A 288,358-nucleotide genomic window follows, 5' to 3' on the forward strand; every position below is an offset into this window, starting at 1 on the left:
CTGATTATCATCTTATCATGGCATTCCCTCCGGGACGCCCTTGCCTGTAGCTTTATTATAGCGGGTCAAAGTCATTTCGGATGTTGGCAGGGGAATATTCGCGATAAGGGGGGGGGGGGGTTATTACACGGTCACTCAAGCATAATAAAATAAAAAAGCACCCGCTTGCATCAAAACAAGATGAATTTCTCTGAATTCCAGGCTCATATCCTGTTCCACGCCCCGCCTATTGTGATTAGAAACGTTGGCCCTGGCTGGGAGCTCCTTGATCCCCATGGCATTTTCTGGGAAATTGCAAAAAAAACTTTTTTTCCCTCTCATGTGGGCACATGCCATCGTGCTCACGGTTGATTCATTACGGTGAATGCTTGAGGATCTTGCTTCAAAATCACTCTTACTTAGAGAATCATTTGTGAGTCAGGATAGACTTATTTCACTGTGACTCGACTAAAAGCCCTCCACTATTTGCTATTCATTTGGCATTGCTCGGTATTGAAGCTGGAAAAGCACTATGCATAGTGCTATGCACCCAATGACCTTAGTTTGATTCCCAACCCTGGATAGTACCAGTGTCGAGTCATTTCTTAATCGGTGCTGGGTACCTCGCTTCAACAACTCACACTGACAGACGTAGTTTATTACGATCAAACAACCCACATGGGACACGTGCTTTGAGGAGGCCTTCATCCAGCAGTGGATTGATAAACGCCTGTACATCACGCGACATTATTAAAACATTGTCCCTTTTTTTCTGTGAATGCCACGTGCCAAGTCCGCGTGACTTGTTGGAGTAACTTGGGCGATTTCAATTGCATTGTGGGGACTTAATCATTATTATCATCATCATCATCATCACACATAATATTTATACCAGTCAGCCTATGTGCTACATCTCGAAATGCATTGTAGCAGGGTGTCTCCTGGTGGCAGCTGTCTGTGTGAAGCACAGGGTGAGGGCATCACTTGCCAGAAAGTGGGCATTAGTTTGCCGGTCGGGAGGGGAGGACGATGTTGCCATCTCCTTCCCAATTAAGTAAGTTGCATATTACACTGGTCAACAATAAAAACAATTTTTTCTGGCCTGGACTCTTGCAGCTGTTTTAGACTAATTTCAGGGTGCTGATTACAAATCTGATCTGAGATTTTCTCTATCACATCTCATTTCATGCTATCGGCATACCCCATTTTCATTGATTTTACCCTAAATTAACTCTGTCACTTATGATTGCAAATTGTTGCGAGTCAGTGACTACTTTAGTGTTAAAATATGGTGCTGTATGTTTAGGATAGTGTGTTTATAATATAATTGAATGTAGATATCCACATTTATTTAATATTTTTCTTCTGCAGTTTTTATTGAAAATGCAATATTTGATATCTCAAAAACCTAATGTGATAGACAAAAACTGATGGCAGATTTGGAATCAGCACCCCAAAATTACCTTAAAACCGTTGGAATACCTTATGCCAGAAAAGTGTGTGACCAGTGTAATTGATCAAACAAAAATGTTGATAAACTTTGGCACATGCAGCCATACTCTTTTTCAAATAAACGTCACGTGATGGATCTTTAGCGACAACCGCGAAGCAAACATGCATTTTATGTTGAATGCACTCGCGGTGTTAACCCGGGCGACCACTGGGCTCGAACCACGAACATCTGCAACAATTGGCCAACAATGTGTCGCGGCGGCATTGAGGCACCCATCACTTTGACACCTGAGTGGCAGATAACAGCAATTATCACTCACGACACGATAATACAAATTACATTCATAACGCACCAGATTTTGCAGATGAGTGAACAACTCTGTAAATTGTAGCGAATTGGCATGTTTTGTTTAAGTGACACACCTAACTAATCGGCAGTGTCGGGAGGTGGCCGGTTTAACAGCACATTTATATTTCACGCGATCTAACCCAAACACCTCTATCATGGATCAGGAATTGTTCATGAGCCATGCCGCGAACAATTAACATTTGGTCCGGATTGGAACGAGGAAGTAATGGACAATGTTCTTCCCATTGTTTGTGCCGTGGCTCCCCTCCCCCTCTCCGCTCGTCAGATCTCAGAGCGCTGACCGGGGTTTATTTTGTTTAGTATTCCAGTTGTGAGATTGACTGAGAATGTCAGGCGTTGCAGGGTTGGGTCACAAGGTGATCAGGAGATACTCTTAGTTTTTTCGGTAAAGTCACGTAGGTAAAAAACAAAATGAAATTAAAAATTAATAAAAGTAATAATAGAAATAAAATGATAAAAATCACGACGTTTCGGAGGCAACACAAGTCTCCGTCATCAGGTGGGACCGTCACAGCTAGATTTGCTGTATCAAGTGAGGCAGGGATTCCAAGATGCAAGTTCTTAAATACAAGTTAAGTGGGAGGAGAGGGGGGGGGGGCTTATCAGAATGTGGTAGCCAATGAATGGAACGTATTGGGAGGGAGGGCGGGGCTAAAAGAGAGCACGAGGTGCACGTAGACGTGTTTGTGCACAAGCACCTGTTGGTGCACATGATAGAAGAGATCGAAAATGCCCATGTTGTTTTTACCAGTGTTGGCTGACAATAAAATACGAAAAGGAGAGTACTGTTAAACGCTGGGGATGTTAACACTCGGTAAAGTAAAATAGTGCCTGTCAAATAAGACAGGAGATGGCAGTACAGCAATCGAGCGTGGAGATGTTTGTGGTTCCCCCCCCCCATTGCATTGCAGCATCTACAACTTATACGGGTGAATCGTGTGTCTGTTGAAGGTCATTATCATCATCAGCTATGATCATTCCACTGCTGGATGAATGCAAGGATCCACCGAGCGGAATTGATTTCAGTGCTCCATCTCCTTTGGCTGGGACCCTCCACTGGGGCGGCGTGATCCATTCGTTGGTTGATTGAGGGTCACAGTTTAAAAAGATCGATGTTGGTATAAAAAAAAGCTCTTCCTTTGAATGGTCCTCCAGCCCACAAAACCGAAAATCCCAAACTCAAAGCCATGGAGGTAGATAAAGGCTTAAAGACGACGCTTGGCCCTTTCGCTATCTTATATTTCTCCTAGACAACTAGTTTGACAATCTGAACCTAGCACTGATGTGTATTGTTCTGCACACACGCACACACGCACATATACAAGAAAGGTGACACATCAAACTACCTTTGTTTATTTTCAGCAACAAAAAAAACGATGTGAGGACAATGTGAGGTGAGCTGTTGAAACAGAGATCATCAGAGAGTTGAGCGAGCACCGCTGAGATATTGGGTTTGAACCCAGGGCAGCCATCTGTGATAAAACCAGGTTGATGGTCTCAGTCCAGTTACCAATGGCTGGGGGAATTGTTGTTGTTATATTACAGTTTAAAGAGTTATCTGGAAAAATCCTGGGGAAAAAAACATATTTTCCGCAACCAATCTTTGACATACTGAGGTGCCGCATTGCACCGCAAGGTTTCTGAATCGTTTGGCTCCTGACTTGTTCCTGAAAGCACGATCAAAAAAACATTTCGAACAAAGACCAAACGAAAAATATTTGAGAGAAAATGTGATTTTATTTACTCATGGAAAGCTGTGTTTAAATAATATTGGACAAATGCATATAGATACGTTAATTTTACCTCTGAATTTTTAAATAATAATGTTAGTGACACTGTGTAATTAGCATGATAATAGAAAGTATAATTGCCTCCTGCAGTATTTATGAGGATCACTCTGGAAATACAAACATATAAAATGAATGCTGAAAATAAACTCAATTTATAATGCTTGACATTAACAGTTTGTTTTAATGTGTGCAATAAATTGATGATCACCATTTATTAAATTAAGATATCCCCATGTTAATTGAGCAGCTTATACAAATAACTGTTACTATATTAAGTTTAGTCACATGTTTATTTTAAGGCAGTGGTTTATTCACCTGTTAACACAATTAGTACGAATTCACACCCCTTTGTCTATATATACTGATGGATGACGACTTTCTAATGCTGTCTTAGCCATCGGGGGTTATTTGACCATACTTCACCATAATTCACGGGGAATCCCCTGGACCTATTAAGATATCACTTGCCACTGATGTTTGCCATGACCAGGACTTGAATTCCAGTCACCAGCTTCACAGCACAGTGCGACCACCACTGCGCCACTGGGTTATATCACCTATATATATAATGAGAATTACGTGAGTTAAAAAGTAAGTATGGCACGTGGTATGCAATGAAACTAATTAATTGTGGTCACGTTTAAAAGGACTTACTAGGCTACCTTTCATGTCACTTGATGTATAGAGCATTAGAGAGTTACTAAAGCACTTAAGGTCATGCACTAAGAACAACCAAGAAATGTCAATTATGATTGATTGTGCACACATGAATTCACTGCGGGACTTGTTATGGTATATATTGCATTTTTAATGGCTTCACAGGTCAGGAAGTGGGTTAAAGGTACATCATTATATCATTATTCTGTTTACATGTCCGAATACAATCACCGGTAATGACTTGTCTTTTTACAAACTGTGGGGTGAGTACAAAGCTCACCTCCAGCCCTGAGTAGTTTTTTTCCCATTAACATTTTCGTGGCATTTGCATTGTTGCATATAAAAAAACACACACACACATCTGTTTACAAGCAGATAGCATTTGTAATAATATTTTTACGTAAATAGAAAAAACCCATGTCTGCAAAGACTTTAGAGAATACAATGTAAACTTGGCATGATGCTGAGTGAAAAAATTAAATTATATTTATTGCGGATATAAATGTTGTTATACGTGTTCGATAAAAGCAAACCAGTTTCTTCCAATTTCCCAAAACTGTTTATCTGGCTGTGTAAGCCAAATTTAAACTCAACATGTTCTTTGCTGAATGTTGAAATGAATGGAATGCATTCATAATCTTCATTAGCATATATAGTGATGTCATAATAGGGATAATTAATCGCATACCACATTCATATTATTGTTTACACAAACAGCTTAGTTTTCGTGTTTTTTGTTGTTGTTGTTGTTGAAGAATGTGTATATATTTAAAACTTAGTGAAACAGTAACAATGCCTATTTTCTCAGCGTGAGCCTTTTTTCGATGATACATCATGGCCATGTGCTCAGAAAGTAGGTAGCCACTTCTTCCTGAATTGCTCTGAACCTCTAATACCGGCAGACCTCCGTTCTGTGTCTCTACAAATAAGCAGGAGTACGTTTTAGTCCATTTGTAATAAAGGACTCGATCCTGGGTCTGTCTCCGTTGTCCTTTATTCGGGTTCTTACACTTTTCCCACACGGCCCTCGCTCAGAGCTCTCCCCTTGGCAGCTCCATAGCTGCGCTCGCTCCCATAGCCTCCACACCTCTGCAGCTCCGCTGCAGATCCCCTGTGCAGTCCTCCGGCTGCCCTCACTGCAGCTCCACCGCTGCCCTCACTGCAGCTCCACCGCTGCCCGTCGTTCCTCCGCGCTTGGTCACCGCTGGCCGACGGTGCCAAGTCTTACTCCCCCGTGTGTGTGGCGATCTCGCCACTCCTCGACCTCCGCCCTGCGTGGCCTCACTCTAACTCTGTCTCCCACACTCTCCCGTCTCTTCCGGTATCTCTCCCTTAAGACCTCACCCCTCTCTCACACGTGACCTAACTCCTCCCCCCCATGACGTCATATCCACGAAGCCGTTTACGCCCGCATTACACATTGGCCTATTGGCTTTTCAGACCAATATTATCCAGCAAACATCCCTTTAAAGTGCCCTTTCCTCTTTGGTTTGGTCGGTTGCCCCTGGCTCTGTTTGTGTCTCCTGCTCTTCATGCATTGAGCTTTGGGATCCTGGCAAATTGGAATTAGTATTACTTAATTAAGTGAGCAACGTCGGATCAGTTTTGACTTTTTGGGTCTCATCAGCAGGGTAAGCCTCGTTCGATCAATGCTGCTGGGTGATCAGATGGTATTGGCAATATTCACTCCATACAATACGATGGGGCCCTGTTCAATGCAAAAAAAAATCAATATTTATATGGACACATTGTGTCTTGTTGTGGAGAGTTATGGGTGAAAACATCTTATATGCAGGGATCCATCTGCCATATAAATAATACGTGCCTTTTAACCAACAATGCTTGATAAGAACGCTTGAGGAGTGTGTAATCTATAACTATAGTGTTCTGTAAAGTGATGATTGTTTATATAAAATGTGCGGTAAAGACCTTGGAGAGACACAGAGAGAGAGAGAGAGATGTAAACTGCGCTAGAGTCGCAGGATCTGGCAAAAGGAAGGAAGTGAGAGCGGAGTGCGGTGGCATCAGCAGCAATGCCCTTGGATGACCTATTGAGTATACAGTGTACCCTGCGCAGGAATTCAATATCGCAGATTAATTGCAGAATGCGGTTGATTTATAGGGCACGCGAGCTTGCAGCGTTTAATTTACCATCACTTATGATTGCGGCTCATCCATTTCAGTGACATTAAAATGACGTGAAAGTTATAGCGTGTATATTTATTAACGTGCAGAGTTTGCAAAGCTGTACCAGTTCACCTTGCTTATTAATAAATAAATAAACACACGGCAATAAAAATACTAATTTACAATTCTCTGGCAATCCACTGTTGACTCCCTTTTTTCCCCCTTCAATCCACTGTTGAATGAAGGCCTCTCCCGTGCTGTGTCGGGGGTTGTGTGACCATACTTTACCATACTGATCAGTGCCGCTTGGAAATTATAGGGGGGGGGGGGGGTTGGTGGGAGGGGAGCAAAAGATCTGGTGTAATTTAAGATTTCAATCACCGCCGATGTTAGCCGCGGCCGGGCATCAAAATCAGATTACCGAGTTTATAATGCAGTGTGCAAATCATTGCTCCCTTCATTCCACCCATAAGAGTTTAAAAACATTCGCTGGTATGGCAGCGCTGAGCACTGTGGCTGCACTCGATAATTTATGGCAATCTCTTAGCAGTGTGAAATTAGAATTAATACATAATGTTGCGCAATACCGCAAATATTTAATTGGCTGTGTGTATGATGTGTTTTTTTTTCGAAAGAATTCAACCCACAATGGCTACAGGATTCCCAGGGCTTGCGCGAAAGATCTGTAAGTTTAGCAGGCTTCCTCTAGACATGTCGAGGAGCGTTATCATTCCAAGGTTCCAAGGTGCTACAGCTGCAAATTCAGAATTGCCAAAAGGCACAAGTGGGGTGGGAAATTATTCTGAATGCTGTTAATGGTTGTGCTCTCACCGCGCCATTAATCGCAGCTTTTTTTTAATATTTGAAATAGTAGCGAGCGTGGCGGTCAGCCTCCAAGCGAAAATTTACGTACAAAAAATGTATGTGCGTGTGAAAATAACACGCAAGTACACTATAAATTATGATTTACATTAAATAATAAAGTCTGCTGTTTTATGAACACATTCGTCAATAGCACTGCGTTCTTAGGAGTGCATAAATGACACGCTAAGAATAAGGGCCATTTCCTGAAACGTCACCTATAATTTACTTTTCTTTCAAGGCCACGGTGTTAATGACGATTGCGCTCAGTTTTTGTTGTTGGTATTTGCGTTTGGACCCCACTAACAATTCTCTACCACCAATGGTGTATTTTCTATTTTATGGTAATCCGCAGGGCCTATGGTTGATATTATCAGCACTGCCGCTAGAATACCAAGTATGCCTAGCCATAAAAATCCTATATTATTGTACCCTATATATGCTATAATCATATTAACAGGTTAATGGAGCATATGCGGACAGAATAAGACGAGAAGGACGTGGCATGCCAAAATCATCTCCGGAGCAGCATTGTGACCATATATACAATAATCAGTCATGCTCTGTCCACTGCTGGATACATGCCTCCCCATGTCCCATCACTCCATTGCGGTGATGGTCGTCCTCCAGGACAAGTTCCTTCAGCTGACGCTGTTGTTATTCTTGACCGTCGGTTGTCAGCCCCTGTAGTTACCCAAGCCCACTTACGGTATTTAACGTCTCATTATGATTTCTATAATTTGTGTTGTTTTATTCTGCTCACATTCTGTTCTTCATTCTGTCTATCAGACTAATTCCCAGAATGCACCTCTCGATGCTTATTTGTGTACTTTTCACGTATCGTTCCACTTCATTTGTAAGTGTCCATCGTTTAAATCAATATCCCATAACAGGTAATATGCATTATGAGACGTCGTTTTTTTCAGGCTTATTGATATTTTGCTTCGCATTATCAAGTTCAGTTTTCCAAAAGCAATCCAATTCGCTTTCACGCCCCTCTTTATATCATCACATTGATCCAGTGTGCCTTCAATGAATGTCCCAAGAACATTTTCTCCCGATGCGTTTTCCAGTTGTGCCCCTCGATCATATCACGGCGGTTAAAACAATGGAATGTACATACAATGGGGGCTGCCTGGTTGCCATGTGTGCCGGTTGACCCTCCCAGAACCGTGATAGCCTCATACACGAGGGGTGGATGTGTGGTTGTCCTTCCCCCGCTCCTCTGATTCGCACGGTTGGATACGTACGGTGCGAAAGAAGTTCAACACACATACATGGCCCAAGTTTCTTCATTCCTAAATAAGAATCCCCGCAGTCAGTGGTGTGGCAGGTTGCGTGTAGCGAAGGAAAGCAAGGGTACTCCCCTCTCCTCCAACATGCCTGAGCGGTGTGAAAGAGTAGGCCAAACACCCAGCAAGGGGATCCCTCTAGATATTTCCCACGAGGGGAGGGAGGCCCTTTGGCCAGAAACGGCGTGGAACCTTTCATCGGTAGACACACCAACGGGCTGCTTCTGTGACTCAAGCAGACCTGAGCATGCGGGCTGCTGCATTATGCATTCCGTGGAGGCTGTGTCTCACAACCACCCACCCCACCTTGTTGTTGACAAAGATTACAGCTCAGTTTGCTCTGATGATTGTTGCTCTCCAGTAGGCGCTCCACAAGATGCTCTTACACGGCACGGCGGCTCATACGAAAAGTCGCAGCACCAGGCGGTGCCAAGCGCTGCTGTGCAATTATCGTGATCGCGCACGGTTTATAGTCAGCCGAAAAACAAATTACACCCCCCCCCCGCACTTTGCAGCTGCCGTGACAATTAAACAATAGCCAGTTCCATGGTGTGGACATTGGGCGTCCCGACTGCAACAAATGTGGAACAGTCATTGTTCAGATGGGAATGAAGCATACATTGACATCGAATACATACAGCGGGAGAATAACCCATGTGCCTGGACGTCGTGTGTGTGTGTGTTATGAAAGAAAGTACTTTTCAAAAGTGAATATTTCTGAAAACGCGTGTGTGTGGTGTGTGCAGTGTTTGCTGCCTTGTGCGATGCTACCAGAGCTCAAGTCTCAGCAGCTGCAGCCCAACATGCATCGCTTGTGATGGGGGGGGTGCCTTCATCTCACTGTGGATTGACAAAGAGCTGTGCATAATAATGATAATAAACATTATAATCGTCATTTAATTGAAATAATACCATTTTACCATTCGCGTGAAAGAATGTGGTTTTAATGAAACAACCAGAAAAGCAGTGTCTGACCTTAATCCTTGCCTTTAAATATAGGCACACGTGGTGAGTGGTGGTAATTTTAAGACAGGGTAAGATTATCAACATGGAAGTTCAGGAACGGAGTGTGGCAAGACAAAGGCGTAGACATAGAAAGAGCCCGTTTTGATGGGTGGGCCATGTGAGTAGGATGGAGGATGGCCGGTTAATGAGACAGACATTGGAGTGGCAACCAGGGGTCTCTGACCAAGGGCAAGACCCAGAGCCAGATGGTGGGATACTCTGAGAGCTGAAGGACAGTTGACAAACGTGCAGTGCCTAAGGATTATGGCAGGAGGAAGTGATGGTCGGGTGTTAAGGCATCATCGGCATTGGACGTGATGACCTCTTGGTACAAATGGGCCACGTGTTGAAACACTGCTCCAGCACAATGATAATGTTTGACTGGGCCAGTACCTCGTTGCGATTGTGTGGTGTCCACGTGAAACGCGGCAGACATCTGCCTGGTAATAATTATCACAGTATCCCATGCGCACCGCTGTCAAGCCACACCGTTCACAAGACACGGAGGTGGAGTGTGCAGGATGCATTTGCGGCGGTGTCATTATCCAGCGAATGTTGTGCAATTAAACGTGATACATGGCCAATTTATGTTCTATTCGCGTGAATGCTACTGTTACGGCAACTAGGAGTGATCGAGATTAATACTTACATATTTTTTCACGATACATGATTGTAGATGAATGCTGACTTGCAATTGGAGCGGGGGGGGGTGCCTTAAATCAGTAAATAACGATTTCAATTCTTTGATGATTTTTTGTCAATAGTCGCAGTCAATGTTATTAAGGTGTATTGGATTAAATATATCCTTGTAATAAATGTTACGAATATAATTTTAACATAATTAATGATTTATGCTCCTTTTCATACTTGAATTAATATTGTATTGATATTATTTATCGCTGAGCAATATATTTAACATCATTCTATTGATTTGAATTTAGCCGCATTGCTCAACAACATCGTTCCTATTATAAATAAAATTATTTAACTAAACTTCAGTTACCAGCCTTTCATGTTTTGCAGTCCTTTCCTTTCAGCATGCGAATTGAGTAGCATGCATTAACATCAATACGTTTGAACGTGGAGACTGAAACGTCAAAACCGGGCCAGAGTTTGCTGGACATTGTTCCCATCATGGCACACGTCGTCAATGTGCTGTGCAAACCACGCGTGTATTATTTTTTGTATTGTGGAAAAAATATGGGAAATAGGCATTACTTACTTTTGTAATAAAACTGCAGCTTGCCAATTATCTGTCGTTTTTGCCAAGCAGACTGATTTCGCCCACGTGTGTTTAAAGTCATCATTGCTGGTAGTGGCCCGGTGGATGTAATCGAAGAGTCTTCAGAGAAAGGTAAACTTTGTTTTAAATAAAACGTTGACAACACATGACGTAATATATTCTACAAACGCATTAAAGTATCCCAGCGCCTGGCTTTAGATCTTGCCACGACGCTATCTATTTATTCTCGAGTTACCTTCTGCCCTCGAACACATTCTCTGTGGTTTTCAATCTGTGTCATTTTCCTTTCAAACTATCGCAATTTTTACTTAGAAGGGCGTTCATTACATCTCTGGTGCCTGAATCAATAGTCTCTAACGCTCACCGCCATTATAATTCTACACGCAAATGTGCCCAACAGCGCATAGTTTTCAACGCTTACAATGCTTAGTAATCCCCATAGTAATTTATGACGAAGCTCAATTTAAAACACTAAATGCAAGTAGCGGCAGATGCAGCAATGTATTTCTAAAGTTGTCATGAAGCTCTTCTATAAAAAAAAACATCACACTCGAAACTTTTCCATGGAAATCTGGCTCCTAATAAATAAGAATGATACTAATGATGTTGAGTGCACATCTGTGTACTATATATGCAATTACATGTGCAATATCTCATTAGCCAAGCATACAATTATAGAAACACAGAACTTGGGCAATTGTTGGCATCAGCTCTGGCTGCCTTCCCACTCATCTGTGGTTTCCCCCACCTCTTGATCACTCCCTCTCTATCTTTCTGAAAATGAACGAGAGCAGTGCGTGATACAAGTGTAATGCGAGCAAGGATTGAGGGGGGTGGAGTCTGGGTCACGTGGGGAGTGGGTGGAGTTAGGGTCACGTGGGGAAAGAGGATTTAGGGGGAGAACCGGAAGGGGAAGAGGGAGTTGAGACGGAGTGAAACACGAGGAGGCCACGCTGGGCAAGACGGAGAGAGAGTGGCGCGGTCGCCACGCGGTGGGAGACGTCGACACCGACAGCCATCGGTGTCAGACGAAGAGAGCTAACGGGGCAGTGAGAGGCTAGCTGTGGAAGGGGCAGCAGTGACGCTAGATAGCGGGGCAGCGGTGTGGCTGCAAGGATTGCCTGACGGAGCAGCAGGGAGACTGCACAACGGAGCAGCCGAGGGCTGTGGAGAGGTCGTCGAGCGGGACGCGGGCCTGAGCGAGACGCCGTGGTACGGAGATTCTACGAACCCAATAAAGGACAACGGAGATCGACATCTGAGAGAGAGTCCTTTAGTACACAAGTTCAATATTAATTAGATTTATTTATTTACGGATCTCCAGCTTCAGGGCTGTACGATGGCCTTCTGCGGCGTGTGGCAGCAGCTCCCGTACAGCGGCAGAGATTCCGTGTGTGAGCGCACACTCGTTTGTGCGCACGTGGTTGTTCAGGAAGCTCGTGCAGGATGCTACTGGGCAGTTTGAGGCAATTCGCCTCGAGCAAGAACAGAGGTTGGAGGAGCGATGTTGACAACAGTGAGCGGAGCGCGCGGGTGGCTAAAAACAAAGCAAGTTGGCACAGTCGGGAGCACAGATTGCGCATCTACCAGTCATATCAGTCAGTTAACGCATAACAGCTGGGCATGTTCCTTGGCCTCCTGTGAATGAGCATTTAACATGTTAGCTCAAAGTGTACCTAGCCTGGCACAAGCTCTATGGTGACATTGTCACCACTTCGTGGGAGATGACAGCTGTTGTTTGTGTTGTACATACAAGCCAACATATAGCGCATCAGTGAAGTAACATTGAATGAGTAAATGTATTCACATAATATCGTGTGTGTGTGTAAGAATCTCGGTTTTTTTAAATCCTTCATATTAAGTTCACTTGCTTGCCTGCTTGCGCGCTTACGACCGTTCAAATCTTTCGGTCGTTTTTAAACCCACTTCCCGTGATCCAATCGAGCTGACATTTTGCACACAGACTCGTTGTGCGTGACAACTTATTTTCGTGAAATTTTTTTTTCCATAACTTTACACTTTTTAGGAAAAATGTTTTTATATTTTATTACCAATTGCTTAATGGTGGCAGGCAATCATCTGACCCATAGGTGGCAGCCATCTCAAGCCAGAGGACGAGAGGACTCTAGCCGCCAAGCATATAAAGGATTTATAGTGAAAAACTTTGTTTATACGGGTTATTTTTTTTCAGTATGTGCTGTATGTCATGCGTTCACATCACGCAACATTCACCACGATGATAAAATAGTGAACATTTAAATAAATTTTGATTCTGAGTTAATTGAATCTTCGGGATTGAGAGGTGCAGAATTGTTTCAGACTTGATTAAAAAAGAGATTGACTTGTACGGTGACATGGTGAAAAGTATTTTAACTGGTATTATTTTGTATTCACTTACATAATAACAAACACATGCATTTTAATTAACGGTCTATAGCCAGGCTAATACATGTTGAACACAAATGCAGTCATAGTTTGACAAAGAGAACAATGCTCCAAACCTTGACTTGAAACTCTCTCCAAATCTTTTCTGTCCTTCCCCGCACTTCCGATTATCACGGTTGGCTAGGTGTGGTGTGAAAGAAGTTCAAAGTACATTCATACAAACACTACCCCGCCGTGGTGTGCTGTCCCTGTAATGCGGTATCCAGCGTGCCCTGTCAAACGATTCCGTCATTTCCACGTGGAAAAAAAAACCGAGAGACTTATCACTTGCAATATTTAAAAAAGTGAACGGACGCAGAGAGCTCATTGGCCACAAGGTGCATCTGCGAAGCGACTCGGCGATGGAATAGACACAACGCAGAATTGGAGGCGCCAATAAGACCCCAAGCTGCCACGGTGGCTTTATCAGTCCGTCACAGATGCGTCGAGAGCAGTACTTAAAAAAACAACACACAGAGACGTGCGCATCTCACGGGGAAAGAGGACAGATCAGCAGGGTGTTTAACCACAATATTCTGATCACCTGCAAATCTGATAAGGCTTGCTGATGGGCTGACCTTTTGCTCCCGAGATTGCTGTAAACAAGCCGATTTGGCTGGACGCGAGTAATGATGTCTGCTTAGTGGTTTATTTTCAGCAATGTTCAATGCCCGCGATTGGACCGAGGCTCAATCCCACCGGAGCAGATCAAGGTCAGATTTGTTTGCTGGGCAATATGAAAGTTAATATCATTGCATGGTTATTATTGTTGTTGTAAAAATAATGCAAATCAAAAGGTAAAGGATGCAGCCGCTGCTATTGCTTGCACATGCCACTGCGCACGGAAGGGATTCAGCGAAATGTATTTGGCCTCCTCTTCCACGTTGGCCAGACGTCTCGAAGAGGACCCCCCAGACTTTGCCTCACCACCAATTTAGAACTAATAATACAAACATATATTTCATCATTCTTGTATCATTAACGCATTGCAATAAATAAACGATGGCTCCTAAGATGCAACAATGTATTCGTATTATCGTGCATATTGAAGGCGTCTGGGAATCCTTGATCTGTGTTGCAGGCACGAATGGGAATAAACAGGAACATAACCCAATTAATAATTGATATTTCCATCAAAGTTTCACCTCTGCACGCAGTGCCAGCCCTTAATAGGCCACGGCAAAATATGTCTTTAATTGGCAAAACGAAAATGTACTGCTGAGTATACAGTTTACAAAAGTTGTTAACTTTATAGCCGAATAGCCCTCTCTTGACATTTACACTCGCATTCCCACCGGCCTTGGAAGGGCCCGACCTTATTTTTTAGTCAGGTTGCTGTAGGTAAGAAGTTAAACCGCAGCCCTGCAAATGTATTGCTCAAGTCGAGTCGCGTCTTCTCCGTGCATACCCCTGCCGTGTCATCACGACTGGCCACGTTGAGTTTAGCCGTGCAGATTGAATATCTTTTAAAGAGCCCGTCTTATCGTCTGGATCTAGGAGCCACCTTCCCCTCCTCTCCCCAGTATTTTAGATCAACGGTTTGTTAGATGTGTGCACGTGTGGGACCAGATTGAGGCGTGTTTATCGACACCGCAAACGACGTCGGGGGTGCGCCTTGCTCTCCGGAGCATCTTATAATCCAGAGAACGCAGTATATATACTCTTAGTTCTTTCGGTAAAGTCACGTAGGAAAAAAATGAAATTAAAATTAATAAAAATAAAACAATAAAAATCACGACGTTTCGGAGGCAACACAAGCTTCCGTCTTCAGGTGAAACCGTCACAGCAAAATATCTGTACCTTATATAGTGGTTAAGGGAGGGAGGAGCACTATATAAGGTACAGATATTTTGCTGTGACGGTTTCACCTGAAGACGGAAGCTTGTGTTGCCTCTGAAACGTCGTGATTTGTATTGTTTTATTTTTATTAATTTTAATTTCATTTTTTACCTACGTGACTTTACGTATTAATCCTTGCAGTCACGAAAGCTTCAAATCTAGAATGCAGTATATCACGATGTTTTGAATGCGGCCGCAGCACAGGTGGCTCGTGCACTGTGCGATGAGCCCAGCGATCTGACTTCGACTGCCAGCAGTGGCTTATTCCGCTCGCGAGTGATATCTGAACCGCCCTTTACCGCGACTGACAAATGTGGTGAAGTATGGTCGAACAACCCCGACGATTGACTCGGTGTGCGACATTCTTCATTCGGCAGTGGATCCAGAATGTAGTCGCAAGCAAGTCGAATAAAGCATCTGATGTGTCAGCTTCGGTGCAGGCGATGCCGGTAATTTCACGACAGGAAAGGATCAACATTTTGGAAGTTGGAAGAAAGGGTTGGTTAATAGTTAATAGACATTGTTGATACAATCATAAATAGCAGGTTTTAGCGGGTCGGGAACGTGTATGCGTTAGACGAATGCAATTTAGAGCGAATAACACCCAGAGGTTGGCTGGTGAGGGAAATAAACCTCAAGCCAGATGGTTTGATACTGCCAGAGCAGGCCATGGAGACTACGTGTCAACTTTGAAAAAAGCTGAGGAATCACGCATGAGAGAGGAAAGAATGGCGAGATCTTACAGCGTCAGCAGCATTGGCCAACATGATGTCTGCACCTGGAAATAATATTATCGTCATTGTTATATCGACAATTCCATTTGAATGAGTATTCGTATTATTGTTTGGAGTCTCGTTGAGCGTGCAATTTGTAAGGCAAATTAGGTCTGCGTGTGTAATAGAAAAGGGTGTATGTGGTAAGTTATGGGTTTAAAAAATGTCATGTAAATAGTCAATTATGAAACGCAAAATGACGATGAAAGTGTTTCTAATTCCCAATGACGTCTCATAAAAATTCATTAGCCATGATCTATTACACTGCTGGATTAAGGCCTCGTCAAGCAACTGCCATCCATCACAGTATTGCAATGCAAAAATCCATCCTGCCTGCAACAAGAGCTGATTCATTTCCCCTTCTGCGAGTTTGGCATATTTCTCAGGGCATGAGTCATGTGGCTGCCAATCTGTGAATAGTCTTGACCATCCGCCATCATCTCATCTCACGACACGTGCTGCCCAAGCCGGTGCTCGCTGAGCTGCATTGGCTTCCAGTTGCCAAACGAATACACGATAAGGTCGCACTCATCACAGAGAAAGTGCTTGCCGCAAATAAACCGCAATACCTCGCTGGTCTCGTCAAAGAGCACAAACCATCACCACGTGAACTCCGGTCATCCTCGGCGGCTTTTGGCTCAGCCATCGAACAAAGATGGCCACCGCATCGCGCGCTTTCAAATGCGCTTCTGTGGCCGTCTGGAACACTCTTCCTTCCTTTCGATATTAGGAAGCCACTGGAGCTATGCACTTTCAAATATAGATTGAAAACTGATTTTTTTTGTTCGAACTGCTTTTAGCGTTTAGTTTGTTGTCCTTCCCCTGCATCTCCGTTGAGCAGGGTGGGCTATGTACGGTGCAAAAGACGCTCAACATACATTCAATAAAATTTGCTCTGTAATCCACGTGTTCCACTTCCAGTCTCTAAATTTAATTCTATGAAAGCTCTTCTGCATGCTCGTTTGCACAGTTGTCTGAAAAAATATAAACGCTAAAATAGGCTGGCTTAAAGAGTAGTTTGTTGCTATTTTTATTCAAGTTTTAATGTTGAAGGCTGTCGGGTAGATTCTAAAATCCGTATTTATTTATAATTTACCAGATATAGACAAAAGACATTAATGTGCATGGGTGGACTCATACGGCATGATGACTGTGCCACCACTTCTAAAATATATCTTCTTATCCAGACAAAGGTTGTGATAAAAAAAAGATGGACAACTCCTTAGAGACCACTTATTGGTTACCCTTATCTGCTTGTGCAAAAGGCTGTGATAATAGGAAATGTTAGCCACTACTTCTCCATCGCTCCCTTTATCCACGCAAGTTTGCTTTCGTGGCACATTCCTAGCAACTGTTCTTAATTGGGGAAACATTTGGCAACAATTACCACCAACTATGAAACTTGCCCGGACCCTCCTAAAAAAGCGGTATTGAGGTTCAACGATGATTGCCTGGGTACAGTAAAAATGTTCTTGCATTGTTACACATGAATGTGTATTGCAAAGGCCTTGGTATATAATGTCACCATTCGGTGCACACTTGCGATGTGTGGATAATAAAGTAGATAGGAGGTATACGGATAAAAGGGAGTTTAACCACATTGTCATTTTTTTTTGGTCACTGAACTTAAACATCGCGTGACAAAAACATAACATGACAGCTTGGTGGAATATAATGAAATATAATTAAATCCCAGAGCAGCGGGGTGAGTGTTGCTGCACTCAAGGTCCTTACATTTAGTAGCTGAGTGCTGGTGTCTAGTTGGTGGAGCATTGTGCTGATCAATTACGTTATTTCGGTATTTTTTTTCTCTTGAACCGGCCCCTTGCTTCACATTCATTTTACGTGGAAAGACTGAGTGAAAAACAAAAAGCAATGCAAACAACGTCACTGGGAAACCATCGTATAATTTAAACTCTGAAAAAAATGCTTTCGGTTATTGAATGTAATTTGCTTGGTTTTTTTTTCCTCATGATTTTAATTGTCATTCCTACTGCCAGATGTTACATTGTTAAACAGTACAATACAACACATTGTGGTGATCTTATTCCGGCTTTAGTTTACGTGCTTAATTGGATATATGCTCATTATAGCACAGAATCTGAATGTTTGCTATAGTTGAATTGGTAGTTCGAGGGATCATTTCCAACGCCATGATATTGAGTCGGCATCTCCGTGAACGTGTGTTCAAATCCTGATGTAGACAAACGCATAAAAATAAAAGAACATTCTGACAATTGTGATAATGTGGTCAGAACAGTAACCTATTCCCTCTGGCGAACAACACAAAAAAACGAGGCAAAACCACAACGCAACAAACGGTGTGTATGATCAGGGTGCACGAAACAATCTGGGCTGAAACCGTTGAATCTTCTTGAAGCATCGCATCAGTGCAAGGCATAGCGATGCACTCACAAGCATCATCGTATTAACTCTTGGCCCAAACTGGCAATGTAATGACATCTCACACGACCTTCACTTATGAGCACATTATTATCGTCCCCCACTATGAGAAAATTTAAAGATAACCACAAGGGAGTGAATGTGCCTCTCGCCCTCTTGATAGAAACTTTGGGAATTGTATATACGGACAGTTTCCTCCCCTCCCCCCTGCCGTCTGGTAATGGATGATTCTATTCACCGATGGAATGCTAAGTGCCAGGGTAAGGCGCAGCTGAGCTCTATTGAACAATGTGAAAAGGTTTTGGTCAACAAACAAAAAAACACCACCAACCGATTATCAATACGCATCCAGCTGAAGGCTTGAAAATGGATCTGTGTTGTCAAGAGCCCCTTGATTGGTGGTCTCCTATCGGCAACAGAAGTGACAATGGATTTCCAATATAGTTTCTCTAGTCAAGAACAACATGTCTCTGTGCTCCCAAAAATACTAAAATCACAAGACAGACCATGACTGTATTTAAATATATAATCGCTGCCTGTTGTCTCTCAACTTTATCCCGATTGCGCCATCGGCATCACGTCGTACGGTGAAGCACCCCTAGCGGATTTCTGCCGCAGTGCAGTGCCACCCTGCGTGCTGGGGTCAGAGGTCGCAAACGGGTTTTGATTCCTTACCCGTACCCGGCCGCATCAGGGTCGCAATCGGGTACCCGTACCCTACCCGATACCCAGCTACCCGTACCCGGCCGGGTATCGGGTAGGGTACGGGTACCCAATTGCGACCTCTGGGATGAAGCCATGTTGCAGGCGCGGGTGGTTTGATTCCAGGAACTTGAATTGTGAGAAGAGACAAGACGTTGGGAAATGAGTGACAAACGGTGACTCACCAGTGACTCACGGCCTAACCAGTACCCGGCCACACCAGGGTCGCAAACGGCTACCCGTACCCGTACCCGGCCGGGTACGGGTAGCCGGGTATCGGGTACCCGATTGCGACCTCTGGCTGGGGTATGGTGCCGCGGAAGTGGAAATGACAGAGCTATTCTCTGATATCCTTCCACGTGACCTCTGGTGCACAATGCAGAGGAGGTGGTACGTCCCCACCCGCTCTGCGTACAAGAGAGAGGGCTTCGTGGCACCAGAGTCAAAAATCTAAAAAATGTATTCTCAGAGATGAAATCTCACCAAATGACCACCAAAAACAATGGTGGTAATGAATTCTATCAAACAATGTGCAATGACAAACAAAAATATCGGCTTATCAGCTGTTGTGATAACAGCGTTTTCAATGAAGCGTAAGAGCTTCTTTGGAAGCTGCAATTTTGTCATTAAAAACGAATGTATGATTAGGCATCAGGAGAAAATTGCGCTCTTAAATTGATAGCTGGCCCGAGTTGCTCTCATCAGAAGTATTCTGTTTTGTACGCATACAGTGTCTTCATTGCCGGGCCGGGCTTGCATATCTCTGGAGCAGCACTCTGACACAACTGCGACTTTTGATAAATAATTCAGAGGCATTATTTTCATCCTTCCGTTCAATCCCTTTTTCCCCCAAATTGTAAAGTGAGGCTGCATAACCTTTAGCCGTCACATCATTCAATCTTGGAGCCTTTATCTTGCCCGTGAATTTTTCTGTACCGCAAGGCCAAACAAATAATCACTCGCGATGCATTATCCAGCCGTTGCCTTCAACTTACCAGCAGTCCTTGAGCATTTGTTCATTTATCCACTTTAGCAGATCAGCTTCTTTATTGTCTTGATTTGAGTTTGTCCCTTTAGGACATTCCAGCAGGTTTGCGTGCTACGAAGAAGGCCCATTACTTGAAACGTCGCATAGTATATATATATTCCTTTTAAATGCAGCGTTATTAACACACGTGTTTAGTGTGTTGGTTATTTGTGCTTGGGCACCACTGTCGATGTAGTATAACCAATTATTGTGTTTTGGAACAGTCCGTTTTGCAACAACAAAATAACATGGCATAGGCCTAATGCGTATTGATAAACAGTGCCGCACCGGTTAGCGTATGAAACCCGATCACATGAGTTTGCTTCTCAGTCAGGGCTAATGTTAGTGGCAAGTGATATTTGAACCAGTCAATAACACCCCACAGCCCCTCTTTCACCAACCAGCACTGTGAGGTACGGTCAGAATGTCATCACAACCAACATCGTATGAGGGAGGCCTTTGTCCAGCAGTAAATTGGCAAAAGACCGTACGTGTATTGTTATTGTTCAGCGGTATTAAACGGTATTGCTGTTATATAGTGTATACTGGTTTTTTTAAAGACACTCCTTAATTAGCACAAACGTGTTATAACTTATACCTATTGATTGCGTTACATTAAACAAATGCATAGCCTTAATTATAATGGTGCGTTTTATTCATATGCCACAAATTAATATAAATCAACATGACAATTAAAAATGAATAACATGTTTAGGCAACTCTTGAGGATTGCCATTAGGATTTTTTAATTGTGTGAAATTAACAATTAAGCAGAATAGAGGGGGGTGGGGGAAGCACGTGAAAAGTTTTTTTTAATGAAACATTCTCTATATTTTTCCTTCAATGGATTCCTTTTTTGCGAACATTTCCCATCTCTCACCAGCAGTGACAATCGAGAAAAACGCCGCACGGCTGGAGGAGGTTAGAAAGTGCTTACATCCTTGAAAACTACCTGGAGCTAGCCTGGGAGAGAAGAAAAAAAAACCTTCAGTCTAGCTCTGTCACCTGCATATTTGAAATGTTTATCTGGCCGCGCTCAAATCAAAACTCATTAGTTTGCAATGTGTCCAAGCGACGACACAAAATTCGCTGCCAGTTGCTGATACACAGTTATGCAGCCATCTGTACAGGGGAGCGATGAACAAAGAGAGATAGTGGCAGCTGTAATCCATCAAGCTTGGGAAGTTGACATCAGCAATAAAAATACAAGTTTCCGCAAGATGTGAGCCTAGCCCCTATGCTTCGCAGTGTACTATATCTGCCGTCCCTAATTCATGGAATTGAGTAAGGCACTGCATCTATTCCTGTGCTCGTTATCTTTCACCTTGTTTGACTGCCCCATTGACAGTGACGAATGTGCTCTCCGCTCACAAACGCAACATCTGTACACAATGGAATTCCCTATCCATATCGGGATCTGCTTTCTCCAAACTCTGTGGGTCAGAGATGCTGGTTATGTGTGTTAAAACATTTTTCCATATCCACAGCAACTAAAATGCTATAATTGTCACGCACATATATATACATTAGGACAATTAAAATGGCCACATAATTTAAACCCATAGCACATAAGCATATTGTTACGTTTCTACCGTATGCCAAACTGCATTTGTTGCTGTTGAAACAGCACTTCATTGGCTTCTGAAATAAAGGAATATGAGCAAATATGCATGCAAGGTATATAAAATATGGTTGGCTCATGCTATACAACTGTATGTACACTACATAGCAGGTATATTGAAATAAAATTTGGATGTTTGGGAATTGATAAAAAAAAATATCAGTTAAATGAAGAGTTAGACTTTTTAAAGTAAATTACTCAACTGGTTATTTATTAAAGATTGTTAAATTTCCCACAGTGTACTTGCATATCTCACACATTGAAAAGTATGTTCAGTTAGACATGGCTTTGACGGTACTTACCTTTCTTCTGGCTGCTAAAAGACTTTTGGATTTTGGGTAATGTTTACTTTGAGAGCTTTTCAATCCTTCTTTGTTGATTTTGATTTCTAAGCATCGAGCCAGTGCTCCACATGAGCGAAGCAGTGTGCACCTGGCAGTGAATGTTTCTAATATATATTATGTATATAAGAATACAATTAGTATATTTAGCATAAAAAAACGGGTTTATTTTTTAAGTGGTTTTCAATGCAATTTATCTTGAGGGGCAATTCTTGTCTTCTGTTTTCAGAGCTGAGCCAGTGGTGGAAATTCCCCATTTCTATGGTGGAGCCGAGTCTAGCCATAGGATAACCACTGTTGACTTCCTCACGAAGTGGTACTTATTTAATCGATTTCAGATGCATGATGGGCTGAGTTGACCCCTGACCGGGATTTGAACTGACACTCTTCCGATGGTGCGCCGCTCACTCTACTGCAGTGCCACTCTGCTGGAATATTAATATTGTACTGCACTTCAATGATCTCAAAAACATTTGACAAGCCATCGAACAAAGAGGGTCACTGCATCATGCGCTTTCAGATGCGCTTCTGCGGCCGTCTGAAATGCTCTTCCTTCCGATATTAGGAAGCCGCTAGAAGTGTGCATTTTTAAATCTGGATTGATAACTAATTTCTTTAGAAATGTTTTTTGTGTTTAGCTTGTTTTCCTTCCCCTGCACCTCCGATTGGCACAGTGGGCTACATACGGTGCGACAGAAGTTCAACATTCATACATACATCTCTGAGCTCACCCCTGCAAAGACAATTCTCTCTGTTATGAATTGAGAAGGTGACTTCGATTGATGCATTTGAACCTTGTCACCTGAGAAATGGCTAACATCATCGGTAAGCGACATTGGAATCGGGTCAAGATCCTCCACTTCTGCCGGTTCGCCAACCATCAGTGATGAAGTTGAATGAAACAACCCCCCAATGAGCGACATGATTTGGGAAGTCCTTCACTCGACAGTGGATTGATAAAGGAGCTGTGAAAAAAGTGTTTTGAAAAAAAACATTTGCAAATGATAATACTAAGACAGTCGTCATATTTTTTTTTGGGGGGGGGGGGAAAGATGAGCATCAGAATTTCTAATTGATTTGATTCATCCATGTATTTTAAAATAAATCAATAGCAATATCATGGGCTGATTAGCGAGTGACTTTCTGCATCCACTCTCTCTATAAAACAAACAATAAGTAAATAAGCGCAACAATATTCTAAAGCTGCGTTGTGTGGTCATACGATATATGGCAGCATGGCGGCTACAAATAAAGGACTGACGCACATCGAACATTGGATGTTTCAAACGATGCCACGTGTGTACGAATTAGAGGAGAGAGAACATCGAGGCAAATGTTTAAAGACGAGGCACGTTGTTTTTGTACAACCGCCTTCATTATCTGTCTGAAAACACGCACGGATTGTGGAATGTCTTTACACGACCCTCGATTGCCAAGCACAGTGTGAATGCGTGTGGTCCATTAAATGTCTGCTCGTTCTTAAGCTGCGACTCGGTGGTGTGCAAGTATTACGCAACACTTTTATTGCGTTTTTTATTCCCCAGAAATGTTTGGAGGGGGAAGGGGGGGGGGGGATTTCCATCAGAATTACAAGTGGATTACACTCATTATTTTTATTTTTTGGGAGGGGGCATTTGTTCATCGCAATAATTCTAAAGGCCTATTTACCGAGTGCCTTGCTTCATAGCTCTCTCTCTTGATAAACAAATTCAGGACCATGAAAGTGTACAGAAGAATGACACTCTTCTCCGATAGGCGAGCATACGTCTTGCTGTCTCCACGATGAACGTCCGCTCTGATATTCGGCGTTCTAAACTGAGAAGCGGGCGAAGAAATCACTGAGACAGATCGGAGGAAAGCGTGGATTAGCGGTTGCGAAAGGAGTTGAACGCGCGTGCGTGTGCGTCCGCAAGCTAATAACGTCGTCAGACACATTGAGAAAGGCGGGAGGGTTTTTTTACGATACGCGAGGAATAGAACGAGCAGCGAGGAATGGAACGCGTCCGAGAGAACGTCCACCGAGGAGATGGAGCGATGGATGGCCTGAGCTGGTGTGGAGGAGCTTCGGTGGATTATTGCGTCCGAGGTGGAATGCGGCTTTGAGGGGCCTTGACCCTGCACTGGATTGACCGTGACTTTTGATGAAAGCGTCGCAGCACGTGATTGCCTCTTGAATTGTGCTTCTTATTTTCCTTTATTAGCCCGTCCTCGTGTGAAAATGCGAAGCCTGAATAGTGTCAGATTTAAGCAAAGTGTGCATAATACACTTTGCTGTTACACAGGAAATACGGCTTATCGTTTCCATCGATCTGGTTCGAGTCAACGTTTATCTTTTTTTTCTGAAATCTACATAATGATATGATGAAGTTGACATGAGCACATTGTGAACGTGTTGTTATAAGATAACTGAGTTTGTGTGGCCCTGTGCTAAGAGCACGTGACTCCCAATCAGATTCAGCTCTGCATCACAACAGGAGGGATACAATAAGCATCGCCTTGTGGGAAGTCGACAGTGGTTGTCCAATGGCATGAATCGTCCTCAATGTAGGAACGTGGAATTGTTTTTTCCACCATTGACAAAGGACCATCAACTAAGATTCGAATGCCCCTTTGTCATTGTGAGTGGGCGAAAGACTTTGAGTTGACGTCATGAGGACGATATGAAATTCTCAACAAAATTGACAATACCAAAGCTAAAAGGATCATCTTCTTGGTTCTTTCGGTAAAGTCACGTAGAATGGAAATAATAAAATAATAAAAATTAAACATAATAAAATAATTCTCACGACGCCTGTCGACCTGTTCTTCACCTGAGGACGGCTGCTTGTGGGCGAAACGTCGTGAGAATTATTTTATTATGTTTAATTTTTATTATTTTATTATTTCCATTCTACGTGACTTTACCGAAAGAACCAATAAGATGAATCCCTGCAGTCACGAAAGCTTTAAATCGAAAACTAAAATAATCATTTGACATTATGGCGTCGGACGATGGGCTTTCCACGTCGTCGCAATGACCCATGACCCTGCGGTGCCACAGCCCATCTTCGCCCCTACACACACACAATCACGTGGATGTCATTGCCCCGCTCTATCTCCACGGTTGTCAAACTCTCGGTGTTCGTTCCCTCCTTTTGCAAGCCACTCCTGCCTCGGTCTCGACCACTGGCCGTCGTTCCTTCTGACGATGTGTCCTGCCCACAGCCACGTGCTTTCATTCGCGTTCAATTCCGTGTCTGACTTGCATTGTTTTTTTTGTTGAATCATCGCATTCTCACTTTCCACCTCTCGGCATACTTCCCAGCACGCATCTCTCCGTGCACTTCTCGTCGTCGTCTCGTTCCACCTTTTTCCGCTCACAATTCTTCGCCGATAACGGACACCGATTGATCGAAATCGTTATTTTTTTAGGCTAATCTTAAGTTGCTATTCATTATTAACCGCGTTGATTTGTTCTAAAGCAGTCCATCGTCTATCTTTATTGCATAATTTTGATGCCTGTCGCGTTAAGTAACATTCTTAATACGCTGCTATTTCCACGTGAAAATAGGTCAGACATGTAATAAAGTGTTTTCGAGAGGGGTAAGAATGCATTGATCCATTAATATCGATTGTTTGCTCACAACACATGCATCAAATCGTGTTTTGAAAAAACCCACGGCTTTTCAGTTGTATATATCATATACAACTGCTTCGCATGATCCCTGCAGCCGAACGAGGCTGGTACATTGACAATAACATGTTTCCACCAAATCTTGAACCAAATCGCGACCGTTCAAAATAATCTCCAGGGGAATGAATCATCCAACCTATGGTATACGACGCAATTGCAGCCAGTTTGTATGCAATGTTTACATTTCAATTGTGTGCACGTGTGTGTGTGAGTGAATATTTAATCAGCTTGTTTTTGATGGGCTAACCTTTCACCTACGCCCCCCCCCCCCCCCATTTTTTTTATTCCCATACCTGTTGGCAGCCTCCAACTGCTCGAAAAGTTCAACTCGTCGCGAAACGAGTCCGGATAAATTTGGAACGAGAGCTCGCGCCCCACTCACTCAACCCGGGGCCATGGACCTGTTCTGATAGCACCCATCACAGCGGGCTGTGGGGGTGGGTGGCGGCATCGGGGTCTGCGCGAGCGCGAGAACGAAGCGTGGGCGAGAGGCGTGCGCTGCATCAGCTGCGTTGTCGAGGGTCTCGTCTGTGCCGCGTGCCTCGTTCGGGGAGGGAGGATGAGGAGGGAAGGGGGGCGTGGCACGGTCCGAGTCGTGCCGGGTTTTTGTCGCCGCTCGTCCCAGAGGTTCGCTCTTTGGAGCTCGGCCGGCCGCCCTGGTTAATACTGCGGGCGGATTAACAACAACAACAACAAAATCGTCCGCTTCACAGTGGACGTTGGAGAACCCATGACGTTGTAAACACACGTATTGGCTGCGTGTGCCGGTGTCATTGCATTTATATTGACACGTTTTTTTTTAAAATCAGATAGTTTTGTAAAGCCTTGCAGCAACATCGCAACTCCTACTGTGAAAGAAGTAAACTTGTCAGTGAGACGTAGAGCCTTTGTGATGAGAGCCTTGCGCTGTATGGATGACACAAAATTCCAAACGTGCAAGTGATGATTTTCTTCGATTCATCGCCTGCTGTACGAGCTGATCGTGAACAGCACCTATGTTTAATGTGCACCTTGCATGTGAAGTGCGTTCACGCGATGCTGCTTTAATGGAGTCTCCGAAATAGGTATCGTGTCTATATCCCAACTATTATGAATGACAAATGCATTTTTTTTATCCATGGAAATGAAGTTTCTACGAAACTGTACTAAAATAAATGGCCACGAGCTTAAACATGTACGGCATTTAACGGATATTCCATATTCTCGGGATTGTTAAGAGAGCATTTTGTTGTTTCAAGCCAACGTTGAGGGGTTGGTCACAAAATCCGGTACATCTGTGGGTGATCCGACTTGTCTCACCTTATTGATACTGGGCACAAGTTTTGGGGTGTATCTTACTCTCACGAGCATCTCATATAGTCTGGAGAAAACTAAAAACTACGAGGACATCTACGTGAGGTGTACAGATATATAATGAATAAAAAAAAAACAATAAGGCAAACTGTATTAATTTATTTACATTGTTTTACACTAAAATTGATTTCACAACACGTTTTTTTTTCAAATCGAAATATCACAAATCCAGCAATGCAACAGAGCCACACTAGCTCCCGTATATAACTAGCAGTAAAACACAATTCAGCAATCAAGATGCCAATTAATTGAAGTACATTTTATGCAATAATTGTAATAAATAAAGGGACATCACTTGAACAATGGCAAACGAAAAAAAATGTCACCGATATAAACATTATTTTCACGGGTTTACTTTCTGGTTTAAATTGTAGATACAATGTATGTGTCTGTGTGTCTGTTTAATTAAACAAAAAACAATATTACAGCGCTAAAACAGCGGTATAAACAACGCGTCCTTCCCATATTTGTCTCCATGAAAAAAATAAGATCATATCAATTTTTTATTGGCTTGCTTGAAGCCTGATTCGACAATGAATGTCAAAACCGGTAATTGGTTTGCCTCTATCCAACCAATTCCTCTGATAATTACGAACTTGAGCAATGCCTTGCAGTTCTGATGGGTTGCGTCAAACATAATCTTATTTCTAGATTTGAAGCTTTCGTGACTGCAAGGATTCATACTCTTTGGTTGTTTCGGTAAAGTCACGTAGGTAAAAAATAAAATGAATGAAAACAACTAAATTAAATCACGACGTTTCGGGCGCAACACAAGCGTCCGTCAGCAGCAGGCCACGCTTTCCCACCTGATGACGGACGCTTGTGTTGCGCCCGAAACGTCGTGATTTAATTTAGTTGTTTTCATTCATTTTATTTTTTACCTACGTGACTTTACCGAAAAAACCAAAGAATATAATCGTATTTTTTTCTTAATTCTGGGAACACGAATATTAAAAGAGCGCGATCATGATTTTGTCACGGGCGTTCTCCGTAACAACGCTCAATGGCCGCTTTGTTTTATGCATGACAAGAACAGTGTTTTGTAAAGCAAATCCATCGCAAGAAAACAAATTAAGTACCGTGACTGGTTGCTCAATTATACGCGTGTTGTAACAACTCTTTGTTAGTTTAAAATGTCGTACTATATATATAACAATGCCCAGTTGCAGTTCAGACATAAACAGTTGCTGTTAATGACTTGGAAAAAAAAAAAACTCCTTGGACTTTGAAAGCTGCATAACAGCACAACCCTTTAAGTACATAGGCCCGGGCACCGTGTCAGGTCTTGCACAGCATCACAAGCTCTAGAAAACCCTCATACCTCTCAATTGTGGTCTCTCCCAGTCAGGCCCATTGCAATTCGCCGCAAACTCTAATCCACTATTTGCCTCCGGGCATATAATGGGCAGGCATGATCAGTCATTAGCCTGCCATCGTTGAAGAGGAAATGTTTAAATTACTGGTGATGTTCATTTTTGTCTTGCCATGTGGCCCACTGCATGTCACCTATTTAATTCACCTTCATCTCCAACATGATTACATCCTCATGTACGATTGTTAATTCTGTGTAAAGCGCCTTGGATAAGGTGCTGTATACATTTTAAGATAATATAAGATGGTTAATATATGTAATAACCAATGTGTGTTCATCTGCACGAGATGTACTACGAAGGGTTAAGGAACAAAGCAAAATAGACCATGGATTCTTGAAGAAAATGCTTCTAACCATGCCCATTCAAACAAGTTTGAATGTGTGTCCGCGGTGAACACTTGAAAACTCGGGTTGTGACCATTCACACCCCTGACAAAGTCATTGTAATGTCACAGTTCAGGGTCATGATTAGATTTTTTGTGTTACACTACGGCGAGTGTAACAGCCTCGAGTGAGAGTACAAGTGGCTTCACACTGGAGGCTGTCGCCATCTCTCACCATCCTGCGATGCAACAAACCATCGGGCTGCTTGCACGCGAGCCGATTGCATCGCTCCGTCCCTCCCGATTCGTACGCACGCGATTCCAATGCGGCTCGTGCGGGCTTTAAGTCGCGATATCAATCAAGGAATCGGTGCGCCTCTGGTGCATAGCCATTGTGGTGAGAAAAAAACATTTGATGGGTTTTTGTTTTATTTATGATTGTACTCAATCCCCCCCCCCTCCCCCCGGATGCAAAAATTGTAATATTATTTACCTGGTATATTTTTGTATTCCTGCAAAGAAGCGCATGATGACCTTTACCGATCTGGACCGAATTTGTAAATTATCGTCGACACCACATCTGTGCATCGTGAGATGCGCAAAACAAAAACTAAACTACTCGAATCAAAGCGGATGATGTATGTATTCACGCACGTGGGAGGTGTTGCCGTTGTCTGAGCTTCAAGTGCTGCATACGAAGCGACCCGGTCGACTTGGGAATGCTCTTTGTCTGCTCACGTGCTATGTTTATTTATGCTCGGGGTGTTGGGCCAGATTGATCTGGGCCCACGGCTGTCTCGCGGCAAAACACATTCAAGCACTTTGTGAGCGGTTAAAAAATACTACAGCTGCCATCACCGTAGTGGATTGTTTTTGTCGTGTAAAAAAAACATCGTGACGATATGTAACACAATTTTTGTTCCTGTGTAGTAAGTGTTATTTCCTAATTGCTTAAGCCTCAAAAGTAAATAAAATGGCGATTATTCCCCGCAAACGTTGCTTTTGTGACCAGAACTTTATGTGAACGAAAGACACAAATGCACACGTTTTCTCATTGAAATTAGGTACATTTCAAAATATCAATGTCCTGGTCACAAAAGCAAAGTTTGTGGGGAATAATAGCCATTTTATTTACTTTTGAGACTGAAGCAATTATGAAATAACACTTACTACCCAGGAGCAATTTTTTTGTCACACACTGTATAATCAATTCCAGATTGTTTTTGGGAGGAGGGGGGGCAGGTGAGGGGGCGGCTTGAGGAGGCTGACCCCGTGACCCTATCGAGTCCAAGCATTTTGGTTCAATATTTAACACCAGTGGCAGGTTTTCCGCAAAGTTCACCAGTTCCGTGAACGCCCATAACCATAAGACGAAGTGTGCCCGTGAGTTGTCCACTCCACACTTCACACACACCGTTATTGGACCAATCCTCCTGCAACCACCAGACGCGCTACGCAAGCTGTCGGTTCGCCTGTACGCGTTACGCAGCACGTACTGTGTGTCGAACTTCTTTCGCACCGTACGCAGCCAACCGTGCTAATCGGAGGTGTAGAGGGGGGAAGGACAACGAACTAAACACATACACAAGCAGCTTTGCGATAGTTGGACGGGGCTGGACAATATGCAGTTCAGCACGATCAAGCCATTGTCGATCACAGCCTTACCTCGCATGCACTCAAGAACACCTGAGCCCTGGGGGTGAGTGTGGGGGGGCAGAATGCGTGATGGCCAACGCCAGATCGCATCGTTACTCATTGCGTTTGGCATTAAGAGACTGGCTTGAATTCATATTTTGGGGGGGTTTTCGGTAAAGTCACGTAGATAGGTTGAACGAAAATAACAAAAAAAAAACGACGAAATTTCGATCACAACACAAGCGATCGTTTTTTTACTCCTGATGACGGTCGCTTGTGTTGGGATCGAAACGTAGTCGTTTTTTTGTTATTTTCGATCAACCTATCTACGTTACTTTACCGAAAGACCCAAAACATTTTAATTCAAACCAGTCTGTTGATGCCAACACGTGGTTGATCAACACAGAGTTGATCACGCAGAGTTGATCACTCAGGCTTGATCAACACAGGATTGATTAACATTGGGTTGATCAACGCATGGGCTGATCAACACGTGATTGATCGCACATGGTTTATCGACACAGTATCGATCACACTAGGTTGATCAACACAGGGTTGATCGCCACATAGTTGATCACGCAGGGTTGATCAACGCTGTGTTGATCAACACAGGGTTGATTAACATCGGGTTGATCAACGCATGGGTTGGTCAACGCATGATTGATCGCACGTGGTTTGTCGACACAGTATCGATCACACTAGGTTGATCAACACAGGGTTGATCGCCACAGAGTTGATCACACAGGATTGATCAACATCGGCTTGATCAACGCATGGGCTGATCAACGCATGATTGATCGCACGTGGTTAATCGACACAGTATTGATCAACACAGGGTTGATCACACAGGGTTGATCGAGTGATGAGTACCCGGGGTAGATGCTGCAGGTGATATTGAGATGCAAAACGTTGCCTTTGTAGTTGCCGTAGAATGCCACCCACTCGAATGGATGTTGTCATTCGCGAGGATGAAAGTAAATGCTTTCCCGTCTGAGGACAATGCTTTGTTTTACCTGTTCCAATGTAATGCGCGTGTGTGTGTAGCCAATCTTCCACTGCTGCATTTCAACCTTTGCCAAAACCTTTTGTTTTCTTGTAATAAACTGTGTGCCGCTCAAGAAACGTGTATTTACATTTCCATACTACAAGCTGCCGGGAAGAAAAGAATGACACGATATAATCCACGCAATATCGTGTATTCCTCGTTCATATTCCCCGTTCATACTCTACCGGGCAGCAGCAGCAGTAGCAGCACGTCCCACTGGGCCAAGACCCCGGGGCCGACCCCGGGACCACGCTGCTGCTAGTTGGACGATGTCACTCGGCTGGCCTGGGAATAACCCAGGAAGAGCTAGAGTAAGTTTATAGCAGTGTATAGTGCTGTGTATAGTAGTGTATAATGTAGTAGTGTATAGTGTATTGTAGTGTATAGTGTAGTATATAGTGTAGTAGTGTATAGTGTAGTAGTGTATAGTTTAGTAGTGTAAAGTGTATAGTAGTGTATAGTAGTGTATAGTGTATAGTAGTGTATAGTAGTGCATAGTAGTGTATAGTGTAGTAGTGTATAGTAGTGTATAGTGTAGTAGTATATAGTGTAGTAGTATATAGTGTAGTAGTGTATAGTGTAGTAGTGTATAGTCTAGTGTATAGTAGTGTATAGTGTACTAGTATATAGTGTAGTAGTGTATAGTGTAGTGTATAGTAGTGTATAGTGTAGTAGTATATAGTGTAGTAGTGTATAGTGTAGTAGTGTATAGTGTAGTAGTGTATAGTGTAGTAGTGTATAGTGTAGTGTATAGTAGTGTATAGTGTATAGTACTGTATAATATAGTAGTGTATAGTGTAGTAGTGTATAGTGTAGTAGTATATAGTGTAGTAGTGTATAGTGTAGTGTATAGTGTAGTAGTGTATAGTGTAGTGTATAGTAGTGCTGAAGTCTGTCGCCAGGGAGAGGGGGGTCTGGACCGTTCTACTTAACACGCTGCCGCCGCGATGCTCACCAGGACCAAGCGGACTGAAAAACGAACGTGCGAACGAACTTTCGTGTTTTTGAAAGTGAACTGTCAATCATTCCAACATTCATTGCTCATCTTTAAAAAGAACAAATAATATATTTTCCAACATTACATACTTGTGCAAATAAAATCAATATCCAGGTGTATGCAATTACTGCGAATTCCGAATGTGAATCGTTGCGACTTAGTACGACATCAATTCAGAAAGGAATAAAAATGTGTCAGCTACTTGGAAGGGCCACGAACATGAAACACTCGACCATTGTCCAGTGACCACAATGAAGAGGCGTGAACGTAGCTGATTATTTTTGGGTATAAAACATGTAAAACAAAGCTACTGCAGTAAAAGTACAGTAGTTTCTGCGATTTGTTTCTTTATTACATCTTGTTTTCGTATATAGGCTGAATGAATAAACAAGCATTTTTTGTTAAAGGACAGCCGCAAATTCCAGGTATATCGTAATAATTAAAATAAGCCATGATTAGTCCAGTGCAATTTTAGGTTCCTAAAGCTCTACATAAGCTTAGAATCATTTTTTTTTCCGCTGGGAGGAAATCCATCGATGCGATCTTCATTTTGCAGATTCACGGGAGAGAACCCTGTGTCGCGAGGACGATAGCCAGGATGATGAACAAGACGTGCGCCGGCAATGACGGGCCTCTCTTCGATGTGCTGGAGTTGCCCGCGTTTGCGTCTGCCAGACAGAAAACAAAAGACATCGAAATTAAAAACAGTTTGGGAGAGGAAAAAAGAACACGCACATGCATGCACACATGCACGCACAATGACGTACACAGCATTCGGATCTGCGTGTTTGGAGTTTTGTGTCATCCCATATTGAATTCAGCCAGATCACAACAAGTTCATACACTCACACAACGACAACAACAACAAAACCGCCATTCGCCACTAAGTGGCGGTGGCGGTGACGTCAACACGGCGCTTGTGCCAGGCTATGTGTACTTTAAGGTCACGTGAAGTGTCGAACGGCCGCTGGCTGGCAGGAGGTCACGGGGCAGACCCAGCAGGTGCCATGGGTTGACTGATTGGGATGACGGGCCGACTCACTCACTCGATCACTCACTCACCCACTTAACTCATCACACTGCAGGTCAAAACACCCAGTTCCTACTTCACTGCGTGTAATCACTCACAAAGTAAAAGCAGGCAGTTTGATTTATCCAGCGATCACTTGCTCACTCATGGCGGGCAGTCATCCCCATATCACTCTTCGATTGCTAATACTCACCCATTTATTCCTTCGCCTGTGTTGAGGACACGGTCTAACAGATTGACTGGTTCATCTCAACCGAATGACATTCAGCCACCAAACTGCAGATCACAAGAACACTCATCCACTCACACATCACCTACTCATTCACTCACACTCACCCACCCACTCATCACACTGCAGATCAAAAAACACTTATCTTTGCTCCTTCACTTGCACTGCTCTGCTTTAGGAATTCCCTCCCATCGTCTCTTTCCCCAAGTTCCTATGACCTTGCTCAATTCAACGGACACGTCAACACGTGAACTCTCATCCATTACAACGTTAAGAGTGCTATTGTTTCTGGCCACTTAGCATGAAAGCCTCCCCATAGAATCTTCAATCATGGGAGTTGCTTGCCCACACATTTCATCATACCGGTCGGTGACTGTTTGTTGGGTAATTGTGCATACCTCCAAGATAAAGTGTTAAGTAAACACGAGCAATACAACGATGGCGATTGCAGAAACATAAGGCTACAGAAGCCTTTCTGCATAATGATGCAGTCTTATCGGGCCCCAATGCAAGTGCTATTTATTTCACTGATAAGTCTCTGACAAGGGTCACGGTGAGCTTAGTGAGCAAAGGGGGTCTATCCATTTCAACACAATGGTTGTTGATGGGACCTGTCATTCCATTCACTTATTTTACCCCAACACCTGCTGATCACTTGAAGGCACTCGACGACGAGTGGCTGTTCACCTCGTCACGAGCAATTTACAAGTGACGCAATCTCTATGGGCGCATGCGAAAAGTATACCGGCTCTTGCGCTTAAATTTTCAGAGCCCAACACGTTTTAACGTAGCCTCACAGGAACGCCTGAGCTTGCACGTGCCACTGGACACGTGACACCGGACACGTGACCAATTGTCGAGAGTCGCAATGGCTGTGGGGTCACCACGGTGAGCACGCCGCGCTCGCAATCCAGAGGTCGCCGGTTCGACTCGACCTCCCCGGCGTGGCAGTTGAAACAACGACGCAAGTTTCTTGAATCGTCACCCTAACCCACCCACCCACCACCACCACCTCTGTCCACCCAGCAGCATAAATGGATAGCGCGCACTGAGTCGATCGACATGTGCGCGTACGGTGAAGTAAAGTCTGGGCAGCACCGCGTCGTATTTATTTATTTCTTCTACATTTATAGAGAACGCCTAGGCCCCGCGGCGCTTTGCATCGTTTAAAATCGGCAACAACAAAAAATGAAGGCCCGACGAATGAGTGACCCGTCACTAATGGCACGTGGGGGGTCACGGATGGGTCATAGGGGAGGGACGGGAAGGAGTTGGAGGGGCGAAGGGAAGGGGATGGGAAATGGAGAAGAGGCGAGGCTTTGAGAGAGTAACGAAAGGAGGATTGAGGAGGTGGACTGCTTAATGTACACCTCTTCTGAGATGTCTTGCTGGAATGGAAGAGTGGGCCAATACCATTGAGAGCTCGCACTAGCGGTGGCCCTTCCACCAGCGGTGGTCGTGAGCAAGCTGATCCTGGGCTGCCAATGTAACCTTATTTTCAGTAATTACTAAAAAGCGTCTCGCCTTTGCGTTGGCCCTGACACACTCTTATAGCACCAAACGCACTCACCCACCCAACATCAGAACAACTGACTCATGTTTCCATCGACTCAATAAAAGTTCGTTCATCCGGCATCAGCGATTACATCTTTAAAATCAATTACATTTTAGTGGTCAACTGAGAAAGTGCTACTCTGCATTATTATAAAGTTGGTAAAATATATCCTGAGATACATTTGAACAATGTTCTAATTTAAATTATGAAAACTATTTTTATTTTATGATGCTGGATTTATGATCCTAGGTTTTACACGCATCATAACTTGTTTACTAGCATATGTTATCTTCTGCACCGTTTCACTGTTATAGATTTAGTGGGTTGGAAAGCAAATTTAAAATGTAAATGGGCCAGAAACTGCAAAGTCCTGCGACCCATAATATGCCCCCCCCCCCTGAGTTGTACCCTGTGTGAGACACACTACCCGTCAGATGTGGTGTTAAGAACGCACCATGACACACACAGCTAAAGGGCAGGAAATTGACAACACAGTATCAGTAATAAACTAGATAAGTACACCAATCAAAGAAATCAACAGCTCGAAATAATGATGATATAAATAAATACTTTTCTCTGATTTCTTGGTGGAATTAAATATTCGCGTGTATATGAGTATGCTTATAGAGGTAAAAAGCTAAAGGTGCAGCACTGAAATTACGTTCTCAAGCCACTGACGGTGGAAGGGACTCGACTAGAAGGAGCTGTGTAGAAAGGCCCTCCAGACGGTATTTTTGCTCTACACTTCAACGTTGGTGCACTACCCATTACACCTTGGCAATCCCTCCGTTGCTTACTTGCATATTTGTATTTCATAATAATACTGAAATTGAAAACGCGCCAGATTTCCCAGACAAGTCAACAATTCAGAGACGCAGAGCCAAGCTCAGGGCTGCTCGAAAGCCCTGACCCAACACAGATATACGAGGCCTTTAGATGTTTCTTACAAGTCAGGGTGCATTTGATGTTGCGGATGTGCAAAGGGATAGAGTCTCGCACTGAGGGGGCGACAGCAGAGAGCCGAAGTGAGGCTGTAGCAGTCTAGATTTGAAGTTTTCGTGACTGCAAGGATCCATACTTTTTGTTTTTTTCGGTTAAGGCACGTGGGTAAAAAATATAAAATAAATTAAAATGAAAACAAATAACATTAAATCACGACGTTTTGGAAGCAACACAAGTGAGGCTGTAGCAGTCTAGATTTGAAGTTTTCGTGACTGCAAGGATCCATACTTTTTGTTTTTTTCGGTTAAGGCACGTGGGTAAAAAATATAAAATAAATTAAAATGAAAACAAATAACATTAAATCACGACGTTTTGGAAGCAACACAAGCAATCGTCATCAGGTGTTGACTGCTCCAGTAAAAATTACCTACGTGACTTAACCGAAAAAAACAAAGAGTATGTAACAGTATAGTTTAGTTGGTAGTAGTGTAGTGAATAGTCGTGTATAGTAGTGGATAGTAGTGCATATAGTAGTTTAGTGTGTAGTAGTGTAATGTATATTAATATACTGTATTGTGTAGTGTATCCTAGTGTAGTGTATTGTAGTGTAGTTTATCATAGTGTATATTAGTGTAGTGTATCGTTGTGTATTGTGTATAGTCTATAGTAGTGTTGTGTATAGTAGTGTAGTGTATAGTAGTGTATTGCATAGTGTCTTGTATAGTGTAGCGTGTAATAGTGTTTGGTGTAGTGTATAGTGATATGAGGCTGTAACAGTTCGAGACCTCGATGTCCGAACCAAATTTTGATTGATACATGTGTAGTGGTGATACGCGCTGGGTGTATATGTCGGGTGCCAGCGCGTATGTACGGGTGTGTGTGTGGTGACGCGCGCTGACGGGGAGGAGCAGGCGTCAGTGCGCGGGTGGGGGTAGTGCTGCTGATTGGCTGTGTGCCGGTGACGCGCCCAGAGGGAGTGATCGGGTAGCAGCGCGGTGTGATTGGTCGGGGAGTGGAAACACGCGCTGAGCGGAACCGGATCGTAGATATAGCGCGTGGGGATTGGGTAACTGAGGAGCGGTGCCGACGTTGAGGTCCGCATCCGCTCCGTCTCCCGGGAGGAAGGGGTATATAAGGTGATGCACAGAGGAGCAGGGGCGGAAGTGGAACCATCTAAGAATGAAGACGAAGGTGCAGAGATAGAGCCCGGAGAGGAGAGTAATGGAGAGTAGAGGAGAGTAAGGTATAAGTGTGTAGCCAGCGAGAGAGAACGGTCTACACGAGCTGAGTAATGTATAGTGTGTAGCCAGCGAGAGAGAACGGTCTACACGAGCTGAGTAATGTATAGTGTGTAGCCAGCGAGAGAGAACGGTCTACACGAGCTGAGTAATGTATAGTGTGTAGCCAGCGAGAGAGAACGGTCTACACGAGCTGAGTAATGTATAGTGTGTAGCCAGCGAGAGAGAACGGTCTACACGAGCCGAGTATGCATACGGTGTAGCCAGCGAGAGAGGAAGGTCTACACGAGCCGAGTATGCATATGGTGTAGCCAGAGAGAGAGATGCAAAGTCTACACGAGGCGAGTGGAGAGTGTAGCAGAGGCGCAGAGTCTACACGAGGCGAGAGAGGAGTGTAGCCGAGGCGCGGAGTCTACACGAGGCACAGAGAGCCGGCAGCACGGAATCCAGAGTCAAGAGAAGCGCATTGTGAAGAAGAGAGGCCACGCGTTGTATTGTTACGAGTCAAGATTTAATAAAAGAAGTGTGTTCCCGTCAAGGAGTTTCCTGCCGTCATTTTCCAATACTTCATCTGGCGTCAGAAGTGAAACGGGCTTCCAAGTATGGAGACGAGGAAGACCCGTAGGACCCACGGGATTGACCGCGAGGAAGACCTGGACGACTCGGGGCCGCTGGTGGCGGGGGGTGAGGAAGAGGACTTGCCCACGCTGCAGGGTCCGTCGACGGCGCCGGCCGAGCGACCGGGGACAGACGCCGGGCTTCGTGAGGCGCACTCCCGACTGGCGGAGCTGCTGCTCGCCGCCGCGTCCATCTTGGCGGAGATCAGCTCGTCGGGAGGAGCGGGGACGGTGGGGGACATTTTACAAGGTCGCCCCGCAGATTCCCGCCAAAACGAATGGGGGATTCCCGCCATTGCGCCTGGGCCTACTTTTGGCGGGAACGGCGAGCGCCACGTGGTGGTGGGTTCCCAAGCGCGCGCATCGACGTCATCAGCGCGCGAGGGGGTCCGCCATCTTACGTCTGCTGCTGGAGCCGCCATCTTAGACACCGACGGACAGGCGGAGAGGAACCACGAGGCGGATGACTTCATTTTTCAGCAGCGCCTGCCCACGTTGTCAGCCTTCAAGGCGGAAGGCGGAGACTGGGGCCAATTTCAGCGAAGGTTTTTGGCCCATCAAGAGATGTCAGCGTGGTCTGATGCTACGGCGCTGCGGGCATTGCCCGCCATGCTGGACGACGATGCGCTCGCGGCCTTCAGGGCTGCACGGAAGTCGGACCGCTCCACGCTGAAGGATGCGCTGGGGTTGTTGGCCAGGGTCTACGGGCCTCCCTCTACGTGCCGCCATCAGTTCTACGCAAGACGGAAAGCGGCCACGGAGACCGCGCTGGCCTATCGCACGGCGTTGCTGGCTCTTGCTGATGCTGCGTTCCCTCGGATGGACGAGGAGGGCCAAGACGCGATGGTTTTGGAGCAGCTGCTCAAGTTGGCGCAGGACCTGGGGGTCCCTATCAACACAGCTGACGAGATTGATATTTCTTCTTTGAGAGTCGCCACGAGTATTCAAGCGCACGAGGCCCTACAACGGAAGCAAGGCGTTGGTTGCAACGCTGCTGTCGTCGCAGCCCCGGGTTTGGTGGTCGCCGAACCCCAAGTCGTCAGCCCACGAGAGGAGGCGTTCGCCACGGGACGACCAGGGGACTGGAGGCCGGGGGCCTGGTCGCCTCTGCGATCGGGCCGAAAGTCGGAGCAACCAAGATCTACTCCGACCCTCGTCACGTGCTATAACTGCGGCCTCCGGGGCCACGTGGCGTCCGGGTGCCGCGCTCCGCGGCAGCGCGCCATGGGAGCTCGGCTGGACGACGACCGAGAGCCCAAGTCATCTCTACAATCCCCGGCAAGTCGCGGCACCTCACACGCTCGGCCTGTTTATTCGGCACACATGGGACGCCGCGTTGCGGCGGAGGAGGGCCGGTTAAGGTTCGGGGATTCGGTTCGGCGAGGGGGGTTCGGCCGGGACCAGGGAGACATTGAATGGGCGGAATTGGGGCATAGAATTGTGGCTGCTTCGGCGGGTTCGTCCGTTGTTACGGGATCTATTGATGGGGTTGAGATTAGGGTGTTAGTGGACACGGGGGCATCGGCAACTATTATATCGGACCTCATTTATAATATTCTTCCGGTCCAATGTCGTCCGCTGCTTCCAGTGGATGTGCCATTTTACGCCGCTAATGGGGGATCGTTGGGCATTATCGGTCAGGTTAGGGCGTCCATTTGCATTGGAGATATCAAATTGTCGGGACCCGTTTTCGTTTCGTCTTCTTTGGCAGTTCCGTGTCTTTTGGGCACTGACTTTTTGGCTAAAATGCCCATTAAAATTCTTATCGATCAACGATGCATTGAACTGCCATCGGGTCGCCGGATTTCATTTTTGACGGGCCCTACTGACATTCGGACGGCGTGCGCTACGATACAAGCGGTGGCGACGCAGACAGTGCAAGTGCCCCCGGGTTCACAGATGTTGATTCCCCTCCGGTTGCGGAAACCATGGGTGAGGGAGGCTTCGGGACAGAGTATGCTTTTGGGTCCTTCTAACAAGGCTGTCGGGGGTCTTGATTTATCGGTGGCTCACACTTTGGTGCGGGCTGACAGGGATCCGTTTGTGATGGTTTTGAACGCGGGGTCGCGACCAGCTGTCATTCCGCAGGGCACCGTGCTGGCTCACGCGGCGCAGGTCCCTGGGGATGATGGGTTGGTTGCGCAGGTGGGCTCGAGCCCCGCGCGGAACGTTGAGCCAAGGGAAGACCTTGAGTGGGTCCATTCGTTATGTGCCGCCTCGGACGATTTGTCGGCGGCGCAGTTGGGTGCGCTGCGCGAGTTGCTCATTGAATTCTCTGATGTATTCAGTAAACATAAGTATGACATTGGGTGCACGGATTTGTTGCACCATCACATTGAAACGGGCGATGCGGCGCCGGTCAGGCTAAATCCCTTCCGACTGAGTCCCGTGGAGAAGGAACATGTTCAGTCGGCTGTTAACGATATGCTAGAAGCCGATATTATTTCGCCCTCCTCTAGCCCGTGGGGAGCGCCTATTGTGCTGGTTAAGAAGCAGGACGGGTCCCTGCGATTCTGCGTTGATTTCCGTCGCCTGAATAAGATCTCTGTGGCTGACGCGTATCCGCTCCCCAGGATGGATGAGTCCCTCGATGCATTGTCTGGTGCGCGATATTTTTCGACTCTTGATTTGTTATCGGGGTTTTGGCAGTTGCCGCTCGACGAAGAGTCGAAACCTAAGACAGCATTTCGGACTCCAGGGGGGCTGTTCCAGTTTAACCGGTTACCCATGGGGCTTCACTCCTCTCCAGCGACGTTTCAGCGACTTATGGAGCTGGTTTTGTCGGGCTTGCAGTGGGATACATGCTTGATTTATATGGACGATGTCATTGTTTTCAGTAAAACGTTTGAGGAACACCTCCGGCGATTGAGAGGGGTGTTCTTGCGAATGCGATCGGCTAAGTTGAAATTTAAACCGGCCAAATGTCACCTCCTTCGTAGGTCCGTTAGATACTTGGGTCACATTGTCGATTCTTCGGGGATCTCCACCGATCCCGCAAAGACGGATTGTGTCGGTTCGTGGCCGACACCTACGTCCGTTTCCGACGTGCGTAGTTTCATCGGGTTTGCTTCTTATTATCGGCGGTTCGTTGAGCACTTCGCCACTATTGCAAAACCCTTGCACGCTCTAACGGCGAAGGGAGTGAAGTTCAAATGGGGACCGGAGGAGGAGGCCGCGTTTCGCTCCCTCCGGGACGCCTTGGTGGGTGCCCCACCCTTGTGTTATCCCGATTTTGCCAGTCCCTTTTTGCTGGACACGGATGCTAGCAACACGGGCATTGGGGGGGTGCTATCCCAAGTCGTTGGGGGTGTCGAAAGAGTTGTCGCCTACGGTAGTAGGGTGTTGTCACCGGCGGAGCAGCGCTACTGTGTCACCCGTCGCGAGCTGCTTGCCATTGTTTTTTTTGTGCAGCAGTTTAGGCCATATCTTTATGGTCGTCACTTTACAGTCCGAACGGACCACGCGGCGCTACAGTATTCATTGAGGGTCGCCCAGCCCTCGGGCCAGTTGTCGCGTTGGTTGGAAGTCCTCCAGGACTATCAGTTTACGACTACGTACCGTAAGGGGTTGCGACACACGAATGCCGATTGCTTGTCGCGGTTGTTGCCTTGTGATGAATGCGCGTGTTTGTCGGGATCGGCGCGCTGTAAACCGACGCTTGCGGGGGAGATGGGGGCACTGGCTGCGACAGCGGGCGCACCGATCGGGGATGATTCCACTGCCTCTCAGGGTCGGGACTCGCTGCTCTCGCTGTCGCTCAGCGAATGGGGCCGCCTCCAGATGGCGGACAGCTCGCTGCTAGCATTGCGCCGCAAGGTTGGGGGTCCCGAGGGGGACCAGGAGCGTACCGGCTCCTATGTACTTGAGCGGGGCGTGTTATTGAAATGGGACAGTTTGTCCCGGCGGAACGCACTCGTGGTGCCTTCCGCTGTGAGGGGGAGGGTTGTCTTGGCGGCACACGAACGCCTCTTGCACTTGGGAGTTAACAAGACGCTTGCCCTGCTTCAGCGTGACTATTACTGGCCGGGAATGGGAAGTGATGTGGTGCATATTCTGAAGGGGTGCGTTGAGTGCGCCAGGCGTAAACCACCGGCCGTGGCAGCTAATCCACCGCTGCAATCTATTCAGGTCTCGCGTACCAACGAGCTCGTTGCACTCGATATTTTGGGGCCCTTCCCAGTCACGCCGAGAGGGAATAAATATTTGTTAGTGGGGGTCGAATACTTTACCCGATGGCCTATGGCGTGGCCTCTCGCTAACCAGTCGGCAGCGGCTGTGACGGATGCCTTCGTCCAGGGCTATGTCCTGGACAAGGGGGCTCCCGAACGCCTGCTGACCGACCAAGGTAAACATTTTTCGAGTAAATTGTTGCAAGAGGTGTGCGATCTGTTGGGTACCAAGAAGGTGCGTACCTCCCCGTACCACCCGCAGACTGACGGGATGGTGGAGAGACTCCACAAAACCTTGACTTCCATGCTGTGCCAGCAGGTGTGCGAGGCACATGTAGATTGGGACCTGCAGGTCCCGGGAGTCCTTGCCGCATATAGAATGGCCCCCCATGCAGCTACGGGGTTTTCCCCATTCTATTTGATGTACGGTCGGGAAGCTGACCCGCCAATAGAAACGCAACTTGGCCTGTCCGCTCCACGAACTAATTCTAATTTGGCAGAACATATTAAGTTTAATATTCACAAGCTGACAGAGGCGAGGGAGGCCGCGCGGCTTAATTCGCGGGCTCGCCAAATTGCTAATGAACGGTTGCGGGCACGGAAGGTGTCCATGCACGAATGGAAACCAGGTGACAGGGCCTGGCTGCATTGCCCTCAGGCACCCTTGGCTACGTCGCCTAAATTGTTGAGACCGTGGAGGGGACCCGTGGAGGTCGTGCGCGTTGCACGGCCCCAGTGCGTTCAGATAAAGTGGGGAAAGCGCCGGTGGTACGTTCACCCCTCCCGACTGAAACCGTTCTCGCCTCCATATGGCCTCCCCTTGTGTCGTGATGGCCGGGCGTGTGACGTGACCGGCGACCCAGAGGGGGAAATGTCTCTGCCTGATCCACACGTATTTTCGCCTGATCTGCTCCCAGGTGTCTCGGAACTGACAGCTGCCGATCACCGGCGGCCGGATCTCCGCGGCGGGGCCGGCCCTTTCAGGCCCGTTCCGCGCCGTCTGGAGCAGCCGGAACCGCCGGACGGTCGTCAGTGTCCCGCCCCATACGATGGACCAGCCAGACGGACTCGCGCCAGGTCGTGCTACTTTGCATGACCTGCCTCGTGAGGAGTCGGGGCAGTTGGAGCGCCTCGTCACTGCGTGTAGTCGCAGGGACGTGGGGCGCGTTCGTTTCGAATTTGCTCGTATCGTGTTATTGTTGACTTTTCGGGTTCATTGTCAATCTGTACATAGTTATTCTTGTTGTTGTTGGTGTTGTGTTATGTTACGGGGCACACTCGGGGGGTTTCGGGGTTTTTTTTTATGTTGGTTGTCGTTTTATCGTCGCGGTTGGTTGTTGTTAGCAGCCGGGCCGGCTGCGAGCTATGTGGGAGGGGGTGATGTAGTGGTGATACGCGCTGGGTGTATATGTCGGGTGCCAGCGCGTATGTACGGGTGTGTGTGTGGTGACGCGCGCTGACGGGGAGGAGCAGGCGTCAGTGCGCGGGTGGGGGTAGTGCTGCTGATTGGCTGTGTGCCGGTGACGCGCCCAGAGGGAGTGATCGGGTAGCAGCGCGGTGTGATTGGTCGGGGAGTGGAAACACGCGCTGAGCGGAACCGGATCGTAGATATAGCGCGTGGGGATTGGGTAACTGAGGAGCGGTGCCGACGTTGAGGTCCGCATCCGCTCCGTCTCCCGGGAGGAAGGGGTATATAAGGTGATGCACAGAGGAGCAGGGGCGGAAGTGGAACCATCTAAGAATGAAGACGAAGGTGCAGAGATAGAGCCCGGAGAGGAGAGTAATGGAGAGTAGAGGAGAGTAAGGTATAAGTGTGTAGCCAGCGAGAGAGAACGGTCTACACGAGCTGAGTAATGTATAGTGTGTAGCCAGCGAGAGAGAACGGTCTACACGAGCTGAGTAATGTATAGTGTGTAGCCAGCGAGAGAGAACGGTCTACACGAGCTGAGTAATGTATAGTGTGTAGCCAGCGAGAGAGAACGGTCTACACGAGCTGAGTAATGTATAGTGTGTAGCCAGCGAGAGAGAACGGTCTACACGAGCCGAGTATGCATACGGTGTAGCCAGCGAGAGAGGAAGGTCTACACGAGCCGAGTATGCATATGGTGTAGCCAGAGAGAGAGATGCAAAGTCTACACGAGGCGAGTGGAGAGTGTAGCAGAGGCGCAGAGTCTACACGAGGCGAGAGAGGAGTGTAGCCGAGGCGCGGAGTCTACACGAGGCACAGAGAGCCGGCAGCACGGAATCCAGAGTCAAGAGAAGCGCATTGTGAAGAAGAGAGGCCACGCGTTGTATTGTTACGAGTCAAGATTTAATAAAAGAAGTGTGTTCCCGTCAAGGAGTTTCCTGCCGTCATTTTCCAATACTTCACATGTACGTATGCATCGATTCACCAATTAATATCAATTCTTAAGCACACGACACACGCGTACACCACTTATTAACGATTTATGCAAATTACATGCAAGCAATATATTACGATAACATCCAGGGTAACAGAGGAAATAAAAACAAAATATGAATAAAAAAAATTAAAATCCAGACGGTAAAATCAAGGGAGAAATAAGAATCGATGCTTGAATTGAATGCTGTTAGCAAATTGTCACAAATCATGTATGCGCGTGTGTGGGTGCGTGGGTGTGATTAATCGCGTACGTATTTGTAGCGGTCGCATGCAGGCTGAACACGCACCACATATTATTTATTTGCAAGGCAAGGGACACGGCAAATCACGGGGCCTCCGAGCTGTGCAAGAAACGCGATACATTCGGCCGTGTTCTTATTAATTGAGGTGCCACGTGGACGGGCGTTGCCGTAGGGAGGTGGAGAGAGAGGGGGGGGGGTCAGTGAGGAATGATGTGCTTCGAACAATGTGCGGATGCTGGAAACCACCCCCAGGGTGTCCGGGTTAACGAGCAGCGCATTCTCCTCACCGGGGTTAGTCCGGATACGGAGCTGGGGACTGGCGGGGCCCTCTCCATCCTCGCTGTGGGCCCTCACTTGGATGACGTACGTTTCGCTGTCAGGGAAGGTCAGCTCCACATATGTCTGGTTTGTCACGATCTCCTTCAGCGTGGTCCCTTCGAGCGAGTGATACGTGATCTGCACACACGAGCGGCCAAACACCATGTATTCAATCTCAATGTATAATGCACACAGATGTTACCATACTGAAATGAGCAATGTGCGGCGGTCGTGCGCTGGTATTCTACCTGACATAGAAATTTGGAATTTGCACCACGAGCTCAGATAAGTGGTGAAACCACTTTGGTTATAATATTTGGAACATATCACGATTTATTTCACACTCGTACAATGTTGGTCGAACACGTGCTATCATTAACAAAGTTGCATATTCTTTGTATGCATATATTAAAATCTGCTTACTAGCTTCTGATTAATGGCATATACAAGCACGTGTACAGAAATAGCGCTCTGCGATTGTGCCTATATATTTTGTCCACACTCTAGGATTAACCCTTATCCATGCCTTTCAATGCTGCTTTGAATGTAAGATATTAACGCATTTACATATGAATAGCAATCTGCTGTGTGTGTGAACAGAAGAGATTACCAGAGCTGAAAATATGCACCATGTTAAGTCTCAAGCAGTGCTATTTGCTATTTCATATTATCTGTATATTAATCAGCAGCAAGGCTTTATAACACCAATATTGGGTTATATATCATGATAATCACTGTGTGCTGTAGGCAAAGAGGCAATGTGGCTTTTGTGAATGCAGAAATGAAACAAAGCATCGTGTATATTATTATTCACGATCAATTGAGGGTTACTGTTGAAATTGCGGTTCAAATCAATTGTAATATCAAAAGGCAATGGCACTTGCATCCCAGTTAACAGGTCATGAGATGCATCGTGTAGCCCAACGGCACTAAACCGACGTGAGAAATTGGCCGCAATAGCAGGGTTAGAGCAGGAGGGCAGTTAGAGCAGCAATTGTAGCCTGTCCCTCTGTAAATATTGCTCTAGCAAGCAGATGCACTGTATGGAATCAGCTTTACCCGTTCGCTGATCGTGCAATGATGTCACCTCACTTTGATAGTATCGATGGGCCCCTCTTACGCTATCGATATGCATCTGCGGAGGATACTGCTGCAAATATGCAGCCTCAGGGAGAATTTGAGAGAGAAAGTATATAAATATATAACGTCGAAAATAAATATATATTTGATTGCGAGCGAGCGAGCACATGTGCTGCTTTTGTGCGAACGCATGCATTAAGACATTTGCCCGTAATGAGTAAAGATTTGTTGCAATTACAGCGAGTCTCATAATGACGGAGCTGCTTTGTCAGACGTGTCCTATCACTCATCCCACTGTCTGCCCCCATCCCGTTGTATTTTGCAATCGTCGTGCTCGCGCATTACCCTGTATCCCGTAACCGCAGACTCATCTTCTCTCGCGACGACGTTCTCCCAGTCGAGGGTCACTCTTCCACCGTCGCGACGCAACTGAAGGCCAGATGGAGGTCGGCTGGGTGCTGTGGCGTCGGGTCAAGTAAGGACAAAACATTGCATTTGTTGGGCGCTGAAATGCCCCAGCATCTCAAAGTGTCTGCGGTGTATTTGTTTTAGCCTAGGGACGTCCCCTCCCACACCGCCAATGACACCTGTCCCTGTGCGGCGCAAAGTGACACAGCAGTGGCTTGCAAATGGGCATTTGTCCATCAGTAGTGGCAGGTATTAGCCATTGGTTATTCCAATGAAGAAATATTTTTCGAGGCATTTTTTGTTTTTACAAATTTTTGGCGAATTTTGGATCGTGATGCCGGCGCGCGGGGATCACCCGTTTTTGTTTTTCATCGTACACTGCGATGCAGATGGGGCACGCGTTCACGGTCCATGCGCCACGCGGAATAAACTGGCGCGGCTGGAGGGGCTTCAACCGCAAACAATCCTCAGCAAAACAAGCGGTGGATGCGCTCGCTCCCATCCGGGCCATGTCGCGAGTAAAAACAATAAAGCGAAAACCACAAAAAACAATCGGTCCACTGATGTGAGCGCGCATGCTTGATTGATTGAAAAGATTACGAACAGTCTTGAAAATTATTGCTTTCCATCTGATATTGATTGCGTTCGTGCGCAAATGTTTATGGGGAGACGGATGACGGAGACCACGGGCACGTTCCCATCATGCACAGCTACAATTGGTCGCTCGATCCATCGGAAGACTGAGCCAATGCACTGGTTCCTGTGAACATGTCCCAAGGCTCTATTATTTTAAATGCATTGGAATTTCCGTTTCTTAATAAAAGATGCCATACTTTTTAAAGTATGCATACACACATATATTTTGCTAGAAAGGGTAAAATCTTTATTTTTTATTTTTCATACTTTGAAACTGGACAAAAGGTACCATGATATAGCTGCTCACCGCGAGCTATGAATGCTTTGATATGTGCAGTGTCTTTGTTCGCTTGTTGGTGTTCTCTGGTCGGACACTGGTGAGACTAGGTCATAAAGAAGGCTGTCTCTGGTGTAGGCCAATCATTTTCAAAAACAACGCATCATATATTATCAGAGCATGTTTAATTGCATGGTCACCAAAAGTACGTGTGGTTAATGCGAACTTGATTCCTTGCAAAAGGTTTCCGTTTGGTGTTTGAACATCTTAACAACCTGTTATATTGCCAGAAAGGGTAAAACCTATTTTTATTTTGAGAACGCATATGACCGTGTTCCCCACGATGTCTTGTGGGAAGTGCTGTGGGAGTACGATGTACCGGTGCCGCTTAAGTGCACTATCTGGTCAACTCTATTCCCGGAGTGAGAGCTGTGTCCGTATTATTGGTGTTAAATAAAAGTCGGTCATTGTGTCGGACTCCGCCAAGGGTGCGTCTTGTGTCCACTCCTGTTTGTGATTTTCATGGACACAAGATATCAAGGCGCAGCCGAGGTATGGATAGTATCCAGTACGGGGACATGGAGGTGACGTGGCTGTTCTTTGCAGATGACGTCGTCCTCTTTGCCTCGTCAGTCTGTGATCTCCAGCGTTTGATGCCGAGCATGAAGCGGCTGGAATGAGGACCAGCACCTCCAAATCTGAGGTCGTGGTTCACTCCCGGGAGACGGTGGAGTGTGCTCTCCAGGTGAGGGAGGAACAGCTGCCCCGAGTGGAGGAGTTTAAATACCTCGAGGTGTCTTTCGCGAGTGATGGTGAGTGGGAGCGGGAGATCGGCCTGCGGATCGGTGCGGCGTCCGCAGCGTTGCGGGCACTGTACCGCTCCGTGGTAGGGAAGCGGGAGCTGAGTTCTCGAACAAAGCTCCGTCGATCTATGTTCCCACCCTCACCTATGGTCATGAGCTTTGGGTAATATTCGACAGGATGAGATCGAGGGTGCAAGGGGCGGAAATGAGGTTTCTCCGCAGGGTTGCCGCGATCACTCTCCGTGATCGGGTGAGGAGCGCGTTAATCCAGAAGGGCCTCAGAGTCGAGGCGCTGCTACTCTGGATCGAGAGGAGTCAGTTGAGGTGGTTCAGGCACCCGGTAAAGATGCCCCCCCGGTAGCCTCCCCCTGGAACTCTACCGAGCAGCAACACGTCCTACTGAGCGAAAAATCCTGGGGCTGGCCCAGGACACGCTGCTTGCTGGACGATGTCGCTCAGCTGGCCTGAGAACGCCTGGGAATTCCTCAGGAACAGCTAGAGTCTGTATAGATCTTGACTTAACGCTTTCGTGACTGCAGGAATTCATATTCGTTGGGTTTTTCGGTAAAGTCACGTAAATAGGTTCAAATAAAATAACAAAAAGCAAAAACTACAATGTTTCGATCGTAACACAAGCGGTCGTCTTCAGGAAAAGGGGGGTTAGCTTCCAAAGGCAAACTATTTATAAGGGTTTGAAATGGGCGTAGCCCAAATGTCAGCAGCCAATGTTAATGCAAGTGGTGGGCAGCCAACCCAACGGTGGTTGATTTTGATTGGTGGAAAACCAACCAACCACTGGAAAAGCGTCCTCAGAAACCAATGAACTATGTCCATATGGTACGATTAATAACGTGTGCACGTGAGAGTAATTTACGAAAATGTTAGATTTTTTTAATATATATTTGCCCCAGGTGGTACAGCAGTAAAATGTGTGGCTTGCAATCGAAAAGATGCGAATTCAAATTACCATAAAATGAGTACTGCCTTTTATTCAAAGTCAACCCCACCATAGAAATATGAAATTTTATTCACTGGCTCAGAGCTGTTTATGAGTGGGTTCCTTTACAGCCATTTATTGGAAACACACTTTCATTTAAATGTATTCATCCACAAGCGAGCATCTGAAGTCAGGAAACTGGACCAACTTTGTCATCTTAAAATAAGTTTAAAAGTTGCTCTACTCGGTAGGTTTCTGTATTTGTGCCGTATCACTCTCCGATGAGCTTCCGTGCTGGACTGCGCATTGCGGGACACGTTCAACATTTCCCTCCACATGCCACGTGCTTCTTCAGCAACCGAATTGAAAAAGCTTGCAACACGCGGAGCTTCGCACCAAACGGCATCCCGCTTCGCTCCGCGTGCCTGTGAGATGATTCAACAATTCAGTTGCTAGAGAGGCTCCCAGCGCGTGCCGGCGAAATGAAACGTCAGACGTCATGTGGTACAAAGCCCGTGGCGCAGTTAACTGCGGTAGTTCGCTTGCGACGAATGAAAAAATCGAACCCTCCGTTCGGCAAAAAAAAAATAGAACGGAGAGTGTCGTGCCATGAAATTCCTACGTGATTTCTTGGTGGTGACCGTCGTTACTTCACTCGGGGGTCCGACCCCTGCGCTGTTGTAGGCGTGCGCTGCGACCTCGTATTGCGTGTTGCACTTGAGCCCCGAGATGCGAGCGGCCGTGTCCGAGCCAGCCACTCTGATCCTCTCCGCCGTGTCCTCCCTCTCGCCACTTTTCCAGAACACGATCTGAAGGGGGCAGAAAAACAACGGGAACCTCAGAAATGGGGAAGAAATAAAGCAACCGTGCAGGAGACACCTTTCCAAAAGCAAGGACACAGCAAAGTCATCCTGCGTGATGGGTTTTCATATGCGGGGCTACAATGCCGTTCGCAAGTAACCAGTACTTTGTGTTCTTTCTCAAGGTGCCAAAGTGAGCCAGCTATTTCAATTTGCCAGTGTGTGTGTGGATGTGCGCATGCAATTTTGTAGAATGCAATTCGCCTGCGAATGTAGACAACGCTGTCGTGTGGCCTTGTTTAATGACACAAACTTTCAACTATTAAAAACTATTTTATTTCTATGTTTGTTTATCACAAATGATAACTCAACGAAGTGGCTTATCACGTGGAATTTTATAGCAGCTAAATACTTTGAATGCATGATTCTAAATTTGGAGGAATAAACTGGAGGACCCGGAGCAAAAGTCCACACGACCATGGGGAAAACACGCAAATTCCAAATATACAGCAGGCGTCAGGGTCGGGATAGAACCCACAACCTCCTGCATATCAGGCGAGGACGTTAACATCTCGCCACTCTTTGTTAGCATCTAGCCACCACGAGATGTCAACACATATTCAACTCTAAACAGATTGAGTAATGATGCAATCGGGCTTTTGTCTTCCGTGCGTTCCCTTGGAGCTCTTACCCATTGTGCATACAAGGAGAGGCTGTGCCCAATACATTTTCAAAAATAACAATTTATCATGGGGGCAGGTGGGGGTAAGTATTCATTTTAGATTTGAAGTTTTTGTGACTGCAAGGATTCATACTCTTTGATTTTTTTCGGTAAAGTCACGTAGGAAAACAAAATCGTTTTCCCATTTATTTTATTATTATTATTTTAAGCTACGTGACTTTACCGAAAAAACTAAAGAGTATGTTTTGGGAATACGGACTGATGCATTGGAATAAATTATAACTGGAACAAGAAAACAAAGTTAATTCGGGAGTGACAAAAAGTACATTGAATATCAAAAGTAACAAGACTTACGCCTGCTATGTAATTTCCCCACAGAGCCACTCGTAAAATTTCAACTATTTTACAAGTAATAAACAACAAAAATATATACTAAAGAATGCATCTAAAGTAAGGTCTGTGAGACTTTCAATATCTCCCCATTTTAATCAGCCACCTGTCAAGGATTGTAGTGTTTTTTTCGGATTTACTTCAATTTGATGTAGGAACGTGTTTTGCTATTGCTTTGATCATCTTAAGGTAAAAGCTCTGTATTTGTCACGAAGAACAATATTTTCAGAAAATAGTCTATCGACTGAAATGTTCCTTCACGTGGTGAGGATAACACTGCAGACAATAATATTATATGGCCCCAGAGCAGTCCAGGTAGCTTGCGAGTCTAAAGGCTGGTTGAGCACTACTTTGTGCGGAAGTCAACTGTGGTGGTTGGATCAACCCTCTCCCGTCATAGGAATATGGAATTCCCACCACTGGCTCCGGGCTGTAAACAAGAGATAAACAATGCCTCGATGCTCATATGAACAGGAAATCACTTTAACCACTTGAAAATTTCCCGAATGACTTTACCTCCTAATGCAGTCATACAGCTTGCATTTGTACATATAATTCTTATTCCACAAATATTCTCTTCCAAGACGTATTGCCAGTGTGGAAGAGTAGGCCAATTACGCTCTTGAGGAGTCATCGAGAGCTACCTCCAGTAAGCAAAACATTGCAGGGCTGCACCTCAACTACTTTTTTGTTTGTTTGTTAAGAAATGTGATTCAACGAATAAGGAGTGGATGGTTAATGTGGAATTTATTCTCTACGACAGCAGTATAAGCCAGTACGACTGAGATCCCGGCTTTGAATCTGGGGCAGTGAAAGTGATTAAACGCGGATTTCAATTGCAGAAAGGTGTTGCTCGTTCACCAATTGCTCAGCAAAACGCAAAGCGATTACAGGCTTGCACCTTGACCTTCACCGCGAACAGGAGATACGAATGCATTTATCAACGCCATCAAAATCTGCTTCCGCATCAAACTCACTTCATATCCTTGCACACGTTCCAAGCTTGCATTGAGTGGAACTGGTCTCCACATCACCTCTACTTCCTTGGATGACAGGCTCCTTGCAGTCACGCTTGATGGAGGCACGTTAGGTTCTGGAGGCGACGCATTGCAAGGTGCAATTTTTCAACGTGGCAGTTTCATGACTAATTCACGTGGCACACACGCTAAGTGTTTAGGTGGCATTTCTTATTTAAATATTCACACTTTGCCTTAAAAAAATAATACAAATGAATGTATTAACATAGACATATAAAAATAACTCACGTTCATTGACAAGGAGGAGAGAAGAGCTTATCTTAAAATGTAACTGATCTACTACTGAAATGGCACACTTACCCATTTGGCCATGTATAATTTAAACTTTTATCCTTTACGTATAATTTTATGGACAATTAAAATTAATACGACCGCATATCTTCCCCATCAATGCAAATCTCTTTTCACGCAATTGATTCCCACCAAAATTGACTTCAAATGCTTTAAGGCACATTTTGCCAAAGATGGGTAGCTATTAAATGACCACGGACCGCACGACAGGTCTTTAGATACAGGCCTCGCCTTGGCGTCTGGTGCCTGCCCAGAAGCAATACCCCATCCATAGCTCCGTGTGGTTGGCACGTGGCCCCCCAAAGCATCACAATGAGCACCGTTCTTTGAATCCAAACCACTTTTCGATATTTAAAACTCCAATACCATCGTGAAAGTAGCCAAATCCACGCCAAGGTCTCTGTAAATGTCACAAATGTGCTCCAGCAATGCTGAACGCACACAAGGCCAGCGGCAATGGCAAGCCATCCTGGCGTACACACACCTGCTTTGAGTCGGAATAGCTTTCACAATTTAACAAAGTTATAACGGCGACAAAGTTGCCTCGCTTTTTTTGCTAAGCTGGCTCAGGGAGAGCGTAGAACAGCACACTTGCTCGAGACCATACATGCGGTTATAAAAGACCTTGGCACAAATTGGGCTATTTTCTCGACGCTCTTGGAGTATGAAATGTCAATCAGCGGTTTGGATTCAGTACACGGTGCTCTTTGTGATGCTTTGGGGCAAAGTGCCGACCACAAAAGCCCTTGGGATGGGATTTTGTTTCATTTCAGACATCAACTCCTAGGCGACCTTTATATCTGAAGAGGTGTCATATACCCCGTGTTCATTCTTCAGCCTCTTAACTACCCTTGGAAAAGTGTGCTTGAAGGCGTTAAAAGTAAAACATTTTTGTTTGTGTGAAAGATATCAATTTTGTGAAAAGAGAGTTGCATTGATGGGCGTATATTCAAACGTGTATATGTTAATTGATGATACAATTATTCGTAGAAGTTTAATGTTAAACTGTATATCGTGAACAGGCTTAGTCTTACGCTTTTTTTTTGCCAGGTGAGTCTTATATGAAGGCAATAAATAAGCAGACCTGCATGCTATCTCTGACATATAAATACAAATGCATTCAGTCTATCAGCCTATTGATTTGTCCAAACCAATATTATCAAGCAGCATTTGCCAAAGCATGTTCTGCACCGGTTTTTAAATCCTGGGTCTCATCAGCAGTGAGGCTCGTTCAACAAACGCTGCTGGATTACCGGATGAGATTGACAAGTGCACTTCATATAAACTCTGAGGCCCCGTTCAATGCGAAACTAAGGCCCGTACACAAGCTCATTCCATGATGCCTTGGAGAATTATGGGTAAACGCGAATACGGTTAAGAGCTCCATTCTCTGTCTCCACATATCAATCAAATACTTGTACTCCATCAGCCTATATTAAGATAGCTTCCTCCACCCCTTAATTCGGAGGGATCACAGGCCAGGAAGAATATCCTCATGCACTTTTCTCGATACAAACAAATACCGTTTGTCTGGCTGACTCGCTGACTGACGGAAACAAAATAATAAGTTCGGCTGTATTTCCAGGCTCTTTCGGGACCCGCATCGTGCAATTTCCCAATCCCTCAATCACCCCTTGTCCAGAATGCATGGAGTCAAACCTATCACCCAATCCGCATCCTGTCAGGCAGCGTATGTCCACCCCGTCAGGACTCAGTAAACACGGCAGTGCATCGCACCTCCCACCGTTGCAATAACTACAATGGCATCAAGATATTTCCCACATTATGACAGGAATACTCTGCATTCATGTTGTGTGCAGCCCTATGTGCATGTTTGGAGAGCATGATTACAGTCAGTTATGAACTACAGCAGTTGCTTTTTTTTTATATGGCAAGTGGAGTGGTGGTGCAGCGGTCAGTGCACCACACTGTGAACCCGGTGACCGAGTGTGATTTGTGGACATGACTGACATCAGTGGCGAGTGACATCTAAACCGGTCCTGGGCATCGCGTTCACCAACCTGTATAGACCAGCGTGGTGAAGTATGGTCAAACAACTCCTGTGTCTGACGCAGCATTGGGGGAGACCTTCATCCCCCAGTGGATTGACAAGGGGCTGTATATATTACTATTATATTATTATAAATGTACGTTGTATCTAAACGTATGTTGCATCAAATGGTGTCACATCACACCGGTCTGCACGTCTGCAGTTTGTTGTCCTTCCCCTGCACCTCCGATTGAGCACGGTGGGCCACGTACGGCGCGCAAGAAGTTCAACGTACGTGCGCACATGGTGGATGTTCAGGATACGCTTCGGCACAAATCGTAGGCGCTTGTTACCGTTTTCCGCCGAGTGCACGATGGTGATGTCGCTGAAGGCGCTCTCTCCGTTCATGTTGTACGCCCTGATCTGGACCTGGAAGGCCGTGTACGGCTTGGTGCTCTCGTTGCGGTATATGTATCTGGAGGACTCTGCCAGCGGAATTGTGACTTTCCTCCAGGGCATCGTCCCGTTCTCCCTGAAGGCCACGATGTAGCCGAAATCGGGCCCGTAGCGATGCGTTCTCTCCACGGGCTGCAAATGCAAACAGCAGCAAAGGTTCGAACGGATTAGTCGGCAAATCTAGATCTGAAGTTTGCGTGACTGCAATGATCCATACTCTTTGGTTCTTTCGGCAACATCGCTGCTCTTTTGCCCACGACAGCAATTTGTTTCTTGTTCTGGCTTTCCCACCTGATGACGGACGCTTGTGTTGCTTCCGAAACGTCGTGATTTAATTAATTTTATATTTTATTTTATACCTACGTGACTTTACCGAAAGAACCAAAGAGTATGGATTAGTCGGCAGTTTGTAACATTTATTCTCTGCAGACGTTTCATTGGGGGATGCACCCATGGTGTAATAGTTGGCCCACTTCCAACTGCAATCCAGAGGGGGCCCGTTCGATCTCCCAGCCTGGCAATTGAATCACTGGGCAATTCTTCTTCAATACTACCATAGCTGGTCTACCCAGCAGTTTGGCTACTCTGATCGTTTGCTCCCGGAGAGCCTCAAATGAGTCTCATGACACTTGGGTGCAAGGCGGTGATTCGATTCGCACGTCGCATATTTTGCAGTAATTAGTGGCTAAACTCACCTCTTCCAATATGTCTAGCCCCTTGGAAAAGTCGACGAAAATATCGCTCAGAGAGGCCTTCTAGTGCTCCCTCCAGTGGAGGCCCTTCTACCAGTAGTGGTATGAACAAGAACCTGCAGGGCTGCACCTTAATCTAAAAAAAACCCATGAAATTAAAGTTGTGCCTGAAAACGTCTGAAACGTGCTTCACACTTAATGCTAAATTTAGCGCTCTTTGCACATAGGCTGTGCATGTTAATGAAAGTGTAAAATTACATTTCAATTAATATCTCTTTTCGCAAGTGTGTGCTATTCTTACAACATTTCACACTTACCTGGTATGACTATTAAGTATACAAAAAAGTAATTAGCCTGTGGTGCTCGATGACGCAAGTGAAACATTTATCAATGCCTTTGTTTTTTGCAGAACCATTGGTGAATGGGCATGAATTCTCGTACACTGGAAAACTCGTTTTAATCCCTTTGATTGCCCCGCTTTCACAAGCAGGATATCAGTCGCACTGGCGTCAGAGTTCTGACAGAGCCGATCATCGCGGCTGTGATCCATCCACTAACCACAGATTCATTCAAAAATTTTGGTGACGAACAAAAAAGAGGAAACGGTGGACTTCCTGGAAACATTTATTTCATGCCCAGCTGCTGGCGAACGGGCCTGCGCTCGAGATGAACACCTCTAGAGGCCACTTGCTCCACTTGCTCCACACTGAGCGGACGCCTTGCAAGAGGTGACGGTACCCACCCTGCCCCCCACCACACGCCACCTGCCCATCGACCCACTGATGCTGCTGGGTGGACAGAGGCGTGGGTCATTTAAGAAACTCCTCCGCATCGTCTCAACCTGCCGAGCCAAGAGATAGATCGACGACCTCTGGGTTGCACGTCCAGCCTGCTAAGCATTACACCTCGGCAGGCATCCCTGCGTTTGGTAACTACTTGTTATGTAATATGAAAAGAGTCTAGAATATATATTAAAGTAAATAGGAATGTATGTGTATTATGATGGTAAAGGGCAATTATGTGCATACCTTTAGCATGTTATTTTCAACTTGCTATTGCTACTTATAGGAAACACATTAGCGTGCCAATAAGGCAACTCGATAGTCATTCCCATTTTTCTTGTTCCTGGTGATTGCCTAGTAAGTGTGCGATAGCCTCCAGTCTGACTCACTGGACATTTAATTGACCGGTAATGGATAGCAAGCTAAATGAGCCCAGGTTGTTGGTTCAGTGGCTTTCAATGCGTGGTCCATATACCACCTAAATGGGTTCATAATACCCCAACATCCTGTAAAATAAATAATACATTAAAAAAATCACTTTTAGGCTGAATGTTTATTCTCTCTCTGTAATTAATTGCAAGATGCTACAGTTTCATATGCAATATTACAGTAATTATCTTCATTCCATCATGAATCACCCCATTGGCTGCCAAGACACATTCATGGGGGAGACCTTGCATTGCGATATTTGGCTCATTCGATTAATGAGTGTTTCACACGTGGGTGCAAACTGTGCTCATAAGACCCGTGTGGAAAACCCGTACATATGAAGGGTTGACACTTAAAGCTCCACACAGATAGATTCATGAACGCATTGCTGTACCGTCATCTCCTTTTACCTCTGCAGCCAAAGCTTACACCACCCGGTATTGCCAGGCAGTCTGCCATCCATGTACTCACGAGGATTAACCGTCGCTTAGCTTCTGAGCTCTGACCAAATTGGGTGCACTCGGGGTAACTCGGTCGTGGGCATGTGAGTGCAGGTGGGATGGCTTTGCAGCGTGATGTGCAGAGGCGCGCGTACCGTCCACGTGATGACAAGTTCATGAGCATGTCCACCGCCGCCGCCGATGTTACTTGGAGGTGTTCTGGGGGCTGTTGGTGAAACGTAAACAACGGCACGGCTGATATACGAATGTATACGGTCCCACGCTCGCTTAGCATGCGCCGTGCACGTCATCGTAGTGGAGAAGGCTTTGGAGTCGGGCTCAAGGTAAAACATAAAACAAGCGAAGTGCCTTTTTTTTGATAACCAATCAACGACAATCGTTAGAAGAATACAACTGGAAAACACACATTGGGTGTTTGTATAACCCGTGACAATTACTGATGGTGCACTGGGAAGACCAGTATGAAATAAAAAGCAGAGCAAGGGCAGATCAATTTAAAGCTTTCGTGACTGCAAGGATTCATATTCTTGGTTCTTTCGGTAAAGTCATGTAGAAGGGAAATAATAAACTAAAATAAAATTCTCACGATGTTTCGATTGCAACAAAAGCAATCATCATCAGGTGTGAAAAACCACAGCAAGAAAAAAACGCCACTTTTTTCAATTTTATCGCTGTGGTTTTCACACCTGATGACGATTGCTTGTGTTGCAATCGAAACGTCGTGATAATTAAAATGTTTTATTTATTTTATTTTATTATTTCCCTTGTACGTGACTTTACCGAAAGAACTAAGAAGATGAATCTCTGCAGTCACGAAAGCTTGAAATCGAAATTTAGTGACCAATTGCCATGTTTTGCTCACGTGACAAACCTTACTAATTGCTTGCGTTGGGTGGTGGTGGGTTTAACGACGCATTTATATTTACGCGATCTAACCCCCCAAAAAAATCTCTGTTACGAATAATATTGGTCGTGAAAGCCGAGATGTTACAGACATTAGGGACATCACGTTGACCGTTACGAAAAGTAGGTGGGCTTTAGCGGGACATGTCTCGAAACAGGAATGATTGCTGATGGTCAGGTCTAGTGACAGGGTGGCCGCCAAAGGAGATAACACGGCCCGTGAACGTCACCACCACGGAGATGGAGCGGCGAAGTCAGATCGTGTGCACGCAGGCGTTTGCATGGACCGTTGCATCATGAAACTACAAGGAATGGTGGCAACGGGAGGAGGCCTTCAAGCAGCTGTCGACTGATCATAACTGATGATATAACAGAATCGAGTAATGTGCACGCTTATGGAAACTATAATAATCGAGTGGGAAATGTTTTAGCTTCAAAAGTGCATTTTAGGTGCAAATCGTTACAATTGAGTTTAGCCTTCCATCAGCATTTTATTCGGATGGTCTCTGAATAATATTGTAAGTTCTGCCATGGTGCTGTTGTCAGCTATGGCAGGATATGGCATATAGATCGCTGCATTATTTCACGTGAAGTGTAATATGAAAATAAATGTTAAACAATGTCGATCGCCTTGCAACACAAAGACACTTTGACGTTGTTGATTTAACCTGCGACTCATTCTGAAAATATTCATGGCTCTTATGAATCGCGTGCTCATCCGCTGCCACGTGAGTCAGCGAGTAAAAACAAAGCCCAAGTTATTCCCTGCTCAAATGAGGATTGAGGCCGTGCTCATATCCTGTTAACATCCCCTGAAGCCAATGGTAGAAAATCCACTTGCAGCAGGATAAACCATTTTTGACCCCAGATGGATGATGGGCTGAGTGAACCACTGACCAGGATTTTAACTCGCAAACCCTTCCAACTGCGAGCCGCTCACTCGACCGCTCAGTCACCGGGCTGGATAAAATAAATGAGTGAACCTTCAAGGCTGCATAAACATAGGCAGATACAATTGCCTTCCAGTCAATTCCAGTTATTCCTAGAAGCCGGCCCATGGAGTTAAAGTGGAAACCCCGATGCAGTTTGACACTGGGACACTTTGACCTGGTAAAGTGGCCCAGCAAGAAACCCCTACGCTGCTCCGCACTGGGATGTTGTTAAAGTGATGGGGAGGGGGGGGTGACGTGCTGTACCAGATGCCAACGTCCGGACGCGCCTGGATGGCGCGCTGGGGTCGCTGTCTCCCAGGAGATTGGTGGCGATTGTCTGGAATTCGTAATCCATCCAGGGCGTCAGTCCCACCACCATCACCATTTCTGAGTCGCCTGCGATATTTTCTGGATCTGTTGAATAATGCACATCGTGTAAACTGTTAATCACATCACAGTTTGTGGTCCTTACCAAACACACACGTGCTTAAATTTCGATTTAAAGATTTCGTGACTGCAGGGATTCATATTCTTGGATCTTTCGGTAAAGTCACGTAGAAGGGAAATGAAAAAATAATAAAAAATAAAACACCTGCGGACGGCTGCTTGTGTTGTGGCCGAAACGTCGTGAGAATTTTATTATGTTTTGTTTGTATTATTTTATTATTTCCCTTCTACGTGACTTTACCGAAAGATCCGAGAATACACGTGCTTAACATTCAGAAGAATACAGGGCTACGGGGAACCGTCCTCTGGCGTGATTATGAACGCGTGCCGCATTCGTATGGCGAGAGATGCCTCCCGGAAGATGATTCTGCACGGCTGGTGGTGTCTTTCGTTCTCTGGGTGTTCATGTAATGCGAGGGACAAACATCTTCCGCAAGGTCATTCTAAACAACCATAGAGATGTACATATATATTTCTAAACAACCATAGAGATTACATATATTTTTTTTTTAAAGGAAGCTAATGGAAGACGATGTACTTTCCAGATCGAATGATGCACCTCCAAACTTTTGCTTTCAAATACACGGGGGGAGAGGTAGGCGAAGGGGGGGGGGGGGGTCTAAGTGTTGGCTTATAATTTGGAGAATAATGTACGGAGTTTCTTATTCTCTATATACATACTGTGAGACTCACAGTAAGCCATTTCCTATTAAGTTTGTCATAGTGCTGCTTGGCACACGGAGTTCTGTCCCAGAATGTTTTTTTTCAAGCTGTGCAAAGACTCATTGTCCTCTAAGTGCTCAACGCGAAGAACTTACCGCACGTGTCCCTAATTTAGAGATGCTGTGTCTAGACTTGTCTCCTTCTATTAGACGTTCCAGGGCCGAATTTTTCAGATGCACTCAGAAAACTGGACCGATTGATGTGAGAAACCATATCATTTTCTGCAAATTGTATATTTCAGAAGCTGCGATATCTCATTATGATTTTTTTTTAAATAGTTGGAAACATATATACGTATTTATCCACGTGCCTGCTGCTTTAAATATAATTAATTCTAGATTTGAAGCTTTCGTGACTGCAAGGATTCATACTCTTAGTTCTTTCGGTAAAGTCACGGAGGTAAAAAATGAAATTATTGTTTTATTTTTATTAATTTCAATTTAAATATAATTAAACATCAACGATTGATCTGATGTCATAACATTTTATACGATGGCACCTATATAAAATCTATATTCGGGATTAAGATGGATAACAGTAGATTTTGTTTTATTACCATAACCAATTTCTGCAAACCAACAAATCAGTATGCTTACAACACGATACGTTTACGATGTGTCAATGCTCAGGATTGATGCAGAGGCAAGGCATGAATGAACACGCTACAAAACCCTTAGCCAATTCAATTACAGCATTGCCATGCATCACGCATTACATTCCCACTGCAGTTCAACATATGATGTGATCAGATCTGTTGCATAAAGTTTAGCCGCTGCATCCTCAACGTATGATTGCATTCTCAACACACGATCACATCCGACCATCAATGCCAACTTAGAACACATATCCGGTACGCGTGTCTTCAAAGGTAACTGTTCCATGACCCGAGTGAAAGGAATTATTCATTTTCTCAAGAGGTGGCAGGCAGCGCAGTCACTCTGCTGGAGTGATCTTTACCACAAGGGTCTCGTGTGGCCCCAAGAAAAATAAATGGTTGCGTGACATGAACATTTTGACAGCGACATTCTCTCACCCGTCTTGACGTCTTGCCAATCAGCAGTAAAGGGCGTTCGGCCTCGCACTTTATAGGCAGTGATGGGGCTGTGGTTGTTTAGCCCGGGGCTCCAGGACAGCACGACAGTTGTGTCGGTCACATCGTCAGCGAGCACCCCTTCTGGAGGGCCTGGAGGACCTGTTTGGCAAAGCGGGTTTTGTTTTTTGGTTAGAAGGACACTTGAGTAATACTCCACATTCACCGATGCGGTGTTAAGAGTTGGCGCGTAGACATTCGCTGGGTCTTTTCCGTGATACCGCCATTCTGGCAGCGATGCGGAAGACCTCAAATTCAACACACTGCAGTCAATAAGACTGCCCTAAAAAAAACAAATGGGCGATGTTTCGTGCCATGGTTCGTCTTCGTAGCAGATGAAGAAGCGCCATTACTATGAAGAAGGGCCGATCCATGAAAGGTCGAAGGAGGGAGGGGGGGGGGGGGTTATTGACGTTTACTGCCCTGTCGAGACAAGTCAAAGCGGATCGCAATTCAAACGAGTACCGAGCGGGACATTAATCTCCGTTGTCACCCATAAACCGTCGATAAAAACATTCCACATTACCATGCTGGGAGCTGTTCTCGCCATAGGGGAACGTCTGTTTATTAGCCATAAAGTAGTGCTCATAATGATAACAATATTAATGTAGCGAAAGAGTTTGTTGTGTGCATGAAGGAAAGCTCTGGTGAGCTTCAATGCTCGTTCCTGCTTTGATATGAATTCATATTTCCTTTATTGGGCATTGGTGTTTCATATTCTTGCCGGGTGTAACATTCTGCCGCCGCTGTCATCTGCTGGCCGAGTTTCCCTTGAAAATATCTGAAAAGCTCAATGGGCTCGACTCGGGAAACATAATTTCCCACTGACTACTGATATCCAGAACCCGACTGCCGCTTGACTGCCTGGAGAAAATTCGTGCACACGAGGATAGACAACTGAATTTCCATGAAATCATAAAACAGAGACCCACGCTCTCCACTGCATCACGTGCAAGAGGTTGTAGGTTTGATCCTGACGCCTGCATATTTGGAGTTTGCATGTTCTCCCCGTGGTCACGTGAATTTTTATCCGGGTCCTCCGGTTTTTCCCCTCCACATTTACAATTAATGTGCGTTTAGAGTATGTGGCTGCTATAGATGTCCACATGATAAGCCACTTTGTCGAGCTATCATTTTGTGGCCTGACGCTTCTGAAAAATATCTGTATATCCTTACTTGCTAAAAATAAAATTGTTGTTTATCGCTTAAACTTACTGTGATCCACCAACCTTGTCCTCAAGCTGATTGATTATAGGCTTTGCCAATCACCGTATTCTGTTGGTGGCATTCGGATGCCTCACCATGAGGGATCGCTCCATTTGATTGTGGGTGTGTTCTGGGAGCAGCTCGAATATCTTAAAATATCGGCAGGTTGGATTCGATCGCTTCTCGGATACTGCTGGGAATTGGGTCACACCGTTCGAACCGGCGGTCGGTTGTGCTGCTGTAAGATATCTTGGAATATCAATGCACTGCAGTCAATCGTGGATGTGGTCTGTTCAGATGTCTTGGATAATACACGGCCATTGGCTTGCCGTATTTACAGGATATATAAGTGGACTGGAACTTGTGTGAAGTGCAGCTAACCAATGTTGGAAAAAACACCAATTACCCCAATGAGCACTCCAGAAGTTTAAAAGTAATCGTTAAAATGTATTTTCTCATAGAGAGTACTTTTTCATTGCAATACATTTATCTGAATACAGGGATGCCGCCATGCTGCAATGGTTAGCAAACGAGAGGTCACCAGTCTTGATTTGAAGTTTCCGTGACTGCAGGAATCCATACTCTTTGGTTCTGTCGGTAAAGTCACGTAGGTAGAAAATAAAATAAATCACGACGTTTCGAGCACAACACAAGCGTCCATCATCACACGCAAAGCATGCTGTCCCACCTGATGATGGACGCTTGTGTTACGCCCGAAACGTCGTGATTTGTTTTATTTTATATTAAACCTACGTGACTTTGCCGAAAGAACCAAAGAAGTGGTCACCAGTTCGATATCTCGGTGCGGCAGTTTAAATGATGATGAAGCTATTTTAAATCCCCCGACCTCTGGCTAGCGGTGTGATTGGCTACACCGGTGTCAGTCGACTGGTGGGTCGCTTGTGGTGGGGTAAAATGTGAGTAAACCCATCCTCTTACAAGGCGCCTTGAGACGTTAGTGGAAGGCGCCTGACAAATAAATGCAAAATTATAATTATTGTTATTATTGTTATTGTATTCCAAGGTGCCTGGCCAGCGCGAAAGAGTTGGCTAAAATACCCTCTAGAGTGGACCTCTAAGAGCTTCAAGTGGAGGCTCTTCTACCAGCAGTGGCATAAGCAAGCAATTGAAGTGCTGGACCTTAGATTAATATTTATTTATGTTAATATTATTAAAAAGTTGATTATATTTTTTCGTAAAAATAATTTTTATTTTTTTATACCAGTTAGGGTCTTTCCGACTCATGGATTCACATGAAGGAAAGTGTTGTGCGTAAATAAATAGCTCTCTATTGGTTAGTGGACTGATGAAACTTTTCAAATTTTCTTGCTGTGGTTTTCACACCTGATGATGATTGCTTGTGTTGCAATCGAAACGTCGTGATAATTTAATAGTTTTTAATTTTATTTTATTATTTCCCTTCTACGTGACTTTACCTAAAAAACCAAGAATATGAATCCCTGCAGTCACGAAAGCTTAAAATCGAAATTTAAATTAACCTACTTTCAAAATAAAAATCGTAACACCAAACTTCTTGACATCGCCACTTACGTGGCTGGTGGCGACAAATCATTACGTGGGCGATACTCTGAACGGCCCGCGTTTGCCAGAGCCGTGCCTCGAACGTTGAATCCACTTATCCCCATCGAGGCATCGTGCGTTCCTCTCGCTCGCATCTGTGCTCCGGTGCATTACCACATCGCCGCACCCCGACTGCTCGATGTGCCGAACGCGTGTCCCCCACGTGCGGTTAGGCCTTTGGGCTTTAAGGGTATCAAGTTTGGGACCATAGATTGGGGCTCACCAAGCAATCGCATTCATTATACAGCACACACACACACACGCGCACGCGCACGTGTTTGTGTTCATGTTTGCTGCTTTGGTAAGCGAACTGCATAATGGTTACTCCACACCTCTCTATCCCTTGCGGTAACCCCGGTAACTAACCAAGTGGCTCAGCGCGAGAATGAGTGGGTCACAATCAAAAGGTTGTGAATTCAATTCCTGGGTGTGTGTTGACTGGGCTCATCATCCCTCTGGGGTCGATAAAATAGATATCACTTCTTGAGGAACTCAAGAGTGGTTGTCCTATGGATGGTCTCACCCTGCCAGAATTTTTTTTTGTCATTTACACCACTGGATCAGGGCTGTAATCAGGAAATGGGTATTATGTCCTTGATCATTTGAGCAAGAATTCACTTTGACTTTTTGACTAGTAGCCACAAGAACCAATGATAAAAAAACTAACTTTTAAATTGACGATATAACCTTTGAGGTTTGAATGCAACTGTAGAAATGGGTTGATCAAATTGAACGATCTTACTATCCTTACGTAGCAACCTGTCACAGGCTACACCTACCTTCTATTAGCCTTCGCGTTACACTGCACAGGTTACAAATGACTTGGTTTTCCTGAAAATGGGAATCATGAGACTTTCAGAACTCTAGGCTGACCCTGCCCTATGAGTAAAATCAATCAGCCTCCAAGCTATAATTTTGGAGGCCCAAATATAAGCTTTCTAGCCTTTCTAAAAGATCATTATAATTTACGTGTCACTCAGTTATAATTGTATGTAAATTGGACATGCATTATGTGGTTTTTTTTGGTCAGCATTGTCCTGCTCATGTTAAGTTAAACTACAAACTCTGCTTCTAATTGATCTATTTGTTCATCTCTTCCTTCTGTTGCACTCATTAAGCAAGCGAAACAGAAATGTACATCGAATATGTTAATTGAGTAAAATAAAAACTCAATATTAAATCAATGGTCCACGTTAAAATAATATTACGCTGAACATATTAGTTAAAATGTCCTCAGTGATGCAGTGACTTAAATGAACATACATTATTTCCTCTGTACAGCATGCAAATGATTCAGCGAGTCACCATAATTAACACACATATATATATAACATACGTATTTTAAGTGTAGTTGTTTACAAACTCAATTAACTCTAAAAAGTAATTGATCAACATTTACATCTGACATTTATATGATCATAAAACAATGTTGGCAACGGGATGATTTACAATGGCAATACATCGCGACTTGACCAAACTGGAACTACAGTAATGAAATTAGTTTATGACACCAATTAAATCGAGGCGAAGATTATGTTGACTTCACCAGATGGAGACTACAGCTCAACACAAATGCGTATTAGAATTGAATGTGTAATTTATTATTTCGTTCGTTTTGTTTTCTGTCACGATACTGCATTGCTAAATCACGTCGCTTCTTACGCGTGGTTTCTATCTTTTGTTTTACTGGTTAGTGGAACAAGTGATGACATTGCCAATAGTTCAATGCGACTCGCATGATCGTAGCTAAATTGGAAAACTGTGTATACAATGTACATGAGGAATGATCATGCATGTGTGTGCAGTGCCAATGGTAATGTGCGAGGCATATTGGGTCTGTAAGGAAATTGAAGCGTTTGCAAACATTAACCGAGCTAGACTGTGCAAAATATGTTTATTGTGTGGAACATCTGATTTAACTTTCTTGAAACGTGTGCGTGTGTGCGCCTGCATATTAACAATACGCAAAGAAGAAACTGATTCATAGAGCACTCTGCAATGACTGACCTGTCACTGACAATAGTTATGGCATGACATCACGATCAATGTTTTTCATTTTATATTCAAATGCCGGCTCCTTAACCCCTTGCAGGCTGGAGTTGTATTAAAACAATAAATGCAAACACGCCCTCAGAGCCCTCTTAAGCAATGGATGGATATTAATAATGCATTTGAGAATAATGAAAGAAATCATACATGCAGAAAAATAATGTGATTATTTTATTAGGTGGATTTGCAATTTTGGAATATTGTTCTATAAAATTACATTTAATTAAATTGTCTAACAATTAAGATCATTTTTTTAATAATTGCCACATGGCCAATGAAAACTGTGCTATAAAATGCTAGCTAGCTCTTTTAAACAGACCCACCATGACACAGCTTTTGTCAGCAGATTAGTTTAGTAGAAAAACAAACTGTGAACAATCTTGATTTAAGCTTTCGTGACTGCAGGAATCCATACTCTCTGTTTCTTTCGGTAAAGTCACGTGGGTAGAAAAAAATAATCAAAGAAAACACGACGTTTCGGTCGCAACACAAGCGTCCGTCTTCAGGTGCGGAAAAGGAAAACTGTGAACACGTGTTTACTGTATACTCTATTGGGATAGTATTACACATGTGAAAGCTTTGAGCCAAAACCCCGTGCACTACTTTTCAGCAAAATAATCAAATGTTAAGTGAACCACTTGAAAGAAGTGAACATTTGTTTCACTGGATTTAAAATAATTTGATTACTGCGGCACAATAATACGTAGATAAGGCTGGATGAATGGCTGACCAAATTACAGCTGCACTCATAACAAGGTTAGAGATAATTTCACGGGAGTTAAGATTATTCTAGATGCTATTTTTTACCCAGATCTGGCACTGAAATCACATCGGTTATATTTGAAAATTGCACATTTTCAAGACGAGAATGAGAATATGGCAGAGTTAAATGCAATTACTTCTTGCGGGACAAAATTTATGGGGCAAATTTTGCGTGTGTGCGCATGTGCCTGCGTCTATGTGTTCATGCGTCTGCATGTTTATGCTTGTTAACCATACTTTTTTCAACAGTCTGTTAAAGGCTACGTGGGATCTTTGTCCTTGTATAGAGTTAGGACATGTGGGTGTGTATGTGTGTGGAGGGGAGCAATGTGATGCTCGCTAACAGCACTGGCCCCAAGAGCCGTTTCAAGTTATATGGGGGGATTTTTGTATTTGTGTATGGGGAGCGGAGGTGCATCGGTTAGGATATTGTGCTCCGAACCTGGCGACCCGACTTCCATTCCCACTCTGAACAATTAACAGCTGCAAATATTTGAACCACCCCCTAGGTCGACTCAGCGACAAATTAGTGCGTGGTGCAATGTCGAAACAACATCGCCACACGGCAGACAAAATCTGTCGTGCGTGGTGCTGGCACCTACCCACCCGTGTGCTGTGCCGGGGTTCATAGGTGCTACTCGCAAACAGCACTTGCACCAAAAGTCTGTAAAAAAAAACTATACAGGAGATATTTATCTTTGCGTGGGTACGTAGAAACGGTGGCGCAGTGGTTAAATGCACAGCGCTACAATCTTTGAAACTTGAGCTGTGAACCCCGGTGATCAGTGGCGAGCGATATGTTATAGTATGCACGTTGAACATCTTTCGGCACCCTAAGAACTGATCCAGTCTTGGATCACCTCCACCTTGAATGAGTGCCCGACACAGTGTGTAGACATGAGCAATAGCGAGACAACCGTGGTTAGGCGAGGTGCTGGCCAGCGGACCTCCCGGTGCTCCAATCACAGCACTTTGGGGAATCTTCGTCTTTGTGTGTGTGTGTGATTGTCAGAGGACGTCATATTCTTAGGTTTTTTCGGTAAAGTCACGTAGGTAAAAAATGTAAATTAATAAAAGTAAAATAAAAATAAAATAATATAATGATATAATAAAAATCTTATTTTTATTTAACTTTTTATTTTACTTTTATTAATTAAATTTTTTTTACCTATGTTAATTTACCGAAAAAACCTAAGAATATGAATCCTTGCAGTCACGAAAGCTTCAAATCTTGAATTGTCAGAGGACGGTTGATTCCTAAGCCTTCCAAAATTCATATTGGGATCTCGTGTGGGCTTCCTGCAGATCTCCTCAGCCTAAAAAATGCGTACCCAGAGTGCCGTGAGTTCGGTTCCGGGGAGGTGATGGCTGAACGGGGTCATTCCGGCACCACGACCTCCTCGTGTGCCATGCTGGCATTAATGGCTTCTCTCCAAGAACACTGTGATGTTGCACTTAGCACATTGTGCCAAATGGCAGTAACAATTAAATGTACCGAACAGGCGTATAATGCGGGCGAGTGTAACGGATCGCGATTTGATGAAATAATTGGAGAAGAGGAAAAAAAATGCTTTAAACTATTTATCACGTGGCAACTGCCAGCATGACTAAAAGGTTAAATTAAATGATAAAGTCTTCATTATGCAAAGCAATTAATTAAACTGCTACCTGCAGTGAAAATGAGCGCATGATCAACGAGCGAGGAATGTGCTGAACTTTATATTGTTATTGTCTCCAAGCCTCGCGGCCAAGGGTTATTTTTACCACCTGACATTTTCCGAAAACTCTGCTAAGGCTGGCTTTGTGCGAGAGTAACATCTGCCGTAAGGCACTACCACTCGAGTGCAACATCATGCCGATCGATAACAATCATCAGAGTCTTGTCCCCTATGTTTCTATAATCCTACGAGCAGGTTCATAACAAATTAAGGCGAGAAGGATGTGCCGTGCATTCATAATAATGCCCACAACAGCGTTCTAGAATGTTCCATCGAGAAATGTGAGCGCCCACTCCCGGGGGGTAAATTCTGCAAGTGGAATACAAGAGTTGACATCCCACGACGTTCGGTTGCTACCCCCACAACGACTCTGGGACCTGGCGATTCCACATTGGTGGCTACCCGCGGTTTGTCCGCAGGATGCTTCGCGCGACGATGGCGTAGTAAGTGGAATTATTTATGTCATCACTCGCCCACTTTGTTTCTCGCTTGCTCGCTCGCTCGCTTGCTGCTGCTGCTGCACACTTATCGCGTGTGTCACGGCGCACACTCGCGTTCTACTGATCTGCATGACCCCCGCGGTATTAAGGAAGCTCACATCCATCTCGAGAACGGCGGTGTTATTGGAAAATGATGGTCGGCCGAACATTATTAAATTATTTACCAGCACGCCTCCCTGGTTAATATGCCCGTGCCCTACGTTTTTACGAGGTGGTTTGTACAGTTATTGGCGGAACTGCATAAAACGCAAAAGGTTATTACAGGCATGGCTCAGGAGGGAATGGCTTGATTTGGTTCGCTTAATTTTCCACGCAACAAGAAGCAGTTGCTGTTACTGAGGTGCAGAATTACTTCTTGCACACATTAGCTATGCATGCTGAGGATAGTATGTGCAGTAATATGTTAGGTGCCTGATTTTTTTTTTTACACTGGAAAGATCTTTTTTTTCTTTTCATATTTTAAGGAAAGACTTTCACAACCAAAAGTAAGGCGACGTGTACCATGCAGATAATGAACACCTACATACGTGTGTGTGTGTGTGTATATAGAGTAGCCCGGTTTTACAGTTGGTTCGTACACCACACTAAGATGCCACCTATCAAGTTTGATTACCAGCCATGGTTCACATCAGTGGTGGGTAATCTATGAACCGGTTCTGTACGTACGTTAAAACTTTTTTCGCACCACACGTAGCCAACCGTGCTAATCGGAGGTGCGAGATGGGAAGTTCTGATCTCCATCTCCTATCACGTCCACTGTCCGGCATGGTGAAGTATGCTCGAGCAACCCCCATTGAGCAACCTTCGGCAATGGATTTACAAAAATGGCAGTAAACTATGTATTATATATGCGTGCACTGCAGTTAATTCGCAGAAGGTTCATTATTGCTGGCACATCGTGGCAGAGGGAGTGATTCATGGACTATTGAAGGACACCGGGGGGAAAGGTCAATGTTGCCCATTGGGCCTTCGCTTCCTGAGTGATCAACAAGACTCGGGGTCCCTGACTCTCACCAACAGACAAAGGTCCCCCGTATAGCCTGAACACACCGTTGGGGCAAGTACTGTTAGCGAGCACCTTTAAAGGTCGGCACGGCGCACGAGGGGATGGGTGGCCAGCACCACGCGCGGATGCCTTTGTCTCCCGAGTGACGATGTTTACACATCGTACAACGGTACTCATTTGAGGCAGAGTCGACCTAGGAGAGGCCCAGGAACGTTTCAGATAATATAATCGTCACTGGTGTTGGCCGCGAGGGGGAAATCGGAGTCGGGCCGCCGGGTTGGTAGTGCAGCGCGCTTAACCACGTACACGACACACACACACACCACAAACGCGCACGCGCGCTCCCACACACAGGGCACGTTCTCAAAAAAAAAGCCAGCAATCTTTTCATATGTACACGTGACTGGGAACAGTCGAGGACTTTCAGCTGTCACTGGATAAATATCTGGGGCGCCGCTAGACCGACCGGAGGAGATGGCACGTGACGAGTTGCCACGGCCATGTCGAGGGGTGTCAAGTGGGTGGTGTGGGGTGCCAGGTGCGAGTGTCATTTATTTTTGAGTTGAAATGAAGCCTTGGGAAGAGTGGCAACCCAGCAGTAGGCTCCGCGAGGTCCCTGCAGCACGGCTGAAGCCAATCGCTCGCTGCTAAATAAAAAGGTGACCTGCACGCTGTTTGCATGCGCGGATTAAACTTGTCATGTTACAGGTTTAGCTGTAAATTTCCTCTCGTTAATTATGCATAAGCGTCTGCTTTTGTTTGTGCAGGCAGCAGCACACACACGCGCACGCTGGTTACAATTGTCATTGATGCAGCGGGTTTATATAAGCTCCGGAATGCAGTTAAACCCTTCTTGAAAAAGTGAAAAATGAAATTGGCTGCGAAGGACGGGTGACCCTCAGTCGATTGATAATTCACTGTGAAAAAAAAAATCGGCTTTTTGTTCCTGGGTAGTAAGTGTTATTTTATAATTGCTTATGACTCAAAAGTACAAAAAATAGCTATTATTCCACACAAACTTTGCTTTTGTGACCAGGGCAGTGATATTTTGAAATGTAACTATTTTCAATGAGAAAACGTGTGAATTTGTGTCATTCCTTCACATAAAGTCCTGGTCACAAAAGCAAAGTTTGTAGGGAATAAGAGCCATGTTCTACTACTTTAGCAATTAGAAAATAGCACTTACTACCCAGCAACAAAAATATGTTACTGCGTGTAATGAGTGTGCCCAGTGCCTCGCCAAAATATTAGTAGCAATAATCACAAAATGATATTAGATGGAGATGCTTTAAAAAAAGAAACTGCTGATTATAAAGGACCGTGAACAAAAGTATGCAAATAAGTGGGCCTCGATACCAAAGCGGTGTCACGGTTTTGGAAACGAGGCGTCAACAAATGTTCGAGAGGTTGCCGGCTCCGTGGTGTTTTCCCTTCACACGCCACAGTCACCGTGTCCACTCTGTCTGTGGGCCACGGGTGTGCCCGAGGAAACACGAACAAATGTATTCATTCCAGTAAGATGCAGCAGCTGTGGCTGCAGAGTTTGGTAGTACATGTTGTTGACGTCGTTCATTGTGAAAATTCGGTCACATTTTCTATGACCTGCACTGTTACATTGCTTTTATGGCTTTATTTTGGTGATTTTCGATAAGTTTTTTGGTTTGGCCATGTTTGTTTGTTGTAGTACAGAGTTAAACTGATTGCCTTAATCGAAGTTGTCTTGTGGTTGTTGTTGTTTGACTTGCATCCCACTGGAGTTTTTGCACATTTTTGTGTACGGTGCTTTTTCTGCAATATTTTACCGTTTTTTCTTGGATTTTCTGTTTGCACTCAGTCACATATTCACTTTAAGATGTTTTTTGTTCATATTTTTGTTTTTTGTTTGTTGCGGTTGTACCCGATTCAAGAGCCGAATGGCTCACAGGGCTATACCTAATAAATTAACTTGAACTTGAACCAATAAATGCACGGCGTGCCTTTATAATATGTGTCTATTTAAACATGCCTCATACCACTCCCAGTTCAACATTTTCTAAAATAATAATATGAGTGCCTTTAATCAGTACATTTTATACCAACTGCTGCCGCTGCAAAATAATAAAATAACATTTCATTTATACAGTTTATTTTTACTGATGCTTGAGCATTATTATAATGATTCCTTGAGTAAATATGATACACAATTAACTTGCACTCAATAAAGCCATTTATTGCACTGTTCTCTGGATTTAGGAAAACATCATTATTAGTGCAGTGCTCGGAAATGCACACACATTCTGTGTGACAACGCGATGAAGGTCCTGTAATTGCGAACAAACTATTAGGGCACTGTGATATATAGATTCAGTCTGATTTATATGCACAACCAGACCAAAGTATTTTTCATTTCAATGTTTTCAATTTCATATGGGAAAAAAATGCGCGTCTCATGAAGCGGTTCTCAACCCATGGGTACAGTGCAAACGCTTTTCAGGATGGGGAGGAAAGGGGGCGAGGGCAGCTTGTGGCATTGATGCCGTGCAGAAGAATTACGTGAATGTGTGCGGGGAACGTCAGCGCCACGTTGCAGTGACGAAACGCACACGGAGACACAACGTGAAACATGTCTTGTCTTCACCATGTTGATGCGTAGGTGTGGGACATGGCGTCTCTCTTTTTTGCATTGTGTTTTTGTGAACGGGGGGTGAGGGGGATTAGTGGTTGATTGGGGGGGGGGGCGTCATACCAAAGAGGTTGTGCATCAAATTGATGCGTAATTTGTATCCTTAGTCAAACGTGTAACCAAAAGTAAAAATTCAAGCCATGCAGTGGGTACAGTTACTTACAATACAAAATATAGTATCAGATGTTAACTTGCTTTTCCATTATCAAGGGGAAATAGATCAGAAGGAAACAGTCTGAATGTTTTCAAAGGTGTTATTTTCAAAGGTGTAATGTGCTTGATCTTCAGAGACAGACTTTAACAAAATATATGGTAGATGTCAAAAATTTGGAGAAAAAAATAACTTCAGGTTGGAAGATGTACAGAGGCTCCCACAAGGCCATGCGGGGGGGCTCCCACAAGGCCATGCGGGAAGGCGTGTGGCACAGTTTAGCATCAGATATAAATGAGTGTGGTCGTGTCGCTACAGTTCTTTGCGGTGAGTACAATGTCTTCAACAACAACGGCGCTACGCCTCTCTAAATAAAATGAACGCTGAGCCGATTTCGCATTCTGAGATGCAGCGGTGAATGGGACACCCACACCCCGAAACTTGCAAACGTCTCGGAACGGAAAAGGGTAATCATGCTTGTTCAATAATCCCAGAGAAACGTGTTTCTAGCATAATAGCCCTTAAAATGTTATCTTGTGATGAATCAATCAGCGTAGTGGGTGGAGATGTAAACTCCCTACAAGGCATATACATATATTTGGTGAAACATTGAGCATTCTTGTAAAATGAAATAAAAAGCCCAGTGTTTGCTTATCCATGGTCTACAGCTTTAATGGCATCCCATTTTGAAAGCGTTTAGAGGGACAACCATCTTTATTAGATAATTCTGGACACCCTTTTAAATAATATATATTCCATCATAGAGGTGTTTGGGTTAGATCGCGTAAATATATAAATGCGTCGTTAAAACCCGCCACCACCCAACACAGCAGATGCTGTACTAGTGACGAATTGCCACGTTCTGTTCACGTGACAACCCTTACTAGTTGGCTGTGTCGAGTGGTAGCGGGTTTTAATGACACGTTTATATATTTACGCAATCTAACCCAAAAACCTCTATTATGGATGATATTGGTCGCGAAAGCCTATGAGTTAAACTATAGATATTCCATCCTCAGGCAATTATCCATGTGAAATATTTGATGAAAAAAATAACCAAATCCACCGTGCAGATGCCACGCATCACACAAATTGAAAAAAAGGGCGTTTGTGGAAACTGAGAAATTACGAGTGAACCTGGTGTGTGCCGTACATTAGCACGGTTTGCTACGTACGGTGTGAAAGAATTCCAACATACGCAGATACATACTCTTAGGTTTTTCGGTAAAGTCACGTAGGTAAAAAATAAACAATAATCAATATAATTGAAAAAATAATAGAAATAAAATAATAAATCACGACGTTTCGGAGGCAACACAAGTCTCCGTCATCAGGTGGGACCGTCACAGCTAAATTTACTGCATCAAGTGAGGCAAAATTCCAAGAGACAAGCCCTTAAATACAAGTTAAGGGGGGAGGGGCTTATCTGAATGTGGTAACCAGGGAATGGAACGTGGGGGGGGGTGGGCGGGGCTACGTGACTTTACCGAAAAACCTAAGAATATGAATCCTTACAGTCACGAAAGCTTCACATCTAGAATTGACGTTTCTTGGTTGTCTGTCCGAGCCGTCAATCCCACTATGCACCACTCACCTGTCGCAGAAGCTGTACCCCCCCCTCCACGTGGTTGGATAAATTTAAACATATTGACAACAAAATTTACATTTCTACGTATTCAATCTGTTTTATTCAATGTGCACTGTATTACGCGTATTCTTGGTTCTTTCGGTAAAGTCACGTAGAAGGGAAATAATAAAATAATAAAAATAAAACATAATACGACGCAGATACGTACATGTCCGCACGTCGCCCGTCGACGCGATACGTTTGTGTTGTGCGAGAACGGTTACATCTTTTGTTGTTTTCATTTGTGCGAATAGGATTTGGACCGATCGCGCCCCTCCCCCCGTGTGATCGCTTGGCGCGAGCGAGAAAGGTTGGAATCGCCTTCGGATCCTCACCTCGCACCATTAGCTCCGCTGTCGCCACGGCCTGGTCCACGACCGTTTGTGCCCAGCACGTGTAATTACCGCCGTGCCTCAGCTGGATCTTCTTTATCGTCAGGTCGCCGAAATTCTGCTTCTGCCACTGGATGTTTCCGCAAAAAAAAAAACGACGGGTGCAAAGCAATTAAGAGCATGACGCACCGATTTGCAACATTCTCGCCCTGTGCCCTTTGCTGTCAAAATGTGATTCATTTCACATCAAAATCGAGTGTGCATTTTAGGAATTTTAATGAAGTGGACTTTTTTTTAACATTAATACGTTGCTTAATCTGATGTTTCGTGAATTTTGTCATTTGTAAAAAAAAAAGTAGTTTTTTTTTCTCCTGTAATTATTTAAAAATACCTTCAAGTGAAAACAACTTTGCCAGCAAAATGTTAATCACACAACTGAAGTCCATTTGAGAGAGCACTCACAATGTCGAGTGCTTCTCTTCCAGCCCCGTGAAATGACACCATGAGCATCGGCAAAAAGAAAGCTAAACTTTTGCCCAAGGCTGGAAGTCAAGGAATAATTTAGGACTGAACTCGGGCAGAAACGGCTTAAGCAGTGGCTCTAAAGGTGAAATAAAAGCCGCGCTATTCGCGCCCTTACGTCTCGAAAGCATTGATGATCCTCGTATCGGTTCTAGGTGATTTAAAAAAAATGTATCCGGTGTAAATAAATCAGTGTATGTGCAAGTGCCAAGTGAATTATTACATCACGTCTTGTGGAGGTGCTCATCTAGCAGTGGATTAATCATGGCTGCCGTTGATGACGACGGGACAATTCTGTGTGTGTTTGTAGAAACTCTCTTAGTTTTAGTAAGTATATTCTTCAGGGATGTGTGGTATATCAGATGAAGCACAACATATTTCAGAAATGCTGGCTTGCGTTCAAAAAGGGCCTCAGCCTTGATAAACATAATGCAAGTAGCTCTTGCGTTCAACTAGTCATCCAGTGGAGTGTTTTTCAGTCGAGCAAATTATATTTCCAATTTCCAAAAATGTGAATATTTCATATGCGCTCATAATTAAACACCCTACTTTTCCGAATATTCTAAGCTACGCTGTTTGATTTTTTTTGTAATGCCACTGATATTTACAGTCACCAGATGTCTTATGGGGCTTTTCAAAGATTCATGGTATTAAACAGCTAAAGGTTAATGTATTTTCCTTGCGATATGAAAGAAAGAATGGGTTGAAAGAAAAGCCTGTTTATATATAAATGTAGCAGAGTTCTCCTGAATGCTATTAGTAATGGGAGATGGTTTTTAAAGCTTACCAGAAAATATAAAAACAACTTTTTTGCGTGCATTTCGATATTTACATTTTATTTATTAGCACGTTCAACCTATACAGGAAATTTAACACTCCTGTAGATTTATACAGATATTGATGATTCTATTTAATGTATATGTCAATTTGAAAGGGTTATATATATTTGATTTTCATTTCACGCAACTTGAAAGCAAATGACTGAAATTGTATTTAGTGTATGTACATAAATGTCTATGAATTGAAGATTGCTTCCTGCTAGCTATGTATAATAATAATGACATGAACATCATTTGGTCATGAACTTCGACCTCAGTACCTAGAGTCCTTAACTCGGATGAATGAATATTTTATGAGAAGCAAGATAACATGCAAGCAGTTTTATATCCCTATAATATAATGTTCAGGGTGGAGTGGTGGTGCATTTGTTAGTGCACTACACTACGAGCCTGGTAATCTCAGTTCAATTGCCAAGCCACTGTCTAACAGTGGTGATGAATAATACATGAACAAGTTCTGGGATCCAATCCGGACAGCACCAGCATGGTGAAGTATGGTCAGACAACTCTCATGACTGACACAAAGTGGGAAGGCCTTTATAGACTGTCAAATGACTCTCATTGCTATAATTATTATAATAAATAACATTTTCAATATCCCGCTCCATCGCTTACGTGATCGGTACTGTATAGATCACACTTGGATTTCTTTCACGAGACAGAGGCAGATGTTGCACGTGTCAAAGCATGGTCCTGACATTGTGAAGATTCCAAGTTCTAATCTGGCCAGCCACCCGTAATTTTAAAGCGGATCCTCACGCGTCGCACACTGCTGCTCTCAACCGGGTCACCAACAACTGAATTAAAATACCACATTTTGATGTTTCGCTAAATTTGTCAAAAATATGCTTTGAGAAAACCCACAAATGTTGGTCGGGCTGCCGTGCAGCGAGCACACATCTACAGGGGGGGTGCGCGTGGGTACGTGCAGTGCCTCTGGAGTGGGTGTGGAGTGACCTGTATGAGGTGTGGCTAGCCACTTCGCACTCATTACACACAAAGTGCTCGCCACAAGTGAACCACAATACCTTCGCTGATCTCGTCAAGGAGCATAAACCACCATCACGCAAACTCCGGACATAATCGCAGCAGCGGCTTTTGGCTAGCCGTCGAGCAAAGGTGGTCACCGCATCATACGCTCTCAGAGGCGCTTCTGCGGCCGTCTGGAACGATCTTCCTTCTGATATTAGGTAATCGCTGGAACTATGCACTTTTAAATATTTTAGATTGAAAACTCATTTCTTGAAAACTGCTTTTTTCTGTTGTTGTCCTTCCCCCACACTTCCGATTAGCACGGTTGGCTCCGTACAATACAAGATCCTTAGGAATCACAGTTTTCTCGGTCACAATTGACCTCACTCTCTCAGTCACGAGACCCAATTCCTGCTGGATAATATTGGTCTGGAAAGCCAAGAGGCCAATGGATAAATTCGTATTTTTTTATTTATATCTGGAGAAACAGCGCAGAGTTATGCTCATATGTATGATATGTTTTTATCCCCTTCTAGAACAATTACATTATCCGCACAGTCCCAATCATTTGTATAAATTATACATGCCTGGCCCTTCGAGAACATCATTAGATATTACATCAATCACTCACAATCATCTATACATATTCAAGATGTCTAACCCTTCCAAAACGCAATTAGAATTTATATCACTTTCTCAGTTACATTCATCCATGTGCATTAAATGTGTAAGTGCTCAGAAGGGAGCTGTAGCGCAGCGGTTTGCACGCTGCGCTGCAAACTCGGCGACCCGAGTTCGATTCCCGCTCACGGCCAACACCAATGACGATTATCTGAACCGGTCTTGGGCCTCTTCTCCAAAGTCGGCTCAGCCTCAAATGAGTACCTAGTGCGGTGTGTAAATATTGCCACTGGGGAGACAAAGGCGGTCGGGCGTGGCGCGTGCCACCCACCCCTTCGTGTGCCGTGCTGGCCTTCATAGGCGCTCCTCGCTAACAGCACTTGCCCTCCAGTCTGTCGAAGGCTATACGGGGGATCTTTATCTTGCGTGTGAGTGCTTAGCCGAGGCTGCTTACCACTTCGGAGCGGTGATAGTGGTCGCTCGTCTTGTCCAGCTCAATGGGCTGCCCGTTGAGTGACCAGAGGAACATGATGTCGAGCGAAGGGTCGTGAGCGGCTCTGCAGGGCATCACCGCGCTCTGTCCCACCGTCACCATTTTGGGGAGCGGCGGCACCGTGATTCGTGTAGACTCTGAAAAAGAGGATGGATGGTGGGGGGGGGCTTGGAGACAGCAGGTACTCTGTAGCTTTGTAATATTCACGAACGCGTGAATATAAATGAGTCGTTAAACCCCGCCACCACCACCCGACACGGCCAATTGGTAAGCATAATAGAGGTTTTTTTGGGTTAGATCGCCAAGACCCAATGTTGGTCGCGAAAGCTTACGCGTGAAAGCAATTAGTAAGGTTTGTCATGCAAACAAAACATGACAATTAGTTGCTACTTCGGCACACCGGTGTGTTTTAGGAGAGTAAACCCACACCGTGTACAATGTGACTACGACGTTTTGCTGGTGATTTCAACCAGCGTCATCAGTTCGGGCGAATTGCCCGAATTCTGATGCCTATTGTGTATGCAGCATAACGCTGAAATACCTGCCCCTCGTGCACTGCCCATCCTCCCCACCCGCCACCTCCCCCAATACTGTAACTGTCATTTTCTATAAATGTCCACACATCTGACCTTTACACGTATCTGCTTATAACCTCAGCCCCCCAGCAGGTAGGATATATGGCATTACGTTGCATATCCAGCGCGTAACAACTATACTAATAAACGCCTGTGCCTGTCCGCGCGCTCGTAATGGTCGAGGAGGTTAGCAGGAAAGGCCCGGGGCATTTAATTTTTATGACAGACATTTACATTGTTTTGTAAATTAATACGTGTAGGGGTGCTGCAAAGGTGTGAAGGTTTAACATACTGGATGTTGCACTCCAGAAGTGGCCGGTTCTATTGCCCAGGGTGACAAGACAAAACAATGTGGGGACATTTGAGATGGACCACGACTACGGTATTCTTGCTGTTGTTGCTGCAATGCATCGCGTGTTCGAGGCTAGTTATCCTCAACTCGTTGTCATGGACAAATGTTCAGTTGTCTTTCGATAATTGTGCACGCGTGTTCTACAAGTTCTGCTTCATTGGACGGGGATCTACAAAATAAATTGGTTTTGAGAGAACATTCCTAAGATTGTGTTATTTTATTTAGGGATGCTTCAGGTTCATTTCCACAGAAATATATGGGCACAAATGTGACCTCAAGGATTGTAGGCATACTCACAGACAGACTTCGGTATTATATATCATGCATTTGCTTGTTTTTGTAGGAGGATGGCTGTGGAATATTTTATGTGACCTATTTGCCAGCCTTCCAGCACGGTGACGTTTTGTCGAACATCCCCCATGATCAATTCAGCGTGAGGAAGCCCTCATTATCGTAACGCGTTTTGACTTTGTTTGGGTGATCGTTTCTGTATTCAGCCGAGCACTGTAGGTACGACACGTCAAGAGTTAAATTGTCGATCTTGTTCTGCTACGATCAAAACAATATCATTAAATTCGGCTCATTAATCGGAAAACCGTCCACTACACGTAGCATTTGAATATTCATCACATTTGCTTGATGGCAATTTTAAAGATGTGCCAATATTTCCGCAGCAGCTGACAGTCAAAAACGAATCTCAGGAGTATCAATGGATTTTGCTTTCGACACGTGGAGCTTAATTAAAAATGGCCAGCTTACTCAGGGAACACGCTTTATTGGATACAATAGCAATTTCCATTGCGATGAATACATGTCGTGTTTGCTCGTGCCACGTTTCCCCTTGTGAACCACTGAGACTTAGAGTGAGTGGCTCAGGTCATAAACGTTGTGGGTGTACTCTCAAAATGGCACGTTATATTTAGTGCCAAACCTTGTTGATTGGCTGTGTTTGGTGGTGGTGGGTTAAGGGATACATTTCTATGTATGCATGCAATCTAACCACAAGAAATCGTTATTAATGAATAATATTGGTCGCAAAAGCCTACGTGTTAAGCCTAAGGTGCAGCCCCGCAACCGCTCGCTCACACCACCGCTGGCGGAAGGGCCTCCACTCGACGGAACTCTAAGCGAGACTCTCTACTAAGAGGGTGTTCGGTCTACTCCTCCAGGCTGGCCACATGACTTCGAAGTGGTGGAAGTACCCACACTTTACCCCACATAAATGCAGTTGGTTATATTGTTTAACACGTAGGCTTTCGCGACCAATATTATTCATAATCAACGTTTTTGGGTTTAGATCGCGTTATTTATAAATGTGTCGTAACCCTCCACCACCCGACACGGCCAATCAGTAAAAAAGTGTCACGTTGATAAAAGACAAATAGTTCACTGCTTTAGCCCACCGGTGTGTTGAAGCGTGAAACCACAACATTTACAATTTGAGTACGACGTTTCGCTGGTAATTGCATCCAGCATCATCAGGCAATTCGCCATTCGTTTCACGCTTCAACACACCGGTGGGCTAAAGCAGTGAACTATTTGTCTTTTGTCAACGTGACACTTTTTTACTGATTGGCCGTGTCGGGTGGTGGAGGGTTACGACACATTTATAAATAATGCGATCTAAACTCAAAAACGTTGATTATGAGTTGGTTATATTGTTGATTCATATTTTATTTCCTCGTTTGAATATTTCATTTGCCTTTGGCAATCTAAGCCGCTCGCTGCATCATAAGTCAATAAATGCACAACTGCTTTAGTTGTATTGGAAGTAATATGCAACCACAAAATAAACCGCATTGTTGTAATCGTTAATATGTTTTCTGCTACATAGAAGCACTACCGCTCAAATTACGGGAAAATTGTGACGTTTACTTGATCTCTGGTACTACAATTGAGGTTTCAAAGGGGGGAAATACACATTGAATGTGAAACTGTGAATGTTACTTTTACACTGAAATAAACGGTCGCCTTTTGTTGTGGCAGCACAATTGGGCAGATGATTGAGATTCTTCTACTCCTACTGCACCGCCACAGTCATAGCATTTTTCAACATGGGGCACATGTGCAGGTGAGTGGGTGGGCGGGTGTGCAAGTGAGTGGGCGAGTGCATGAATGGGTGAGTGAGTGAGTGGGTCTTCTCCTCGTATCCTGCCACCACAGTCATAGGTTTTCCCAGTATCAGACACATGATAATGGTCTGCTCTGTCGCCCTGGCAAGGTCCTCGATGATGCGTGGCTCAGGTCAAAAGCAGTCGTTCCGTGGTCAGTGGCAGGTGCGTGGGTCGTTATAGCAGCCCCACTTCCGAATGTTGACTTTTGAGCTTGCCGACTGCAATTCAAAGATTATTTAAACATCTCCAGGTGGTCAGTAACATCCAAGTGCATTCCGATGGCTGACTGCTGTGATCAACAAAAAAAACACATTTTTTTCTGGCCTGGACTTTTGCAGCTGTTTTAGACTAATTTTAGGGTGCTGATTCCAAATCTGATCTCAGATTTGCTCTATCATATCATTTTTATGCTATCGGCATACCCCATTTTAATTGATTTTACCCGAAATTAACTCTATCATTTATGATTGCAAGTTGTTGCGAGTCAGTGACTGCTTTAGTGTTAAAATATGGTGCTGTATTTTTAGGATAGTGTGTTTATAACATCATTTTATGTAGATATCCACATTTATTTAATATTTTTCTTCTGTAGATTTTATTGAAAATGCAATGTTTGATATCTCAAAAACCTGATGTGATAGACAAAAACTGATGCCAGATTAGGAATCAGCACCCCAAAATTACCTTAAACCCGTTGGAATACCTTATGCCAGAAAAAGTGTGTTGACCAGTGTAATCAAATACCTTTCAGATCCAGGTAGCCGGTGCTGCTGGCTTTTCCAAGTTGGTTTTCAGCTGTGCACGTGTATCCACCTTCGTCACCCTCCAGGACTCTTTCGATCCAGAGGCTTCCATTGTCCAGGATGCTTATCCTAGCAGAGAACACGTTCCTTCGGTTGGCCAGTCACGTTCGCAAACGATATTTTCAATTCAAGCACGTTTTACCCTTCAATATTAGAAACTGGTCATGTAATTACTTAAGTCAGCACCACCCGAACCCCCTCTCACCCACCGCATGAACGTCAAGGAATCGTCACAATTAGGATTCGCGATTCGATTGAATATCAATGTGTTTTCTGTCCCATTTTTTATAGATTCATTTGTATTGTCCGATTTAGCTTTTCTTCTTTTTGAAATGCCTGAAATGTAAAATTAGTGCATCGTACACCACTTGATGAAAACATCTAATCTGGATATTTTTTTCTGAAATGGTACATAATAGATTCTCACACGCATGAGTGATGCATGTAGCATAGGTGGAGCAATCAAACTCAACAAAGAGGTGTTTATTTAAATGTCTACTTGTCATGTTATCTGCGGCAGTTAACAGAACAGCATTGATAGCCGCTGATAGCAACGTGGCGTGTAGCAAAGGGGTGCCACGGTGGCGAAATGTTAACTAATTTCCCTGGTATACAGGAGGTCGTGGGTTCGATCCCAACCCTGACGCCTGTATATTTGGAGTCTGCATGTTTCTCTCCCCGTGGTTGTGTGGACTTTTCTCTGGGTCCTCCAGTTTTCCCTCTACATTTAGAATCAACATGCCCTCATCAAATTTGGCTGCTGGAGATTTACACTTGATAAGCCACTTAGTTAAGCTATCATTTGTGGCCAGGTCGCTTCTGAAACAGAGCTATATAGCTCAGTGGGCCCCACCTGGTAAGATATCAAATAGTTAAAGATTCAAGTAAACAAAAACTTGCACTATCCTCGACCCGTGCAAGCTGCTGGGTTCAGGAGATCAACTGCACACCACTAGCAATTGGACACGATCTCAATGATACTCAGATTGTAAGGAAATCATTGCATCCGATTATGCCCAATCATTGTCTATTCATAATTGACATTGATAGATTTTAAGCCTGGGGTAACAGTGAAGACCCAAGAAAATGCATGCAGTGGCTGAAAATATTATTTGATCGTGTAAAACAAATGTTTGCATTTTATTATAATTTATTTTGAAAGAGTAAATCGAAATGGTATTTAGTACAAAACAGTCAATGTAGAATAGCAAATATTGCTTAACCTGTCATGTCATTCAGAACATTACAACTCTGGCATTTTTTACACCAACAAATAACTGCAAAACATTAAGATGCTCATGACTCAATGATTCAATAAAAAAAATCAATTGTTTTTTATCTCATGTTTACTGTCTCAGTAGTTATGAAGCCTTGATTCTTTCTCATTTTCATTAAAAAATTTGCACATATCATAAAAACGACGCGTAATTGGTTCTCCCCCACTTGATACCGTTAACGTACAATCCAATGAATTGATTCTGGTTAATGATTCGATGCAAGCACACTGCTGAGCAAGCATCGTGGTCTCCCTGAAGAGGGCTCTCTACGGTTCCCTCCAGTTGGAGGCCCTGCTGCCAGCAGTGTCGAGCAAGCAATTGCAGGGCTGCGCCTTAACATCTGCGCCGTAGTGGCATTGACCTCAAGACAGCTGCAACGTGAATCAAAAGGAAAAACCAAAAAAAATGGAATCGATCAAATATCACCAATGCAGGACCCTCCTGAAGAAACAGATCTTAGACTCAGTGGCAATTAAATGAATGTGAAGTAATTTCATTGAGAGATTAAAGAAAAATATTTGCATTATTATTGGCAGTCAAAAGATAATTAATTCTACGTTTTGTATTGGTAATTATTTGCGTTGAGGCCCAAGGGAACTAGCAGGAATATGTTCAAGTCTTTAAAAATACTCAACCAAAAATAAAAGACTATATTACAACGTTTTATCTAAAATAATAATTTCCCAGTGGACCAAATGAAATTAACCGAGCTAATTAAACTTTATTTTTTTATCAGAGTGTCTTTGACAGTAGACTCATGTTTTCCAATACTCTAATTTGCTGTATAGTTGCCCCTCCACTAACCAGTCTTTTTAAAATTATCAAATATTATCTTTTTAAAAATAATTTCCTTTTACCACACTTTTAATTAAAAAACGTGTTTCACGTTGCTCACCCTTTTTTTAAATCAGTAATATACATTTTCTGAACTAATAAGCATGATCCACATATTTTCTTACAATTTGTGAAGGTTTACTTTAAAAAATTTCAGAATATTTCCTGACCTGTATCATCATCATCATCACACGGTGACTTGATTATAATGTACAACTAAGTTTCCGAGGTAATTTTTTTTTTATCTCAAACTGTTGCGTATCATTGGAACACAAGACTTTTGCAGGGGGCTCTGGATACGAGGAAACATTTGACATTCCTTAAAGGCTATGTTCACAGTAAATGAGATGCGTGGAGGCTACAAGACACCCTTCCGTGTCTGTGCAATAGCGTGGGTGGTTATCTTCAACAACTTCTAGATTTGAAGCTTTCGTGACTGCAAGGAATCATCTTCTTAGGTTTTTTCGGTAAAGTCACGTAGAAAGTAAAATAAAATAAAAACAAAAATCACGACGTTTCGGAGGCAGATTAGCTGTATCATTGATACAGCTAATCTGACTGTGACGGTCCCACCTGATGACGGAGACTTGTGTTGCCTCCGAAACGTCGTGATTTTTGTTTTTATTTTATTTTACTTTCTACGTGACTTTACCGAAAAAACCTAAGAAGATATTTTCAACAACCTTAGTTCTGCTGTTTTCACATGCAGGAGCGGTTTGTGAGCATTTGCGCCAAATAAGAATACACTACATGGGCTCAACCGGGAGTGGATGGGTGTCTCAGGAGTAGTTTGCTCTGTATTTGATATTAACATTCACTGGTTGTAAGGCCTTATCTCGGTGTGTTTTATACATTATGATTATTATTAATTTGAGGTGCGATGTCAATCCACTACTGGATGAAGGCCTCCCCACGGTGTGTCGATCATGGGGGGTTGCTTCACCTTACTTCGCCATGCTCGACAAAGCTGATTGGTGAAACACGAGCTGGGGCACACAAAATCGTGCACGACCGATGTTTACTAGCAAAATGTTAACTACTTCGTCTGATATACAGGAGATCGTGGGTTCGATCCCGACCCTGATGCCTGCTGTATATTTGGAGTTTGCGTGTCTCTCTCTCTATCATCATCATCACGGTGGCTAGGAGATGTTAACTACCTCGCCTGGCATGCAGGAGGTCGTGTGTTCGATCCCGACCCTGATGCCTGCTGTATATTTGGAGTTTGCGTGTCTCTCTCCCCGTGGGGGGTCCTCCGGTTTTTCCCTCCACGTTTAGAATTAGCACGCGTTTAGAGTGTTTGTGTGATATACATGTCCACGTGATAAGCCACTTAGTTGAGTTATCATTTGTGGCCAGGTCACTTCTGAAAAAGAGCCATATAGATCCGTGGGCCTTCCTGGTAAATGCAAATAGTTCAGTTTAAATTTTAGTTTAGAACTCCGGCTCACTGGCTTTACAGTGCAGTGTGAAAAGGACCATACCACCACTCCACCGCTTCTATTATTCATATCTAAATTATAGAGGAAGCCAGGCCGTTCCTCTTATCTCGAGTTTCAATCCTCTTGCATTTGCAGAAATTAGAATGAGTGAATAGGTCTCTAGATTTAAGTCGAACGATGTTCACTTAGTGTGCAAATTTACCAATGAGGAACGGCGCAGTTTCTACTGAAGCAAGCTGTATATTTTTTATTTAAAGCTTTCGTGACTACAGGGATTCATATTCTTGGTTCTTTCGGTAAAGTCACGTAGAAGGGAAATAATAAAATAATAAAAAATAAATTGAATTTCGATTTAAAGTTTTCGTGACTACAGGGATTCATATTCTTGGTTCTTTCGGTAAAGTCACGTAGAAGGGAAATAATGAAATAATAAAAATAAAACAATAAAAGTTGTATATTCTTTGGAAAGAGCGATGGCATTGTGGTTCTTGCACTGTTACTTAACCGGCAACCTTCCTTTCATCCTCAGGCTTGGTACGCATCAGTGCTGAGCTATATTGTTTCAGTAAGAGCATAGCACCAATCTGTGTATTATTTCGACTCGTTATAAATTAATGACTTCACACATATCAAAATGACATGCTGGATGAACATGTCTTAAGTGTTATTTATTGTAATTTTACATATAGGAGAAGTGATGCAATGGTTAGTCCACTACACCATTAACCAGACGAGTTTGATTCCTGGCTGTGGTCAACATATGTGACAATTGTTATCTGAATCGGGCTACCTACAAAAACCCACACTTACCAGCGTGGTTGAAGTATGGTCAGTGTGTTTGCAACGTGCAGAAAATATGATAATTTTGTCGAGTACAGAGGAAATGCCCATTATAAACGTGTTAATAAAATAAGCTTGCAGGGTAATGAAATGTTTGCATAAAACAGTACGGTTAGTAGGTGTGCGACGCACCCCATGCGCGCGCGCGCGCGCTGAGGTCACATTCAAAAGCCCCGACGTCGGCAGGATTCTCCGCTTTGCGAGCGCAAACAGACGCGCAAAGTGCACGCACACGCTTCCACGTGGGAGGGACGATCCCCTCGGTTATCATCAGGGGGTGTGGGGGAGAGGGGTAACGCCCTACCGACCACTGCCAGAAGGAGAAGTTGCAGCGGGACTATAGATCAGTGCGGACTTTGATGGAGCGCACCTTTCTCCGATGCGGACGAGAACGTTTCCTTTAGTCCACGAGAAGGTGGGCTTGGGCCACGCTCTTGGCTCGCACTTAATAACGGCCTGTCCGCCCCGAGCCGCCGGAGTGATTCTGGGCACGGGATTGTTTTTGAAATCTGGCAGCGATGCTGAGGACGGAGAAAAATCGGGGGGGGGGGGGGTGGTGGGGGCGGAGATGGGGGTGAGAATAAGCGGAGAGAAATGATGCTCACGTGGACGAGCGCAAACACGTGCACGCGTGCGCGCGACACGACACGGCGTGTCACGACGCTGTCGCCGTCGTCTCGGTGTGATGTCTTATTACGGAGGGCCCCTCTCCCCCCCCCGGCTCCCCCCACCCCATCCCATCTCACCTCACCTTTCGTGATATTTTCTGCTCAGCGGAGGGTGCGGTGATTTATGCCGGAAAACATCACGGGCGTTATTAACCAGGCCTCCAATATCCGTGATGAATGTCTTCCCCCGGCAAGGGCTATAAATACGCGTGGACAGATTTTTATACGTAATTAAGTGCACGGGTCTATTTATCTTCTGGCTTGTTAATAACAAACTGTATAAATAATGACAGCACAATGGACCACATTCAAACCGTCGGCCGGAAGTTCAGTTATTTTTTTGTTTTGGGGGGGGGGGGATAAATTTGGCATGATTTTAGGTGCCAACGTAATGCATCCGATGACATTAATACAAAAACGTGGTTTCCCTAAAGCGTATGAATGTGTGCACAGGATGAACTGCATGCCGTGCACATTTTATCAGGGCTAACGACTATCATCGTTGACCCGCGCAGCATTGATTACCAACATTGCTTTCTTCACAGCTGACACTTGCATTCGAATTCATTTTTTTATTATCCTCTCGCCGTCAAGACACTTCATTACGTATCGAAAACACATTCGCTGGCTGCGTGGAATTTGTAACAATTACAGGTTGAAATTGATGGCCGGTCAGCCTTAGAAGCGGGTAAAAATAAATAAACGCGTTACCTTTGACCCTTAGTTCGGCGCTGGAGTAGATGCGTCCGTGTTTATTCTCTGCGATGCATTGGAACATTCCTCTGTCCGACGGCTTCACGTTGCCGACGATGAGATCGCCGCTTTCCAATACGCGCACCCTTCCCTGGAGAGAAGCCAACGCAGCAGCAGTGCGTCCGACACTTGAGCTATGTCACGTCGTAATCGTCCACGCACAACGCATCCGACATTGCCGACCCATTTGGCAAAGTGTCACGCGATCGTTGAGATGGCTGTGGCAAGCGGCTCGGTCACTTATTTTTTTTTCGAAAAAAAACAAGGTGTCACAGATTTCAGAAAGAGATGATTTGCACCCAGGAAGAGTGTTTGTATTCAGAAACACATTCCATTACTTGTGCTGTTTATATCCATATAAGCTAAAAGAGAGCATGCCCTGCCTACATTGCAATTTGTTATGAAGTATTAGCATTGAAACTAAATGTTTTGGGCTTGCGGCTCATTTGGAAGATATTCTTAAAGTCCAATTTACAAATGAAAAAAGTACAGAATTTGAGCTCCAACGAACCTCTTATAAAATTGACTCATCTTGCATACTACTACCATCACAGGCTCCAAGACCTACATCATCCATTACACATGCATATGCCATGGCCTTCAGCCCAGCCCTCAACATGTGCTCACAACGGCTTGGCTCCAGACCTCCACTACTACATGCTGTGACGATAAGCCCAGCGCTAGACACGAACCGTTCACACGGGTCCTATTAAAGAACGGATATTGCAGCCAGTTGCCAAGGGGGCATGCTCGGCTCACAGCATGGGCAGGACAAAGGCTCAAAATGCTGTCCTGGCTTAAGTCCTGGTGTGTCCTGCATCCAGCCCTGGAGGTGCCTACCGCAGTGGCATATGACTCGGCAATGTAAGACCCAAAAAGGAATCACAGATGAATATTAGTGCTGCAACCACATTGTAATTCTTCCCCGTCATGTTAACAGCATTCACACTCCACTGCATGAGCAATAATCCAACATGAGTGAACTGTTGTGGGATTGCATTGGCTGTGGTGTGCATAGACATTGCAAAGCTACTTGTTATTTCATCCAGTACAGTCGCGATTCCCGCTATGGATGTGTTCAGAAAATAAGCCTTTACATGTTACGGCATGTCAGTAAAGTGTTTGCATGATATAGTACAGCAAGTATGAGTGTTGTCTATTCATGTGCATAATCAAAATGATTGACACACTCTACATTCGTGATGAATACTGCCATCATCACGATTCATCGGCAGATATTCCGTAGGTGTCCTCTGCACATTTCGTCATTTGTTTCCACTTTTCTCTGTCTTGTATCATTATATGCTCAAGTAGTTCAGATCTCTCTGGCAGCAATCTCTCATGCCATCGTAAAGCCATTCTCTTTCAGGTCTTCTTCCAATTTCCTTCCTATCGCTGCCTGCATCGGGTCTTCTTCTATGTGCAACTTTTTTCTTACTTCTACAACACTGCCATACAGCAGAAATGTGTATGAGAGGCTGATAGATTTGGCAATAAGCCTTCCTCAGATCAGGGAGACGGGGCAGAAATAATGGCCGCACTTTCAAACGTGGGGCAATACACGCAAAAATCCGAGAAATTATTGAAAAAGATAACAAATGAAAAGATGTATATGAAAATATGAGCAGTATTCTATCAGTAAACCTTTAATGTCAAATAAACACCTAAAAATCAAGTTGATTTCAATAAAAAAAGATCAACTTTGAGGGCAGAAATGCATCATGGGTAAAAAAAGTTACCAACACAGTACCCAAGGCATTTAGATACATCCATTGCAATATGACTTCTATACATGACAGCCGATGTAATTTGAACGGGTCAAAGCATCACATTTTCAATTACACACATTTGCCAAATACACTCAAGTCTATGCTATCTGCCAGAGGAACTCAGCTGGAAAACACAGCGCAATACCAATGCCCAGGGTGGTTATTGGAGGGGGACAGAGAGCAATGATGAAATGAAGAGGTGGATGAGAGAGTCGAGTCGGTGACATCTTTTGGAAATTTGAACTTGAAGATGAAAAGCGAAACATCAATGTGTCTGAAGAGAAGAGTTGTTTCATCTCGTGAAGAAGCATGGAGAGATGCACTGGGGATTACGCTGGGATGCGTAGAGAAGAGCGCGCGGAATAGAAAACGTACGCAACGTTTAGAATATGATTTTTACTTTTCAGAAAGTGTAATTGGCAGTATACGTAGCCAGCAGGGATGACGGCCGGTGGACGAGAATTTAGACGGAGCAATTAGATCGGCTCGTGTGTAGGTGCTAGGTGGATTGTTGCTTCATGGGATCGGGGAAGATCATGACGACGACGACGACGACGATGAGGCAACTTGAAGGGTTATGTTTTTTTGTTGGCAAAATATTTGAGTTCTATCCTGCATCCAGTCCAGCAAGCGTCGGATTGAGAGGGGATTAATTGTGAAGCTTCCTGCCAAGAACGTTGGCTTCTCACCCGTTGCATGATTAAACATCACGTTGCCCACTTTTCTGAAGAACATGATGAGTGTTATTTTAACAGGATAAAAAGACGGGGGCCGTTTTTTGTTGTTGCCAATGTTACACTTCATCTGGTTAATGGAGTGAGTAGACTTTGAGTTGCCTTACAGTGTGACCCTCAGCGGTTAAAGGCAAAGCCACCCCTGCCGCTCATGCGAAAACAACATGAAAAGCAAATCCTTCTTTTTTTCAATCACTGAATCTTGCACGCTCCACAAATACGCGTTTAAAAATAAAATTTCAGAGAAATATCACATCTTCTGAAGGCATTTATTTCCCTATAACTTATCAACAGCGTTCCCACTTGGGAAGTGCTCACTTGAAAGTCATTTCAAGAAATTCATTTGAAATAACTTTTCCAGAAACAAAAAAAGCACATTTCACTTGCTATACGTGGGCTATTGGCATGCAGTCGGATAATTAGACTTGTTCTATAACCCGTGGTTCACAGTGCACTTACTGTGCACACCGGGCGACATGCGGCGAGAGTTGGTCATAGGCAACTTTAATTCAGTTGCCCGAGTTATGGATAGAATTTACGAGTTAAAAAAAGAGAAGGATTTAAAAAATCATAACTTAAGCAGCGGTAGATCGCAACTGAATTGCTTAATGATGTACAGGCCTGTTTGATGATTTACACGTGGAGACAGAGTGCAAAAAAGCTTACCTCTGCGCCCACAAGCACCCCATCTTTCATCCACTTGTATGCAGGCTGTGGTTTGCCTGTGGCCTTGCATTCCCACTGCAGTGTGTCTCCCAGGCCTTGCTCCACATCACTAATTGGCTCAAGCCATTGTGGAGGAGCTGGTGGAATAAAACATGAAAACACTTGAGACCAGCGCTTTTAATGAACACCGCACTGATAATGACCATGGCGATGATGGTGGTGATGATTGTCGTGGTGGTGGTGATAGTGATGATGGTGGTGGTGATATTGGCATGAGCCATAACGCTCGCAGTATGACTGAAATAGAAGCAGAAGGACAGTTTTGCGGATGTTTCATTGGAAATAAGAATGTCAGCTTGTATAACGTATTACGGTTACGATACTGAACATATCACGAACCTGTGTCCAATGCGGATTTTGTGGAATGGAACTTCGTAATATATATTCTTTACACTTTTTATTTTGGACATAAATGTGCCACATTATTCAATTAAAGTCCTTGACAGATAGTGAACTGCAGAAAATCTAATTACAGTTGTTGTTATAGACAAGGCATTTTCACATGAATAATTATAGAACGTTATACGTTGGAGCAACATGATATTATACCTTGTGTACAAGTGGGTGCTTGTGTCATGAAAGAAATACATTAATATTAATATTCACATTGGTTATCCTTGTAATAGAAAACAAATATTTTCTGTGGAAATGTTTCCGTGCTTTGCGATCTTCTATACATTATAATTGAAATTCTGTCACTTCAAAATGTCATGTGATGATACATTGACTTTAAAGAAGCACCGATTCAAATGTTAAAATAAAAGTTTGAATTGAAAATTCGTAGAAATATATATACACACGCTATATATGGCATACTGTGAATACTTTTTTGCTAACACAAATGTTAACACAATCTGAAGTTTCGCGGTTTCAATTCCGACGACACATTTTTATCACTTAATACAATTCTATGACTGATTTTAGCTGCAGTCATGAATATGATTATGCACAATGTGCTATTAACTCGCCTTTCTTTTCCACAAAATGTAATAACGCGCTGTAACGTTAGCGTACGTTGTTCAGTGCGGTGAATGTCTAAGAGCATTGTCCAATTTTTTTCAGAAAATGATTAAATATAATAGTCACTTTTGCGTCCGTCTCGCAGAGGTGTTGTCTGAACGAATTTTGAGAATACAAATACCTTTATTTGTTATTTAAGGAAAGAAAGGTTCTAGGTAAATGTGTTAACGTGAATAGAAATACTTCAATAGCATTTACGCAAAGGAAGATAATTGAGGCTGTTAGCGAAATATTTCGAGAAAAATTCAATACAACTCTTTACCAAAAAAACATTATTCAAACGTGTAGTGAGTTAAATATATTTAAAACAATGGGAAACGTTTCACTTTGCCAGGGGATAACGTCAAACAACAGCTGAGCAGTTGTGAGAACTAATGCCTTGGCAAGGCTATATTGGCATCCCAGGGTGACTGTCATGAAGGATTTTTCTCAAATAGTTTACTAACATCATTCAACTAAACTATGATTATTTTTTTCAAGCTCTTCCTGCCTAATTTGACAAAGCAAAAATTAATGCAACAAATTGTAACATTTTCTTGGTTATTTCGGTAAAGTCACGTAGAAGGGAAATAATAAAATAATGAAAATGAAACATAATAAAATAATTCTCACGACGTTTCGGCCACAACGCAAGCAGCCGTCCTCAGGTGAAGAACAGGTCTGTCGGAAAGACAGTGTCTGAATGAATCCCTGCAGTCACGAAAGCTTTAAATCGAAATTGTAACATTGCTTCGGCTATAGAGATGTGGAGCATGCGAAATCCTTCCAGTGGTGTTTGTCAAAAAGTCAAAATGATTTCCTGCTCAAATGAGCACTGAGGCAGGAACATCCCCCAATTGCAGTGCTAAGCTCGTGGTGGAAATTCCATCTTCCTATGGTGGACTCGAGTCTAGCCATAGTACAAATACTATTGATTTCATAAGAGTGTTTTTTGGGGGTTAGATCGCGTAAATAGGTAAATGTGTCGTTAAAACCTGCCACCACCCGACACAGCCAACTAGTAAGGGTTGGCACGTAAACAGAACGTGCCAATTCGTCACTAGTACAGCACACCGGTGTGTTGGCTTGGCTGTGTCGGGTGGTGGCGGTTTTTAACGACACATTTATATATTTGCGCGATCTAACCCAAAAACCTCTTATGGATGATATTGGTCGCGAAAGCCTACGTGTTAAACTGACTATTGATTTCCTCACTCTTTGGTACTGATTTTATGGGCCCCAGAGGCATGATGGGCGGACTCAGCCCAAACCAGGATTTTAATTCACAACTTTCTAGGGTTATGAGCTGCTCACTTTACCACTGGACCACCCGACCGTAGTTGTTCATGAATAAATTGTTATTCGTGGGATGTCAACTACCTCGCCTGGTGTACAGAAGGTCGTGGATTCGAACCCGACACTGACGTCTGTATATTTTGAGTTGGCGTGTTCTCCCTGTGGTCGCGTGGATATTTCTCCGGGTCCTCCCTGTTTTTACCTTCACATTTAGAATCAATATGCGTTTATAGTATTTGGCCGGGGTAAATTCCCACATGATAACTTCGTTGGGCTATCATTTGTGATAGGTCGCTTCTGAAAAAGAGCTACAGTATATAATTGAGTGGGCCTCAGCTGGTACATTTTTTTAATATTTTAATTAGGTTAGTTCCTTTTTTAGATGTGTTACATATCATCAGCTTGTATTGCAGTTCATTTGTATTGAATTCTAGTCCTTTTGTTTTTGAAGTTAAATTTAAACATGACAATGCACACTGCTCTATTTATCGTATTTTTGCATTGTTATTCAAGCAAATGTAAATATCACGTGGCAATCAGTCTTCATTTTGCTTTGGCAGCGTGGCATTTTTGGGGAATTATGAGCGTACTCTTTCGTGCCACGCCACATGCTAATCCATAGGCGGCCCCGATAGCAAGCCATCACGAAACACCCACCTGCAACCAATGTCACGCTCACCTTGGCTTAACCCAATGGACGCATGGCTACATCTCTACCATAGCTTTTGCTGCAGTTACAATTTAACACCATGAATGTTGAAGAATCCTGCAATGATGGGTGTGAAAAATCAAAGTAGTGGCCTCCAATGGGACCTCCTTTTATGTTGACAAAGAGCACTTGGGATCGATTGTCACATGAACTCAGTTGGGCAAAAATCACAATACGTGGTCAGTGTGTAAAGTCCATTGCTTGTGAGCACTGCACTAGCGTTCAGTGTTGCGGTTAACGCGCTGCGCTGCAAACCTGGCGACCCGAGTTTGAATCCCGCTCACGGCCAACACTATTAACGATTGTCTGAACCGGTCCTGGGCCTCCCCTAGGTCGACTCAGCCTTAAATGAGTACATGGTGAGGTGTGTAAACATCGCCACTAGGGAGACGAAGGGGGCCGGGCGTGGTGCTGGCCACCCACCCCCTCGTGTGCCGTGCCGGCCTTCATAAATGCTCACTAACAGCACTTGCACCAACAGTCTAGTCACAGACCACGTGGGGGATCTTTGTCTTTGCACTAGCTTGCTGGCATTCTCATGCTCGTGTTCGGTCGGTGCTTATCAGTCGCAGCGCCACTGGGTGTCCCATTTATTGTGACGCATGTAGTCATGACACCGTGAGGTTTATTACGTCTGTGTCAGCAAGATCAATGTGACGGCGTATTACACAGCACGAGTTACAACAATTTTCAAAAGTCAAAGTGATGCTGTTTACAACTCTGAGCCGGAGGGAAGAAACTCCACGTGCCTCCGGCAGGGGCAAGTCTTTCCAAGATGAAATAAAATGTTGACTTCACCACACAGAGGCGGATCCAAAGTTCCATCTTTTTTTTTAAATAGGACTGTTGATTGATTGAACAAATATCTAAATATATTTCTTCTATTCGGGGTCTTGAAGGGGTGAGGAGGGAGGGTGATGACCCCAATCACACCCCACTCCCCTACCCTTGGATACGTCACAGCCCCACACAAATTGGTACAAATTTTATTAACCACCGACCAGAATTTGAACTTGTCCCCCCCACCCCTCTCCCCCACCTCTCCCCCCTTGTCCATTTGTGAGCTGCTCGCTCTCCCACTGGGGCCGGTTGCCAGAACCACCTCGCAAAATGTATCTGAGCCGCATTGGAAACGCGCGGAAAGGTGACTCGTGCCGCATGCTCATTACTTTGCATTCAATCCCACCGTGAAGTCGATGCAGTTCCATTTTTCATTATAAATTTGATTCATGTAAAGTTTCACGGGGATACTATCAGCCAGGTGAACGGAAGGACGCACAAAGGCGCGTAAATATAACGACATATGGCATTCAATAACGTGTGTCAGAAAGATTAAAGTGAAATTCGCTTTTAAATATGTTTTGTTAAATTTTTGTTTACATATATATGCAATGGGAGCGGTGGTGCAATGTCTAATATACTGTGCTATGAACCCGGTAAAAGCAGACTGATTTTACTAACAAAAAACTGTCAATTAAATATGGATTGAGTGGGAGCCCTGGCACAATATGTTGAACGCAAATCTGCGATAAACCCAACGACCTGAGTTTGATTCTCACCCATGAGTCGCATCATTGTGAGAAATATCTGAAGCGATCCTGAGCAACCCCCCCCCCCCAGCCTCCTCTCTCGAGTCACTCACAATGACCAACATGGCGATGTTCGGTCAAACAACCCCAACCGTTGATATATAGAGTGGGGGAGCCCTTCATCCAGCAGTGGATTGACAAATGGACTGCAAATAATTATTTATTGGTATTCATAAATAGTATATGTGAACCACGCATGATTGCGCATGCAAATCAGAAAATGTGTCGGTGTTTAGTGGATCATTACGTCTTAGGATCATTGGCGATGGTGGCAGTTTTGGGAGGCTTTCATCCAGCAGAAGATTGACAATGGCTACCGATGATGATGATGACGATGATGCAGAATTTTTTTTGTTTAACATCTGCCATACCTTGAAAAAGTAATTCGGGATATACCAGATTGCCCACGTGCTGATTTATTATTGTTGGGGGTTTTTGTTTTATCTTCAGAAGATATGAAAGTAAATGTATTCTAACATTAACATTTCACGCCATAGCAGGGAACAATGTAATCTGAACATTAGCGGTCAGCTTTTGTTTTAGCCTGAGAAATATCCTCACGATTAACACACTATGTTAGCAAATATCGACTGCCATCTCCATTTAGGGTGCACAGCCCTTGATCTATCCGCCAATTTGCCCGACCATTAAGTGAGTTGCCTTGGGTCAGGAATCAAAGAATTGCTCTTGCATATGTCTAACTAATATAAAGAGGATTGCCTGCCAAAGCACGCTTGGCCATTTCATTTTAATGACGGTGGATTAAAGGCACTGCTGTCTCTCTTAACAAGTCCCAGCAAAGCCCTCTGGATCCCGCTCAAGTCGTCAGCTTTCCTCTGCCCTAATCACTACACTGCAACTGTCTTCATTGCCCCTTCATTCTTTGTCGCATCGCAGACGTGGCATTATTATCAACCAAACGCATCGCGCGTGCAACGTGATTTGATCAATTTAGCACACGATTATTTTAATTGGAACGGTTAAACAAAAAATCAGGACCCTCGCAAGAATGCTAAATAGGCACACGTATGAAAGGGCTATTATCTGAAGCTGCGATAAATTAATTAACCTGTCAAGTCAAAAGAGTGCGAGCTGAACTCCTGCTGAACAGGTCCAATACCCATTAGTGGATTGAAGCGACTCAGCTCAATGATAACAACCAAATTCATCATTGTTATTTTTATTGTACAATCATAATGTTGGCATGGGATTATGACGTGTAAAAGCAATTTGTTAACAAAGGTCACACGTGTGTGTCATCTTTCTAATTATGTTTTACTACTTTGTATTCATGCTTCTTTTAGATGCCCTGTGCACTTGCAACACAGTATACGTGCTTTACTGATGGCGAATGTGAATATTCAGTTGCTGGAATATTTAAAGGATACAACTTTCCATGTGCGTAAACATATATACTGACAACATGTAAAGAAAATAATAACGTGCAGCCCTTCATCAATTCACCACTCGATGAAAGTCTCCACATGCAAAACCAGTTATGGGGATTGTTTGACCATACTTCACCACACTTGTTATTCCAAAGAGATGACTGCGTGTGATCGGTCTTCGGACTTAATTACGGTCTGGTTAGCGTGGATTGATGAAATGTGATGACCCAACAATGGTGTAGATGTCACTCCCTACTAACGTTAGCCACGGCTGGGAATTGAACCCAGGTCGCCGGGTTCATATTTCTAACCACTGCGTCACTGCTACAACTCGCTTGAACATGAACATACACGCTCCGAAAATAACTTCGAGTTTTAGATTGCAGAGACATGCTACTCGTTATGAACGTTGATTCAGGCATGTTAACTTCCAAGCGCTAAAAACATGATCTTTGTCCTAATTACAAATGCACTTGCATGCAGATGGCAGGCTGGAGTTTGTGCTGACACTGTCATTGTATCGTCCAGCTCACGCTGAGTGCCCACACCGAGAGACTTGACAAATTAAATCCAGCACTTGTGCACTTCCATCGTTATATGTCATCGCTAAATTGCTTTTCATTTTCCGTACGCTTCCCTTCCACGTGTTGCACGCCCTAAGGTATGAAATCACCTACGATTAACGTTGGGCGAAATTTTCATCCGTGGACATTCCCAATGCACGGCCCCTCCGCTTTCCTTTCTCATGAGAGCCCTGCGAATCTTAACATCCTAAATATCTGCAGCAATTCCCTGACGTCCTTGAAAGAGTATATTCTCTGTTTTTCGGATGTTTCATTCGAAATAAGAACGTAAAATAATATAACATTACGGTTAAGATACTGAACATAATAAGAACCTGTGCCCAATACGGATTTTGTGGAATGGTACTTTATTAGAAATTCCTTACACTTTTAATTTTATCATGAAATATACCACTAAAGTCCTTGACAGATAGTGAACTGCAGAATTTTTTTTTCAGTTGTTGCTATAGACAATGCATTTTAAAATGAAAAATTATAGAACGTCGTAAGTTGATTATTTCTCTTCTTTCTCTTCTTCCTCTTCTTGAGACAGGTAACCGTCGCGTTTGCTCTGCCGTCCCGTCAACGTGAACATCAAGCCTGCCGCATCCCCGCCGTGCAGCCATTGGCAAATTGCCTGGGCCCTGGCAGCGCGGCCCAACAGACTCAATTCCCTTCGCGAGTTCCCGATGGCAGAATTTGCGACATCATTGATGCGACAAATTGACACGGAATCATTTGGGATTATGAAAATGCCTTCGGCTCTCTGGAAGTTTCTTTCTATTATTTTTTTGTGTGTTTGTGAGCCACGCTTGACCAACTGAATTAATCCACCCCCCCCCCCCCCCCAAAGAACGTTTCCCCATTAAGTGCCCTGTGGAGGCGTTTGGCTTTTAGCTTGGCACCATCCGGCAGAGCGGTGGCGCCCAGTGGTTCGCGCACCACAACATGAACCTGGCGACCTGAGCTCAATTTTCGAGCCGTGGCTAACATCGGCGGTGAGTGACATCTGAATCAATACTGGGACCTCCCCATTCACCAAACTTGCATGAGCTAGCGTGGTGAAGTATGGTCAAATAACGGCAGGGAGCGAAATACACAGGGAAGCATTCATCCAGCAGTGGATTTTCCAATGGACTATAAATTATTGTGAATTGCCATTACATGCACCGTGCACCTAGAAAGGCATGGAATAGGAATCATAGCATTGACATCGTGTGGATTTGCATTTTAGTATATGGCTGTTGTGGACAAAATCTAAAATAAAATGTATGTGACAGTGGTTTGTGATATGTCGTTGCTTTACCCTTAGTAAGTTAACTTTGTATTTTACTAACATTTAAATAATTGCCCCGATTATTATCCCCGACTGACAAGAGCGTGCAGTTGTACTTATTCGTCAAATTTTTTTTTTTTTTTACAGCGCGAGCATCGTGTTGTGTATTTTCTTGTCCCTCCCACCATTCGGATTCGCAGCACACACTTATTTTCTCCCCAGTGCCCGCTGTCCGTAAGCACGACCGTGAGGAACGACCGTGGTGCCGTGATCGTCGTCCCGCGCCGTGGGCTGTTCTGCGCGACAAACGCTCCTACCCCCACCACGACCATAACCCCCTCCACTCCCGCTGGTTCTTAAGAAGCACGAACAAACGATCTTCTATCCAGCACCGTCGGCAGAGCAGTCGATGCATCCCTTACCGTAGACGGTTATCTTGCCTTGAGCCGTGTTTTTTCCAGCGGAATTCGCCGCCTTGCACTCGTAGGAGCCAGTGTCCTCTGGTTGAACGTTCGGGATTTCAAGGACAGCGTTCGACTTGGACAGCACGACCTTGGTGGGTAGATCACCATCAATCTTTCTCCAGGATATCCGGGGAACGGGGCTGGGGATGAAATAAGGACGACGCTTTACCTTAAGGCCACGGAAACGCCACAGTTGCGCTCGATTCATCACTGTAACTCAAGCCACGGCAAACTTGTTTTTTTTCCGGCTTGTACCGCTCACTGCTTTAATTTGTTCGAAGCCAGACAACTTGGGCTCGCGTGCGTGTGCACTCACAATGAAAAGCTAACTCAATCGTGTTATCGTTTTGGCGTAATTATTTGTGGAGGGGAAAAAAACGTTTCTCCCTGCTGGCATCAAGTTTTGGTTGGCGAGTTAGCGGTAGACATTCCAATATTCACATTTTCAGAGCAATTCTATCCATTATTATATCACCAGCAAAGTGACGCTTAGTTTAATGGCTCTGGAGGGTTATTGATAGGTTGTGTGAACCCGTAGCCCAATGGTTGTTAGCATATTTCCACCTCCCCAGATATCCCTTGCACACCACGCAATGTACATTTTAAATTCCGATTACAAGACCGTCGTCAATGGTGAAAGCCATGCAAACCTTTCAGGATTTGTGTCGGGATTAATATTGAACTGTCATTGTTGATGAATTGGCATGATTAATCCGTAAATTAGCATTTTTAATAATAGAAAGTGTCTGTTGTCTAAAATCCTTGCTGATCAGTCAAACTCACAGCTCACGGCTGTGTTAATTTAATAATTTGAATAATGAGCTAATTTCGGGTTTGTTTGTTTATTTATTTGCACTGTTGCGTATTATGCTTCTTATATCTTCACGAAGAAACCTGCAGCGACTCTGGTGATCAGCTAACCTGGGGATGCTAAAAATAAGGCCCCTGATGTGCAATTGTTAATGTGAGGGAAGGGATAGAATGTGATAAATTGGCCCCTATGGACAACATGCTTGTATTGAGACTACATAGCACTCTTCTGGCCCTTGAATTGTGTACAATAACCAGCACCATAAGGTATCGATTGCGCGATTTACCCATTTAGCGATTTCATAAATAGCCACGATTCATTGTCACGATTGTGGTGAATGGCAGTTCCTGTCGTGGCTGTGTGGGACACATGAACCCATTCCATGCAACACCTACCAATTGGAAATAATCAATTCGTGAAAACAGCAGGATCATTGATATTAACCCATGAATTGAGGCATCGTTCTACTCCTAATTATAAGACAGTACTGTATACACAGTTGCCCTGTATCTATAACAATCACAGGCATTTGTCCTCTGAATAAGAATCATGCAAACATTTGAACCCTATGCCATAGTTGAGCTGTCAAAAATATATTTTGGGCACGACTCGTACGCGGAATTACGTCACGTTGCATGGGTGCAATATGCAGCATATATATTTTTTCTCACGTGCTAATTATACGAAGCGTACACAGTCCCGTAGCAGGCATGTAATGACACATCAATTCATTGAACCATAAATGCATTCTCGCGCTCGCGTTTGCATGAGAATCGATTGCTCCCCGCTCACATTTGACACACGTCATTAATTCCTGCCAAGTCCTGCGGCAGAGGTGGCGTTGGTGGCGTTCGCAAAGTTAAGCCGAGGCTCAGGGTCCCCCCCCCCCCAAGCAGCTCAAGGGACCCCGAGATTCAAAAGAGAGAGAGAGAGAGAAAAAAAACCCATATCGGTGAACCAAATATCAGCTCCAATTAAAAATCCTCATAAATTTGAAGATCTAATGAACAGGGAAAAAGGCAATTACTCATCCCTATCTTGAATTCGTGTCAGTATTTCTTAGAGGTGGGGACGAGGGGTCAAATTCAGTTCTCCTTTGGGCCCCCAGTGGGCCATCACTGCCACCCATTACCCCTGCAGCCTTTATAGATCCTAACTGAACCACAACGATGGTACAAAACAAATAACAATTGATTAGCAAATCGTATCATGACCTCGAATCGTGCCAATATGTTGAATGATGCGACGGGGGTGGGGGCGGGGAGCGAATCTCCTCTTCTCCACCGATACCCCAGCCAAACAGATAATTTAACACCTCTTGAAAGTAAATCTCTGGCGATAATCGTATTGCGTGTTGCAATGTATTTGCTGTCGCGCGACTCTTGTGTGCGCTTGTGTTACCCGTTCAATGTGCAAATTATTTATCATATTTGCGGGAAAATCGATAACATTCACTGAACTCTACGTTTCGATTTAAAGCTTTCGTGACTGCAGGGATTCATCTTCTTGGTTCTTACGGCTGCTTGCGTTGTGGCCGAAACGTCGTGAGAATTATATTATTTTATTACGTTTTATTATTGTATCACTTCCCTTCTACGTGACTTTACCGAAAGAACCAAGAAGATGAACTCTACGTTGATTGGTGGTGTTTCTTCACAGCTTTTGTGACTTGAACAACCACCCTGATACACCATGGTATACTGAATATTACAGCACAGCGAACTCTTCTTACGTATATCTCGATAACCTGATAATCCTATCCTTGAAATGTCCGCATCCTGGACTGATCTGTCCAAAGGTCTATCGTCCGCAAAGCGGTTGTTTCTTATTTTCGTAACTTGTTTTAAGAATTAAAAAGGAGCCACCCAGAAGTGATGATAAATGCATCACATTTTCCACGTGTTGCTTCCTTGTGCTGCAGCACGAATGGAGGTGCCTTTAAAGATCTGCCCCACAGTGCCCACCGCGTGAGATCAGAGCAGAGCAATTTCACTCTACAACCCGTGGCTGATTCATTCTGCCCAGCACAGAAGTTGAAACTATGGTGCAAAGAGTCTTCATACCCGAATACAATGATATGAATGGGAATAATAGCGACGTTTCGATTGCAACACAAGCAATCATCATCAGGCATTATTTTTAGACGTGACTTAACCGAAAGAACCAAAGAATAATTCCTGCAGTCACGAAAGCTCCAAATTAAGATTGATATGAATGAGTTTTCCGCGGTTAGACCGTCGGCAGGTCGCGCATGGGATAAAGTCTGGGTAATCCAACCTACCGCTTCCAACGCGTTTTCCAGTGTGGAAGAGTAGGCCAAATACCCTCCGAGAGGGACTCTAGAGCGCCCTCTAGTTGAAGGCACTTCCACCAGCGGTGGCACGAGGCAAGAAATTGCAGGGCTGCGCTTTTAAACGTTCGGTTTGACGTCAGCGCCGCAGAGTTTTCATGCAAATGAAATCACCTGCCAAACCGACTTACTTTCCGAGGGCGAAACATTCCAGGCGAGCCATGTCCCCTCTCAAGACGTGCGTCTTTGAAGGGAAGCTGACCTCGATCCGCGGCTCATACTCACCCATGATTCCTGCGGAGAAGAGCGGCCCAGGTCGCTAAGAACGAAGCGTTGCAGTTTAACACGTTGTGGCGGCAGGCTTTCGCGACCAATCATATCCACAGTAGAGGTTTTTGGATTAGATCGCGTAAATATAATGATGTCGTTCAACCCGCCACCGCCCGACACACAGTCAATTAGTAAGGGGTTTGTCACGTAAATAAAACATGCCAATTCGTTACTAGTATAGCACACTGGTGTGTTGGAGAGTAAACACACAACATTTACAATTTGAGTACGACGTTTCGCCAGTAATTGCAACTAGGATCATCAGGCGACAGCCAGAGTTGTGGATAAATCCTGTTTCGTTGCATTTGATGTTTCTTGCTACAACAACAACAAAAATCCCACCTGAGACTTTCGTGTAATTATTGCGACGTGGAAAAAATATATATACCCTCGCTGCCTTGCATCGCCACTGACCTAAAGGATGTCCCTGCAGTATGTCTTATGCGTTATCTCATTTCTCTTTTCAGTAATCAATATTTGCAGTGCTATATGCAGGTCAGCAGATGTTTGGTTAGTACACACATGCACACAGACAGAAGGTGGTGAGGTTAGTGAGGAGGGATTTTTTGTTGTAAAAATTTGAATTATGGAAGATGCAAGCTTCAGTCAAGACAAAAAGGGATTTTATTCATCTTGAAGCCATGCTGATGGCCTGGTGAGAGTTGCCACAAATGGTACAAGCTGTCACGAAGCAATTGTCAATAATACATGCCTACAAATTGTATATTTTGCACGGAGGGCAAAGTATGTCAGGTGTACCCATTAAAAAACAATTCTCATTTCCTGTAGTTCAATCATTATTATTTTATTTTTGCCAGGAAATGTTAACAAATTATCATCACCATTTTTTCACGAGGGCACTCTGTGGCACGCTTGGCCGCGTTGTCATCGTTTATTCTGGAATGCAGGCGGACACCACAGTGCCGAAATAACAACCTCTGCAGGCGATTTAAACATACTTGCTGTACTGCCTCATACAGGCGCCTTGCGACTCTGTGGGGGGGGGGGGGGGGTGGAGGTCTCTCACAATCGCGGTCTGCGTGGTCCACCCGCCCCGCCTTCCAAAGGGCCAAGTGGACAGGCACGCAGTGGGCTGCATTACAAGGCATTGCCTTTCTATCGCTTCCGACATTAGTCACTGATTTCATGTTTAAGAGCCTTTCAGGTTACATGGTGGTTACAGCGATCGACACACAACCATAATCAGGGGCCATCTCAGTCCTTAAAATTTTTGGGTGTCAATAAAAATGACTGATCCTGCCATAGGAATGTGGAATTTCCACCATGGGCTCAATGCAGGAAATGTAGATTAGCACCGCGTTGCTTTTTGCTTTTTTTTTTAACCGGTCCGTGCGTGTGTTTTTGAGACCCAGATTGCGCGGCAGCGTGGTACAGTGGTACCACTTTTGCCTCGCAGCCAGAAGCTTCTGGGTTCAATTCTCGACTCGGGTGCCTTTCTGCGTGGAGTTTGTATGTCCCCCCCGTCCCACCCCCCCCCCCCCCCCGGGTCGTCCGCTTCCATAGCTAAAAAGTAACATTCAATGTGACTGGTATTGGGAAAAAACATCCCAAAGCCAAAAGGTTACCTGAAAACAACTCAAATGGGGTTACAGGCAACAACGTTGCACCATGAAAAAAAGAAAGAAAACATGAACAACTCTCCTAAAAAATGCACCTGATGTTATAAAAGCTGAGCAGGTTAGATCCTGCTTAATACTTGGAATGCGTGATCCATGGGGCTTCAAAAGCTATTGCAGGCTTGGGCCTGCGAGGCGGTCAGGAGAAAGCAGTGTTGAATGTTTTCCCCTCGTGCGCGTGGGTTTTCTCCGAGTACTCTGGCCAAACATCTCAAACAGCAGGGCCCTCCTGAACATATAATCTTGAGAATCAGTGGATGCTTTCCTGGGTAAACGTGTGTCACAATACGAACACTAAATAACAGTGGTGGACACCCAGAGCAGGAATGAGTGCCGTTTCGTTGCGGTGGCGAGATGTTAACTACCTCGCCGGTATACAGGAGGCAATGTGTTCAATTCCGACTCTGACGCCTGTATATTTGGAATTTGCATGTCTCTCTCTCCCCATAGTCACCTGGACTTTTCTCCGGGTCCTCCGCCTTTTCCCTCCACATTTAGAATCAATGTGCATTCAGAGTATTTGGCCGCCAAATAGTCCCGCGTGATGATAAGCCCCTCACTCGAGAGCTATCACACGTGGCCAGGTAGCTTCTGAACAAAAAAAACCTACATAGCTCAGAGGGCCTTACCTTCGCGAAAAAAAAAATCAAAGAGAAGTAAAAGTAAATTTCGATTTAAAGCTTTCGTGACTGCAGGTATTCATCTTCTTGGTTCTTTCGGTAAAGTCACGTAGAATGGAAATAAAAAAACATAATAAAATAATAAAAATATAACTAAAACATAATAAAATAATTATTTTAATATGTTTTAGTTTTATTTTTATTATTTTATTATTTCCATTCTACGTGACTTTACCGAAAGAACCAAGAAGAAGAAGTTAAAGTTGTAACTGTTAAGTTGCGCTCCGTGGGTCGCCCTCACTCACCGCCGGACTTCAGGACGAGCGGTGTGGCGGGGCTCAGCGCTCGCGTGCTCGTCACCGTGTTGGTCACGGCGCACGTGTAGCTGCCCACGTCCGAGTTCTCCACCTTGGCGATGTACAGGTTCCCCGTGGCCTGCGACACGAAGCGGCGTCCGTCTGACTGCACGGTGATTGGGAAGTCGTTGAATACCCAGTCGAAAGCGAGCTCTGGAAAAACACCGGCGGTGGCAGTGTGTGTGTGTGTTGAACTTCTTTCGCACCTTACATGACCAACCGTGCGAATCGGCGGCGTGGTAGACGAGGGAAGGGAGTTTTCCCCCGCCACATTTAGAAACAACACGCGTTTAGAGCATTTGGCTGCACTAAATTTACACGTGATAAGCCACTTCCTTGAGTTGCCAATGGTGGCCAGGTCGCTACTGAAAAGGTGCGACACGTGTAGCTCCTTTCAAAGTAAAATGAAAAAAAATAGTTTGATGTTTGCATAGTTTCAAAAGAGGGAAATGCACGTGAGATGACAACCGTCATGGAGTGGGAGCAATGCGATCAGCTCACGCACAGGGATGGCGACGATGTGGGGAGGCCTTCATCCAGCAGTGGATTGAACATGGCGACCGACTATTTTGACAATACTGTACGTTGGCTTCCACTCTCATAAACATCTCCGTGTAATCATAAGCTGTCCTTCTTTGACAGATGTGCATGAACACAATTTATTATTAATCATATAAAATATTAAATGTGGTTTTGGGGGGTGGGTGTAGAGCAGTGTCGCAGTGATTGGCGCATTGCGCTGTTGACCTGAGTCCCTGAGTTTGATTCCTGGCCGAGGCTAATATCACCGTCGAGCGACATTCAAATTCGTCTTGGACCGCTCCTTCACCAATCCACACGGACCAGAATGGTAACGAATGGTCAGTTTACCTCCCCCCACAATTGACAAAGTACGGGGAACTCCTTCTAGATGGACAACTCGTCTCTTGAGATCTGCTTTTTGTGTTTATTTGTTGGCCTCCACAGGCACCTCCGGTTAGCGCGTTTGGAGATGTACGATGCTAAAGAAGTGCAACATACAGACAGACATGGATTGAAAAACAGCTGTAAACTGGGAGGGTTATAATTACACTGGTCAACACACTTTATCTGGCATAAGGTATTCCAACGGTTTTAAGGTAATTTTGGGGTGCTGATTCCAAATCTGGCATCTGTTTTTGTCTATCACATCAGGTTTTTGAGATATCAGATATTGCATTTTCAATAAAAACTTCAGAAAAAAAATATTAAATAAATGTGAATATCTACATAAAATGATATTATAAACACACTATCCTAAAAATACAGCACCATATTTTAACTTTAAAGCAGTCACTGACTCGCAACAACTTGCAATCATAAGTGACAGAGTTAATTTCGGGTAAAATCAATGAAAATCGGGTATGCCGATAGCATAAAACGAGATGTGATAGAGCAAATCTGAGATCAGATTTGGAATCAGCACCCTGAAATTAGTCTAAAACAGCTGCAAAAGTCCAGGCCAGAATTTTTTTTTTTTGTGTTGACCAGTGTTATTATTGTATGTAGTTATGGAGAGTTGTGTACAGTTGGTAAGAGCGTTATTGATGGATTATGATTGGCGATTAATAGTTTAGATAGTGTGTGGGGGGGGTGCAGTGAAATGTCACTACAGAGAGTCTCGTAATACAATAACAACGATACTGAACGACCTAAGCATAGCACAGGCAACAGCCGAGTCCATGGCGATTGCGTGCATGGCAGCAATGCATCTCTTCCTATGAACTAAGCCGCGCAAAGCGGCATTCACTACCCCCCCTGCAAGACGTGTGATGAATCTGAAAACAATGAACTGATCGAGTGGCAGGTAAGACTCCACTTTCGCGCAGCGGGCACTTTAGCCGAGCACGTGTGCTCTTTGGTGGACGGGTGACTTTTTAAGACTGGCACATTATGGGGATTATTGACGCAACTTTGAAATATATTTTGGCCAAGGTGATGTATACTGCGCTGCCGTGGACGCGTGTGTATAGCCTCGCGTCACTTTAACGGCGAGCCCTCAAAGTTACGGTTTGGGGAGGTAATTATTTTCAATAAAAAACAATGCACCGCTGTGCGCCATCCTTAATACCGTAGCGCATGCCCCGCATGAATCCGTGTGTGACACGGAATTAGTTGGTGATGCTCCGTTGGCAGTGGTGCACGAGCACAAGTAACAAGCAAAACGAAATCAACACATTCATCAACGAGACCGTGCGCGCCTTAAAAATACAAATATATAACAGGCGACGTTTCGGGCAATGGGCCTTCTTCACAGTACATACATCGGTACAATGCACACGCTATGAAGAATGAGCCATATCCCAAAATGTCGCCTCTTATATATTATCATTTTGAGGCAGTGTTACTGACCAATGTGTTAATTTTATGATACGCGTAAGCGCAGCATTATGAAACACACATATACTAATGTGTGTGATTGCAATTAGATGTCCCATCAACTACATGTCTCACACATTGCATTGTGCATATTGCGCGTGTGTAGGCACGAGTGGAGCAGTTGGCAGAGCGGCGATAACACGGCGTTGCGAACCCAGCGGTCTGAGTTTGATCCTCAGCCACGGCTGAGATCGGTTACAAGTGACACACCTGAACGACGTTATTGTTTATACTGGTAGGAACCCACTGGTTCCACCAGCACACAGGGGATTATTGTGTCCGTCCGTCGTGCAGGGAGGGGCTGGGTGTGGAGGGAGGGGATGGGTGGGGAGGGGAGAGTGGGGAGGGGCTGGGTTGGGAGGGTGGGGAGGGGCTGGGTGGGGATGGTGGGGCTGGGTGGGGTTGGGAAGGGTGGGGCTGGGTGGGGAGGGGCTGGTCATCCCATGGTGCCCTTATAAAACTCAACGTTTAACCTACTCACGCCGGCTTGTGCCCGCCCTCACAGTCGGGCATATTTGCGGAATACACCACGCCGCCGTTGACCCTGGCCATTGACCGAACAGCCCAACGTTCCTACCAGCTCCCTCCGCAGGAATGTGTTTAATTCACAGACGTACTGTCAACGCACTTCTGGACGAGAGCCTCCCCACACAGTTGCAGGTCATGGGAGTTTTAGACCGTACATCACCACGCCATTAACATGGGAGCATAGTACAGGACAATAATTGAATCAGCTACACTACCCTCTGCTGACGACAATGGAGCCCTGCAGTAGCCCACACAAAGTTATTTTTTTGCATGTTGGTCGTCAATCCGAGCGCTACCCAGGCTCACAACAGCTTAGCTTCAGGGAAGGGGTGGCAATCCCAAGTGATTTGGTCACAGACGGAGTCGTACTTGCGCACATACCGTAGCACCGCGCACGTGTGTGCTTCGGCAAGTATGGTGCACGCATAATACGCTCGCTGCAGGAACGAGCAATGCTGGCACGTGGTTAAGAACAAGACTACAACTGCGAGGAGCAAAGGAGTGTGGTGCCAAGGGGAGGTTGAGACCTTGGCTCTAACCCAAGCTTGTACCTGGCATACCAATTACGCAACGCGTTAAATCCTGCGGTGGGGCAGCCGTGGCCGCAGTCTAACCACGATGCTTCCGTGCGCCACGGCGTTGCGCACCGCTTGTCGTGAGTCCTGTCATGTGTTTGAAAGCCAAACGCTGCATAGTGCACACCAACGTGATAAACAGCCAGTCGCATCGCAGACGTTTAGTCAGCCCCCCATGAAAGAAATGCCACGGTTTTTCGAGCTGACCTTGTTATTGCTTGTAAGAATACTAAAGCGCGCTTTCCGTAATGCGCCATATGTATTAAATATGCACTGTGAGATGCGAGGCCGGATACAATTTGTAGCCGTTTGCAATATAATAAAAAAAAAACTATTTGGCAAATTCAGTATGAGTGTAAGTATAACGACCATTTGTTTTGCCAGCATACGCCTCACTGAGTCTCAGGACTCATTTTCGAGAACGTTCTAACATTGAGGGTGTTTGGACAATTCCTTTCACGAGTGTTTGGCTTCACGTGGGAAGGAAACCAGAACTCCCAGAGGAGCCCCCACTCACTCACACGAGGGTGTGATGCACCATACTGCGGCCATCTCATAGCCACCTTGCAGCCCCATGTCCGCACCATGTATGAATGTATGTATGTTTTATTGCCAGAAAGGGTAAAACCAATTCTTACATTGTGATAGTGGCAAGGGAGGTCCCATGATGTAGCTGCTCGCCCAGAGCTCTCAATGCACTGATAGTGGCATTGTCTTTGTGCTGGTCGCCTTTTGGTGTCCTCTGGTCTAACACTGTTTGAGACTCGGCTCTAAAGAAAGTTGTCTCTGGTGTGGACCAATCTATTCATATACTACCAGAGCATGTTTTTTTGCATGTTCACCACTAGTACATGTGGTTAATGCAGACATCATTCCTTGCAACGAGGTTTCTGTTTGGTCAGTTTAACACGTAGCATGCTTTCGCGACCAATATCATCCGTAATAGAGGTGTTTTGGATGAGATAGCGTTTAATATACAAACGTGTCGATAAAACCCGCCACCACCCGACACAGCCAACTAGTAAGGGCGGTGGCGGGTTTTAACGACACATTTATATATTTACGTGATCTAACCCAACATCTTAACACAACTGTTTTATTTCCAGAAAGGGTAAAACCGATACTTATATGTACGTATGAATGTTGAACTTCTTTTGCACCGTACATAGTCAACCATGCTCATCAAACTTAACCTTGGCAAAAGCCCTCGTAGTCAAGTCTGCTTCGCTTGCGAGATTGATGATATTGTTGGTGTTGAGCGTGGTTTAGTTGCATAACATTTGATGGAATTCAAACTCTTACTCATATTTACAACGCACAACCGATGAGGACGGTTGGCTATGTACAGTGAGAAAGAAGTTCAATATGCATCATAAAAAAATTGCACCACTAACAAACTGCCTTTTGATTATGTTATGCTACTCAGTTCCAGACACTAACTAGTGGGTTTCTGGAACAATTACACAATCCTAGGTGTGTAAGTGGTAGCAGAGCAGGGTGTGCTTTTTGCAGCCAATGATGATTGTGCTTACAGCAAACACATTGTTCTACGTAGTAATCACTGGCAGAAATCAGAGGATATCAATTACAACGAATTTTAATTGCCACGAACAAGAGGCAGCTTTGCTGTTTTTAATCACGTGAAAAAGTACAAAACTTTGATTCAGAAAGACAAAAAATACAACGAAAAACAAACAATTTGTCAAATTAGCACGCGTGTGTTACGAAGCAGAGAATATCTGCATGGTGAGCGGTAGCGTAGCGGTTAGTGCACCGCACTACTAACTCGGAGACCCGAGGTCGATCTACTCTCACGTCCAACACCCAGTGACGATTATCTGAACCGGTTCTGGGTTTCCCGTTGGTCGACTCAGTCGAACATGAATACCCTGGTGCAATGTGTAACCTTCCCCACTTGTGAGACAAAGGCGTGGTGCTGGCTACCCACCAACTCGTGCTCTGTGCCAGCCTTCGTAAGCTCTCGCGAGCAGCACTTGCCCCAAAAAGGATTGTGAAGACTTTACATGGGTGGGATCTTTAGCTTTGCCATTGTCTTGAATGCGTGCATTGCTGGTGCACTTCCCATTAGTTTAGTTATTTGCTGTTTTCCACCGTGCAGGTTCTTCAAAGCAAAACAACACATGTACTTTGATGCGAATAACGTGCCACTTTAACTTCATCCTCATTAACCTTTTTCTTTTATTCAGATTGTAAAAATGTTCCCAACCGCCAGCGAGTCAGAACATTATATACCGCACACACACACACACTCACGCCGCACGTATCCCTTTGCTAAATTGAAATAGACTACAAAGCCCCTGATTGAAGCTGTGAGCCACAAACTGCACACACCGCGGGTATTTCAGCAAGAGAAACAGTCCCCTCATGTTTTGTGAGGTATGTTACATTTGCTCCTGCCATACAAGCATTCACTTTCTTTTGCTGCGATCAATAGTCAATTTAGAAGTCATCAATCACGCAATTGCCAGCATGGGTCAACAGTGCAGGACCTCCAAACGTGACGCTTGCACAATATAAATATGAATTCCATCCTGCTAATGCCGCTCGCTATTTGAACCCGTTTAATTGAACGAAAACGGTTCCCCCCCCCCCCCCCATTATGCAGCAGCAGCAGTTTTTTTTTTGCAATGGTGCTAATCGGGACATTTCGTAAATTCGCGAGTAGCATGTAAAGCGCGCTTCATTATTGTCACTTTTGGTTTGTGATTATTATTTTTTATAACTTTTCTGCGGCGTAATTTGACTCAAAGCCCTGATTTACTGGAATGTGGAGCGCGGTGTGTTGGTCGAGTTAGCGGGTATCGATCGCGCATGCATAAGCGTCCGCGGGTCGTATTGAAGCCGTTGCGCCGTGATTCATCACCTGCAGCCGAAACTGGGGGAAATAAACTCGGCCCGCCTGAAGGATTTAAAACCTCTGGGCCAAAATCAAATTAGTTCGCCACTTAAGGCGGCAGATGCCAAGACACCGAATCGATTTGCCATTCCTTGTCCGTTTCCTCTGGACTCGCGTTTTCACACATCAAGCTACGCATTTTGCAACCGGTCACTTGTGTTTTACGGGATGGGGGTTGGCCTCCTGTTGTAGCAGCGAGTTTTTAGAACGTGCCGGAAGATGAAGGGGCACAGCGAAGGCGAGATATGAACTACCTCGCCTGCTATACAGGAGATCATTGGTTCGATACCGTCCCTGATGCCTGTGTAGTGCCGTGGATGGGCCACGCTTACCGGCAGTGGTACACGAGATCCATCTGCAAAGGTGCCCCGTACTGCCAAGGGGGGGGGGGGGGGCGCTGCGGGGGATCTACGATCCCACGCAACGCCTCCCCTTGATGGGCAAAGGGGCATAAAAGGGGACCTCCCCAGCCTATCGGGACAGTCACAGCTCAAGACCCAAGACCAGCCAGCTTAGGACCCTGGACCCTTCTCGCCCCGCTTGTCCTCGTGAGGGCCGGGACGCTGTGCGGGCCAGTGGTGGGACTCTGTGACTCCCGGCTCTACGTCCTTGTAAGGGCGAGTTCCGAGGAAGCCAGAGTCTAGACCCGCACCTTGGCTGGGTCGGGTCAGGTAGCCTCCCCTAGGGTAATCGTAGCCGGAGGACCCGAGAGCGTAGCCAGAGTCAGGCACGCTACAAGTAGGCTGTGTCTCTAGGCTGTGTCCCTAGGCTGTGTCAGAGTATTGTTGGAGTGTGGTATCGTAATAAAGAAGTTACGTCTACAAGTGCCTCCGGAACCCATTACACCTGTATATTTGAAATGTGCGTGTTCTCCTCGTGGTCACGTGGATTTTGCTCCGGGTCCTCCGGATTTTCCCTCCACATTTAGAAATATGCGCTTTTATTATTTCGCTGCTACACATTTCAACATGGTAAGTCACTTCATTGAGCTATCATTTCTGGCCAGATCACTTCTTAAAAATATATATGCCTCAGTGGGCCTTACATGGATTCCTCCAGTCTAAATAAAGATTCTACATCTGGTAAATTAGAAAAGCGTTGATAGTTTCGTTTTTTTTTTACTGATGGGAAGCCTCCACATCACTGCCTTGCTCCCAGTGCCGAATTGTGTCGGCCGTAAGTTTATCCGTCGGAAGCAGTGGGTGATAAAATACCGTGATTAGTTCTTTTGCAAATCAATAAAGCCAAGGAATGGAACGCGTCAGAGATGTACACCCGCCGAGGAGATGGAGTGATGTTTTATGTTTTTTAATTCTTTTTTTTCCCTTTCTGGTCCGTGCGCTACTGCTCGGTGGATCGCGAGAGGTGGTGATGGCTTTGCGAGGCCTTCATCCAACAGTGGATTGACCACGGCTGATGATGACAAATCATTCACATCAGCGAAAGCAGATATGGGTCGGTGTGTGCATGACATTGTTCCGCGTCATTGTTATCTCATTTATTTGTAATCATCATCATCATCATAGTGAGGAAACTCTTCATCAGGGAATTGAGCAATGGTGGTCATACCTTACATTGGCAGTGAGTACCTGGCAGATTCAACTCTCACATGAAATCATGGGGGGGGGGGGGCGGGGGGCGGGGGGCTTCTTCACAACCGACCAACGTGCGCTTGTCAGGAGAAGCAAACCACGGATCACCTCCCGAGGTGGCCAGCAGCACCACAATGCACTTTCCCAAGAATGCGCAATGCCAACAAGCAGAAGCGGTGGCGCTGTGCAGAATGTTGGGTAGGAGACCGCCATGCAGGTTGGACAGGAGACGCAATGAAGACGAGTGAGAGCATGAGGAAAACTCGCGATCTTGATTATAATTGGGCAATCTGATTATTTAAGTAATCAATGAATTAACGATGACCGGTGCAATTACTCCGACAATAACTAGGTATTGTTATTATGTGTGCCGCTGCACGGGAGGTGATGGGCGTGGCCTTTGACGTCATCATCATCCACGCAACACTGGCCGTGACTTGTAGTCGGGATTGCTACCTTAGGCAGGCAGAATGTGAAGGAACCACAGTAATCGATCAAAACAAAGGAGTTGATAACAACATTTTAGAGATGAATTAACCTAATCTACTCATCGTCCCAGCTGGAGCTCTGATATAAGTAATTGACAGGTAACTAGAAGGACTGCATCCCTGCTTGTTGTAGCAACTCAACATCAAACGAGTAAATCTTGAACGGGTCTACATTTTCTGCGACAGAAAGCATAGCGTTGAGTGCATTATTTAATTTGACCGATTGCGTAAATCATGGGGACTGTTTGAATATACTTCACTATACTTGTGAGTACGGGTCAGAGAAGCAGGGTAGGGACATAGGGACCAGTTCAGATAATACTCAACGCTGATGTTATCCGTGGCCGGGGAACGAACTCGGGCCGCAGATAAAATTTAAATACGACTATGACAGCACTCCACTCTCGATATATGTGATGGGCTAAACGAGGTTTACAGAGGCATACCTCTGTGTGGTGCTAATTTCTACAGTGTTTATTTTTTTCTCGCAAGGTGAGAAAGTGTGATTTGATTATTATTTTCATTACTATTATTTAGTACAAATACGTATTGGTTGAGTAGTCCATTAAAAAAAAAACATTATCTTGCATTGTAATTGTCAGTTCCATATTTCATCCATTCTTTGTTGTTGTTTTCAGGCCCAATTGGCGAATCTTCTCTGACGGAATGCGCCACTTCGCCATAATGTAGCATATTTATCTTGATGCGGCATCCCACAGTCACTTTGAGAAACGTGTTTTCCATCAAGTGCTGAGTGCAGTTGATTCTTCATAATGACTGAACATTATTCCAAATATCTAATGGCCCATGCCCCGTAAATTTAAATTGAACCTCTGTGTTACTGTTCATTTGAATTTGGTGTCGAGTAAGAATATCAAAAGGCGTGTTTCTGAACAAAACACAACGTTCCTCTTTGGTGTGTCGTTCTTGTTTCAAGTCAATTAAAATACAAAACTCGGCACGCCTTGTCTCCCCCTTGTCTCCCCTTTGAAGTGTATTCGTCCCCCTCATTCTCGCGTATATGCGATGTGCGCGCTCATCTTCATTTGCCAGTGTGCTCGTGCCTGCAAGGGTTTGTGCAATGTCAAATTTGCCGTCTGTTCTTTCGCGACAACGTTCCAAAGGGCGGTATGTGACGTAGATTATATGAATCTGCTTTCATCTCTATACGTCAACCAAAAAAATGTTTCCCTTCTTTGTAAGGGGAAAGTGTGGTGGTGCGTCTTATAACCTGACAAGTGTAAGTGCGTTGGTGTGTGTGTGACCAGATTTGCATAACTGTATTGATACTGTGCGTCTTACTTTCTGGAGCATCTTTTAAGACGGAGAACAGAGGACTTGGCCGACAACAAAAAATACAGAAATGGGGCTGTGCCCATACAATTGTTTCGGACTTCAGGAATTTACAATGCGTTAAACTGACCTGCCTGTATGTATGTTGAACTTATCTCGCACCGTACATAGCCAACCATGCTAATCAGAGGTGCGGGGAAAGGACGACAAGCTAAACACAAAAATCACGTCTAAAAAAATTAGTTTTCAAATGACATTTAAAAGTGCTTAGCTCTCGTGGTGTCCTAATATCGGAAGGAAGAGCGTTCCAGATGGCCACAGAAGCGCATCTGAAAGTGTGCACTGCAGTGACCACCGTCTTTGTTCGAGAGTCAGCCAAAAAGCCGCTGTGAGGATGACCGGAGTTCACGTGATGGTTTATGCTCCTTGATGAGATCAGCGAGGTATTGTGGTACATTTTTGGCAAGCACTTTGTGTGTAATGAGCATGACCTTTTAATGTATTTGTTCAGCAACAGGAAGCCAAGTTTGGCGAGCACTGGACGGACACGGTCGGATCTCGGATCTTGCAGTACCCGTCACGACACGCATTAAACCACCATAAATCACGAAGCCAAATCTGGCATTGCACAATCCAATACTGAAGTTGTTACTGTGCAGGACTAAACCGGAATTCCTGGCGCATGACACCTCTGTGCAGTGTGGAGACGTCGCTAAGCAATGGTCACCAATTGCTTGGTGTGGTGTTCAATTTTTGAGCTGCAGAAATGAGATGTAGATTTTTTTTTGAGTGCCTGAAAAACGCCCATCAAATATGTTGTTTTGTGGATAAACTGCAAACATAATAATCGATATACATACAGTAATTACTTACACAGACATACATACACAGACATAAATACACACACACAGACACACAGACACACAGACACAGATCCCCCGCATAGATTTAACAGACTGTTGGGGTAAATGCTGTTAGCGAGCACCTATGAAGGTCAACCCGGCACACATGGGAATGGGTGGCCAGCACCACGCACGACCGCTTTTGTCTCCCCAGTGGCGATGTTTACCCACCGCATCAGGTACTCATTTGAGGCTGAATCTACCTGCTGTTGTCCGTGAGCGGGAATCGAACTCGGGTTGCCGGGTACGTAGTGCAGGACACAAACCGCTACACAACCGCACCCCATACAGATACACAGAGGCATTTACATATACAGACAATAATGATACAATAGTTATGCAGAGTCAAATTTGCATGAGAAAACAAGGAATTGCGAATGAGCCAATGTTGCTGATAAAAAACTAAATAAACAATATCCCCGAGTAAAAGGGAGCAGAAAAACGTCAAAAGCGTGAAAGTTTGACAGGCAAGGAATTAAATTAACTCTTACAGCAATGTCGTTATTCATTAATGTCTGTGCACTAATTATAAAGGGAGGAAAGTAAAAAATATTTCTTCATAATAATAAAAAATGTGTATAAAATATTCATTAAATTATACATCTCAAAGTATCCCATGGTAACTGCATATTTTTAATTGGAAATTCTTTTAGTGATGAACAGGATGACATTTCTGCAATATTTCTCTCGATGACGGATATGTTTTTTATTTTTATTTTTCATTCATTGATCTCGACCCACATTTTAGGCCACTCGCAGCGTTGAATTCCTTAAATTAGTTTAAAAAAAAATCCAATCCTACTCAAATTTAGCACTCGGGTCATGTCATGACATGATACAAATTGGATCTCTGAAGCAACAATGGATCACTTCTGCACTTCTGAAGTCAAATAGAGCCTTATTGCTCAATCAAATTATCCACAATTAAAGCACACCTTTGGTATTCTCTCCTCACAGCGTCTGCTACATGTCAATCAAACAATTGTTTTAAGTATCAGAGCTGGTACAAGTCAATTTAAGTGAAAACCTAATTTAACACGATGGCTTTTATTCGTGCAGTAATTGGTGATGGAGTCCCGACCATCAACTCACTTGCCTTGAGAAGCCAGTTTAATCACACGTGACTGTGGTACAACTTGGATCTCAGAGGTGCCAGGCTCAGTGCCCTGACTCCTGAGCCACCCATAGACCTCCTTGCTCACTCCTGTTCCGAGCTTTGACATCTGTTTCATTCAACAAATTGAACACTCACAGTGAGATGGTGGAGGCTACAATCGGTGTAATGTTTGCTGTAATCCTGCTGTTACCAGTTCGATTTAAATATCCTATTGCTGCAGTTGAAACGATGGTATATTTTTATTTTATTTAATTCCCCCCGCCTCTATCCATTTAGCAGTATAAATGGTTAAACCCACAGGCCAGGGTAAAGTGTAGATGCTCCCACCTCTCCCAGGACATCCTGTCCAGCTTGGAGGAGTAGGCCAAATGCCATCTTAGAGGGGATGTCTAGAGATCTCTCCAGCGAAGTTCCTTCTCTAAGCAGTGGCAAGAGTTTGCAATTGAATGGCTGCACCCTCACCTCTGCTCGTTTTGTAAAAACACGGCTGTTGAAACAGAAGTAATCGAAACATGCTAATCATGAATAGTATCATAGTAATTATTAATAGTATTACTGTGCTTGTTTTGAGTCTCAAGACTTGATTGCAGGAGGGTCCTGCCAAGTTTACACAGTAGAGGAGGGGGGGGTAGGTGATTTTGCTCCGTGCATTTATGTTGCTATATATAATCCCAATTTAGTAATTTGCAGGTAATATGTCAACATGACTATTGAAATGTATTCATAATATTAATGTTTATGCTGAATGTCTGCTGCTGCTGTGTCCTGTGCAGCCCTTTGAGATATTTGATTAAAAGCGCGCTATAAATGTAAATATTATTGTTTTCTCTTTCTCTCTCTGTTTCTCTCTGCTGTCTCTCTCTCTCTCTCTGCTTGTGCGTCTGTCTATGTTGTCTCCGTGTCTGTGTTTTGTCTCTCTCTCAAATTTAGCAATCTTTGGAAGAAGGTTAATCAACCAGGTGGTGTGTTCACTGTTTTGTTAGCCGACTCTCTGTGTTGTTATTGCATTATATTTCTGAGTTTACTAGGTTTTTTTTCTCATTCATTCATACCTGATGATGATTGCTTATGTTGCAATCGAAACGTCGTATTCTATTATTTCATTTATTTTATTTCTACGTGAATTTCCCAAAAGAACCAAACAGTGAATAGTATTATTATTTACAATGGATTGGTCACCACCATTTCGATTGATATGTATTTGGCTATGGGGAGGAAACCAGAAAGCCCATGCATAACATGTGGGAGAGCGTTCAAACTCCACGCAGAAAGACACCCGAGTACATAATGGAAACCATTCTTTCGGTAAAGTCACGTAGATAAAAATAATAATAATAGAACACAACGTTTCGGTCCAAACACAAGCGTCCGTCATCAGGTGAGAAAGAACGATCCGCTGTTGTGGCTTCATATAGGCACGGGAGGAGTGGGGGGGGGAGAAGGGGAAGGGGTTTTCTAGAGTAAAATTAGAATGTCAATGGGATTTAAATCTCACGGACGCTTGTGTTGCGACCGAAACGTCGTCTTCTATTATTATTACTTTTTCAATCTACGAGACTTCACCGAAAGAACCAGAGAGTATAGATTCCTGCAGTCACGAAAGCTTCAAATCAAGATGACATCATGGAAACCCTTTCTTGCTTCAAGGCACGAGTGTTTCCAATGTGCCAACCGCCGCCACCCCAGCGCCCGTCGTCACAGTGTCCGCCTTACCTGCAGAGTGCGGCGGAGGTGCACAGATGAGCACCACTCCTTGGCCTTGTCGCACGGCCACCGTACCCCGGTGCTTGGTGCGGAAGCTCTCCAGATCTGACCCAGAGGGGATACACGGCCACAATCACGGTTCGCTCGTACTGCGGTGGCAATTCGCTGATGGATCTGGAGAGAAGACCCCGTATCGTTGTATAATCCCACCGAAATGAACAATAAATACTCCTCTGATTGCAGCAGCATAATGTGGGGCCGTGGACCGGTTCAAGCACCGCGGAAAGAACGCATTTCAACGTTGTTAAAGGTTAATAAGCATTTTGGAAAGGAATTGGGAGGCTCAAGATTTAAAAAAAAAAGTAAATCGGCAGCACAATTTTGTCAGCAGCTCCAGGGGATTTCTATCGTGCTGAAGTTATCGCCCGGGCACACCGAGCAATTCCTGTGATGTGAATCTCCCACCAGACAGGACAACCGTTTTATAGTCGCTACTGCCTTGGCTTCTGGCGCCAAGTTGCACCGGCGATGATAAACCGCCAATGTCTTGCGCAACAACGCTTTGAGACTCCAGCTCAGGCTTAGTATTTAAATAGTTTTCGTTTTTTTATGCGTACACACGAGACATCTGATTGAAGTGGAGACAATTACTATGTTGAAGAAAATTGGGTGATTTGATTAAATTGCGGAGTGTTTCCATACGTTAAAGGAACGTGAAAGCGTAAATCAATATACTTGCCGAATCAAAAACATGTTTTATCTACCTGATCTTGTTAGTGCCTGTGAAGGATTGTTATCAATAAAAACATCCACTGGGTTTAAAAGTGGATTCTCCATAATGTTTAACAGCTCTCTCGCTGAGTTCTTCCTGGTTCAGCAGTTCCACTGCTGGATTAGTTTTTCCGCCTAAGGTCGACCGCTTGTGTTGCGATCGAAACGTCTTGATATATTACTTGTTATTTTATTTTTCTACCTACGTGACTTAACCGAAAGAAGCAAAAAGTATGGATTCCTGCAGTCACGAAAGCTTCAAATCAAGATTTTATAGAGTAGACTGTCTAATGGTTGGTTGAGGCGTTGTAAAACACAACTCCGGTTCAGAACTGTCGTCAATACCAACATTATAGCCATGTTGAAGACAAGGATGCTTAAATTGCAAACTTGGTTTCGTTGTATGACATCAGTATTATCCGATTAATTACTTAATTTAATTTCATTCGTAAGCGTTTATTTTTCTTTTCTCTCAGTGCTATCCATTCAGAGCGACCCCCTGTGTGTCAAGAGAATGGCTCGCTGAAAGTGGATATCAGAGAACTACCTCTGAGATCGCTTCAAGTGCCCTCTTGACCTCTGGTTCACACGGTTTATTCATAGGGAGCTGCCCAGATTCGAACCAAGGAATCTTGGCAGGGCCAGGTCTGTGCTCTGCATTCTGAGCCACCCTCTCATCTCTTAATGCTTTGATTATATATATATAACTAAATCTGTCACGTTTGTAATCATAGATGATACCTACCAAGTGTAAATATAAAAACAAATACTTCCTCTAAAGTGCCTGTAATCACAACATTAATTTTTCGTACGTTATTTTGATGAAGAATTCAGTTAAAGGATTACACGAATATTGATGTCGGTGAAGGTTAATAATTCATTTCCAATGTATTTGTATTTAATCGTCAAATACGAGCAATTTAAAAGCAAACATATACCGATTGGTGACATTCCCCTGATTATTTTTATTCAATAGTTTCAAACGTTATATATTTCTCCAAGTATCTTTCGATTCCCTTTCCTGGTATCGTGTCACAAGATGAAGACATTTCTATCCGTAACCCTGCCGAGGAGCAGCGCACCACTTACGTGCCAGTGAAGATGACAATACAGAACAACTACGACTGCAGCCACCCACTTCCCACACTTGAGGGACACTTTATATATATATGTACTACCCACAAATAGTACTTTGTATATTTAAATCAAACGAAAACGTATTGATGTTTTTTTTTCTTTCTCTCCCGAGCTGGCATACGTTTTATCAAGCTTGAAAACAAATATTTTTGTTTGCCATTTCATGTATTCGTGTATGTGTTGTTATGTTCTTGCCAAAATCACGTGAAACTCTGATGAGGAGAAAACGTCAAACTGCTGGGTACGTTTACGAGCATAGCAAGATGTTGACTTGCTCACGAACGTTTCTAAAACATGTATTTTGAAACTCATGTCTCATGCAAACAATCAATGTAATAAGTTAAATATACAGTAAAACCTTGGATTGCGAGCATAATTCGTTCCGGAAACGTGTTTGTAATCAAAAGCACTCGTATATCAAAGCACTCGTGTATCAGTTGTGATCACGTGACGCTCGGCAGACAAAGCGTACACACGTGCCACTCGTATTGCAAGACCTCGCTCGTTTATCAAATTCATATATTATTTTACAAATTTGCTCGTGTTGCAAAACACTCGAAGACTAAGTTACTCGCAATCCAAGGTTTTACTGTATATATATGAACATAAGGGGTGGTGGCGGGTTTAATGACACATTAATATTTACACGATCTAACCCAAAAAAACAACCTGCATTATGGATATATGAACAAAACATGGACAGCGAAAGCACAAGTCAACCTTAATATACCTGTTGACGTGGACTCTGGGAGTCGGTGCGAGTGAACAAAATATCTGCCGTATTATCCACATTAAAAGATGCACTTGCATCCCCCTGCATTTTAAAGCACACTTGGAGTTTCATCTTATATTCCAGTAGCCGCGTGTCTTCCTCTTCGCCCAGATTTGTATCAGCTTTACTGACACCGGACACGAGTTTGGGCTGAGTCTTGCTTTCCGGAGCATCTCGCAATGTGGAGATTCAGGTAAATATAACTGTATACATAGTTTGTGTTACTGCCATTGGAAAACCAGCATGAGTCCTTCAGCTCGCCACACTTGAGGACCGTACGCGTGGCAGACTGCCCAGATTTGAATACGGATGCTGGCTCAGTGTGATCCCCCTGTGGCACGAAGCGACCTCGTGTACTGCCTTAACTTGACAGTCCACTGATGCTGGAGAGATGGGGATCCTTCAGGCAAGTGGCAATATGTGTATTGTGTGACTTCGCATAGACATCACGTCAACTGTATTGTGTGCAGCAAAAAAAAACAACATACCGATTGCAGTGGCAACAACGATGCCGAATGAATGTGTCACCGAAAATAATTATCAACAGCTGGAAAGCCTCGCCAGATCATCACCATCCATCTCAGTCTTGTGATGTCGCTTATGCACAGGCTATTATTATTGATGTCGCTCCATATTTGTGGTGCTCATTCTCTTGAGCATGTTCCCTACTTTGACTGCCATTTCATCAGCAGGCTCATCCAGTGGCCTGGTCCACATGATGTCTCTAAAATGTGTTTCTTCACTGATCCATGCGTTCCTCCTTCTGTGTCTCAGTGCAATTTCCAGCATGGACCTCTCCATGATTATCTGTGTGTTGCGGCAGCCTTTGATCTATGTTCTTTGTCGGTGTGCATATTTTCTGATTCGTGTGTTAGAGCCGGCAATGTAAAAAGTTGGGTAATTTGGTAGAATTACATAATTCAGAGAATACGGTATGCACACATATACATACATATTTCACTCTGTACATATTAACTTAGAGTTTTACGCTGCTATTGCATTTGTCTGTGACTGATTCACCAAATCCAAATGCAGCACACAGGGCAAATTCACGATGCTGAAGGCAGACAGGGATTTATACAATTCGATTGGCCGATTTTAAAAGGTCAGGTGCATGCGACTACCGCATTCCCCTTACAATTTCACCTCTGACCCACGGGGTTACTTTTGAAATCGGCCTTTTAATGAAAGAGCAGAAACAAACATTTTCAGAAGAAAAAAGAGGGGGGAAAAGTGAACATATCCTCCGCCATCACGTACGACAAAGGGTTAAAGGTTCAGCCCTATAATTGCCTGCTCACAACACCGCTGGCGGAAGAGCCTCCACTACGGGACCTCCATAGGGCACTTCTTTCAAGGTATTCGGGCCATCTCGTCCACGCCGGACAGAACCCTTGTAAGAGGTGTGGAGTGCCCACACTTGACCCCACCACGTGCCACCTTCCGATCGGGCAGCTACAGTGAACCCATTTTCGCTGCTGGGTGGACAGAGGCGGGAGGGTGGTGGCGGAATTCAAGGAACTTGCACCGGTGTTTCAGACTCGGCATCTTTATTTATCCTGGAGGAATCCAACGAGCCGTGAAGCTCTCTTTCACAAATATCAAGTTTCAATCGCCGCACATAGCGATGGAATTGAACTGGCGACCTCGCGATTGTTGCAAGTCCAGTGCTCGAACTGCAGTGCCACTGTGGCAGCATCCCTCGCTTATTCGTACGGGTAAATGTGACGTTGCCGCAGAACACCTTCCCCACCCAGTGGGCGTGCGCTAAGCGCGCATTAATTCCCCGATCAAAATCGATCCTCAAGCGCGCGACACGCGCCGGGAATGATACGCGAAGGCCAATTCGGTGCGAGAAACCGTCTAGCGCCACATCGTCCAGTTAGCTCACCGCCACAGCTTGGCCGCGTCTCGTACAATGTGCGTCACGTTGGCAAAGCGTTCGTTTCTTACGCGCGCCTATCGTGAAATGTAGAATCGAAATTAATCGACGAAATGTACGCATCGTTGCACCTCCATTGCTGCAGATGGAAAGTATCCGGCCAGTATGCATCCTTCACGGGGTGTTTACCCTGCTTTTCTTCCAAATCACAGAAGGATTTTTTTGTTTAATAGAATGCCAACACGCACTCGCATTCTATCCAACCGCAACCAACTTGCGAGCATTTCTATTTTACTCGTGGGCGGCTGCTGCTGCAGCAGCAAGGGATTTGTCAAAAGTTGTGGCCGCCTTGAGCTACGAATCGATGCCAACAACCCCTTGCCAGATCATGCATCTGCCCTGGCAACTTCTAAGCAAAGCTTCTGTTGTTGTTTGTTGCTCCTGCTGCTGTTGTTGTTGTTGTGAGTACTCACAAGCAAACTGCAGGGCAGCCTCCCTGCTCCGCACAGTCCCCACGGCATTGGAGGCGAGGCAGTAGTAGGTGCCGGCGTCTTTCCCTTCGGCCGGGTGCGAGATCACGAGTCCCCCGCTGACGACGCCGTAGCGACCCCCCACAGACACCTCCGTGCCGTTTCTCATCCACCTGAACGACAAAGACAAATTGCCTCCGAGTTAATATTTGTCCCCCCCTCCCATCCACCCGTTGCTGAGCACAGGAACGAAGTCGTCCCAAAATTCCAGATTTGAAGCTTTCGTGACTGCAAGGATTCATATTCTTAGGTTTTTTGGGTAAAGTCACGTAGGTAAAAAAATTAAAATTAATAAAAGTAAAATACAAATAAAATAAAAATCACGACGTTTCGGAAGCAACACTAGCTTCCGTCTTCAGGTGGAACCGTCACAGCACGCTAGCTGTATCAAGTAATTTAAATTTTTTACCTACGTGACTTTACCGAAAAAACCTAAGAATATCGTCCCAAAATGCCAAGCTGCCCGGCAGCAATAGCAGCGTGATCGGGGTGTTATCTTGACGAGAGCCAACACGTCCCTGGCCACCTAATTGGTCAGTCATGAGTTGCAGCGGTTGTGTCTCCAAGCGGGCAGTGAAGGCTGCACTCTGGTTGTAAAGTAGCATCTGACGCACACGTGCATTATTGTTGGTGTGAACGAACTCCGCCTTTCCATGCTTAGTGCATTGAGAACGATTGTTTTAAGGGCGCTTTCTAAATGTAAATTATTATAATTATTACCACGACTATCATTAAATGCATTATATTAAAATGTTATCCGAGTTAATATCAGGCAACATTCAACGTCAAAGTGGAATTGTTTTTTTACATAATGTGATTCATGGCATGATAGTAGTCAATCGCCTGATTTTTTGCTCAATAATTAACCCGTTTGAGTATTATTGAACTGATAATCCTGAATGCAGAATAATGTGAGTTGCTGTAGCGATAGCCGCTGAATGGCATGGTATGGTGAAGAGTTAATTCTAAACACACTGCATGCACCATTCTCTTTACCGCACAGAGTATCTGAACGTACCAAAATATACAATTTGGTTAATCGGTTATAACTAGACTCAACTGAAATATCAGATAAAGCAACGACTAGCATGGAGCTGTGTGCACGATCACCCACACCGCTTTGCCATTGCACAATAGCAAAAGTCGCGGTATTTGAGCAGATTTTGCGTTAATATCCAGAGCTCAGCTCTTGAGCGAGAGCTGAGTAATTCCACTAGGAATGTCGTCAGCCATTCTGAAAAAAAAGGATTTGGGATGATCTGACAGGTCAGCACATTGTCTTTCCCGGAAACATTTTGTACAACCGGTCCTCCGAGTGTAGGGAAGACACTGAAATCCCTCAAAAGGCATCGTTGTTAATGCACTCGCGGTATTTCACGTCTGGATGTTACACGTACTCAAGAAGTTACGAGCAGTGCCTTGTTAATGGCTCTGGATGGCTCCGTTCAAAAGTGCTGCTTTAAGCCATATTCGCTTCTGTCAACAAACTCAGATTATCCGTCGGCTTTTTTGAGCACTGCCAAGTTATGCAAACAGTCTCCCGATGCGCGCGCGCCTCAAACATCTCGCATCCAAGAATTGTTTCCATCCGAATGCGCACTCGTTATGAATATTTAATCTCCAACGAAATGTGTTCCGTTGGCTCGGCCAGACTAATGGCTCATTTCATAAGGGATTCGATTTGTGTCAGTTTACCCAACGTCAACACCCCGCCCCCCCTGCCCTCCAACAAGATCCAATTTGTTTATTCTCCCTGCATGCCCCCCACGCCTCTCACCCCCACCCAATCCCACCACCAAATCGTTTTATTCCTGCAATAGTTAAATAATGCCATCATTTTGAGCATCTTCACTCCGTATGATTTGTTTCTTTTCCAACGAACAAAATGGCCCACCTGGTTGAGATTACTTCAGCACCTGTTGGACGTGCTGTTCGAGTGGGGGGGGGCAAGCCGAGTTTGTATATTTGTTTTGTTTAACTCGCCCTTGTTCGAATATGCAAATCACAGGAATTTGCTGGCAAAACTGATTTCAAAGCAAATGCAATTCCCCCACCCGCCCCAGCATGACTATCGCACATTGTCCGTGTGTGGCTGGGTGGCTGGATGGGTTGGTGGGTGATTTGGGTCGTTGGGTGGCTGGGTGGGTAGGAATGGGTGAGTGGGTGTGTGTGAGTGCCTGGGTGGGTTGGTATGGGTAGGTAGAAATGTGTGGGTGGGTATGGGTAGATAGGAATGAATGGGTTGGAATGTGTGCCTGGGTATGGGTGGGTGAGTGGCTGGGTCGGTGGGTGGCTATGGGTAGTGAGGAATGGGTGGGTATGTTGGACGTGCTGTTCGAGTGGGTGGCTGGGTGGGTGGGTATGGGTAGGTAGGAATGGGTGGGTGGGCATATGTGGGTGGGTATGGGTGGATGGCTGGATTAGTGGGTGGTTTGGGTGGGTGGGTGGCTGGCTTGCATGGTGGTGGCTATGGATGGGTGGGTGGGGTAAACCTCTGCGGATTCAGCGTGTGTGAGAGAGCCCGGCTTGGGGTTTACTGGCTCAGAAAGCAATCCCTTCCTCGGTATGCTGCGCTGGGCACAGCAACGCTGAGCTCGCTGTTCTGCAGACACTCGCCGTGTTCGGAATCCCACAGCAGTGCGTGCAAAGATCCAAGCCATTGCGTGTCGCTGTTGTCGCCACTGTCAGCACTCGCCACCTAATGAGTTCAATGAGCCGGTCCGCTGAACATTGCGCTAAGAACACGGGGCCTTCCGTAACATTAAGCGCAACTCCGTGGACGGCGTTGGCATCGGTGAGGAAGGGAAGGTTGAAAATGCATGACTGGTCTTGTCGAAACAAAAATAAGACGAGGCTTTACCCTTTCTGGCAATAAAACAGGAGGTGTTAAGATGCTCAAACACCAAATAGAAACCTTTTGCAAAGAATAGAGTTTCCATTAACCACACATACTTGTGGCAAAACAAGTAAACAAACAAGCTATGATAATATATGCCTTGTCTTTGGAATGGAATGGCCTACACCAGAGATAGCCTTCTCCATAGCCCAGTGTTAGACCACAGAACGCCAAAAGTACAAAGTCTACGCAAGTATCAAATTATGAATAGCTTGGGTTGAGCAGTTATATCTATGGGACATTTTTGATACTGGCGAAAAAAGGTACTATAGATATCACTGGTGTTGTCATCAACTGTTGACAAAGGAGCCGTGGTGTCATACAGACATTGTCGTCATCAACAGTCATCCCCAAGTCACCACCACATTTCACAATCCTGTGATGTAATGATGCACCTAGCACTTGAACATGAATGTATGTCATCACTCCAACTCCTTAGTGCACTCATTGATTCCTTTCTAAGGCAGTGTCCGTTGATGTTGAAAGTGGAAAACTGTTTTCAGCTTTTGTTTTGTACATTAGTTGTACAATGTGTTATGTACTAATTTGTTTATATATATAACTGGCAAGGTGGCTCATCAGTAGAGCTAGAAGTCAACAACGGTTGCCCTTTGCATGGGACTCATCCCCATCATAGGAATGTCGAATTTCCGTCACAGGCTCAGGGATGTGCACAGGAGATAAACACCCTCCACACGTATGAACGCCTAAATGTTGCTCATAATAAGGTACAAGATTAAGGTTAAACAAAATAATTATCCCTGCAATGACAAATGACGTATCCTCCAAGTTAAAATGTGCTCCGGGAGGTAAGGCGCACTGCCAACTTTGGCTTTAAAAAAATCACGGGAAAAAAATCTGCGTCTCATAACCAGTATCACAATAATAATAATATGTATCTATACCGGAGGAATCCGATGAGCTGCAAAACTATTTTTCACAGATCTCCCGAGCATGTGTGATTCACAAATATGTGTGAGAAATTCGTACTATCAAGCATTGTAAGTGTAACGTAAAAAAAAGGCAAGTCTTAAACGTACAAAAAAACAGCTAAATCCACACGTTTGACCACCCGGGAGCTGCTTTGTATTAGGACAAGTATTCAAGTAACAAGAAAATGTTGTCATCACAATTAAGCTCACTCCTTCACTGGCATTTTCCATCGATCAATTTATTGAGCCACTTCAATTGTCTCCCCTCACCTGTACGTGGGCGGAGGGCTCCCCTGCGCCTGGCAGTTGAAGACCACCTTCCTTTCTGTCGATTCCACCGAATACATCACGTCGCTGGGCTCTTCCACGAACACTGGCCCATGCTGCCGGTTTTCCTGGGCTGCAAAGAAGAAATAAGATGTAAAAACCGGACGATGGTTCTACACGAAGCATGCCCGCCTCCTGCCTTGGTGCGTTTGTTGGCGGTCTGCCGTCGAGCGGTATCGTTTCGTCTGTCTCAGGAATCCACCCACCCCTACCCCCACCCCATCCCCCCGAAGACTCAGTGCGCGAGGCAACAGCGTCCAACTTCACGAGCGGGGTAGTTTTGTGTCGTCAGTCAGTCGACGTTTTCAAAGAGAAGGGCGAACATTTAAACGTACGGATACTGGCGACATTCGAAACGTGTGTTTGGCGCCGTGTGTCGAAGTGCATGCAGCATTGTGCTGCGGCGTACGCTGGTAATTAGGTAATTTACGATGATTATTTTTTTACTTAAAACTTTCGTGACTGCTGTAATTTATATTATTTGGTTCTTTCGGTAAAGTCACGTATATTGAATTTTTTTTAAAAATTAAAACCACGACGACGACCGCTTGTGCTACGATCAAAACGTCGTGGTTATTATTTTTGTTATTATTATTTTCTATCTACGTGACTGTACTGAAAGAACCAAATAATATTTTTTTTTATATTGTAATTTTAATGAATTGAGCTTCGAGGGAGGCACAAACTCTTCAAAGGTCACCTCAATATTGATTTAGCGCTACTACTATTACGTCGGAGTGCATGGGGTCACATTGTTAGCTTATCACAAAGAGCATAAAATAATTTAAACAGTCCCCACTCATGCCTCTGTGCCATTGATCCTTTGTGTCGTTTAGTTCTTCTGATTTTCTTCCCGACCGTCTACCCATCCCCTCGTTACACCCTCGTTAATTTTGTATCTTCTACGCATTTGCAAAAAGGAAACTCCGCACCCATCGTCCGTGTATTTGACAGTCGCTTTTGGAAATCGTGGCTTTTTGAAGCAATTACAAAATAAAATAAATGAAAGGCGCAGCCCTGCAATTGCTTGCTCGCACCACTGCTGGCGGAAGGAAACTCCACTAGCGGGAGCTCTCGAGAGCTCCGCTCGAGGATGTTTGGCCTGCTCTTCCACACTGGCGGGATGTCTTGCAAGAGGTGGGTGTACCCGCACTTTATCGCACCACTCGTGAGCTGCCGGTCGACTATCTGTGGTGGAAGCCACTTATACCGGCTGGGTGGGTAGAGATGGGGAGGCGGGATTGAATAAACTTGTACCATTGTTTTAATTGCCGTGCCGGGAGATCGAACCAGTAACGTCTGGATCGCAAATCTCCTGTGCTCGCTATGACACCATGGCAGCGCCCCGTTTAGGCGATTGTTTAAACTAAAAAATATGGTCCTTAATGTGGAGGTGGCATGGTGACACAGGTCAGAGAAATACAGGCAGCACCACTGCCCTTCTGAGCTTGGAACGTGGTTAGAGTCACCCGTGATTAAACTGGGGTTCTCAAGTATAATGCATACTCTTTGGTTCTTTCGGTAAAGTCACGTAGGTATAAAATAAAATAAAACATTTTATACCTACGTGACTGTATGGATTCCTGCAGTCACGAAAGCTTCAAATCAAGATTGAAGTGTAATGCGTTTATAATCGCGGCCCAATGACCAATGCCTACATGAAACGTCACATTCAATGTGTGTGGTTTTTTGTTGTTGCGTGTGCATAATTTCGTTCAATTCCAGCCCTAAGAATGGACGACAAAAAATGGTTTATCATGTAGCAGGGGGTACGGGAAAGTGTGCCCCTGGTGTTTTCTCACAGAGGGCGGGGGTTTACAATACTCTGCAAGAGTCGCAAAGAGGATTCTCTGTCTCGCGACACGAGGCTGATAGCACAGTTGGAATATAATTGGAAAATTTTGAGCGGAGAACAAGTTCCAATTTGGTATAAAAGAAAAATCACTTGGAAGACGAATGCTGCACAATAGGAATCACTGCAGGAGAGGAAATGCAGAGCTCGGATGAGGCAGAGAGATAGCAAACTTACAAGGATCAATTCAACACGTAGGCTTTCGCGACCAAAATTATCCATGATAGAGGGGTTTTTTGGGGGGTTAGATCGCGTAAATATTCTATTTATCTTCTATGTACGATATCTAACCCAAAACGCCTATATATTATGGGTACAAGATCAACACTTTGTAGAACAAAGTAGTGACACCTGATATTATGTGTGCATATCTCATGATTATTTTCCCACAGATCATAATCTCAACAATCTCTGATGTCCTTTGTAACTATTATAATAATTAACAAGCCAATCGGAATTGGGCAAGAGATACAGAGATGAGAGTGGAATTAGAGAAGAGCATCCATAATAGAGGACTTTGAGTTAGATCGCGTAAATATCTAAATGTGTCGTTAAAACCCGCCACCACCCGACACAGCCAACTAGTAAGGGTTGTCACGTAAACAGAGCATGCCAATTCGTCACTAGTACAGCACACGGTGTGTTGGAGAGCAAAGCTTAGATCCAAGCTCTCCAATACACCGGTGTGCTGTACTAGTGACGAATTGGCACGTTCTGTTTACGTGACAACCCTTACTAGTTGGCTGTGTTGGGAGGTGGCGGGTTTTAACGACACATTTATATATTTACGCAACCTAACCCAGAAAACCTGTATTATGGATGATTTTGGTCGCGAAAGCCTCCCACGTGTTAAAAAGAAGAGTAAATGCATTCGTCATTCGCATTAACATAATATCTCAATTAGCCTTTAAATTTGGATAATGCACTTAATAATAATGACGTCAATCCACGATGGGATGAACGCCTTCCCATGCCATGTTGATAATGGCAGTTTGTTTGACCATACTTCACCACGCTGCTCAGAGCGGTTTGTATGCATGTATGTTGAACTTCTTTTGCACCGTACATAGCCAGCCGTGCAAATCTGAGGTTGCGCAGTAAAAAGGACAGCGGCACTAAATACAAAAAGCAGTTCTGAAAGAAATTGAGCTCTCAATTTGGTCACGGGACAGGAACGGGACATCTATGATCAACTCCGATATTGCTCGCCACTGAGGATAGCCGTGGCCCGGGTACCCACGAGGTCACTGGGATTCATGGCGCAGTCCGTTAACCACTGTGCACCACTGTTTGCCCATTTATTATATTACATTAGAATATATAGTGCAACAAAGTACACTATATATATCTTAAGTATAAACAACTTACTATTTGTAACCTAATTGCAATTCGTTTGCACGTCGGGAGGTTCCACGAAACGTGGAACATTGCAGCAACAATCAGCCTGCGGCTGCACCCAACTATTCAGAGCGAAAGTTGCCAAAGAGAAAGTGTGGTAATTATTTAGTTTCAACATTGTGGTTTCTTTTTAAACTGGATGTGCCGAATCCTCGCCCATCCTCTGCAGCAGTTTTAAGACCTCAATTCTGAGGGTTTGAGCGACTGACATGGCCATGTGGTTTGAAGCGTTCGTGACCGCAGGAATCTATACTTTTTGGTTCTTTCGGTAAAGTCACGTGGGTAGAAAAATTAAAATAGATCACGACGTTTCGATCGCAACACAAGCGATCGTCATCAGGTGGGACAACCACGGCAAGAAAAAACAGCAGTTTTTGACGATTGCTTCTGTGGCGATCGAAACGTCGTGATCTATTCTTTTTCTACCTACGTGACTTTACCGAAAGAACCAAAGAGTATGGCCATGTGGGTTAATTGATTGAATTTTCAGAGTTGCTGATAGTTGCTAATTTTGAAGTAAACAAAACAAATAGCTTACATACCTTTGTTCATATGTATCTGTGCTGAAGGTTGGGAATGTATATTGCAAATTATATAGCAATTATTTTTGTGTGAATTCTCAAAATAAAATAATCCATATATTTTTTAAGCAAAGCTCTGTGGTTTATTGGAACTATTCTTAGTGTATGGTATGCCTAAACCCCATATCATCTCCCTTCCCTATTTATATCCTACTCCCTACCTCAGCCCCCCAGCTATGACCAGGCTTTCCCCTATCACTACCCCAACCCATATAACTACCCCTATAACCAGAGGTGTGGACTCGAGTCATGTGACTTGGACTCGAGTCAGACTCGAGTCATGAATTTGATGACTTGCGACTCGACTTGGACTTGCATAACAATGACTTTGTCCCACCTATGAGATGTGGACTCGAGTCATGTGACTTGGACTCGAGTCAGACTCGAGTCATGAATTTGATGACTTGCGACTCGACTTGGACTTGCATAACAATGACTTTGTCCCACCTCTGCCTATAACTACCCCTACCCCTATCACTACTCCTACCCCTATCACCACCCCTATCACTATCACTACTCACAGCCCACTTAAATATTTTTTCACTTTGAAGGTTTACAAAAAAAACACTTTTTCTTTACCTTATTTTCACACCTTCTGCATTCGTTAGAGGAGTACACGTCAGATATGAGATGGGGTTACGACAGCAGCCTTACCTACAAGTTGACTAATGAAGGCCAACAGGAAAGGGAGTTCAGTCTGTGGCATCATTCCGACTGATTTGCAGTGAAGGCAACGTCATACAAGTGCCAATTATTCTCTTGATTCTGGGAGTTCAAATCCTGCGGGGGTGTGGTGGAGGGAAGAGGAGAAGCAGCATATTCCATCAACATCGGCAAATTGAGCAAGCCAGACACACATTACAGGTAACATCAGGAGAAACACAAAAAAAGCCATGTTATTGAACGTTGCATATATCCTGAGGGTGTAGGTGGCCACTCAATGTCACGTGACAGTGGTTTCCTGTCCAAGTAAGAATGGAGGTATGCTAATCTTTTCAGCCAATGGTGGAAGAGCTGGAGTATTATCCTTCTTGGTTCTTTCGGTAAAGTCACGTAGAAGGGAAATAATAAAATAATAAAAATTAAACATAATAAAATAATTCTCACGACGTTTCGGCCACAACGCAAGCAGCCGTCCTCAGGTGAAGAACAGGTCTGTTCGGAAAGTCGCTGTCTTTCCGACAGACCTCGTCGTGAGAATTATTTTATTATGTTTTATTGTTATAATTTTATTATGTTTTATTTTTATTATTTTATTATTTCCATTTTACGTGACTTTACTGAAAGAACCAAGAAGATGAATCCCTGCAGTCACGAAAGCTTTAAATCGAAATTTTTCCACTGGTTGTTCGCCGGGCTGATTTGGAACAAAAATCGCAGCACACTGGCCTCACAAGGCGTCTGAATATTGCTCAGAGCCAAGCAGGGCCGAGGGCAGGGCTGACAACGCTTTAATTTCGATTTGACGTCAGTCGGTGCGCCAACGACACCGCTTCACCTCTACGGTGGAAATCCCCTCAGGAATATTCCCTTCTTTCGGCTGCCAGTCCGTTGTTAGCCTTGGCCATGTGCCACCATTCCATGTGCATCTTGCGCTATCCAATGGGCCTTTTCTTTGCTCAAGAGTCATGATGACATCTCTCACAAACATGTGGTCTCTACTCCATATGTTCTTCTCATTGTCCTGCAGTGCAATTGAAAGCACTTCCCTGCGCTTCTTTGCAATGCTTCTCAGTATCCGTTGCATGCGCTTTGTCAATGCCTGGTGATTAAAATCGTTCTTATCTAGGTATGCTGCTTTTAATTTTTGAGCTTAAAAGCAATCACGCTGTCAAGATGCTGTTGCTGCTTATTTGAACCCCGAGCCAAGCCTGTGTTGCTGTGTTAAGGGTTTGCGAGAATAATAAACATTTCGCTTCTTCCCAAAGGGGCTTTTAAGCCTTCTGTGCCACCTGCGCGTGGCTTTCAAACATTTAGCGGTGTTATTTTACAAAAAAAAAGCGAAGCTGGAGTGAGTTGATAATGCAGCATCCTTCACAAACAAAACGTGGCCGACGATAAAATTCGCTTTGGTTCAAGTTTCTGCCGTAATTTATTAATAAAATGAGGCATGGCTGGTGGTATGGCTACTATGCTGAATACTAAATCTCAAAACGTTTGTCAATAACATTTTTCAAAATGGGTATATATATATTCTAGATTTGAAGCTTTCGTGACTGCAAGGATTCATACTCTTAATTTTTTCGGTAAATACACGTACTTTTATTAATTTTAATTTCATTTTTTACCTACGTGACTTTACCGAAAAAACTAAGAGTATGGGTATATATATATACACACACACATATCGCAGGTGATGTTTTTGGAAGTGGCCCTTCTTTAATCGTAGAGAAATATGTGTCTCTGCGATGCACAAGGGTTAGGGATAGTCGAGTACTCTGGGTAGCCAAAGTAAAATTACAGAACTGTCCCTTACGATGCTAAATGCTTTCTGTTAACCCACCCACAATTGCATGTAGGCTTATAGGCAACATTAATTGAAATTACCCTTTATCTCATAGCACAGGCTAAACGCCATTGCTCTAAAGGTCACCTGTTATATATATATCTATCCCATTTATGGTGGCGCTATTCACAATTGAGAAGCGTTTTTTTTGTTACTGTGCTTCTACACGACTGCCAACTCAGTAAAAAATAAATAAACCATGAATGCACATTGTAATAAATACCCAAATAAATAATGTGCTTAATAAATTATTGTATGCTTTACTGGGTTGGGGGGTGGGGGAAACCGAGAATGAATGGGTGTGCGGTAATTTGGACAACACAATTGATATTCATAGCTTATCCAGCTTTCTGTATTCATCAGTTAAAAAAAAAACATGATTTGTGATTTCGAATTTATGGATAGCAGTTTGGTGCATAACGGTGTGAAAATCTATTTTAAATGGCACTTGGGTAAAAGGAGCTGCATGCATGGGGACTGCAGTTCTAACAAAGTGAGAAAAGCAGCTCTGAAGGCTTAGGGGAATGTCAATAAATCAATGTTCTCCTTTCTCCACGCGGTTTAAAGGCATCTTCGCACACACCACCTCCTCACGCTGCCACTTGGCATCGTCGCATCGAACAATCGGTTCATGACTCGCATTGTCGCACGGTTCTAACGTAGGTTATGAGAGGCATTCAGGCGCTATTATCTTCAAACGTGGCGAATCTTTCGTCCCACAGGCTGATTTCGGCCAGTTGATGGGTTTATTCGGTCGGCTACATTTAACTCGCAAAAAAATGATTCATGGATGTAAATTCGTTGGAATAAAATGTATTAATAAATCTCCCATCAACAGGTAAATAAACGTACAATTTCAGGCAGTTGGTTGACAAATTGCTTACTGTGGCAAAATAAAATGTTCAGTGGAGTAAAACCAATTTCTATGTAACGTTATATATTCAAGATGCGACATTGTGTACGAGACATTACATACCATGCGTTGTAGATGACGTTAAAATATTTTAAATATACACATTCACCCACGCTCGGGTATGTCTCTGTATAAATCTACACTAATGACTGCACATACAGCCTCCAGGAAAATCCTCAAGGATACACTGGTAGGAGGTGCATAGTTAAGATGTAAAAATATACCTTGCAGTACTTAATTTTCCCTGTATCCACAGAGACGGCTAAGGATTGATGATGCCACTGGAATAACCTCAACGTGAACTGCAAAGTAAAATTTATATCAGCTGCTGGCTCATACACGCACAGAATTGGCTCCAGAGATGCCAAGCAGCCAACTGAGAGTTGAATTTACCCCAAGGAGGACAAGTACAATATTTTAACAATGCCCTGTGCAAGTTTAATAAGACGCAGTGGTTTGGTACTACTGCTGTAGCGTCCTATTTCACACAAATTGCCAACGAACCGTTGCAAAGTTTTTTTGGCAATAAACAGACATTTTTGCAAGTAAATGTGTGGGGGGTTTCCGAGAAAATTTGGGCATATACGTGGAGATGTTTTTCCCCTTGACAATAAAAATGCAATGCGTATTAGTTTGATTAGTGCTGTGCATAAACACAAGCGTATTTCCTGTGCACCAGAATTAACAATATTTATTTCAATACAATTATTTTTTAATGAAGCATAAGACAATATATATAATGATATGTAGAGCCAGTTATTACGTAGGAGATGGGGGAGAAACATTCCTCAAGACATATATACTCACTGATTTTATGTTTGTGGTGGGGGGAATTTGTAACTTTGATCTGCAAGAAGGATACACATGCCAGAGGTTTATTCCTGCCTCTCTGAGTTGGAAATGAGAGACACTTGAAATACAGTGGGCAGGGAGAAGGTAGGCCCCTGATGCACTGCAATGTGAAATATTATCTAGGAATCCAGGTTTTCCCATACCATTTACCCAAGCAGATTCACCACTCCAAACCCATTATATGTTATGTAAAAGTGATTTCCCGGTCAAGTGGGCATTGAGGCTGTTGCTCATCCCCTCTTTACAGCTCTCAGACATTCGTAGAAATTCCTCATTCCTATGTCAGGGGTGGGTTTCTCCATAAGGCAACTTCTGTTGACTTTCCCAAAAAATGCAGGGATGATTGTCTCAGTCAACCCCCTACCAGAAATTTTACTTTCATCGTCTTCTGACTGATCACAAGCCACTGCCTCTATCACCCAATATACTTACGAGCTACCTGGCTTGATTAATTATTGTCAATTCTCATTATAATATTTTTTTCCAAGAAAATCATGTGCTTGTTATTATTGCTATTATTTTACTGACGATGTAAGCAGAATCATGACAATTATTTACCCGGAAAAATCTCACTGAGACTCGAAAGAGATATATTTTTCAGGATGGCCCTGCTTTAGAATGTTTGGCTAAATTTTGTGAATTTGTGGAAGGGAACCAGAGTATCCGGAAAAAAAACCCCACGACACGAGGAGACGACACTGAACATTGCTAACCACCTCGCAGGACCAAGCTTACAATACATGGAAAGCCCTGGATAAAATACTTACCAAGTATTAACCAGGCTTTATCTTAATCAGATTTTAAAATCTGATCTATTTAGGGTATATTTCTTTTGAGCCATTATCTGCTCAAATAAATTGTTTTGTCTCTGAATCGACAGTATTGCTGAATGTTTTTTTTGTATTTGCGTGGCATTATCCATATCTCGCGCGCTTTCTCGCAGCAGTCCAATAAGAGAAAGTATGGAACCTTTAGCTACACGAACCGTTTAATCACAATAATCATCAACCATGGCCAATCCGCTGCTGGATGAAGGCCTTCCCAAACCGGCTCCATCTCTCACGATCCCGCGAAGTGATAAGCCACCGATCACCGACACATGGCCTGATTCCATCGCTCCGTCTCCGCGTTGGAAGGATTACATTTCTTGACTAATGCTTCAATTTTACTCTTGATGATTGTCTATCGTCCCTTAGACTGAGAGATGTTCTGCCCTACCTCACTTACCTTTTTTTATCAATACAAATATATGTTTTCACATTGTCATTCAAGAACCCAGAATACAAAAGTAGATTTCAAAAAGAGGGAATTAAACAGCAGGCATTTTTTCAACAAACTCGGCGGAATGCACCTTCAAAATTAGGCATCGATCGAGGGCGTCTGGGCTCGCTGCCCAACTGTGGCTTGGGGTTACGATTGGGAAAAGTATATTTTAAAAAAACTATTTTTATATGAAAGAAAAAACACTTTTTATTTTATCAGGGAAGGCCCACTGAGCTATGTAGCTCTTTTTCAGAAGTGACTTGGCCACAAATGATAGCTCTACGAAGTGGCTCATGAGGTGGAAATTTATAGCAGCCAAATAATCTGAACGTACCTTGATTCTAAATGTGGAGGGAAAAACCGGAGGAACCTGGGAAAAAAACCACGTGAACACGGGGAGAGACATGTAAACTCCAAATATACCGGCTTGGAGTTCAGGATCGAACCCACGACCACGTGTATACCAGGCGAGGTAGTTAACACCTCGTCACTGCAGCGTTTAAAGGGGAGGAGTGAAAATGCCTGGATTGGGGGTTGGGGAGGAGGAAGAACTGACTTTTCTTAATAGTTTGGAGGACTTTAAATTATATTCTCTCATCCGTGTGTTCCTCTTTCTGCCCCTAAATATCATTCCAAGCTTGCATCGCTGTGTGCGTTACGCTCGGAATTAAATTGAAAGACAGAACAAGGAACACATGAAGACAGTATTTATGAACCAGATTTTCAGACGAATTACTTCCCCGCAAATTCAGAGAGACAGACATATACTGACACATGAAGAGTCGTATTTTATTACACGCTTACATTTAACTCACTCTGTCTGTTGTTGTTGTTGTTGTCGTATCCTCAAATCTTGTAACTCAATTTGAACCCACTTCCCAATGTGGCATCGACTGCAAACTTGGTATACTTATGTCATACCGATGACAATATTATATTATATCATTAAAAATAAAAATATATTTTTTTTAAACCATCTTTTGTATATGTTATGTTTCGCCTTGGGTGTAATAGTCCACGCTCAACTCACGTTGGCTGTAAATCACCAACGGTCCCTTACGTTATGGCAAGCCTCGGGGCCACTTCCTGGAGTCGTGGAGTTCTGCCATTACTCGTACGGTACATTTCATTAAAGCGTGTTTTTAAAAAGTATTTTTAACCTTCTTGGTTCTTTCGGTAAAGTCACGTAGAAGGGAAGTAATAAAATAATAAAAATAAAACATAATAAAACAATTCTCACGACGTTTCGGCCACAACGCAAGCAGCCATCCTCAGGCGAAGAATGAAACACCCCAAGCTTGGAGCGTATATTTAAGCTGGGTTAGAGGGGGGGGAGGTGGGAAGAAGAGCGCCTAAACAAAATAATTTGCATATCAAGAGGAATTCAGCATATGGAAAATGCGTAGGAGGTGGGCGGGGGGGGTTCCAAATCAATACTATGCCCGTGCATTATGCAGGATTAGCAGCATCAAAGGGGGGGGGGGGAAGGGGGGGAGCATTAACAAAGGAAAGGAATGTTAATAGTATGTAGCTGTAGTTACTAAACAACCACGTAAAAAACTACAGTATAAACTGCATGACAAACTAAAGTATAAACTACATAGCATCATCAGTAAACTTACTATACTCTACAATAAGCTGAGTTACTAACAGTAAGTAATACATGAAAAAATTCTACGTTGTAAAAAATTATATAATATGCTTCCATCTAAATTTTATTCTCTTACATCACACGCGTCTATACCGTACTATATACTTCCATAGGCAAAACCAACATTAAATTACATACTGTATTGCTATAAACCACCCTATACCTTATACATTTTTAATATAACACTATGTATTATTCTACCCACCCTAATGTGTATCAAAATGGTTTATTACGTCCTTCCAGTGATTGCTAAGCCAGAATCCATCTTCTCGGTTAAAATTGTCTCTGTGTTTGTAAATGTGGATCGCCTCATGTACGAATCTCTCATGATAGCCAGATGGCTTGCAGAGAACCTCTGTCTTGGAGAAGTCAATGTCATGTGAGCCCACTGAGTTGTAACAGTGATCTGCCACGGCTGAGGTGTTTGTCCTACAGTGTTTCAGGTCAGCTTTATGTTCACGGATGCGGTCCGAGACATGTCGTTTGGTTTCCCCAATGTAACTGCTACCACAGAGGCAACTTAGTTTGTAGACACCAGGGTACTGTATGTCTGGAACCACATCTTTTACAGACGGTACCAGATCACGGATTTTATGTACTGTGTTGAATCGGACCTGGATCTTGTGTTTAATCAGGATTTTGGAGATCTTTTTTGTGACCCCAGCAATGTAGGGTAAGGTGATGGTCTTGAAAGGCTCCTCAACAGGATCCTTCTTGGTGGTTGGAGTGATGGCTTTGTGTTATATTAAAAATGTATAAGGTATAGGGTGGTTTATAGCAATACAGTATGTAATTTAATGTTGGTTTTGCCTATGGAAGTATATAGTACGGTATAGACGCGTGTGATGTAAGAGAATAAAATTTAGATGGAAGCATATTATATAATTTTTTACAACGTAGAATTTTTTCATGTATTACTTACTGTTAGTAACTCAGCTTATTGTAGAGTATAGTAAGTTTACTGATGATGCTATGTAGTTTATACTTTAGTTTGTCATGCAGTTTATACTGTAGTTTTTTACGTGGTTGTTTAGTAACTACAGCTACATACTATTAACATTCCTTTCCTTTGTTAATGCTCCCCCCCCTTCCCCCCCCCCCTTTGATGCTGCTAATCCTGCATAATGCACGGGCATAGTATTGATTTGGAACCCCCCCCCGCCCACCTCCTACGCATTTTCCATATGCTGAATTCCTCTTGATATGCAAATTATTTTGTTTAGGCGCTCTTCTTCCCACCTCCCCCCCCTCTAACCCAGCTTAAATATACGCTCCAAGCTTGGGGTGTTTCATTCTTCGCCTGAGGATGGCTGCTTGCGTTGTGGCCGAAACGTCGTGAGAATTGTTTTATTATGTTTTATTTTTATTATTTTATTACTTCCCTTCTACGTGACTTTACCGAAAGAACCAAGAAGATGAATCCCTGCAGTCACGAAAGCTTTAAATCGAAAGTATTTTTAAACATGACTTATTTACTCTGAATAGACTTGCACTTCATGAGGAGACATTTGCCCTCACCAAGTAAAAAAAAAAGCTACGTGAGAGTAATTGCTTGAACATACATACATTTTAACCACTGTATGTCAACGGATACTTATTAATCACTATATGCAGGGTTCCATTTAAGTGATTGAAACATTTAACATATTTCACTATCCTTTGGTTTCCACGAAAACAAAAATACCCATCTCTCTTAAAGCACCACGAGCGATATTTAACGTGTGAATGAACTTCCAATGGCGGGAAAGTAAAAAAAAACGTGTCCAGTTTTACGTAAACTTTGTGCCTCGTAAGAATAAAAAACGCTCTTCGTGGGATGATGGCGATAGGCAGTGGCTTAGCAGTTCACAGATAGTGATGATAATATCCTAACTATCGGTGGCTTTGAAACCAGAATGGACGGCCATTGCGATCATAAAATGGACGTGACTCTTGTCATGAATGAAGACGACGAGAACCACCCCTTTTATATTGTCCAGACGTATCCAAAAGATCTTCCCCGGCATGTCAGCGGTTTCAAAGAATGGACAGGTGTCTTAAGTGCCGCCACCTCAAACATGGCGATCACTGCCACGAGTTGACCTGCAGGCCGCGTGTGGGGAGGAGTGTGGAGGTACGGGTGTTCTCGGTCCATCCAAGATGTGTGGCCAACGTGGAAGGGCAGCCCACAACACCGATCTAGAGAGGGGCTCTCTAGAGATCCGTAGAGTGGACGCCATCGTGCCAGCAACTGTCATGAGCAGGCAGTTGCAAGGCTTCATCTTTATTCAGGATTCAGTATTGAGCTTATGTCGCACCGTACGTAGGCAACTGTGCTAATCGGAGGTTGCGGGGGAAGGACAGCAAACTAAAGACAAAATGCAGTTTTAAAGAAATTAGTTTTCAGCCTAGATTTAAAATTGCATATTTCTAGTGGCTCCCTAATAGCGGAAGGAACAGCGTTCCAGACGGTCGCAGAAGCGCATCTGAAAGCGGTGACCATCTTTGTTCGATGTCTAGCCAAACGCTGCTGCGAGGATGAGCGGAGTTCGCGAGACGGTGGTTTATGTTCCTTGACGAGATCAGCACGGTATTGTTGTTCATTTGTGGCAAGCACTTTGCGTGTAATGAGTGCGACTGTATAATGAATTCATTGAGCAACCGGAAGCCAATGCAGCTCAGCGAGCACTGGCCTAACATGATCGGATCTTGCAGTACCCGTCAAAACACGTGCCAGCGAAGTTTGTACGCAAATTTAACCTTATTATTCAAAAGCTCTACAGTGTTGTGAACCTTGCACCGCATTTAATTGCATTCTGAGGTCTCCCTTTGGCAAGCTGTTTGTATCTCAATGGGTTCTATGCTAGTTAAATTTTCCACGTGGTGTTGTATATGCATCATGTGACTGGTGAACGAAAGGTCACCTCACATTTCATGTTTGTTTTAATTGTGTATCCCCTGCCACAAAACGAGCGATATATTTTTATATTGCCATCTATAAATAAAACATGATTTGCCATTCTAATGCTTCCATTTGTAATATTTACGAATTTCAGTTTGTCAAGTAATGTTGAAGTTCAATTGTACGTCTATTTGCATTATTTTAAAAGGGGAATGCTTTTGATCTAAATAAAATCGTTGTATCGTACATTTTTCATAGCATTTACAATCATATCAATTATTTCATAAGTTATGCTAAGGCTGCAAAACGAATTAATTTCGAAACTTTTTTCTTATTACAAAATGCCAGACAGAGTAATTGGCGTATTCGAAAAATGCAGGATTTATTGCAATGAACATCACACAACTATCTCCGTCATGCCAATGATTCACTGCCAACAAGAGAGATGCAGATCAAACCTACGGAGTGGCTGTGTGCAAATAGGCAGGGCCATACAATAATATCTCACGACACAGTATTTTTTTTTTTACAATAAATGCTGAACGCTCAACGAAACGGGCAAGGACGCGATCTGATCTTGTCTCGTGCATTAGGCTCTGGCCCCCACTCTGTGTTGTGCATGGCAAAAGCCTGCGGTGTCCATCACTTAATTGGAGTGATTTTTGTGCCAAATTCATTTGACATTACTGGGAGGTGGTGGTGTGGGGGTGGAACTGCTCCTCAATCAGGAGCTTAGGGTTGGGGTGGGCTGATGCAGTCTGCTAAAACATCAACGCTGCCCTCCACCACCCAACAGCCAATTAGTAAGGTTTGTCACAATAACGAAACATGTCAGTTCGTTGCTAGTCCCGCACACCGTTGTGTTGGAGAGTAAACCCACAACATCGATAATTCGAGTATGACTTTTCACCGGTAATTACTCTTTTAGTTTGTTTGTCCCATCTGAGAACAAAATAATGACCATAACGCACACAACCCACCTATTTTCACGAATGCTTATTTTACTCCGTGCGAAATGTATCGCCTTTGGGCAAAAATAAAGTTAGTTTGAAGTAGTTTTTTTTCAACAGATACAGTGAAACATTTGACACCATCTGTTCTTGCACCGTATTTCATGGGTGGTGATGATTACAATCGACAGAAAGTCACGCAGGTGTACATTGCAACATAAACACGGCAATGTCTAATATGAATATCATTTTTTTATTAAAACTATGTTCGGAGGCTCTACAATTATTACTTTTTGTTTACATCACCGAGACCCGAAGTTCAACTGTTTTGATGTTACCACAATTTATGTTTAATAAATGTAGAATTTAGTTGCTGGTAACTTACGAAGTTCCAGGCAAGGAATTGAATGTGTCCGAAGAGGCCACCCGCCGGGGATAAGAGGAATTAAATCATGTCGCGTGGAGGTGTTGGGTGGATCATTAAACATTTTCAGGATCGTACGAGGTGGTGGCGGTGGCTTGGGGAGGCCATCATCCAGCAGTGGATTGACCATGGCTGATGATAATGATACTTAACTTTCAATGTTAGATTTTTTTTCCACAAACGAATGCCTCATATTGCTAATTATTTCAGGGAGTCTCGATTGGTTTAAACAATTCTCCCCCTTCTCAATTCAATTCTCGAATTATATATACAAAGGATGCTTCAAAAATTTTTAACAATGATATGGACTATCATTAATGGAAACAGAACGAATAATACACTGTAAAATTATAACAAATGTATGTTAATAGCTTCAAAAAGTCAAAGAGTCTCCACTTGTTCACCATTATTGTCAAAACGCCCCTGGAATCTTCTTCAGGTGGTCTCCAGAACCCGGAGGCACATTTCTTGTGGTATTGTTGCAAATTCTCAGAACTGTTAATATTTTTTTTGAAGCACCCTGTCTTTTAAACACTGTGGTAAAATGTAGCGACATCGAGAGAATTTAAGTGGTCACTTGACCCTATTACATTCAATTTGTATAAATAAAAAAACTTCCATTTTTTCACATGCAAATTGATTCTTGTTTCATGAGATTAAGAATCTCTTAATTGATGAGTTATTAAACTGCTGGGCTAGATTGCATCATCATTATCTTCATCAGCCACAGTTCATCCACTGCTTTAACGTTTCCCAAAACTGTCACCACGACTCATGATCCTGTGATGTAATAATCCACCCAGCACCTACGCATGAACGATTATCACCTGCTCCATCACCTCATGAGACGTCCTCTCGGATGCCATTCTATTCCTTGTCTGCAATGGCAGAGCCAGGATTTTCAGGTCGGGGGGGGGGGTGGCGGGGGCAACCCCTCCAGCAATGAAAAAGTTATAGGAGTTGTTAGTAAGTAAGGACTTGTCCCTTGATTTTTATTCGACGCGTGTGCGGTGATGGCGCAGCGATCGATCGAGGGTCGAATTCGAGCCGTGTGTGATCGGCATCGCGCTCGCTGAAGGTGTTTGCCTTCAGGGAAGTCGTGTCATGTATACGTAACTGCGCACAATTCTGTGAGTCACTTATAACTGCTTTGCCGTTACTTTTGTCCTATCATCTCATAGAGTCCCTGGCACGTAATAATATGCTACGCAGTGGCAGTGGGGGTCGCAAAATGCCGATTTATTACTAATAAATCCCAATGATCCGATCGAAATGAGGGATTTAGATCAGATCATTGGGGGGGCACGTGCCACCCTACCCTCCCACTGGCTCCGCCAGTACTCGCCTGCCACAAAATGTATTATTATTGACCATCGGCCATTGTTCCTAAAAGTGACATCTGTTACCTGGTGAAAAAAAAAAAGTTTTGTTGATATTTTTTTTTGTTTATCTCCTGGGGTTGGTTGCATAAGAGAACTCGCGTGAAAATCCCCCTTTAGTTTCCATTGCGATTAAATATAAAGTCAGGTAAATGTTCACCAAAGATCTTTGTAATGCAACTGACCCCAGGTCTGCAACTTGCCGTGGGTGCTCTTGTGCAATTTTATAACCGTTCGCAAAAAATGCTAGGTGGCTGTGACACTCAAGCCTCTCACTTGACAAAAAAACAAAACAAGAAAACGGGGCCAAGTTGGTGAGAACGTCTCAGCGGCCAGGCCACTAGGCGACCTACACGGCGCGCGTGAATGCAGTGGCGTTATACTCCTTGACGATCGCGTTCACTGCCACCAAACCACGTCAGGCTCCATCGCCTCATTCCGCACGGATGTAGATAATAATAATAAATGCGGAGCGACGATTATGCAGGCATTATGCATTTTTGAACATTGCCCAAAGAATGATAGAGGAACTTGTCAATACAGTGCGAAGAGGCGCTTGTGTGCTTTATTTGCTTCATTACGCAGGGAGGCGGTCGGTATTTTTCTGCATTAAACAGCTGCCCGTGAAGGTGCAATGGGCTGTAAAGCATGCGCCGACCAAATCTGGTGAGGATTACGGAGGGAGGGAGGGTGGGATTCTGTGCGTGATTGATATTCCGTACCGCAGTGCCATGCCTCGTTGTAACTTATGCCACGGAGAGACTGCTGCGGTTGCTGAATAAGGAACAAAGTGACTTTCTAGAATTCAGCAGGGACCCAGCCCATGAACTGTGCTGTACTCTCCATGTTCACCTTTAAAGAGGAAAAAAAAAACATGTTGTGTTACATGCTTTTTGAAGGCACGAGAAAAAAGAAAAAAAGTCAGTGATTCGCCGCTCAAAATTAGTATTGAGGCTGTGCTAATCTCTTTAAATCTCTGAGCGAATGGTCGAAAAGTCGACATCTCTATGGCAGGGGTGAGTCTCGCTCCATAGGACAAGCACTGTTGACTTCCTCACAAAGTGGCACTCATTTAATTGACCCCAGAGGAATGATGGGCTGAGTTAACCCCCAACCAGACGAGATTTGGCAATAGGAATTTCGTTAAGAGAGCCAGTGTTGGTACGATGCTTAATAAACTCAAGTGCGAAGAACTGTCTAGCGGATACAGAAAAAGCCAGATTAAAACACACAAGTATAAAATCGACACTGAACAGAGTGCTTGGACTGAACTTGTGTTTTCAATAGCCAGATAACTTTAGTAGATTGGACCGTGGTAAATAATATATATTTAAAACCTGTAAATTGCGATGCAGGAAAATACTGACGCACATATCGTGGAGCTAATGACATTATGGAGGAACTTACAACCAACGTAAATATATTTTTTTTAAATGTCATTTAAACAAATGTTGACCTGTGATTATCTTCAGCTTATTTGTTTCCATGTCATACATTCGTGTTATGCACATTGTTGTTTGCCAACAGACAGCGGTCCACTGTACATGGAATCAAGCTAAACTCAACCACCACTTGGATGTTTAACTGGCATCCGTTTGATCGTGGGCTGCTCGCTCTACCGTTGAACCCTGGGGCTGGAAACTCCACGCGCGAGATGGAAAACCGCAAGACGCTCATGGTTTTAGCCGTGCTTAAAATAAATGTGTATCCTAGAACACGTTAACAATGCATCGAAGAGATGAAAGCATGTGTAGCAGAAGCTTCTTTTTGCTGCACATTGCTATGCATATATATAATTCATCATATTTGTTTTAGAGGAAATTTTCTTAGGCTTGTTGTACAAAAATGTATTAAGCATGATGGAATAACTTTAACAACATGGTTTTAAAATTTTCGTAAATACATCATGAGGGTTATTTAAATGCGTGATGGATATCATTTTTCTGTTCATTTAGTTTTTTTTGCACAAAAGGACACTCCTTCAGTGAAAGCTGTTCTTCAACTCACGCAAATTGTGACAATTGTCGCAGTGGAAACTGTCTTTCCACAAATGTTACGCTTTTATCACCATAACTTAAACATGTTGGACTTCCCGAGCACATTCTATATTTGATACGTTTTCTTTAGACAGGAAAGCCTCACTGAGTCTCAAAGCCCTTTTTTCAGGAGAGTCCTGCTAAGTTATGTTTGCTGTAGACAGCGACGTTGCAATGTCAATTGCCATTTGAGTAACTTGTAGATATTTTTTTCCTAAAATTTGGCAACTATGAAACCATGACCCCCGGCGCAAATGACCTACTCATTTTCAAATAACTTCCCAGGATCTTTAACATCGACAGGGAGCATACAGTGTGCATTGTTGTGGTTAATACATCCGTCGTGTTATCCGGGGAGGCTTCGTGGCACAAATCCCGCAAAAACCTCTGCACAAGTGGCAAATTCGCTACCTCTCAGCAACTACGTGTCGGCAGAGGACCTTTCTTGCTTCCGGTAAAGCGCCCCTATCTTGGAGGAGTGAAGAGAAAATAAAAGTCCAAGAGAGAGAAAGAGAGTACTTTGAATAAAGGAAATGTCCCAAAACACCAACATGTACATCTCAGCTCTCGTGCCTAGCTTTGAAACATGAAGGACGTGATACGTCTGTAGTGGTAACCGCGCGTAACGCTAACAATGCCCACTACACGTCTGTAAACACCAACTAAATGAACCTTGACGTTAGTCCACTACCTACCGCCTTCCAACACTCCGTGTAACTTGATGGATATATGTTTTAGCGGCCGAGGCGTGTAAGGTTATAAAGAACAGCTCGGGTAAGTCATACATAAGAAACAACAACGTGAAGGTTTAAAAGTGAGTAATGAAATAACCAGCGATGACTCATTGCTCCAATTTGAGTAGGGAATAAAATGTATACTCGGTTTGCCGGTCTCGTTCGATGCATTCAGTTGGTTTAAAACCAGTATTTAGAACGTGATGGCATTGGCTTCATCATCACTTTTCTATAAACGGACTGGCACATGCAGTCCACGCGACTTCCCAGGAGAACTCATCTTGCGGGAGCTCAGTACTAGCACATTATGATACGCTGCCGATACATTCCAAATATTAAATTATACCAAAGTATGACGAATGGGAAGACAAATTTCCGGCCTCCATAAAAAAATAATCAGGAGTATCCCGAATTTAAACTTTTGACCAATACCATTGACGAGCGTTTTGAATTCACGTGGAATTGAACCACGCTGGCCACACAAGTCCCACCAGACACACAGGGGCTCGGAATACAACTGACATCTCGTTTTAGCACACTTGGCTATGTACGGTGCGAAATAAGTTAAAGATACATACATACAACTCCATATGTGCTGTGTAACTGGAACATCTGAACAGGCCTTCTGTCATTTACACTATAAGACCTCCTTTACCAGTGACAAAATATAGTAATAGGTTTTTACGCCTTTTGGCGTCATCTGGTCCAACACCAATTGAGACTAGGCTTTAATAAAAGCTGTCTCGGGTGTGGACCAATCAACTTCAAGGACAGTGCATATCATTATCATCATCAGAGTTGTTTCTTTTTTTGCATTTTGACTGCTTGTGTTGTGGTTATTGCAAACATGATGCTTTGTATAAAGGTGTCAGTTTTTGTACCAGTTGAAAGGGTAAAAGCCTATTACTAGGCCTTCTGTCATTAATCTCCTGGCCACCTCACAGGCCCAAGCTTAAACACGTTGGCAGGCCCGTGCTGATCATCCATCCAAGTACGTGCCAGGCTCAACCCCTGATCACATGTCTGCGGTCTGAATAGATTGTGTACATCGATTTTGTGATAAATTATACGTGAACATTTTGAGTGTTTGCCTAATGCTGGATGGTCTTTGCAAACAAATTATAATTATATACTCTTTGGTTCTTTCGGTGAAGTTACGAGTTAGGAAATTAAATTCCTTTCCAGCTCAGACCCCACTTGCTTGCCCATCGCCACATATATAACCTTGTTGTAACAGCTCTCTCGCTGGTTCAGCAGTTCTACTGCTGGATTATTTTTTTACACCTGAGGACGACCGCTTGTGTTGTGATCGAAACGTCGTGATCTATTATTGTTTTTTCTACCTACTTTGACTTTACCGAAAGAACCGAAGAGTATGAATTCTTGCAGTCACGGAAGCTTCAAATCAAGATTAGAATTATATAGTTGAACACGTCGGCTTTCGGGACCAATATCATCCATAATAGAGGTTTCTGGGTTGTATCGCGTAAATATATTATAGACGTGTATATAAAATGCCACATTCAATCTCCCTTCTCCATCTTTCAGCAGCTGTGACCCGATGGCGAACGGCGATGTGGGTTGCGGTTAAGGTGATGTGATCGTCGGCTGTGAGGCTATACCTGGACTCATCGTTGCCTTGCACTGGAAAACTCGGGGTAGACTCTGGCGCAACGTGATACGACAGCCACAAAGCTGCCAGTGGAAGTAACATATTTGACACGGCAGCAAGCAGTGCTAGAACAAGCAGATACGATGTGTCTCCTTGTTTGGTCTTGAGTCCTTAAAACAAAAAGTGCACGTATCCGTAGCCCGTGTGAGCTCACCCGTGTTTAATCACACGTACAATTGTGCACTATGCTAATAGCTGCGGTTAGCCAGCCGCGTTTTTATTCAATGTTAAGTGAACGCAGTGGTGACCAGGGATAGTACCCCAAGCCACAATGGCACGGAAGAGTACGGAGCATGCCCTCGATTTAGATTTGGGTGGACTCTGTGCTGAGAGATTGAGCCACAGTGTTGTGACGTGCAGGGTGTGTGCCTTGGTCGAACTTGCAGATACGCCAATGCCCTTCGGAAGAACACTTTCGCAATCACGTTTTTGCCGTTCCACAAATAACTCGTGCTCAGCTGTTGCCGATTCCTGCACACAACGCCGAGTCCCTGCACACCGCGTCCGAACTTTTGTCGTTTGCATTGTTGTTGTTATCTATTGAGCCGGCCTATCCCCTCGAGTTAGGATTCGTGGGAGGAGAGGGACAGGGCGGACCGGCTACACATTTAGCTTTAAATTGTGCACAGTAATGGCTCAGTGACAGCTGAGAGCAAAGATGCTGCTGGACCATTTGGGGGCCCTAAGCAGAAATTATATTCTTGGGTTCTCTCCCCCCCCCCCTCCTTTTCAATTCGCAAACTCCGAGTGAGATGACAGAAGCGATATAGCCAAGAGAATTGATTTAGAGATGCGAGCTTAATGTGGACAATGGATGCAATGAGCGCAGAGAAGAGAGATACAGACGAGACAAATGGTTAGAGTGGTTAAACGAGAGAGGTGTTGACAAGTGACGGAGATGGAGTGAGATGACCGGATAGAGCTTTAGGCACCATAGAGCTGGGAGATGATTGATTGTTACGTCAATTGTGTTTTTGGGAGATGATTGATTGTTACGTCAATTGTGTTTTTTATTTTTTAATGATTCATAATTAGTTTATTTTGGGTAAGATCATCGTGTGGATATGTCGGTTTATAACTATAACCCTTCGCCACCCGGACAGAGCCAATCTAATCAGGTCGTGACGTGGACAAATGTGCATTATTATTTTTTCAATGTTTACTGAGATGAGAATTCGAGCAGATGGTTGGTGCATCCCTTTTATTTTTGTTATTAAACCAGGAGCCCTTAAGCTGCTCGAGGCCCTAAGCTTCTGTTAGTTTATTCATGCCTAGAAGCAGCACTGGCTGAGACGATAAGTATAGATTGTCGGCAGCGGAGAGGGCAGGGGGAGTTTAGGCAATGTTAACAGGCTAACAGTTGCATTATCTACAGGTTTCTGATGTGGTAGTGTGGGTGCAAAAGTTAGTCCAACGTATACTTATGTATGCACGTGTAGCTTCTTTCGCACCGTACATAGCTCTACATGCTAATCGGAGGTGCGGTGAAAGGACAACAACATCTATATGCAGTTATCAAGTTGGTTATTTGTTAATTTGCTTGATCTGTATGCGAGGCGATTGACGGTGTCAGAAGAATATAGCAGAAACCGCACAGGGAACGTTGCACGTCAAGGGCGTAGATGGCGCCTTTGCCGGCGTTTGCGTGCGGGTATGGATCGGTCCTCAACGACTTGCGGTGTGATGGGGCTCAGGCAGAATTCCATTCAATGGAGATGTGGGACTTGTATGGGGAGTTGAAGTTTGTTTCCCATAGTTATAGAAGGAATCGGAAAGAGAGGAATATCTAACAGAGAATGGCTTTATGACTTAAGAGATTAGTGCCAGAACAATGTGGCACTACTCGAACATATCGGCAGAAGACGGAGGAAAGTGGAAACGAATGATGAAAATGTGCAGCGGATACCTACGGGATATCTGCAGATGGATCGCGATCATCATGATGATGATGGCAAGCACACTTTCTAAAGTCCGAGTGCTAGACAAAGCTGTTGGGCCACATACCCTGGCTTGCACATGATTCAAGTGGTTGCAAATGAAAGATGAGCCTGGCAATTCTAAAAGTTATATGGCAAGACACAGAGTGAGCCTGTTTCATTTGGAAAATTCATATACTCCATAGAGGCATTCTATCCACGTGTAAAGGAGAAACCAGGCGTTTAACTTCAGAAGGCCTGTTTATTGTAGCCAGTTACATAGCACATATGGAGGTGTATGTATGCATCTTTAACTTATTTCGCACCGTACTTAGCCAACTGTGCTAAAACGAGGTGTAAGTTCTATTCCGAGCCCCTCGTTTTTCTCCTGCCTGCTCCTTGTCCATCTGTCCCGGGTCTTCTCTATCCATCTTAGCCCCCTCCCCTTCCTGGCCAATCAATAACCGTTATGGGCCAAACGAGTCTGTAACCGACCCTCCGTGAACTCTTGAACCCCGCCCTTCAAACTCTTCTGCCCAATCGGGAATCTGCTGCTCACGGCCCCATCTATTGAGTGCACATCCGGTGAGTGTGACAGCATAGCCAACGGGGACCCATAGGCGCTTCCTACTGAGTCACGAAACTGTTAACCCCTTTCCCATCAGTTTTTCTTCCGATTCCGTTCCGATGACGTACGTGCCGATGACGTACGTGTACGTACGTGTATGTCATCGGAAGGGAATCGGAAGAAAAAGTGGAATAAAAAACGTTGTTGGTACGTCTTTAGGTCAGAAGCCTTAGCAAGGCTCCCACAAGGCTATGCGGGGAGGGTGCACGGCACAGTTTGGTGCCAGCGATCACAGAACGCTTTGGTTCTCTGCGGTGAGCAAAATGTCTTGAAAAACAACGGGAACTATGCCTCTATGAATAAAATCTATGCTAACCACTTGCGTCTTCCGAAACTCAGTGGTGAATGGGACACCCACCCTGCAACTTGCAGAGGTCTCGGAGCGGGAAAGGGTTAAACTGTGTCGTACACAGGTGGCAAATATCATTAATTAATGTGATGCACTAACGGCATCCCTTACATTCTTTGCTGCAGAGCACAATGTTATTTATTAAGCCGCGGTGCGGTCTGGCAAGCTTGTCATTACATTTACAATTTATTATTTTGCGAAAGTGTCTTAAAAAAGTTATCGTGAGTGCCAACCAAACAATGTGGATAAGCCCATTGTAGGTGAGTTAACAGAAAACATTTAGCATTGCAACCGACAGTTATTGACTAAAATGTGTAAAGCTCATCTGCGGTGGATTAAGTGGTACATTAGCTATCACACATCCAGGCTTAGCAGAGAGTCAAGATGCTTGGGATGACTTAGTTTCAGCTGTAGTGGCATACCCTTATTTTAATCCATATTTTCATACATTCTAACAATTTTGGGGGAACCTGACAGTGGAATAAAACTTAATTCTAAGTTTACAATATAGGAAAGAAAAATTCAGTTGCCTTTATTTCTCTCCAAACAACAATATCAACCGCCATTCGCCACTAAGTGGCGGTGACATCACCAACGCACCTGTGCCAGGCTAGTTGCACTTTGCGGCTATTACTTTAAGCGGAAAAGAATCGCTGGCAAAAAGGGCACGGGATAGACTGGGGTGTTACAGGTAACTGATTGAGATGACTGACAGATACACCACTCATAATCTCAGTCGGGTTTTTTTCAGGTACATACGCACACCAAATAACAATTGTTTTCCATTCGCTGATTCCTAAGTAGCGGTGATGTCACCATGGCAATCAGGCCGGGCTAGGCGCACCTAGCCCGGCCTGATGCAGCCCTGAAATGACTTGATAATGCCACTGCTGGCAAAAGGCCTCCGCTGGAGGGTGATTAAGAGAGGCCCCCACCGCTCACCCCTCCCCCTCTTAAGACATCGTGGTCTATTCTCAAGGGCTGTATTGATGACATAAGGTTGGAATACAAAAAGACACTTCATTGACATCGAGTAGAGTTTCCACCTGCCCGGCAAATTGGCATCAGTGTTCACGTGGCAGGAATGCATTTGTTCCGAGCTCGAGTGGTTCTGTGTTGAACTCAAAAGCTCAGACATGGGAAGCAGATGTTATAGGTTAACTTAATCGGAAGACTCCCAGGTGCGACTTTCTGTGTTTGTCTGCTTGACTGCTCCGCTCACTTCTGTGCGGAGACATTTGAGAAAATGTCTCCGGTCACCCACAGCAGCATCTTTCACAGGCCACCTCCAGAGGGCAATATTGACATCACTGGTTCCAGTCATCTGCAAGTCCACTCGTATCCAAGTCTGTATCGCATCAGCCTTGCCCATAACCCCCATGTCTACCACCAAACTTAACCGGTTGGGGCGTGTGCTGACTGGGCACGTTGCGCCCCGTGACCCGGCCAATAAATCGCCTTCTGCTGGAGAGGCCCACTGATGGGACTCTATCTGGACCGCTCACGCAATCTTTGCCGAGATAAACCTAGGATAGATTGCGAACAAGCCGGCCTGCACGTTTCGTGCACGGACATGCGTGCACCAACACCGCGTACGCGCACACACACAAGCACGCACGCACTACAACGTGCTCTTCTGATTTCAACTGCATCGTTGCCTATTTACAAATGCCCATTATTAATACGTCTAGTTCAGTTGAGTTAAAATTGCGCGCGTGATTTTTACGGGCAAATATTTCAATCGTTTGCGATCCCTTGTCAATCAATTGCTGGTCGAAGGCAACTCGACGTAGAAATACAGATGTACGTTGAACTTCTTTCTTAACTGTATTTAGCCAACCGCGCTAATTGGAGGTGCGGATGCTGTATCAGTTATGGGGGTTTGTTTGACCATACTTACCACGATGGTCAGAGCGGCTTAGTGAAGAGGGGGGGGTGCCAAGACCATTTCTGATACCAGTTGCCAGCAATGTTTGGCGTTCCCATGAATTTAAACGTTTATTTGCGCCACCAAATCTACCGCATGTACGGTTTCATCATCGTCATTATCATCTCCATAAATCACCGTCTATCATCGTTATGCTAATGGCTGAAGTCATCCGCACGCCTTCACCATCTCCCATTATTATTCTTTGGGTCTTTGGGTAAAGTCACGTAGATATTTTTTTGACCTATCTACGTAACTTTACCGAAAGACCCAAAGAATATGAATTCCTGCAGTCACGAAAGCTTTAAGTCACGATTTCATCTCCCATTGTTTACGCAATGTAGCCATCCACCCAGCATCTACAAACGAGATTATTTCACTGCTCCATCTCCACAGCATGGTTTTCCCTTCGACGCGTTCAATTCTCGAGCTACGTTACCAACTTTTCAAAAGCAACCTGGCCACAAATGATAACTCAACGATGTGGATTTTTATCACGTGGACATTTATAGCAGCCAAATACTCTAAACGCACGTTTTTTTCAAAATGTGGAGGGAAAAACTGGAGGACCAAGAGAAAAATCCAAACGACTACGGGGAGAACATAAAAACTCGAAATATATTGCAGGCGTCAGGGTTGGGATCGAACTCACGACCAGGTGAGGTAGTTAACGTATCTCCACTGTGGCCAGGTCGCTCCTGATAAAGGAGCTTATAGCTCAGTGAGGTTTACCAGGTAAAATTAAGAAAACATTTTAAAATATTTTATAAATATATATTTTTGTGATTTGTTTACCTTTCCTATACTTTACACTCCTATCATGTTTTTGTATTGTTTGTTGTTGTAACTCTCTGACCTGCCCCCACTGGACATCTGTAGCTTCATAGCTCATCGGATTCCTCCCAGTAAAAATTAAAATCTTGATTCTGTATTGGGCTGCCACTCCGTCTTGGTGATACTGAGCATCACCCTCGTAGTTCCGTTGTCCTGCCAACCATTCTTAACTTTTGTTGTATTTCTAAATTATGTCTGTAACCTAAACTGTATTTGTTTTGTTTATCCACGTGTTCCAATGTCTGCCTCACCGTGTAATGCTTCTTTGCGCAATTTTGACCTTTCGTTCCATCTCCTTTGTAAGTGGACCAGGTGTGTGATCCAAAGGCCACAGCAGATAATACGCACCGATTCAGAACGTTCTTATTCTGACACAATGGCATGGCGCTTCACATTATCATGGCCGGCTTCCCAAAGGCTCTCCAACTTTCACTCATTCGCCTCTTTTTTTAGTAATTCTGAACTCGGTCCACCTCCAATCACGGACCAAGGCGTGCATGTATATGTTCCGCTCAAGTTTTTCCAGTTGTATCCCTCCAACAGATATCGCTGGTTGGTTATCAAAATTATTGGGTGTGAATTTCGTTTTCCTTATTCATCCTGAGCCCAACTCTTCAGCCTTCAGTGTAACGTTCTTCTAAAATTTGCTCTGTTTTTTTCTCTCACTTGACATCACCATTACCATAGTCGCTGAATTTTTTTTATGGTTACGGTTTTCTACATTAAGATGAATGCTTTGTTTCTCCAATCCAATGCCTTGGTAGCTAACCCCCCTTTTCGTGAAGAAAACTGCTTGTGTTGCGATCGAAACGTCGTAGTTTTTTTATTATTTTCTTTGAACCTATCTACTTGACTTTACCGAAAGACTCAAGAGTATGAATTCTTGCAATCACGAAAGCTTTAAGACTCTGTGGATAACTTTGGAGAAAGCACACCGCGGAGAATGTACGATTCATCAGTTCTTAAAAAAAAATCATTCGACTTTTGTTGAGAAAAAAACTCAATGCCATGAAAACTTTGGATAAACGTTCAACCCAGCAACCGGTAAGCATGGCAGCGTTGGACAAAAGTTTTCATGTGGTTATGGCCCAACGTTGGCTCAGCATTCCGTGTTTACTAGGAAGTTGCCCAATATTTGGAATTCCAAACAAATTTCGATAAAAGTTGTGCAATGTTTATGTTTTTGGGGAAAGAAGTGTTTATTGCATGTTCACTTGACAGCTGATGATACACTTACACGTTCCTTGTGATTCCATGCGGCTGAATAGGAAACGGTATCACATCTCGCTTGCGTGTATGAGATTTAAAAAGAAAAAATCGTCTTAAAAGAGATTTATGAATAAAAACAACTATTCAAGTATTGTTTATAAACATCGATCATTTTGCTCATTAGCAGGGTTTACTCACGTTTGGGTATATCTTCGTTTCATCAATAACCTACACGCTTACATTTGGAATGTTTTCGCGATTGAGCAGCAATTGCCCTTCAATGGTGTTTTGGATTGTGTGTTGTAGAAACGTGCATTTTGAGTATTTGGCTTATATAAATGTCCATGGCATGAGCTGCTTCGCCAGGATATTATTTGTGTCCAGGTTACTATATAACTCAGTGGGGCTTACCTGGTAAAATAAAAATAAAACTTTCAGAAGCTTTATTTGAATAGTTGTTTGGCAAAATGTCCGACGTTCCGCTCCCTGCACTGGAATCTTCCTCAGGAATTGAATAGAATGAGCATCGATTCAGTTCCTCTCATCACGTGGAGCGAAACGTCAGACATGTACGACCAGAAAGCACAATAGAGAGCTGAACATTACTTATTATATATTAATACGTATCGTTTGAAAATACAGCAGGTAATTGTAATTGCTACTTGGCATTCCCAAACCACTGCCTTTCAGTTTGACACCATTAACAATGTTACCCTTGGATGGGGGTTAGAGTGAACATTTTTCACCATGTACATTTCATATTAGTCTCTGTTTAATTTCACTTGCAATTAACATTCACTATAATAAAGTAGAGTTATAGATATTGCAATGAAGAATGAAAGGGTGTCACCTCTCAGCAAAATTGTGGTTTATCCAACACCTTAATTTATTCAAATTTGACAAGCTAGATATTTTTTCATATTAGTTTACACTTTTCTCCATGTTATAAAGTTCCCATTTATTAATATTTAACTTTCAGTGCATGTTATCATGAATGTATTTTATTGGCATATCGTTTTATTGTACTTTTCCTATAGCAAAAAACCCCACATTATGTCAGTGTACCCGCAAATTAATTGTCATATGTTTGATGGTGACATGCTAATTAATTACCAAAAAAGTAACGTGGGCAAATCTTGCAATAAAATAAACATATTTTAGTACGAGGTTGCAATTCTTCATTCCCATCATATGTTAGTGTGTTTAGTTTTGTTGTCATTCCCCGCACCTCCTATTCGCATGGTTGGCTGCGTACGGCGCAGAAGAAGTTCAACATACATAAAAACAAACACCAGCAGCAGCAGCCTTGACCTATCCGCTGCTGGATGAATGTCCCTCCTCGTTGTCGCCATCCTTCACGGTCTCATTCTCTATCTCTGTGGTGGTTGATCCGCCAGGCATGTTTCCTTCTCTGGCTGCCATTCCATCACCAAACTCAACCATCGGTCATCATCCCTTTCAACGACAATGTCCTGCCAAAACACTGTTACTTTCCTAATAGTCTATATGATGTATTTAATTGACATTTGTTTCACTAATCCACGCATTTCTCTTCCTGTTGCTCAGAGTAATTACAAGAGTTCACCTATCCACGCTTCTTTGTGGATTTTTTCACGTTTCGTTTCATATTCTTTGGCAGGGTCCATGCAGATGATTTGCATCTCGTAGCATGCAATACAAATCTATTGACAATGTTCTTTAGACAAATTGCAACTTTCGATTCGCACATCCAATGAGTGCGGTTCGCCACGCACGGTGCGAAAGCAGCTCAACGCACACATATTGGTAGATCTGATCACTTTGCATTATCAAGTGGAGTTTTTCCACAAAGCACTCCAAGCTGCAGGCTGTTTACCTCCGAGCTTTCATCGTCTTTATCTCAGTTCACCTCTGCGCGGTCATATCCGTCGCCGCAGTCATCGTCGTCCTTGTTGTCTTCGCGTGGAATTATTGGTGCATCGAACTCGCCGCACGCGCGGACACCCTATTACGGACTGCCAGACAGGGTTCAATTTGCGGCTCGTTTGCTTGAGGGCATGAAAGCCGGCTCTCAGACGTGCTAGCTCAGTGCCCTGACACACTGCGGTAGACCCTCAAAGCCGGGCAGCCGAATTGCTGCAGAAAACTGCTACGCCCAGCCAATTGAGCCCTGCAGAAATGCCAGCAGTGCTTCTTTAAAACCAAAAAGGCACACTCGGCTGTAAAAAAGAAAAATCATAGGCATTTCCTTATTGTCTATCCCGCACTTTGAACCGTGTGCTGCTGTATGACAAAGGCTCGCAGTTTGAACTCTACCCATGCTGTGCATTGATTGTTAGAGCGTAACAGTTTTTTTTTTTACTTCAGACCAACGCTACAATTCCACTCGGCATTTTCGTGCATTTGGGCGTATAGGTGACGTTTCTTCACTACAATCCCAAACCGATCAGGTTAGCCTTCCTGGATTCCTGCCGTCTGCTTCAAAGTGCACGTTCAAGATCCCCTCGACGTTTTCGCGGAAGCGTAGGCCACTGCGCGCATACGCCGAGGTACGAAATTTTCCAAATTCTAAAAATGTACATCACAATTGTACGGAGCGATCATCGCCCCCTTCTGGAAGATCAATGCCCCAGGATGCTCTTACAATTTAGACTCATCCTGGTTTCTCGAGTTCTCACCTGGTGAAACTAAATGTATTTAAAACTCGGATTTACCGAGGAGTGGAATGCGTCCGAGAGAGAGAGAGAGAGGACGTACACTGTAGAAATGGAGCGGTGAAATCAGTTTGTGTGCAAATGCTTGGCGGATTGTTGCATAGCAGGATTTAACGAGGTGGAAGTTGTTGGGAAGGCTTTCATCTAGCAGTGGATTGACAAAAGCTTGTGATTATGATGACCCTGGATTACCGTGACCAGGGTTTAGTCGCTTAGAAGATGGGATAGCAAAGTCAAATATACAGATTTCAATCGCTCAACATCTGCATTACCTTCTGCCAATATTCCCAAAACCCAGCAGAAAATAATTCTGCTCACAATTATTTTCCAAAGTAATCAGAATATTAATTAAACTTCAGGGTGTTGTATTTTAATGTATAAATTATAAGCTAATTTAATTTCAACTTAACGAACCTTGCAAAAGCTCCAATGAGTGTGTTTTTTTATATCGTCTTCGCTCCTTATCAGTTGGAAATAAATGTTTCATTTTAAGAAGAATGAAAATATCTAATAAGTCCATGACGCTACAAAAACATTCAAGTCTCTATTACAAATTTAAAATGTCCACTCGTGGTTTAAGACAGTGCTCTCGAATCGGATAACATTCCATATCTTCCCATGTTCATAGCATTATTTAGTGAACATGACGTAGTTCTGAAACTTGATCTATGTGTGCAAATATTGCAGAGTGCCTTCTCTATCCAGATAGTTCAATATAAATGTAGCCTCCAACTGATTTTGTATTATTCACATTTTTAACAAAACCAATATCCCCACACATGACTTAGAGGGATTACACCAAAAAAAATGTCTCATCATTTCTTACTAACGTTTTTATTGCTTCCTTATAAAATGTTACATTCATACATTTTTGAAGTGCTGGAGAAATTGAAAGTCCGAATTTGGGCAATTTTGATGGCAGAAATCCTCCATCACGACACTGCCAGACCGCGCATTGGCCTGAGAACATCAGAGTCCATCTTACGGTCCGTCTGGACCATGCTCTCACATTTACTGCACAGCCCAAACCTGCTACCCTCACAATTTCAACCATATTTGGCTCTTTGATGGAAGGTCGACATGTCTAAAACGAAGCTGCTGCTGGGGTATGCTGTTCGCAAAAGGTGCTGACAAATCCTTCAGCCTTGACGGAATGCGGTTTTGGGACCACATTGCCGCAAATAATTAGAATTGCAACAGTCGACAATGACCGCTTCGTCTGAACAGACATGTGGCCTAGGCCAGAGGCCATAGCGCCATAGGCTACGTCGAGTTGGGGCGCTGCAGTGCCGAGATTGTATCGCCTTCGCCCGCTTGGTAGGAGGTCGTGGGTTCGATCCCGACTCTGACGTCTGTTGTATATTTGGAGTTTGCGTGCCCTCCCCGTGGTCGCGTAGATTTTTCTTAGGATCCGTTCAGATTATTTGGCTGTGATTGTGCATTTCCACTTGTGATGAGCCGCTTCGTTGAGCTATCATTTGTGGCCAGGTCGCTTCTTACATTTTTTTTAGCTCACAGCCCATTGGGCTTCACTTGGTAAATACAACTTTTTGTTTTTTCGAGTTTCAAATGGGTATCTTTGCGAATTTGCTGCACCCACGTGTCTCCTCAGGGCGACCGACAGTACGGCGCCACGAACGGTAGTGGACGGAGACTGCGAGCGTCCATTCTCGCGACGTGACCAAACGGTCGCATTTGCACCCCGGGAGCGAAACGACGCTGTCAGCGTCAGGCAAGCCCCGGTGCTGCTGGACATCTCAGAGCCGCGTTTCTCATCGCACCAATTGACACCGAGTCGTTGACGCTGACGACGCTTTGTGCATTGCCCCGCAACCTGTCGGAGTCGGATTGCTGAACAATCCAGGCCTCGGCGGGAGATGGGAAGGTCGGCATCGTGTACCGTCGCGTGCGCCCCGATCTTCGTCTGCGTGCCGAGCCGTCGCTGCGCCCAGATGCGGTGCAGCAACCCTATCTTCGACGCTGCGATGCCGATCCAGCAGACAATGTTGGGCCGACGACAACCGTCACAAGACCGTTAAGATCTCAGATATATGATGATGATGACACTATGGTGTGGGTGCCCACTCCGATGCTTGGCTCAGGGGGACTAGCGCTAAGGTACTGCACATTTGTCTTTTGCCAGGGAACATTGAGACCGAGTGAGTATGCACCCTGAAAAGTGCTGGAAAGTCAGCTGTTAGCTATATGGGGGCACACACCGACAAGGCAGCATCATCTGCATAGTTCAGGTCGGATAAAAATTGCTCACCAAACTGAATACCATGGGCAGGAGATACCAACAGCACTAACTGGTCAATTGCACAATAAACAAAAACAAATCTGGGGCAGCAACGCAGCCTGGCCGATCCCCCCCGGAGGTGGTACTTTAGTGTGGTGATAAGCTGGAGCCACTACGGACGCTAAGACCTTCTGTGCTGGTTCGCAAATCCCGAAGAGCCGCCGGGGATGCCTGCAACCCCCTCTAGTGCAAGCCGGAGTGCTCTTCTGCCCACAGAATTGAACGCGGGCTTGAGATCAACCTGGGCCCCGTGTAAGGGGGAATTAAACTGGCGGTGTTACTGTCAGAGTGGCCGTGGAGCGGGCACCGTATACAATTGTTTAGCGGCTGGTGGTGGTCAATCCCGATTGGTGTGGGCAGCAGCATTTGGATAGAAGGGGAGTGAGCCTGCCCAGCAGCACACGGGCAAAAAGGGGCTATCCAAGGCACAGGCAGAAGGAGAGATGTGGTGGTAAATGTCATATGTGGTGCAAGGACCTCTTCCCCTTGTATAGGATTAAACAGTCCCATATTTCCACTCGGATGGCGCCTTTCCTGCCTCCAGCATCCACAGGAGAAGCTGACGAAGAGCAAGGCTCGGCCAGCTGAACGGCAAATTTCAGCAGTTTCAAGAGGTATATCGCCCGACCCTTTCCGCACCACCGTTGCGGAGCTTCAGAGTGACCCGTTCTACCTCTTCTGTGGTGGATGGGTTCAGTCTTTGTCTCAGGCTCTAGACTCGCGGCGACAGCTGCATCATTCAGCTCCATGCAAAAGATCAACTTCATAATGTATGTGTGTATCTTGAGCGGTGTGGTAGCAGCTAGCGCGCTGCGCTACAAACCCGGTGACCTGAGTTCAATTCCTGCTCATGGCCAACATCGGAGACGATTATCTGAACTGGTCATGGGCCTCCTCTAGGTCGACTCAGCCTCAAATGAGTACCTCGTACGATGTGTAAACATCGCCAATGGGGAGACAGATGCGGCTGGGCATGGTGCTGGCCACCCACCACTACGTGTGCCGTGCCGGCCTTCATAGGTGCTACTCGCTAACAGCACTTACCCCAACAGTCTGTTACAGGCTAAATGGGGTAATTTTTCTCTTGTTTCGTATATTGAACGTATTTCGCACCGTATGTAGCCAACCGTGCTAATCGGAGGTGTGGGAATGCTCCTCCCATATCTCAGAATTCTCCTTTCATCTCTTAGAAACCTCGTCAGTAGGGCTGCAAGGTGAGCCATCTGCCTGAACGATCGGGGTAGAGATTGACTTAGAAACAGCCTAGGATGTGGTGGTGTAAGCCCTCGCTAGCTTCACGGTGAAGTGGTGTATTCACAGAGGAAAGGGTGTATAGAATACAGTGAAAAATGGAAAAGGCAAACATTTCAGAAATTCCAGTAGATAAATAACGCACTGCATCAATTCAATAAAACAAAAGCTGTTCTGAATAAAAAAAAGTAGGTATTGGCCGGCCATTATGAATTTCGCACCCAGGTGTAGTGGGGATTGCGATTGGATGGAGGTGTGTGCTTATATTTGCGTGCCTATGTGCATCTTGGAAGCTGAGCATTTTCGTGCGGTGGTTAGTGCACTGCTCTATGAACTCTGTTGCATTTATTGAGATGTATTCATGGCCAGGACTAGCATCAGTGGCAAATAATATCTGAAGTGGTCCTGGGTTTCCCCTTTACAAACCCATGCTTTCTAGCATGGTGAAGTATGGTCAAACAAATCGCAATGACTGACACTATGTGAGAATGCCTTAATCCACAAGAGAATTGACCTAGGGCAGAATATGTTTTTATGTATTCTTTTAAAAATGTAAGGGAATCCCTTGAAGGTTGTTCTCATGGATATTCATCGGGTCACTAAAGTCCATCCTCATGTCCACGCCGTGAGGGTTGGCAATGGTCCAAGCAGAGAACCGCTTGACAGGGTGAAGTATGGTCAGGGGCTTATCCACTGAACTGCTATGGCAGGCCCATCATGAACCCTGAAAGCAGCAGCTAAGCAGGCTCAGGCACTGTAGCCCAAGTCAGGCAGTATCCTTGGTGCTACCGGGGAAAGGGTTAAATTGAGAGTAGACTTCTTGGGTATGACATACAGCTGCACTCCAACTTTGTTTCCCAAGTGATGAGTCAAAAACCTGCCCATTGCTAGGGGACAAAGGAAGATAAGGCATTTGTTAGATTGGTCTTCTTCTCCTCTCAATTATCCGAGTCAAGATGTCTCAGTGGGTGACATTAATGCTTCGCTGTGCGTCACAGCCAAATGGAGAGAGTGTTTCTTCAAATGCAGTTTTTGCAAATTGACGAAAGGAAAGTGACTGCACACTTTCATCTTGGCAAACAATCGTCGTCATTTCAGCGGGCAGCCAATTATGGAGGAATATGAAGGATCCAGAAGACATTGAGGAATGTTTGGCTTATAAAAAAGTGCCTGTTGCAAGAAGCCAAATGTCTAATCTGCCAAGTAGCAATGGCTTTATTTGTATGCCTTTCAACAAAATCCTTCCCCGGTTTCTATATTTACTTCACATGTAAAACAATGAAAGTGTATGTTTGTCAGGTACGATACTCCAAATGTCATGATATTTCAAGAAGCTTTAAGTCAAAAATGTAACAAACCTTAAATCAATAACGGGGTGGGGGCATTTATTCCAGTTGCTCTTGGTTACACCATGATAATCACAAAGCCACGGGGATGGATGCACAGGCGAGAGTCATCAGCATTATTGGCTGTAGGGCTGCATATTACAGTAAACGCACACATTTCCACTGGATTTTGTCAGCTACGTCGAATTTATTGGCAAGATGGACATTTATCAACGTAATGTCTCAAGCCATACCGCATGAACATTTAAAAATGTGGCCAATTGGCAATAAACATTTGAAATATTTGTGCAGCTTAACATGACAATTTATGTGTGTGTCCCACCCCCGCCGTTCCCCACCCCGCCCCCCAATTCACTGGAATGAACATCCAGCTCCCGAATATCTGTGCCAAGCAGGCAATGCTAAATGTTAATTTGATTACAATGACAACATTATTTATGAGCAATTGAGGGCGAATAAGAAATACGGTAATTGCTATCCAAAGCCTATGTGGGGAGAGCGAGCGGTGTGACTGCTTACACGGGCAAGACATTATTTCATGGTTTCGTGATTCTGCAGAGCAATGGCATTTTTTTCCCCCGGCACGTTTAATATACCTGTAACAGGCAGGGGACTAGCGTTACTGGGTCACCTTGCTTGCAATCTCCTGAGCAATGATCGATTGCACGGAGTGAGCAAGGAAGATCGTGCCGAAATAAACACCGTGAAATTGTTGGGAGAATCCCGAGGAGCTTGGGCGGTTGCCTTGGAAAGCAGTCGTTGGCTTTGTTTTGTTTGTTGCGGTGTAGCTGGGAAAATCCTCTTTGAAGAGGCCCCTGTTTACTTATTCATGCCGGTGCACGCGAGCTGCTGCAGAAGCTGCAGTTCCTGCAGGGTGAATCGACTTCGCGATGCATTTCCACACGCCGCTGCCGCCGCTGCCGCCGCTGCATCGCCGTCGTTGGTAGCGGTTGCGCCTCGGAGACGTTTAATTGGCAGATTTTCCAGCGGAGGAGGGTAAATGTCAGCCTGGCTTCCGCGAGCCGGCTCAATTGCGCGTTGTTTGATGAATAAATTATCGTGCGACACAAAACGTTGGGGTTTTTTTTTGTTTTGACCAAAAAAAAATTCAAGAAGGGAAAAAAAGACGTGCGGAATTAATTGGCTTCCCGTGGCTTTGTTGTGCATGTTTGACGAGTTGTTTCGTGACTTTTTGAAGAAGAAAAAAAACTAAGATCTTCGGTGAGTATAATTGCATCAGCATGCTTGAAATCCTCTCTCGATATATAAAAAATAATATACCTCGTAAATATTTACATGTGCTCACAATCAATATCTTCTGGAATGCTTGAAGCAGGAATTAATGGTTTAATGCACTACTACCTGAGTACAATGGTATGCCCATCCATTATATCTTGTTATTGTTCACTATATTGTTTGCACTCTACATTCCCTTAATCCGACCATACTGCCGTATCATGATGACAAAAAAACATTCCCGGAAGATAATTTTGGACTTGTTCTGACTGATGTCATGGATTGATAATATACGTAAATTAACTTAAATTTACCCAATGTAGAATTAAACATCTCGTTGTGCAAGGATAACAAAAAAAACATATAATGTTAAACCTAAACAAGTTATCAATAGCTGTACTTTCTGAAGAGCCAATATCACTGCGTAAAATGCATCATGGATTCGATATAAAAAGGAACATCCAATCAATCAGAGATTGTTAGCCAATGTCCTAGCCACATCTAACCAACACAAATTCCATGCAAGCGAAATGTTTTTGTTCACAAATTAAGCAAGAAACATTTCCATCACAATATTGGTCCGATGCACTTAATAAAGAAGCATTTCCAATGCGGGCTGTTCCCAAGATAATCGTATAATTGCGCGGTAAATACCTGAATTGTCTCAGCAAAGAGATCGATATTGGCTGGCCTTGCGACAAATGAATCAATGCAAGTGAGTGCATAGCAAAGAACAATGCGCAAAAAGCCAAGCACTTGGCCATTGGAAGAAAAAACTGTTTTGCGTGACCTCTCTTCACAATGTGTACCTATCGCTTTTGGATATATAATATATATGTTGTAAAAGGTGAGGGCACAGATGTAGCCCTGAAATGACTTGATAATGCCACTGCTGGCAAAAGGCCTCCACTGGAGGGTGATTAAGAGAGGCCCCCACCGCTCACCCCTCCCCCTCTTAAGACATCGTGGTCTATTCTCAAGGGCTGTATTGATGACATAAGGTTGGAATACAAAAAGACACTTAATTGACATCGAGTAGAGTTTCCACCTGCCCGGCAAATTGGCATCTGTGTTCACGTGGCAGGAATGTATTTGTTCCGAGCTCGAGTGGTTCTGTGGTGAACTTTTATCACCGTTTCCTGCACAGTTTTGAGATGCCGAGGATGACCGGAAAGACGTCCCGGTTTGGTCCACGCGAAAGGTGGCAAACCGCAACAGAAAGAGGGTGGCAGGGTGGCACAGTAGTAACACGTGCCTCACAGCAATAAGGGCCTGAGTTTGATTAATGACTCAGGTATATTTTTTACGTGCAGTTTGTATACCCCCCCCCCCCCCCCCGTTCTACACAGGGTTTCTCTGGGTTCTCCAGTTTCGATTTAAAGCTTTCGTGACTGCAGGGATTCATCTTCTTGGTTCTTTCGGTAAAGTCACGTACAATGGAAATAATAAAATAACAAAATAAAACATAATAAAATAATTATCACGACGTTTCGGCCACAACTCAAGCAGCCATCCTCAGGTGAAGACCAGGTCTGTTATTTCCATTTTACGTGACTTTACCGAAAGAACCAAGAAGATTCTCCAGTTTCCTTCCATAGCTAAACATTTGTAACCGGTATGGGCCAAACATCCCAATACAAAAACATATATACAGTGCTATACATTACTCAATTGGGAGAACATATCGCAACAATGCCACCTACTGACACACTCACGCACAGAGACAGCCACCACTAGGGGTGCCCTCGGCTAGACGATTTGGCAATCCTGGCTCCCCTGCTGTGAAAATCATCGCACGGACCTCTTGAAAGAAAACAACAATGTTGAGACTTATCAAAGCTTTCCTGGATAAATAAATGTCATTATCATTCCGACAACATTATGTGATCACTCCACAACGTCTCAAATATGAGTGGACAATTCTATTATTTATGAGATCTAAGAAGCGGTGTGGCTGGATTTTTATCCCACGAGCAGCTTTGAACAACACCGTGAACGACTTAGCAGTCTGTAATCAAGCCATTATAAAGCTAATTATAAGGTTGTTTTTTTTATACTTCTCCTAATTAATTCAACTACAGTATTTTGAAGTGGCAACAGGTTTACATCGAAATAAAATACCTGAAAAAGTGCAATAAAAATGCTTAATGTTTCTTTTGACATTTATTTTACGTATAATAATAATATATACCCCCTATATCAATACATTTCTGGATGAAGGCCTGCCTATGCCATGTTAGTCATGGGGGTTATTTGCCAATACTTTACCGCGCTGGTCAGCGCAGGTTGGTGAACAAGGACCCCGAACTGCTTCAGATATCACCCGCCAACTGGTCTTCGCCACGGCCGGGAAACAAGCTCAGTTCACCAGGTTCATTGCATGTTACGCTAACCACTACATCACCACTCCACGCTTTAAATTTGTGTAGAAGTTGGCTGCTATGAATGTCCACGTGATAAGCCACTTCGTTGAGCTGACATTTGTGACCAGGTTGCTTCTGAAAAAAAGCTGCGTAGCTCAGTGGGACCTTACCTGGTAAAACAAAATTGTATTAGTTTTAGTATAGTTTCAACAAAGCGAATATTTTATCGAACACATTCCATAATTGTGTGACAGCTAAAATTTTACGAATTAGTAAAGTCAAAGGAGTCATCTGCTCAATCATAATTGCACATGTTAATCTCGAATTACCATTCCGGAGGCTCCACATTATTATTCCTTTTTTTCCGCAATCACTTTCCAATGTTGCTATCTGTGCCATGGCATGAATGAATTCCCGGTAGGAGATCAAACAGCAGTGCATCACCGTGTCAGAGAATAGCACTGGAAGATTATATCAAAGAACTACTTCTGAGGTCCCTTCTGTCGACCTCATTATCCACAATAGCGGAATATCTTTTTATTTCCACGCAAAAAAATGTGTCTGTTAGATGTAAATCAGATGATACATTAAATCCAAAGATCTCAAACCTTTTTGCCAAATTGTGTGAACATTTTTTATTTAAAGTCACTTTCTGCGTGCGCAGTAATGAGTGACCATGCTGAGACCAGGGCTGAGACCATGAACTTGAGAACATCGCTTAATCACGGGTGTCTGAAACCTAGATTTGAACCCAAATACTCAACATCAGTGGTTCAGTGTTCTGACTCCTGTGCCATCTGTGCGTCCTTCACGTGCACCTCCGATTAGCAACGTTGGCTACATACGGTGCGAAATAAGTTCAACATACATACATGGTCACCTCTAAATTAAACCTCTCTAATGCAAAGGGGCTGGACTTCTAAGTGGTCAGCCACTGTCAAATTCCCACCAATTGCTGCAGCGTCAAACAGGGTGCTTAAAAAAAATGTGAACACTTCTTAAGAATTTGGAACAATTCCACAAGAAATGTGCCTCCGAGCTCTGGAGACCACCTGGAGAAGATTCCAGGCGTGTGTTGACAATGATGGCGAACAAGTGGAGACTCTGTGACTTTTTGAAGCTATTAACATTACATTTGTTATCATGTTACAGTGTATTGTCCGTTCTTTTTCCATTAAAAACGATTGTCCTATTTAAGTGTTAACATTTTTTTGAAGCACCCTGTATTTTATACTGATCCTGAATGGATGATGGGATAAGCCAACCATGAATGTAAATGTTGACTTCATCCTTGTGATCACATGCTCTATGTTTTGCCAATTGAGCTAGTTGGCTCCTCTCAGTTCATTAATAAAATGTAATTAACTTTGGGTTTTGGTCAACATGGTGTTCCTCCAACGTACGGAGCCTCCTAGATTCATTTTGAAGACAGCTTACAAGAAAACGGGATAAAAATCGCGTATCATTTCAAGGAGAGAGAGAGAGACATGTTTTTTGTCAACAGAAGCCATTGGCAGGCTGCTTTCTCATACTCTTAGGTTTTTTCGGTAAAGTCACGTAGGTAAAAAATAAAAGAAATAATAGAAATATGTAATAGAAATAAAATAATAAATCACAACGTTTCGGAGGCAAGACAAGTCTCCGTCATCAGGTGGGACCGTCACAGCTGAATTTACTGTATCAAGTGGAGGAAAAATCCAAGAGACAAGCCCTTAAATACAAGTTAAGGGGGAAGGGGGGGAGGGGCTTGTCTGAATGTGGTAGCCATACTTTCCCTTGCTCCCTGCAGAAGTCTTCAACCAAATATTATCCGCAGAGATATTTGCGTCGAAATGTATCCACTTGGCAATGCAGTGGCGAAACTCATCACATCAGCTATGGGTGAGCCAGGAAAACATTCCTTTTAAAGCCTGTGTGGCGATTTCATCTTGTAAATGTTTATTTCTCTTTTATCCATACAGTATATAGGCTTTTTCAGCTAACCCTCAAATGCCTTCGCATCAAAGGGTCTTTCCTCTTATCATATATGTCATTCTGCTTGCATTAAAAAAGGGGTGGTACATTTTGCATAATGTGTAATGACAAGTTTTCCAACACCCAAACAGATCGTGAATGTTTAAATGAGAGAGCTGTACATTTTTTTAATTTGTGTTTTCATATGTATAAATGTAAGCACTTTATGAAGCATTGTCATTTTGCTGGTCATCCTCGCAGCGGCTTTTGACTAGTCATTGAACAAAGACGGTCACTGCATCGAATGCTTTCAGATGCGCTTCTGCGGCTGTCTGGAACGCTCTTCCTTCCAATATTACGAAGCCACTGTGAGCTATGCCCTTTTAAATAATCTAAATTGAAAACTAATTTCTCTAGAGCTGCCTTTTGTGTTGAGATGGTTGTCCTTCCCCCACACCTGTGATTATCTCGGTTGGCTACGTACGGTGCGAAAGAAGTTCAACAAGATACTGCTGAATGTAGGCCTCCATAAGCCACCACCACCTCTCATAATCCCACGATGTAATAATCCTCCAAGCACCTGCACGTGAATTGATTTCATTGCTCCATATCATCGATGGTTGTCCACCAATATATTTTCAATGCATTCACGATGTTGTTCGCTTCAATGGGATATCTCAGAGCATGCCGTGCTTTAAAAGGGTTGGTGACCTGGCATTCATATCTGCTTCATAGAGTTAAGATTCACTGCAACGTTTTGAATAAATCTGGGAACACCGTGCAGTCATGAAAAACGAAGTTTAAATGATATAAAACAACACATCATACATCTTGACTTAAAGCTTTCGTGACTGCAGGAATTCATATTCTTGGGTCTTTCGGTAAAGTCACGTAGATAGGTTCGTTATAGATAGGTTTGTTATTTTTGTTATTTTCTTTGAACCTATCTACGTGACTTTACCGAAAGACCCACTAATATAGCACATCATACGTTTTCTCATCTCTGAAAATGAGTTCTGTCAACTAACATTATTATCTTCGCCTTAAAACTAAGAATCCATATATCCACTGGTTACCAGAGGTGTGGACTCGAGTCATGTGACTTGGACTCGAGTCAGACTCGAGTCATGAATTTGATGACTTGCGACTCGACTTGGACTTGCATAACAATGACTTTGTCCCACCTCTGCTGGTTACACTGTGTAACAATTTTTTTGGTCCTGGGTAGTAAGTGTTATTTCCTAATTGGTTATGCTTCAAAAGTACAAAAATGGCTATTATTCCCCACAAACTTTGCTTTTGTGACCAGGACAGTGATATTTTGAAATTTACCTATTTTCCAGAACATTCCAGATAGATTCAGTGCTGAGTCAACTTGGAGTAACTTCTAGAACATTCTGGAACCTTCCAGTAATATAAATAGTAGTATAAATACAGGGGCCTTAAGCCCACCAGTTCAGTTTATTTCCAGCTGACTAAGTGGATACATATCTGCATTTTTCTGAGATGGCATGAAGAGGCTGCAAGCATCTGGCAGACGTATTTTTCTATGTCTGCGGCCAATTTATCAAGACAAGAGAGAAAAGTACTCTGTGGAAGCATTTGCTTTCAAGATGCTCATACATCATGCTACAACAGTGTCAGATGGTTAAAGTCTAAGGAGAGAGAACATTTTAAAGAAGCACTACGACAGAATGGCTACAATAATGCTCAAATTAACAGAGCAATGAATGCGAAATCATGATCGCAAAGCAACACTGCTCAAAGTGATCAGATTATTAAAACAATTAAAATACTATATATCTCAGGATTAACTGACAAATTAGCTCGTGTTTTGCAAAAGCAAAACATTAAAGTAAGATTTGGTACAGTACACAAAATTCAAAGACTAGTTTATTGTACTAAAGACGAATTACCTAAATTATCAACAGAAGGTGTATATCGGATTAATTGCTTATGTGGCAGATGCGATATTGGACAGACGCGATGTAACATCAACGTAAGACGAAAAGAACACCAAATTAATATTAAATTATCTCAAACACAACTGTCGGCAGTGGCAGAACATGCTTGCCAATAAGACCACTAAATTCCTGTTAATAACGTTGAAGTGTTGTGTAAAACTAATGGCCAAGACTAATTATAGAATCCATTGCAATTGAGAGAAATACAAATAACTTTAATCGCTCTGACAGCTAAAGGCTAAGTGCGGCCTGGAAGTGTATTATTAAACAATACATATTACAATTACAATTCCTTATATGGGAAACACATTCTAATTAACGGATTACTAACGTAGTATATAATTACAATAACCCCCCCCCCCCCTTTCGCCACCTCTGATTTCTGCACGTGATTGGGTATAGTGATTGGGTTCAGTTATTAAATCATACACATTACAACTAATTTATAATCTACAACTGATTACTAATCATGCCAATTAACTGATTACTAATTTATTATATAATTACAATACCTCCCCCCTCTCTGCCTCTGATCTTTGCACCTGATTGGGTTGAATGATGACGTCACCCTGCTGCTCTATTTAAGACCGGGAGCAAGTGGAGGGCTTCACTATTCTGGCAAATTGCCCGACGATGCTGGATGTAATTACCAGCGAAACGTCGTACTCAAAAATTGTAAATGTTGGGGATTCACTCTTCAACACACCGGTGGGCTAAAGTAGTGAACTATTTTTGTTTTGTCAACGTGACACATTTTTTTACTGATTGGCCGTGTCGGGTGGCGGAGGGTTGCGACACATTTATAAATAAGGCTATCTAACCCAAAAACCTTTATTATGAATCTGCTAAGATGTTTGAGGCCTACAAGGCATATTTCGGCATGCCTGTCGGGGATCAAGACAAACCCTGGGCACCTCATATCACCTGCGAGCAATGCAAAAAAACTCTGGAAGGTAAGATGGACAATTGTTGCTCAAAATGTTAAGTTGTATAACTTGTTAAAATTTATAAAATTTGAAAAAGTTTTTAATTTTAAAATATTTTACAATTTTAAATTTTATTGAAAAAATATATCATATTTAAAAATGTTGCGAGAATCTCTTAAACATTAGTCATGGGTGAAATAGATGTTATTTTGTATTATGGTACAGAGGAGAAAAGAGAGCCATGAAGTTCGCTATCCCAATAATTTGGCGGGAACCCACTCACCACTCAAGCAACTGCTACTTCTGCATGGTGGACCCTTCCAAACGTAGCAAGAATGCGCCTGCTATCACATATCTGGACCTTCCTTCATCCATCGCCCTGGTGCCACACTGCCATGAGCTTCCCATACCCATTCCTCTGGAAAAAGAGCAGTCGTCTTTAGAAGAGAGCAGCAAGTCAGAGAGCGAGGAAGATGTTGTAGATCCAGATGACAATTTCAGAGGTGGAGCTGAGGAGAAAAACCCATACTACCCCAACCAAAAATACCTCAATGACTTGATCAGAGATCTTGGTCTTACCAAGTCCAATGCCGAGCTTTTGACGTCTAGGCTCAAGCAGTGGAACTTGTTGGTTAAAAGTGTGCAAGTCACAGATTGGAGGAAGTGTCACCAACCTTTTTGCAGCTTCTTCACCCGTCAAGATGGGCTCTGCTTCTGCCACAATGTGACCAGTCTGTTCGAGGCAATTGGAATCACCTGTAACCAGAATGAGTGGAGCCTCTTCATTGACATCTCATCCAGTAGCCTCAAAGCCGTGCTGCTCCATAATGGTAACAAGTACCCGTCTCTTCTCTTGACTCACTCGGTGCACCTCAAAAAGGATTACAACAGCATCAAGACGTTGCTGGACGCCTTGAAGTATGATGAGAACAGCTGGGAGGTCATCTTCAAAATGGTGGCATTCCTGATGGGTCTCGAAGGCAGTTTTACCAAGTTTCCCTGCTATCTTTGCCTTTGGGACAGCAGGGACATCAAGGCGCACTACCACATACGGGACTGGCCACAGCGGACTGAGTTCTCTGTGGGGAGAAACAACGTCAAGTGGGAGCCACTGATGGACCCCCGGAAGGTGCTGATGCCACCACTGCACATCAAATTGGGCCTTATAAAACAATCTGTCATAGCTGTAGATAAGGAGTCGGCAGCCTGCAAGTACCTTCATGACTTCTTCCCTAAGCTGTCTGAGGCAAAGGTCAAAGCCGGTGTCGTCGTCGGACCACAGATAAAGAAGATCCTGGAGTGCAATGAATTCCCCAAGAAGCTCACTAGTAAGGAGAAAGCGGCTTGGAACAGTTTTGTCGCAGTGTTTCGTGGCTTCCTGGGAAATCACAAGGTCGAAAACTATGTGGAGCTGGTTGAGACTCTGGTGAAGAACTACGGCACAATGGGCTGTAGGATGTCCCTCAAAGTCCATATCCTTGATGCTCATCTTGATAAATTCAAGGAGAACATGGGAGCGTACTCGGAGGAGCAAGGCGAGTACTTCCACCAGGATATACTGGACTTTGAACGCCGCTACCAAGGACAGTATAACAAGAACATGATGGGGGACTACATTTGGGGGCTGATTCTTGAAAGTGATTTAAAGTATAATCGTAAATCTCGAAAAACTACTCACTTCAAATTTTTTTGTAGTAATTGTTGCATTACTTTAGTATAAATACATGTTAATTTTGATTCATATGTTTTTTTTCCTGACTTTATGTAAACGAAAAGACACAAATTCGCCCTTTTTCTAATTGAAAATAGGTACATTTTAAAATTGCAATGTCGTGGTCACAAAAGCAAAGTGTGTGGGGAATAATAGCCATTTTCTATACTTCTTAGGCATAACCAATTAGGAAATAACACTAAATACTCAGGAACAAAAATTGTGTTACATAGTGTTATGACTTGTGTTGCTTCAAGATACTGTATATATATTCTCAAAATGAGATTCATATCGAACATGTTTTCTAATTAAAACAAATAACTGTTGGGGGGGGTGGGGGTCATGATAGAAATCTGTTTTGGGAGAATGAGAAAGGAAAATCGGTATACCAATGGTTGGCTACGTATGGTGCAAAAGAAGTTCAACATATATGCAAGTACAGTTTTTAATCGGTGCGTATTGCCAGCTCTAATACATCCAAGTGGCTTATAATCAGAAGGCTGCAAAGATTCAAATCCTGGTTGGGGGTTGACTTCGCCCATCGTTCCTCCGGGGTTACTCAAAATTTATTTACTGATTTTGTGACTGCAAGTCAACAGTGGTTGTCCTATCTGGAGCGACTCATGTCAACCAAAGGAACGTGGAATTTCCACCACCGGCTTAGGACTGGAAGCAGGAGACGATCACCAATTGCCTCGACGCTCATTTGAGCAGGAAATTACCGTCTTTGTTTGGTGCCAGCTACGGATTCACGAGAAGTGTGTGGGAACCGACGAAGAACGTGGAGAAAAAAACATGTAATGTCCGCAAAACAAACGTGCTTTGGAATACTCTCTTCAAGAGACGTCAAGAGGAACGCACCGATTGGGGAAATAAACGCACAACAACGATGTCACTTTAACTCGGCTGGAACGGGACACTGCTAGCAGGGATGACCGCTCAAGAACGTAACTGATGACAGAATGACAGCCAAATGAGAGAATATGCCCCGAGAGGACATCCCAAGTTGGGATGAATTGATTAAGTAAATGTATGTGCAGCAATGAGAAGGATTGTGGCATCACAGAATGGTGAAAGATGACTAGATTGTGGGGGTGGTGATGATGAGTAGACCCAATCGAAATACCAATCTGCATGTATAAAAAAAATATGGTCTAATAAAGGGATGTGTCCCTGCATTTCATTTCAGTACCACCATAACCCCCCCCCCTATCTATGAGCAATGAGTGTCACCACGTTATGTAACGATCGTCACCTGATTACGAGCACCAAATTGCTTTTTTTTTAAAGCCAACAAATGACCCGATTGAAATACAGAGAAACATTTATCAATCGAAATGTGTTTCAATCAGTGCATGGCATATGAATGAAACAAAGACGCTGGAAAAAACACGATGCAAGCAAAAGCTGAAGGGAGTGTGGAATAAAATCGCGGAGAATTGCACGCTTGAAAGTCACACCGTTCCCCCGTGCCGACGACTTTGATGCCGTTGTTCTGTGCTGATGCACCACGGATCTTCCTTCGCAAAGTAGCTTGGCGAACTGGCGAGATGGGACTTTCCATGTGTGACAAATAAGCCTTGATCGACTGATACACCGAGTGACGGACAGAGGAATCCATGGATCGGGCGACGAATGGACATCGGTGACATCGCATTCGCCGTCAAGGGAAATACAGTGGGCTTGGTCAAGTCGCAGGACACATAGCCGGGAGGCACGATGGCCAACGCGCGAGCTGTTGACAGAAGTCCAGCCATAGGAGTAAATGCATCTGAGAGGATGACTACCGTAGAGGTGGAGCGATTAGATGAGCCTGTGCGGTGGATTGAGAGGGCTTGTGGTAGCAGAGGGACCACGAGGGCGTGGATATCCAATGGGTGATGATGATGATGACGATGATTTTTTGTTCTTACAGAATTACGAGTTACCATGAGTATGTTTAACACGTAGGCTTTCGCGACCAATATTATTCATAATACAGTTTGTGGGTTACATCGCGTTATTTATAAATGTGTCGTAACCCTCCACCACCCGACACGGCCAATCGGCAAAAAAAGTGTCACGTTGACAAAAGACAAATAGTTAACTGCTTTAGCCCACCGGTGTGTTGAAGAGTGAAACCACAACATTTACAATTTTTTCCCATCAGTATATTTAAAGTCTATTAGGGGAGGCGGATTCTGATGTGGACGATGACGTTTCTCCCAAGGCACAATGCCTTGCAGACGTGTGCCATTGTTGGCAAGTGAGACACTGGCACTTTCTGAATAAATGTCAGAGCGAGAGCAACGTGGACGAGCGTGTGTATGTTCGTATGTCAAAGCCACTTGTTTTTTTTTACTGTGACCAACTTGCTCACAGCTAAACAATGTACAGAACTGCTATAATTTTTGTGATGTCGGGAACCTATATCATGAAGGTTTATCCACGATTTTACTCCACTTATCTTTGAGAAACACAACGGATAATTGCATATAATGGGAATAATGTGCTGCTGATACACATGCGTGCATGATTTCTAAGACATTCTACAATGAACTGTGAGAAACATCACGATAATTTCACAAAGAGGGCCATGGATAATAGTGTGTTCATGGACTCTATAGCTCCCGCAGATAATAGGAGTCGCAGGTAAAATTAGTAAGTAATAAATTATACGTACAAATTATACAAAAATACTAATGTCAGTGCAAGAAACTAAAGAAGTGCATAATGTCCAACAATTTCAGCTATTTTTGTTGAGCAAAGCAAGCACGTTACATTTTTATGCAGTTATAAATAATTTCTTTATTTTGATGACTGTCTGTTATTTGAAATAACATACCGTGCTTTCCAAGTTTCGTGAATTCTCCCATGTAGAATGTTACTAAAATACGAGTCATTCAAGGTTCATGTGCTCTCTTGGTATGTAGTGAATTAATATTATCATAATTTTCCAGTCATTCCCCTGAAATTCATGTGCATCTGCCCCATCTGTGTCGTAACAAAGTATTGCCAAAAAAGTATATATATATTTTAGGGGGACAGACATTCATGCAACCATCTCAGGACACCTGCTTTCAAATCCTCGTCACATTTTACCGACTCAAATCCACGCTTAAAGCATTTGTTCCACTTAACCAAACTTCCGCACGACATGCATGTATCAAATAACCTTACGGCTATAAAATGTCAGCTGGTTTAACTTTTCCCTTCACCAGAACTGTCATTATACAATGCTTCTGCCCCACACTACATGACGCTATGTATGCCACCATCTTGGAAATACCCAGACTGCTGTAGACAGCTGTGATGTCACTTCACACAGGAGTTGCCAGATATTGTCACCACCACGCCACACTTTTTCAGTGACCTGTCAGTTTTATACGACTACAGTAGCAATCGTCATATCCATGACTGTATTACCCACAACTCCTGATATTCGCGGGAGCTGTAGAGTCTGCATACAACTTGTCTGCGGCCTGACTTTTTATATTATCGGCATTCATCCACATTTTTAAGACACCCTGTTTTGCACAATGGCTTCCTATCATCTGCGAAGGTGTTGTGCATGAAGCAGGTCTCGTAGAAAATGCACCCTATTATCCGTGGGTTATTCGCGGGTATTGATCGGCCATTTTTGTTCTGTCACGCACCTTGGTAAATTACGCCATGACTCTTATTGGCCATGAACTGTTCGCAGATTAGTCATGTTCATCAGCAAATCAATTTTATTATCAGAGGATTCCTCCCCCCCCCCCCCTCCTATGGTAAGTGCGTTGCCACAACCACTCCACACATTTGCAGATCACCCCGTGAATAATTTTGTATTCAATGTTCGTCCCCCACATTACCATAGATAAGGAGGATTCTATCACAAGTAGAACAAAATAGCATCAGATTACCTCTAACAATTCTAGATTTGAAGCTTTCGTGACTGCAAGGAATCATATTCTTAGGTTTTTTTCGGTAAAGTCACGTAGGTAAAACATAAAAATTAATGAAAATAAAATAAAACAAAAACGTCGTGATTTTTGTTTTATTTTATTTTATTTTCATTAATTTTGATGTTTTACCTACGTGACTTTACCGAAAAAAACTAAGAATATACCTCTAACAATCATCATTTTACACCAACGATGTTTTACAAGGTTGTTTGGGTTGTTTTTTCATAACGCAAAAAGGGAAAAAAAAAATGGGGAAATCACCGTTGGTTGCTACAAAACAATGGTGTGAGATTTAATAATGCAATTTAATGAAATATTTATTGCACATCAATATACCGCAGATTTATTTACTCGTTCGTGCTGGAGATTGGCCGTGCTGCCCTTGATACATTGTATTCTCTCCTCGTATTCGTAGGCATTACGTTGGCAGCTGACGGTTTCTTTGAAGATTGTATTGGATTAAAGTAACTATTGTTCCCATCGTCAAATGATCCACAAACCCCTACAGAGTTGGGCAGCCATGTGATAGCAATGCATTTTACACAGTGCAGCACTTTCTAGGTTTTTGACCTCTGGTGTTTATGGGGAGAAAAAAAAACCGTGAGAGAATGGTCCTATAAACTACACGAGTATTGATTAATCTTCTCGAAATATTGTCCTGTCACTGAGGATGGATACTGCATTGATCAATATACAGTATTTGCTAAGATTATGAAGCATCCCTTAATGCTAAAGGTCACCAGAGGTCATACATCACCAAAGAAGATCTGGAGTATTCCAACAATTGTCATTATTATTCTCATCTATAAAAAGTTTAAACAGCAGCGCGAGCCAATCCGTCACAGGTAACCTGTGATACGTTTCACATGTTTGTATTCTCTGCATGTGTTGAAGCAGAGCAGGCCAGGGGATAGGTCACAAATGTCAAAACAAAATGGTCCATTTCCAATTTAAGCCAGTCCTTTGGAATGTGCTATTGCTCATAAAAATTGGTCCAGTGGCTTAGTTGGGACAAGATGTTGGACAAAGATTAAAAATCGTATTAATATATAAGTAGATAATCTGGATTCAGAAAGAGGTCCATTAACAGCCATCAAAACAAAATGACTTCCCATCAAGGAATCAAGTCAGCCGGCAGCTATCATATTGCAACTGTAATTAAATGAAATGGAATATGATATATTTATTGTTTTATTAACATTTTATTGTTTGGCAACGGATCACTGGCCCTTTGCTTTGTGGGTTTGCCTCCACGGTGGCTGCCACCGGGCTTGAGGTTTCAATTCAGTTACTGTGAGGCTTTGACAAAGTGTGCCATTTGTTGGAAATTAGATACCAAAGGCCATGTGGTATAATTTACAGGAAAGAGGACATTGTGTGCCAAGTCATGGCTCAAAATGCCAAAAAAATGTACGTCGGCTTGTATTATACTCAGCCACAACATGCACTATCTTTTTCTAACTGAAACGAAATTCACGTTGGGTATGTTGGCCAAATACCCTCCAGAGCTCCCTCTACTGGAGGCCCTTTCGCCAGCAGTGGCCGTGAGCAAGCAATTGCACGGCTGCACCTTTAGTCGGCGTCTCTATGAACAAAAAAATATACATCGATAATGGCATGAAGTTGAATTGAAATACTCGTTTGTCTATTGGGAAGCTAAATTTGTCCGTTGGACATTAAAATAACAGGCACTAAATATCAATGCAGGTATAATGCTCAAAGAGACCAATCGACAATGCATAATTTATTTGAATACTGTATTGAAATAATAATAATTACGTGATATTTTATAGCCCTTTGTCACTATGCTGCTGGATTACTATGCGGGTTATTTGACCATTCTTCACAACTCTGGTCAATGCGGATTGGTGAGGGACGGTGGGATAATTGCGCAGTGTGGCAACCACAGTGCCACCGCTCTCCCAACGGAGAATATTTGGCCCTGCAAAAGAATCGCTGAAATGTTTTCATGCTTTTAACATTTGTTAGCAAAGCCCAAATGCTAAGATGAGGTTAAAGTGTGTGCAGACATGGTGGATTACAGCTGTTTTAACCTTTCTGCCCCCTGCTGACGGCACTGAACAAAAATTGCCATATTTCCCCCCCCCCCCATCATGTCAGCTCGTGGCTGCTTATTCCAATCACAAAAACCAACGCAGCACATTGACCACAGAGACTGATATATATTCGAACAGTCAAGCTAATCCCACACGGCCACCCACTCGGGCTCTCATCAGTACATATGTACTGTATCTGATTGCGCTGTTATTAATTGCCCGCAGATAAGGCTTTTTGGTAAATGAGCATTAAATTGTCTGGGGATGAGTGCCACCAGCTGAAATTGTGCTTGCGCAATTACACAGTTGTTGCCACGGTGCTTGAGATTCACATGGATCGTTTCCAGGCCTCGGTCTTCCCGAGCCAAATTACAAAAAAGCGCGGAATTACTTTCTAATTGGCGCGTATTCCCTCCGAGGGGGTTGGCTCGACTGAGCTTGAAATGAGTACCTGGCAGGCGGGCGTTTTCAAGCGAGGGGAGGGAATTCTTTGGTCGCGTCCGTCTCGTGTGCTGAGCTGATCTGAATCAAGCACTCACTGACGTCACTTGCCCTGAAATCTATCTGATCGGCCCTCCAAAGGGCCCGAGGCAGGGCTAAATCACTGTGAAATTAATATTCCCGCGGAGGGAGGGAGGGGGGGGGATTTGAGATTTTGTTGGGGAGAACAGGTTGGGTTGAGGGTGCGGATTTTGATCCTGGAGAAGCAATAAGGGAAGTCCTACCTTGGGTGGAGAGATTTGGCAACTGGGGAGGATTTGAAAGTTGGGTGGGAGGCTGGGAGAGGCGATGCAGGGGTGGGGGGTGAAAGGCGCATATTGGCTGATTGCCAGCGACTCCGGTAACCATTATGAAGCATTTTTTGCATGATTCCATGGCAGTGATCGTAACCTTCCGAACGTGTCATTGGATTGATATCAAATGCCTCTGAGCGGTTCAACTTGTCCCCAATTTCCATGCAGCTTCTTGATTCACGTCGGCACTTTCAAGCGCACGCGGGTTTCGTTCCGTTCAGCTGTTGCAATGGATAGAGATACTCACTGGCCAGGGAAACAAACACAAAAAACGAGTCGATTTAGTTGTTGTTATTGTTTAGCACGTGGCATAAGCGCCCCATGTTGAATTCAGTTTGTACATACACCGCAAGCATGCCACGTGTATTTCTTTCCTGCTGTATCATAGCTTCACGCTCAATCTTTACGCTTCCACGAGCACTCGCGTTCTCAAGTCACACGCTCCATCTCACGTGGGGGGGGGGGAAATAAAAAAAACGAAACTCCACGCTCAGCCATTCTGACTTTGATTGTGTCAATTAAGGGCGCAGATAGTTCACCTCTATATTGTGTTTACTGTGCATTGATTAAACAGCACGTTACCCTCTCAATAATTAGCTGCGACTGGCCACTTGTGTTAATTTAAAATTGATATGCTCTATAGATTAGTGCTTTAAACACATAATTATTGTGTATTATGGCAGGGCTTGCTTTATCACTGCCACAACAATGCAATTCATTATCTTCGTCTCGATGTCCACGTAAGATGCAATTATAAATGTTATCGACGACGGCTGCGTGGTATGCACGCGAATCATTGGTGTTACAGCATGCTGGATTTAGCGCTGCAGCATTACAAACTGTTTTATGGTGTAATTATTCGGTGTATTGTATACTAATTGCGGAGTAGAGTTAGTGGAGGATTGTGTCATGAGCAGTGAACCTGAGTTTAATTCCCGGCTCTGGCTAACATTCACTGAAAGATGATATCTGCACATGTTCTCACACCCACGCCCCCACCTCACCTCTTCACCAACCCACACCAACCAGTGTGGTGAAGTATGGTCAAACAACCCCTGTGACTGATAAGAGAGGCATTCGTGTATGTATACGTTGAACTTCTTTTCGCACCGTAGGTCGACAAACGTGCTCATCGGAGGTTAGCATTTGGTAATGAAATACAATTGAACTTTATTTGTTGCTGCCCTTTGTCCAATCCGTGGCTGAAGGCTTCCCCCACCGTCGTGTCGGTCATGGGGGTTGTTTGACCATACTTCACCACGCTGGTGTAGACCGTGGCAGGTTCATGACCCGACTAAAACAAGTGATTACTTCAATGGCAAGTCAGATAATACAAATTTCAGAAAAAAAACCCATAACAGAACAATTCAAAATACCAACACCGGAGCCCCAAGCTAACCATACGTCGAGTGGGTTTTCACGTGAATAATTATCAGCCCAAAACAGGGCACATTCGCACGCAGCTTCTGTCCTTAACCCTTCCGTTAACCGCGCGCTCCGGCAAGAGGTCCTTCCACTATTGTCGTCTGCTCGGCCTTTTCGCGTCTCAACATCCAGAATGTGCTGCGAGGATTGCACGAACGGCGCGATTGCTGACAACAGAGATTGCAACCCCCCACTACCACCCACCCACCCACCCACCACCAAGACCACCACCCCCCCACCCATCAATCTCTTCCCTAGGGGTGGCTTAGCGGGCGTGACGAGCACCCAATCCCGCAGGCACCGCGCGCGCGCGCGATCGTAGTAAACAATGAACGTCATCCATTGGCTCATGGCTCACAGCCAATTAGCGCGGTTGGCTACGTACGGCGAGAAAGAAGTTCAGCATACGTACACACATACACACATAGCAGTCGCAAACACCATCTGTCCTTAGCTCGGGGTAACAAAAGGGGAAACGCCTGCCTGAGCGCACGGCTTTACATGATTGTGCCTCCCGTTCCTTTAAAACAGAGGCTGCGAATATCAAACAAGCTGATGTTTTGTTTTGCCACTCCGATCCTTTATTTATTTTTATCTCTCTTTGTATTGTCTGTTGTTGTAACTTGCTGACCATCCACCACCGGGCTTCATAGCTCATCGGATTCCTCCTCCAGTCTAAGTACAGATTCTGACTCTGAGCTGTTATTCAACATACGCGCGTATGTGCGTGTTCCTTAATAGCAATGTAGTGCTGCCCCAGGTGCGTTTAAATCAGTTTGTGTCCGATTACAGTAATTGTTCGCATGAGCTTATTTAATATCCGTATCACAAAGCGGTCAACCCATGGCACCTGGATCTGTCCCGTGACCTCCCTGTGGGCCAGCCTTCGACACTTCACGCGGGTCCAAAAGTGCACCTAGCCTGGCACAAGCGCCGCGGTTGACGGTGTGCATGTCCACGTGTGCATGCGCACGTGTGCATGTCCAATATTAAGCACAGATTACAGCGGGTTTTTTTTATCCACTGCTAGATTGTTGTGCCATTCTGACCCGACTCCGACTGGAAATCTGTGCAAAAGACCTTCACAGCTCATCGGATTCCTCCAGTATGAACGCATATTCTGATTCTGGATTGTCTCCTCACGCCAGAGCGCTCACGTGGGGTTGTTTGACCATACTTCACCACGTTGGTCAGTGCGAGGTGGGCGGTTGGGGCGAAGGGCTCGCTGAGAGACACGGACTCGCCCACGTCAGCCACGTCCGGGGAATCGAACTCAGGTGGTCGGTTTTTCCGAGCAGAGTGGCACTAACCACTGCGCCACTGCCCCACCTCTCAGCTGTAATATTTGCATATAAATCATTTGTGTTGCTGTCCGCCCGTGCACTGATTAACCCTCTTCATATAAAACGGAGCGATTTTCCGTCGGCAAAATTAAAAGTGCCTCTGGAAAACTGGTTTCCTTTTCCAGCGCATTCCGTGTTTAATTGACCTCGAGATGTCGATGATCTTTCGTGGCTGAATCCTGGCTGTAACGCTTAATGCATCAATTATGCATACGACTGGCTTGGTGGCAGATTCCTTGCTATGCAGTAGCCTCACACACACACACGAGTGGAGCTATTGATCCGCAGCCCAGTAGGATCCCCCATTAAACCTAAAACAATCAAGCCCATGGCAACAATCCAGCAGTGCCAAGTGCACCTACGTTATAACCCAACAGACTGTGATTACAAAAAACCCGTGCTAATGTACGCGTTTCGTTTTGGGCCATTTCTTTTGCAGTGGGTGACAGCCCACCAATTTACCCATCTATCTGACATTTCGCTAGACAGCATTTTAAGTTATCACAATACGCGTAAATGACGAGCACCTATATGTATATTCGTCTGTGCTTGTGTGCGACACAGAATATGCGTGTCACGATGTTTGGTGCGCGCTGACAGCACTTGCCCCAACAGCCTGGAAAAGGCTTTACGGGGGATCTTTGTCTTTGAAACAATTGACCGCTTCGAGTACGTTATCGTGTTTCTGATTACCCTTGGCATGCATAACTGCAGCAGGACAATTATTATCAGAGCTACACGTGCCTCTGCTGTCCAGGTTCAGACAACAAAGACAAAGAACCCCCCGATAGCCTCAACACACTCCTAGGGCAAGTGTACACACGCAATACACATAGACCGCTCCAATCACAAGCTAATAAATAACTCATTGCGTAAATGTCTAATGACCGCGTGTATACACTTTTTTGTGTGCTACAATTGACCACATGAAGTGTCTCTGATTAATTACCATTCGGAGGTTATGGATAACTGCAACAGGAAATTTATTATTTAGTAACTACAACTGCATATGCATTCCAGGAGCACACACAGGCAACGATCCCCCATATAGCCTGAAAAGACTGTTGGGGCAAGTGCTGTTAGCGAGCACCTATTGAAGGCCGGCACGGCACACGAGGGGGGGTGTGGCCAGCACCACGCCCGGCCGCCTTTTTCTCCCCAGTGGCGATGTTCACACAACACACCAGTTACTTATTTGAGGCTGAGTCGACTTAGAGGAGGCCCAGAACCGGTTCAGATAATGGTCACTGGTGTTAGCGCAGCGCGCAAACGCGAAACAAAGACAAACATCCCCCGTGTAGCCTTAACAGGCTGTCGGGGCAAGTGCTGTTAGCGAGCACCTATGAAGACCGGTGCGGAACACACACACACACACGCACGCGAAACAGTCACGCGTACAAACACAAATCGCATCACAGGACCAATCAAACTGGCGCGTTTTGCGCGTGCGGGACAGACGTCAAATGAGAGAGAGAAACGTAGAAATACCTTCAATTCAGGGCGTCTGCTTGCGACGTGCAAGCGAACGTTCTTGTTACCCCAACTGCGCTCAAGCAAAGATCCATCCACCGCAGCGCGCCCTGTTCACTTTGAGCGCTGGTCTTGAACGCATAGCCGCTGTCAACACCCGCGAGCAGTGGTGGGGAGGAGGGGTGGGGGGGGGCAAACCTTCGCACGCTGACTTTCGTTCAGCCCTGCCTGCAGCCAAAGGGATACCTCTGTGTGTGTGTGGTGTGTGTGTTAAGTGTGTGAGTGAGACAACCCAAAGGGAGCGAACGAACGAGAGAGCGAGAGAGGGTGGGGGGTGGGAAGTGAAGGGGGGTGGGGTAAGGAACGATGAACAGAAGCTACAAAATGATTTTCACTTCATCAAGCAGCCCCCCTTTTGCTAAAGTCGTACGCGCGAGATCTAACTGCACGGGTGGGTCGGGTGGGCGAAGCGATTGGCTCAATGTAAACCGAGCAGCAGCAGCGGCGGCGGCAGCGGCGGTAGTGGCCAGTGGCATCCGCGTGCTGATGATGTTAAGCTCCGAGGAGCAGGGGATGAACAGCAGCAGCAGGAGGAGGAGGGAGGAGGCGCGCGCAGTTGGTGCGGGCGTGTCCACGAAGCTGAAGCGCACGGTCTGACAGCGGGGAATTAGTCATTAGGACGTCACTGTGCCCGGAGTGGATTATTTTTGCCTCCGCCGAGGGTGGCGCTCGGTGGTGGATGGAGAAATGGGGGGGGGGGGGGCAACGAGGGGGGGGGGGGTTGCCGGATTGGGTTGCAAGGCGGCGTGCCTTGTTCTGCAGGTTGCGGCGTGTGTGGCTATCAGAACTCCAACATGTACTCACGCTGGGAGATCCCATGCACTGCAAAAGCTCCTTTTCGCAGATGTTCAGCAAGGGGCGGGTGAAAACGTTAGGACATCAAACAATACAGACACGCGATACGAGTGCAGGCGATAGGAGAGGTCAGGCAATTACTCAACAAATTGTAAATACAATTTAAACAAAACTATTTATATTCTACCAGGTAAAGCCCACTGAGCAGATTCGCTTTTTTTTCTTTTCAGAAGCGACCTCGCCACGAATGAGAGCTCAACCAAGTAGCTCGCCATGACGTGAACATTGATCGCAGAGAGGCATCGGGAGAGTAGATCCGTGTTGCCTGGTGTTTGGGAATTCTGCATTGCGTCTCGTGTCGCGTCTCTTGGGCTTTCCAAAGCAACACACAAAGACAAAGATCCCCCGCGTAGCCTTCACTGGCAGTTCGGGGCAAGTGCTGTTTGCGAGCACCAGTGAGGAGTGGGTTACGGGTGCACAGACAGACGGTATGGGCAGGACCACGACCGGCGCCAATGTTGAAACATCCTACCTGGGGCAGAATTAAGGCTGAGTCAACCTAGGGGAGCGCAAGGACCGGTTCAGATATGTTGTCACCGGTGTTGATCGTGGTCGGGAATCAAACTCACAGGTGCTTGCTAACAGAACTTACCCGCTATCCAAAGACAAAGACCCTCCGTATAGCCTTAACAGACTGTTGAGGCAAGTGCTGTTAGCGAGCACCTATGAAGGTCAGCATGGCCCACGAAGGGGTGGGTGGCCAGCACTACTCCCGACGGCTTTTGTCTCCCTAGTGGTCGATGTTTATACACCGCACTTATTTGAGGCTGAGTCGACTTAGGGGAGGCCCAGGACCGATTCAAATATTCGTCACCCGTGTTGGCCGACAGCGGGTATCGAACTCGTGTAGCCGGGTTTGTAGCGCAAGCGCGCTAACCGCTGCACCACCGCTCCCCCACCCGCCACCCATACACATGCACTCGTACATGATGAACGGACACGCATTCGCTCCATCCACTACCTCTGTCCATGCATCCATGGGACATTTAAGGGATGCTTGCAGGTTTTGTTACAGTTATTCCTCCTGGAGTGAAATTCCCAGAAGTTCGTGATTTTTAATAAAGCAGATGAGAGCAGATCACAAGAAAGTGTTCAGAATTGTATGGGACCGTTCCTTATGTCTCCATCTGCATCATCGTCATCACCACCACCATCAACTATGGCCAATCCACTGCTGGCTGAAGGCCTCCTCAAACTGACACCACTTATTCGATCCAGCAATGTAATCATAATAATAATCCACCTAGCACCTGCATACAAATGGATTTCATCATCCCAACTTGGAACGCCCTTTTGGACAGTAAAAGTCCAATACAAGGCAATTGGGCATTTTGGAACTTTAACTTTGTATGTATGACTCATGAGAGCATGCATTGCACTCATTGAGAAGTAAAATATGCCGTGTGATCAAATTGGTTTTCATTTTCGTGTTTGTACTTGTGTATAAATATATAAATAGCAATGTTTTCTTAATTTTTTGGAAACGTTCTTTCAATGTCTTGTAAAATCGATTCACGTTCCATAATAAGTGTATGTGGCATAGTCGTATGTACTACTATTCGGTCGTTTGGCATGGAATCAAATGTTTAATTCTCAGTGTGCTTTCCATTACGCCACGGTTGCATCCAATTTGTTAACCGATAGCAATGCAATTATTATCACACCGTCATATTGCAACAGTTCCTGTATCTATTGGTCCATCCACTGATGGATGGAGGTCCTCCCCATGCCATGTCAGTCTTGGGTGGGGTGGAGGTTTGCTCGAGCATACTTCACCATGCTGGTCAATGCGGACTGGACAAGGAGAGTTCCACAAACCAATTCACGGTTCGCTCGCCACTGATATCAGCCAAGGCCGTGAATCGTACTCAAATGGTCTGGTTCGGAGAGCAAAAGCACTCGCCACTAAGGACACAGCGTAAAGTATGTGTCTATGTATATACGGTATTCTAGAGAGATATAGTGGATCTAATATACACATGAGGTTAATTTACAAGCAGGCAAGACCCCAAAGAAATATACACAGTGAAAAATGTAATTCTGGGAATAATTAACGGGTTTTTTTCGTAAAAAAATTACGTGTGCAAAAGCTAACATGAAATTGATGTTTTATCAATGTATTGTACGCGGATTGTAAACCAGAGCTTATTGTTAAATGAAGGAATTTAGTCAGTCAAATTTAAACAAATGTCACATGTTCAATCCCTCAAATGTGAATATCATCTTACAGCCGACCTCTGAAAAAAACTTATTGAGACCTTGAATGTTCTGTTGTCATCATCTTCAACCGCACTTTTTTCCGCTTGTGGACCGAGACCAGTCTCAACCGAGTCTCAAGACGCTTTTTCAGGAGGGCCTTGCCAAGTTTGTTGATGTTGTACGTGCGGTAGGGGGCGATGTTGCTGCCATGCCAAATTGAGGCCAGTAATTTGCATGTCATGTTTAACCATTGGGACTTTTGGCCAATACCATTTGCATTGTTTTTGTTGATTTTATCCACTGCTGGATGATGTCTAGTTCCTCTGACTTGACGGCAACAGTTAATCTATCTATTGTAGTCGAGCACCAGCCGCCATTCCTTCTCGTCACATGTCCTGCCTCATCCCACACTGACTTTTTTTAGCAGTCAAAATTATGCAGCCTCGCTTGCATTTGCTCTCTCATCCGTGTGTTTTCTCGTTCTCGTTGTCATTCCGAGCGTGCGCTATTTCCTCACTTTGATCGTAGTCTGCGCTTTGGGCCATTGGGCCTCTGCTAAAAAACTGTGATTTTTTAAAATCTGCCAAAAGTTCGCTTCCTCTCCTGCTCCCTTCTTCCTATGCATTCCAATCCTTTCTCTCCCTTTCCCTCCCTCTCGTTTCTCGATGCATCCCATAGATCGGTGCTTCTCAGCCGTCATCATTCCACGGCACACCCTCGAGTTCGCTTGATGTTCGTGGCACATCGAAACCATAAACTCACTGTGGGTGCCCGGGTGGGTTGGGTGGGTGGCCGGCGGTTGGAACTTGACTGACCGTCTGCTGCCCGTGCTGCGTCTCGACCAATGGGGAGGGGATGTTGGGAGGCGGGGACTGGATCGGCCACTGAACGACACGGTAGAAGTTCGTCTGTCCAAGCTTGTGAACAGTGAGGTTATCTCTCTCTCCTGTAATTCTGACAACACAACAGCGCACATTTGATCATTGTCGTGGTTCACCGGTTGCGAGGCAGTGCGCTTGGTTACCGCTTGAAACGGCTTGCCATGTTGCGTCGCAATATACATTGTAATTTTTATTGTTATTAATTCTAGTTTGTACCAGACACTTAGGTGTATATGGACCCCAGTTTATTGTGTCTCTGTACTGGGATTTGTTGTTGAAAAAAAAAAAATTTGTAACATTTGGGTGCATGCATAAAGGTGACGCATAAATTGTACATTTGCACCGAAAGATGTAAATAAATGATTGTGAAAGAACTTTAATGGGAAATCTAAAACTTATATCCATATCTGAGAAACTAATATTGCAATCTTTTATGAGATTTTTTTGAATATACATTTCATAACACCAATCCAACCCAAGGCATACATTGCCATGTATTTAGCCAATTTCATCAGCGGGAAGGGGGAAAAAAAATATTCAGTTGACATGATTGATGTTTGCAGAAGATAAATTGCAGCTGAAATTACAAACAACCACGTGCTTTTCAACACCGGCAAGGTCTAAAGAAGCAGGCAGACAGAGCCACATATTTTCCTGTCACCATTCGCCATCAGCAAAAAACCCACAGACTCACAAAACAGTTTTTAGACCAGAGCATGAACGCATTCCAAAATGTGCATCCACAAAAAGAGCCACACGAACAAAATAAAAATTGGCTCTGCAATGTAAAAAAAGGCCCAATTTTTTTTTAAAAAATCACATTTTATTTTTTCAAGCACAGGTAATACAAGTCTCACGACTCCGTTTAGCATTGTCCTGCTTTGGTTTGTTGACCATTTCTATGTCAAACTGATACGCCATGAAGAGCATGTTCATGCCTCCCTACTATTATATATTTTTCTAGGTATGCCTGCTTGTCGTTATATTCACCGTACTATCCCGCACCCCAACACGTGTACCCGGTGTTTTATATAAGGGGCAATTTTAACAACGGAAGGGAAATGGTTAAAGACGTGTTAAACCAAACATTACTTCATATATATTCTTACAAACAATACAGCAAGTCCATCTTGATGTTGTTCATTTCTCCCCCTCCCCAGTTGCGCCCGTGTGCGATGAAGAAGTATCCAATTGGAACTCTTTCAGAGCAGCGCCAGTACCTGGTGTTAGAGAATGGCCTGTGGAAGGAGATGTTATAGAGTTACTTCAGAAAACTCTTATTTTCCTCATCCCTCTCAAGTGACATCTGTACGCTAGGGGGCGCAATTTCCCAAATTCCAGCAACACATAGGGGCGTTTAATTGCACGTACAACAGGAGTCGGTCAGCCTTATCCACACCACCAACTCAAGAGAACTGGGCTGTGTGGCCATTGTGTCGTTTAGACCGCCAACTCAAATAGTTGAGAAAATGTGGCCGGCCACAATCGGAAGCAGTCAAACAAAGAAACATCTGTAAACCGGTGTCATCCTCATTGGATCTCATCGGTAGAGCACAGTCATCAACGGTCGCTGCTGCCATATGTTTCTGGAAGCCCCATGTCTGGAGCATGCTTACCTTTACACTCAAGGGACCCATTCGCATGCTTTAAAGGCGACGCTAATTCAAATTTGTAACTGATATAAAAACCCATCACACGATGAAAAAAAAAATTGGGTAGGCCCTTCATGACATAATAATCAGGCTGATAAATCAATTATTACAACTGATATTTAGCCAGATTGGTTGAAAAAAATGTGATAACCTATGTCATGGTATTTGTATACGTTGCCAGGTTGACCAGGTGAATGCCTGAGAATTATGCCTAATTATTAGCAAATTGTAATATTTACCAATCAATTTGGAGATTCGCTTGGTAGATTTATTCTGAGCTCATGATGTATGTGCGAAAGACACCCACAATCGTTGACGGCAAAGTGCAGGCAGTACAGCAAGTAGGTCTTTACACCTTTTGCCGTGAAACTGGAGCTTGACATGTTTTTCTTAGGATGTTCTGGTTTCCTCGCACGTGCAAACGCATTCCTTTTTTTTACGTTTCAAAATTAACTCGCGAAACTGGAGCAATTCATATCGAAATCGCTACATCATGGACTATTTTATATACTCTCTCTCTCTTTGGGAGAAAATTCGACCAGCCCTTGGCTAATTGAATGGTAAATTGTACCCGACACAAAGCAGTATTGCTAGCCTACTCCCTTAGTGAGCAGATGGTCAAAGCTGCACAGATGTATCTAATGGATGCTGCTGTTTCATTTCCAGGTGGCAGGCATGATTAATTCATCTCAATGAGCAGTAAATGTCTGCAGACAAATTATACAGGGTCAGGCTAATCTCAGCTGCCTCGAGAACTAAAATGGCATGCAATAATTATCGTCATACACGGTCATTGTATTTCATGTATACCTTGTAATAATTTTACGCATATATAAAGAGAGTCGCTGCATTGCATTGTATTTGTCTGCGCGCGCGTATGACGGTGGTCCAGTCGTTAGCGGAACACTGTCCTTGGTTTGATTGCGAACAGGAAACATTTCCAGTGGCCAGCGGAATACTGCACCTTTATCAGCACTGGAGAGACAAAGACGGCCGGGTGTCACGCTGGTCCCGCGACCACCCTCTCGTTTTGCCACAATGACCCGGATAACATCTCTGCAGCAGCAGTCGCAGTTCTGAATCTGTCGGCGGGACGGGGAGCGGCGGTGCAGCGGTTAGCGCGCCGCACTACGAACCCGGCCCACCAGAGTTCGATTCCCGCTCACGGCCAACACCGGTGACGATTATCTGAACTGGCCATTGTCCTCACCTAGGTCGACTCAGCCTAAAGTGAGTACCCGGAGCGGTGCGTAAACATCGCCACTGGGGAGACAAAGGTGGTGGGGCATGGTGCTGGCTACCCGCCCATACGTTTACCGCCCGTCATCGATGCGTTGACATTATGATCTCTCTGTGTTGCAGTCTTCGTAAAGCTAGGTAAGAGAGGGGGGGGGGGGTTAGGGAGGCCATTCCTAAATATTGGGAATCGCTGTCTTTCTGTCTAGAAGGCTACACTTGGGTTATTGTTCCTCGCGTCGGCATTTACACATATGTATGTTGAACTTCTTTCGCACCGTACGTAGCCAGCCGCGCTAATCTGTGTGCAAGGCGAGGGGACAATCAAGATGAAGATACCCTGGTGAGTACTCATCTCGTTCTGATGAGGTGGCTACATGCCTGAATACGATGTCTTTTTGAATTGGCAAATATACAGTTGTTACGTAACTATTGAGGGTTGAGTAACTGGTAATTAATTATCAAAGAGAATGGTCTTTTAACCTAAATATTATACCTCTATATTGTGCATTACAGAACATAATATAGTTCGATGCATATATAAGCATCATTACGCAGCCATTACTTATCTGCACTTAACCTGTCTGCATTAAACATAATCATCTATCGGTGTGTTTTGCGTTAGAGTGTGCGGGTGTATATATGTAGGAACATCAGCTGCATATTGCTGTGTGGTCTGTCACTCCTGACGAAGCTCCAAGTTTTCTCGGCGAGTTATACCCTCCCTCCTCTACGCTTGTGAAACGTCGAGCCATGTAAAGGGACATCTGCCTCGGTTTGAAACATTCAGGCTAGCCTGCCTACGATCCATCCTGGGTTTAACCAAACCGGATTGTGAGGAGCTTACATATCCTTGGAAGATCTAGAGATAGTCCCATCCATGAGCTCTTGCGTTGACCGGGTCATATAACCCGCATGCCCAGCCACCGCATCCCCAAGCAGCTTCTGTTTGGCTAGATAGATGGGGCTAAATGGGCGCTGCACGGGCTAGAGAAGGGATGTAGTTATGTGGTGCAACAGGATGTGGCGCTCATTGGACTTGACGATGACTGGTACCAGCAGTGTTAAGATGGGCCTCTGTGGAGGACGTTCGTGAAGGATGCTTCTGGGGAGTTGGAGGCAGTCGCCCTGCAGCGACAACGGATGCCAGAGGAGCAACCTTCACAATAACGAGCAGAGCTCTGGGCGAATAAAAGGCTGAGAATTGGCACAGTGGGGAGCACAGTTGGTGCATCTGTCAATCATCTCAGATAGTCAACCCATGGCATCTGGGTCTGTTCCGTGACCTCGTGCCAGCGGGCCCTTGACACTTCACGTGGCCAACATTCCACAAGCGCCGGAGGTGACATCACCGCCACTTAGTGGTGAAAGGAAGTTGTTGTGCGTTGGAAACATCGGCACAGTGGTTCGGACGTTGCGCCATGAACCCCGCGACCTGAGCTCGATTCCTGGCCAACATCAGTGGCAAGTGATACCTGAACCAGTCTTGTGCCTTAAATGAGTACCTGGTGTGGTGTGCAAACATCAACCCTGGGGAGACAAATATGGCCAAGGATGGAGTGGGTCACGCGACACCCGAGTGTGCCGTGCAGGCCTTTATGAGCACTCATTAGCAGCACTTGCTCCGCTAAGTGTGTGTAATCCATACGTGGGTTACTTGACGTTGTGTGTAAGTGCGTGCGTGTTTGTTTTGGTGTTCCATCTCTTTCTCTCGCACCCTGCTGGAAAGACCAAGGAAAATAGATATATTTGTCTGGTACATTGCGTACCCTTTAATACTGACATGACTCATTTACTTAACAGGCACTCTGTCACACAGTACTCGTAACATGAAAGTAGCAGTGCTTGTGTTTTTTTGTATGAATGATTTGCTTTTGTTGAGTGTCGTCATATTTTATATTTATATCTGGCCTAATCATGCAAACTAATCCAAAAGTCGTGATAACGATAGGGGTTTTTTGTTTCTTTCTCTCGCAATTTATGTAACTGTTCCATTGATCAAGGGAGGGTCAGGAGAACGGCAATATATTTTCTAATTAAGTATGCATATGCATTCATAGATAGGTTGAAAAGCAATTAAGATCGCTGCTTCTCGCTTCCGGCAAAACGCTAACAAGCATGAGTAACCGCACGCACATCTGACTTTGAATTCAAAATAATTGAACTCCACATCCCTTTGCATGGCGTCTCTCTTTCCTTCTTGCCGCCTGCATACCCATCGCTATTTGAGCCGTGTTTCATGAAAACATTTTCACTTGGTATTTTTTTTCTTTATGCTTACAGCAAAATAACGTTGCGTTGGTTGCCCAGAGACAACAGTGTTCTCATTGGTGATGGCACAAATTGCGTGAGGTTGCATGATTCCAATATGTATTTAAACCGTATCATGCGAGGCAAGCGATGCAGCCCAATTAACCTCGGTAAATTGTCGCATGACCCAAGTTTCGTGGCTCAACCATTGGAACTGAAGCATCCTGTGCTGTTTGTGAAGCTGGCCCTGGGAAGTGTACACATCCCCCCCCCCACCTAGGAATAAATAACGGGGCTTTCAGCCTGCCACTTTCTATAAAACACATATGTACATGTTTTACGTGCATGTAATACAGCTGTGTCAAGTGCTTAAACAAAAAAATGGTGATTTAATATGATGCACAAATTAGAATAAGTACAAGGTCTGTCACGTGTAAATTGAAAAGGCATATTTTTAATGCACTGATTACCTGCGCCTCATTTCAGGTATGTAAAAAATCTACCTCATTTTTAAACACAACAGCACTGTATTGAGTTCCTCATATCCCTGTTCCACTTAAATCAGAATCATTATTTATACTGGAGGAATCCGATGAGCTATAAAACTATTTTATTATGTATATACCGACGCAGGGCCCGCACATGTATGTGTGCTTTTCCACTGGCATTTTTCGTTGCCGAGTCAAGTTCAAGTTCATGTATTAGGTATAGCCCTGTGAGCCATTCGGCTCTTGAATCGGGTGCAACCGCAACAAACAAAAAACAAAAACATGAACAAAAAACATCGTAAAGTGAATATGTGACTGAGTGCAAACAGAAAATCCAAGAAAAGACAGCAAAATATTGCAGAAAAAACACCGTACACCAACGCTGTGTGCAAAAATCCCAGTGGGATGCAAGTCAAACAACAACAACCATAAGACAACTTAGATTAAGGCCATCAGTCTAACTCTGCACTACAACAAACAAACATGGCTAAACCAATACACTTTTCGAAATCACAAAATAAATCCATGAAAGCAATGAAAAAGCAATCATAGGAGCTGTGACGGAATTTTCACAATAAATGGCATAAACATGTACTACCAAAACCCTGCAAGCCATAGCTGGCTGCATGAGCCACTCCACAACAGCAGGAGCATCAATCGAACTGCGAAATGTTGGCCTCAACTAGGACGCCTCAATCTGGCTGAAGGCCAAGCAGGGCCAGGGGGCGGGGCTAACGACGCGTTCGATGCGTGTGACGTCAGTCGGTGGTACTGGGAGGACACCGCGACGCGTCTCAACCTGCACATTACGTCCACAGCATTTGCTTCAGTTCTTCAATGGGAAAAAAAAAACTGTGCCTGGCTGACTTGTCACAGGCCTAGCACGCTGGACAAATACATGATAACGTTAATTGTTATTCGATTTATATTTTAGTTTTCACATCTCTCTATATATGTGTGTGCCTGTAGCTTGTCTAGCTTAAATATATAATGTACCGTGAAACTTGTAGGAACCATGCATTTATTAGCTTAGGCGTATTAATTGCGCGCAGACAATTTTGGATTGTGTGATCTTTTTTAGAATGATTGTGGCCGGAACTTCGTGAGAATTATTTTATTATGTTTTATTTTCATTATTTTATTATTTCCCTTCTACGTGCATTTACCGAAAGAAACAATAATATGAATTCCTGCAGTCACGAAATATTAAAATCGAAATTTACAATTCGAGTACGATTTTTGTTTTGATGTGTTTCAATGCGTTGTCATTTTGGTTGGAAAATACGGTGGACATTATGTAAAAATACTAAGTCGCGTGGCTTTTGGCACCGGCTCACTGCCTGGCTGCAGCGTTGCCACTCGTCTGCGGCTCCTCTCCGTGCCTCTGAGTCATCCTCTCTCTCTTTGCGGGAGCGGGCAAATACTGTGCGGTCCATCACAAGTTAAAACAACAACAAATACGTATACTATTCTATCGAGTGACATTTAGAGTTAAAATTGTGTTATTTAAAAAAATTTAGATGCAAATAAAGAAGTAAATGTTTCAGACATCATGCAGCAGCAGTTTGTTGCACTGTTCTATGAGCCCGAGTTCAATTTCCATCGATGATTAATATCGTGGATGCGTTTAGAGTATTTGGTTGCTGTAAAATTTCCACGTGATAAGCCACATCGTTGAGCTATCATTTGTGGCCAGGTCGCTTCTGAAACATAACTATATAGCCGGGTGGGGCTTGCTTTGTAAAATAAATTGTTTTAGTTTAGTTCGTTACCTATTGACACTAAATTATTTATCATCGTGCTAGAGGATTGCTTTATAACGATTATAAAGCACGTTTGGGGTGGATTCTAAAAATCTCCGGTCCCAGGGCAGCAGCCCATTAACCCCCCCCCCCCTTGCGTTCTGACTATACTATCCGAATCGAAACAAATACATTTAATTAAGTGAATGTACCACGGTGTCTATCAACACAACTAGAAAGTTAATTAACTCTCTGCAGGAATTCCAATTCACAAATTCTTGTCCGGAGTCGTTTCCTTCCACCAGATACATTTAAACAATGTCAGACCCTTGATTTACATTGAGCATCAATGCATTCCATAGTTGTAGCATACGACGTATATATATCCTTGAGGCTCTTTACGTTTAATATATTTACTTTCAGTTCGGCCTAATGTGACATTGCCATTGTGGTCATGCATCATGACTTTTCCCCCCTGGGCTCCATTTGAACTTATTCGAAGCGGCGGCGGCAGTTTTTGTTGTTGTTGTTTGCAATGCTGCAGCGTTGCAGGCCGCGTGGCTATTTCCGATCTCCTCATAAGAGCGTGCTTTTTTCTTTCTCTTTTTCATCAGCTTCTCTATTCAAGGCTGCGTCTAATTATTACTACAAACGTACAAAGAATTAGGATATTCGCAAACAATACGAAAAGATGGATTCGTTTTGCGGTGCATCTGTGCCGATATCAGGAATCCGAGGTATCACAATGGTGTACCCGTGTCGCGGTTTGTTTATCGCGAGCGAAAAATATATTTATAAATATATATTTTTGCTTCAAAAGTCTGAAGCCATCTGCGATGACCTGTGTTTCGTGCATTGACGCCGTGCTTTGTTATACAATGCAATGCAGATTCAATGCCAGCATTGTACCCACTCCGCTTGCGGCAGAAGGCCCTCTGTGAAGAGCAACTGCCTCCTCCCCGATCGTCATCCCTCCCGATGGTTGCGGGCCCTGTGAGCCCAAGCGCTTCCAGAAGGTCCCATTTACTGAAGGGGGCTTTCGCCGCCAGAATGTGTCGCGTTCATGAGCCGTGTTTCCCTCGCCGATGGTTGTTTGTCGGGTTCTTGAACAACAACAAAAAAACTAAATAAAATACAGGGTGTTACAAAAAGATGGACCCGATTTGAAATCGCTATATCTTTGAAATTGGGTCCATCTTTTTGAAACACATGTGCTCTTTATTTGGCCTACTTTTCCACGCTGGCCGGACGTCTTGGAAGCGTAAAGCCAACAGGATTTTATTTTTTTATAAATGCGGCACTTGATAACGAGGGCATACAACACACTGCTGTGCAAATGCTGCTGGAGTGAGGCAAACTTGTTCCTTTATACTGCTTGCGATATATATTTTTGATAGCCATTTCAGCTTATCTCCCGAGAGGAAACCATCACGGGAAAGCAACGCTTTTAATAAAATAGTTCCTCTGGCAAGCGAGTGCTCTGCTTTAGCTACCACGCCGCCCATGTATTGATAAGTCGTGCAGAACCTTGGGTGCGCATTGTCACTTTTTGTCCAAATACCCAATCTGTCACGGACCGTCCCGTGTTGCTTGCGCGTCGTTCGTCGATTAACGTGTTGACGTGCGTTCTCGAGTGCCCGCCGTCGACCCATCGCAAAGCCGCATTAAGCTTTTCGGACGCGAGGTGCTTTGAAAAGCGTGTGTGTAATTTGCAAGGATGCACTTGCCATTTGTTTTGGGTGGGGGAGGGAAGGAGGCGATGTGACCGGGCAATTTGACTGCTCCATTGCACTCTCTGGTCCGCAATTAAAGTCTAACTTTTTTTTTACAGAGCATGTCAAACGCAGTGCATACCTCTATAACAAAAAAAAACCCAGACCTACTTCCAATTTGCGCGATGGCTACGCACGACCAGAACAACAGATCACCCCCGGAGTAAGGCAAAGGTGCAGCCCTGCAATTCTCTGCTCACTTTGACCCGCTGGGAGAAGGGCCCCAGCTACCAGAGGGAGCTCTTGAGAGCGCGTCAATGCTTCCATGCCTAAAACACTGCACGCAACCTGCCGATTTTGCCGAGAGGCGGGTGCGGATAGATTCAAGCAACCCGCGCCATTGTTGAAACTGTCATGGCGGGATATCAGTTTCATTTCAGTTTTCAGTTTCATTTATTTGGTGTAGCCCTGTGAGCCATTCGGCTCTTGAATCGGGTGCAACCGCAAAAAAAAAACATGAACAAGAAAACATCTTAAAGTGACTATGCGCAAACAGAAAAATCCAGGAAAAAACTGCAAAGTCTTCCAGAAAAAAAGCACCGTACACTAACGCTGTGCAAAAATCCCAGTGGGATGCAAGTCAAACAACAACAACGACAACAACCACAAGACAACTTAGATTAAAGCCACCATTCTAACTCCGTACTACAACAAACAAACATGGCCAAACCAAAAAACGTTTTCGAAATCACCAAAATAAAGCCATAAGCAATGTAACAGTGATCATGTCGAAATGGCGATAACGCCGGATCGCAAGAGCGGTGTGCTGCTAACCGTTGCACCCCCCTCACTGGACCCTCAAGAGTTAAACAGACGAACATGTAATGGGAGGCATACCAGCACCCTCCGTGTTTACCCCACTGGCCCAAGCCTATTACGTTGACGTGTGGAATAACACGGCGGAGAAAGCTATGTTGGCAGAGAATTTGAATCTTGGTGTTTTTGCCCGCAGGTAAAACTGCAGGGAAACGTCAGGATCCTTTGGAATGGTTGAATCAAGCGGCTGTACACATGCCTCCTGTGCTACAAGCAGGTGCACCGAATGTATTTATTTCGAGACTCTAAAGCATAGAGGCGAATTCAATAATGTTTGTCTCCCTCCTCACCCTCATCCCACTTTTAAGTGACCCCCTGCCATCAAGTGAAGATTGTGTTTGTGCATGCCTAAGGTACAGGCGGCACAGGTGGTAAGCCTGCGGATTTATTAAGAGGGTTGAGCGCATTGAACAGCGTGGCTTTTGTTATTATTTCTCAGCCGGGCTAAATTTCTAATCTGTCGAAAAACATCGTGGCTGCCATTCACGTTTTCCTTTAAAAAATGCATTTATAAGTTTCCGTGCAACAAAACAAAAAAACATCATGGATATTCAAGCATTTAATGAATAAAACTTGACACTTTGGATTAACATGAGAATGAATCGGATTAAAAAGCAGACAGGGTCCGATTTATCTTCATGTTAATAATGAAATGTCAATATAATTAAATATACGTATATATCTTCTTGGTTCTTTCAGTAAAGTCACGTAGAAGGGAAGTAATAAAATAATAAAAATAAAACATAATAAAATTATGTTTTATAATAATAAAATTATGTTTTATTAATAAAATTATGTTTTATTTGTATTATTTTATTATTTCCCTTCTACGTGACTTTACCGAAAGAACCAAGAAGATGAATCCCTGCAGTCACGAAAACTTTAAATCAAAATTTATACGTATATATTGTTGTTGTTTTTTTAAACGGAATTGGGCAGGACTTGTTCGCAGAAAGTCTGAATATAAGTGTTGGAATAGCAGCAAAAATGAGTGGATAGAGTCACGTGATATGAAACAAGTAAACCCGTAAAAACAAAGTTTTTCACTATAAATCCTTTATATGCGTGGCGGCTAGAGTCTTCTCGTCCTCTGGCTTGAGATGGCTGCCACCTATGGGTCAGATGATTGTCTGCCAGTATTAAGCAATTGGTAATTAAATATTTAATTTGTTTTCCCTAAACAGTGTAAAATTTTGGGATTTTTTTTCACGAAAATTAATTGTCACACACAACGAGTCTGTGTGGAAAATGTCAGCTCGATTGGATCACGGGAAGTGGGTTAAAAAACGACCGAAAGATTTGCATGGTCGTAAGCAAGCAAGCAAGCACGCAAGCAAGCAAGCAAGCGAACTTAATATAAAGGATTTAAAAAAATGAGAGCACATCTCGGAGTCATGATGCTGTATAAGAGGGACTGGTGGAGAGTGGTGGCACAATGGTTACCGCACTAGGCTCGAAACCCAGAACCTGAGTCCGATTCAGGCACGTGGCGAACATCAGTAGTGAGTAATCACCGAACCCTCCATGGGCGTTGAAGTCAACCGGCCTACGCGAACCAGCGTGGTCAAATGATTCCCAGTGAGCGACTTGATGTGGAGCCGCCCTCATCCAGCAGTGGATTGACGATGGTTTTTAAAAAAACGTTCACGTTTTTTATTCTTAGGTTTTTTCGGTAAAGTCATGTAGGTAAAAAATTAAAATTAAAATTTATAAAAGTAAAATACTTTTATTAATTTAAAATTAATAGAAGTAAAATACTTTTATTAATTTTAATTTTAATTGTTTACCTACGTGACTTTACCGAAAAAAACCTAAGAATATGAATCCTTGCAGTCACGAAAGCTTCAAATCTAGAATTCACGTTTCTTGGTTGTCTGTCCGAGCCGTCAATCCCACTATGCACCACTCACCTGTCGCAGAAGCTGTACCCCCCCCTCCCCGTGGTTGGATAAATTTAAACATATTTATAACAAAATTCACATTTCTACGTATTCAATCTGTCTTTTTCAATGTGCACTGTATTACGCGTATTCTTGGTTCTTTCAGTAAAGTCACGTAGAAGAGAAATAATAAAATAATAAAAACAAAACATAATACAATAAAATTATCACGACGTTTCGGCCACAACGCAAGCAGCCGTCCTTAGGACGGCTACGTGACTTTACCGAAAGAACCAAGAATATGAATCCCTGCAGTCACGAAAGCTTTAAATCGAAATGTGTTACGCCTGAAATGCTCTTAGGATAATATATAATGCCGAAGAACAACGCAGCGAATTGTGCTTGATCGCATCAGATCACTGAAGCTAAGCAGAATAAAGCACGGTTGGAAGTTGCCTTCCATTCTAACGTGGCTGTAGTCACTGCGGAGACTACATTTTAACAATCTAGCAGTAATTATGAACACAAGTTTATTTCGCGTTTAATTATTCATGCTGTATTGCTAGTAGTGGCTTGTCCATTGATTTCTCATTTTTCATGCTAATGCATCTTAGTTAAAACGTTAAAACGTTGGCATAATGTATTCGTCAGACTGCCGTGGCTCTCACTTTTGTATTGACTTTGCTGTCTCTTGCTGTGAAGATCAGAGTTTCAGAGTCCCCTAGCTTCATGCACCTGCACCTTGAAGACTTTTATATTGATTTGCATATATTCAGTCGTCATTATTAATGATTATTAATCATTGATCGCTCGATCACCATGGCCAGTCGCCTCATTGTCACTCGTGTATTGCTACTACCGCTATGGTTCCTGTTCCAGAGAGCTTAAAATATCCATTAATCCATCTATGTTAATGACTCAGCCTCCTAGACTGAGTGTTTTGTGTTATCCGCACTGCATTAAACCACCACACTGCATATCGAAACCCTTCTCTATCGCTCCACTCTGAAATTTTCTCCCGTCTTCTCCGCAAGTTCTTATAACCTCGCTCAAGACATGAAACGTATTCACTGTTATCTTTTACAACATTACTCGGTGCAGCCGCTTACGTGTAATCGTCCCCCAAATGGGGATCTTTCGTAACTTGTATAGTGCTGCTTGTTGATGGCCGTTTCATTGTGGACCCGTTCTAAAAAACAGCTGATGTACATTTATGAATAACCCATCACACGTCTATCTTATGATTTTGACGATTGTCAGCAGAGTGGTTAGCATCGCACGTTATGAACCTGGTTAACCTGAGTTCCATGCCTGGCCTTCCCTCGACTTTGCACTCCGACAGCGTGCTATATCGTTTGCTGTTGTCACTTTCTAACCCACCCCTAAACTGGACATCTGTGAAAAAGAATTGCATAGCTCTTAGCAGAGGTGTGGACTCGAGTCATGTGACTTGGACTCGAGTCAGACTCGAGTCATGAATTTGATGACTTGCGACTCGACTTGGACTTGCATAACAATGACTTTGTCCCACCTATGAGATGTGGACTCGAGTCATGTGACTTGGACTCGAGTCAGACTCGAGTCATGAATTTGATGACTTGCGACTCGACTTGGACTTGCATAACAATGACTTTGTCCCACCTCTGGCTCTTAGGAGTCCTCCAGTATTTATATAAATAATCACGATACTGATTCCGTATCTCAACCGGTCCTGTCTCAACCCACAACCACCTCCCAATCTCCCACCTTCACCAAGCTGCACTGACCAATCAGGTTGGAGTATGGCCACGCATTCCCCACGACTGACAAGGGTGTGGAGGCCTTCACCCAGCAGTCACTCGGCAAAGTGGGGCTTACACGCATCATTTAAATTGATATTCTTCGCATGTCCATGTTCTGCATGTTTCGTGTTTGAAGAACCCCCTTTTTTTCTTTCACGTTTGACAATCGTAGCCTTAAATAGAGTTCACAGGTGCCAGTGTCACGCTCCGGAGAACAATGGCGCACTCTAGCTAAGAGTACCCGGGGGACGTTTAAAGTCTGCGCGGAGGCCTTCTCGTGAGGCCCAATGTCTCCGTTGAAGAATTGGATCCTTGCGATGCAGTCGACACCGAAACTCCACAGGGATATCGTCACAATTGCCTGTTATGTGATCTGTAAATTACCCAATAACAGGTGTGATTCCTATGCAGTGGATATTTAAACGATCGGGACGCCTGTTATTTTTGACAATTTGATAGTCAATCATCGTACATTGATTTCCCAATTGCTCTTCTTTACTAATGGAGTGACGTAAATACGTGTATAGCAAATTATGCAATCGATAAAGGTGATGCCAGATTATCTCTTAGCCTACGAACAAACAATGCTAGGTGTGCTCCGATCTTGTCAAATAAACTAAACTATGAATTATTTTTTATTGTATCATGTTAAGGCCCACTGAGATATAGAGCTCTTTTATTCAAAAGGCCACCTGGGCACAAATAACCATCTCAACGAAGTGGTCTATGGGGCCGTCCATAAATGACGTCACGCACCTAGGGGGGGGCGGTCAGACATTTGTGATGATCTGTGACGAGAGGGGGGGGGGGTAAAAAATCGTCCAAAATTGCATGACGTCATTTATGGACGGCCCCTATCGCGTGGAATTTTACAGCAGCCAAATACTCCAAATGCATGTTTCTAAATGTGGGAGGGAAAAACCGGAGAACCCGTAGAAAAAAACCACGTGACCACGGGCGTCAGGGTCATGATTGAAGCCACAACCTCCTGCATACCAGGCGATGTAGTTAACATCTTGCCACCGCGGCGCCCCTGGTAATCTGAGCAGGGTTGGGTGATCGGGAATGCATCATGACCACGGGTCGACAGGTGTTGTATGTTTGTTGAACTTCTTTCGCACCATGCGCAGGCAACCGTGCTCATCATAGGTGCGGGGAACTGTGCATGCCTGGTGTCACGTTTTCCAACATGATGTCGCCTCTAAAGTATAGATAGGTAACTGTTATTTCAGCAGACAGGGCGCAAACAAGCTTATAGACGGTACAGATGTTATATATTACGAAACTTAGTTATGAGCGTAGTTACGTATGTCATGATATACACAGATGTACATTTTGACAGGAATACAAAACCGTTGGAAAACGTCAAAAATAATAATCGTGACAACATTATTTTACGAACAAAAATAAAAGGAAATTATATATGTATTGAACATATTTAGCGCGTCATGGCATATAAAACAAAAGATGAACAGCAATTAACAAAACAAAAACGAAAATTGTGCAATTGCAGTTACGTTAAGAGACAAATGAACGCGTGGGTTTAAAGTTCACGAGCATTGGATAATTATTTTACTAGTGTCATCTTGACTCCATTACAGACAGATAGACAGCGCTAATGCACGGACAATTTTAGCATGGATACATTTAGTGCTGCAAAGTGTTTCCAGGTAATGTATACTCATTTATGTTCTACCCTGTGTGGCATATTTCAGTTAAAGACGATTTTTATCATTTGGCGGAACATTCAAGATGCATTTGGCGGAAAAAATGTGCGATCCCGCTGTTCCTGTTATTTAAAATTAACATTGACAACTTAGCTGGTTGAGCATTTACCAAATGACTTGTGGTCTAATCATTTGTGGAAGAAAAAAATAATATGCACTCAAACCCCAGCATTGCGTGTGCAGCGATGTCTAGCAAGATACAGCACACGCAGGAAATGAAAGCATGGCTTTGTACTCTGAAGTAATTATTGATTTCACTACGGTCGCAATTTCTTACAAATACACCACGTGAAAACGGCGGCATAATAAATACACAAGATTAAATGTCATATTGTACTAAGCTTAACGTGCCATCACGTATCGAAAGAATGTCAGCCGTGGTCAATATCACGTTGAATGAAGTGTCAATCGCAAAATATTTGTGCTGCATTTAGTCGCCCGCACTAACATTGAATCGCACATTTAAAAACCCATTAATTCCCAGTTCATTGTTATGATACAATTGGGTTGACCGCTTGATCGTGATGAATATAAATTGCTTCCGGACAAATCTGTACCCAATACCAACAGCTAAAATATATCCTCGTAGAATGTGCTTTTGAACTAAGGTCTATATGGCTTAAATGTATTAAAGTGGTATTTAAGTCTTACTATACATTAAACATGTACGCTATTTCACTATGAATTGGTTTACGTTAATATTATTTGTGTCTTTCGGTAAAGTCACGTAGATAGGTTCAAAGAAAATAACAAAAAACTACGACGTTTCGATCGCAACACAAGCGGTCGTCATCACGAAAAGGGGGTTAGCTTCTAAAGGCAAACTGTTCATGAAGGTTTGAAATGGGCGTAGCCCAAATGTCAGCAGCTAATGTAAATGTGAGTGGTGGGCAGCAACCACAACGGTGGTGGGTTTTCCACCAATCAAAGGGCTGCCAGGTGAAAATTAGCATGTTGATGTAAGATCGGTGAGCGGCCTCCATGGCGAGCGCGCTGAGGTGGCTATGTTAATGTGAGTGATTAGCGTGTTAGTGGAAGATCGCAAAGCAGCAACCACGAGGTCGGCGCGTGAAGTGGCTGTGTTGGTGTGAACCTGTTAATGAACAACTAACATCGGAAGGTGGTAGGATGGGAACATCACAGCCAGTTATCACTTAAACTGGTTGATAACGCCCTTCCAATGATTGCTCAGTTTGTACCCATCTTCTCAGTTGAAATTGTGTCTGCGTCTATATATATGGATGGCTTCATGAACGAATCTTTGTTGATAGCCAGTGGGCTTGCAAAGTACCTTCGTCTTAGAGAAATACATTTTGTGTGAACCCACCACATTAAGACGTACATATGTATGTACGTTGAATCACTTTCGCACCATATGTAGCCAACCGTGCTAATCGGAGGCGCGCATGGCAACATTAACTTTTCAATTGGTACTGGCTAGGTGCCCTATGATAGTCATTACATCACCTTGGCACTCGGCCTTTTTGAGAATCAAAGAAAAGAACTGAGGCATGCGCTCTATATTATCTGTACAACGGAGCGAAACCCTCTAATACTTGATGTCACGTCATTCCTGTCGTGCTTGCCTTTCCGCGGTTTGGCTCAAGTGATTTCTACCCAGTTCAGATATCCAGGGCCTTGACCCAGCAAGCATTCAGGGTTGGGGGATTAAATGATTCAGAGATATATTTGAAATGTTCAATTGAAAACCATTACATTAGCAATACTGTCACTTGGGCGTCATCAATACAAATTAGCATACTACACGTGTCTCTTGTGTGAATACGATGCTCCCCATTGTATTGTATTGATGTCCAGGTGGGACTGCAATTGGACGTTGTTGAATGAAGAACCTATACAAAAAAATATTTAATAAACCAGTGACAGGCACATTATTTAAATGTATGCTTGCTAATATATGCTACATAAAGTGAAAATGTGCGTATATATTAAGTGTGCATGGATATTCAGTCATAGAAATGTTTATATCTGTGCCTGTGGTACATGATGACGATGACGACGATGCTGCTGCTCGCCTATGACCACAATGTGCGAGCTCTTGTCACGTATCGGAAATGAATCAGGTGTAAACTTGTACATTAAGCAGTACACCTCGCCTGGTATACAAAAAGTTATGGTTCTAGATTTGAAGCTATCGTGACTGCAAGGATTCATATTCTTAGGTTTTTTGGTAAAGTCACGTAGGTAAAAAAATCAAAATTAATAAAAGTAAAATAAAATAAATGATACAGCTGTCGGGCTGTGACGGTTCCACCTGAAGACGGAAGCTTGTGTTGCCTCCGAAACGTCGTGATTTTTATTTTATTTTACTTTTATTAATTTTGATTTTTTTACCTACGTGACTTTACCGAAAAACCTAAGAATATAAAAAATTATGGGTTCGATCCCGATCCCGACCCCGACACCTGTATAATTGGAGTTTGCACGTTTTACTCATGGTCGCGTTGATTTTTTCCTGTGGGTCCTCCGATTTTTTTTCGCCATCCACATTTAGAAACTTTCGTTTAGAGTATTTGGTTGCTCAACATTTCCACACAATACGCCGCTTGGTTGAGCTCTAATTAGTGGCCAAGTCACTTCTGAAAAAAGAGCGAAATATCCCGGGGGGCCTTACCTGGTAGAAGATATATCACCCAGCCTCATTGCAGTGGGGCCTTGACCTAACAGGCATTCAGGAGTAATATGAATGATTGACTAATTAGTCATATATCCTCAAACGATGACCGTGACAGCAGACATGTACTCTGTCTATTTGTCATCAATATGAATTAGCAAAGGCAATGTGGTTCATGTCATGATGCCCTGAATAACATTATCTGGGGGTCAAAGTGGACTATAATTGTCAGTTGTTGAATTAAAAACGTATAAAAAAATGCTGAATAAAACAGCCACCGTCAAATGTCTTTCAATTTGTGCGTGTATGCATTTACATGCCACATATGGTTTGTGTGAACAGATATTACGTTGTACGTGGTTATCTCTGTAAAAGAATTAGTTCAAGATTTCAGGTTTTCATATTTTGGTTGATTTTAGGATTATTTGTTTCATGCAACAATTAAAAAAACAGCGTTCATTCTCGCTGTTAGTGATGTCACCCGACGTCTCGTGGCACCAGGTTTGGCAGCAGAAGTGGCCTCGTCTCCCTCGTGTCACGCCCGGTGTTAGAATCTTAACCTAACATTTAAAATCATCATAAATGTCATATCTAGACCTCATTTTTGGGATTATCTACACATATGGTAGAGTATATGTAACTATCTAGATGCGTGGGATTCCATTGCTATTTAGAACAACCGCCATTCGCCACTTGGCAGTTACGTCACCACGGCGCTTGTGCCAGGCTAGGTGCACTTTAGTGTCGAACGCCCGCTGGCAGGTCACGTGCCATGGGTTGATGAATCAACAGTACACACACACTCATGTACACAGCTAGATGATCCCTCGATCTCTGTTGAGGCCACGTGAAGAGTTGAACGCCCGCATGCAGGAGGTCACAGGACAGACCCAGGTGCCAGGGGTTGACTGAGATGACTGGCCGATGCACCACCTTTGCCCCCTGCTGAGCAAACTGGCTGTGCTTTAGCCACCCGACGCTCCGCTCGCTGTTATGAGCGTCGCTCCTCTGCCCTCCGTTGTTGTTGCTGAAGGGCGACTACCTCCAACTGCCAAGTAGTAGCGTCCTTCACGAACCTCCTCCACAGACATGTAAACATACACACGTGCATCTTAAGTGTTATTCCTTTTAAAAAAAATAGATGGAAACCGTAAATAATAATCAGATATTTAAAATGTTAAAGAAAACATCAAAATCTCAATTGGTGGGTCTGTATCATTTAAGATTAATTCAATCTAACTTAACAAAAAGGTTAATTTAATATAGACGTAAATGTCGTTTCTGAAATGTAAAACTAAAATAATACGTAATACGTCTAGACAAATGTTTGCCCGAAAGATGACATATATATTAAGTGTCATTAAAATTTGCCTGATAATTTTTTATCTGCCAAATATATTATTTCCTCTTGCCATTTATTGAGTGGTTAAAGCCAAGGGAAAACGGTCAAAGCAGCATCATCTAATAATCCAGGGTTATTCTTTGTCTACATTCATTAAAAAAAACAGACCGTTCAAAATTCAACCTTCCCTTATGCTTGTGCAATAATAGTTTTAACGGTTTTTACATTTGCATATTGCAATCGGCGTTTAGAAATTGGGTAGCCGTGGAACAGTTACAATACATTAATAATTCGCCAATAACACCGGAGCAAATTGTTCAACGCAATTTACTCATTAAATGTTACATTTAGTGTGTTTATTAATTTAATCACCAGCATTGTCACGTCTCAAATGTGTTCCCTTACCATTTCAAACCTCGGCACAATGCACCCACATAACAAACCAAAAAATGTGCAGTCTTTTGTCGCTCTATTTTCAGATGAAGGCCTCCATCCCGCCATGTCGGTCATGGGGGTTGTTTGACCATACTTCACCACGCTGGTTCACTGTGGGTTGGTGATGGGGGATACCGAGAACTACTTCTGATTCCACTGGCAACCCAGGTTGCCACGCATGAGTTGTCAAATAGTAGGACATCACGGGAAGAGGGGAGTACTACCTATGAATGCGTTGTCTGGAGTAAGCATATTATTATTATTGGGCAACTGACACGCAAAATATGTATTGTTTGTCTCACAGAAAATGTGCCCGTTGGCCACATTTTCTCTTTGTTGTGGTCTTTAATTACAACATTTAATACACATACAATTATTTGGCTTATGTTCATACAATGCACATCCTCTGTGTCCTTAGATCGACTCCCCTTCTGGCGTTAGCTCTGGGGGGAGAATTCCATTCATAGCACAGTGCAACGCCCCTCCCGATGCGGTTATTTGGGCTTGACCACCTGAATGTGAAATCGTAGTTGTTGTTGCTCTGTATCCACATCAGCCGTACCACTGCACTACATCTCCCCCCCCCTCCCCCACCTGCCCTGGCCTCCTCCGATAAGAGCAATTGCAGTGGTGTCACGAGCAGGTGATTGGCAGAGCAGGCAGCTCTACTACACACAACTCTTGGCAATCTGGGTTAGATCCCAGGCTGTGGGGAAAGTGCTGCGGGCTGCAAGAGCCCGGACACCTCACGGCGCTGAAAGGAAATCAATACCGTGTCTCTAATCCGCTTGAATCCCTAGAATTCCGTTTCCGCTTCCTCTCCTCCCTTCCATTACTGCATCTACACTCGCTCGCACTCAACCTGTCGACTGCATTGAATGTCACCACCCCTTTCTGTCTTTCAAAACCCTTTCGTGCAATGCAGATGTGACCGATGCCACTCCCCTCTCAGTGAAAGCAAATGTAAGCAGTGCTCCCTGATGTCCGTTCACTTAGAAATGAAACTTTAATTTAGTCCAGCAGCCCATTGGCATTTTCAGACCCATCATATCGAGCGGTATGTGTTGCAGCAAGCAAGCGAGCACTGAGCTGGCTTTGACATGCGGGTCTCATCAGTAGAGTCAGCGGTGTTAAACAAATGCTGCTTGATTTCCAGATGTTATTGGCAAGAGTACTCCACGTAAAATGTGGGTCCCTGTTCAACGCAAACGAGCAATGTGGGGCACAAGCAATGTGGACGTTGCTTTCACACATCGTTTGCGAATCACAACATGAATATTGGCTGTATTTATAAACACTACATAAATCTACCAGACCGGTCTTTCATATGTACATATATCTCAAAGAACATGTTAACGCAAATTATTATCCATCCGCTTACAGTATACATCCTTACGAAAGATAAATAACAATACACAATTTAATTACTTCATGACTTGCGTGACGCTAACACATGTTTGACGTTATATGATAATCCGCCGTTGTTTTTTTTAACACTTAAAAATATAATTTTTTCAATTATATTATTTATTTTTTACCTACGTGACTTTACCGAAAAACCTAATAGTATTAAAATAAGTGTTTGATTGAAGATTATCATCATCATAACGGTCTTCTGACACACATATATCTATCTATCGTCTTCACATAATTGTAATTCACAACATACAATCTCTTAAACAAATAACACCTGTGCGTTTTCAAAAATAAGGCAGGCTTCAAACCCAAAAGTATCACTTTATTTCTGAATTCGATAGATATGCTTTATTGCGCGGCGTGTGCAGAGACGATAGTCATTTTTTGTTACAGAATTTCAGGAATGATGCATTGGAGCAGATGATGCTTTGACAACATTTACCCACACTCCGAGATACATACGCTCTTACTGGCACTCATCATTTCCCCCATCAAACACGTGTGCACCAAGTGAGCCATTGCTTCTGGCATGCCAGCGAGCAGAACAGTCTGTAATGGACAACATGGAGCTTCGTTTCCATTGGGGGCAGGGGGGGGACCCGTTATCTGAAACGCATTTGAAAAATGTGCGGGGAATGTGATTCATATCAACTGAGGAGAGTGGCAATATGGCAACCTGCAGTGAATGATCTCTTATTGAGGCTTCTCAATATAACCGGGGAGGTTTTACAAATATCTCTTTATTAAAGTAACAATGTCCCATTTTTGTTGTTGTTTTTTTATTCGTGCACATACGTTTGCAGTCTTATTCCTCGGGTCTTTGGGTAAAGTCATGTAGATAGGTTCAAAGAAAATGAAAAAATAACAAAAAACTACGACGAATCAATCGTAACGCAAGCGGTCGTCGTAAAAAAAGTGTTTTATTTCGTGAAGACGAACGCTAGTGTTGCGATCGAAACGTCGTATTTTTTTGTTATTCTTTGTTATTTTCTTTGAACCTATCTACGTGACTTTACCGAAAGACCCAAAGAATATGAATTCCTGCAGTCACGAAAGCTTTAAGCCACGGTTTTGCTTTACAAATTCAGATACGGAGCTGTGTTAACACGGACCGATCTCCCAGACTGACTGGCATGCGCCATCAGTCCCAACGTATTTCAATCCTTGTTTTAAAAATCACTCGCACGGCGTGAGCGACCCTCACGACTCGACCCATTCTACATGGCCAGGCGGTGTGCACCACTTATCGCTGCGTGTGACTGCGGAGTGATGCTCAGGCACGTGACTGCAGTGAGATGGTCACGTGTGCGACCGTGGTGTGATGAGAATATGTTTTCCAATTTTTTCTGGCAACAAAACAGGTGTTAAGATGTTAAAACACCAAACTGAAACATTTTACAAGGAATCATGTCAGCATTAACCACAATACTTGTGGTCAGAATGCAAACAAAAAAACGTATTATGGTTAAATTTCGATTTAAAGCTTTCGTGGCTGCAGGGATTATCTTCTTGGTTCTTTCGGTAAAGTCACGTAGAAGGGAAATAATAAAATAATGCAAATAAATCATAATAAAATACAATTCTCACGACGTTTCGGCCACAACGCAAGCAGCCGTCCTCAGGTGAAGAACAGGTCTGTCGGAAAGACGGCTGCTTGCGTTGTGGCCGAAACGTCATGAGAATTGTATTTTATTATGTTTTATTTTCATTATTTTATTATTTCCCTTCTACGTGGCTTTACCGAAAGAACCAAGAAGATGTATTGTGGTTAATTCAGACATGATTCCTTGTAAAAGGTTTCAGTTTGGTGTTTTAACATCTTAACACCTGTTTTGTTTGCCAGAAAAAAGGGGAAAACCTATTCTCATATTTTGGTACTGGCAAAGGAGGTTCCATGATGTGGTGTGATGTTCACGCGTGGCAGCGGTGTGATAGACGTGTAACTGCGGTCTGACGCTCAGAGGTATGAGTGACTGGGCTGTTACCATCAACTCACTGCATTTGATAACGTAGTTACATTCCTGGCGGTCGAAATCCAGATGTCAGAGGTGCTGGCCGAGGCATTATGACATCTGGGTCACGCAGCCACTTAAAATGCTGCTCTATGCATTAATTCCCTTTGTACACTGCAGCATCGGCGTTGCTTTTGGCAGTGAACTTGGCCACTGCTGGGGCAAAAATCAAAGACATCGAATGCCTTGAATATCCGCATTGGATGCACCACGGGAGACAACCTTTCTAAAATCTACTGGCTTCAAATCCTGACATTGTCATCACTTGATTGTGTCCGGTATGAATGCGTCATGGCAATCCCAGGCATGTATGCATGTAAACTCATGTCTCTCGGTGGACTGCTGCCAAGAGGAATATGTAATGGTGATGGGCACCCCTCAAGGAGATCCCAGTTGCTGACACCGTTGATGGCACTGGAGGAACCAGTGGGGGGGGGGTGGCACGTGCCCCCCCAATGTACCGATCGAAATCCATAATTTCGATCGGATCATTGGGGTTTATTAGTAATAAATCGGCATTTTGCGGCCCCCACTGCCAATGTGTAGCATATAATTACGTGCCAGGGACTCTATGAGATGATAGGACAATAGTCTGAGTCCATAATTGGCAATACGTAACGGAAAAGCAGTTATAAGTGACTCACAGAATTGTGCGCAGTTACGTATACAGTACACGACTTCCCTGAAGGCATTCACCTTCAGCGAGCGCGATGCCGATCACACAACGCGGTTCGAATTCGACCCTCGATCGATGGCTGCGCCATCGCCGCACACGCGTCGAATAAAAAGCAAGGGACAAGTTCTTACTTACTAACAACTCCTATCATGTTTCATTGCTGGAGGGGTTGCCCCCCCTACCTGAAAATCCTGGCTCCGCCACTGGTTGATGGTCGTGTGTGTGGTAGAGGGGTTACCCACACTTTTCCCCATCAAACACAACTCGCAAATCAACTATGGTGTACCCGTTCAAACTGCTGGGCGGAGACAGGAGAAATGTAAACTGCAGGTGCCTTCTACATTAACTAACTATTAACTATTTTATTCTACTAGGTAGGCCCACTGAGCTACATAGCTCTTTTGTAGCAGCAACCTGGCCACAAATGATAGCTCAATAAATTAGCTTGCCATGTGTAAATGTCTCACAACTACATTCTCTCAACGCATGTTTCTAAATGTGGAGGGGAAAGACCGGAGGGACCGGGAGAAAAAGCCACGTGGCCACAGGGAAAATACGCTGACTCCAAATATACAGGCGTCAGGGTCCGGATCGAACCCGCGACCTCGGTGAGGTAGTTAACATCTCGCCAACGCGGCGCCTGTGTGCTAACCAATACACCACGTTAACATCATACATTGTCGGGCGTGGTGCTGGCCACCCACCCCCTTGTGTGCAGTGCTGGCCTTCGTACGTGCTCGCTAACAGCACTTGCCCCAACAGTCTGTTCAGGCTACACGGGGGATCTCTGTCTCTGAGTGGCTGAAAGTCCACAAACAGTTTACCGACCACTGCCACACTTTGTACACGTGCCCTCGCCGTTCTACGGAAAACTGCGCAAGGCCCTAAAATGCGTGGCCTTTTCTGGTAATGTCCCATAAATACCAAGAGTACACACATTCATCTGCCCTTCTCACAAGTCTCACAAGAGTGTGCTGTGTAAATATATTTAAGAGCTGTGCGATATATATATGTACACGTATGTGATGTTACCACGGGGTAATGGTTAGCACACTGACGAATGCAGAAGTCGCCGGTTTAAAGCTCCGTGCCTCCTCTGTAACCCCATTCACACTACTGTCCAGCCGACAGTATAAGTGGTTCAATTGGACAGTCGTGTTTGGTGGGGTAAAGTGTGGGTACACCCACTGTCAAAGAGTAGGCCAACCCCCCTCTACAGGCACTATCTTGAGCTCCCCGTAGTGGAGGTCCTTCCGTAAGTAGTTGCATGAGAGAGCAATTGCTTTTATTGGCTGCATTTAATATTTAAAGAATAAACTATTAATCATATTTTGCGCAATATGCTATGTACGTGCATTTCTTATCATTTACCCGTTGTGCTGTATTTATGCCTTCACGAATTATAAGTATCAAAATAATAAATCTTGGAACGTTGCTTCACCCCATACATTCACACGTGGATATAAAAGCTTACACCATTTGCAATCGTGCCTTTGTGTCACGGTGTTAATGACCCATACATATCTGTCAGAGGGACACAAGAGGAAAACACATTAGAGGGTAAGTTAGCGAAGGCAGTCTGGAATTCACGTTATGAAATGCAAAGGTGAAGTTTTTTTTTAATGAATACCAATCTGTTCCAAAAAAAAAAGTTTTACATCAGAGTATCGCCACTTGTTTACGCGTGCACAACTGAGCGCCAAAGAATGTGTTGGCCACTTTTACTAAACCAATGGAGCTGTTAGCGAGGCCAGCATACGAGGCAAAAGTTGGAAACTTCGGGGTCGTAAGGTGGCCAGCCACTGTCGCTCTGCTAAATGGCATTTCAGTTCGTGGCACGGTTGAGTGACAAAAGGCAAGCGCACTGTCGGACGGTGTCGTTTGTAGTTTTTTTTCTATTTGTTGAGCTGGAGGAAATTGAAAAAATATTGAATTGCTCTCTCCGGACATTGCGTTTGTATGCATGCCGGGGGAGTCTTGGACACGTGTGGGAACTTAATGGAGATTTGTGTGACCACATGGCGGTGTTATTGACAGGCAAAGCCGATGAGTCAGACGCTTTCTATGACCTACTGTCACAGGTGCTGGCTAAAGTGGCCACTCGGGACAGAGTCATCTTGTTGGGTGACTTCAATGCCCGAGTTGGTCATGATGCTGGCACCTGGTCTGGAGTGATTGGAAGGCATGGGCCAGATCAGCTCAATAACAACGGTAGGAGGCTGCTAGATTTCTGTGCAGCCCATGGGCTTGTAATTACCAACACGCTCTTCCGGCATCGGCGCATCCACACAACATCATGGATGCATGCCGGGTCCAAGCAAGAACATCTGCTGGACTACGTAGTGACGGACCAGCGGATGCGAGCCCATGTCCTTGACACCAGGACCTACCGTGGAGCTGATCTGCCCTCTGACCATCGACTAGTCATCTGTAAGATGCGCCTGCCATTCTTCCACTCCGGTGGTGGGTGTACACCCAGGATCCCATTCCAACCAAAAGTGGCCTGGTCTAAGTTAGCTGATGAAAGTTGCAAGCGAGAATTTCATCATCGCTTGCAGCTGGGGTTGGCATCGTCCCCCACTCCACCTGATGTCGAGGGTAAATGGGCGAGGTTTAAGACTGTGACTCATGCAGCTGCAATGGCTGCTTTGGGTACGCGGTCCAGACCTCCCCGGGAACCCTGGCTGACGGAGGAGGTGTTCAGGTTAATTGAGAAAAAGCGACAGGCCCACTCTCATCGCCTACAGCATCCCACGTCAGAGAATGAGGAGGTTTACCGCAGCCTTCGCTCGGAGGTTCGGAGAGCCGTAAGGCGCTGTAAGGATGGGTGGTGGTCGCGGGTTGCTGAGGAGATGGAGTCTGCCTCAGTGGCCCGCGATCACAAATCACTATTTAACTCCATCAAAAAAGTAACCTGCAGCGCCACACCTATTACCATCATTAGAGGAAAAAACGGTGATCCAATCTCCGACCCCCAGGAACAGGTTTGCAGATTTGCTGAGCATTTCTGTGAGGTCCTGGGGGAGGGAAAATCTCTCAGCCAGGAAAACATCATGGCACAAAGTGGGGATAACCCTGCTGAGGCTGCGGTGCCTCAAATATTGGAAGAGGTCACCCCCTGTGAGTGGCTGGCTGAGGTACCGGCTGTTGAGGAAGTACTGAGGGCGATCCGGAGTCTGAGACCAGGGAAGGCACCGGGCAGAGATGATCTCCCAGGCGAAATGCTGAGGGAGGGTGGCGTTTGTGCACAGACTGCCCTATATGACATCATAACAACAGTCTGGACCACTGGACGGGTTCCGCAGGACTGGAAGGATGCCCTGGTGGTCCCCCTCTTTAAGAAGGGGGACCGCACAGACTGTAACAACTACAGGGGCATCTCACTCCTCAGTGTGCCGGGTAAGGTCCTGGCAAGGATTATTCAACATCGCCTTGCTAGGCATGCTGAGGAGAGGCTTGCGGAGCCCCAATGTGGTTTCAGGAAAGGGCGGTCCTGCACAGATGCCATATTTTCTGTCCGTCTGCTACAGCAGAGGTGTAGGGAATTCCAAAAAGACCTACATCTCTGCTTTATTGACCTGGTCAAGGCCTATGATACCATCAGTAGGACTGGGCTCTGGGTTGTTCTTCGTGCTTTCGGAGTCCCTGACCCTCTGCTCACGATCATTAAGGACCTTCATGATGGTGAGCGGGCCCGGGTAAAACTACGTGGCCGGGAGTCGGAGCCTTTCCCTGTACACCTTGGGGTGCGACAGGGATGTCCTCTGGCTCCCACATTATTTAACATCTATTTCGACTGCGTAGTTCGTGAAGCCTTCAATAGCTGTACCGGGGGAATTACCATTTGGTACAGATATAATGGGAGGCTGATCGACGCCCGGGTGCGATCAAGGGATGGCTCCCTATTGGTCAACCACGTTATGTATGCCGATGATTTGGTAATAGCTGCTCATTCAGAAGAGGAGTTGGAGACGCTGCTGCTGAGGCTGGAGTGTGCCACTAAGAGGTGGGGCCTTACCATCAGCCCCACCAAAACTAAGCACCTGCCTGGGTATTTTGTACCATCGGGCACTCCGCCCCCACAACTCCCAATCGGTGATGGGGCAGTTGTGGAGAGAGTAGAGAGTTTCCCATACCTGGGCAGTGTGCTCATGACCAGCTCCAGTTTATCAGCAGAGGTCTCACTCCGAATCAGTCGAGCGGCAATATCTTTTCATCGGTTGCGTAACGCTGTGTGGAAGCTACCTGGTCTGTCGCTCCGCACGAAGCTTCAGGTCTTCTCGGCCACGGTCATTCCCTCCCTTCTCTACGCTTGCGAAACGTGGACCCCCCTAGTGGAGCATCTTCGCCGGTTGGAAACATTTAGGCTGGCCTGCCTACGATCCATCCTGGGTTTGACCAGGCTGGATTGTGTGAGGAGCTCACAAGTCCTTGAAAGATCTGGGCAAAGTCCCATCAGTGAGCTCCTCCGGCAGGCAAGGCTGCGTTGGCTGGGTCATGTAGCCCGCATGCCCAGCCACCGCATGCCTAAACAGCTTTTGTTCGGCCGGATCGAGGGGGCTAAACGGGCGCGGCACGGGCTAGAGAAGAGATGGAGTGATGTGGTACAGGAGGACGTGGAGCTGAGTGGACTTGCCGATGACTGGTACCAGCGGTGTCAAGATCGGCCTCAGTGGAGGAGGCTCGTGAAGGACGCTACTGGGCAGTTGGAGGCAGTCGCCCTCCAACAACAACGGAGGGCGGAGGAGCGACGCTCACAACAACGAGCGGAGCGCCGGGTGGCTAAAGCACAGCAAGTTGGCACAGTAGGGGGCACAGGTGGTGCATCAGCCAGTCATCTCGGTCATCTCGGTCAGTCGACCCGTGGCACCTGGGTCTGCCCCGTGACCTCCTGCCAGCGGGCGTTCGACACTTCACGTGGCCTCAAGGTGCACATGGCCTGGCACAAGCGTCGTGGTGACGTCACCGCCACTTAGTGGCGAATGGCGGTTGTTGTTGTTGTTGTTATTGACAAGTCGTTTTCTTCTCAGCTCAGGTTACCATTGTACACAGGTGTTCGCTGTGAATACACTATCGGTGCGGTGTATTTGGCAAGTGATGATCACATTATATATTCTATGCACGCATTGTTTTCAGTCTCTCGGTTGCCGCTTTGCAGCAAAATTGTTTAGAGATTCCCCGTTAAGATATACTAGCATCTTTGCCTGTCCTAGGACCGAAGCTGTAATATTTTAAAAAAAAATTGAGCAGAGTAAAATGTGTAAAATTAATGGCAGGGAACCTTGCAAGAAAGTATATCATCAAACACTTCACTGCATTTCACTGTAGCACTGTATTAATGACAGTTCATCTGCCACAAAACAAAGTCATCAAACACTTCACTGCAGTGAACTGTAGCACTGTATTAATGACAGTGATTCTTGCACGAAACTACGTCATAAACACCTCACTTAATGTCACTGCAGCACTGTATATAATTGACCTTCAATTTGTTCAAATTCACTGCTCTGATACTTTATTATATTCTGCTTTCGGTCGCTGGGGTTAAATTAATTGGAAATCGATATAATATCTGGAAAATCACCCAGAAATGTCCATTTTACAAAAATGTAAAAGCATTAATTAGACTAACCTTTTGACTCAAGCGCTGAAGAAATAAATAAAGACCCCTAAATCCACTTTGTTGCTGCGTAGAATTATTTATTCGATTCAACACAGTACATAAAATTCGTGATTTGATCCCATCTGTGAAGGATGGATCCCTGACATGCAATACCCCGGTGTCTACAAACTAAGCTGTGTCTGCGGCAGTATTTACATTGGGGAAACTAAGCGACATGTCTCGGACCGTGTTCGCGAACATAAGGCAGATCTGAAACACGGTAGGACCAATACCTCGGCCGTGGCTGATCATTGTTTAAATGCTGTGGGCACACACGAAATAAAATTTTCCAAGACGAAGGTACTCTGCAAACCCACTGGCTATCAGCAAAGATTCGTTCATGAAGCCATCCAGATATATAAACACAGACACAATTTAAACCGAGCAGATGGGTACAAACTGAGCAATCATTGGAAGGACGTTATTAACCAGGTTAAGTCATAACTGGCTGTGGTGTTTAGTAGTTATTTTCGATTCTCTGGTGTTACATTAATAGGTTAAATGCCTTTACATTAACAGGTAAAATGTCTCATTAACACCGCCACCGTTGCTCGTTCTCTTTGCTGTGTTGGTGGCTCTACGATCTAACATTGACATGCTAATCTCTCACAATACAATGGCCACCTCCGCAGCTTCGTCGTCGTGGAGGTAGCTCAGCTCTCCGATCTTACATTGACATGCAAATTTCTTCACTAGCCTCACCCACTTCGCTTATGACCCTTGGGCTACACCCATCTCAAACCTTTAGAACATCCTGCCTCAGCAGCTTTCTCACTATTTTTTCACCTGGTGACGATTGCTTGCGTTGCGATCGAAACATCGTGATATTGTTATTATTTTTTCTATCTACGTGGCTTTACCGAAAGACCCAAAGAATATAATTATTTATTCGATTCAATTTCAATGAAGGAACATCAAACTTAAAGCGAATTTGCGAAGAAGAAAAAAATTCCGCTCGACCTTCTTCTGCGTGAGTGTAAAAATCCACCCGCTCATGAATATTAATGATGGGGGGGAGGGGTGCGGCATGACGTCACGCGCGAGACACACATACTTTCTTAGCTCATCATGATATATATACTCAATATAGCAATCGGTATAAAGTGGTAATGGTGCAGCATCGCAAAGTCTTGCTCGCCTCCATCTTCCCTTCTCACAAAAAGACTTCCACTCGAGGGAGCTCTAGCAAATCCCTCTAAAGAGCCCTTTGACCTGGTCTTCCACATTGGCGAGGCATCTTGGGAGAGGCAGAGGGACCAGTGTCGGATTATCCCAGTAGCAAAAGCAGCTACACATGCTACGGGCCCCGTACTTTCAAGGGCCCCGTGCTAAATGTTTTCAAGCGATCAATTCCGGTTCAGTGATTCTGTACTTGCTCTAATACTATAGTACTATACTGCCTTCAACTTTAATGAACGACTGGGTGTTTAAGGTTAGCGATTTGTCGTATTATCTGGCTGTAGAGCAAATGAAAAAATACAATAACTTTACTATGCAAGTAAAAAATGTGTGAGTTAATATTTACGTTTTATTTTATATTTAGGGCCCCTTCATAACAGGCCCCACACTAGCTTAAACAGGCACTGCGAAGTACCCACACCATACCCCAACCAAAGGTGACTTCGCTGCTCAAGTAAACTGTAGGTCTACCCACGTATGCTGCTGGGTGGACGGAGACATTATGGGGGAGATTGCAATAAACTTTCACCCCGTTTACACTATGAGACCTCCTTTACCAGTGGCAAAATATAGTAGTAGGTTTTTACCCTTTAAATTGGTACAAAACTCGCTCTAAGGAAAGCTATCTCGGGTGTGGACCAAACAACTTCAAGGACAATGCATATCATTATCATTATCAGAGTTGTTTCTTTTTGTTTGCATTTTGACTGCTTGTGTTGCGGTTATTGCAAGCATGATGCCTTGTATAAAGGTGTCAATTTTTGTACCAGTTTAAAGGGTAAAAACCTACTACTATATTTCACCCCGTTGTTTCAACCGCGGCGCCGGGAGATCGAAGTGGCGACCTCCAGGGATGGCAAGCCCAGTGCACGCGACCACTGCACCGCCGTGGCAGCATCACCAACGGTTAATGTGGAATGCGTCGTGCAACGGTAAAACAAGAAGTGTTCATGTGCAAATGAGAATTGCGTTGCACTCTGCTGTTTTGTGTTGGTGCCATGGGAAGAAGAAGAAAAACTGATGTCATATAATTACGTAATTCTATTTACACCGCAGTTGATTTATGTGGATACATTAATTGTAGCACCAGGTGGCCCTTTATTGGGAAAGCAATGTTTTCCACGTGATAAAACGTTGAATATGAATTGTGTATTATTGCTATATTCTGACGCTTATATTTAATTAATTCATAATTTTTATTTTACAAAGTGGGTTGGAAAATGTAAGGGCACAATTGCAATTGTTTATGTTGGCATGGATCCATTTTATTCCCTTCCTGCTTAAAGGCATCCATTGTGACAGACAGATTTTTGTAAAATTACACGGGTCTACTGCCAAAATGCTTCCGAAATAAATGTTATCCAACTTTATTAATTCTGGCTCACTGAGAATGAAAATGATGCTTAAAATTATTGATTAGCTCTACCTGTCAAGATATGCTACTGGGCCAGTATATACGACCCTTGACTTGGGAATGGTGGAGGATAAGTGACTTATAAAGAGAAGGGATCTCAATTTAAACCAGACATGACTAAAATACATCTTTGACTGGGTCTATGAATAAATCTATGACTGGGTTTGCACAGTACTTGCTTGTTGAGCCAAACAATGAATGATGCAATCTGAACCTGGTATTGCATCATACATGATATGAATTGCATCATGTTATTGCTAGAAGTCATGGATGATGCAATCGCAACTAGGCTGACATCCGTCTGCTGAACAAATTGCCCTGTATCATCTCCAGAAATGATACAGTGTCGTGTTCTCTTATTTGTCAGTGTTTGATTTTGCGAAGGGACACATTCATGTCCATCCAAAGTGAGCAGATATGCCTCGTACTTGTGCGAACAAAGCATATATCTTTTGCTATGTTTGTGGTGAAGTGACTTTTGCATCACAAAAGCGCAGTATAACCACTATTTCGATTTAAAGCTTTCGTGACTGCAGGGATTCATCTTCTTGGTTCTTTCGGTAAAGTCACGTAGAAGGGAAGTAATAAAATAATAAAAATAAAACATAATAAAACAATTCTCACTATTGTTGTTTTATTATGTTTTATTTTTATTATTTTATTACTTCCCTTCTACGTGACTTTACCGAAAGAACCAAGAAGATAACCACTATTGTTAAGAAAGCCTATCACCTATTTTTTTGGCTGCAAAATTGGAGATCAGGACAAGATGTCGGCCCCACACATATGCTGCAACACTTGCGCAACACATTTTCGCCAGTGGTTGAACAAGAAAGGGAAATCTATGCCTTTTGCAGAGCCAATGATTTGGAGAGAGCCAACAGATCATATCAGCAATTGTTACTTCTGCATGGCGCCTCCAGTTGGGAAAGGTGTGTCAAAGAAGAAAAAGTGGACGGTGCATTATCCAAGCATTCCATCAGCTACACGCCCAGCACCCCACGGAAAAGGACTGTCGCTTCCTGATGCACCAGAATCATTCTCACTTGAGTCAGATGAGCAAGAGGATGAGGAAGAAACTTCTGGTCCTGAACCATCAAGGTCACATGACCCAGATTTTCTCTCATCCTCCTCCTCTGAACCACACCTCATAACACAAGGTGGACTGAAAGACCTTGTCAGGGATTTTGAACTACCCAAGAGTAAGGCAGAGCTGTTGGGCTCCAGACTGCAGCAGTGGGATCTCCTGGCAGGTGATGTTTGGTCAAAAAGGATCTTGTCCCATTCTTCTTCATGGAATGTGCTCTTTTAGCCTGCAACAACATCGATGGTGTGATGGCAGCCCTTAACATCATTCATGATCCGGATGAGTGGAGACTGTTCATTGATCCATCGAAGATGAGTCTTAAAACTGTTTTGCTGCATAATGGCAATATTTTGCCATCAATTCCAGTTGGTCATGCAGTCCTTATGAAGGAAACCTATGACAACATGAAACAACTTTTGAGGTGCATAAACTATGAACAACATAAGTGACTGCTGTCCTCTCTGCGAATGGGATAGTCGCGTGAAAGATTCCCACTACATCAAGATAGATTGGCCACTCCGACAGTCATTGGTGCCAGGGAGGAAGAGTGTTCAGCATCCACCACTTGTTGAGTTAAGGAAGATTTTGTTACCACCCTTACAAATCAAGCTAGGTTTGATGAAGAACTTTGTCAAAGTCATGGACAAAGCACAAGCAGCTTTCAAGTTCCTCCGTGAAAAATTTCCAAGGTTAAGTGAAGCTCAGATAAAGGATAGTGTTTTTGTTGGTCCTCAGATTCGGGAACTTCTTCGAGATGATGCATTTGACAGTGCACTGCCTGGCAAGGAAATTACGGCATGGAAAGCCTTTCAGTTAGTGGCAACACATTTTCTCGTAAACAACTCGGCAGACAACTACGGGGAGTTGGTGGAAAACGCTACTCAAGGCATACACAAGCCACGGTTGCAACAAGTTACGAAAGATACATGTTTTGCACTCTCATCTAGATTCTTTCCCACCGAACTGCGGAGCAGTGAGCGGCGAGCATGGCGAGCGATGTCACCAGGAGATTGCGACAATGGAGAAACGCTCTTAGGGCAAATGGAGCCCATCAATGCTTGCAAACTATTGTTGGACAGTGACAAGAGATGCTCCATTTAATGAATACAAGAGCCAAGCCAAGAAGCGCCGAGTAGACACTGAACAAGGACTAAACTATGTACTTATATATACGTAAAAGTTGTTTTGCCTTTTGTTTCATAATACATTTTATTTTTGCACCCTTTTGCTGATTTTTTAAGTGTTACATGAACAGGACAGGCGACATGTTATCATGTAAAGCAACCACAAACACATGAAAAGACCTAGGTTTACAATTCATGAGCAAAACTCTACTATCTAAACAATATACATAGACCTAATATCTTGGGAACAGTAGCCCATCGGTTGTTTTAATTGCCATATTTGAATTCAGCACATAAAATCCATAACAAACGGCACATTTCATCTCTGAAGCAGACGACGTCTAAAGAATTGTAGACCGGTGATATTAACGGCGACTGCGATAGGGATTTTAGGATAATGTTTGCTTTAAGTCGCCTTTTAAACAGTGCATCTACGAGTTCTATGATTGTCTTAACCCAATTGTCGAACTTTGATTCATTTAAATCATACGTAAAATTTAATTATTGCAACAAAAATGTTGGGGATTGTTGCATCACATGATCATGAGGGGTGGCAGTGGCTTGGGAACGCCTTCATCCTGCAATGAATGAACCATGACTGCTGATGATGATGATGACAATGATGACAATTGCAACAGGAGTGGTTTGTGGCCTGCAGGGTTTTCATAACATAGCCACACTGAGAGCCCCTTTAATAAATATATATGGCGAACGTGCCAGCTATGCAAATGTACGCACTTTTTTTGGAGCACATATATCCTTAATCTTTTATTAATCCTAAGCTTTGATGAATTGAAGGCAAGTAATGTATTACCAGCGTGGTATTAATGAAACTCCGTGTGTGCTTACAACTATGCATCTGAAATAACGGTTCTTTTTTTTTACTCCAGAGGCTTTTATGCCGTGACATTCAGAGTCCTCTGGGAGATGTTGCGAATTCCAAGCTGCTGCGTTAAGGATAAGCCTTAAAATGTCACAGATTGATTTCTTTCAATGCACTATTTTCATCTACAATTTCGTCTGCTTTGAGATAAATAAATAAAAAATACCCCTTTAAAAATACAAATGTTGCAAAGTAAATCAAAATATGAGTTACAGTCTCGTAAAATGCAAGGAGGATAGTTATACAAAACTAATTGTTTTTTTTTAATGGGAGAAAACATTTTATCATGCTTTTTATGAGCAGAACTGTTATGGCTACCAATTTAATAGACTGATCGGATGATATGCATCATAATACATGTGAATATGGTACGTATGCGAATTACAAATCGGTTAAGGTAGTCCAAAGTGCGGTCGCGTTAGCCATTAGAACGAATAAAATAAAGATAAAGGTGCAGGCTCTGCAACGTCTTGCTCATGCCACTGCAGGTGCAAGGGCCTCAAAGGGCAGCGAACTCTACAGGCCATTCGAACCTGTGACCTCTCTTTACCCATGTAGTAGGTTCAATGAGACGTGGACGACGTAGTCGGAGGCACACTTATTTATTATAACGTTTCACTCAGCACAGGCCAATGTATACAAAACTCGAAGGGGTAACGTCCCCTTCACCTGTCTAACAGGGAGACCCCAGTAACTCTAACCGGCTAGCCTGCTCCCAGGTCCTCCACTCGAGAGCTAGGGGAGGCTAGCTGATCCAGCTCTGGTCAAGCTAGGATCACGGCACCCTTAGCCAACAGACCTGCTCTTACAAGAGCATCAGCTCTGGGCTCTCGGGACCACGCCACTGGCTTGCCCTGGTCGGTCCTTAGAAGGGCAGCGATCCAGGAGAGTCCCAGGGTCTATCTAGCCGGTCTTCACTCTTCGCTGGTTTAAGCTGAACACTGAACCCCGAGCCCACCGGCTCACCGCCTTATATAGCAACTCCCCCCCGAGGGGTGGGACCGTGGGGGATCACAGCGCCGTTACAGCCCCCCAGGCTAACCGATGCGGACGTGGATGTAAGCATCCTTCCGCGTGCGGGCATAACCACCCCTGGTGTGTTTGTTCGCCCTCCCGTAACACCCCTACACCCACGTCCAGCCAGCTAAGCGTTACACCAGGGCAGCTCCAAGGACTAATGCCGCAATAAAATTATATCATATTATCAAAAATACCAGCATCGCCTAAGGCTGTCCCTCTCAGACAATAAAACTGCTAGCACATATGGTTCATTTATTAAGAGATTTTTCAAAGCAAATTGGATGTTGCTTATGGAATGAAGTGCCACCTGCATGAGTTAAGAATCCAAGTGTGCATCCGGCAATATTTTTGAGGGGTTATTGGCATTGACTTCATGTGTTGCAACATACCCAACGGGCTGGGATGCCGCCGTGACTTAATGGTTAGCGCACTGGACATTCAGATGTTGCAGGTTCAGTTCTATCACCTGAGACGGCTTTTAACAACAACAAAAACCCCAACACATTCGTCAATAACACTATGGCGTTAATGAAAAATATATAATGGGTGACATTTTGGCCAATTGCCGTTCTTCATAGCACATATATTCACTCAGCAGCATAGCGGGGTACACCACGGTTAGTCAATCGTTAGGTCACATGTTGTAGGGTAAAATGTGAGTGTCCTATTTCTTAAAAAAATTCTGAACGGTGTAAAAAAAGAGATTAGGCGCAAATACCCTCTGGACGGAAGAAGGGGAGGGGGGGCCCTTCCTCCAGCGGTGCCATGAACAGGTAATTGCAGGGTTGCACCCTCACCTTGACAGACCGGGAATAAACCAGAAGGCACAGCATAACTCAACAGGTATGGACATAAACCGATCCGAGGGTGGCTTGTTTGCTTTATTTATTTCTGTGGCGCTACTTTTTTTGCTGTTGTTCTTCTTCTTCTTCACCTTGATCAGTGATTCTGTCGCATGCGATGCTCTTTCGACATACAAATTAATGGTCAGCTGGGGTCTTGTGTTAGGAATGTGTGCACGTGCATGCTAAAATCCATCTCAATGCTAATACAGCCCTGCCGATGGCACGCTCAGTTCAGGCCACGCTCTTTAATTAACGGACAAGGCATCTGCTGTTGTACCGACATGCCCCAAAAGGCGTGCCAGTATGGTCCAGAAATGTTGATGTGTTGGTGTGTGTGTGTGTGCGAGCGCGTGAACACTGACTTCCCAATTGTGAGCATGTCAGGATCCTAGTGTGCCCCAACGGGACGCAATCATACAGCCAGTGCATCGCCTAGCCATCACCCCATTAGCAACATCCTAATAGGTTCTCCAGAGAGAGACAGAGCATGGGAGATCGTGCATGACCTTCTACATTTAATATCATGCAAATGCATGATCTTTGATTTAAATTAAAATTCGACCATTCTAATCATTCGCTTTTGTAAGTCTGTGCTCTTGTGCGATGTGATCTTTTTTGAGTCATCGTCCATTGTTCATTTTCTTTGGCGTTGTGCAATATCTGACTCAGCCTGTTTACATGTTTTGAGAGTTTGAAGAAATTCACAACCTACTTGTGTTTACCTATTTTTATTTAAATCAGCTTTGATGTGATGGCGCCAGTGGTCAGCACATCGCGCTCTCAACCTGCCGGCCTTCTTTGTTGAACCGATTTGGGCACCGGTTCTAGCCAACCGTGCGAATCGGAGGTGCAGGACGAAGGACAACAATCTAAACACGAAAATAATTTACTGGTAGGAACCATCTGGTTCCATCAGCCCAGAGGGGATTATTGTGTCCGTCCGTCCGTCGTGAAGGGAGGGGCTGGGTGGGGAGGGTGGGGCTGGGTGGGGGGTGGGAGGGGTGGGGCTGGGTGGGGAGGGGCTGGTCACCCCTTGGTGCCCTTATAAAACTCAACGTTTAACCTACTCACGCCGGCTTGTGCCCGCCCTCACAGTCGGCCATATTTGCGGAATACACCACGCCGCCGTTGACCCTGGCCATTGACCGAGCAACCCAACGTTCCTACCAGCTCCCTCCGTAGGAATGTTTTCTAGAGACTTGAGTGTAATTCCAGTGGCGAATGATATCTGAGCAGGTCCTAGGCTGCTCACCTTCAACCCACACTGGCCAGCAGGGTGAGGTATGAGGTTAAAGAGCCTCATCACTTACATGGTGTGCAGAGGCCTTCATCCTGTCGTATATTAATACAGAGCTGTAACTAGCATTAGTATTATTTCACCGCTTGAATGTATACGTTAGGTATGGAATTTTATTACAACTGACATCTTCTCAATATTAATATCCAATTAGAATGATAACTTAATATTACTGTCACTTATTGTTACGTGAAGTGGGCCAACATATGAGAGCCAGTGTGTACCACATAGGTTTGCATAGCCGTGGAGAATAACCTTAACTTGAAATGTAACGTACAGCCCTTAGACAGACCACTGCCGGATGAAGACCTGGGGGGCGTTGTCCATACTTCCCCATTCTGGTCAGCGTGTGTTGGTAATGTGGGAGACTCAAGGAGCACTTCAGATGTCGTGCACACGCATAATATACTAACCACTGTGATATTCTAACCACTGTAATATATAATAACCACTGTGCCATGTAAAAAAAAAACATTCCTGCGGAGGGAGCTGGTAGGAACGTTGGGTTGCTCGGTCAATGGCCAGGGTCAACGGCGGCGTGGTGTATTCCGCAAATATGGCCGACTGTGAGGGCGGGCACAAGCCGGCGTGAGTAGGTTAAACGTTGACTTTTATAAGGGCACCCACGGGGTGACCAGCCCCTCCCCACCCAGCCCCACCCCTCCCACCCCCCACCCAGCCCCACCCTCCCCACCCAGCCCCTTCCCACCCTCCCCTCTCCACCCAGCCCCACCCCTCCTATTTTTTGATGCACAACGGACGGACGGACACAATAATCCCCTGTGGGCTGGTGGAACCAGGTGCTTCCTACCTGTAAAAAACTAATGTCTATTAAAAACATGAATAAATGAACACGCAGGCTTTCGCGACCAATATTATTCATAATAACGTTGTTTGGGTGAGATCGCGTAAGTATAAATGTGTCGTAACCCTTCACCACCCGGCACAGCCAGTAAGATTTGTCCACATTGTCAATGTTGTGGATTTACTCTCCAACACACCGGTGGGTTGAAGTAGTAACTATTTGGCACGTTTTGTTTACGTTGACAACCTCAACAACAGTGGTGAGGATTTTTTGTTGACGTGATTTGTGGCGTGTAGGTTTGTAAACTAGAACCTTGGCTGGTGCATTACGACTTCGGACAGTCGGGTAAGCACTCAGTCAAGCAATAGAGCCTTGCGGTAAGCTGTGCAAAGGCTAATTGGATAGCAGTATGCACTTTTATCACAGGCATTGCTAGGAAGAGAGAAAGTTGGAGTAATGGGGTAACTTTCTTTGTATCTACGTAGCAATCAGGGGCGGTTTCTTCATTAGGGCGATTGGGCGACGCACCACCAATCTCAGCCGTTACTGTGCCTCTGGATATAGTCCAATCAGCGTCATGTCACGTTCTGTGGAGTACCGCCTCTTTTTGGTCGATTTCACTCTGGCTGAGAATCGCCCAGTGTGGTCCCATAGACTTACATTCAAAGATGTTTTTTTTCGAAAGGCGGGCGCTGCAATGCATTCTCTATGGCTTCCGGGAGGGCTCGCACTAACGTGCTTACGTCATCATACGTAAGCACGTTTCAGTCAACAATGTTATTTGTCGCCACCTAGTGGAATCTTTAATTAAATAAACTAAGTGGATTGTAATAATAGTGAGATAGAAACAAACAAGATGTATTGTAAGAGTCACTTTATTTTTCATTAATATTAAAGAAGTGAAGTTGCCTTTACATGCTTAAGCTGTTAATTTATCCATTGCATGGGTGGACCTTATCCTTATCAATCATCCAGACATTTGCCCCCCCTGAGAGATTTTGCAGGAGCCGCCACTGGTAGCAATGTATAGAATGCAGGGGAACGTGAGATAGAGGCCAAGAGAAGTGCTGCGTTCGCAGGGTGGTTTTATTATGGACTACATAAACCACTTTAAAAGTGTAGAGATGTAAACTGTCATGGAAAGAATAAAAGTTAGAGGTATGAGCAAAGCCTATGTTATTGCATGGATCAGAGAGATGGATTTCAGCATAGCAACGGGAAGGGAAGCTACTGGCTTTATATTGCAGGTGGATGTGAACGTTTGGAATTATATAGCAGGATAAGGCATGCAAGCAACTTGGACGTTTGCAAAGGAATGTGGCATGAAAGGGTTGCAGGTGATATAGGGAAGAGGAAGTTGTGATGGGTGGGACGAGTGTGTGCAGGATGGAGCAGAGCAGCTTACCGAGACAAATATTGGAGAGCAACTCATAGGTCAGTCACCAAGAATTTCACTCAAATTCTAGCAAAGGGAAGTAAAAACAATTTTAGTTTTGGGATATGTTATTTTTTTTGGGGGGGGGGGGGGGAAACACTAGCCAAAGACATAGTATACCCTTTGAAATTGAGTTTCTATCATCGACTTTGCAACAAAGACCGAGGCTTTGGCGAATTGAAAAACGACGACGTTTCCGCGGCAAACGAAGCCGTCGATGCTCCCACACTGCGCCAGCTGCTGCCCGCCGAGACACGGCGGCATTCTAGATCTTCCCCCTCTCGGCATCCACCGCCATCGGGCTCTGGGGGCTTTCCCCCTTGGTCACCGGTCTGGTGGAGACCTTTCCAACGCCCACCTCTGAATTTTGGCCAAAACCTTTTCTGCATAAGTTGCCCCATCAAGCAGCTGCACTGGGTAGAACATGCGCGCAGGAGGCACCGAATTTTGTGACATTATTATTCGTAACACTGCCCTGGATGAAGGGCTTAGTGACTGTAGGAACGCAACTGTTGATTTGAGCAAACTGGCTCGATGGTTGAGAGTATTAAGCAGAATGATGAACGTAAAAAATATATATATACGTTAAATAAAAAAATACATTGGTGGATAAGGTAATTCCTTTTTTTTCAATGGTACGATGCTGTTAATACAACGTACAGATTTGCAACGACGTAAAAAAAAATAGGCACGTGAAGGGCATGTCGGAGCAAAGTGCTTATTACACATACATGCAGGGCATTCACGAGCCCATCGCTGCCAAGTGCCGTTATAGTTTATGCTATGATCCATATGTCATCTTTATGGCCATTCCAATGTTCACTTCCACTGAACAATTTGCGTGCATATGTGAGTTTTGTATGTAAAGGGAGGCTTCTAGGGGCGGGTCATAATAATGATGAAGAGACAAACTGCTCGGATTTAATAAATCCCGGGCATGCATTTATGCATCAAACGCGAACCAATGAATGTCTGCGCTAACACAGAGTGTACAGCTTCGTGCGCACGATTAGAAACAATAACACGTGTCGTCGTCAACGTCGGTGCGAGAGATTATAAACTTAGCGTAACACTCTTAATTATCTCGATATGAAGTAACGCAAAAAATAGAAATGCCATCCGTTCGTCGTAAAATAAAGTGGGGTTCGTTCGTCCGTGTCTCAGGCCGCTTGTCCTCGTGAGGGTCACGGCAGCAGCGTGTTGAGTGGTGGCGGTCCACACCTCCCTCTCCCTGGCGACAGACTCCAGCATTACTACACTATACACTACTATACACTATACACTACTATACACTACAATACACTATACACTACTATACACTACTATACACTATACACTACTATACACTACTATACACTATACACTACTATACACTACTATACATTACTATACACTACTATACACTATACACTACTATACACTACAATACACTACTACACTATACACTACACTATACACTACTATACACTATACATTACTATAAACTACTACACTACTATACACTACTATACACTACACTATACACTACTATACACTACACTATACACTACTATACACTATACACTACTATACACTATACACTACTATACACTACTATACACTACTATACACTACTACACTATACACTACTATACACGATACACTACTATACACTATACACTACTATACACTACACTATACACTATTATACACTATACACTACTATACACTACTACACACTATACACTACTATAGACTACTACATTATACACTACTATACAATAATAGACATTACTACACTATACACTAATATACACTACCACACTATACACTACTATACACTATACACTACTATTACCTACTGCACTATACACTACTACACTATACACTACTACAATATACACTACACTATAAACTACTTTACACTACTACACTACTACACTAAACATTACTATACACTACATTACTATACACTACACTACTATACACTACTATACACTACTACACTATACATTACTATATACTACACTACTATAAACTACTATACACTACTATACACTATACACTACTACACTAAACACTACTATACACGACTATACACTACGCTACTATACACGACTACACTATACATTACTATACACTACACTACTATACACTACTATACACAGACTCTAGGTCTTCGTGGGTAATTCCCAGGCGTTTTCAGGCCAGCCGAGCGACATCGTCTTGCCAGCAGCAGCAGCGTGTCTTGGGCCGGCCCCTGAGGTCTTCGCCCAAGAAGGTGATAAAGTCATTAATGATGACACAAATGCACCGGATCCAAAACGTGTTTAATCAGCGCTTCACTAATCGCTGTGACGTATAGTTCAGACGCAGAGTTACTGTGACACCCCGATTGACGTCTCCCCCTTTAACGTCGTTTTGAAAATATACGTCGTCACGTTCATAATAACACCGCTCCTACCCGAATTGTGTTGCCTCAACCCTCACACGCGGACGTTGCTGACAGCATCGTCCATTCCTCTCTCGTATATCCGTTGCCTCTCAGCCTTCGCCTCCACCACCTCATCATCATCATCATCGGTTATCACTCGCAATCGAGGATGATTGAAAAGCTGGATAATTATCTGTGTAGGTAAAATTGTTTTAAATAAAATAAATGAAAACCACTCAATTAAATCACGACGTTTCGGGCGCAACACAAGCGTCCGTCATCAGGTGGGAAAGCATAGTCTACTGCTGATGCAGACTGTTTTTAAAGGGAACAAAAACTGTTTTAAAGGGAACAAAAACTGTTTTTAAAAGTCTGCACAGTGGCGGCTCCTGCAAAATCTCTCAGGGGGGGCAAATGTCTGGATGATTGATAAGGATAAGGTCCACCCATGCAATGGATAAATTAACAGCTTAAGCATGTAAAGGCAACTTCACTTCTTTAATATTAATGAAAAATAAAGTGACTCTTACTCACTATTAATACAAACCACTCAAGTTTATTTTATTAAAGATTCCACTAGGTGGCGACAAATTATATTGTTGGATGAAACGTGCTTACGTATGATGACGTAAGCACGTTAGTGCGAGCCCTCCCGGAAGCCATAGAGAATGCATTGCAGCGCCCCCCGTTCGAAAAAAAAACATCTTAGAATGTAAGTCTACGGGAACACTCTGGGCGATTCTCAGCCAGAGTGAAATCGCCCAAAAAGAGGCGGTACTCCACAGAACGTAACATGACGCTGATTGGACTATATCCAGAGGTACAGTGACGGCTAGCGTGACTCTGTGGTTGAATGACATTGGTGGTGCGTCGCCCAATCGCCATAATGAAGAAACCGCCCCTGAGTCTGCATCAGCATTAGGCCATGCTTTCTCACCTGATCACGGACGCTTGTGCTGCATCCCAAAACGTCTTTATTAAATGTAGTTGTTTTCATTTATTTTATTTAATATATTTTTACCTACGTGACTTTACCGAAAAAACCAAAGAGTATGAATCCTTGCAGTCACGAAAGCTTCAAATCTAGAATTATCTGTGTGTCCGAAGATGGCCGAAAAGACCGATTGCCAGATTCTGCCGCAGCTCGACCACACGTGTGTCCAGGCAGAGTGCGTGGAATGGTACCTGGAAGCTTCTTTCCATGAATGTCGCCTGTGCTCTGATTTATTTAATTGCGCAGAAGCTGCTGCACGGCAGCTGACACGCAGTTTCTTGACAGAACGGGAACCACGAATCCAATGGCAAGAAGACCGAGACGATCATTCTGCTGCAGCATTCCTTCGTCCGCCTTCACAGCCGTTGAGATCTTGACGTTTTCGTTGCACCTGCTCTGCCGTTGAGGATACCTGCCGAGTAAATGGCTTCGACTTACGTCGTCTCGATATTCGTCGTCAAAACCTTCAAGGAACGCTTCCTCGACGTAAACCGGGGAATTGCTGTGTTAACAAACAAATATCTCGTAACAACAACACAAAACTAGCCAAATGTGCGGAACTAAAAGTGTGGAAAGATGCGTGCAGGGAATTTACACGGTCAGACACGGGAAGAGGAACACGCGAATTCGAGACGGTAAAATATATTTGGCAGGCATCTCCTCTCACGCGCCGTTCCATTCCTTCACTCCGTTGTTATTATTGGGACCTTTTTTTGCCAGTATAAAAGTATAAAAAAATAAGAATAGCTTTTACACTTTCCGGCAACAAAACAGGTGTTACGACGTTCAAACACCCAACAGAAACCTTTTTCAAGATATCAAGTTCGTATTAACCACACGTACTTGCGTTGAACATGCAAACAGACAAGCTCTGGTAATATATGCATCGTCTTTGTAACGGATTTGCCTACACCAGAGACAGCCATCTTTAGGGCCTAGTCTCACCCAGTGTTAAACCAGAGTACGCCAAAAGGTTTCTATTTGGTGTTTGAACATCTTAACACCTCCTGTTTTATTGCCGGGAAAGGGTCAAACCTATTCTTATTTTTTCATACTTTGATACTGGCAAAAAAGATCCCATGATGTAGCTGCTCGCCCCGAGCTATGCATGCTCTGATAGTGGAATTGTCTTTGTGCTGTTCGCCTTTTGGCGTCGTTCTGGTCTGACACTGGTGGTGAGACTAGGCCCTCAAGAAAAAGGCTGTCTCTGGTGCTGGCCAATCAATTTCGAAGACAATGCATATATTCATCTTCTTGGTTCTTTCGGTGAAGTCACGTAGAAGGGAAATAATAAAATACTAAAAATAAAACATAATAAAATACAATTCTCACGACGTTTCGGCAACAACGCAATCAGCCGTCCTCAGGCGAAGAACAGGTCTGTCGGAAAGACAGCGACTGAAGACAGACCTGTTCTTCACCTGAGGACGGCTGCTTGCGTTGTGGCCGAAACGTCGTGAGAATTATTTTATTATGTTTTATTTGTATTATTTTATTATTTCCCTTCTACGTGACTTTACCGAAAGAACCAAGAAGATGAATCCCTGCAGTCACGAAAGAAGCTTTAAATCGAAATGCATAAAATATTATCAGAGGATGTTTGTTTGCCTGGTCGCAGCAAGTACTGTGTGTGTGATTGATGCGAACGTGATTCCTCCTTGCAAAGGGTTTCTATTTGGTGGTTTGGACATATTAACTCCTCAAAATAAACGTTTTTGGGTTAGATCGCGTTATTTATAAATGTGTCGTAACCCTCCACCACCCAACATATAACGCGATCTAACCCAAAAACGTTTATTATGAATATTGTTCGCGAAAGCCTACGTGTTAAACATGTTAACTCCTGTTTTATTTCCATAAAGGATACAACTTATTCTTATTTTTCATTCACCTTCGTCCCGTCTTGCGATGTGCCCAGTCCAAGCCCCCTAAGCAACGCGTTTCTGAACAGTTTGAACGATGCCATTAACCTCACAATGGTTCTGTAATGCACGTGGTGCTTGTTTTGGTCTCTGTAATTCCAAGCACGGATATGCGTTTACCGGTTATTGATTTTTTTAAAGCTTCTGAAATGCGAAAACAAATAATCTTACAATCCAACCTCGAATCTCTTTCTGAAGAATACGAAAATAACATTACGTTTCGGAAAGCAATATTTGCGTAAAAAATATATATAAGCAATTGTCTGTTTGTGCTGGTGTGATATGATCTTGCACAATACTCAGTGCAGCAATGTCGTGTGCGTTATTGTGATAATGCGAATATCACTGATTAAAATCATCGACCTGCTTTGAAAAAGCTTTCATTGCAAAATATGTGGAGGGTTTTTGTGCAGCGCAAAGCTTTTTTTGTTTGCGATGTGCGCCGTGAGATGATAGCGAATTGCGTAGCCAGGTTAAGCATCCTCATCGAAGGACAACACATGCTTCAGTTGGATTGCCAAAATGAAATCTGTGCCCTCATGTGACACGGGCTGAGAAGGCAAATGCCGGTCAAATCAACAGCAACGTCACATCACATGCAGGTGCGACGTTTCGCCACAGACAATGGATATAATTCAACGTAAATCGGTCAGGTTCATTGTTGATCTAGCAGTCACTAAATTCACTCCAGTCACTCGCTCACGTGCGCTCAGTTACCTCCGTATCACTCTTCTATCGCTACGGCCACGGTTACTGTTCCGGGGAACGTCACTCGATTACACTGGTCAAAAAAAAAAAATCTGGCCTGGACTTTTGCAGCTGTTTTAGACTAATTTCAGGGTCCTGATTCCAAATCTGATCTCAGATTTGCTCTATCACATCATTTTTATGCTATCGGCATACCCCATTTTCATTTATTTTAACAGAAATTAACTCTGTCACTTATGATTGCAAGTTGTTGCGAGTCAGTGACTGCTTTAGTGATAACATATGGTGCTGTATTTTTTGGATAGTGTGTTTATAATATAATTTTATGTAGATATCCACATTTATTTAATATTTTTTCTTCTTCAGTTTTTATTGAAAATGCAATATTTGATATCTCAAAAACCTGATGTGATAGACAAAAACTGATGCCAGATTTGGAATCAGCACCCCAAAATTACCTTAAAACCGTTGGAATACCTTACGCCAGGAAAAGTGTGTTGACCAGTGTTATTCCTTCACCCATGTTGACGACTGTGTCATCTCATTCATCCGTAGTGTGTTCAACCACCACGCCGCAGGTCAACGTGAAGAGGTGCGATTCGCACGGTACAGTGCGAAATAAATTAGAAATTCACACAAACAACGCTCCTCCTTCTGTCTCTCTTCTTCCCTCACACTTTCTCCACGTTGGCATTCATTCCCATTGTCTCTCGTGTGTACGCGTGTTTTTATTTTGTATTTTTACCAAGCACTCATAATAAGCTTGCTCAATTAAATGAGCATATCAACTCTAATAAATCCCAACTATGATCGTGATTTTTTTTTAAAGCTGACTTGCTCAGCAGCCGTGATTACAAGAAACGCACCCTCCACCCACTCCCCACCTCTTTTCCCTCCTCTCCAATGACCTCTTACTCCCCCCCCCCCCCCCCAAGTTTGTTCGTTATCTTGCCCCCCATTACCCTTGTCCGCTCCGATTATAAACTTTCACGTCCCATCCCCCCCCCGCTCGTGGCCCCCACCTGGATGGGTCAGCCAGCCCCCCCCCACCCCTCGGTTTCTCCCCCCCCCCCCTTCGCTACTGCTGGAAAAAAAAATCTGTGAAATGCTGGAGGACATCTGTGAACAAAAAGAGCTTCATAGCTCATCGGATTCCTCCAGCGCAAATACATATTCCGATTCTGATTCGTCGTTAGGCCCTGTCGCCTCGAACTCGATGAGAGCTCCCGTTCGCGGAATTTCTGACCCCACCCCCCCTCTTCGTTCGGCGATCGGCGCTTTGGGGCCGTCCATAAATGACGTCACGCGATTTTGGACGATTTTGACCCCCCCTCGTCACACGGTGTCACAAAAAGTCAGACTCCCCCCCCCCTCAAATATGACGTCACAAAGCTCTGCCCCCCCTAAAAAAAGATGCTTCAAATCGCTTTAAACTATTGTCATTGTAGTGCATATTTAATGTGCCGCTGCAGTCTGTTGTTGTAGGAGAAAACCTTTATTGAAAAGTCTATTTAATTAAGTAGAACGTGTTGTCTATATTTATTTAAAGTTGCGCATTTTTATGTGACGTCACATTTCTCAAACCCCCCCCCCTCGTCACACATCGTCACAAATGTTTGACCCCCCCCCCCCCCTAGGTGCGTGACGTCATTTATGGAAAGCCCCTTTGTAATGGGCTCGCGTCGAAGTTGGAATGAAAAACGATTTTTAAAAAACACAAACTCCCGTCATGCATCGTGTTACTTTCCGATCGCTGACGCGCGCGTTGCCATCTGGGAGCAATGGCGGGCGCGCCGTCGATTGCCCGCGTGAGCTTACCGCGTAATAACATTTGAAAACCACAGCAGTCCAACACCGCCGCTTTTTCCCCCTCCCCCCCCCACCACCTTTCTTAAACTATTCGAGTCAATAAATCAATAGACGCCCGTTTATTAACTCTGCGAGACAGCGACGGGAGTTGCGTGCCCGATGGTGGCTCGCTGTGAAAATGGATGGCTTTTATAACGTCTGGCCCGCTCGCTTGCCCGTGCGAAAATGCGCGCACGTTCGCCCCGGCCCCTGTCACGGGTTCGAGGGGGGGATGGGAGGGGATTGGGGGGATGGGGCGACAATTGATAGCGCCAGACAATTGCTCGAATTATCACGGCAAGAGGAGCCGAGGTCACAGTTTGAATGTTTTCAAAATCTATTCGTTGTTCCGCGCCGGATCGTGTTTGAAACCAAAAGAAAAAATCGTTTAACCTATGTTTGTAATTATGTGCACTTAGAATCCCCCCCTCCATTGCCACCAAGCAACGCTCTGATCTTTTCAAATGTCAATTTTGTGATAATATATGTATTGTGGATGTATTCCCAATTCGAATGAGTCTGTTGGCTGCGATTTAGGAATTGTGTGAAGTATACGAGACAATTTCAGTGTAATATGTGGCCAAGTTAGAGATGAAGGGAAAATTATATTAAATAATTCTTTTTGATCAAGACTGTTCTTCCCCTTAGATTGCAAGATACACAACGAATGAACTATACCAACTATATATATGTAATGGACAGATATACAATGAAAAAAGAAAGTTCTCATTATTTACATGTTTCATTTGTTCATTGCACGGACCATTAGTCGTGTGAATCTTTATATATTTTTTTGGCTAAATGATTTCACTGTTCATTCACGCTATGAAACACGTTGGCTGCCTTTGGGACGAATCTTAGGAATAAAATGGTTTTACAATCCCGAGGTATAGTTATGCAGTTTGATGTCTCTATTGAGAAGAAGTAAATGATGACGACGATGAAAGTGAACTCATAGACAACGAGACAAGAAGCATCGAGGATGATATTGGGGGCAGCGCAAAAAAAGTCAGAATCAGAATATGTATTGATACTGGAGGAATCTGAAGAGCTATAAAGCTCTTTTTTTCACAGATGTTCAGTGGGGGCGGGTAAGAACGTTACAACAACAAACCATACAAGTACATGATAATAGTACAAAGTACATGAAAGGTAAAAAAAATCACCCAAAAACATTAAACAAAACTAAACCATCCCCATCCTACCAGGCAAAGCCCACTGAGGTATTAACTTATTATTCAGAAGCGACCAGACTACAAACGAAAGTGTTCAAGTAATGCGGGAATAATGTTCTGCATTTGCTCATAGTACCAACTGTTCAGATTCTGGAATGACAACACAGACAGACGATTGGGAAAATGTGATGATGTTACTGTCTGCAAAGGTAGCAAGTTGGAGGGCAGCGATCATCATCAGAGCGTCCATCCACTTGCCAGCGTGGCTGGAAAAGTGTACGTTAATGGATCTAGGACAGAGCATCTCATATTTTGGGCTACGGAAGATGCTTCGAGTGGGTTTCTTCCACCTAGAATTGTCCCAAATTATGGGTTAAGAACCTGCTTGCAAATGTATCCCCACTGATTAAAATAATGTTGCAATGTACAGGCCTTTTCAATCCACTTGCAGGATCCGTTTAACACGTAAGCTTTCACGACCAATATTATCCATAGTCAAGTTTTTGTTGCGTTAGATCGCGTAACTAATTCTGACAAATCGCCTGATGAAGCTGGTTTATAATCCCCAGCGAAACGTCGTACTCAAATTGTAAATGCTGTTGGCTTACTCTTCCAACAACACCAGTGTGCTGAAGTAGTATCTAACTGGCACGTTTACCCCTGGGGTTGAGCTCACCAAAACCCTTTATAAGCGCTTGTTGTTAGCAGATCTTTCTCCAAAATCAGCAGTTGTCCTGCTGTATCGGTTCCGCCTGATGACGGTCGCTTGTGTTGCGGTCGAAACGTCGTGATTTATTTGATTTGATTTCTACCCACGTGACTTTACCGAAAGAAACAAAGAGTATGGATTCCTGCAGTCACGAAAGCTTCAAATCAAGATTGGCACGTTTTGTTTACGTGACCAACCTTACGAATTGGCATTGTCGGGTGGTGTTGGGTTAACGACCCATTTATATTTGCGAGATCTAACCCAAAAAACAAGTCTCTACTATGGACCACATGCAGGATTAAGACATTCCCAGGTCATGTCAGTAGTGGGATGTATCTGAACATACTTCACCACTTTGGTGAGTGTGGGTTAGTAAAGAGGAAGGGGAGGGTGGTGGACCAGTTACAATATCACTCAAAGTGACGTGAGCCATGGTTGAGAGCCAAACTCAGGTCACCAGGTTCAGGGCGCAGTGTGTTCACCACTTCACCACGGTTCCACTCTGGCGTGCTGCTCGCTATCAAATACCTTCAATTTACCACGTTAGCAAGTGTAAATATGTACGCATTAAATGTATCTGCGTTCATTTAGGTAGCAAATAAAGAGAGAGAAAGAGACACTGCACACTTGTAACTCAGATTTGTGGCCTTTGGTTGTGGAAAGCCTGGTAGTCTTTCTGGAATGTTCCGGAATGGTTGGCACACTGGAATAGCAATCCAGAGATCACCGGCTCGATCTCCCGGCATGCAATTTGACAAATATCTTAAATTCCCCCATCTTGTTCACCCAGCAGTATAAATGAGTTCCCCACAGTTAGTTGATAGGCAGGTCGTGTGTGGTGTATGTATGTTGAACTTCGTCTGCACCGTACAGAGTCAACCGTGATAATTATATAATCGGGGTGCAGAGGACAACAAACTAAACACAGCAATCAGTTCTCAAGGAATTAATTTTCAATCGAGATTTAAAAGTGGTGTGGTAAAGTGTGGTTACTTTGACCTCTCGTAAAGATGCCTGCCCAACGTGGAAGAGTAGGCCAAATACCCTCAAGAGTGGCTCTCTAGAGATCCTTGTAGTGGACACTTCTGCCAGCAGTGGTGTGAGCAAGCATGCCTCTTCTGTTTTACCTGTTGGACAAAACAGTAATACACGTCGGCTTTCGCGACCAAAATCATCCATAATACAGCGTTTTTTTGGGTTAGATCGCGTAAATATATAAATGTGTCGTTAAACCTGCCACCACCAAATCTGGCTGTCGCCTGATGAAGCTAGTTGTTATTACTGGCGAAAGGTCGTACTCAGATTGTAAATGTTGTGGCTTGACTCAGCTGTACTAGTAATGAATTAGCACGTTCTGTTTACGTGACAACCCTTACTAGTTGGCTGTGTCGGGTGGTGGTAGGTTTGACGACACATTTATATTTTTACGCGATCTAACCCAAACAAACCTGTATTATGGAAAACAGTAATAGTCTGGCCCGGTGGCAAACTCTATGGATGCAAAGGATCTCTGTGACTGAAAGGGGCCTAGGAAAAAGCGCCTCCACCCGTGCAAGAGTGGGGGCGGGGCACGACAAACGACCCCGTCTTGTCGTTGCTTTCTCTCTCTCCGAAGAATCACATCTCCTGAGTGACGGAGGTTAAAATTACGGCGTCCCACCGGATGTCCTCGCGACGCCCTCCGTGATAATGAAGCCACTGTATGTCCTGGTGCAATACAAATAGATGCAGTGTAGCATACAGTGTTGCGCCTGCTTACATACATATGTGACAGTCGCACGTGCATTTGTAATACAATGAATGAGTGTTGCACTGGGTAGTTCTTATTTTCCATGATGATAGGGATAAGTCAGAGCTGGTCCTTTTAATCCGCTCTTATAGTATAAAATTATTCACCTTTATCGTCACGTACCTGCGTGCAAACATGCGGATATCAGGAGTAATGTATCGCTAATTCAAGCTCACTCTTATTTGTACAATGGTTTTGGTGATATGATAAATGTATCACATTCGAGAGAACTATTCCACGTGATATCAACTGTGGATAAATGCAGATTATTGGATTGATTTTCTGCCATTTTTTTGCTACTCCCCTTATCCACAGATAATAGGAAAAGTCAGTGCGTGGGTAATAGGGCTTTTTATACTCTATGTACATACTCTTTTATACTCTTTTTATACTCTATGAGCGACTTATAAAAGGTTCTTTGTAAGGATCTCATTGTGGACACATAATACAACTCATAATCAACGTTTTTGGGTTAGATCGTGTTATTTATAAATGTGTCGTAACCCTCCACCACCCGACACGGCCAATCAGCAAAAAAGTGTCACGTTGACAAAGCCAAATAGTTCACTGCTTTAGCCCACCGGTGTGTTGAAGCGTGAAACCACAAGATTTAAAAATTTTCAGTACGACGTTTTTGCTGATAATTGCATCCAGCATCATCGGGCAATTCGCCAGAAAAATTGTAAATGTTGTGGTTTCACGCTTCAACACACCGGTGGGCTAAAGCAGTGAACTATTTGTCTTTTGTCAAAGTGACACTTTTTTGCTGATTGGCCGTGTCGGGTGGTGGAGGGTTACGACACATTTATAAATAACACGATCTAACCCAAAAACGTTGATTATGAATAATATTGGTCGCGAAAGCCTACGTGTTAAACTGACAAAATACAACTATTAAACTAAACTTTTTTATACCATGTAAGGCCCACTGACCTATGCAGCTCTTTTTCAGATGCAACCTGGCCATAAATGATCGCTCAACGAAGTGGCTTATCACGTGGACATGTATAGCAGCCAAATACTCTAAACGCATGTTTCTAAATATGGAGGGAAAAACTGGAGTACCCGCATAAAAATCCACGCGACCACGGGGAGAGAGACACGCAAACTCCAAATATACAGCAGGCATCCAGGGTCGGATCGAACCCACGACCTCCTGTATATCAAGCGAGGTAGTTAACATCTCCTAGCCACTGTGGTGCCCCTAATAGGAGGGCAGATAAGAGTGTCACTGTATATCTGTGAAATATTTGGACCACATCAGAACAATGCACAGCTGATGCGTCTCTACCCTACACCTAATGACGATTAATAAAATCTCACCGTGCACACTGTGTTTGCCAATCTTTCACTGCGGACCACACGGAAACGCGATTGCCCGCTTCGATTATTCGCCGTCGTTTTAAATGTTCACAAGGCTACTCCTGAAGTCGTCGTCCAAAGGCACACTCACCAACCTCAGCATGAGCGTGGCAACATTGCCGATCAACCAGCTGAGCGGCGTTTCTCAGTGACCGCTGCGATCATCTGAAACTCTCTCCCACTTCACATGCTCAGCAATCAAGCGCCATCCACTTTAAAGTGACAACTCAAGTTCTATCGATATGCTGATGATAAAATAATAAAAACAAAACATAATAAAATAATTCTCACGACGTTTCGGCCACAACGCAATCAGCCGTCCTCAGCTTTTATTACTTCCCTTCTACGTGACTTTACCGAAAGAACCAAGAAGATGAATCCCTGCAGTCACGAAAGCTTTAAATCGAAAAATGCTGATGATACTCAATTGTACACCGCTGCGAAGTCAAAGGTAGGTGTGGAGAGCCTCGGTAACTCAAGTCTCACCTGTTCAGCCCCACACCTGTTCAGGCTGATGTATGAGCCAGTTTAATACGTAGGCTCTATTATGGATGATGTATGAGCGACTTATTTTCGGCTCCGTGCCTCCGAGTACTCGATCGAACATCGCTTCCGATTCCAGAAATATGTCCACGTTTTCAAAAGTTTTTTTTAATGATTATATTATTATTAAGTCCCTACTGTGATAAATAATAATGGGAAAATATACTCATGTGAATGTGGGAGTAGCCAATAGAGAAGAAGCCTACAGCTGGTGGACTGCCATCGTTAGGGAAGAGGTGGGGGTAGCGGGGGAGTGGGGGGAGTGAGGGGAGAGGTGGATTTTGATTTTGAATAAAAGTGCAAATGAAATGCCAGCAAACTTATTTTCATCCCCACGTGAAAGCAAATGGGATTTTTAAAAAAACATAGCAAACATTGTCAAAACCGGCCTACGCATGAATACATTATTTTGTAATGAAGGCACTAAAGGCAAATGAGAGAGACAGCAAAATCAGCATACGCTGCAGGAAATTAAACTGATCAGAATGTGTGCATGTGTGTGTGAGGTTCACACACAGCTGGTGAAAATGAAATGTCCTCGATATAGCGAGCTGCAGACTTCCAGATATGAGACACGAAGCCGAATGGGAAATCAACGAGAATTGTATTTCAGAAAGAAAGCGTCCAGGCAGCAGTTCCCAGGCAGCAAGGGAAGGGGGGGGGGACATTTGCTCCACGCGAAGGTCAACTGTGGGATTTCATACAAAAGTCACGCACAGAACACACGTGAACTTGGACTATGCACCGTCATGAGTTTTAAAATGTAGAGAAGTTGCGTGGTTTGTTCTGAGCACATGTCCCCAATGAAAGTTACCACAGTTCATTGTCCGCACGGCGTGACCTGGCCATAGTCATTGTCTACTTTAATTGTGCTGCAGTGAGTATTTTCGTGCTCATGAAATATGCCACGCAACGGCGGAAATGAATAAATAGCTCCGTGAAAAGCACGCGGGAGCATTATTCTTTCACTGTTGTGAATGTCAGTTTTAAGGCAGCTTGACTTTCAGACAAGGAAAACAACGGAATTAGTTTAATTGTTGCCATGTTATAACATTCTCCCAGCAAATGTACACGGACCCATCAAGAGTTAAAAATTGTGTATTTTCATTTCGGCGCAAAGTAAACATTTTATTTCCTTTACTTGTTCTTCCACAATACAGATCTTTTGGGTTACTTCGTGTAACCCAAAAACATGTATTATGGATTAAATTGGTGGCGACAGCCTGCGTGTTAAACTTACTTGTTCTTTGTTTCATTAACACATAGACTGAGATGTGGTTTAGCAGCGATTCTCAAGATATCCTTTCTGTCTGTTTCATTACTTCGCTGGCGAGATGTTAACTACCTCGCCTGGTATACAGGAGGTCGTGGGTTCGATCCTGGCCCTGGCGCCTGTTGTACGTTCTCCCCGTTTGCATGTTCTCACGTGGCTTCTTCTCCGGGTCCTAGGAGAAGTTCCCTCCACATTTAGAAACATGCTTTTAGCGTATTTGTCTGCTATAAATGTCCATGTAATAATACGACACTTTGTTGAGCTATCATTTGTGGCCAGGTTGCTCCTGCAAAAGAGATATAGCTCAGTGGGCTTTACCTGGTAAAGTAAAAACAAAGTTTAGTTTCATAGTTTATTTTTCGATTGAAAGCTTTCGTGACTGCAGGGATTCATCTTCTTGGTTCTTTCGGTAAAGTCACGTAGAAAGGAAATAATAAAATAATAAAAATAAAACATAATAAAATCTTTTATTATAATAAAATAATAAAAATGAAACATAATAAAATATTTTACTATGTTTTATTTTTTTTATTTTATTATTTTCCTTCTACGTGACTTTACCGAAAGAACCATGAAGATTTCATAGTTTAGTTTCATAGTTCATCGCATGTCAAATACATTATGATGTCACTTCCAAATAAGCCTCACATGAGGGTGGTGCCAACATTTTTTTAGTTTCTCATTATCAAAAGCGACTTACAAGAATGTGGGAAAATGGAGATTTAAAAAAATATCCCACTAATCTCTTTTCTTCACAAGTCATATTACATGTTTTTCATTGGGAGTGTCTGCACGTGTGCGAGTGACATAAATTAATATTTCGTCAGCGTGTATGCTGTTGACAATGTCTTCAGGTTTTGTGTTGAGACCAATTACAGCGGCAATTATAGCCACGCTAAAAATCATAGCGAGCTTACAGTTTAAACGAGAGCAACAACACTGCTCGCACAAACACAGTATTGCATGGAGATCGTATTGCACGACTTTCATCCCTCTAAATCAGTGCTTCCGTACCTTTAATGCAGACTTGCACCCCTGTGGTTCTCGGAAACAAAAGTAAAATGTTAATAAATACATCGGGGTTTGAGTAAACAAAGTAGTTGTACTTACGTGCCCGTGTTTACTTTGTGTTTTCGACGATTTACCTTCAAAAAAAATCTGGCCGTGTCTCGCACTCCCAGGGGGGGGCGTGCACCGCAGGTTAAGAACCATTTCTCTAAACTTTCTCTCTGTGCACCGTAGTGTTGGAAACGCACATCAAATGAAGATTAGAGAGGCTCACACTTGTTCACTGGCATCTCAGTTGTGGATTGTTTGATCATAATTCACAGCCCTCTGGCAATCCCTTTCATTGTCCTTCCCCCCGCACCTCCGATTAGCACGGTTGGCCACGTACTGTGCGAAAGAAGTTCAACATTCATACACACAATACAATCAATTAATGGATGGAGGTCTTCCCATGCACTGACAGTCGTGGAGGGTTTTTTTTGTCAACACACTTCCTCAGGCTGTGGTCCGTGCCAGTTGGTGAAGGCAGATAGGAGGGCCCATGGGACGGTTCAAATATAATTGGCAAATTGCCTTAGCCACCAGCGTATCGAGCTCAGGTTGCTGCTTTCATAGTGCAGCATGCACGCCGCTGCCACCACCGCTTCGACGGGCGTCGATGCCAGGACTATTAAACTCGATGGGAAATCTACTTCATTTTGGAATGGTCTCAACTCAGAAAGCCGGACCGTGTCACTATAATAGGTTTTTTTCCCCTTTTATCCGGCAAACCTATTCTCATATATTGGTACTGCCAAAGGAGGTCCCATGCCGTGTCACTAGAGGTAGGGATTTGCTGTCGTTTAGTGACACAATGAGATTCGAAATTGTTGAGAGTACGCACATGGCGAGCCTTTGAAGCGGGACCGTAAGCTGCAAAAAGAGTCCGGTGTGCGAACCCCTCTCGGGTTAAAAGTTTTTTTTTCGCCACTAAAGAGTCTCCTGGCTCTGCCAAGAACGCGCCGTTGGACCATTAACACAGGGGGCTTTATATTCTTGGTTCTTTCTCCGCTCGGACGCTCGGCGCAAAAGGTGACCAAGTTTCACAGGGCAGCGCCGTGTTGCTTCAACAGTGGCCGTTTCTTTCTAATCGGATCTCTCGGGGCTGTGTTGCTGCAACAGTGGTCAGATTTTAATCCGATCTCTCAGGGCCATCTACAGGAGTGAAAACAACTTTGAGCATTTGCCAGAGCACGATAAAAAAAAAGACGCCTCGCTGCTCAGTAATGGTGGAGGTCATCGCGAAGTTCTGAGTTAGTTGGTTAAATAATTTGGGCCTGATCAATTGTAATGTTCCATCATTGTCGCCATCGTCATCAGCTTTGGTCAGTCTACTGCTGGACGAAGGCCTCCCCAAACTGCCACCACCACTTATGATCCTGAGATGTCGTAATCCACATGAGTTCATCTCTCAAACTTGCTGGGATAAATCCTGTCGGACTCCTTCAATTCCTTGGCTGCCACTCCATCATTAGTCTTAATCATCCGCCATAAGAATAACTGAGTAATTAAAATCGCGTGGGAGATGTCCTCCCCACACAGTGTGGGTCCTATGTTGTTGTACAAAACTTTATCATGCTGGTCAGTGCGCCTTTTGCTGAAGAGGGGTGCTTAGGACCACTTAATATATTACTCGGTGGCAAGCTGTTAACGACCTTGCCTGGTGAATAGGAGGTTGTTCAAGTTCATTTATTAGGTATAGCCCTGTGAGCAATTCGGCTCTTGAATCGGGTGCAACCACAACAAACAAAAAACTAAAACATGAACAAGAAAACATTTTAAAGTGACTATGTGACTACGTGCAAACAGAAAATCCAAGAAAAGATAGCAAAATATGGCAGAAAAAGCACCATACATCAACACTGTGTGCAAAAATCCCAGTGGGATGCAAGTCAAAGAACAACAACAACCACAAGACAACTGAGATTAAGGCCATCAGTCTAACTCCGTACTACAACGAACAAACATGGCCAAACCAAACAACTTTTCGAAATCACCAAAGTAAAGCCATAAAAGCAATGAAACAGTGATCATAGGAACCGTGAGCGATTTTTCACAATAAACGACATAAACAACATGTACTACCAAACCCTGTGGGTTCGTTCTCGACAGTGAAGCCTGTTTATTTGGACTTTGCGTGTCTCTCTCCCCCTGGTCAAGTGGATTTGTCTCCAATTCTTCCGGTTTTTCCCTCCACATTTAGAAACATGCGGTTTGAGAATTTGGCTGCTATAAATGTCCACACGATGAGCCGCTTCGTTGGGCTATCATTTGTGGCCTGGTTACTTCTGAAAAAGTGCTATATAGCTCAGTCGACCTTACCTTGTAAAACATGTTTTTATTTTGTTTAATCACACTCACCGCTGACACCATCCATGGCTGAGATCACCGGATCTTTAGGCTCATAGCGCAGTGTGCTAACCATCACAAGTATTGCAGAAGAATAAACTATAAGTTAACATGTGTGCCTTCTGATTAAACAGCTTCCACCAAAAAATGTGACTTGTCCTTTCACTTTCTTCACTTCCCAAGTCCACACACAACTCAGAAAGTTAGAGGACCTGGTAAAATCTCCCTTTCATTTTAGTTTATTTTTGGCAAAAAGAACAGCTAGTCATTTCTCTGCCAACCAAGTCAGCTGCTGACAGTGTAACACGGCTCAAATCAACAGGGCCGAGTTGTGGTAGATATCCAATTAATTTCAGTGGGAATTGCTGAATGCAGTATATTTATATATTTAGTCTTTGACAACCAGTGCCAATTGTAGTGAATCTGCAGCCTTGTTATTTGCAAGGCCTACTATACGCCACGTCTGGCCAATCTGATATCATTCCCACCATTTATGGGCTGGCCTTCCTATTAGATTCTATGTATTCTAATCTATACTATGGATCTGTCCCCAATGTGCATATTAACCTGAAACAAATCTGGAAATTGGGCCAACATTCAACATTTTTGGTTATCTGGAATATTTCCCATTTTTTATTTGTCTAAAAATGTGACGTCACGGGAAGTGGCGTCACTTCTATGACATCACTTCTGTGCTCTTCCCGCCAAATGAAGTGTCACGTAGCATCGGACGATGGCACAAAATGTAAAGTATATGAAAATCCCAAAAAAGAGTCAGGTAGAAGGGAAATAATAAAATAATAAAAATAAAACATAATAAAGTAATTCTCACGACGTTTCGGCCACAACGCAAGCAGCCGTCCTCAAGTGAAGAATAGGTCTTTCGGAAAGACAGCTTCTGAATGAACACCACCAGGCTTGGCAGCGTATATTTAAGCTGGGTTGGAGGGGGAAAAGCGCCTTGACAAAGGAATTTGCATATCAAGAGGAATTTAGCATATTTATGGGAAATGCAGATATGGGATGAGTCACTGCTTGTGGAATGCGTAGGAGGTGGGCGGGCGGTTTCAAAGTCATATTATGCCCGTGCATTATGCAGGATTAGCAGTATCAAAGGGAAGGAGTAGGGTTAGCATTAATTAAGGGAAGGAATGTTAATAGTATGGAGCTGCAGAAACTAAACCACCACGTAAAAAAATTAAATATAAACTACATCAGTTTATATCCCTTCTACGTGACTTTACCGAAAGAACCAATAAGATGAATCCCTGCAGTCACGAAATCTTTAAATCTAAACCCAAAAGAGAGGTTTGAAATTGCGAGATTTTTTTGTTGGCCGGACTTCACCGCCCGGATCAGTGCACATTCCCGAAGTCTCGGCGCATCGCCGTGGGAGCACAGAATTACCTTTGCAAAAATTGATTTTCCTGCCACTCTCCTCTGCTGCCCACCTCTTCGTCGATCAGAGTTTCTACAGCACTTGCTAAAACAAGCCAGTGTCCCATTCAAGCATTGTTCAGACTCAAGACTGCTCATCTTTGACACGTCTGATGAGATCAGGGGGCGTTCCAGGTGATTTGATCATCTGCTCATTTGGCTCTGCACACTGGGGGCAGCATCACCATTTACTAAGTGCAGTGCAATTCAGGATTACGTTTCATGTCAATTTGTTTGTTACTGCACATCTCGGCTTTAAGAAACGAATTAATCGGGTAATTTGAATAAAAAATGGTTTGAATTAAATCAAATACTCTGTGATGCTGCTACAAATTAGTTCATTCATATAATTTAAAATATCAGTTATATATTTATCAGCATAATCGGAGTCAACGGCAGCAGCCACGATAAATCCACTGCTTGACGAGGGAATCCTGAATCCATCTCCACCCTTCATGATTCTGCGATGCAATGATTCACTGAACAACCTCCTACCTCCCTGCTAAAAATCCTCTTGGACGTGAGTTCCATTCATTGGCTGCCGCTCTTGCCCAAGCCCCCTTAGAGTATTAATGAAGTCATTAACTGGCTTTCTTCTCTATATAAATTATAGAGTAAACTATTTAGTTTTTTTTTTTATCAGGTAAGGCCCACTGGGCTACATTGCTCGTTTTCATAAGCGACCTGGCCACAAGTGACAGCTCAACGAAGTGGCTTATCGTGAAGAAATGTATAGCAGCCAAATACTCAAATCCATGTGTCCTGCTGTCTGTCTCATTGTAATGCCAAGCGTGCATCCCAATATATTTACCTGCATGAAGAAAAGTACATAAACGTAAAATATTCAGTTAACTCAGCAAACTGTATTATTTAATTAAAAAAAATTAGAATTGAATATGTGATAAGGACCGCATTAAGTCTTTTGTACACCGCAACATTGTCAAGCTTCCAAGCAAACTTAGCTGTCGGGAAATAGAATAGCGGTGACTGCGTGAATTATGAGGCGACTCAAGCGCGCTCAGGATAAGCCAGCGTTGGGATACAAGCGAGCGGAAATGAGTGGGCATCTCATTAAAATTGTTTTAAAGGTGAATGGGATTTCCAGGAAATATAGAAGCAATAATGGTACCATCGTCATTACAACGTGATGCACATTCTGCAGGAAATCATTACCACAATAGGTGGTGGCATTGTGTAAAAATACGGCCGGCGAACTGTACACATTGTGGAACTGACTGTCATTTTTTTTAAGTAATTGAAAGTGTACAGGGTGGTCCAGATATCTTGCGACCCATATTTAATTCTCTAAATATTTAGAAACAGAAATTAATATGCAAATGGTAAACAAAAATGTTCTGGGTCAATTAATTGGGGTCGCAAGACATCTGGACCACCGTGTGCACGGTGCTGATGCGTAACGCCGGGTGGTGCAATGGTGAGCACACCGAAATTGCTCTCCAAAGGTCGCCGATTCAAATCGATCTCCAGGCGCGGCAGGTTGATACAATGGGGCAATGTTTCTTTCATAACCCAGTCCCTGTCCACCCAGCAGCATCAATGGTGACACTGCAGTTAATCGATCGGCAGATTGCGTGTGGCGGTGTAAAATGTGAGTGCTTCTATATCTTCCTGGATGTTTGGCCCAAAGTAGAAGAGTAGGCCAAATACCCTCTCGAGGCGCAGCCCTACAGGGAGCTGTAGGGTTACACCTTTAACTTGTACATGGTATTTTAGGTCCTAATTAAAGGGATATTTTGTACCCTTTTCATTAAATAAACCACCTTTTGAAATTAATTACCATTTTAATTGAAATAGCATACATTCCATGATCAATCAACGAACTGGATGGAGGCCTTACCATTTGTATGATGTAGGTTGCTTGGCCATACCTCACCATGCTGACGTGGGTGAGTTGCTAAAGAGGGCGACCCAGGACAGGTTCAAATTTTCATCGCCGCTGATGTTAGCCATGGCTGGGAATTGAACTTAGGCAGTCGTGTATTTCGTGGAGTGCGCTGACCACAGTATCCCTGCTGCCCAAGCAATATGTTGTGGTAGAGTATATTGATTCTGTTACAAATTACTATACAGGATGCAACATTGTGTCCTATTTTATGTTGTCATCCATGGACCGTATACACCACCTCTAAGAAGTTAAGCTTCGGTGGTATTAGCATACAAAAAATGCCAAATAGGAAAGCACTTTGTAAAATCTAAAGCAGATTGATTACTTGGCATTTTAGAAGTTAATGCAGTGAAGTTAATGGATAAAACTAAAGCTCATGTCATCATTGCCAAATCCTCTTCTGTTTTCCATCATTCACACTTTAAAGGTCAGTGGCGTAACATGGGATCATCTTTCAGAGCGGAGTGACAAAGTGAAAGCAGTGGGTCATAAAATGACAGCGGAAGGGAGAAAAAAAACATTGATCTACAACACAAACGGGGGGAAATAAGGACTTGACATCTTTGTTTTCAACCACTGTTGATTTAAACTCCTTACCGGAGGAGTACATATCGGGTAATAACGCCGACGTTGATTGGCACACGTGGGAAATGTGCTCGCTGACAGCACCGGTAAGCGTGTGTGTGGGGGGGGGGATTAAGTAACTTGCACTCTCAGGCTACATTGCTCCAGAGGGTCACATTTGAATGAGTGTCTGTGTAGCGGCGCTGCACGTTCATTCAGATACAGTATATAAACAGGATGCTTCAAAAAAATGTAAACATATATATGGGAATATCGTTTTGCATGTGTATTACACATGTAAAAAGAACGGATAATACACTGTGACATGACAACACATTAATAGTTTTAAAAAGTCAAAGAGTCTCCACTTGTTCACCATCATTGTCAACGCGTGCCTGGAATCTTCTCCAGGTGGTCTCCAGAGCCCGGAGGCATATTCATTGTGGTATTGTTGGAAATTCTCAGAAGTGTTAAAAAAAATGTTGAAGCGCCCTGCAGAAAGACAAGTTAGATCCCCAATGTGCACGTGTTGTTCTTACTCAATAACAGACACACATTTAATATTGTTGCTTGCTCAAAATCAGGTTGCCGAGTGATGTTGAGTTGCTGATATCAATCACCACCGCCAACTCAAAGCTGGCACTAAGTTCACAGGACTGAGATGGCACTGCTGATATCCTGGGTTCGAAATCAACCTTCATGACCTTCGTGACTTTCACCATCAACAATCACATTCATCATCTCAACGTTTTATTTCACATCATTATGAATAATGTTATCGTCCTTGGAAAATCGTGGATAACCGCATGTGCTCTCCTTCCTTTCAGGTGGTCCGGGTTACTCTGGAGGTGAGGGCTCTGGGCTGGCACGACTGCACCCCAAGTTTCCGAACAGCTTACACAATTGCATACATTGAGCGGACCACAATTTTATCGTATTTCAGATTTGCCACGAGATTTATCATGCAAGGGGATTGCGTACATTTCCGTGAGGTCATACAGGTGGTCGGGCACACCCTTCATTTCCCACAAATGTGCACGTGTCCACACACACGCACACACACGTGGTGCCCTCACAAACAAGCACACGGGCGTAGTAGCACACAACATCACAAATGCGCATGCAGACACACGCACACATCCACACGCTGACGACAACAAAAAACACGCACGCAACCCACACACGCAAACATTCGCGTGCACAATCGCGTGGAAATATTCTCTCCACACAAGGCATTCGCTATCACAAAAAAGACAAAACATCCCACACATAGGAACTATTAAGGCCGGCACAGCACACGACAGATACATACAACACGCACAAAATTGCACTCTCTCACACGCACACAAAGACACACCCACGCAAAGTAACACACTCGAAAACAACACATGCATGCGCACTCGCAAACCAGCACAAATAAATTGCATGCCAAATAGCACGAACATTTACTTTAAAAATAAGTAATATTAAAAATATAGTACTAGTAATGGCAGAACTCCACGACTCCAGAAAGTGGCCCCGAAGCTTGCCATAACGTAAGGGACCGTGACCAATTACAGCCAACGTGAGTTTACCGTGGACAACTAGACCCAAGCCGAAACATAACATATAAAAATAATGTTTAAAAGTATAGATTTTTTTTATGATATAATATAGTATTGTCATCAGTGTGACATAAGTATACCAAGTTTGCAGTCGATACCACATTGGGAAGTGGGTTCTAATTGAGTTACAAGATTTGAGGATACGACAACGACAATAACAACGACACCAACAACAGACAGAGTGAGTTAAAAGAAAGCGTGTAAAAATATGACTAAAATGTACAATGTACAACTTATTTCATGAAAGCCATGTTGCACAGGGACTTGATGAAACAACAGGAGCTACGTTCCATCAGGATTATTTCCTTGGCAGCTGATTGGCTGCTGTAGCAGAAGTGGTGACGTGATTTATAGCAACCACTGTGTGGCTAAGATGCGCACAATTACTCCGAGGTCTCGTCTAGTGAGGTCATGGTTCCTAGCTTCCTCACCAATGAATGCACAAACAAAATGTATCGTTCAATTTGGCCTTTCGCTTAATCTAGAAAAATTCCAGATCTGAGGATAAAAAATATATTAGTTTTTCTGACATGTGACAAATATTAATCTATTTTTGGTTCTTTTGGTAAAGTCACGTAGAAGGGAAATAATAAAATAATATTAATATAAAACAATAAAAAAAATTATCACGACGTTTCGACTGCAACACAGGCAATCATCATCAGGTGTGAAATCCACAGCAAGAACATTTTCTCTTTTTTTCTGTGGATTTCACAGCAAGAAAATTTTCTTGCTGTAGATTTCACACCTGATGACGATTGCTTGTGTTGCAGTCGAAACGTCGTGAGATTTTTTATTGTTTTATATTTATATTATTTTATTATTTCCCTTCTACGTGACTTTACCGAAAGAACCAAGAATATGAATCCCTGCAGTCACGAAAGCTTTAAAACAAAAAATATTTCTCTGTAGCGGGATTTGTGGGACACTGCACAGCTTCGAGTGTGTGGATTAAAAAGGTGACGTAAAATGATATCAGAGGAAGTTTTGTGAGATGGCTCTTTGTGGTCCGTTGTCTGACACAGGTGGGTCACTGACAATTGTAGTTTTTGAGGTTTGACAGTGCTGTGCTGGTCGAGAGAGTTGAGGGACCAATGCTGTAATACATGGGGCTACACTGGTCTGTGAGAGGTCCGATGTTTACATCACATGACCTGATGTTGATAGTCACAACTAAATAAACAAAACAGCAAGAACAATGTATAAATAAACTACTGCCAAAATTAATATTATCATATACCATTGATATGTTCTACAATTGTGAATAATTTTGTGAAATGAAGTAAACAGTGGGATGTGATGGGGTGATAGAGACACTTTTATAAGCAGACATCACTTCTAAACGCAGAGATATTCCTGGAAAACCCAAGGCAGATTTGATAATAGGCTTACAGTTTTAATTTACAGATACAGCCTTGATGTTATGCATTAGATGAATAAATCCTTAGTGAATTAGATAAACTTTCAGTCTCGTGTTGTGCTCAGTCTCGTAATAAAATAAAGTGCGGGCTGCTTTTTTATAGCTCATACATGATTCAGTAGATTAACAACTGTCCACTGGTATGGTTACCTAATTATTCTGCTTGTGCTGCATCCCATCAAAACTCAACTCGAAGCGGGTACATTATCATCATCATAATTATCAACAGTCATGATCAATGCACAAGTCTTCGCTGTCCATCACGGTCTCGCAATGCCAGAATCCATCTAACTTTGTTTTATCATTATTTTATCAGGTAAGACCCACTGAGTTATTTGGTCTTTTCAGAAAAGACCTGGCCACAATGAATGGCTCAACGAATTGGCTTATCACGTGGGAATGTATATCAGCCAAATTACAATAAATTCCTGCACATGAGCTGATTGGGCTTAGTCCCGGATTGAAAAACAAAAGGCATGGATATAATTTTTAAAAATTTTTACCTTTTAGCGTTTGCTGATAGCATAGCCATTATTTTAGCCAGCATAAGTGAAGTACATGAAATGATTGAACAACTTAATAAAGGAGCCTGGAATGTTGGGCTCCAGATAGATATGAGCAAAACAATCGTCACGTTGGCTGAATAATTGAAGACATTTTGGACGAACATAACTGGAAGAAAAAAACACCGGCTTATGAATACACAGGGCAGTTATTGAATGTTTGTATCTATATATATATGTGTGTGTGCTAATAGGATAAGATAATTATCACAAGCATAGAAGTTTGGTGATATCACTGGATAGGACAATGATTGCACAGCATCTGTATTTGACCAGGTGGCTCAGCAGATGACAGAATGACTCGCAATTGGAAGGTTGCGAGTCAAGATCCTGCTTGGGGGGGTTTGGCTAAGTTCATCAAGCCTCTGGGGCTATTCAAATTATCCCACCAATGTTGTGCAGAAGTCAACAAAGGTTGTCCTATAGAGAGACTCACCCTCGCTCCAGGAATGTGAAATTCTCACTATTGGCTCAGGGCTCTAAATAAAAGATGAGCGCCACACCAACGCTCAATTTGAGCAGAATTTAGTTTTTTTTTCCCTCTTCTCCTCTGTCCGTAAACATTTGGGACCCAAAAGGAAACGCTGGCATACTTTCGGCTGTGTTCACACGCGGAGAGAGAGAGGGAGGTTGAGTTGAGTAATGGGTTACGCGTGGAAAAGTTCCAGGGAGGCCAATTGAGTGGAGACTAACGCGTGAGATGGATGGCCAATGTCGTGGAGCGGAGTGCGCTAAGCTCTCGAGAGGCTGAGCTGGAGGGAGGCGATCGATGTTGTGGCCGGAGTGCTGCTGTCTGCGTAGCCGGCACGAGCGGACAGCAGCATAAACAGCGAGACGTTGCTATTTGGTGGCAGGATAACAACAACAACAACGAAATGTGATTGGGACTCAATTAGGCTCCCCAGCTCATTCTGCGCTGTGGCATTAATTGAGCCGCTCTTTGAGCATTTGTGAAAATCCAACGCAGGCCATATTTTTTTAGCGGTAGCGATAATAAAAAACGTAAGTTCGTTTGATGGAACTTCTTTGGCCATTTATATCGCATGGCTTGCGCTTTTTATTGCAGTCGTTTTATATTTCTGTATGGAGTCATATTTTTTTACGTGATGATTTGGCCAAACTTCGTGATGAAGGAATGTTCTGCAAAGAGAGTATTAGAATCAGTTGAGACTACAAGGTAAGAGGTACATGTGCAGCCCTGCAGTGTATTGCTCAGTCCACTGCTGGTGGACAAGCCTAAACTAGACGGAGCTGTAGAGGGCCCTCCTAAAGTTGATACTCTTCGAATTATTATTTATTCTATTTATTATTCATCCTCTCAAAATTATTTCCCGCACCTCCGATTAACACAGCTGACTACGTACGTTCTTGATGCAGTCATTTTAGCTGTGACGGTCCCACCTGATGACGGAGACTTGTGTTGCCTCCGAAACGTCGTGATTTATTATTTTATTTTATTTCCATTATTTCTTTTATTAACTTTTAATTTTATTTTTTACCTACGTGACTTTACCGAAAAAACCTAAGAGTATGAATCCTTGCAGTCACGAAAGCTTCAAATCTAGAATGGCTACGTACTGTCTGAATGAAGTTCCTTTATTCCTGCCCATACAATTATACCGTTGCCAATTATGTACGACATATTGCACGTGAGTTCCATAAACAAAGGGATGCTGCCACGCTGTAACGTTTGACACACCGGACTAGCGATCCAGAGGGCATCGGGTTCAACTTTCTGGCACGGCAGTTTGAAACAATGGGGTAAAGTTTTTTCTTATGTCCCCCCCCCCACCTCCTCTGTCCACCCAGCAGTGTGAATGGGTGTGCCACAATTGAGCCGTAGCCTGCGTGCGGTGGAGTAAAGTGTAGGCACACCCACCACTTCCAAGGCCTCAGGCTGGTGTGGGAAGGTATAAGGAAGCACACCGTTCTGAGTAGCTCCCTCGAGCTCCGTCTAGTGGAGGCCCTTCTGCCAGCAGTGGCGTGAGCGAGTTCATTGCCAGGGCTGTTTCTTTATCCCCGTCCCATCAATGGCACAATCCTTTTGAATTGGTCGCGATTAACGTGACCAACGAATTCACCAAACGGAGGCAACTCCGCCACGGGAACAAGGCCCCTTTCCATCACTCACTGGGCCGTCTGCCAAAGGGCGATCATTTGCGTTACAATCCATGGTGTGTGTGTGGGTGTGTGGGTGAGCTGGCAAGGCCTGGGCGTGAACTCACATTCAGCATTCCTGTCCTTTTAAATCTCAGAAAGATTTGGTTGAATGGTCTCGTCCTACACAGTGTGAGAGTGCACATCCGTGTGAGTTGTGTTGCAGGCTGCAGGCACTTGCCCGTAAATGACCTTTGAAGGATTCCCGAATTCCCCGTCGCTGGCATTAGTGCTTTATTTAAGTCAAACATTTTGCCTAATGTGTGTTACATTCACCGTATCACGTCGCGCGATGATGTGTGACCTTCTGCGACGCACGTCTGTAAGGGACCGTCCATAAATGACGTCACGCGATTTTTGACGATTTTTGACCACCCCCCCCCCTTCGTCGCACGGCGTCACAAAAAGTCAGACCCCCCCCCCCCTCAAATATGACGTCACAAAGCTCTGCCCCCCCCAAAAAAAAATTATTAAACATGCTTCAAATCGCTTTAAACTATTGTCATTGTAGTGCGTATTTAATGTGGCGCTGCACTCTGATGTTGTAGGAGAAACATTTCTTAAAAAGTATATTTATTAATTATTACGTGTTGTCTATATTTATGTAAAGTTGCGCATTTTGATGTGACGTCACATTTCTCAACCCCCCCCCCCCCTGGTCACAAATGTCTGACCCCCCAGCCCCCCCGAGGTGCGCGTGACGTCATTTATGGACGGCCCCTAAGGCTATACCAGGGGAATCTTTGTCGTCGCCGTGTGAGCTGCGTGTTTCCGCACAGGATATATAAAGAGAGAGAGAAAGACACACGGAGCGCGTGTGAGACAGAACGAGTGCGACACGAGGCGCGTCGTGCTGGCAGCGGGCGTTTCGGATTGGTGAAGCATGCGTCACTGCCAAGTTAACCTGTCCCAGTGGACCTCTCCCATTCACAGCGCACAGCCAGGAGATGATGGAGAGTCAAAGCAGCAAACCGTCGCATGCAGATGTCGTGAGCGGCGATGTCACGGCGATGGCAGCCGGGAGGGCAGCCCGCCGGTCGTGGTCCCCGTGGAACTCGTTGCCAACAGCTGCTCTCGCTGCGTCGTGCGAGGAAACAACTGCGACCATGTTCGTACACGTGGACGCTAATTGATGGAACGGGAGCGCTACTTTCTTTTCTGTCGATGCGTTGTCCGCAGCCGGGGCATTTGGGTCTAACTTTTTTGTTCAATGCTTGCAACAAAAAAGAGGTTGAAATTGTTCATGCTCGGGATCTGTCTTTCCGTAACGGGATGGGTGGGGGGATACGATGACACTTTCATAGAGATCATGGACGGGATCTGTAGCATGATGTTGTGTTGCTGTTCTGGACTCGCACTGTTGAATGCGGAACATATGGTTGTGTGCTAACGCATTCGCAGCGGCGCCGATGCCCAAACAACAACAACTCAACACAAATCTCGATTTAAAGCTTTCGTGACTGCAGGGATTCATATTCTTGGTTCTTTCGGTAAAGTCACGTAGAAGGGAAATAATAAAATAATACAAATATAAAACAATAAAAAAAATTGCTGTGGATTTTACACCTGATGATGATTGCTTGTGTTGCAGTCGAAACGTCGTGAGATTTTTTATTGTTTTATATTTATATTATTTTATTATTTCCCTTCTACGTGACTTTACCGAAAGAACCAAGAATATCAACACAAATCGTCAACATATCCGCCCGACCTCTCTGGCCTGTCTACTTATGTGCTACGAAGAAGCGCCGTTGTCCAAAATGTCACCGACTATATACTTTTCCTTTCAGGGCAGTCTTATTGACGGATGTGTTGTGTGTGTGTGTGTCTAAAATGGGCTGAAACTTGGGAGACACAAACTGGAGGGAAATTACCATTTGCAAAATATACAACCGTCAGTTTAACACGGAGCAGGCTTTCCCGACACAGCCAATTAGTAAGGTTTGTCACGTAAACAGAACGTGCCAATTTGTTACGAATACAGCACACCGGCGTGTTGGCGGGTTTAACGACACGTTTATATTTATGCGAAACTGATTGGTCCACACCAGAGACATCTTTCTTTTGAGCCTCGTCTCAAACGGTGTTAGACCAGAGGACGCCAAAGAAAGCTGTCTCTGGTGTGGACCAATCAGTTTCAAAGACAATAGATATATTATCAGAGTATATTCTTAGGTTTTTTCGGTAAAGCCACGTAGGTAAAAAATTTTAATTAAAAAAAGTTAAATAAAATAAAAATCACGACGTTTCGGAGGCAACACAAGCTTCCGTCTTCAGGTGAAACCGTCACAGCACGGTAGCTGTTTCAAGTAAGAAAAAAATTCCAAGAAAACAGTCCTTGTATATATACTGGTTGAGGGTGGGACTGAGCCTTTGCTATGTAGAGGTGGTGCGGCTGAAACCGCTGCTAGGAATGAGCCTTTGTTGTGTAGACTGGTTGAACTGGGAAGTTCGAAGAGTTGTTAAGGTGCGGCTGATGTAAAGGTGTGGCTGCTGTGAATGGGACTGAGCCTTTGTTATGTAGATGAAACAGCACTTTGCTACGTTGCTGGAATTCATTCTAGATTTGCCAAATATGTGTGGTAAAACTTAAAGCAGGAAAACCAGTGTGTGAAAAAGACGAAGAAACTATACGGTAACTGAAGAATAGTGCCTGTCAAATAAGATGGTCCAAATATGCGTAGTTAAATCTTTTTTGCATGGTTAATAACATCTTTTCAATGATTACTAAGTTTGTACCCATCATGGATCTTAATTTCGTTGCTAAATTAAAGGCCACCGCTCTCTTGAATTAGGGCATAAGTGGCCTTTAATTTAGCAACGAAATTAAGATCCATCTTTTGTTTGACTGGTTTTATTGTTTCTCATTTCTATTCAAATTATTCTATCAACATCATGTAATGATATGGGAAAAAATCTATTTCAAAACTGTACAATTAGCAGTGCATCACTGGGTCAGAAAATGGCCCAGAAGATGATATTACAAAACTACCTCTGAAATTACTTAATTCATTTTCTTCATCCACACTAGGGTCGCACTTTCTGTATTCACAGCATCAGAGCGTTGGTCGCTCGAGCGGGAATGTGCCAATGTCTGTCCGTGGACCCATGGGGGTGAGACGAGTTGGGTGACATGTGGGCCAAATGTATCATAACAGGCCCAATGTATAGGGTGGTGTATAGTAATATAGTATATAATTTAATGTTGGGTTTGTCTATGGCATTATTTAGTACGGTGTAGACTCGTGTGATGTAAGAGAATAAAGTTTAGCTGGAAGCATATTATATTTTTTGCGACATAGAATTGGAATGTATTACTTACTGTTAGTAGCTCAGCTTATTGGAGAGTATATTTAGTATACTTATGATACTATGTAGTTTATACTTTAGTTGTTTACGTGGTGGTTTAGTTACTGCAGCTACATACTATTAACATTCCTTCCCTTTATTAATGTTACCCCTATCCCCTCCCCTTTGATGCTGTAAATCCTGCATAATGCACGGGCATAATGACTTTAAACCCCCCACCAAACCTCCTTCGCATTTCACAAGTAGTACTAATCGCATATCTGCATTTCCCATAAATATGCTAAATTCCTCTTGATATGCAATTTTTTTGTCAAGGCGCCCTTCCCCCCTCCATCCCAGCTTAAATAGTCGCTCCAAGCCTGGGGTGTGTCATTCAGACTCTGTCTTCTCGACAGACCTGTTCTCCACCTGAGGACGGCTGCTTGCGTTGTGGCCGAAACGTCGTGAGAATTATTTTTATAATGTTTTATTTTTATTATTTTATTATTTCCATTCTACGTGACTTTACCGAAAGAACCAAGAAGTTGAGGCCCAATGTATTAACCCGACTTGTGGCGGAATGATAGCTCCCGTCAATCTGTCAATGCACTGCAGGATGAAAGCCTCCTCATGCGTCGTCAACCATGGGTGTTGTTTTGACCATACTTCATCACGCTGGTCAGTGTGGCGTTGGTGAAGGGGTTTAGACACCACTCATCACTGATGTTGGCCTTGGCTGAGAATTAAACTCATCGGGTAAATGTCACTGTACATCAAACCACTGCATTACCGCTCCTCCAAATTGCTATAATTATGAATCTACATTTTCCGTGATTGCTGTTACGTGGTACTTTCCTTTTGCTAACATTATGTATGATTGACAAGTTATTAAAATTCATGGTTTTTCATTTGTTGAATCACAAATGATAAATAATTGGATTTTAAGACATACTGTATTACGTTTCATAACATTGACGCTAACAGAAATCCATTATAGAACTTAAACGTTTTTAGTATTTTCCCCATGAAAATGGCAATTTTTATGAAGGATAATTACTTTAAATTGTATTATTTATTTGTTCATTGTAACATCAATTCTGAAATACCTCCAATGAAACAATTATCCATCGCAGACCTCAGACCTTGATTACCGAATGACACTAGCAATTAATATACAAACTCTGAACACAAAAGCCTTAATAAAGTAGCATATTAATCCGTTATCACAGATAACTACTTAACATTCATCTGTATTAATGAAGCGTTCAGAATTTTTTTTTTACAAGGGTATCTAAAGTTGGCAGACCACGGCAATTATGAACGATGTCAGTGGCTATGAAACAGATGTTGTTTTTACTCGTAGGAACCTCCTGGTTACACCAGCCCACAAGGGATTATTGTGTCCGTCGTCCATCAAAAATGGGAGAGGTGGGGCTGGGTAGAGAGGGGAGGGTGGGGAGGAGCTGGGTGGGGAGGGTGGGGAGGGGCTGGGTGGGGAGAAGAGGGTGGGGAGGGGTGGGGCTGGGTGGGGAGGGGCTGATCACCCCGTGGTGCCCTTTTAAAACTCAACGTTTAACCTACTCACGCCGGCTTGTGCCCGCCCTCACAGTCGGCCATATTTACGGAATACACCACGCTGCCGTTGACCCTGGCCATTGACCGAGCAACCCAACGTATGTGGATAAATAAATAACTGAATACACAGACACGTACGTTGCTTCTCAAACAAAACATAGTCCACATGCAGCGTGTATTCCACGCTCAGGAATAATTGCTGCAAATGTTTTACGTTACAATACGTTCAGTCGAATTGGTACGCACGGCATCATTTACAGCGCAAGCTAATCGCAGGCAGGCATTCGTCTGCAATAGTTTCACAGTGGGAGGCGATGTCATCACGTGGTTTTACCCAATTATAACATTCTGACCCAATTAATTTAAACCTCTGGACCTTGGACGCCGCCACACGTGACCTACAATTTGTAAAAAAAAAACATCACAGGCATCACGTGTTTTACAGTTGATGCATCCGCAGTATTAACCAGGTCGGCCGCCAGGGTTTGAACTGTGAACCTCTTGCCACAAACATAGAACGTGCCACCGTCCGAAGCAGCCAATTTCCATATCAGCTTGAACTCCTGATTCTCCCCTACAGCGTCTATGTTACGTGCGTAAACAAATGCGCACATGCGCAGACAACTATTCTTCTTGTTCGAGCGCATGGCATGTACGTGTGCACTTCACACGTCCAAGTTTAAGTCTGTGAGCCACGCGATAGCTTTGGGAGTAGCCGCGCGACTACTGCTGAGCGTAGGGCTGAACGATTTGGGGAAAATATCAAATTTTCTGACAGATATTGCGATTACATTTTTTTAAGTCAAGCTGCAGTTCAATATTCACTGCGTAATAGATTTAAAACATGTGATGGAGCATTACCACATTATACCATCAAAATATGAACTGCTCTATATATTCTAATGCAAGGATGAGAACTTAAAATATATGAATTGCTTCCAACATGTATTTATTAAAAATTTTAATTGAAATAGAATAATCAAACAAAGAACAATTGCTAGGTTAAATAAGTAAGTTATAATAAAATAATAAAACAATTCCAATAAGAAAGTAATATGACTTTTCAAATCGCCAAAAATCGCAGCCTTTACGATTTACTAATCGCATTGTTTCGAATTGCGATTTCGAATTGCGATTTCGATTTGAAATCGATTAATCGTTCAGCCCTGCAGTGCTCAGTCTGCCGAAGAGAGCGGGTGCAGGTTGCAGCTGTCCGGTTCTGGTGGCCTCAGTTACTCTGTGGGCTGCCTTTAATTCTCCACTTGTGGAGGTTGCAGCAGCAGGAGGAGGAGGTTTGGCGCGGCGACCAGTTGCGGTTGACGAGGCAACCGTATAAATTCTAGATTTGAAGCTTTCGTGACTGCAAGGATTCATACTCTTAGGTTTTTTCGGTAAAGTCACGTGGGTAAAAAAAAAGATGAAAAAACAAATGTAATAGAAGAAATAATAGAAATAAAATAATAAATCACGACGTTTCGGAGGCAACACAAGCTTCCGTCTTCAGGTAGAACCGTCACAGCACGATCGCTGTATCAAGTAAAGAGAAATCCCAAGAGACCCGACCTTGTATATATACAGGTTGAGGGGGGGAGGAGCCAGGGTAGGCCCCTGTATATATACAAGGTCGGGTCTCTTGGGATTTCTCTTTACTTGATACAGCAATCGTGCTGTGACGGTTCCACCTAAAGACGGAAGCTTGTGTTGCCTCCTAAACGTCGTAATTTATTATTTTATTTGTATTATTTGTATTATTAATATTTTATTATTTATTTATTTCCCCGCGTGACTTTACCGAAAAAAAACTAGGAGTATGGGGCAACCGTAGTTTCCTAGGCAGATCAAAGCCTGTGCGGAGCAATCCATTGATAGTATCGCACTGAGTGACGTAAACCTTATCACGGGTTGTTTTGCGTTTAACAATTGATTCGCTTTGCAGGCCAAAAAGTTCCCTCCTCCAAGTTTACTTCGTGGCGTTGAATCGACGGAATATTTTAGGAATTGAGTTCACATCTCAACGTAATTAGGCCGTGTGTGATGCAGATATTTTTTGTTGTTTTTTAGGTCAGTCCACTACTTATGTAGTTAATGATGTATGCCTTAGATATGTATGGCTTTTGCATCATGACTTTTCTCTGGTAGTCCAACATGTTCTAAGATCAGCCATGCGAGAAGCGGTATATTTACAATTAAAATGTCTCACGATTTATTGTAAGCAATATAAATAAAATGCATCAGGATAATTATGTTTTTTGTGTGCACGCATATATATGTGCCAAGTAAAGCCTGAAATTAGAATTCGAATGTTTGTAATCTCTAAATTTACATATGAATTGTTGAATACAACTAATGCATTAATATTAATGTTAATAAAACATGCTAAACAAATTCAAGTAAAACTTTGAAAACAGGCCAATTTTTTAATTTGTATATGACACATTTCCATACTCTACTATTTTACAACATAATATGTGGTTGTGCGGGGGCGCTCACAACAGACTGGTCAAGTAAATCCTTACGATCCACTCGCACAGAATGCGGTGGGCCTTCATCCAGCAGTGGATTTAAGCTCCCCAAAAACTACAGTACTAATGTAATTTGAACCGTGTGCATTGTTTGTCAGATTTAATTTTTAAAGAACTCACCTTCAACTACTGTTTAACCTAATGGATTGAGAGACGGTCGGGTGTACGGCTGATAGTGAATTACGATTAAAAAACTAAAAAACAACAGATTTGGTCCCGTCTGTAAAATATGGGATTCCAGACATACAGTACCCTGGCGTCTACAAACTAAGTTGCCTCTGTGGTAGCAGTTACATTGGAGAAACCAAACGACATGTCTCGGACCGCATCAGTGAACACAAAGCAGACCTTAAACACGGTAGGACCAACACCTCAGCCATGGAAGACCACTGTTATAATTCAGTGGGCTCACATGACATTGACTTCTCCAAGACACAGGTTATCTGCAAGCCATCTGGCTACCATGAGAGATTCGTTCATGAGGCTATCCACATATACAAACACAGAGACAACAGAGAATAAGGATTCTGGCTTAGCAATCATTGGAAGGATTTTATAAACCATTTCGGGTCTTAATTGATTGTGCTGTCTGACTTTCAGGCAGCATTCCATTCTCTTTCTCTCCCCCCTCCTCCGTTCGAGCATAGGTTTATTTTTATTATTTCATTATTTCCCTTCTACGTGACTTTACCGAAAGAACCAAGAATATGAATCCCTGCAGTCACGAAAGCTTTAAATCGAAAGATATCCAGTAGTTTTCACAATTGTCCATCAAACGCATTCGAACATAAGCAGGCCGATGGGCACATCTACTCCATGAATGGGAAATTCAAGACGCAGCCCCAGTCACGTGGCTGTGGCCATGAACCCCAAAAACGATGGACCAGGTCGTGAATCCCCTGTGGTCTGCGCGTTATTCAACAGAAGAATAACAAAACTACACAAACTCTCCTCCTGAAGCCCTTCCGTGGCGAGTAGATCTCGACATTGGCATGCAGCTCCTGAACCTATTGCCATGCTCAAGGAGAGGTGTGTAAGAATCTATGATTTTCGGTTGGTCTCTGCTTACATTACCCCTGCGGCCACTTGAGACACTCTGTAGAAAATAAATATTCTTTAATCAAATCATGACGATAAATCACAACAATTCATTGCATTTTTTGGAGGCAGGGTGGTGAATGCTTCTAATTATAGTAGCTGGCACACTCGGGATGAGTGTCAGATATAGTCTTTGGTTTTTTCGGTTAAGTCACGTCTAAAGATAAAATAATAAATTACATAATAGCATATTACGACGTTTCGATTGCAACACAAGCAATCGTCATCAGGCATAAAATAAATAGCAACAAAAATCTAACTAGCAAACTATAGACAGACATACAAGCAGACATACATCACAAGGCCACACAGAGAGAGAACACATATCGGCACAAAGAGAGGGGTCGTTTTTGTGACGGGGCCTTAAATATAGAGAGGGGGGCGGGGGCGGAGAGAGGGAGGGGGCAGAGAAAAAATTAGCATATCAATGAGTGTACGGCAACGTGATGCTGCAAGTAAGATGACGACGCGGCACGGCACCCTCTCTTTGTGCCGATATGTGTTCTCTCTCTGTGTGGCCTTGTGATGTCTGTCTGCTTGTATGTCTGTCTATAGTTTTCTAGTTAGATTTTTGTTGCTATTTCTTTTATGCCTGATGACGATTGCTTGTGTTGCAATCGAAACGTCGTAATATGCTATTATTTAGTTTATTATTTTATCTTTAGACGTGACTTAACCGAAAGAACCAAAGAATAATTCCTGCAGTCACGAAAGCTCCAAAATTAAGATTGTCAGATATATATTTTTTCTGATTGTCAGGTTTAGGATTTTTAGACACATATTTGGATTCAATTTTGTAATTACTCAATTATAATGACGTTTGATTGTTTTAGTACGACACCTAATCGTTCAAATAATTGAATTTACAATGTCAACGTGACGCTGCGTCAGCAAAAGAGTAAGGAACAAAATATATCATTGCGCTTCGTTACTTTAGGATACATTATCAACACGTGAAGGCACAAATCACAGAGGTGACACGTGCGATTGACATCACATCCTGAAACCACATTTTTTGGGGGGGGATTCTAAAAAAAAAATTGTAGATTCCTCCGAAAATCGAGAACGCTTCCCAAGTGCGCACACGTAGCATAGACGTGTGTATGATTCACATAACTCTGGGAGAGAGAGAGAGAAAAAAAAAACATTGCCCCTGGGTGGCTCCCTGTCTGATATAATTGAGGCTGTGACCCGCGTGTGTTGGGAGGCTGAGTGCTAACTCTGTGGAGCGCATGCATTTGCACGTGATTCATTTCAGTCCCGAAGGGAGATGGCCTAATATCGGGACGTCATAACCACTGTACTTCGCAAACCCACACGGGGTCCAGGGAGTGAACTGCAGCACTCACCCTGAAACAAATTTCACCTAAAAAAAATAAAGTAGATAAATAATAACGAGAGTTGTACCACATTTTGATTTGTAAATCAGCTGATGGATGAAGGCATTCCTACCCCGTCTGAGTCATGAGTCAGTCATCCTTGAATTTGTATAATTTATACAACTGCTGTATTTAACCAGAAGATGAAATAAGACATTGAGACAGCTGCAACGTTGCCTCTTTTGCAAGGGAAACTTCACTTAAATCAAATTGGTGGATCATACTTCACCATACTGGTCCGTACGGTATGGTGAAGAGAAAGACCCAGGGCCAGTTCTGAGATCACTCCTCACTGATGTTAGCCATGGCTGGGAATAAAACTCAGGTCCCCCATGCTGAGTGTAGTGCATGCACCACCATTCCTCCACTCCATCCCCATACGATGAATAATTGATGCAAAATATCCAGTATATGTGAACAATATTGCCATATGGCAGAGCGAGAGAGAGAGAGAGAGAGCGAGAGGAAACCAAGTAGATATTTAATAGACAGTCTTCATACTCTACGGTTATAAAAGTTCCACGGTAATTGTCTTTGCCTTGCACGGGGCATTGTGGCTAGAGCAACGGTGCAAAATTGACGTGACCTCGCGTGACAAAGCACAGAATTCGTCCACGGCTACGAACGTTGAAAGCGGCGCAGCAAAAACAGATTGCGCGCGTCTCTTTATGTTCCATCTTTTCCCGAATTTCCCTCGCGCAGTTTACCCCCAGAACCTCGAGACGCGTCACCGCCAGCCCCCTTTTGTGTGCCGTCGTCCGTCTATCGCATCGGTGCTTGACCTTTACCGCAGCGTTGAACCCCTTTCGCCGTCTCAATCGTTAGAAAATGTATAATCTTCTTGGTTCTTTCGGTAAAGTCACGTAGAAGGGAAATAATAAAATAAATTTTATTATGTTTTATTTTTATTATTTTATTATTTCCCTTCTACGTGACTTTACCGAAAGAACCAAGAAGATGAATCCCTGCAGTCACGAAAGCTTTAAATCGAAAAATGTAAAATGTTAATGGTTACTTCGGCTTGATGAAACAAAGTGGTTGTGTTTGCGTGCCCGCGCTTCATTCGTGTTTCGATGATTCACCTTCGGACAAAAAATCTGGCCGCGTCTCGCGCCCCTGGAGAGGGCATCTCGCACCCCCTGGAGGTGTGAGCACCCCAGGCTGAGAACCACCGCTCGGTGGTGTGCCGTCCATTCTGCGTACTGGCAGTGAAGTACCTCAGCTGTGAGTATCACAAGCGAAGACCCCTGCATTCATCTCCTGGGTTTTTTTTTATTTCCACCCACAGCAAAAAACCAACACAACTGACTTCCTCCGCATTGCGTATTGCCTGGAATCCGCCTTTGCATGCAGGAGTCAAAGGAGCCCACCCCCTCCACCCCCGCCACCTCCACCCACTTCAAGAATTCAAAGCTGCCCATTGCCCGTGCTGCTCCAAATCTCAATCGGGTTTCTTGTTTTTATTTTTATAAAAAAAATCTACCGCAGCACCACGCTAACCTCTAAACCAGCCCGTCGTCACCGCCACCATCGCCGCGGCCGCCTTCAATCCTCGCGCTGCTTCATCGCACCGCCATCACCGCGTGGCCGTTTCCCTTTTCATCTCCCCTCCAGCTCGCTCCACCATCGCGCCCAACACAGCCCCAGTTTCCATTCATCTGCCGAAAATATGTCTCACCTCATGCCCATCCTATCTGTCGGCTCCCTCCGGCTTCAAACGAACGTCTGTCCACCTTCCCCAACCCCCCCCCCACACTTTCTCCACCCTGGCTGTCTTCTCAAAAGAGCGTAGAGGTTGACTCGACTTGCAAGAAATTGCCACAATCTCTGAATTCATTTCACCTCCCCCCCCGCCCCACGTTAACCATTCATTAGTGCTCTTGACGACGGCTGGGAAGAGGCGTTTTTGTAACGTGTGCGTGTGAGTGAGTGGGGTTTTCTCAGGTGGCACGGCGTTGCGCGTCAAAGCAGTGAGCCAGCACCTCTGAGATCCTGGGCTCGTGGCCCCGTTTCCTCAAGGGGGGGGGGGGGGGGGAGAAGGCTTTCAAGTGTCGGTGCGTTTGAAGGTCTCATCCCAGTTGACTCTGGCGACGGCAGAGTAAATGACGGCGAATAGAAAAACATTGCGCAAATTGTTCATTTTCGTACGGCAACTCGGGAAAGTTGCAAGGATGTAGACATAGATACAAATATATGTTAGGGTTCACTCTCTTTCTAACATGTGTTGCTTCTGGGATTGAGTTGTTTTTTTTATACTCATTGCGTCGTCGTTGACAGCCGTTTCTCAATCCACAACTGGAATAAGGCCTTCCTACTCAATGCCGGTCATGATTCGATCAGTCATTATCCTGCATTCCTATTAAAGGTTATTTTTTTGGTCACGAAAGTGTTCCTGTTAAATTTACTTACCTCTATGGCGAGGATAGATTTGCAATATCCTTTAGTTATCCAGGAAATGCAATAAACACACTGCGATATATGAATCATTACATGTTTTGTAGAGGCAACACGGGTTACATGAAGTTGGCCTTATGAGAGCTACATCACTCTCCACTGACCTTACCTGTGGCTGGGAATCGAACTCAGGTACCCCGGCTCATAGTCCAGTGCCTTAAACCGCGATGCCTCCTCTTCACGGATCAGAAGCGCAATTCATGGGAATTCTCACTGTGCTTTAATTCAACATCTAATTATGATTTGAATAGCATGAAGAATACTAGTATTACAATGCCCTCTATGTACCTAGGCACACCTCACGTGAGTCTGAAGACTGTTGCAGATGGGTGCTCCATTTTGATGTTTGGGCATTTCCACCAATGATTGTTTCGCATGTGGGAACAAACGAGGCTAACCAGAGAAAACCCACCACGTACACACGAGATGGTGCCGCTCCACAAACCCCCACAAACAGAATCACGAATCCATGCCTCTACTGCCATCTGCTGCTCAATTTGTATTCCAAACGACGCAGCAGCTGGCATTCCCAAGGCCATCTCCCCCTCACATCCCACGCACGAAGCAGGCTCAAAGTCTCGGTGCCTTGCTTGGCTTTCGAAATCTGCTCAGATGGAGTGGGGGGGGGTCCATTCTGGGTGATTTGGCCACCGCTGTGAACCTGCAAAGTTGCGTGAGGTTATAATGAAAAGCCATATCACATTACACGTCTCTTCATTTTGCCAGTGGTGGCCCAAAAAAAAAAACCCATCCACCACCGCTCCTTCTAAAGATTCCCTAAGCTATTGCAAAAAAGCTTAATGTTACAAGCCAGGACTGTCAGCCAATAAGCCGCGGGTTATCTCCCTTATAAGCTTCCTGTTCCTCTTTTTAAAAGATTTATATTTATATTCTCATATAAATATATACCCCACCCCCCCCTTATTGCACGTAGATAGGCGCGGAATAGACACGGTATCAGCTCGGGCAATAAAACACGTACAGATACAGGTTATTGCTTATTATGGCTTTCCGTGATGTGCAAGTGTGGTGCTCATTCTCTCCGACCATCGCAATTCGTTAACTTTCAGTCAACGTATTCACTCTGCAAAGCAGATCAAAAGATAATCAGGTGGTGTCTTTAGTCGACTCCAAAGAAAAGCCAAAGTGATCTCCCGCTGCCAAAATGAGCATTGAGGCATTGCAGTTTATCTCCCGTGCAGCAGCCCGAAGCCAGTGGTGTAAATTCCACGTTCACATGACGGGCACGAGTCTATCCGTTCGATCGCCTTTGTTGGCTTCCGCGCAACGTGATCCTCATTTGATTAACCCCAGAGGGATGATGTGGTGAGTCACTGCCAACTGGGATTTGAATTCACAACTTGATGGTTGTGGCACCTTTGCTCTACTGCTGAGCCACCTTGCCGGTTACTATTATACTCACGCACTCGTACTACGGATATCTACGATTGTCATCACCATGATCGAGCCCAAAAAAACTGTATTATGGATGATATTGGTCGCGAAAGCCTACGTGTTAAACTGATCATGGATCGTGTTGGTCGCGAAAGCCTACGTGTTAAACTGATCATGGATCGTGTTGGTCGCGAAAGCCTACATGTTAAACTGATCATGGATCGTGTTGGTCGCGAAAGCCTACGTGTTAAACTGATCACCACCATGACTAGACTATGCAACCGATGAGAACGGTTGCCTACGTACGGTGCGAAAGAAGTTCAACACACGGCCATACAGGGTTCGCTAGAACAAACGTCGTTTTGACTGCCGCTGAAAAAGGCGTGTGCAACGTACGGAGCCATGTTACGTTCCGGCGCAACGAGATCGTAGAAATGTGACGGGAACAAAACCCAGCTGTCTGAAACGCACATGCAAGGACATGTTGAAATTCAGTCAAATTGGTGGAAGGTTCAACTGCAAACCATTGGTTTATTTTATGCTTCAGATGTGACACTGTGGATAAAACAGGGCCTCAGTTACCCCTCCCCCCCGCCCCCATTGTTCTTAGAGTCCATGCACCGTGGCGTGATGGTTTCTCTGTCACTAACAAATTAATCGGTGCGTTCATCGCCGCCGGCGCGCACACAAAATATTTTGCGTACAATAAAAAAAATATACCATTGTGCACTTCGCTCTTTGCGCATTGGTTCGTTAGCAAGCTGGGTCAAGCTTTATTGAATTACACCCTTGGTTGTTGCACAGTTGTCGTTCGCATAGAAATGTGTTGGTTGTCAATGAATCTTTGTTAGAGCATTCGATGAGAAAAAAATATGTTGCTCATACATAAGCAGACGCAGGAAGACAGCACGACATTTACCACGTGAAATAATGGAAGGTTGCAGGACATACTTAGTGCATGTGTTTTCTTTAATTGTGCTGGTTAATTGGGGGAGGGGATCCGTTTATGAGTGTTATTAGTTTACGCACGTAAATGATAAATGACACGGGTCGCATAAATTATATTGTTAATTAAACAGTACATAAGAGTACATGTGCTATGATTACGTTGTTATATAACCTGATGCTGATATTACTGCAAGCCTAAACTGCAGATCGATGATGCCGTTATATTCAATATGCTCGGCATCACAGTTGAATAATATAGGCTCTTAATGCTGGTTTTGGGTTTGAATGGCTGGGCCTTAGGCGTTGCCTACTGAACCCTAACAATGATAACTTACAAATTGATGTGTTCCGCAGCCCAGAGTTCCGTGGTATATCTCTCACCGGTTCTAATGAACGGACCGCAAAGGCGGAGGGATATGATCAGGCCAGGCCCATCGCCAGAAAACGTGTCTCACCAATTGGTTTGGAATGTGCTTCCATGTAGCACAGATCTGGGTCAGTGGCCTCATTTCAACATCCCTGTGGACATCACCCGACCAGCTCTCCCAGCTCTCCCATCTGTCATTTCCACGCCGTTATGTTTGGGCATTGCAGGAGGAAGGAAGGGGGAAAAAATGACACTGTAGCAATTATATTTATAGATACTCTGTGACCTTATCACCTGATCTTGTTTGAACTCCGACGCTAAGCAGAGCGGAGTCTGGCCAATGACTAAATGGGAGTGTCTCTGAGAGCGGAGGGAAGCTTTAGGCGATAACGTGAACATTGAATTTGGGTGCATTAAATGCACGGTAGGCTACGTATGGTGAGAAAGAAGGTCAATGTACATACAGACATGCATGCATCTCTGTTATAGACGGAAACACATTCCAATTAGTCAATCCGACTTCAAGGCAAGATATGTACATATATACAAATGATCTTTCACCATTACCATAAATAATTAACAACTCCACGAAGAGGTGATTAATTCGTGGGTTCCGCTTGATGCAGTTATCCGGTAGGCTAAAATGCTGTAGCCTGTCCAAGGTCACTTTGCTGCGTATAAAACAAATCTTTACTCCACCAAGAGTAGTTCTGCTCGACCACACTCTGAGCCACTGGGCTTTATCTTTGCTTATAATGTGACTGATGGGCATGACCTTGCGGCACCTCCCATCTGGCTTTCTCAAGGAACGCGATGAACCCTCCAGATGTTAACTCTCTCTGAATTATTACACTAAACGGTGTTGGCCCTGATATATTATGGGGGCTTGCAGTGTGATGCATGGTCCTGCCGTTTGACTTAAGATATTTCATAATCGCAGGACCTTTGAAAGACATCTACTTCTCGATCTTACTTCTTTGCCCATGGTTCATGGAATTTAACGTCTGAATATTGAAAACAGTGATTACGTTTATTGTGCATTCTTGGATAATACATTTTCAGAAACCTTTACATTGTCCGAAACCTCTGGCCACACTCCATTCAAATGCAGGCGGTTTCCCATTCATGGCGGTCCGATTTACAACGAACCACATTTACGACGTTAATGCAAAGCCTCCATGGATCTATTCACGACGTGGGAACTTGATTTACGACGCATCTTCAGACACGACTCCGCAACACGTTTGAACAGTCAGTCTGGTTTCCGATGTGACTTAGCATGGAGCTTTTTTTTATTGTCAATAGTTTTTTGAGGATTTTTGTTTTACCCATTGAACCCTGCTAAACATGGCTGATAAAAGGAAGAAGAAACACACCAGAAAGTGACGTTTCAACTCTTTCGAACTGGTTATGGCAACATAGCGGTCCGACTTCCGACGGGTTTTCCAGGGACGCATTGTGCGTCGTAAAAGCGGGGGACCGCCTGCATATCCCAAAAGTCAAAGTGATTTTCGGCTCAAATGAGCATTGAGGCGGTTGTCATTCTCTGCTTACAGCCCTGAGCCATTCATTGGAGGACATCCCACATTCCCATGGTGGGGTGGGGCTGGAGGGAGTCTTTCCACAGGACAACCACACTGTTGACTTCCCGCACAAAGTGGTATTCAATTTATCGACCTCAACCAGGATTTTAACAATGTGAATTTACAACCTTCTAACTTGAGAGCCACTCACTCTAGCACCGAGTCACCTGGCCGGGTTCATTAATAATAGCAAATTCAACGCTTTTTTTTCCCCTTTACGAATTCATCTCATTCTCTGTCAGTCTTGCTGCCTAAATATTTCTACTTGCCCACTTTTGCCAACAATTTGCATTTATATTCCTCTTGCTGTGCAGTCGCCACCGCAGTGTCACAACCCTCATTTTATCCCCATTGCTTTCCAGCTACTTATCCAAATATGATACATACCATGTTTAATGCATTTTGAAAATAAACAGCACCTTAGGAAATGGCTTTTTCCTTTCCTGTTCTCATCAAAACCAAGAAATCAAATGAGCGTCTGCATCTCAGCGATACGTTTAAAGCGTTTTTTTTTACTTCAAAAAAATGCATTGCATGCATTAATAATAAGGGATTAGACACAGAAAACACAAATATTATTTGACGTGTTTGCCTCTATTTTTTTGTAATTACCACTGAGGGCAAAAAGCAAACCCTCTTTAGAAATTCTGCAGAAAAAAACGTGTCCACGGCAGTGAATTCATTGGAGGACGAGATGGAGCGATGAAAACATATCGCGAAATGGTGCAGAGTAAATCATTGCACCGCAGGATCATGAGAGGTGGGGGGTTGGGGAAGGCCTTCATACAGCAGTGGATTGAGCATGGCTGTTGATGATGATGACGACGATAGGGGTGTCACGGTAGCGAGATGTTAACTACCTCGCGTGGCGTGTAGGAGGTTGTGGGCTCGATCCTGACCCTGACACCTGTATATTTGGCCATACTTCACTCCGCTGGTCACTGCTACGGCTTGGTGAACTGGAGGGGAGCCGAGTGGGGTGCAGGACTGGTTGAGGCATTGCCGCAACTATTGCAGGCCATGGCTGGGAACTGAATTCCGTTGGCCAGATTCAGAGTGCAGTCGTCAAACTCCTGTGCCACTACACCCAAACTTCCCTTGGAAATGATGCATTCAAATTAAGGGAGTGTCTGACCTTATGCTGATATGAACACGTATTAAATTGATTCTCACAGGTGCCGAAAGCGGCTTCATATATCGTAAAATAACCCCCATCCTCCAAACACTGGAGGGGTGTGCAAGTAAATACATTCAGCAACTCAGCCCTGGGTATCTCCAGATGAAATCAATTCCTGGCCCACAGGAAAGGTAGCGTTCACCCCTTAAATTATATCACAACTTTTACAAAACTGCTGTATATGTAATATGTATAAGCACAACTTACGTTTTAGTTATACCATCTATATAAACAGACACTTCATTCCAGTGTGTATATTGTCCCAACCTCTTACCATTGAAACGATGTACTGTTGTCATTGATTAGCAATCGGATGCTGTTCATTTGTCATGAATGTTTCTGACTAATGTTTAATAACAGTATGTGATGTAACGCTTAATACAAATGCATAAATAATAACACTGGGTGGAGTGGTAGAACATTGGTTTACAAACTTGGTTATGAGCCCGGTGACCCGAGTGTGATTTGCCAGCCTTCGCTATCATCAGCAGTGCATAATATCTGCAAGTGTTCCTGAACACACAACCTTCACCAACCCACACTAGCCAGCGTGGTGGAGTGTGGTTAAATAACCCGTACCTGTCAACCCGTACGCTCTTGTACAGGGAAATTCGTTTCCAGGTCCATACGGCGTACAGCTGTTTCAATACGGCCATTTAATTTGTCTATTTGTTTGTGTTTCGTCCTTCTGATGGGACTTTGTAGGATAAACGTTGAGATTTATAAGGGCCACGGGGTGCCCAATAAGGTCTGTATTGGCCTGGAATAGAGGGGGCACCGATAAGGGGTTGACGGGTATGAACAACTCCTAAAATCTCCATGATTGTGGGAGGCCTTCATCCAATGGTAAATTTACAAAGGGATACATGCACAACAACAATAACAATACACTGATTCTATATTTGAAGCTTTCGTGACTGCAAGGATTTATATTCTTAGGTTTTTTCGGTAAAGTCACGTAGGTAAAAATTTCAAATTAATAAAAGTAAAATTAAAATAAAATAAAAATCACGACGTTTCGGAGGCAACACAAGCTTCCATCTTCAGGTGGAACCGTCACAGTGATACAGCTATCGTGCTGTGACGGTTCCACCTGAAGACGGAAGCTTGTGTTGCCTCTGAAACGTCGTGATTTTTATTTTATTTTTATTAACAATACACTGGTAACATGCATCTACTTTATGAAATTGTTGAGTTAACAAGAGCTAAAATACGTGACCACTTCAAACGCTTGTTTTTTCAAAGGAATATATCGTCATTTTTTGTTGTTATCTAAACGGAATTCTCTTTAATGTGTTTCCATATTATTTCCATAAAAAAAATGTTCTTCTTCTGGAATTCTATATTTATATGGTTTTCAATATCGCCAAAACGTTGTGCCCTTCAGGGAAGCGATTGTAAACAACCTCTCGAAAGGAAAAGAGAGCTGCGTGTTCCTGTGCAGAGAAGCAAAACACATTTGGTGAGATGAGTCCTGAAATAAATAGCAGAGGACTTAATGAACTTACAGTCCTTTTGTTTTAATGCCTCCATATCCTTTTCACAACAAAACAAATGCGTTTGCACTTAGCACGCGAAGCAGCAAGGACTCGCCACGGGGAGGCAGTGATAAAGGTCATTCATTGAGCAGCAGGAAATTACTCACATTGTCCCATTGATGTAAAGAATTTCAATATTAGATTTGCTGTTAATATTGTGTTTGTAATGTTCTGTTAGTGGGAGGACAATAGGCAATGTCACCTCGTTGGATTTGGAAGCAAGGTTAGCCCTTTAAGAATTCAATATATATGTAATACTAACTTTCATGAGTCTGTAAAGCAAAAACACAGAATTATATACGTAATAACAAAGATGATCCATTGTCATATACATAATACAAAAATATGACATGATTTTTATGGGTTACGCAAATCGGACACATTGTGCGATCGAGAACCGACATGCACAGAGGTAGAGCTGAAAATGCCTCATATGCCAGCCTGGACAGGTGAGATCCTGGATGGGTGAGATCCTGCACGTGTGAGATCCTAGATGGGTGAGATCCTGGATGGGTGAGATCCTGGAAGGGTGAGATTCTGGATGAGTGAGATTCTGGATGGGTGAGATCCTGGATGGGTGAGATCCTGGATGGGTGAGATCCTGGATGAGTGAGATTCTGGATGGGTGAGATCCTGGATGGGTGAGATCCTGGACGGGTGAGATCCTGGATGGGGGAGATCCTGCACGTGTGAGATCCTAGATGGGTGAGATCCTGGATGGGTGAGATCCTGGAAGGGTGAGATTCTGGATGAGTGAGATTCTGGATGGGTGAGATCCTGGACGTGTGAGATCCTAGATGGGTGAGATCCTGGATGGGTGAGATTCTGGATGAGTGAGATTCTGGATGGGTGAGATCCTGGGTGGGTGAGATTCTGGATGGGTGAGATTCTGGATGGGTGAGATCCTGGATGGGTGAGATCCTGGATGGGTGAAATCCTGGATGGGTGAGATCCTGGGCGTGTGAGATCCTGGATGGGTGAGAGCCCTCACCCCCACCGCCATTCCCTCCTTTTCCTCTGTGGGCTGGAGTGAAGTGGGTTCGATCTTCTTTTGTACAGCAACAACGACAATTTCACATTCAGGTGGTCAAGCCCAGATAACTGTGTCAGGAGCAGCGGAGTGTATCATCGCTGTGATGCCTCCTCCGTATGTGTGGATCGCTGGATGTTGTTATGGTCTGTTCTGTGTGACCACATTCGCACAACGGAGAGTTTTTTAAATTAATTTTCCATTTGTGCATCAGGTATCCGCATCTGCCATGGTTTTTGCGGATGCGGTTTGAAATCCCTGGTTTTGAGTGAGGTTATATTAAACTATCTCATTGACTCCTCAACAGAGTAACACTTTGACGGGAAGTCAATAGTGATTGTCTTTTGGATAAACTTGCCCCCACCATAGTAAAGGAGATATCGCACTACTTGCACACAGCCATTAACAGGAGATGGCCACCATTTACATGGTAATTGTAACAGGAAGTCACTTAACACCATCCCAAGCTAAAACGCAATAAGTTTTCATTTTTTGCCGTTTTTTTATCTTATTCTTCAACATGCAAGAATTAAAAGTAGCTCGGAAGTGAATCGAAGTGAAAACGCCGTGTGTCTCGTCCACGTTGACCGTGCAATGTGTCGTGATCGGTATTTTAACTAAATTGTTTTTATATTCTTTGGGTCTTTCGGTAAAGTCACTTAGATAGGTTCAAAGAAAATATCAACATTCATTTGAACCTATGTACGTGACTTCACCGAAAAACTCAAAGAATATAAATTCCTGCAGTCACGAAAGCTTTAAGTCAAGATTTAAATTGTTTTGTTTTGCAGGTGTGAGCCCCCTCACCTTCAGAAAGTGAGCCACGAATCCCGCTCACAGCTCGCTTAGACTCGTTGGGTGTCGTGGGGATTCCCGTTGTGAGTCACCCCCACGCGACGAGGACTTAGCACTGCCTTTAATCAACTCAGAACACCTGCGCAGTGTAAGCCCCATTTTGAGTAAAAGAAAAGAACAAAAAACGCACCTCAGATTAGCACGATTGCCTACGTACGGTGCAAAAAAAGTTCAACGTACCAAACATAGAAAACAGACGCAGAAACTCTATGTCATTAAATTATAACGTCTAGGCTTGATTACGCAATTCTAGATTTGAAGCTTTCGTGACTGCAAGGATTCATACTCTTAGGTTTTTGTCGGTAAAGTCACGTAGGTAAAAAATTTAATTAAAATTAATAAAAGTAAAACTACGCAACTCACTGTATGCTATTTACGTAACTCACTGTACGAAGACTGTATGCTGGCCTACCACACAAACTAATTATTCGCCTCCAATTTGCCTCCAACTGCAACACAATGCAGCCTCCAGAGGCCTGACGAGTGGGCATCAGTGGGAACACATCACCCCGGCGCTGAGAGATTGGTCGCCGGTCCGCTCGAGGAATCACATTTGAGATCCTCCGACCTGACATAATGGCCTCGGAGAGGATGGGTCCTGCTTAGATCTCTGCATTGTTGGAGAGATGTGATCCTCCCAGAAGTCTCAGGTACAGGACACACCGCCTCCTTGGTGGTTTAGCCGTTAGTTTAGGAGGGCGCTCATTCCATGGTTTGGCTCCCATGTTGTGAAATGACCTGCCCCCCCCCCCCCATTGACATCAGAGAAGCTGGTAATTTGTGCACATTTAAAGGGTTACTGAAAACCCATCTCTTCGGTCTAAGACAATTCCCAATGAGGCGAATTGTCTGTCAGCTTCTAAGTGTGGTGGATGTGGTTGTGAGTTTGGTGACTGTGGTTGTGAGGGTGTTGACTGTGGTTGTGAGGGTGTTGACTGTGGTTGTGAGTGTGTTGACTGTGGATGTGAGTGTGTTGACTGTGGTTGTGAGTGGTGGCTGTGGCTGTGAGTGTGTTGACTGTGGTTGTGAGTGTGGTGGCTGTAGTTGTGAGTGTGGTGGCTGTGGTTGTGAGTTTGGTGGTTGTGTTGAGGAATCGGTGTGCTTTCATGATCTCTTCAAGCAAAAGTCCAGGAATAACCTGAAGCACCCTCGTATATTACACTCACACTTCAATTACTTTGGTCCACATTAATTCAAAGTCTTATAATAGCTCGCTTATAAATGCATTGCTGTTTTTGCAGAATTTGTTCGGGTTCTCGTGTAATTTACTGTTACGTTCATCGTGAAATTGCAATTTGGATTTATGTCGCGTGCAATTCTGTACACACTAGGAGATTTACAACCACGTTAAATTGTTCGTATTATGACAAACAGGAATATAATAACACTATGCAGCAAATAGGTTAATGATTCGCTTTAATCCTCATTTGCGGAGCTTTTTTTTCTCCTCGGTGTATTTTAATTGAGAGCTCTCGGTGGTCGAGCAAGCTGCTCGCTCGAGGACAGTTGGGAGTTCAAATCCCGGCTGGGGGTTCATTCAGCCCATCATCCCCCGAGGGTTGATACAATGCGCACCACTCATTCAGAAAATCAACTGTGGTTGTACCATTGAATATACTTGTCCCATTGTAGGAATGTGGAATTTCCACCAGTAGCACAGCGCCGTTCACGGGAGATGAGTAATCCACTTCAATGCTTAGTTGAGCAGAAAATCGCGTTCGTTTTTTTCAACTCATAAGCCTCTATCCACACTCGGGCCACGGCTTTTACGTGCCTGGAGAATAGCGGTCATCACGTTTTAATCAAGTGCTGTGTTTTTTTTATTCTCAGAAAAGGAGTAAACCAAATTAACCAAAATGAATCAACATTGCCTCTGATGTGTAATTATAATCAAATGATCCACCGAATCTTTACGCTAAAAAAATAACAATGATGATGATGATGAAAACAATTGTGCCCACCATCTTCTGAACGTTCTACTTATTGCTGTATATTTTACTTTAAAGTTATGGCCAGCCGAACATCTAAAGCATGAATCTATGGATTTTATAAATGCTATTTTGGAGAGTCGGGCTAATGCATAGCATTACCAGAATGATTACAGACTCTTAATAGCTTGGAGAGTCTGAGCTTGGTGCGCTTTGTCTGTCTTTATGAAATATATTTGTCATAATAAAAAGGCGCCCTATGCAATGCTGCCCACTGCTCTCGCATCAATCCTGTAAGCACATAAACACAATTGATCTGCAAGTACACGTCACGTCCTGTCCTGTGTTTTAATGCATATCGCTAAAACTAAAAGCGTCATGTGTATGGAACATGAACGAATATTTATTTATTTTGTTCATTGCACCAACCTCAGGGGTATCTAGCAATGTTTTATCTTTTGTTTGTATGGTTTTTTTTTGCGTGCGTTTTATTGTTGTCCTTGTTGTTGTTGTTTCCTCTGCGCCTTCTGTGCGTTCAAAACTGCTGAGATCACAGGAGGGCCCCATCCCTGCGTCGTAATTGACAGAACAATCTGGAGCAATGCTCTCAAACGAGTGCACCTCGCGTGGCGGGCCGGCCAGCCGGCGGGCGTACGCGTGCCACTTTAACGATCCCCGCCGCCGCTGCCGCAAAAGCCACGTGCTCTGCCGGACGGCATTTGGGCAATTGACGCCACGTACACAGCGAGAAGAACGCAGACGAGAGAGGGACCTGATGATGCGGGCAGTGGTGGACACGTCGTGCAGGATGGATTGACGACAGGGACATTAAAAAGTGTGTGGCTGTTTGGAAATAAATGGAAGGAAACAGAAAGAGGGGAAGGCCTCATAGAGAATAGCTTGACGACGATGACATAAGAGTTGGTGCCAGAAAGATGTGGCCACTACTTGAGCGCATATCGGCACAAGACAGAGAAAAGTGGAAACAAATGACGACATGTGCAGTGGACACCTACGGGCGATCTTCCCACGGATCGTGACGATGACGATGACACGACGAGGGCTGTCCAGGCTCAAGGAACATTGCAGAATCTGCACGCAGAAACCCGGTTTTTTTTCGTTTGCTTTCATCAAGGATAACAATGCAAAGCAAACAGAACCGGAATGCGCATTTATCGAATGACCTAAAACCCACGTGTACACACGTGGTGGGATGAAATTGCGTAATGGGAGAATGGCAATATCCGGCTCGTATCAACGATCCGGATATGGTGCTTACAGCAGGGCCCATAAGTGTTAATATCTTACATCAGATTCAATCAATGTTCAAATGTGGGTAACTCTTACGGAGTCACATATAACATGGGCACAAGTTTTAGAGTTGTGTTCATTGTTGCTTGGGGCTTTGAGACTGGGTTTACTTTCTTTCACCTGTCTTTTTCTGTTAGTGGCAAAGAGACTTTCGTTAACACTCCTGAACAATAGATTTTTGTTTCCAGTAAACCCTTGCTAAGCCTCAATTTTTTCAGACAAGTTGCCCTCCTTGAGATGGTTTCCAATTGATATTCAGTTTTCAGTCTTTCATTTATTCTCGCAAAGAGATAACATATTCTTTCGCAAATATAATTGCTGTCGTGTGCTGAAAAAGTATTTGCTTACGTGTTTTGTGTACATTTGTAATGCGGGCGAAAGCGACCTTCCGGATGTGACGTCACGAGGAGGCGGAGCCAGGTGACGTGGGTGAAAGGTAGGGGGTCCTTAAGCGGGTAAACCGGAAGGAGAAGGCAGTCGGGGTGTGAATGGAAAGGTGTGGGGCCACGCGGGCGTACGAGCCGAGGGGGCACCGTCAGAAGCGGGAGCCAACCCTGGGAACAGTAGGGAGCTACTGGGAGGTGTAAAGCTGCAGATAGAGATAGGTAGTAAGGTTGTGTGTGAGGAGCAGCAGAGTGGCTGCCAGGAGTCGCAGGAGCGACGAGAAGGCGAGACAGCACGAGGCCGTGAGAGCTGCAGCAGGAACAGCCAAGGGAGCTGTGTGAGAGTACAGCAGCGGAGCTGCTGTGGGGCTGAGAGAGCGACAAGAACAGCAGCGGGGCTGCTGATGTGGACTGGAGTGACATCGGAACCAGCACAGAGAGAATAAGAGAGACAGCCGTGTGGGGACGCAGTACGGACCGAATAAAGGACACTGAGCCAGATATCGTGGTCAAGTCTTTTATTACACATTGATAATTATAATTTACACATATAGAAGGTCCGCGGTGGAAACCTGTTTTTGTTTTCAAGTGTTAGGTGGGCGCTTCGAAGAAATATGAATCTTCCATTTGGACATGCCCGATTCTTTGGCTGGCCCATAATTAACTATTAGTAACCATTGACCCATGGTCTCTTCTCGTCCACTTACTTTTCACAGTCAATATGACTTCCCTAATCTCTGTGTGTGTGTTGTATAATTCACATGTTCCTATTTCTGTCCGTCAGTGTTACTCCAAGCGAGCACATCTCTCCACGCTTCTCTGGGCATGCTTGAGCTTTTTTTCTCAATTTTCTTTGTTAATGGCAATGGTTCTGATCCATATTTAGAAATCTAATTAATTAAACATATTAATGACATTTTAATTAAATGGGGCCTATTCATATCTCGGGGTGCTAATGGTAAAGTCGCAATTTATGAACAGTTAATTAATTAGCACACTAATTAATGTATTGACTTATTGTGTGCCAAGGTGGCGAGATGTTAAATACCTCACTTGGTATACAGGAGGTCGTAGGTTCGATCCCTACCCTGACGCCTGTATATTTGAAGTCTGCATGTCTCTCCCCCGTGGCAGCGTGGATTATTCTCCTTGTCCTCCAGTTCTTCCCTCCACAATTAGAAACATGCGTTTAGAATATTTGGCCGCTATACATTGCCACGTTCTAAGCGACTTCATTGGGCAATCTTTGTGGCCAAGTCGCTTCTGAAAAAGAGCGACATAGCTCATTTGGGCCTTACCTGGTAAACAAACAAAACACCTTTAGTTTATTATTAGTTCGAATTCCTCAATCAATTAATCCGTCTTGCTGCCATCTACTGGCAATGCAGCAGGGAGGGGTGAGGATTGTGAATGGACAGGAAGTTGGGGTGGCAACAGACAGCGTTGTCAACTCCCAAACTATGTCAGACCTGGCAATGATATAAACTTGTTTAAGATTGGTCTGAGACTGTATTATATATATACTTCAAACATGCTTGCCATGTGGTTGTCTGGTTTAGGTTAAGTTCTATCAGCCCAGTACTTTTCTATACAAAGTATAGCTTTAATTAGAGTGCATAGCTTCTATATATGGTACTTATATAATAGTCACCAATTATACTTTTGAATCTTTTGTCTTTGTTAACTCAGAGTAAGTGTTTTACAGTTACACGTTTGGTGGGGGCTATAATGAACAGCATTGATTTTCAGAAATGTCAGATGTCATTATTACTACAGTTTTATTATTATTCCATTAAAAAAACACGTTGAGAATGATTTATAGGTGCACGCATTAGGCTTGCAATAAAAAAAAGAAAGTTCACCCATTTTATAGATCATAATAACAAACATCATCATTTGCAGTGGTCACTAGTTCCACACAATAGTTTACGCACCTCCAATGAGCACAGTTGTCTGTGTACGGGGAGGCAAAAGAAGTTCAACCATTCATACATCGGAGTGTCGCTTCAGTGGTTGCGGAAACGTTTGACTTAAGAAACTCATTACGCGTAAAAGACGGTTCCACTCTGGGACATATTGCTGCCCTTAACAATGACAGATTGCTCTTTTTTTCGATTTAAAGCTTTCGTGACTGCAGAGATTCATCTTCTTGGTTCTTTCGGTGTTCATTCAGACGCTGTCTTTCCGACAGACCTGTTATTCACCTGAGGACGGCTGCTTGCGTTGTGGCCGAAACGTCGTGAGAATTATTTTATTAAGTTTTATTTTTGTTATTTTATTATTTCCCTTCTACGTGACTTTACCGAAAGAACCAAGAAGAAGATTGCTTTTTCCGAGGGATTCACCGGTGATTCTGTGCGCCCCTCTCCTTCCTGTTTCATTTGAGCATCAAATGGCGTCAGCCTCCCAACCGATTCTCAGCGGGTTCAGCGTGTGGAAAGCAATTTTGTTTGATGTTCATCGCACCCGTATCGTTTAAACTCCGTAAAAATGTTTTCGTCCCATCTCCCATCCAATTGCATTTCACTTGGTCGAGTCCGAAGCCTCGCCCCAAGTCCGTTGCGAGTTTCTCACTTTCCCGAGCTTCGTTTGCATCGGCCGCGGGGTGCGACGCATTTCTCCCCCTCGCATTATTAAGCGGTAAATCGACTTGCGTCCGCTCACGTGCGCTGCCGCGTAAAAGTAAAAAAAGCAACACCTTCGGAGACAATGGATGTTCGCAATTTGTGCCGTGCACAGACGTCAGTTGACGTCATAGCCCCCCCCCCCCCCCCCGTTTGTCCATTGCCACCAGCGCAAGCCGCGTGGGAGTCTCCGCGCGCTCTCCGATGAGGCTCTCCGCTCGAGTGCCACCGCTGCACTGACTAGAGCTCGTGGAATTCGAAAGGGGGGGGGGGCAGGGGGGCTGTCAAGTCGCAGCCCTGCAATTGCTCACTCGCGAAACGCTACTGGGCGGAGGGAGTTGCTTTGGAGATGTCCTTGAGAGCGGCGGCTCCCCAGCCTGTGGGCCACTGGTGATCTGCTAGGCCGTAGAAAGAGGTGGTCCACGGAAGTGTTGCATATGTTGAACCGATCTTCTATCGACCGTACGTAGCCGGGCGTGATAATCGTGGCCAGCAGTGATAATCGTGGCCAGCAGTGATAATCGTGGGCAACAGTGCAAAATACGCTAGCACCCCAACTGTTGGGGAAAAAAAACATCTGAGGACCCAATCAAAACCATCACCTTGCCATACGTAGCAGGGGTCACCAAATCGATATCCAAAATCATGAGCAAACACAAGATCCATGTACGATTCAACACAGTACATACAATTCGTGATTTGATCCCATCTGTGAAGGATGTGATCCCTGACATGCAATACCCCGGTGTCTACAAACTGAGCTGTGTCTGCGGCAGCAGTTACATTGGAGAAACTAAGCGACATGTCTCGGACCGTGTTCGTGAACATAAGGCAGATCTAAAACACGGGAGGACCAATACCTCAGCCGTGGCTGATCATTGTTTTAATGCGGTGGGAACACACAACATTTATTTTTCCAAGACGAAGGTACTCTGCAAACTCACTGGCTATCCGCAAAGATTCGTCTATGAAGCCATCCAGATATATAAACACAGACACAATTTCAACCGAGAAGATGGGTACAAACTGAGCACTCATTGGAAGGAGGTTATTAACCAGTTTAGGTTATAACTGGCTGTGATGTTCCCTCCCTACCTACCTATGTTAGCAGTTATTTTCGACTCTCTGAGTTACATTCACTAACACAGCCACCGTTAGCTGTGTTCGTAAATGGCGGCTTGCCATCCTTTTCCACCTCCACGTGGCGATGTTCCTTGCCGAGCTCTCCTGCTTCAGCAGCTCTCACCTGATGAAGATCGCTTGTGTTGCGATCGAAACGTCGTGATATTGTGATTATTTTTATTATTTTTCTATCTACGTGGCTTTACCGAAAGACCCAAAGAATATGAATTGGAGTGTTTGTAATTGAGCAAAATGTGTTTTTGGCAGAGGTGTGGACTCGAGTCATGTGACTTGGACTCGAGTCAGACTCGAGTCATGAATTTGATGACTTGCGACTCGACTTGGACTTGCATAACAATGACTTTGTCCCACCTATGAGATGTGGACTCGAGTCATGTGACTTGGACTCGAGTCAGACTCGAGTCATGAATTTGATGACTTGCGACTCGACTTGGACTTGCATAACAATGACTTTGTCCCACCTCTGGTTTTTGGTGCGTGGCGTTCCAAACACCAACAACAAAAAACACTTTTGAGAGTTCATTGGTCCACAAAGTTTGGGAACTACTGCTCGTCGTTGTATTTTGGCCTACACTTTCACGCCGGCCAGATGTCTTAGCAGAGGTGGGAGAACCCACAGTTTGTCCCATCACATACAACCACCCCGGCCGACTCGGTTGAGCACATTGATCCTTCTGGGTAGACAGAGGCAGGTAAATTTAAGAAATTTGCGCCGTTGTGTTTCAACCGCCTCACCGTGTGACGTGCACAATCGCAGTTGCAGCCGGAGCGTGCATTACGATGAGCCTTTAGGGTTTCAGCCTCCACCCCCGGGTGACTAGATCGTTGCGATTCATGGTTACTATTCGATTAAAGCAACAACGGTCGATGTTTTTAGATCGCAAAGGAGTGTTTGCAACCTCTAGCAGCTGCAGGGCTTGCATATAATGTGCAACCCGCTGCACACGGACAACGCGAATTGAAAACGATTCTTACGCACCCGATTTGATGCACGCATCACGAGCGTAAAGGTTTGTCATTGATCGATGTATCATTGCATGGATACACTCCTGATCTAACCCTGAAAAACAATCCTCACCAAATGCTCATCAATGAATGTTTTCAAGTCCCTTACCCTCTGCAAAATGTCTGGCTGTGCTATGAGTTTACGGATAAACCAGTTTAACAGTATTTGGACGTACACACATTATTTCGTGTATGCTGTGGTGAAGAAAATTGCACTGCTAATATATATTCAGCCGGAACAGTCTATAACTCTTTACCTTAGGCTGTGTCTCGCATGCCACAGCCATCTGGTCCTCATAATTCTAGAAACATGTTCACAGGATTATAGGAAAATCCCAGTCATGATGATATAGGATCAAAATACTGCGCATTACATGCATTGAAGCCCTGAGTATAACACACTGTTAGGTTAATCGCACATTAACGTTGTGCGATGGCCATATTAAGGATGAACAGCGATTGCGTGTTTTGATCGTTTTGGAACGCTACAATGGCAGGACTTCTTGTTCAAGTTCAAGGCCTCGTTCAATTTTCACTCGTCTCTGGCTGTATTGCCACATTCCACCAGACTCTGTATGTTGTCTTTACCGATAGGTTTACCCTCAAGTCCATGTATGATGAAAATTAATAAGCTCCCATGACAGGCCACGGCTTAATTAATTGCCATAACTCTGTTTTATGATTGGTGCCTTGTGAAGGTTTTAGTGATTCTGCTGAAGTCTTGGAAGCTATTAAAAACATACATTACCTCCCAGACACAGGCTAGACAATGTTCAATAAACTGTGGAAGGATATTATGTTCATCACTCTGCTGCTGTGTCGGTCGTACGGTTTGTTTGACCGTACTTCACCACGCTGTTCAATGCGGGTTGTTGAAGTTAGCCGGGAATGAAACTCAGTTGGTCTGGCTCAATGAGCAGTGCGCTAACCACTGCGTCACCGCTCCACCACCATCACCATGTAGATGAGGCGAAACACCTTGGAATTGATCATCTGAAGTTGACCGTAAACTATTTATTGGAAAATAATTCTGGGCAACAAAAAAAACTGATTTAACTTAGGTCAGAAAGTTATTGTATCAGAACACTGGCAAAGCTTCGTACTTATTTGAAAAGGTGACACAGTCTTTTGGTGTTGCAGCACGGACGTTTTGGAACGACCTTTTTCTCCTTTTAACATCGAAGATCTTCCTTCAAAAAATACCCTGAAGCACCAGATTAGTGCTGAGCAACGGTCACATTCGCAAATGTGATTTGCAACTTTGACCCTTGCCTTGTGTCTCCATAGTTCAATGTTAATGTGACATTTTATTGAGGGGCTACTACTGCTGTATGGTGTTACCTT

The 288,358-nt window shown here is 44.0% G+C and overlaps 1 protein-coding gene across 1 annotated transcript; it reads right to left on the reverse strand.

Moving 5' to 3' along the window:
* Nucleotides 1-27,016: 27,016 nt before the first annotated feature.
* Nucleotides 27,017-185,662, reverse strand: LOC144946112 (contactin-4-like). The gene is made up of 23 exons (XM_078874854.1): nt 185,041-185,662; nt 132,796-132,921; nt 128,254-128,383; nt 124,099-124,268; nt 119,073-119,168; nt 105,500-105,703; nt 102,799-102,901; nt 99,465-99,646; nt 91,163-91,299; nt 87,952-88,084; nt 86,943-87,093; nt 82,121-82,248; nt 78,297-78,472; nt 74,892-75,018; nt 61,238-61,396; nt 59,299-59,448; nt 57,334-57,404; nt 54,733-54,967; nt 52,039-52,154; nt 49,812-49,998; nt 46,474-46,586; nt 45,018-45,186; nt 27,017-32,972 (listed from the first exon to the last, which is right to left on the reverse strand). Exons 2-23 carry the CDS (start codon nt 132,848-132,850, stop codon nt 32,863-32,865), a joined length of 3,102 nt encoding a protein of 1,033 aa, XP_078730980.1. The 5' UTR covers nt 132,851-132,921; nt 185,041-185,662; the 3' UTR covers nt 27,017-32,862.
* Nucleotides 185,663-288,358: the final 102,696 nt, after the last annotated feature.

The sequence above is a fragment of the Lampetra fluviatilis genome, chromosome 40 (assembly GCF_964198595.1).
Source record: "Lampetra fluviatilis chromosome 40, kcLamFluv1.1, whole genome shotgun sequence".
Taxonomy (NCBI): domain Eukaryota; kingdom Metazoa; phylum Chordata; class Hyperoartia; order Petromyzontiformes; family Petromyzontidae; genus Lampetra; species Lampetra fluviatilis.

Coding starts and splice junctions, on each gene's coding strand:
- LOC144946112 (XM_078874854.1), bottom strand. CDS start 132,850: ATGATGCCACAGACTGAACTCCCTTTCCTGTTGGCCTTCATTAGTCAA. Junction 128,384..132,795: donor CTTCATTAGTCAACTTGTAG/GTAAGGCTGCTG, acceptor TCTTCTTTGCAG/CCCAGGAAAACCGGCAGCAT. Junction 88,085..91,162: donor GGGTGCTTGTGGGCGCAGAG/GTAAGCTTTTTT, acceptor GCTTCTCTCCAG/GGAAGGGTGCGCGTATTGGA.